General features: G+C 40.5%; 39 protein-coding genes and 1 long non-coding RNA gene across 90 annotated transcripts; 17 read left to right on the top strand and 23 right to left on the bottom strand.

The window, feature by feature from the left end:
• Positions 1-7,067: 7,067 nt before the first annotated feature.
• On the bottom strand, positions 7,068-9,250 carry jtb (jetboil). 2 transcript variants are annotated; one of them, XM_064687854.1, is made up of 2 exons: positions 8,505-9,250; positions 7,068-7,545 (listed from the first exon to the last, which is right to left on the bottom strand). In XM_064687854.1, the coding sequence occupies exons 1-2, from the start codon at positions 9,177-9,179 to the stop codon at positions 7,435-7,437; spliced, it is 786 nt and encodes a 261-aa protein (XP_064543924.1). In that variant the 5' UTR covers positions 9,180-9,250; the 3' UTR covers positions 7,068-7,434. The 2 variants fall into 2 exon arrangements, with proteins under 2 accessions (XP_064543924.1, XP_064543923.1); XM_064687853.1 differs by lacking the exon at positions 7,068-7,545 and adding an exon at positions 7,965-8,442 and having other exon boundaries at positions 8,505-9,242.
• A 4,210-nt stretch (positions 9,251-13,460) lies between these two features.
• Positions 13,461-13,867, bottom strand: LOC135431257 (uncharacterized). Its single transcript, XM_064686253.1, has one exon. It carries the CDS (start codon positions 13,797-13,799, stop codon positions 13,635-13,637), a length of 165 nt encoding a protein of 54 aa, XP_064542323.1. The 5' UTR covers positions 13,800-13,867; the 3' UTR covers positions 13,461-13,634.
• A 261-nt stretch (positions 13,868-14,128) lies between these two features.
• Positions 14,129-16,800, bottom strand: LOC135431256 (uncharacterized). Its single transcript, XM_064686252.1, has 2 exons — positions 16,648-16,800; positions 14,129-14,838 (listed from the first exon to the last, which is right to left on the bottom strand). Exon 2 carries the CDS (start codon positions 14,807-14,809, stop codon positions 14,597-14,599), a length of 213 nt encoding a protein of 70 aa, XP_064542322.1. The 5' UTR covers positions 14,810-14,838; positions 16,648-16,800; the 3' UTR covers positions 14,129-14,596.
• T3dh (Type III alcohol dehydrogenase) lies at positions 14,888-17,105 on the top strand. The gene is made up of 5 exons (XM_064686251.1): positions 14,888-15,038; positions 15,094-15,178; positions 15,241-15,615; positions 15,677-15,818; positions 15,884-17,105. Exons 1-5 carry the CDS (start codon positions 14,989-14,991, stop codon positions 16,624-16,626), a joined length of 1,395 nt encoding a protein of 464 aa, XP_064542321.1. The 5' UTR covers positions 14,888-14,988; the 3' UTR covers positions 16,627-17,105.
• A 666-nt stretch (positions 17,106-17,771) lies between these two features.
• Gp150 lies at positions 17,772-36,756 on the bottom strand. 2 transcript variants are annotated; one of them, XM_064686249.1, is made up of 8 exons: positions 36,614-36,756; positions 36,328-36,399; positions 21,608-22,203; positions 21,409-21,548; positions 21,226-21,348; positions 20,831-21,161; positions 19,065-20,769; positions 17,772-18,996 (listed from the first exon to the last, which is right to left on the bottom strand). In XM_064686249.1, exons 3-8 carry the CDS (start codon positions 22,184-22,186, stop codon positions 18,692-18,694), a joined length of 3,183 nt encoding a protein of 1,060 aa, XP_064542319.1. In that variant the 5' UTR covers positions 22,187-22,203; positions 36,328-36,399; positions 36,614-36,756; the 3' UTR covers positions 17,772-18,691. The 2 variants fall into 2 exon arrangements, with proteins under 2 accessions (XP_064542319.1, XP_064542320.1); XM_064686250.1 differs by lacking the exons at positions 36,328-36,399; positions 36,614-36,756 and having other exon boundaries at positions 21,608-22,210.
• Positions 36,757-37,497: 741 nt separating this feature from the next.
• On the top strand, positions 37,498-40,905 carry YME1L (ATP-dependent zinc metalloprotease YME1L). 9 transcript variants are annotated; one of them, XM_064686338.1, is made up of 9 exons: positions 37,498-37,754; positions 37,841-38,265; positions 38,331-38,387; positions 38,454-38,646; positions 38,709-38,801; positions 39,112-39,194; positions 39,253-39,566; positions 39,636-40,026; positions 40,083-40,905. In XM_064686338.1, the coding sequence occupies exons 1-9, from the start codon at positions 37,728-37,730 to the stop codon at positions 40,741-40,743; spliced, it is 2,244 nt and encodes a 747-aa protein (XP_064542408.1). In that variant the 5' UTR covers positions 37,498-37,727; the 3' UTR covers positions 40,744-40,905. The 9 variants fall into 9 exon arrangements, with proteins under 9 accessions (XP_064542408.1, XP_064542406.1, XP_064542402.1 ...); XM_064686336.1 differs by having other exon boundaries at positions 39,250-39,566; XM_064686332.1 differs by having other exon boundaries at positions 37,841-38,271; positions 39,250-39,566.
• A 405-nt stretch (positions 40,906-41,310) lies between these two features.
• On the top strand, positions 41,311-42,824 carry EMC8-9 (ER membrane protein complex subunit 8/9). Of its 2 annotated transcripts, XM_064686342.1 has the most exons (3): positions 41,311-41,593; positions 41,663-42,073; positions 42,622-42,824. In XM_064686342.1, the coding sequence occupies exons 1-2, from the start codon at positions 41,396-41,398 to the stop codon at positions 42,071-42,073; spliced, it is 609 nt and encodes a 202-aa protein (XP_064542412.1). In that variant the 5' UTR covers positions 41,311-41,395; the 3' UTR covers positions 42,622-42,824. The 2 variants fall into 2 exon arrangements, with proteins under 2 accessions (XP_064542412.1, XP_064542411.1); XM_064686341.1 differs by lacking the exon at positions 42,622-42,824 and having other exon boundaries at positions 41,663-42,398.
• On the bottom strand, positions 42,137-49,950 carry PIP5K59B (Phosphatidylinositol 4-phosphate 5-kinase 59B). 6 transcript variants are annotated; one of them, XM_064686324.1, is made up of 17 exons: positions 49,542-49,949; positions 48,923-48,957; positions 48,675-48,824; positions 48,422-48,619; positions 48,208-48,350; positions 47,634-48,149; positions 47,464-47,568; positions 47,261-47,393; positions 47,115-47,202; positions 46,377-46,439; positions 46,093-46,110; positions 45,865-45,948; positions 45,472-45,801; positions 44,320-44,566; positions 44,088-44,260; positions 43,901-43,986; positions 42,137-43,278 (listed from the first exon to the last, which is right to left on the bottom strand). In XM_064686324.1, exons 1-17 carry the CDS (start codon positions 49,627-49,629, stop codon positions 43,270-43,272), a joined length of 2,466 nt encoding a protein of 821 aa, XP_064542394.1. In that variant the 5' UTR covers positions 49,630-49,949; the 3' UTR covers positions 42,137-43,269. The 6 variants fall into 6 exon arrangements, with proteins under 6 accessions (XP_064542394.1, XP_064542396.1, XP_064542400.1 ...); XM_064686326.1 differs by having other exon boundaries at positions 47,464-47,556; XM_064686330.1 differs by lacking the exon at positions 43,901-43,986 and having other exon boundaries at positions 44,160-44,260; positions 49,542-49,950.
• Positions 49,951-50,310: 360 nt separating this feature from the next.
• LOC135431712 (uncharacterized) lies at positions 50,311-53,406 on the bottom strand. Its single transcript, XM_064686972.1, has 6 exons — positions 52,562-53,406; positions 52,308-52,501; positions 51,981-52,143; positions 51,082-51,190; positions 50,842-51,023; positions 50,311-50,731 (listed from the first exon to the last, which is right to left on the bottom strand). Exons 1-6 carry the CDS (start codon positions 52,623-52,625, stop codon positions 50,652-50,654), a joined length of 792 nt encoding a protein of 263 aa, XP_064543042.1. The 5' UTR covers positions 52,626-53,406; the 3' UTR covers positions 50,311-50,651.
• A 1,709-nt stretch (positions 53,407-55,115) lies between these two features.
• Positions 55,116-58,339, bottom strand: fd59A (forkhead domain 59A). The gene is made up of 2 exons (XM_064687182.1): positions 57,413-58,339; positions 55,116-56,579 (listed from the first exon to the last, which is right to left on the bottom strand). Exons 1-2 carry the CDS (start codon positions 57,760-57,762, stop codon positions 55,526-55,528), a joined length of 1,404 nt encoding a protein of 467 aa, XP_064543252.1. The 5' UTR covers positions 57,763-58,339; the 3' UTR covers positions 55,116-55,525.
• An 11,408-nt stretch (positions 58,340-69,747) lies between these two features.
• Positions 69,748-73,838, top strand: inaD (inactivation no afterpotential D). Its single transcript, XM_064687761.1, has 11 exons — positions 69,748-69,907; positions 71,309-71,469; positions 71,522-71,711; positions 71,765-71,946; positions 72,011-72,457; positions 72,517-72,669; positions 72,727-72,798; positions 72,851-72,962; positions 73,026-73,165; positions 73,222-73,518; positions 73,576-73,838. Exons 1-11 carry the CDS (start codon positions 69,865-69,867, stop codon positions 73,765-73,767), a joined length of 1,989 nt encoding a protein of 662 aa, XP_064543831.1. The 5' UTR covers positions 69,748-69,864; the 3' UTR covers positions 73,768-73,838.
• On the bottom strand, positions 73,821-74,957 carry RpL23 (ribosomal protein L23). Its single transcript, XM_064687763.1, has 4 exons — positions 74,882-74,957; positions 74,666-74,749; positions 74,472-74,599; positions 73,821-74,086 (listed from the first exon to the last, which is right to left on the bottom strand). The coding sequence occupies exons 1-4, from the start codon at positions 74,892-74,894 to the stop codon at positions 73,889-73,891; spliced, it is 423 nt and encodes a 140-aa protein (XP_064543833.1). The 5' UTR covers positions 74,895-74,957; the 3' UTR covers positions 73,821-73,888.
• A 384-nt stretch (positions 74,958-75,341) lies between these two features.
• tej (tejas) lies at positions 75,342-77,751 on the top strand. Its single transcript, XM_064687762.1, has 8 exons — positions 75,342-75,631; positions 75,690-76,292; positions 76,354-76,524; positions 76,577-76,699; positions 76,758-76,837; positions 76,901-77,051; positions 77,112-77,333; positions 77,398-77,751. Exons 1-8 carry the CDS (start codon positions 75,440-75,442, stop codon positions 77,506-77,508), a joined length of 1,653 nt encoding a protein of 550 aa, XP_064543832.1. The 5' UTR covers positions 75,342-75,439; the 3' UTR covers positions 77,509-77,751.
• Positions 77,752-78,272: 521 nt separating this feature from the next.
• Positions 78,273-102,229, bottom strand: Ih (I[[h]] channel). Of its 9 annotated transcripts, none has more exons than XM_064687754.1 (15): positions 101,981-102,229; positions 90,823-92,742; positions 87,420-87,597; positions 86,560-86,798; positions 86,317-86,480; positions 86,100-86,236; positions 85,895-86,032; positions 84,317-84,412; positions 80,974-81,123; positions 80,814-80,890; positions 80,443-80,754; positions 80,273-80,367; positions 80,123-80,211; positions 79,465-79,781; positions 78,273-79,398 (listed from the first exon to the last, which is right to left on the bottom strand). In XM_064687754.1, the coding sequence occupies exons 1-15, from the start codon at positions 102,049-102,051 to the stop codon at positions 79,263-79,265; spliced, it is 4,119 nt and encodes a 1,372-aa protein (XP_064543824.1). In that variant the 5' UTR covers positions 102,052-102,229; the 3' UTR covers positions 78,273-79,262. The 9 variants fall into 9 exon arrangements, with proteins under 9 accessions (XP_064543824.1, XP_064543822.1, XP_064543821.1 ...); XM_064687752.1 differs by having other exon boundaries at positions 84,317-84,403; positions 85,895-86,047; positions 101,981-102,228; XM_064687751.1 differs by having other exon boundaries at positions 85,895-86,047; positions 101,981-102,227.
• Positions 102,230-106,504: 4,275 nt separating this feature from the next.
• Positions 106,505-111,475, bottom strand: conv (convoluted). The gene is made up of 10 exons (XM_064686976.1): positions 111,232-111,475; positions 110,885-111,152; positions 110,663-110,823; positions 110,433-110,602; positions 109,702-110,304; positions 109,391-109,645; positions 108,724-109,335; positions 108,035-108,129; positions 107,087-107,974; positions 106,505-107,025 (listed from the first exon to the last, which is right to left on the bottom strand). The coding sequence occupies exons 2-10, from the start codon at positions 110,989-110,991 to the stop codon at positions 106,614-106,616; spliced, it is 3,303 nt and encodes a 1,100-aa protein (XP_064543046.1). The 5' UTR covers positions 110,992-111,152; positions 111,232-111,475; the 3' UTR covers positions 106,505-106,613.
• A 56-nt stretch (positions 111,476-111,531) lies between these two features.
• Positions 111,532-113,447, top strand: Sps1 (inactive selenide, water dikinase). 2 transcript variants are annotated; one of them, XM_064686974.1, is made up of 2 exons: positions 111,532-111,657; positions 112,019-113,447. In XM_064686974.1, the coding sequence occupies exon 2, from the start codon at positions 112,033-112,035 to the stop codon at positions 113,227-113,229; it is 1,197 nt and encodes a 398-aa protein (XP_064543044.1). In that variant the 5' UTR covers positions 111,532-111,657; positions 112,019-112,032; the 3' UTR covers positions 113,230-113,447. The 2 variants fall into 2 exon arrangements, with proteins under 2 accessions (XP_064543044.1, XP_064543045.1); XM_064686975.1 differs by having other exon boundaries at positions 111,647-111,661.
• Positions 113,448-113,943: 496 nt separating this feature from the next.
• On the top strand, positions 113,944-120,626 carry LOC135432082 (uncharacterized). 2 transcript variants are annotated; one of them, XM_064687555.1, is made up of 7 exons: positions 113,944-114,244; positions 116,996-117,083; positions 117,149-117,345; positions 118,196-118,407; positions 118,467-119,497; positions 119,567-119,755; positions 119,818-120,626. In XM_064687555.1, exons 2-7 carry the CDS (start codon positions 117,012-117,014, stop codon positions 119,950-119,952), a joined length of 1,836 nt encoding a protein of 611 aa, XP_064543625.1. In that variant the 5' UTR covers positions 113,944-114,244; positions 116,996-117,011; the 3' UTR covers positions 119,953-120,626. The 2 variants fall into 2 exon arrangements, with proteins under 2 accessions (XP_064543625.1, XP_064543624.1); XM_064687554.1 differs by having other exon boundaries at positions 116,993-117,083.
• A 229-nt stretch (positions 120,627-120,855) lies between these two features.
• beta4GalNAcTA (beta1,4-N-acetylgalactosaminyltransferase A) lies at positions 120,856-123,267 on the bottom strand. The gene is made up of 6 exons (XM_064687556.1): positions 123,022-123,267; positions 122,655-122,956; positions 122,173-122,596; positions 121,987-122,109; positions 121,833-121,928; positions 120,856-121,770 (listed from the first exon to the last, which is right to left on the bottom strand). The coding sequence occupies exons 1-6, from the start codon at positions 123,147-123,149 to the stop codon at positions 121,629-121,631; spliced, it is 1,215 nt and encodes a 404-aa protein (XP_064543626.1). The 5' UTR covers positions 123,150-123,267; the 3' UTR covers positions 120,856-121,628.
• Positions 123,268-123,486: 219 nt separating this feature from the next.
• LOC135432081 (dnaJ homolog subfamily C member 11) lies at positions 123,487-125,675 on the bottom strand. The gene is made up of 6 exons (XM_064687553.1): positions 125,440-125,675; positions 124,798-125,374; positions 124,424-124,721; positions 124,245-124,361; positions 123,763-124,186; positions 123,487-123,700 (listed from the first exon to the last, which is right to left on the bottom strand). Exons 1-6 carry the CDS (start codon positions 125,509-125,511, stop codon positions 123,572-123,574), a joined length of 1,617 nt encoding a protein of 538 aa, XP_064543623.1. The 5' UTR covers positions 125,512-125,675; the 3' UTR covers positions 123,487-123,571.
• Positions 125,676-125,851: 176 nt separating this feature from the next.
• Positions 125,852-129,981, top strand: Hsc70-5 (Heat shock protein 70 cognate 5). The gene is made up of 6 exons (XM_064687552.1): positions 125,852-126,237; positions 126,351-126,397; positions 127,023-127,601; positions 127,665-128,769; positions 128,833-128,973; positions 129,037-129,981. Exons 1-6 carry the CDS (start codon positions 126,145-126,147, stop codon positions 129,142-129,144), a joined length of 2,073 nt encoding a protein of 690 aa, XP_064543622.1. The 5' UTR covers positions 125,852-126,144; the 3' UTR covers positions 129,145-129,981.
• An 804-nt stretch (positions 129,982-130,785) lies between these two features.
• On the bottom strand, positions 130,786-136,967 carry LOC135431387 (ATP-dependent translocase ABCB1-like). The gene is made up of 9 exons (XM_064686514.1): positions 136,773-136,967; positions 135,457-135,679; positions 134,957-135,237; positions 132,947-134,888; positions 132,560-132,865; positions 132,270-132,409; positions 131,644-132,205; positions 131,417-131,563; positions 130,786-131,179 (listed from the first exon to the last, which is right to left on the bottom strand). Exons 1-9 carry the CDS (start codon positions 136,886-136,888, stop codon positions 130,979-130,981), a joined length of 3,918 nt encoding a protein of 1,305 aa, XP_064542584.1. The 5' UTR covers positions 136,889-136,967; the 3' UTR covers positions 130,786-130,978.
• A 2,670-nt stretch (positions 136,968-139,637) lies between these two features.
• Positions 139,638-141,829, top strand: LOC135431386 (cytochrome b5). The gene is made up of 2 exons (XM_064686512.1): positions 139,638-139,838; positions 141,127-141,829. Exons 1-2 carry the CDS (start codon positions 139,719-139,721, stop codon positions 141,412-141,414), a joined length of 408 nt encoding a protein of 135 aa, XP_064542582.1. The 5' UTR covers positions 139,638-139,718; the 3' UTR covers positions 141,415-141,829.
• A 13-nt stretch (positions 141,830-141,842) lies between these two features.
• Gpo2 (Glycerophosphate oxidase 2) lies at positions 141,843-144,113 on the top strand. The gene has a single exon (XM_064686511.1). The coding sequence runs from the start codon at positions 141,904-141,906 to the stop codon at positions 144,037-144,039; it is 2,136 nt and encodes a 711-aa protein (XP_064542581.1). The 5' UTR covers positions 141,843-141,903; the 3' UTR covers positions 144,040-144,113.
• Positions 144,114-144,962: 849 nt separating this feature from the next.
• On the bottom strand, positions 144,963-153,563 carry Pfk (ATP-dependent 6-phosphofructokinase). Of its 6 annotated transcripts, none has more exons than XM_064686507.1 (12): positions 153,409-153,563; positions 153,234-153,345; positions 152,710-153,180; positions 152,482-152,631; positions 151,547-151,648; positions 149,783-150,124; positions 149,561-149,715; positions 149,313-149,421; positions 146,821-147,009; positions 146,274-146,716; positions 145,374-146,216; positions 144,963-145,299 (listed from the first exon to the last, which is right to left on the bottom strand). In XM_064686507.1, exons 1-12 carry the CDS (start codon positions 153,450-153,452, stop codon positions 145,161-145,163), a joined length of 3,099 nt encoding a protein of 1,032 aa, XP_064542577.1. In that variant the 5' UTR covers positions 153,453-153,563; the 3' UTR covers positions 144,963-145,160. The 6 variants fall into 6 exon arrangements, with proteins under 6 accessions (XP_064542577.1, XP_064542576.1, XP_064542575.1 ...); XM_064686506.1 differs by lacking the exon at positions 149,313-149,421 and adding an exon at positions 147,675-147,783; XM_064686505.1 differs by lacking the exon at positions 149,313-149,421 and adding an exon at positions 148,679-148,787 and having other exon boundaries at positions 153,409-153,562.
• A 246-nt stretch (positions 153,564-153,809) lies between these two features.
• Positions 153,810-155,220, bottom strand: LOC135431381 (uncharacterized). The gene is made up of 5 exons (XM_064686503.1): positions 155,085-155,220; positions 154,655-155,017; positions 154,306-154,588; positions 154,088-154,233; positions 153,810-154,029 (listed from the first exon to the last, which is right to left on the bottom strand). The coding sequence occupies exons 1-3, from the start codon at positions 155,126-155,128 to the stop codon at positions 154,312-154,314; spliced, it is 684 nt and encodes a 227-aa protein (XP_064542573.1). The 5' UTR covers positions 155,129-155,220; the 3' UTR covers positions 153,810-154,029; positions 154,088-154,233; positions 154,306-154,311.
• A 167-nt stretch (positions 155,221-155,387) lies between these two features.
• On the bottom strand, positions 155,388-167,052 carry 14-3-3zeta (tyrosine 3-monooxygenase/tryptophan 5-monooxygenase activation protein zeta). Of its 4 annotated transcripts, none has more exons than XM_064686499.1 (7): positions 166,993-167,052; positions 161,063-161,307; positions 160,882-160,995; positions 160,666-160,792; positions 159,144-159,267; positions 158,868-159,031; positions 155,388-157,908 (listed from the first exon to the last, which is right to left on the bottom strand). In XM_064686499.1, exons 2-7 carry the CDS (start codon positions 161,122-161,124, stop codon positions 157,753-157,755), a joined length of 747 nt encoding a protein of 248 aa, XP_064542569.1. In that variant the 5' UTR covers positions 161,125-161,307; positions 166,993-167,052; the 3' UTR covers positions 155,388-157,752. The 4 variants fall into 4 exon arrangements, with proteins under 4 accessions (XP_064542569.1, XP_064542572.1, XP_064542568.1 ...); XM_064686502.1 differs by lacking the exons at positions 158,868-159,031; positions 166,993-167,052 and adding exons at positions 158,469-158,632; positions 165,512-165,663; XM_064686498.1 differs by lacking the exon at positions 166,993-167,052 and adding an exon at positions 165,512-165,658.
• Positions 167,053-167,092: 40 nt separating this feature from the next.
• RpLP0-like (ribosomal protein LP0-like) lies at positions 167,093-168,194 on the top strand. Its single transcript, XM_064686497.1, has 3 exons — positions 167,093-167,240; positions 167,305-167,552; positions 167,620-168,194. The coding sequence occupies exons 1-3, from the start codon at positions 167,213-167,215 to the stop codon at positions 168,106-168,108; spliced, it is 765 nt and encodes a 254-aa protein (XP_064542567.1). The 5' UTR covers positions 167,093-167,212; the 3' UTR covers positions 168,109-168,194.
• On the bottom strand, positions 168,119-169,451 carry Sgf29 (SAGA-associated factor 29). The gene is made up of 4 exons (XM_064686496.1): positions 169,264-169,451; positions 168,960-169,193; positions 168,502-168,889; positions 168,119-168,440 (listed from the first exon to the last, which is right to left on the bottom strand). Exons 1-4 carry the CDS (start codon positions 169,300-169,302, stop codon positions 168,226-168,228), a joined length of 876 nt encoding a protein of 291 aa, XP_064542566.1. The 5' UTR covers positions 169,303-169,451; the 3' UTR covers positions 168,119-168,225.
• A 145-nt stretch (positions 169,452-169,596) lies between these two features.
• On the top strand, positions 169,597-172,257 carry Mvd (mevalonate diphosphate decarboxylase). Its single transcript, XM_064686493.1, has one exon. It carries the CDS (start codon positions 169,699-169,701, stop codon positions 170,869-170,871), a length of 1,173 nt encoding a protein of 390 aa, XP_064542563.1. The 5' UTR covers positions 169,597-169,698; the 3' UTR covers positions 170,872-172,257.
• Positions 172,159-173,890, bottom strand: Jra (Jun-related antigen). 2 transcript variants are annotated; one of them, XM_064686494.1, is made up of 3 exons: positions 173,746-173,890; positions 172,969-173,516; positions 172,159-172,908 (listed from the first exon to the last, which is right to left on the bottom strand). In XM_064686494.1, the coding sequence occupies exons 2-3, from the start codon at positions 173,510-173,512 to the stop codon at positions 172,574-172,576; spliced, it is 879 nt and encodes a 292-aa protein (XP_064542564.1). In that variant the 5' UTR covers positions 173,513-173,516; positions 173,746-173,890; the 3' UTR covers positions 172,159-172,573. The 2 variants fall into 2 exon arrangements, with proteins under 2 accessions (XP_064542564.1, XP_064542565.1); XM_064686495.1 differs by having other exon boundaries at positions 172,969-173,535; positions 173,746-173,887.
• A 9-nt stretch (positions 173,891-173,899) lies between these two features.
• RpL29 (ribosomal protein L29) lies at positions 173,900-174,607 on the top strand. Its single transcript, XM_064686504.1, has 3 exons — positions 173,900-174,039; positions 174,225-174,340; positions 174,405-174,607. The coding sequence occupies exons 2-3, from the start codon at positions 174,239-174,241 to the stop codon at positions 174,531-174,533; spliced, it is 231 nt and encodes a 76-aa protein (XP_064542574.1). The 5' UTR covers positions 173,900-174,039; positions 174,225-174,238; the 3' UTR covers positions 174,534-174,607.
• A 475-nt stretch (positions 174,608-175,082) lies between these two features.
• Arms (Ankyrin repeat-rich membrane spanning) lies at positions 175,083-197,196 on the top strand. 5 transcript variants are annotated; one of them, XM_064688267.1, is made up of 12 exons: positions 175,083-175,690; positions 189,604-189,738; positions 189,800-189,997; positions 190,053-191,613; positions 191,669-192,890; positions 193,431-193,609; positions 193,677-193,909; positions 193,969-194,139; positions 194,205-194,414; positions 194,649-195,030; positions 196,386-196,682; positions 196,746-197,196. In XM_064688267.1, exons 2-12 carry the CDS (start codon positions 189,628-189,630, stop codon positions 196,934-196,936), a joined length of 4,755 nt encoding a protein of 1,584 aa, XP_064544337.1. In that variant the 5' UTR covers positions 175,083-175,690; positions 189,604-189,627; the 3' UTR covers positions 196,937-197,196. The 5 variants fall into 5 exon arrangements, with proteins under 5 accessions (XP_064544337.1, XP_064544333.1, XP_064544338.1 ...); XM_064688263.1 differs by lacking the exon at positions 175,083-175,690 and adding an exon at positions 180,836-181,304; XM_064688268.1 differs by lacking the exon at positions 175,083-175,690 and adding an exon at positions 180,840-181,304 and having other exon boundaries at positions 194,649-194,757.
• On the bottom strand, positions 187,397-187,646 carry LOC135432539 (uncharacterized). The gene is made up of 2 exons (XR_010436914.1): positions 187,529-187,646; positions 187,397-187,458 (listed from the first exon to the last, which is right to left on the bottom strand). It is a non-coding gene; the product is annotated as an uncharacterized LOC135432539 (long non-coding RNA).
• Positions 197,197-199,212: 2,016 nt separating the features above from the next.
• Positions 199,213-207,345, top strand: LOC135432321 (glycogen debranching enzyme). 4 transcript variants are annotated; one of them, XM_064687967.1, is made up of 8 exons: positions 199,213-199,462; positions 200,710-201,050; positions 201,116-201,473; positions 201,539-202,939; positions 203,003-203,858; positions 203,924-204,101; positions 205,576-205,745; positions 205,811-207,345. In XM_064687967.1, exons 1-8 carry the CDS (start codon positions 199,265-199,267, stop codon positions 207,127-207,129), a joined length of 4,821 nt encoding a protein of 1,606 aa, XP_064544037.1. In that variant the 5' UTR covers positions 199,213-199,264; the 3' UTR covers positions 207,130-207,345. The 4 variants fall into 4 exon arrangements, with proteins under 4 accessions (XP_064544037.1, XP_064544038.1, XP_064544040.1 ...); XM_064687968.1 differs by having other exon boundaries at positions 199,214-199,396; XM_064687970.1 differs by lacking the exon at positions 199,213-199,462 and adding an exon at positions 199,469-199,702.
• LOC135432322 (putative sodium-coupled neutral amino acid transporter 10) lies at positions 207,152-212,058 on the bottom strand. 3 transcript variants are annotated; one of them, XM_064687974.1, is made up of 6 exons: positions 211,805-212,058; positions 211,017-211,718; positions 210,802-210,950; positions 210,603-210,739; positions 207,667-210,537; positions 207,152-207,603 (listed from the first exon to the last, which is right to left on the bottom strand). In XM_064687974.1, the coding sequence occupies exons 2-5, from the start codon at positions 211,628-211,630 to the stop codon at positions 208,828-208,830; spliced, it is 2,610 nt and encodes an 869-aa protein (XP_064544044.1). In that variant the 5' UTR covers positions 211,631-211,718; positions 211,805-212,058; the 3' UTR covers positions 207,152-207,603; positions 207,667-208,827. The 3 variants fall into 3 exon arrangements, with proteins under 3 accessions (XP_064544044.1, XP_064544043.1, XP_064544042.1); XM_064687973.1 differs by having other exon boundaries at positions 207,667-210,540; positions 211,017-211,744; positions 211,805-212,056; XM_064687972.1 differs by having other exon boundaries at positions 207,667-210,540; positions 211,805-212,056.
• LOC135432530 (uncharacterized) lies at positions 207,361-207,765 on the bottom strand. The gene is made up of 2 exons (XM_064688255.1): positions 207,667-207,765; positions 207,361-207,603 (listed from the first exon to the last, which is right to left on the bottom strand). Exons 1-2 carry the CDS (start codon positions 207,763-207,765, stop codon positions 207,361-207,363), a joined length of 342 nt encoding a protein of 113 aa, XP_064544325.1.
• A 270-nt stretch (positions 212,059-212,328) lies between the features above and the next one.
• RpS15 (ribosomal protein S15) lies at positions 212,329-213,320 on the top strand. The gene is made up of 4 exons (XM_064686614.1): positions 212,329-212,444; positions 212,641-212,729; positions 212,809-213,031; positions 213,086-213,320. The coding sequence occupies exons 1-4, from the start codon at positions 212,436-212,438 to the stop codon at positions 213,209-213,211; spliced, it is 447 nt and encodes a 148-aa protein (XP_064542684.1). The 5' UTR covers positions 212,329-212,435; the 3' UTR covers positions 213,212-213,320.
• Positions 213,321-213,361: 41 nt separating this feature from the next.
• LOC135431459 (serine/threonine-protein kinase meng-po) lies at positions 213,362-218,379 on the bottom strand. 3 transcript variants are annotated; one of them, XM_064686611.1, is made up of 9 exons: positions 218,198-218,377; positions 217,155-217,363; positions 215,555-215,816; positions 215,401-215,500; positions 215,158-215,340; positions 214,924-215,095; positions 214,545-214,862; positions 214,140-214,488; positions 213,362-213,638 (listed from the first exon to the last, which is right to left on the bottom strand). In XM_064686611.1, exons 2-9 carry the CDS (start codon positions 217,209-217,211, stop codon positions 213,454-213,456), a joined length of 1,626 nt encoding a protein of 541 aa, XP_064542681.1. In that variant the 5' UTR covers positions 217,212-217,363; positions 218,198-218,377; the 3' UTR covers positions 213,362-213,453. The 3 variants fall into 3 exon arrangements, with proteins under 3 accessions (XP_064542681.1, XP_064542679.1, XP_064542680.1); XM_064686609.1 differs by having other exon boundaries at positions 213,362-214,488; positions 218,198-218,379; XM_064686610.1 differs by having other exon boundaries at positions 213,362-214,488; positions 217,155-217,336; positions 218,198-218,379.
• An 851-nt stretch (positions 218,380-219,230) lies between these two features.
• DAT (Sodium-dependent dopamine transporter) lies at positions 219,231-228,407 on the top strand. 2 transcript variants are annotated; one of them, XM_064686612.1, is made up of 8 exons: positions 219,231-219,486; positions 220,645-220,904; positions 225,321-225,455; positions 225,527-225,681; positions 225,750-225,919; positions 225,980-226,357; positions 226,436-226,673; positions 226,761-228,406. In XM_064686612.1, exons 2-8 carry the CDS (start codon positions 220,724-220,726, stop codon positions 227,382-227,384), a joined length of 1,881 nt encoding a protein of 626 aa, XP_064542682.1. In that variant the 5' UTR covers positions 219,231-219,486; positions 220,645-220,723; the 3' UTR covers positions 227,385-228,406. The 2 variants fall into 2 exon arrangements, with proteins under 2 accessions (XP_064542682.1, XP_064542683.1); XM_064686613.1 differs by lacking the exon at positions 219,231-219,486 and adding an exon at positions 220,558-220,576 and having other exon boundaries at positions 226,761-228,407.
• Positions 228,408-228,839: 432 nt separating this feature from the next.
• Syn2 (Syntrophin-like 2) lies at positions 228,840-242,356 on the bottom strand. Of its 4 annotated transcripts, none has more exons than XM_064686664.1 (10): positions 241,915-242,352; positions 235,974-236,055; positions 235,740-235,889; positions 235,365-235,650; positions 235,129-235,293; positions 234,868-235,052; positions 234,637-234,795; positions 233,232-233,456; positions 232,051-232,254; positions 228,842-231,935 (listed from the first exon to the last, which is right to left on the bottom strand). In XM_064686664.1, the coding sequence occupies exons 2-10, from the start codon at positions 236,031-236,033 to the stop codon at positions 231,825-231,827; spliced, it is 1,545 nt and encodes a 514-aa protein (XP_064542734.1). In that variant the 5' UTR covers positions 236,034-236,055; positions 241,915-242,352; the 3' UTR covers positions 228,842-231,824. The 4 variants fall into 4 exon arrangements, with proteins under 4 accessions (XP_064542732.1, XP_064542731.1, XP_064542734.1 ...); XM_064686663.1 differs by lacking the exon at positions 241,915-242,352 and adding an exon at positions 238,039-238,921; XM_064686662.1 differs by having other exon boundaries at positions 228,840-231,935; positions 235,740-236,055; positions 241,915-242,356.
• Positions 242,357-244,297: the final 1,941 nt, after the last annotated feature.

Below are 244,297 nucleotides of genomic sequence, written 5' to 3'. Positions count from 1 at the left end.
TTTATACCATTTTGGACTCGTAAGGATCAGTACTATCGATTGGCATCAAAAAAATAAAAATCTAAATTTTGACCAAAATCAACAAAATGGCAAGGGGTTACATCACGTTTTTTCTCAAATTCGGGGTCGGTTCGAAAATGAAAACTTTTTCGATGATTTTTATTGAATATCTCGGGTAAATACTGTCTGATTTTGAAATGTTATACCTTTTTGAATTCGTAGGGATCCCTACTATCAATCTGCATTCAAACATTTTCAAAATCGATGGGTTAAAAAAAGTGGTTGACCAAAAACCGATTTGTTTGTGAAGTCAACCTTTTTTGATGATTTTTTGGAATATATCGGCCAAATAATGTCCGATTTGGGAATTTTATACCATTTTGGACTCGTAAGGATCAGTACTATCGATTGGCATCAAAAAAATAAAAATCTAAATTTTGACCAAAATCAACAAAATGGCAAGGGGTTACATCACGTTTTTCTCAAATTCGGGGTCGGTTCGAAAATGAAAACTTTTTCGATGATTTTTATTGAATATCTCGGGTAAATACTGTCTGATTTTGAAATGTTATACCTTTTTGAATTCGTAGGGATCCCTACTATCAATCTGCATTCAAACATTTTCAAAATCGATGGGTTAAAAAAGTGGTTGACCGAAGACCAATTTGTTTGTAAAGTCAACCTTTTTGATGATTTTTTTGAATATATCGGCCAAATAATGTCCGATTTGGGAATTTTATACCATTTTGGACTCGTAAGGATCAGTACTATCGATTGGCATCAAAAAAATAAAAATCTAAATTTTGACCAAAATCAACAAAATGGCAAGGGGTTACATCACGTTTTGTCTCAAATTCGGGGTCGGTTCGAAAATGAAAACTTTTTCGATGATTTTTATTGAATATCTCGGGTAAATATTATCCGATTTTGAAATGTTATACCTTTTTGAATTCGTAGGGATCCCTACTATCAATCTGCATTCAAACATTTTCAAAATCGATGGGTTAAAAAAAGTGGTTGACCAAAAACCGATTCGTTTGTAAAGTCAACCATTTTTGATGAATTTTTTGGAATATCTCGGCCAAATAATGTCCGATTTGGGAATTTTATACCATTTTGGACTCGTAAGGATCAGTACTATCGATTGGCATCAAAAAAATAAAAATCTAAATTTTGACCAAAATCAACAAAATGGCAAGGGGTTACATCACGTTTTTTCTCAAATTCGGGGTCGGTTCGAAAATGAAAACTTTTTCGATGATTTTTATTGAATATCTCGGGTAAATACTGTCTGATTTTGAAATGTTATACCTTTTTGAATTCGTAGGATCCCTACTATCAATCTGCATTCAAACATTTTCAAAATCGATGGGTTCAAAAAAGTGGTTGACCAAAAACCGATTTGTTTGTGAAGTCAACCTTTTTTGATGATTTTTTGGAATATATCGGCCAAATAATGTCCGATTTGGGAATTTTATACCATTTTGGACTCGTAAGGATCAGTACTATCGATTGGCATCAAAAAAATAAAAATCTAAATTTTGACCAAAATCAACAAAATGGCAAGGGGTTACATCACGTTTTTCTTCAAATTCGGGGTCGGTTCGAAAATGAAAACTTTTTCGATGATTTTTATTGAATATCTCGGGTAAATACTGTCTGATTTTGAAATGTTATACCTTTTTGAATTCGTAGGGATCCCTACTATCAATCTGTATTCAAACATTTTCAAAATCGATGGGTTCAAAAAAGTGGTTGACCAAAAACCGATTTGTTTGTGAAGTCAACCTTTTTTGATGATTTTTTTGAATATATCGGCCAAATAATGTCAGATTTGGGAATTTTATACCATTTTGGACTCGTACGGATCAGTACTATCGATTGGCATCAAAAAAATAAAAATCTAAATTTTGACCAAAATCAACAAAATGGCAAGGGGTTACATCACGTTTTTCTCAAATTCGGGGTCGGTTCGAAAATGAAAACTTTTTCGATGATTTTTATTGAATATCTCGGGTAAATACTGTCTGATTTTGAAATGTTATACCTTTTTGAATTCGTAGGGATCCCTACTATCAATCTGCATTCAAACATTTTCAAAATCGATGGGTTAAAAAAAGTGGTTGACCAAACACCGATTTGTTTGTAAAGTCAACCTTTTTTGATGATTTTTTTGGAATATATCGGCCAAATAATGTCCGATTTGGGAATTTTATACCATTTTGGACTCGTAAGGATCAGTACTATCGATTGGCATCAAAAAAATAAAAATCTAAATTTTGACCAAAATCAACAAAATGGCAGGGGTTACATCACGTTTTTCTTCAAATTCGGGGTCGGTTCGAAAATGAGAACTTTTTCGATGATTTTTATTGAATATCTCGGGTAAATACTGTCTGATTTTGAAATGTTATACCTTTTTGAATTCGTAGGGATCCCTACTATCAATCTGCATTCAAACATTTTCAAAATCGATGGGTTAAAAAAAGTGGTTGACCAAAAACCGATTTGTTTGTGAAGTCAACCTTTTTTGATAATTTTTTGGAATATATCGGCCAAATAATGTCCGATTTGGGAATTTTATACCATTTTGGACTCGTAAGGATCAGTACTATCGATTGGCATCAAAAAAATAAAAATCTAAATTTTGACCAAAATCAACAAAATGGCAAGGGGTTACATCACGTTTTTTCTCAAATTCGGGGTCGGTTCGAAAATGAAAACTTTTTCGATGATTTTTATTGAATATCTCGGGTAAATACTGTCTGATTTTGAAATGTTATACCTTTTTGAATTCGTAGGGATCCCTACTATCAATCTGGCATTCAAACATTTTCAAAATCGATGGGTTGAAAAAAGGGGTTGACCAAAAACCGATTCGTTTGTAAAGTCAACCTTTTTTGATGTTTTTTTGGAATATCTCGGCCAAACAGTGTGCGATTTGGGAAGTTTATACCATTTTGGACTCGTAAGGATCAGTTCTATCGATTGGGATCAAAAAAATGAAAATCTAAATTTTGACCAAAATCAACAAAATGGCAAGGGGTTACATCACGTTTTTCTCTCAAATTCGGGGTCGGGTCGAAAATCGAAAACTTTTTCGCTGATTTTTATTGAATATCTCGGGTAAATACTGTCTGATTTTGAAATGTTATACCTTTTTGAATTCGTAGGGATCCCTACTATCAATCTGCATTCAAACATTTTAAAAATCGATGGGTTAAAAAAAGTGGTTGACCAAAAACCGATTTGTTTGTAAAGTCAACCTTTTCGATGATTTTTTTGAATATATCGGCCAAATAATGTCCGATTTGGGAATTTTATACCATTTTGGACTCGTAAGGATCAGTACTATCGATTGGCATCAAGAAAATAAAAATCTAAATTTTGACCAAAATCAACAAAATGGACAGGGGTTACATCACGTTTTTCTTCAAATTCGGGGTCGGTTCGAAAATGAAAACTTTTTCGATGATTTTTATTGAATATCTCGGGTAAATACTGTCTGATTTTGAAATGTTATACCTTTTTGAATTCGTAGGGATCCCTACTATCAATCTGCATTCAAACATTTTCAAAATCGATGGGTTAAAAGAAGTGGTTGACCAAAGACCGATTTGTTTGTAAAGTCAACCTTTTTGATGATTTTTTTGAATATATCGGCCAAATAATGTCCGATTTGGGAATTTTATACCATTTTGGACTCGTAAGGATCAGTACTATCGATTGGCATCAAAAAAATAAAAATCTAAATTTTGACCAAAATCAACAAAATGGCAAGGGGTTACATCACGTTTTTTCTCAAATTCGGGGTCGGTTCGAAAATGAAAACTTTTTCGATGATTTTTATTGAATATCTCGGGTAAATACTGTCTGATTTTGAAATGTTATACCTTTTTGAATTCGTAGGGATCCCTACTATCAATCTGCATTCAAACATTTTCAAAATCGATGGGTTCAAAAAAGTGGTTGACCAAAAACCGATTTGTTTGTAAAGTCAACCTTTTTTGATGATTTTTTTGAATATATCGGCCAAATAATGTCCGATTTGGGAATTTTATACCATTTTGGACTCGTAAGGATCAGTACTATCGATTGGCATCAAAAAAATAAAAATCTAAATTTTGACCAAAATCAACAAAATGGCAAGGGGTTACATCACGTTTTTCTCTCAAATTCGGGGTCGGTTCGAAAATGAAAACTTTTTCGATGATTTTTATTGAATATCTCGGGTAAATACTGTCTGATTTTGAAATGTTATACCTTTTTGAATTCGTAGGGATCCCTACTATCAATCTGCATTCAAACATTTTCAAAATCGATGGGTTAAAAAAAGTGGTTGACCAAAAACCGATTTGTTTGTGAAGTCAACCTTTTTTGATGATTTTTTTGAATATATCGGCCAAATAATGTCCGATTTGGGAATTTTATACCATTTTGGATTCGTAAGGATCAGTACTATCGATTGGCATCAAAAAAATAAAAATCTAAATTTTGACCAAAATCAACAAAATGGCAAGGGGTTACATCACGTTTTTCTTCAAATTCGGGGTCGGTTCGAAAATAAAAACTTTTTCGATGATTTTTATTGAATATCTCGGGTAAATACTGTCTGATTTTGAAATGTTATACCTTTTTAAATTCGTAGGGATCCCTACTATCAATCTGCATTCAAATATTTTCAAAATCGATGGGTTAAAAAAAGTGGTTGACCAAAAACCGATTTGTTTGTGAAGTCAACCTTTTTTGATAATTTTTTGGAATATATCGGCCATATAATGTCCGATTTGGGAATTGTATACCATTTTGGACTCGTAAGGATCAGTACTATCGATTGGCATCAAAAAAATAAAAATCTAAATTTTGACCAAAATCAACAAAATGGCAAGGGGTTACATCACGTTTTTTCTCAAATTCGGGGTCGGTTCGAAAATGAAAACTTTTTCGATGATTTTTATTGAATATCTCGGGTAAATACTGTCTGATTTTGAAATGTTATACCTTTTTGAATTCGTAGGGATCCCTACAAAATGGCAAGGCATCAATGGCATCACGTTTTTTCTCAAATTCGGGGTCGGTTCGAAAATGAAAACTTTTTCGATGATTTTTATTGAATATCTCGGGTAAATACTGTCTGATTTTGAAATGTTATACCTTTTTGAATTCGTAGGGATCCCTACTATCAATCTGCATTCAAACATTTTCAAAATCGATGGGTTAAAAAAAGTGGTTGACCAAAGACCGATTTGTTTGTAAAGTCAACCTTTTTGATGATTTTTTTGAATATATCGGCCAAATAATGTCCGATTTGGGAATTTTATACCATTTTGGACTCGTAAGGATCAGTACTATCGATTGGCATCAAAAAAATAAAAATCTAAATTTTGACCAAAATCAACAAAATGGCAAATGGTTACATCACGTTTTTTCTCAAATTCGGGGTCGGTTCGAAAATGAAAACTTTTTCGATGATTTTTATTGAATATCTCGGGTAAATACTGTCTGATTTTGAAATGTTATACCTTTTTGAATTCGTAGGGATCCCTACTATCAATCTGTATTCAAACATTTTCAAAATCGATGGGTTCAAAAAAGTGGTTGACCAAAAACCGATTTGTTTGTGAAGTCAACCTTTTTTGATGATTTTTTTGAATATATCGGCCAAATAATGTCAGATTTGGGAATTTTATACCATTTTGGACTCGTACGGATCAGTACTATCGAATGGCATCAAAAAAATAAAAATCTAAATTTTGACCAAAATCAACAAAATGGCAAGGGGTTACATCACGTTTTTCTCCAAATTCGGGGTCGGTTCGAAAATGAAAACTTTTTCGATGATTTTTATTGAATATCTCGGGTAAATATTGTCTGATTTTGAAATGTTATAACTTTTTGAATTCGTAGGGATCCCTACTATCAATCTGCATTCAAACATTTTCAAAATCGATGGGTTAAAAAAAGTGGTTGACCGAAGACCAATTTGTTTGTAAAGTCAACCTTTTTGATGATTTTTTTGAATATATCGGCCAAATAATTTCCGATTTGGGAATTTTATACCATTTTGGACTCGTAAGGATCAGTACTATCGATTGGCATCAAAAAAATAAAAATCTAAATTTTGACCAAAATCAACAAAATGGCAAGGGGGTTACATCACGTTTTTCTTCAAATTCGGGGTCGGTTCGAAAATGAAAACTTTTTCGATGATTTTTATTGAATATCTCGGGTAAATGCTGTCTGATTTTGAAATGTTATACCTTTTTGAATTCGTAGGGATCCCTACTATCAATCTGCATTCAAACATTTTCAAAATCGATGGGTTAAAAAAAGTGGTTGACCAAACACCGATTTGTTTGTAAAGTCAACCTTTTTTGATGATTTTTTGGAGTATATCGGCCAAATAATGTCAGATTTGGGAATTTTATACCATTGTGGACTCGTAAGGATCAGTACTATCGATTGGCATCAAAAAAATAAAAATCTAAATTTTGACCAAAATCAACAAAATGGCAAGGGGTTACATCACGTTTTTCTTCAAATTCGGGGTCGGTTCGAAAATGAAAACTTTTTCGATGATTTTTATTGAATATCTCGGGTAAATACTGTCTGATTTTGAAATGTTATACCTTTTTGAATTCGTAGGGATCCCTACTATCAATCTGCATTCAAATATTTTCAAAATCGATGGGTTAAAAAAAGTGTTTGACCAAAAACCGATTTGTTTGTGAAGTCAACCTTTTTTGATGATTTTTTTGAATATATCGGCCAAATAATGTCCGATTTGGGAATTTTATACCATTTTGGACTCGTAAGGATCAGTACTATCGATTGGCATTAAAAAAATATAAATCTAAATTTTGACAAAAATCAACAAAATGGCAAGGGGTTACATCACCAAAGACCGACTTGTTTGTGAAGTCAACCTCTTTTGATGATTTTTTGGAATATGTCGGCCAAATAATGTCCGATTTGGGAATTTTATACCATTTTGGACTCGTAATTCGAATTCAATTTAACCGTTACATTTTTGGCTATAAACTTGCCTGGACCTTAAAACATAGGAATTTGCTTGCTTATTTTTTTTAATTGTTACATATACATAGATCCTAAAATTTCTTTATATTTTATATTATTTAATATTATATATTCACATGAATTTTTTCATTTACACAGAAGTGACAAGTAACATTACAAAACATCATACCTTGAAGAATCGCAATCTCATGTCGTTGGAGAATATACACGGATTTCAGTGAGACCTACATGTGAATCCCAAAATTTGCCAGCCATTGGCCTGCAGCATGAAAGTATGCAGTAATATTTGCAATTAATAATTTTGGAAGCAGCACAGAAGCATTCAATGTTTTTTGACATGAATGTATATAAAATATGTGAGCAAATGTCATTATATGCATATATTTAATGTAAAAATCAGGGCGTCGGACCCCAAGAGATGACCTCCAATGCAATACCTTTCAGACTCAGTGCATCGATCTCATGGCTGGCCAGTGTTTTAATAATATTCAGCACATTCTGTGATTTCTGTAATGGCAAAGATGTGTAAATGAAATGTATTGGGTCGATGGGTTAAAAAAAGTGGTTGACCAAAGACCGATTTGTTTGTAAAGTCAACCTTTTTGATGATTTTTTTGAATATATCGGCCAAATAATGTCCGATTTGGGAATTTTATACCATTTTGGACTCGTAAGGATCAGTACTATCGATTGGCATTAAAAAAATAGAAATCTAAATTTTGACAAAAATCAACAAAATGGCAAGGGGTTACATCACCAAAGACCGACTTGTTTGTGAAGTCAACCTCTTTTGATGATTTTTTGGAATATGTCGGCCAAATAATGTCCGATTTGGGAATTTTATACCATTTTGGACTCGTAATTCGAATTCAATTTAACCGTTAAATTTTTGGCTATAAACTTGCCTGGACCTTAAAACATAGGAATTTGCTTGCTTATTTTTTTTAATTGTTACATATACATAGATCCTAAAATTTCTTTATATTTTATATTATTTAATATTATATATTCACATGAATTTTTTCATTTACACAGAAGTGACAAGTAACATTACAAAACATCATACCTTGAAGAATCGCAATCTCATGTCGTTGGAGAATATACACGGATTTCAGTGAGACCTACATGTGAATCCCAAAATTTGCCAGCCATTGGCCTGCAGCATGAAAGTATGCAGTAATATTTGCAATTAATAATTTTGGAAGCAGCACAGAAGCATTCAATGTTTTTTGACATGAATGTATATAAAATATGTGAGCAAATGTCATTATATGCATATATTTAATGTAAAAATCAGGGCGTCGGACCCCAAGAGATGACCTCCAATGCAATACCTTTTAGACTCAGTGCATCGATCTCATGGCTGGCCAGTGTTTTAATAATATTCAGCACATTCTGTGATTTCTGTAATGGCAAAGATGTGTAAATGAAATGTATTGGGTATCATACAGTCATGCTTTATTTACCATTGTCTTGTCCAAGAGAGATTTAAACTCATCGCTGCGTATGGCCTCGTAGAATTTGGGAAAAACGTTGCTGTTTTTACGTTTCTCATTGATCAGCGCAATGAAACGATCCCGCGGCAGATGGGTCAACAGCTCCTGGGCGAAGCTGACAAAGCTGCCGGATGTGGGCGGAAGCACAACCTCGTGACCAGTGTGGGGCAGCAGGACCACGACCACGCCCTCCTCATCAATATCATTACCAGCCGGCGCCCCGTCTGTCAACTGATAGCCATAGCTTTTGTATGCGCTGGCTATCAGCTGCTGCCTGAGCCGCTCGTCGATGCGAATTCTGGATGTGATGTTTGTATCATTCAGATGCGCAAAATTTATAACCTCAATTATCTCGGGCAGCGACTCGGCGCGTTGCTGCAGCTGCTTAAAGTCCGAACTGCGTATAAATTTGACAGCCTTACGAAATCCGGAATCAACAACCATATGCTCCGCGATCAGCTCGTCGATGGTGATGCTCGGTATCAGATTGATAAATTCGCGAAGATCTTGCAACAGCTCCGGCGAGTACGTCACCCGAGCAGCTTGCAACCTGGCTGGCCACCAATGCCTGCTGCTGATGCTTATGCTGGTGGTGGTGCCACTTGCCACAAGCAGGCAACAAATTGCGAGCCAAAATCTGGACATTATTGCTGGAAATATTCAAGCGTACTCGCACGCTTCTCGCGACTAACTGGCGACTCAGTTGAAAAGAATTTATGCTCAGCGCCCGATACTCACAGACACACACGCACACATACATATGTATATATTGAATTACAATACATACTTATGTACAGTATGCGTATAACTTATGTACATATGTATTTGCTGTATAGCTATAGATGTTTACGTTTTTTGCTATCAGTTTGCATTTGCGTCGTACCCGAGAGAGAACGCCGGCCAGACGCCGCTTTGTGTACACTTGGTAGCGTTCCAGAGATTAACTCTTAGAGAGAAAATGCGCAACGCGCGATCAAAAAGTTCCGAAATTGTGACGTCACAACTACGCTATGCATATCACAATGCATCTAACAATCTTTCACAAGGCTAATGGCCATTGAGTAATAAGAATATATACATACTTAATTACAGTATGCGTATAAGTTACGTACATATGTATGTATTTGCTGTATAGTTACAGGTGTTTATTTCTTTAGAAATTAGTATGCATTAGAGTCGTGCCTGAGAGAGAACGCCGCTTTACGAGAGATATGAGCAACACGCGCATATGACTCTCAGAACCTTTCAATCCATCATGACCATTGTAGAAAGTAATATTGAAATTTTTTTTCGCCTGAATCCCGACACTATGTTCTGCATCCGACCTCCCGGGCGCCACGACTATATGCTAAGACTATCTACTTGCCAAATAGTTCAGAATAGAAGACTATACGAGGAACACTCCTAGCAAAATACTCTATAATGCTTGTGGATGAATGAAAACATAAGCATCTGCTTCTGCTATTGCCCAAGTCAACAATCATTAAAGCTTCATATACAAACACATACATACATACAGATACATACATAAGTTCAGCCCAGCAGCTTCAGAACATTTTCTATTAGAAACAACCACAGCATTAACAACATGTATTTGCAATAAAAGCTCATAGCTTATAAATAATCATGCATACAGATCAGATATTTTCAAATATACTTCATCCGCCTGAAAGAATTAAAAGAAATAGATTAACTAATGTACCAATCATAATTATATATGTATACTCACATGCTCAGGCCAGAAACCTTGAAATATTGGAAAACGTAAATTTAATGTACCTTGTTCTACAGGATTGCTTACTGCTTTAAGGATCTTTAAAGCTTCATTAACACATTTCGGACTTATGCATGTGGGAAAATTGTATAGATGAAAATCTTGCAGATTGCGACACTCTTGAAAAATCCCCAAAAGGCTTTGCGATGAAATGTCAAAAAGAGAATTTATTTCAAGCACATCTAGATTTTTTAAATATTTTAAATATTGGTAGCTTTTGATTTGTCTGAATCCACATCTTAGTTTTCGAAGTGAATTAATTTTTATTATTTCTTGAATATCTTTTACATCTAAATGAAATCCTTCAATGACCAAGTTTTGTAGGATCGGCGATGACCTTGACGATATCTCTGCGAAAAGCTTCCTATGATTGCAGTTCTCGAATGATGTAATTTCAAGATGAGTTAACTTATTTAACTTTGCCAAGCTTTTAATGCTTTCGGCTTCGGCATCAGACGGCCGAATAAAACTAATAGCTAGTTCTTCAAGGTCTGGTTGTTCAACTAATAGTTCTATGCTATCAATGTTACCGAATTTACAATGCAAGCTTCGTAGGGTTTTAATTCCTACAACAGCCAAAGTGTCGTTATATGATATGGGCGTAAGTTCTATATTCAAATTTTGAAGTGTTTGTGGTACGCTAGAAGTCAATATCTGCATTGATTTCCTTTCAATACGACTTATAGCTGTTTCTTCGAGTTGATTAAATTTGGCCAGTTTTTCAAAAGCTTGTGCATCAACGAATTCACATTTTAATTTCCTTAATGATTAAATTTCTGCAACTAGAGCTGTTTCCTTAGGGGTAAGTAAATTTTAGCTTTTATTTTGGAAATTTCCAAAATATCTTCCAAATAGAGGTCGTAACCCTCTATAAATAAGCTGTTAAGTTGTAGGTCTTCCTGCAATAAAAGTGCACGGAAAAAATTCGTCAAAGATCCGTCTTCGCGCTTCCTTGTAGTAAATTCATTGACAGATATAGATCGCGGATCATCGATTAGCTTAGTTTCCATGAAATCATTTTCAGTTTCTCCTTCTATTCGTAATACAAGTAAATTTGGCAAGCGCTGTATATTCAGAGTCATTAAAATAACTTTTTACCTTAAATGTAAGGAACTTTAATCTCAGGCGTGGATTTGCCTTGCAATACTCGACCAACTCATCAGTATTAAATTTGACATTCAATTCGAGGAATTTAAGTTTAGGGAATTCTTGGAAGCTACTAAGAGAATACCCTGGAAATGCGATTGAAAATACTTTTAAAAGCATATTTTCTTTTTAATGTATAATAAGAGAAAACTCACCATGCATATCAATCATTAAAAAAAAAATCAATCATAGATATGTTCTTAAGTGCACCTACGAGTTGGTCAAATACTTCCTTATGTTCACTGCAATATATATCAGGATCCCTATATATCAATTCGACGCTTTCCAAGTTTCTATTCGACTTAAATGCATCTGTAAATATTTGCCACAATGCTTCTTTGCCTTTTTTCGATGTTTTGCGGAGTCGTTCATGAAGCTGTACAAAATTAACGACAACTCTGTAAGATTCACATTAATAAGTTTCATCAATTTCGCGGCTTTTGTAAAGTTCGGGCTTCCATTTCCGAAACAAAACGCGAAACCGTTCACAAGCAAGCGCAAAATTGATGAGATCTTTGTATATCAATTGATCCAATCTATTCGGTGTTTTAGAAGATTCACATTCGATTTTAATCTGTTTGAGTATTTCATAAATACAATAGTCATTCAGTAGCAAAATACTATCTGTATCGTAATTAGTCATATTATTAGATATTTGTATATCAATCTTCATTTGATTTAAATATATATATACATATATATTTATGTATTTATGTTTATAAAGTTATTGCGGATGTTTTAAATTAATTGGGTGTGAAGCGTGTTGCGTGTATACTTGTCGACGCTCTGTATTATAACTAGGTATACAATATATAGAGGATTCAAGTTGAGCACTAATCGAGTCAAGAATTCCTAATGTTATGTCCAGAGAGAGAGTAAGACAGCTAAGAGCCTCGAGAGCCGAAAAATCAACACCAAGCCGTATCTCTATATAATTTTTATATATATTTTCGGAACCGTTTTTATTTATTTGTTTCATATATTAAAAGCCGACGCGAAATTTAGAGAGAGAGAGAGAGAGTAAAAGTATGACGTGGCATTCGGATGCTGTGTTGTTTTTGTTTCGTACTATAATCGAGAGAGTTCTCAGTTGAGCGCGATTTACGTGATTTGCTTGTGCTTCACGATTTCTATATGTATATTTCCGGTCCCCTCGATACAGGGTCTGGCCGTTACTGCCACAAAAAACTAACTGCGTCTGCCGAACTAGCTTCTATTCTTTATCAGAATGTCAGAGGTCTTTTATTTCTAAGCTTAAAAATCTTTTAGTGGATAGAACTTTCTTCGATTCGGATTTAATCGCATTTTCAGAAACATGGTTAAGTTCGACAATATCTGATTTTGAAGGTCTTTCGAACAATTTCATTGTGCATAGAAATGATCGGCCGACTCGAGGTGGGGGGTTATTATTTAACGTTAAAGCCGGTCTCTAGTCTGAACTTTTCTGTTTTACTACGCCTACTGATGCTGAGATTGTCTCACAATCACAAACTTAAAATTGATGGGTTAAAAAAAATTCTGGATCAAAAAAGTGATGCGTTTGTAAAATCAACCTTTCTTGATTAATTTGAAATTGGAATTTTATACCACTTTGGATTCGTAAGGATCAGTACTATCGATTGGCGCTTAAAAATTAAATAATACATTTCGCACTGCATTTTTTTTCATTTTGGGTCATTCCTTAGTAACGTAGGATGGTTGCATTTTTATAAATCTCTATTAAACTTGCCTATGGTCGTAAAAACACACGAATTTGCTTGTGTATGTACATATGCTCTTTATTCCATGAGCTGCTGCTAACAGCTGTTGATAACAGTCAACTTAACAGCGGCAACTACCGACTTTACAGTCGACTGCTAATAAACTTTCGCTCCTATCATGCTGGCAATATCCTTTTCTCCGCTCGAAATTAAAGCGATATATCTTCATTGTTAGAAAATCGGTTCGGGAATGATTTGAAACTGTTTTAATGATTTTTTTTTAATTTTTTAGAATATATTCATAGTACACGTAAACAATTAAATGTTGGCACATTAATTGGTTCGTTTATAATATTACAAGAGTAAAACTTCAATAAATTGCAACTGTTCGAATCCAAAGCATTTCACCGTAACCAAAATATTTTCTGTTTGTGCATCACGAATCCGTTGCTGTTTGGTGCATCTTATAAGATTGGGCTGCTAGCGCCGATTCTCGTCGTTCTCATTCCTTGGTCGACGAGTTGTGTGCGGGCGTCCCTTGGGCTCTGGTCCCGGTTGTGGAACAGGCTCGGCGGCTGTCAAAGTTCCAATGCTGCCGACCAGCGCCAAAAGACCGAGTACTAAAAACAAATTGAACCACTTCATAGTGAATCAGATACTATTTGGAAGCTTTGATGGTGACAGTTGTCCGTAAACTGATGACTGAATCTAACGGAGCGCCCCTTTTATGGGCGGCGGCTCATAAATGGCGCTGGGAAAATCTATCAACATCGTTTAGTGTAGCTTATGTTTTAAGATCGAGAATTGCGATTTTATAAAATTGAGTTGTAAATCTCGCGTTAAATATGGGCGGACATACATTTAGGTAATTGACATCAACAGCATTTAACAATTGTTTCTCACATTGCAAGCGAATGAGAATTGTTTCTCGGCGTGGGATCGTTAGCCGGTGACATCTATAACTTACAACTGAATTCTTGATAATTATACACAATTAATTGTATTTAAACTTTCGTAAAATGTGTGTATTTCTACATATGAGATCGTAGATTCAAATACTGATCACGGGTGGTTATACAAAATAAACACAATAATACTGTCGAAACGAGATTACATAATGATAATAATATAATGTATAAATATAAATGACAGCATTTCTAAGTGCTTGTTAACTTGGTCTTACGCGATCAATTATTTTCAATTATTTGACAGAATTTGAATTAATAATCGTACCGCAGGACAACGAACATATTTGAAATATATGAACGAAATTTTTTTTGATCGGAGCCTATCTCCCGTTATTTAAATAACTTAATATTGATTGCTTTTAAGAGAACGACGATTGTACAAACAATATCTTAAATATCTTAAACAATAGCGCATTTGTCAAAAATGCTGCTGACTAAACGAAATGAACATACAAATATATTTATAGAGAGAGATTACATCCACGAGTCCATTTGCGGGCGGCATTGCAGTATAAGCTTCTCCTGAAATACGTGATCCAGCTCATTGATCTCCTGTTCCCGCCGCAGCTCCTCACCAATGCGCTGCCACAAGCTCTCGAATCCGCTGTCCCATGGGCGGCCATTGAGCTCATATTCCAGCGTGCTCTCATCAAAGGTGAAGGAGTATTCGTGCTCGTAGTCACACATTTCTTTTTGTTTTCGAATATAAATTGGAACTGCAACAAATTAAAAGCACCGTTACAATTATCGATATACAAATGAGTTTGATTAATTTCGAATGCTATCGTCGATCGGAGTGGGCAGCACCGCGACTGTTATCAATTGAGGAGAGCAGCTGATTAGAGATTAGAAAAAAACTGCTGAGAATGTCGCGCAAGAACGTTTTAAATTTGATAAACACAATCGTTGCCAACTCGTAAGTGATAAAAAAGATGAACTTAGCCCGCAGCTTATTCGCATATTTTTTTTAGCTGCAAATGTCCAGCACATTCGCATAATTATGGATCGGCTGCAGCGGCCACAGCTCAAACGGGCCCCAAAGAGTATGCATTTGAGGTAAGTTTTGCAAAGTCCGGGCAAAGTCCAGCAAAACTTATCATACTTATCTCTGTGCGCAGATGTCGGCGTCGACAGTGCGCTTTGGACCAGGTGTAAGCGCGGAGCTGGGTGCTGATTTGCGCAATTGGGGCGTAAAGAATGTTTGCCTGGTGACAGATAAAAATGTGGCGAAGCTACCCTCCGTTCGCGTTGCCCTGGACTCGCTGGCACGCCACGGCATCAACTACCAGGTGTACGATGAGACGCGTGTGGAGCCCACGGATGAAAGCTTTTGGCTGGCTGCCCAATTCGCGCGTCGCCATCAGTTCGATGCGTTCGTGGCCATTGGCGGTGGCTCAGCCATGGATACCGCCAAGGTGGCAAATCTGTTTTGTAGTGATCGGGAGGCGGAGCTGCTTGACTACGTCAATGCACCCATTGGACGTGCCAAAGAGGTTAGCTTTTGATATACATGCGTACGATTCTTCCTTTTGTTGATCTTTTCAATGCTCGCAGATTTCCGTTAAACTGAAGCCACTCATTGCGGTTCCCACTACATCCGGCACGGGCTCGGAGACCACGGGAGTGGCAATTTTCGACTACAAACGTCTGCACGCCAAAACTGGCATCTCAAGCAAACATCTGAAGCCAACCTTGGGTGAGACGCTCAGTCTGGAGCAGGATTTAAGACTTTCTTCAGCTGACTTTTTGCGTCTATTGCAGCTATTGTCGATCCCTTGCACACGTTGACGCAGCCGGAGCGGGTGATGGCATTCGCTGGGTTTGATGTATTCTGCCATGCCCTGGAGAGCTTTACGGCTGTCGATTACCGTGAACGTGGTCCAGCGCCAGCTGATCCCAGTCTGCGTCCGACGTATCAGGGCAGAAACCCCATATCAGATGTGTGGGCGCGTTTTGCGCTGGACTCTATACGCACCAACTTCCTAGACGCCATATATCAGCCCGACAACCTAAAGGCCCGCTCGAATATGCATCTCGCCTCGACCATGGCGGGCGTGGGCTTCGGCAATGCCGGGGTGCACCTCTGTCACGGTCTATCATATCCCATCTCGGGCCACGTGCGCGATTACAAGCCCGCCGGTTATTCCAGTGAGCATGCGCTCATACCACACGGCCTCTCGGTTGTGGTCAGTGCGCCTGCTGTCTTTGAATTTACCGCGCCCGCTTGCCCAGAGCGGCACTTGGAGGCCGCCCAGCTACTGGGAGCCGATGTGACTGGCGTCAAGGCCGCCGATGCTGGACGCCTTTTGGCAGACACTGTGCGCGGCTATATGCAGCGTGCCGGCATTGAAAATGGCCTTCGCGAGCTTGGCTTCTCCAGCAGCGACATTCCAGCACTTGTCGACGGTGCCCTGCCCCAGGAGCGCATTACAAAAATGGCGCCACGCGCACAAACGCAAGCGGAACTGGCCCAACTCTTTGAGAACTCAATGCAAGTTTATTAATTACAATTAAATGGCACATACCTCTCAAAATTTTCACTAAAAACCAACGCAAAACTAACTAACGGATCTTTTAAATGAAGTTGGCTGCATTGAACAAAGCTTTACAGATATCGATAGATAAAAATGCAGTCTGTGAACTGAACTAGTTCACTGAACAATTATACAAGTTACTGGGGAAATTTAAAAAGATGCTATACATGGCTGAAAAGTCTCCTTGTAACTTAATATTAACTAACATTTATCAATTATGTATAAACCTGAACTTAACATCAAAATGTACTTGCAAGTGAAATGTAATTGAAGCATCACATGAAAAATATCTTTTTTATTGAGTATAATTATTATAATGTTAACTCTTCTACTTGGACATAACAATATCCAGATCTTAGCCAGAGATTAAAGAGCGCAAATCTTTAAATCAAGTTTTGTTAACGCAAATCACAATATTTTCAATTTGTTGTAATAGTATTTAAAGACATGCAAAATCAGAAAGAAAATAAAATTTTTTTTTAGCAAACCTCAGCATAAAACTTTTTGTTTATTCGTTCACATTGTAGTCGCAATTTTTTTTCCATCAAACTTCATTATTATTTTGTTTACATACAAGTGGAAAGAGCGGATCGTCTTCGTAAATGTATTTGTCTTCAAAGAGAAGTTTGAGAGAACTTATAAATTGACATTTGCAGAAACAGCATATTTGGTCTGTGGATCGCTTGACGTCATATTTAAGCCGCAAGTCAATTTGATATTTACATTTAAAATTTCATTAAATTTTTAATTAGACTGTGCGACTATTTCTGTGGTTGCAAATTCGGTTGGAAAACATTTGATAAGGAATTTGAAAGAATGTGCAGAAGCTGCGACTGCGGCACGAAATGGAATGCAAGCGTTCTCTTTGGATTATGTGCAAAAGAAGTAGAACGAACTATTTTATACCCTGCATACAAATTTTAATTTTTTGAACATTTTAATTTTTACTATTTGTGTATTTGTATATTTAAAATAAAAAAGAGCATTGCCGTTCCCTTTTTTCTTTTATTTGATGTAAAATTAATCAAATCGAATTCATAAATAAGTATATTTTATTGTATATTAGTGGCGTATTTAAGTACGTATGTGTTTCTACAATTTAAAGATTAAGTTCATTTTGGTTAAAATAATTTATTGATTTCAGAATATGTTTCAGAGTCGAAAATGTACTTGATTTGATTGATAAAATAATAATAAAAGACTTAACGTAGTAATTAATATGCTTTGCGTCTTCTCTTCTTGCCCAGTTTGGATATCAAAGGTTTATTTTAAGGAGTCTAACAGGTTTCAGATCTTCTACAGATACATCTACAACCGTTCCATTATGACTGACTGTCTGTTTAAAAAATATTAACCTCTCTCTCTCTCTCTTTCTCTTTTCTATATGATATGAATTTCGGCAAAATGGCACTAAATCTTCAAACTGTTCCAAAAGTATACAAAAAAATCATCCGACAATATGTATTGCCTGATACATATCTACATACATACATATGTCAGAAGGATATGAAGAATAATACGAGGACTCCAATCAGTTAAAAGTCCGTTGCTCCCGAAACGGTTGCTAATTGTTCGCTCGCGTTCTCTGCTCCCTTTGCCCATCGGTGGCTGCAACCGAATTAAGTACAACAACAACTATTTGCTATATCCATAGATAGATAGATAGTATATATATATATATATATATATATAGGGGGGGTATTTCTCAGTATTTTCTTTCAGTTTTTGTTAATACTTTGTCACGCTCTACTGCGGCGCTCTGTTGTTCTGTCAGTGTTGACAAACGGTTAAACTTGACTTGAGTTGGAAGTTGAAAGTCGAGTCGAACCGTTTATTTGATTTATTATTATTATTATTATTATTATTACTGTTTGTTGTTCTTGTATTTTGTATTTCATGACCTTTTGCTTGGAATTTCCACGTGTTTAACTATGAATTAACTTATAAATTAAAAAAACAGCGCAACACACTCGACTACCGCGCTCCGCACACAAACGAAGTCCCCGGAGCTAACTGCTAACTGTGCGATTGGGACTTAGACCTGATTGATGGGCGCATATCGGTGCACCTTTGGTTGTTTTGGTTCGTTGCTGGTCGGCTTCACAATATCCTCGGTGAGTTTCTGGTACACGAAGGAGTTCTTCGATGCCAATATGGCCATGCGATAGCGTTCGCCGCGCTTGCGCAGAATCATGGCGACCATCTTGGCGAGACCCAGGAGAATCACCACCAGGCAGGTGACCACAATAATCGTTGGTATTAAATAGTTGGAGCTGTTGTAGTAGATGCGACCACGCTCAATGATGATCTCCTCCTCATCGCTGTCAATGCCGAGCTTGTCTGTAATAAATATTAACAGATAATTAGAAAAAAGATAGATAAAGACCAAAGCATGTTAAGCTACTTACCTAACATGAACGTTTCGTTGGTTTCCTTCGATATGTCAACCTCCTCAACCTTAAGACCGTGATCCTTGATCATGGGCTTCAGTTCGGTCTCGATGTATTTCTTGAAAGCGTTTTCGGTCTTTGTCTTATCATTCTGCTTGTTGGTCTGCTCATCCCCATCCGCATCCCCATCTTCATCGCTGTCGCTGTCATCGTCGTACTCGCTGTCCTCGTATGCGCTGTCATTGGCTTCTTTTTGCTCGCCGCCATTGTTCAAGTCCTCCTCAGCGCTGTCGGAGTCCTTATCCTTATCTTCCTTGTCTTCAGCCGAGCTAGCCGAGCCCTTCATTATATTTTGCATGTTGCTCAGCTTGGTCTTATCCAGCACGCTCTTGTCCATAACGCTAAGCAGCTGCTTTTCGTCCTCGTCCAGTTTCTTCTCGCTCTCTTCTAAGCGCTTCTCAAGATCCTCTTCCTCATCGCTTGATATATTCGTGTGCTTGCATACCTCCTGAGCCAGCTGACCCCAAACGACCTGCGGGTCAATATGAACGAAGGAGATGGCATCCTCCAGATTGGCCAGCATAGACATTTTCTTGGGCATCGTTTGTGTGAGCAGCGAGACATAGCTGATAAATTGCTGGAAGTCCTCATCGCACTTCAATGGATTGTGTGTAATATCCAAAGAGCGCAGGTTCTTAAAGCTCTTAACATCCGAGGCGGAAATCCTCTTAATCAAATTGCCGGACGCATTGAAGGTGCGCAGCGTCTCAAAGAACTTATAGCCGACACCGAACTGCTTGTCGACGAGCAACGAGGTCAGTTCACAGTCATTCACGTCCAGAGATCGGAGCTGTCGGAGTGGCATGAAGAGGCGCACAGATAGTTTGGTAATCGGGTTTCCGGCCAGATTAAGCTTGGTAATCTCGTTGTTTTCAATAAAGAGCAGATCATCCAATTGAGAAATCAGATTATTGCTCAAGTCCAGGTCGATGAGCTTGGTAAGATTGGCGAACGTTGCCTGGGGCAGATTGTTAATGTTGTTCCAGGCCAGCTTCAGTGTGGTCAAGTGCGGCATTGTCGAGAAGGTCTTGTGTCCCAGAGCGCCAACGGCACAGTTGGACAGATCCAAATAGTAGACGGTAAAGATGCCGTTGGAGCTGAGGAAACCGTCAGTTGGCAGCTGACTCAGTCGGGGATTGTCATTCAGTCGAATAACGTCCAGCTCCGAGTTCTTGAAGAACAGCATACTGGAGACCTGGTCCAGTTCGTTCATCGACAAGTCAATGTGGCGCAGGGTCTCCAGCGTAAGGAACGAGTCTGGCTGAATTTTGGTGATGCCATTGCCCTTCAGGTTCAGATTGGTCAAGCCGGGCATTTTGTCGAACATGCTATGATGCACATGAACAATGGAATTGAAGCTCAAGTCCAATTGCTGCAGGTCCTTCACGCCAAAGTGCAAATCGCCGGTGAAAGAATTATACTTCAGATGCAGTATCGACAGAGCTGTGCCATTGAAGACATTGGCTGGCAGTTCCTTCAGCGAATTGTAGGACAAGTCCAGTTCCTCGATCGTATCGACTGTCTCGAATACCTTCTCGGGTATCTTCTGCAAGTTATTCTGGGCCAGATTAATGTATACTATGTTGGAGAGCTTCGAAAAGGCGCTGGGATTCAACTCCATTAGATTGTTGCGCGAAAGATCCAGCTCCTCAATGCTGGAAGACTAAAGGGAAAATTATATTGTTAATTGTATAAAATCGATTTCAAGAGCGCCCACTTCATACCTTGACCAAGTAATGGAGCGTGGACATAACGCTCAGATCGTTTCCGGAGATTGTGAGCATGCGCAGCTTCTTGTTCTGGGCAAATGTGTCCGGGTTAATAATGGCCACACCAACATCTGTCATATTGACGGCATAAAGCTCATCCAGGCCATGGAAAGCCTCTGGGTGCATATATTCGATGGTGCAGTTGGCGATCTTGATAGAGGCAACATACTTGAGGCCCAGCTGCTGGAAAAACTTGGGGCCCAGCAAGATTGGGTATTTGGGACCCACATTGGTAACCACCAAATCCGTGATATCCGAGCCGAACTTCTGCGTGCCTGGGTCCAGTCTAATAAATGGCACAGACTTAGTGTTAATCGACCTGGTCGGCTGCTTGAAATGGGTCTACAAACCTGCTGCACGTGGCCGCCAGGTAGCTGTGGATGTTATGCGCGCAGGTGCAGTACCTGGGGCAGGGCACATTCTCGCTAAAGACGACCTGCTCCTCATCCGTCAGCTTGTCGTCAAAGTCAGAGCTAGAAAATGGCAAAAATTAATGGAAGTTAAACCTGGACTGGGCTATGCCGAAAACTTACTCATCATCATCATCATCATCGTCGTCGTCGTCGTCATCGTCATCATCATCATCCTCATCAAGCCCAATATCGTCCAGATTTGCAGAGGATGAGTCGCTATCAATTTTATTGCCATTTACATCATCCTCGCTGATCTTGGTCTGTAAGCGTATGTAATGGGTTAGGGTTTCCACAAACTGAACGAGAGATTAGAACTTACCTTGGTGGAGGTGCTTTCCTCGATGGGATGCAGCTTGGGTGTGGTCGTCTTGCTGGGCTTGGCCTTTTTGGGGCGCACGCTGGTCGTATCCTTGACATCCTCGTCGTCCTGCTCGGACTCGGAGCTGTCGTAGTTGTACATGTCATAATCGTAATTCTCATCGTACTCGTAGTTCTCGTCGGTGCTGTTCTTGCTGCTCGTGGCATTCTCCGGCTTCAGACGGTCCGGCAGCATTTTGTTGAAGCGCGGATCCTCAGCGAGGGCCACACTGTGCTTGGCTGCCTCCACGAGGTCGTTCAATGTCTCATCGCTGACCGGCTGCTGCCTTGACGCTGAGCTCTCTGGCTTCTTTGTCCTTGTTGTTGTCGTATCAACGGGCAGCTCCTTCACCTTGGGCGTGGATATTTTGATGCCCACCTTCTTAACATCGATCTCCTCGTCGGAAAATATTTCATTGCTCAGCGGCTCATCGGGCACTGTCCTGGCAGCCTTGGCTGGCAGCAACTGGGCCGAGTGGCTCACCTGCAGCACAGCCAGGGAGATGGCCAGCAGCAAGACCAGTCTTGACTGGCGACCCATTTTTTGATGTTCGCTTACTGAAACGGAACAGAAAACAAAGATTTGGCTATGATGATATCAGACAAAATATAATCTGCTTCCTTATGTCAACTTTCGAACCCTTGAGACTTCCCCTGGGTCCACATAAAATACCCACGGAACTGTTCATTTCTATACCAAGAATGCTAGCGATATCAAAGCTTATCTTATCTCAGCGTATGCAGCAGATAAAAGAAAATACGTTTATTCCAAAAAAACAACACGAATAAAGAGTACGTTATGAATTGCCCTGGCGCACACTCACTTGCAGCGTGGAAGATACCTCCAGCAGGAGAGGTTTCTCCTGACTGTCTGAATGACTGACTGTTTCTGTTGATTTCTTTACCGATTGTCTGACTAAATGATTCAAGCATGCGGAAATTCCTGACACAGATATCTTGTATGACAGAAACGGAGCTTCCACTCGAAACAGTGGAAGATAAGCGGAAGACAATTTTTGCTTACCAACCAATCGGCTTGAAACTTATTTTCAAAGATCTTTGGGAGCCACACATCCAAGCATCCCTTCTGGCTGAGAATCAAAGGTTTTATGAGCGTAGTTTCGGGTTAAAACTCGTATGTTATATTTGTTTCAGCATCCGGCTATTGGAAGTTTGCTGACGTGCAACGATTTTCGTGAAAGACAACAGGTAAACTAGGTACTTGGTAAGTAATCTGTTGATACACTCAATTAGCGTCGCTCGATGCGAGCAGTTGATGTCATTATATTCAAATAAACTCATTGGCACCATCCTGGGGCGCCAATAGAGGAGGGGCGGGGGAGGTTTTTGCTCAAAGCGATAGCTGTTTTTTTGGGAACTGTTTGCTTATCAGTTACGTGCAGTTGATAAACAACGCATGAATCTTTCAATATTTTCGATTTGTTAGTCAGAATTTGGCAAAATTTAACAAATATCTGATTTGGCAAACAATTACTTTCCTTTTGCGCGGGCAAGCCCGGTACTTTCCGCTGAAATATCGCTTGCGAATGCGAATGTATATTATTTTTATTAAACGGGGGACTTTAGCAGTACGACAACATTTGGAACAGGTATTGGGAAATCCAAAAGATTTGAATTTAGTTTAATTAAAGTAACTATGCAAACAGTTTCCAGCAATAAGTAATTGAAGCTGAATGCAGATCAAGAGTATTGTTTGTCGAGTTGTCACCCTTAAAAGCAAAACTTGTTTGTTTGTATTTCCTGTTTTTTACAATAATAGTGCACTTTATTTGAGACTTAATCAGAAGTGATAAGTTATCTACTTTCAAGTGCTGTCAAAGGTCAACAGCAAATGCATTGTCACTTCACTAAAACAAATTGGTAAAATAAATGAAAATATTCATTTAGAATATTACATATTGGGGTGATTTTCTAAATAAGGGAACAAACTTTTATTTGCGTGCATAATAATTAACGTCTATTGGGAAACTCGTGTCTGATTTCTAGTTTCTCGTGTGGCAAAAGGCGCCTGGCCAGCAGACCACAGCCATAAACATATGAATAAATATGCATAAATATTATCCCAAGTGACATTTGTACACATGTACATATGTATTTGAGTCCAGCCAAGTGGAGAGATCGTGTTTTTTGTGCGGCGGGCAATCGGAACCCAAATCCCAATGGACTCGGCTCGACTTGCATTGGTTTTTTCGACAAAACCAAATAAATGCCCGTATATAAACCGAAGTCGGGCATTGTGGTAAACAATAAGAGCTTAAGTTCAATTTGTTGTTCAGTAGGGCAGATACACACACACACGCACACTCGAACACACACACATAGGTAGAATTTTTTGCGAATGCAAATGCGCAGTTAAATTATTTGCGGCGCCAATGGCAAGAGCGAAAAAAAAATAAAATGGCATTTATCTATAATGAATGACCATATCGAGTGGCTATACTATATGGATACCCCCACACGGCATGTAAGTCGTTTAATTAGACGTACGTATACTCACACACACGCACACACAGCTCGCCGTGGAAGTAGATGTTGAGATACTTATCGGTTGTATCCATGAAATCGCTTTTGTCTGCCACAATTTACGTGGGTGTCAACTCGACTGCGACTGCTTGCAACGCCCGAACGGCTGCGACAAATGAATGTGCAGTCACAGATACAGATACATTTACAGTTGCAGATAAAGATACAGATACAGATACAGATGCAGATGCAGATACATATGCATTGGCCAGGCTGAGCTGCTCTGGCTTAGTTTTCCCCTCATTTGGCGGCACGCTCCGAGGGAAAACTCAGCGCTGTGGACCGGCATGGCTGTAAACGTGTTTAGGTTAGTTTTTAGGTCCAAGGCGGGCCTATTGCCTGTTGCCTATTGCCAGCTTTTGGTCGAGTCACGAAGCTCGCTTTGAACTCCATTCGGCTGTGCCACCAACTGCGTCTGCGTCCGCGTCCGCGTAGCTGGGCTGGGTTTCAATGGAGGAGTTGGTGATCTGAGGCGCCGTACACGTCGACACGATACCATAATTAATTCCATTTGCTATTGCAATGAAGTTGATGTTGTGTGTGTGTGTTTGTGTGTGTTCAAGTTTAGAGAATAAAACCGGTACGGGCAGTATGGCCAATACTTGTACGTGTATGCAAATCAGTTGCGAGTCGGAAATCATGAGTCAAACAATTCATCATCATATGTATTTCTGTCTATTGATTGAACCAAATTGTATCTGGCTGGATGCATCTGCGTTAACTGTCAACCTTATGCTAGAGCTTCATTCAAACTCTGCCATTATCTGTCTCGGAAAGTTCTCTACAACTGTTTTTGTTGCCGCCTGTTTACTTTCTGAGTACGTCGCATTTGTTTACTTTCGGATGGATGATATGAATAAATACTTAGTAGATCCGAGTGGATTTTTGTGTTGTGCATATCATTAACTTGCGGCTGATATACATTCCGAACTTCAAGCCGGTTAATATTTATTTAATAGGCAAACACACCACACCAGGGACGGAAGTCAATAGCTTACGTAAAACAATGCAAAGCAAACCAAACAAGGTTTCAATTTTAACTTTCTTTCTATTCAAGAATTTAAATATATATGTATAGCCTACAGATATGACAAACTCTTAAAGTGCTGTCTAAAAATACCCGACTTGTATTTCCTGAACTGAACATTTTTTCGCATTAAGTAAATGATTATTGTTTATAACCAATTTGGTATTCCACACGAGTATGGCTTATAAAATAGCTTACATGAACATTCCTATGGAAATAACACGTACTTTTCTAGCTTCAAAGTCGCTCGAATACCTTAAAAGGTTATCCCAGTTCCCATAATAACACTAGAAATCTATTTTAACCATATATCGAATGATGAGACCTAAATATGCCAGTCTTGGTTTATAAGTTCTCGCATAGTTTGCAGAGATTAAAAATAACTTTATGGATAACTCACTTTAATCTAATTTTTTGATATCTATTCACTTTTGTATGCGATTCTTAAGTCCTGCAAATTTCATAGAGATTGGACTTTAAACATCAGAGTTAATCAAGAACGTATTTCCTATAAATATAAACCAAGGTAAGAAGAAGCTTAACAATTCTTGTGTGGCCCATAAAACAGATATTAAGCCGATTGGTTTAGTTGGGCCCAAAACACAGCTTGAAATATATTAACGATATTTGTGTAAAGCTCGCCCCCGTTTTTTGTATTTTTTTTTTTTTATGTTGAGCAGCTGCGAACCCGGAAACCATGGATCACAGTTACTATTTAAAATATGGCCAAAAGTATCGTATGTCAAAAAATTGTTGACAAAACTGCGTTTTGTTGGTTAAAGCGAAAGAATCAAATGTGCATTGGCGATGGGTTCGAATTTAGTTATTTATTTATTATCGAGCGATACACAGCTTGGGGTTTGTCAACACGAGCGCGATCGGACGATCCGTTTGACCGATAGACTTTTCCCATGTGGCTACGGCTCCGGCTGGCACCCGCATACGTCTGCCCACCCGTGCCCTCCTCTCGACAGCAATAGCAACAGCAACAGGCACAGTTTCATGTTACAAACAACGCCGGAGACAATAACAAAAAATGTCATCTGGCGGCGACTGCATGTGGAGCAGCAGCAGCAGCAGCGGCAGCAGCAGCTGGTGTCTGCCCCATGAAAGTTATCAAAGTCATTTTGGGCGCAGTCGATTCGAAATTGGGTGTGCCATGTATCCAAACAATGTTACAATAAATATATAGGTATTTACGAAAAAAAATGTAAGAGCAACTCTCTAAGAGAGATCGGCGATCTGCGCATGCGTCACAAGGTCTCGCTACGAGTCGCGGCGACACCATTGACCGCTTAGTGAGGGTAGCTTAGGTAGTTTCGCCTTGACAGTGGCTTAAGATTTCAAATTTTGAACCCAAAAATTCAATCGAAATACGCACACACACACACACACCCATACTCAGACAATGTGTGTGCGTGGGTGCTCGATTGAGTTGTCTCGTTAAAAATAGCCAGGGTATTCGATGTATTCGGTTTTGAACAGGAAGTGAAATGAGAAGCCAGTCAGCGTCTGAGCATGTGTTCGTGTATTTTGTGTACCTGGCTAAACAGCAGGTAGACGCAAAGGACAATCTGTTGTTCCATTGGAAGGGAACAAAATGAAAAAAAAAACTGCAGCGGAAGTAATTCCGCAATGTTGTTAATTTGATGCGTATATGTCAGGCAAAACAATCTTTCATGTCTAAGTTTAATCTTAATTTGAAATTTGTCCATTAAATGAGACGAAATGAGTGTATTTGTTTTTTGCGTTTCAGCGTCTTGATTACAGGTTTTTGGCGCACCTTGATCACGACCTAATCCCGTTTATTGACACTTCATTAACAGCCGCAGGCAGCGTGATATGTTTCATAATTTGTTATTAAGCTGCCAGAATAAAAGCAAAAGTCGCAACAAATCTAGCTACAATCTCTATCATTTCCAGCTGCAATTACAATTTGATATTTGGGAAGCGCCAAGCTGAACGACTTTTCAATATTTATCTAACTATATGCATATGAAGGCTGCAAACGAACCGGTTCCGTTTCCATTGCTCACCACGAACCGAACCGGAACGTGAACCTAAACTGAAACACTTTTATCACATATAACTATTGAGATAGAATGAACTCCAGAGCATAAATAGCTTGTGCCCCAAACATTGGTAGCATATCTGGCAGCTGCTAATTATGCGTAGAGCTCAAATATAGCCCACAATTTCTGAATGAAAATATATAAGACTTGCCATATTTTCAGTAGAATGGGCAATAATATAAAAAATAAAATTGTTTAATTGAAAATGAAAGAAAAATAGAGTAGAAGTATATTAAGCAAAAGCTGGCTCCTGGTTCACGAACCGAACCTCAAATCAATGAGTTGTTTCGACCCTGAACCGAACCAGCGACATTTTTCGGGCTTGCAGCCCTGGATGCATGTATACAGATAATTCCAACTACTCCTCATAATTTCTGCGACGTTAAGTTTTGTGCTAAAAAATGTTTTATATGAGAGTTGCAGAAGCGTAAAACGACAACAAGCTCGTACAATGGAAAAATTGCCCAAGGCGTGCACATAAAAAATGCCGACATTTGACCACACACATGAGCACACACACACACACACACATAAACAGAGATACACGCGAGTACACACAAAAAAGCTAAAAAGAAGGGGGAAACTCTGTTGAGCAGCCGCGACAACAGCAAAGCTGGCTTAAAGAGATGGCCAGACTGGTTTTCGGCTGGAAATTGCGACTTGGTAGCCCGAAGTCAACTCTCGAGCAGCTGCTGTCGAAGCCAAAAACGTCACAGACCTTCCAGGCCAGCGTCAAAGTCCGACTCCGAGTCCGAGTTCGAGTCCGAGTCAAGACCCAGAACAGGCCCGACAGATGATATTTCGAGTTTTTTTTTTCGAATTCTTGCTAAAAACAATTTCAATTTACTTTGCCGAAAAAGGCATATTTCAGCAGCAGTTAAAGCGAAACTACAGTGCTCGACAGTAAGTCATCTACCCCGCGATGGAGACATTACTGCTGGCTGCCACTGTGCCGATATGATGCTCATGATTAGCATGTGTCATGTGCTGAATCTAAAAAGTGCCATAAAAAGCTGCTGCGATATCGGATTTCTTTGAAGTGCTAAGCAAAGCTAATGAAGAAGAAGAAGAATATTAAACTAATATAATATATTTTATTTGATTGTAATAACACGTGCTGCCAGCTTGTTAACAATCACAATAAACTCTTGGCTGTTTACAGACAGCAGAACTATATTAAACTTGATTTTTCTGTTTATCTGATAAATATAATATATATATATATAAATATATATTCGAGCTCAGACAAATGTTGCCAACCAAAGTATCTGAAATCTGAGTTTTGTTTGTGGAATGTTTATTTTTGTTCGAGAATAATCTTTAAAATTTAAGCAAATTTGAAGGTTTGCTAAAAAAAGTTTTTAATTATAAAAAACTATTTAATATTTTATATAACGAACAGTTATTAAAAAGTTATAATTGTTTCGTCTAAATGCAAAGAATTCTTCAAGAAAATTCGAATAGCTTTAAATTCCACTTATTTAACAATTCATTTAGCTTTTATTAGTTTATTTAACTACGTTCTGAGAACATAAAAAATGCAATTTATTACGCAATCTGTTACATACAATATTAATAATTATTAAGAAATACGTGAATTCTTTAATATTCAATTCGAAAAACATTCTTGGCTACAAGGAACGCGAAAGCTTTAGGTTTTTGCGTTGATAATCGAATTTGCAGTGCTTGAATAATAAATTGTGGCCCTTAATTTGGGTCAACCGAATTGTATTTATGTGCCCCGCTTCTCTTCTTTTTTTTTTGGGTTCTGAGAAAGTGGGGTCAAATGTGTGGGTTAAAAATCATGTCATGTCGTGAATTTGCGACATTTCCACAATTAATCAGGATTAAAAGGTAGCCCCTGGATTGTTGTTTGAGCTGGAAGCGTGGACTCTATAGAGAGATTGCATATTTGCTGACAAAGCGTAGATTTCAACGAGAGAACATTGTCAAGTACACAAATGTATTGTATTGTGTATGTATGTATGTACGTATGTGTGTACGTATGTGTGTATGGATGTATGTCTGTTTGTGTGACAGACACTGGCAGCTGTCAGCAGAGGGGGCTTTGCTTATCGTTGAATGATCCCGCGCTGAAAGTCCCTGGTCTGGTAGACAATACTTTATTTTATGGTAGACGACGGCACATGTGATTAATCGAGCTTAAAATTTCAATTGCCCAGCATTTGCTGCTCCAACACTTTTTCTGCTGATAAAATGTTATCTGAGTTGAGAAAGGGCCGTTGGTCAGCTCAGGTATATTTCAATTTATCAGGAAAGTTATTACACGTTATTGTTAAGTGATTTTCGTCAGGTATTTCGAAAAGCTTAATGCACAATTTATGCTCTGCTTCCTTGCCGTGGGCCTTAATTGATGCCAAGACAAGTCGCTCATTACCGATCCATATACTACTTACATATTCATATCCATATCCATATTAAGCGGGCTTTGTTTTAATTTTAACCATACGCATATATAGTAATATATGCACCGATTATTGGCAGGAAACGGCGCATAAATTAAGGTACTAAATACCCAAAAAAAAAACCGGCTGCCAGTTCCTTAACCGCGCACGGTTCATTAGCGTGTACTTGAAAAGTCTTGGCATTCAGTAGAGATGACCCCACTCCAGACTGGATCAGGCGACATTAGGAGCTAAAATAGTTTTTATTGTGCGCTGAGAAAAACCAGATTTTTCCACACCCAAGTGCGACTTTTGGGCCGAGCTTTGCCGACAATGTGACACATATTCAACTTTGCACCAGGCTAGGTTTTCCCATGCATATGAGAATGAAGCGATTATATTGTTGCCTTTGTTTGGGGCCTTTTGCAAAACAAAGCTTATTTTTTTGCTAGATAGATATGTGGACAGACAGAGTCGAGTGGTGCCTGTCAGCACGTAGTTGCTGCAAGATTGCAGGGGCTTTGGCAGAGTTGAGTTCATGAGACTGTCAACGTGCTAATACTCAGCGCGCAATGCACTCAATATTTATGAGTATTGACGTCGCAAATATTAAAATGTTATTCCAATTGACTAGCATTAACTCTTTGCCTGTCAAATTGCAGCCATTATCAACAGTCAAATGTTTGACTCGGACCTCGCCCTTACTCCGAGGCTTGCCACATTAGCATTGGCATGCTGTGAAGTTGAATGCCGAACAAGTCTAAGCTGAAATTCGTCGATCTCTGAATTAATTAAGTGCAGAAATGGAAACTGAAATGTCATTTTTGTAGCCGCAAGCGCAGGCGTGCGCCACAGCCCAGCCAGAACCAGAACGAGAGTCAGAGTCAGAGTCAGAGCCATGCTTAAAGCCAACACTGCCGTTGGCCACGTCCACATTCCTCGCACCAAGCGCACGTAGCTGTTGCCGGTATCCAAAGCGGACAAATCGACAGACGGCTAGCGGTGCACGTAAACACACAAACACGCCACGCCCCGCCGCCTTCAACACTGACTCATTTAGGGGCCCACAACGGCAAGTCTCTGCGTCTGCGTCTGCGTCTGCATCTGAGTCTGGATCTGAGTTCGGCAAATCAAAATCGTTGCATTTCATTAGCCATCCAGCAATCCAGACCAGCCCAGACCAGCCCAGCCCAGACCAGACCAGGCCAGACCAGGCCAAGCCAGATATAAGCCATATGCCAGGCCGTTTCACAGACGCCTCTGTTTTGGCCGCAAGAGCAGACCTCGCTGTTTGGCTTAATACGTAATTTATGATTGCGACTAATATGTGTAAATAAAATATATTAGCTTATGCATTTGTCATGGTCTCGACTGTGAAAGTATTTACATAAATATCTTTACCTTATGACATGTCAATTCGAAAGAGACAAAAATCTGTTTTATTTAAATATATGCAGATCGCATAAAGCAGACCAGTCGCATCTGATCAGACAATTCCAGACAACCTATATAAGATAACTTATAAAAACAGAAAAGATTTCTATCTTCTTTTTCTTCTTCTTTGCATACCGATTTTCCCTATAGAGCTATATAATAGAATAGTTCGATGTGGGTACGTTTTTGCTTTTATATAAGCTTATATATATAATAAATTGGTCTTAATTAAAGACGATAATGTGATTAATACAAGTTTTTTGGGTCATATATTTTAATATGATTTAAGTTTGTTAGCTCTTGAATCAAGATTTATATAAACTTATTCCAAGCTCAAACTGGGATTGTATAAAGTACATATTGGTCTTATATTAAGAATCATTAAAACTTGATTTAATAATCTTCCGTTCTTAAATTCAGCGTAATAAGGCTGAAAAACGTAACAAACAAAGCTTGATTCAAGTATGTTCGTACTTAAAAAGTTATACTTGAATCAAGTATTACCGGTCTTACCGTACTTTTATGATCGGGTTTACTTGATTCAAGTCTTGATTTTTTCTCTCTGTGTATTTGTTTTATAGAGCGAAGTAAGGCCCGTAATCTTGATACCTTGAAAAGCAAATACCTTGTGAGAACAGCTCTTAAATTTGAACCGATCGTTTCTATGTCAGCTATGTGATAAAGTGCGAACCTAGGCAAAGTTTCGTGATGACAGCTCCAAAACTGAGATAATATATGGACATGGCTTTATCTCTTAAATGTTGAGACTGAACAGGAAATTAAATATATAGCTAATGGGGGTATACACAATTAAAATACCCTCTACAAGTGTATACAAATAGGGTACTCTAGCCAAGAAATTTGTATGTATTTGGCCTACGCAAATGGTTGGCCAGTGAAAGTCAAGATCCGCTGCAATAGAAATTCAATTATGGCGACAAAGCTATGCACCTCCAAGTATGTTAACAAATGCCTTGGCACTCGGCATGCAATGTGCAAGCCGTGTCGATGGCGTCTCGCCTCGGAGTTAGTCACTTGCCTTGATCTGATCCGAAGTGGAGAATGGCATGAGTCCAAGCTAGAAGAGCTTGCAGAAACTGAATAATTATTCGCCATCGATCAGAGTCGCGGTCAGGCTTGATTGATTCAACTCAGGGTTAAGGTAAATGTCACAGTAAAATGCGTTCTCGAGTACTCTCCGGGCCTGAGTCTGAGCTACGAAATGTCACGCTCAATTAAACAGAAAAACATATACGCTCAAACATACCCTACCTTAGCCACATTCGTGTACATATTGTCATATTGCACATGTGTACACATTTTGTATCGGGAAAGTGCATTTCGCTTCTACTCCACGCTCTGTTTGGGACTCCGATTGGTTTTGGGCATATTGGCAAAATGACATCATTTGCCAAATACTCGAAAATCACTTCAAATAATAATTCGTTATTTAAAGAATCGCAATGTTGGCATGACAGTCATGCGCCGATTCTCTAACTAGGCAACAGCAATAAACAAATTAGCGAACTAGACGCGCATGAGTGCCGTTCGACTATGAGATACCCTATGATGGCTTTCAAAATACCCTATAAAAAGCTGTTGCTGAAGCTATACGCTAAAATAATGAAATGATGTTGCTCAAGTTATACGATATAAATAAATCTAAGCTGATTTATTTGCTGCTCGAGGATTCGAACCCTCAACTTCACGCTAAGCTACTCAACCGCCTATATATACATATATATATATTTTTTTATTATCATATAAGTTTATTTTGTATAGATCCAAGTCTTATATGCCTGCTTTTTGGGTGCTTAATTTGCATATATTCGCTTTAGCGAATTGTCGTGATCTGTTTACGAATATATTTATATATATGTTTAGATTCTACAGATAAGACATTTTAAAGCTCATTAAAAAAAAGGCAAATATGTTAATTTAATGGCCGCAAAGATGTGACTAGCTGGCTCTAACTGGTCGCTGCAGGGTGTATATATAGATATATATAGATATATATAGATATATATAGATATAGGTGTAGTTGGCATTACGCATACGCCGCATGTGCCGACACTTAAGTTTCTGTTTTTTTTTTTGAATGCGAAAACAACTAACCAAGTTTGCCCACACACAAACTGCGCCAGTTGCCATTTGCCAGTTGCCAGTTGGCAATTGTTATTGTTGTTGTAATTGCTGTTGTTACTGCCAGCTCGTTGAACAACATTTAATTTAGCCAAATGTTTGTCTGGCACTTTGACGAATTCGTTAAGCTGCTCATTAAGTCTAAGCCCGGAGTGTGCTCACAGATTTGCCCTCCTCCCGAGCGGAGTTCAACTAGCCGAGCCAGCAACAATGTTTGCTGCCAGCTTCTTTATGAGCTGCTGCCGGGGCCCAGAGTACAGCCCAGGCTTCTCGTGTGCCCAGCGACCGGAGGAGCTGCCTCTTCGAGCTGCCGATGTCGCAGCCCCGAGCCGAGAGCCGAGTGCTCTGACCTCAATTAGCCCGCCACACGAAACGCCGTCGGAGCCGCTGTCAGTTGTTGTACTCTATTCGTTTATGTTAGCACTATCTTTTTCATTTTTATCTGTCGGCCGGCTTATGGAACATATCGCGATAAGATAATGTCGCCACTAGTCGCGGCGACACACAGTCCAAATGATGGAAAGGTCTCAGTACTGACGCAGCTCGACACGAAAAAGCAAGTAAAGAGTGCTCTAGTCGGGAGTGCACGACTAGGAGATACCCTCAGTACTGAGCTAATCTGGCTAAACTAGAAGCATATATTCTATTCTGCCTCCATCTTATCGGGACTTATAGTCCGATCTTTATGTGCGTTTATACCGAAGCCCAAGGCTATAGCTCCATAAATGTGTTCCTTTCAATTTCAGGCGAGATTTGAAGTATCTAGCTCTTATAATCTTTGAGTTATGCTTAGAAATTAGGTCTCAAAATCGATATTTATCGATGTTATGGAAATGGGAAGAGATGTGAAATAAATAATCATAATCTGTTTCTGTGTATAGTTAAGGAGAATATATATTTCCAATTTCAAGTCTCCAGCTCTTGTTGTTTCCAAGATCGACGTACAGTAGGACATGGCTATAGCGACTCAGAGAACAGAAGAGGTTTCCTTCTGTCAGCCAAATAAATTTGCAGAAATCTCTTAGACACTCTTAACCGATTTTTAAATTTCATTCAACATTCGGCTAAAGTGTGGAGGAATAATTTTTGGCGACCTTTCGAGCTGGCGCCTTTAGCGAGGACTTGCTGTACCCAGCTAATTGATTTATGTTCCAAATCAATTTGCATACAAAACACTCGTTTTTTTTCATGGAATTGCAGCACACCTAGTTTTCAGTCAATGTTTGCCTACCTAACGTAATCATGTCGCACCTCCCAAGTGTCCGAACGGGGTATTTATGTGTGTGTGTGTGTGTGTGTGTGTGTGTGTACGTATAACGCACATAAATTCATATCTCTTAACGTTATATATTACCCATTACTTTACGGGCATGTACAAAAGTAATATGTGCTTGTGTTCGTTTATTATATTTCACTCAGCCACGAAATTGATAAGAAATTCTAGACGTGAATCTAAATGTATATTTGAAAAAAAAAACAAAAACACTTGTTTGAAAACTTGTTTGGAATTATTGATGTACATAGCCCCAGGTTATTTTTTTGTTTGTGATTGGTGTCGCCACAGCGCGTAGCCGGGTAATATTTTCGATAGCTAACTATTACGTTAAGACCAACTGCATTTATTCACATTCCTTTTAATGGCGTGCATTCCCGCACACATTGAAGAAAGCTCTCAGCTGTCTCCGATAAGTTCGCACCTATAAGATAGATAGCATTCCGCGGCTGATAATGTCACAGCTGCAGCTGCCGCTTCCCGGTGAATGTCAGCGAAATGCTAAAGCCTATCTCGAATTGGGTTCAGGGCGTCTCGACTCTCGACTGTCGACTCTCGGGTCTCGACTCTCGGGTCTCGAGTGTCGGGTCTTACGATTTTACTAGACTTAACTTTGCTGCTGCCTCGGCTTGCAACGAGTTGAGTTTTATATGAAGGTGACTTCTTTTCGAATGCATTACCGGTTTTTTCCCCTTTCCCAACCAACCGCCAGTACACTGAAGGAAAAGAGTAATGGAATATGCATGCACACTCACACACAGGCACACACACACAGGTGTAATCTACCTTTACATACCCTAGCAGCGGGTAAAACAGCTTTGACATGAAGCAGACAAAAGCTGTCCAGAAAAAAAAACTAATTACTATTTCATAAATAAAAAATATTATTTCATTTTAAATTAATATTAATTTAGATTTTTTCTCGCAGTATTGGCACAATGTTAAAATATTTAATTTATTGCCATTTTTCTTAAATGAGGGTACAGATTTTTTTTTTTTGAGTGTATAACGACTTCGTATACTTGCGAAAACCTTTTCATTTTCTCTTGCAATTCGGCACATTTGTTGTTTGGAAAATAATGCGTGTTTTTTTGTCTGTGGACTGTAAATGTTTGTCCATCTGTATGTCCACTAAACTGTTAAATATATTGTGAGTGTGTGCAAGTAAGTGAATATCTTTGCGGTTAAAGTTTGGCTGTCTTTTTGTCTGTCTGGGCTGATAAAGCTGCCAAATAGCCGGAGGGAGAACTGGGCCAGTGCTGGCTCAGTACTAAAACGGCAAATGTTTAGATAATGCCGACTTAAGTTGAAAATTTATATGTCATTAATACACACACACACACAAGTTTGACTACAACACACACACACTGCTGCAGCTGCTGGCTCTGTGTGTGTGTGTGTTTTGGTACGTTTTAGATATGGCACAGCACAGCGCAGCCAGAGGCAACAGCGGGCAGGTAATGAAGCCACAGGTAGGTAGACGAAAACCAACTCCACACACATACTCTCGCAGACACACACACATACACGTACAAGCAAGAGCGACTCGTACTTGGCAAGCACGTGCGGTAGAGCGAGTAAACTCGTGTAGTTGGATCTCTGATCGCTTGTTGTTGCTTTCGCACTCGTGCTCGGTTTGCCTGCTCGCAAATGACGAAATCTCATCCCTCATTTCCATTCAAATTCAATGTCTATGGCTCTGGCTCTTGCTCTGGCTTAAACTGCACTTGCACTGCCACCAAATTTTGCATTTAAGGAAATTTGCATATTTAGAGTTACACTTACCGTGCTTTTGTGGGCTGCGTTAAATACGTTGCTCTCGAATGAAGCGAAGTAATCCAAATTGTAATATGATCGCTAAAATAAACACACAAACGTTATCCAAAACGAACAAAACACACAAACTTAATCTGAAGGTTTTGTCTACCACTGCAGTTGTTACTAGGCGTGTATTTTTATTGTAAAATTTATATTTTGTCACGTTTTCAAAAATCAGTTTAGCTATGTGGTTAATTTAAACTATACATTGGCTTTTTACTAGTTAAGTGAAGCCGTTGGCTCCCTATATTACCGATATATCGTGTGCGGTACCGATTCTCTCGTAACGAATGCGTTTTAACACCTGTTGAAGTTCAAACTCGACTGATCGTTGGGCCGTTGAAGTTCAATATTCAACAGATACAAAAGTATCTGCTGTTATCGCTCTGCACTGTTATGCCACTGTAAAATGTGTCGATGACACTACAAACTATCGATATTTGAATTATGCCTAATGACTCACGCCATCTTCTGGGCATTCCTTAGGCCATTGAAATGTTTATGCCATATTTAGGCCTCAAAAGTTTAATGTATTGCATACTTATCTGCTTTAGACTTTCCATGCATGGATAGAACAGTTTTATTTGCAGCTAACAAAAGTATGCAAGAATATTTCCGTTAAATATGCTCCTTATTCTTTGAATTCGTATTAAAAAGTTTTCCCAATAGATGACTCCCTCGGGCTTGCGATCGCACTCCGAACTTAACAGTTAAGGCGATTCAGCTACACAGCTTTTCCAAATATTACTTGTATATTTTAAAATCCACTTCCTCCAACACTTAAAACAATTATTAAATTAAGTTTAAAAAATCAGTTATATTCGACTTGCCACCCATCTTAAAGGCCACCACCAGTTCCGATAGTCAGTGAAATAATTTATCGATTTCGGTATGTTCCCAATGGCACAGCTTAAATAAATACAACTTTATTGTACGCAGCGCATGTAAAACTGTTTGTGTACTAATTTAAATTAAATAATTAAACATATTTCATGTGTAGTTCACTTTCCATTTGTAATCATTTGTGCAGACAATTTGAAACTTATATTTTACAGTGTGACCGAAATCAATGTTGTCCTTTGCTTAAAATAATATATATTTTAATAACAACATTTAAGTTTAAACAACACGCAGAAAAGTACTTATTGTCAAACTGTTTACAGCAACAACAACAAAATTCGAAATTGCAGTATTTTAAATATTAGCCTGGGCGGGTTTACACAGTACGAGGGCTGCAACAAAACAAACAGGGATGCAAGTCGGACGCAACAAGATTATGACATTTTCGCTTGTCAAAAATTTTTGTCGTCCGCTCGCCCGATCTAAGCCTGTTATTGTAATTAATAAAATTTTTGTATATTCTGAGAATGTTTTCTGCCAACACACACTCTGTGGTAAGTGCAGGCCAACTACGATCCCGATACACAATTCATTCCACTCTCACATCCACTGACTTTTTGGTTTTTTTATTCAATATCAGCCCTACCTTTATCTGGGTAATTTTAGTAGAAAACCGCACTATTACACCGTAAAGCGAACCAAACTGCAGACAAATGGAAGTGTTCCGCGTTTCTTTGCCGACAAATCAAAGTCCTCCAGCTCCAGCAGCAGCAGCAACAACAGTTATTCGCCGGCGCAGGGTAAGCGCCACGACCTCGTGCTGGATTTCAAGAATCTGCTCAGCAAATCGGGCGCCAGCTTACAGAGCATTGTTGAGAAGGCAGCGCGACTGAACGGAATCTTGGACAGGGAGCTTGTAAATGATGCACTCATCAAGGTGACCAGCATGCTGCCCTCAATGCGCAACATCCATGTCACACTGGAGGAACCAGCAACACAAAGTGCTCGTGGCAAGCAACAAAATTTCAAGTTTGAAGTCTCAATGAACTCCCCGCAAAATATTGGGTTTGTGTGCGTTAAAATAACACAAAATGTTCACTTATAAAAGAATACCTTTTCGATTGCAGCAGTATATATCCAACTGTCATGAGAGGTCTGCTGAACCCACTTTTAACGACCCATCAGCTGTGAGTAGAGACAGAGATTACGAAAACTGAGAGAAATGTTTTTAATCTGACCATCATTCCTTCCAGGAGACAACTGCGGGAATTCAAGACAGATCGTTCCATAGAGGCGGAACAGAAACGCAATCCCACAATGACAACGAGACTGAAGTCTGCCATTCAAGGAACGCCACATAGACCAGATGGGGAGCTTAACATTCAGGCCGAGAAGCTTAAAAAACTACTCAGCAAATCTAGCGAGCAGGGAAACGCTCAAAATGCGGTACGTTCTGCGAGATAATTAACCAAATAGTGTCGGGTCTTAACATTAAACTGTAATTGCAGGAAAACTTAAAAATTGCCTTTGCCGAGGGCTATTTGGCTGCATCAAACGCGGAAGATTCGCAGAAATCAGGAAAAACAATGAAGTATCTGAAGGTATGTCTCATACACCCTTGTTAACGTCCCCCTTGTCTTTGTCTTTCGTCTCTTAACCCACCTAAGAAAGCTTCTCCGATCGTGAAATGATGTACGTTCTGTCCAAATAGAGTTCTTTAAATTGTTAATTTGTTGTCTGTAGCAAAGCACGGTATTCCGCTTTCGCCTAGGTATTAATATTGAATAAATCCAATAGCTAACCGTCGTGTCGATTATTCGTTTTTAATAAGTCGAAGATAGCTTTACTTCCTGGTTTTGTAGTCTGTTCGCTCCTTAGTGTTGTGAATAATGATCAGTAATTATCACGCAGATTTTCCAGACACTCATTGTTATCGTCGTTTTCATTGGAATCTTCATGAGCTTCTTCACCTCTTCGAATGGATCCGTTTTCCGGTAAGCATTCAAGCCTCTTGCCTCGTATTATCAATTCTAAAAACTTGTCTTTTAGCAGCATACAACTGGGCAGTCAGGTTGAGGTCGATCCGGAGGAGATACACGTTACATTCGATGATGTTAAGGGCTGTGATGAGGCCAAGCAGGAGCTTAAAGAGGTGGTTGAGTTTCTCAAGAATCCCGACAAATTTTCGAATTTGGGTGGTAAGCTGCCAAAGGGTGTGCTCCTCGTTGGCCCGCCAGGCACCGGAAAAACCTTGCTGGCCCGCGCTGTTGCTGGCGAGGCAAGTGTTCCATTCTTCCATGCCGCTGGTCCAGAGTTCGATGAAGTCCTGGTGGGTCAGGGAGCCAGACGTGTCAGAGATCTGTTTAGTAAGTACTGGATGCCAAATAAACAATTATTATTGTATCTCTTATTTCCACTATAACAATTATCAACAGAGGCAGCCAAGGCACGCGCTCCCTGCGTCATATTCATTGACGAAATCGATTCGGTTGGCGCCAAACGTACAAACTCTGTACTCCATCCATATGCTAATCAGACCATAAATCAATTGCTTTCCGAAATGGATGGCTTCCATCAGAATGCTGGTGTCATAGTGCTTGGTGCAACGAATCGTCGCGATGATTTGGATCAAGCATTACTTCGTCCTGGTCGTTTTGATGTTGAGGTTGTGGTGTCTACTCCCGATTTTACTGGTCGCAAGGAAATTCTGTCATTGTATTTGGAAAAAATTCTGCATGATGACGTGGACTTAGATATGTTAGCACGTGGCACATCGGGCTTTACTGGCGCGGATTTGGAGAATATGATTAACCAAGCTGCTCTGAGGTGGGTCTCTTCAATATCTTCATTCAGCAATGATTTTAGTTTAATCGTTTCCGTAGAGCTGCCATTGACGGCGCGGAGACTGTGAATATGAAACATTTGGAAACGGCACGTGACAAAGTACTTATGGGTCCGGAGCGTAAGGCGCGTCTGCCCGACGAAGAGGCGAATACAATAACAGCATACCATGAGGGAGGCCATGCGATTGTGGCCTTCTACACAAAGGAATCGCATCCTCTGCATAAGGTTACAATAATGCCGCGTGGACCCTCACTGGGACACACAGCCTACATACCGGAAAAGGAGCGCTACCATGTCACAAAGTCGCAACTGCTGGCAATGATAGACACAATGATGGGCGGTCGTGCCGCCGAGGAGATCATCTTTGGCACAGATAAAATCACATCTGGCGCAAGCAGCGATCTGAAGCAGGCCACGTCCATTGCCACGCATATGGTTAAGGATTGGGGCATGTCAGAAAAGGTCGGTCTCCGAACAATTGAGTCGGCAAAGGGTCTGGGGTCCGGTGAGACCCTGGGGCCGAACACAGTGGAAGCCGTGGATGCCGAGATCAAGCGTATTCTGAGTGACAGTTACGAGCGTGCGAAGGCCATTCTCAAGAAACACACAAAGGAACACAAGGCGCTGGCAGAGGCACTGCTGAAATACGAGACTCTGGATGCTGATGATATCAAGGCAATATTGAATGATAACCAGTAGTATTTGTTTTCTGATTGGCTTCAGTTTAGCGTGCACTGCATATAAGTACATATAATTACATATATTTTAGTTACAATATTATAAACGTAAACACTCTGAAAAGGAATACCAGAAAAAGATCGGGACGCAGACGAACAGTTAAGAAATAAAATGTTACAAATATTTTTTATGTATGTTTTTCTATAATATACACAGAGTGAACACCATGAACAAGCATATTTGCAGTTTATCATTTCTGCTGGGGTGAATTGTTGTTATTTCTTTCCAAACCATATACGTCATACAGCTGTGGGCACCCAGGAACTAACAGGAGCTGTAATGTTATTACACGATGCGCGCTATTTGATTCCAATAAAAATACTGTTACTAGCTTTAAAGGAAAACGCTTTAACTAACATATGGCTAATAAGTGGTAATAAAATCAGATTAATGCGAATGTTGCTCAAACTAATCTGTCAATACCATAAATGTCAATACAATAAATTAAATAATTTATATATTTTAGATGTGGAATACCGAAATTTCGGTATTTTTATCTTGACTATCGAGTATTTCCGTATTTGCTGTTTACGGTCATACTGAAAGTTAATTGATTGGACAAAGTTACAAGTCAACTTTTCGACTAGAAAAATTTACAAAATAATCAGTTGAAATGAGTGAATATGAGTTCTCCGAGACCGCATACACTAAAATAATATTCCATGCGGCCAAATACCCACACCAGGCTGTTAACGGCCTACTGCTGGCCGAGAAGAAGCCAAAAGGTTCTATAGTCCAAATCATAGATGCAATTCCTCTTTTCCACCAGTGCCTTAATGTCACGCCTATGGCAGAAATAGCACTAATCCAAGTAAGTTAAATAATTCAACAAACCAGAGCTTTCCAAGTGTTATACTCTCTAAAATCGACGCAATTGCAGATTGATGCCTACGCTGAGAGTGAGGGGCTAGTTATTGCCGGCTACTATGCCGCGCCAGAGAACTTTTACGATAACCAGATCGAAAAGGCACCAGCTGCCAAAATTGCTGACAAGATACAGGAAAACTTCAAGAACGCATGCTTCGCGGTCGTTGACAACAAGCTGGTGTCCCTGGAGCACAATCGGGCGGCGCTACAGGTGTACGGCTATTCGAGTGAATCCAATCGCTGGTCAAAGGCCAAATATTCGCTAGTTCACACGTCACAAACTTTAGAAGGGGTTTCCCTGCTCCTGAAGAGGGGTGCCATGCGGGATGTCATTGATTTCGACAACCATCTGGATAATCCCGAGAATGACTGGACCAATCAGTTCTTAAATCAATCCCTGAAGGACCTGCAAAAGTTATACTAAGTATGTTAAATTGTTAGCTAAAGTGCATTTCAGATCAAGTAGAGCATAGCCGAGGGCAGAGAATTTCAACCTTGCAATTTAATTTATTGTATGTAATTACAATTGGATTTCAGTAATCTTTAGAATAATGCATATAAGTTAAATAACATTCAACTAATTAATAATTAATCAATTCTTTCGTATTTGCTTCTCGAGTACAAGACCTAGCCCTATCTGATCCGGTGAGTCCGTCTGTCGTTCCCGTCAAGTTAGTTTGTCTTTGAGTGCGCGTCTTTTAAACCTAAACATGTTTACAATTACCATTAATAAATACAAATGAATAATATGCATAGAAATTTGCTTTTTTGGTTGACTGTCCTATAAATTTAAATATTTTACAACAATATTGTAATATCGCGATTGCTGATTATACATAGGTGTACATAATACGTATGTGGATATATCGGAGATCGAAAGTATAGCGAAAATGTTTCCGTTTTAATTATATTATATATTTGCTTTAATTTTAAGGTATTGTATAATTCGATATTATTCATTCATCATTCTAGCAAATATCATCGAGTCAAACGATTTATTTAATACACATTATCATAATTTATTATATGGAACGCGGGTCAAGGAACGGGAACTGGAATTGCATTTTGTCAACGTTTGCATCTTATTTGATCTTACGTCATTTGTTTTGTATTTTGTATATATATATATAATATCAATTATAATTTTTGTTGCCTTGGGTATGCAAATAGATAAATTTATTGTATTCGTATATTATATGTATATATGTATTTTGTTTGTATATATATATATATATATATATATATATATTTCTTGAACGATATCTGTTGCTGGTATCCTGTATATATACGAATGCATGCAGATATTGCCGGATGTGGGGAAGTGTTGAATCTGTTGTCGGGTTTATTCATTCATGGAGTTCTACGAGGTCGCCTTTTGATTATATCCTAGCTATACAAGTGCACTCCATACACAAATATGTACATACAAATACATACCAGTATCTATGTATATCAAAGTATGTGCACACCTCTGTACCTAAACACTCAAGCATTATCTTGACCATATGCATGTCTGCACTTTTATTCGAATTCTGTTTGCCTCACGTATACGAGAAGTAGTTGCTGTTGTTGTTGTTGTTGTTGTCCTGTGTGTTATAGCATCCATCATCACATGCTATGTTAGTTGATCTATAAGGATGCAATATACATATGTAGAATCATTAAAAATATATATCTGTGTGGGTGTGGAAAAGAAAACTGTGTGCAACTGAAAAAAAAAACAGAGGTATTCAAGTGGATTTTGGAAAATAAGAAGAAATACTAGATGTGTGAAGCTCAGCGACAGTTAGTGGGTGGATTCGAATGCCCTTGTAGAGGATATTATAATTTTGTCAAGAAATGTGTAACGCATAAATGGAGACCCCGCAACGAAATCTGTCCAACTATATAATATAGCTGAAACAGGAGCGAACAGTAAGAACATTTTCAGCTTTTACAAGCCTTAACATGCTCCTCTTATCAATATCGGACTATTATAGATCTGTAAGAATCGTTTTTTTTAAAGAAAACTTATTTGTCTTCAAGATATCTCGACTAAACGCAGCAATTGCGAACTAGAGAATGCAGTTCACATATCTTCAAAACCGTAAGCCACATGTCTACAAGGGTATTTAATCTTCGGCGTGCCGAATGTAGTCGTTCTCTCTTGTTAGTCGTGTTTTCAGAGAAGTTTCGTTAGTGTTGCTTTAAGCTTATCAGTGTATCCAGAGTCGATCTAGAAATTGCCACCAACGACACCAGCGATATTTACCATTCCCGAGGACAGAGAGTTGATGGCATCTTCCACTGTCGGCTTGTGTCGATCGAGTTTAGATGAATTTATGGGCGAGAAGTTGTCTACGATTGTAAGCGTGAATGAAAATATACACATATATATATATATATACACAACACAAAATGATTTGATTTGCAACAAAGAAGTGACAAGTGCCAATTACCGAGATCACCACTCGAACTGGAGTCCGTAAAACTGGGCGTGCCCTCTGTCCAAGTGGGTGTTGAGCCCTCACCTGATGCCGGTGGCGTCCAGGCCAAGCCGCCACGCGAGCCATAGTGACTGCTCGTTGACGTGTCCACCGCCAGAAACGTGTCCAGATGCACCTCAGAGACGCTGCAAATCAGAGGCAGACAAATCAGTTCCAGAGCCAGATGAGCCCGCTTACCAAATACCTCACGATATCCTCCTTGTAGGAGCCACGATAGGCGGGACCAATATTCATTTTCCGTTCCAAATACTGTGGCTGTTGCTGATAATAGGAAGGTTGCTGCTGCTGCTGCTGCTGCTGCTGGTGGTGATGATGATGATGATGGTGCTGCGACCGGCGCCCAGTCGAGGATGTGCTGTTCTTGTTCGAGCTGTCCTCGGAGATGTCGTCAAAGGCAGGGGGAGGTGTTGAACTGCATGATGGAGTTGTGCCTAGCAATACAATGAGAACCAAAGCAAAGGAATTAGAAGGGTTAGCAGCAAGTCAATCAGAAAAGTGGCTGGGGAAATGGGAAATGGAAAGCATGCTGCAGTCTAGGCACAACTGTTGCGTCTCAAGTCAAGCGAATCCCGCAAGGTGGCGCCAATCGATTGGGTGTCCGTGCTCTCCGGTATGGTCGAGGGCGCCGCTTTCGGTGCGCGTCTCTTGGCACGTTTCGGGCGCTGTGGTGCTGACAGCTGCGCCGGCTGCTCATCCTCGTCGGGCAACTGCTCTACCGGTAGCTCCAGCACGGGCAATGCTCTCTGCCGCCGGTATGTGCCCTCCAGCTCGCGCTTGACCTCGAGAAACGTGCTCACCGACTGCAGCAGATTGTCCTCCTGCGCCTCGCAATTGTCCTCACACAGCGCCATATCCACAAAGTGCAGATAGTGACTCTGTTTCTGGCGGCGTTGTGGCCGCCTCGGCGAACGTTCGGAGCTGCTGCTAACTGTGGTCTGGGCGGTGCGATAGCTGTCGGCGCGTATGGGCGGAAAGCTGCGCACTATGGAGCCCACCGAGGAGCGTTCGCTGCGCGCAATAAAACTGTTCTGTCGCTGAAAGATGTCCACATGGTTGATCAGACGCGACTGCGGCTGCTTCTGCTGCTGCCGGTGGCAGCTGCTCTCCGAACGTGCCGTGGAGTAGACGGACTGCATGGACTCGCGGCGACGCACTGGCGCCGGGCTGGCATTGTCGCACACATCGAACAGATCGTGCAGCTCCAGCCAGTCCTGCACATTGCTGGGCGAGCGACGCTCCCCGAAACGCGGCATCTCTACGCTGGGCAATTGGAGCGTGTTGCTCGTGCCGACTGTGGCTGGGACTGTGTTTGAATTATTATGCTGTGTGGCTATACCTGGCGTGGTGGAGTGCGCCCGACTCTCCTGTGTATCCTTGCGACGCGGCGAGCCGCGCGGTGGCACTGGCGGAGGAACACGCGCCTTCAGATTGCTGCCAGCCGCAGTCCCAGCCGTCGTTGACGGGTTGGTCGACGAGCGCTGCCTCACCGGCGGTGGCACATTGCCCTGGCCGGCTGTGCTGGAGTGACGCCCACTTTCCCGATCCCGATCCCTGTCCCGCTCACGCTCCCGCTCCGAAGCAGCTGCTGCCGATGTGGCCTCCGTTGTGGGCATCTTCGACTGCTGGAAAATTTTGCCGCTGCTGTGGGAATGCGAGGCGTGCACAGCTGAGAAGGAAAAGAAATAGATATCAGTATATATACCAGTCATATGCTTCCAAGGAATCTTACCACGTGTCGACTCGTTCTCGCTGTCTATGGAGCGCTGTATGGCCTTGGAGAGGCTTTTTCTCTTCGAAGGCGAATGCTTAAGCGCTATAAAATTAAATATAAAGAATTAGCTGACAGATCAGAAATGAGAGAAGAAACTTAAAACAGGTATATGCATTAGATAAGCCATTATGCAAAGCCAAAGATCGGGCTATATATAGATGGGTTACTTAAAATGTGAACACTAACGTGAGATTGAGAGGCATGCTTTGCGTCCGGTTTGATCAACCAACCAGGTGCAGTAAGAGAAACAGGAACAGAAATCAAAATGAAAACCAAGGTGAAACAACTTAATAAATATACAAACATATTTTACAATATTTTTTTTAAATGAATAAGATTAAAAGTAAGCTAATACAACTTAATAAATATGGAAACATAAATCACATAGTTTTTAGACTGGTTAGAAAATACATTGTGTAACAGAAAGTTTAAATTAATTGTACAAATATTTTCTTGTATTGTTTCTTTACCTATATAACTGGTTACCAAGGTACGAAATTTTCTGTGATTTCCTTTGATCTCTGGGAGATCCACTACGCGTACAAGTGTGAGTAAGCCGCCAAAGTAATATCGAAAAGAAAGCAGAGAACAGCTGAATTTTTCGTTTTTTTTCTCTTTGATATTTTCATAGAATACAAATTCAATTACTGATTACAGATTTAAGATAACAGGGCAAGTGTACTATATTGCACTTTTGTTGCATAAAAACTCAATTAAAGAAAATTAGCAGTTTACTGTGTGTGTGTGTATTAAGCAAGGCTGCAAACCGAACCGAATCGATAACCGAACCTTAAATCAGACCAAATAACCGAACCGAAGCGTAATATTTAAGGAAGAAGATAATCAGGCTTTAGGTTCACGAACCGAACCTAAAGACAAGCAGTTGGTTAGCTCCGTGAACCGAACCATATATACATTTTTGTTAGGTTTACAGCCTTGGTACAAATTACAATTAATTTGTTATGTTGTGTATTTGTGTGTGTGTACAATTGTTGTGTGGTTGTCTCTGAAGCTAATTAAGTGTGTGTATTTGTGTGTGTGTGTGTGGGTTTGTGTATGTGTGTGTGGGCAGCTACGCAATTTCAACATCATTTTGTTTAAGGATTAGTTTAGTTTTGTCTCATTTTACTGGTTACTTTGCCAAATTGCACAAAAGTGCCTTATAGTACGTGCTCTTGGCCCATTTGCGACAGCCTGCTTGCACTTACGCGATGGTATCTTGCGGAATACGGTTTTAGCCATAAAGTTTTGAAATCTTTGAGCATAGAACGAGGGCCGACAAACCGAAACGGTCTCCTATGATTATAGAAACAAGATGAGGATGATTTTCTGATTGAGATCTCGGCTCACTTACCCCATCGTGTATAATGCTTTTGAATGTGTGCTCCAGCTTCTTCTTCAGCCTGTAGGATTGCAGTATATCGATGATGCCAATGTAGAGCAGCAGGCGTTCGCCCTTCTCGCTGCGTGCCGGAATGCCGCCGGGTCTGGACCATAAAACAAATTAAATTAAATATGATTAGTCAGGATGTATAGCATGCTTTTGTCAGTACTTACGGCACATCCTCCTCATCGTCGATGGGTTCGCTTTCCGCCTGAATGCTCTCCATGGCCGTGGAGTGCGCGACCAGACGCTGCCGATTCACCGATCTGTATGCCACACTGGATTAGCATTTCATCAATTGCTCCTCTTTGGGACACCCATTTCCAACTCAATATATACTCACTTGTTTCTGCTGATGCCCGTCGCTGCGTCTCGTTCCTTGCCATCGCCCTCGGCTGCCTCCAACGGCTCATCGACATCGGAATCCTCGGCCAGCGGTGCCCTCAATGGTTTTCTATGCTCACTCAGTTTCTCCTTTAAAGCCACATCCAAGTTGTGCACGCCCAGAAGCAGCGAATAGTCCATTATCTTGAAAGATTCCAGCACCGTGCAGTCCCTTTGTATGGTCTTAATGAGCGCCGAATATGTTTCCGCCTCCAGAAAGATGCCGTTCGGATGCTGTTCCATAAAGTCGAGATCCTTGTATGTGGGCGATTTCTTGGCCCTTTCCGCCTTCGATGCCTTGCGCTTAAACGTCGAACCCTTGAGATCATATTTCAGATGCATTCGCACCGATGACGGCAGCAGATTATTCATCACCACCAGGCGGATATTTTTGGCATTGCTCGTTTGCAGGCAGTAGAGACCGAAGAATTTCGGCAATAAAGTGCGCGGATTTTGATTGAGATTCATATAATAACTGTAAAATTGAAGTTCTTTACTGATATATGACCTGGTGTACATTATAGTCCACTTACCCAGGCAGTAGTTTTTGTAAAAATTCACCCTCTTTGTGTTGCACCGTTTTGATAATGAACTCATCATCGTCCGTTAAATAGAATATTGAGCCGGAAGCACCTGGATTCGATAGTTCGCGCAGTGGCGAAGTGCACATAGACATCTGTAATAATGATGATGATGATGATGACGTTGGAAACCTAGTTAATACTTTATCGATTTGTGAATACTGACCATGAAATCATCCGGCTGTATGCCAAACAGATCACGAAAGTAACGAAATGCTATGGGCGCATAGATCTTATATCTGAATTCACTATAATGGTGGGCAGGTGTAAGGCTAGAACCCTCTGGCGGAAACGTAATGCTCTCGATTTCCCAGAAGTCCATCATAAGTAGATCACGTTTTGGCTTTGATGCCAGGCTGCCGACCTGTCAATAAGAAGAGCTTAATTGCTTGATTGATGGATTGTTTTCTGCCACTTACCGTATGCTGTATGCCTAGCTGTATGGAGCCCATGATTTGCGATGTCTGTATCTTTTTGTAGGTAATCTCGCCGCCCTCACCGACCCGCCTGTGTCCAATCTTTCGCTCCTTGTCCGCTTTGTTCGCCGAGCGCAAAGGCCGACTGCCCAGCTGAGAGTAATACACAGAATATTCGACCTCAATGCTAAATATATAAAGCCCTTCCCCCCACACATACTAAAACTTGTATGCCTAATGGATGTACTTACGTCGGGCGATGAGTTACCCACATGGTCGGTGGAGACTACAAAGTTGAACAAAGCGTATTATTAGTTAACTACTTAACGTGGCTCAGTTCATGTATAATTTACAATGTGCAGGACATGAATAGCGAATGACCCAAGTGGGAAACAATTCAAATTGAGCTTGAACTTGGGTTAGCTACAAATACACTCACACCGTATATACTATACATATACACACACACACGCACACACACACGCGCGTTGTTGCTGTTTATCCATAAATAGTTGACAGGGTTGTTGGCCGTTTGAAAGTTTCTTTTGTTGTCGTTTGTCTTATTCTTTTTTCGGTGTTCTTTAAATACAAATAACATTTGTAAACGTGCTGCTGGCATTGGCTCTCAGTCAGTCAGTCAGTCAGTCAGTCAGAAAGTCAGTCAGTCAGCCAGCCAGTCAAGGCGGAGGGTTGCGCCCACTGCCGCCCACCTACTTTGAGACACATGCGCCACGGCCACTTCCATTTGCCATTCATTGATTTTTTTTGGAAGGAATTTGTTCATGTTCCGCACAATTGTTGAGGCAAGTTTAAGCTGGCATTTTTGTCTTCTGTTTTAAACAAAAAAAGTTAATTTAGCTAATTAATTACCATTGCCTGGCTCCGCCAGTTTGGCCTGCGATGTGGAGGAGTTGTCCATGTCAATGGTGTGGATGGTGTCCCCGTCGCCGGACGCCATGCTGACGCATTAGCTGCTTCAGCTGCTGCTGCTGCTGCTGCTGCTGCTCCTGGTTGACACTCGTCCACGTTTCCACCTAAGCTGCTTAGCTACTAATACTAGGACATGTTGCTCGGTTTATTGGGGGTTTTAGTGTCTTGTAATTTTGAATATCTAAAAGCTACTTTTGTTTAATTTGGCTCTTGTGCTTCGGGATTATCCAACAACAATCAATGGGCCAAGGGAGCAGAAACCTTGGCGTCTGGCCTATGGCGTCAACCTTTTTGCAATTTAAGTTCACGACGATGTTGATTTCTCTGCTGCTGCTGCCACTGCTGTCATTTTCACTGCATACTCATAGGCACACTGGAAGGCGCATTGGAAGTGCTCGTTCGTGCATGCGCGCCAGGGCTGCACACTCAACAAACAACATACAACAGGGCTGCAGGCGATTTTTATGCAAAATGCGCTAAAATATACCAAATAGTCTAAAATTCAAATTAAAATTTATTAAACAAGCAATCAATTTAGCCAAATGTTAACGTATACTTAATATTCGAATAGAACAACATAAAAACAATCGCTAAAGATTTATTTAATGCACTTTTAATGTTTTCGTTTTTTATTAGCGTTTCTGTACTCAATTAGACCTATACATCATACATAACTATTTATATATATATTTTTTTTATTTATGTGGTAAATATATGAATACATTAATTTGTTTTAGTTTTGTTGTTGTTATTTGTTGTTTGTTTCTGCTTGTTTTGCTGTTTTGTTTAGTGTTTCTTGTTGTATGTTTCACTTTTTTTATTCATTTTTAACTGTATGTGTGTGTGTGTGAGTGTGGGAGTGTGTGTGTGTGTGAGTCATTTCATTTCTCTTACATTTACATGCATTTACAAAATAAGCGCTTTTTTAAAAATACCGCAAAAAATTACGTTTATCGTTTAAAATTCTATTTAAAAATGAAAAATTGTAAACATTCTATACGAACATAAAAACAAATCGTACGTACATAGCCTACAAAAAACACTATCAAACTAACTGCTTAAAGCTAAAGATGCGATCGACATAACTACGGCGACTGTTGTCCATTTGCGTTGTATATTTGTGGCTTTATCTGCAATGGGGCCCAGAACAAGGTTCGATTAGCAACTGTTCCCGGCCAGGGCTCGCCCGCCCGCCTGCCCGGCCGCCCGGCCGCCCGCCATCCCGCTTACCTCTACTTACCATAGAAAATAGTCTCCCTGCGTTTGGTATAGTTTGTGCCAAGCAGGAAAAACGCACATGTTATCGGTGTCGGTGATTCGAGCTGATCTCTAGGAATGCGCGTCCGCACTGTCATGCTGTACAGGCCGCTCGGGTTCTGATCCAACTGCGTCAGCACCGAGTCCAGTATGTGTGTATCAAAGCTACAATTTGTCCAGGGTCAGAACTTTCAATTGTCGAACATGGTTGAGCTTTACTTACATGACCGATAAAACCGGCTGTGGAAATACGTTCTGCACCGCGCACATTATGTCCACATCTGTCTGTTCGCCACCCATGCGTGCCTCCAGCATGAAATCCGACTCAGGAACTGTTTGCGCGGATTGGTTTAGTTTCGGTATGGGGATTGTCAATCGACGGTGACGTGTGGGTCATTGGATACAGGGCAAAAAACCGTGAGAATTAATCAAGTGTCAAACTAAACAAAAACAAAAACAAAAACAAAACTTTCGAAATAGACACCAAACAAAAAAAAAATACAAACAAAAACAAGAGGCGGCGCTTGGCTGCTGGCTGGGCGTTCTGTAACCGCAGCGACTGCCACATGACACGCATGCAAATTTGAGTCGCACGTGCCACAAACATACACCCTCACACACACACACACACATGCCCACCCACATATGGCACCTACCCAACACCTATGCAAACAACTTCACGCCATAAACAGGTGAGGAAGAGGCAATAGCTTGGCATAGCCGACGCATTCTATGCCCTACACATTACAGTTACTCGGCCGGAAGAATCCTAAGCTATGATATCAATATTTATATATCAAATTAGGCTAACATTCAGAAGTTGGGCTTTAAATATAACTCACTTTTCTCGAGATAACAAGAAGTTCCTAAAATTACATCAAATAAAAATGGAACAGCTGAGCTTGATTCTCTTCTGATTCAAAATTATGTAAAGTACTATAAAATGATCAATTTTTGTCAACAATCTAACTATACATAATAAGTAAAAGCTATATCCGAGAGTATAAGGCCGCCTCTTTGACATATTATAATGCATATTAATTAAACCTTCTTTTTTGTAGGGTATATGGGATAAAAAGCAAAACAATGGGTATATGTAAATTGTGGACCCCTTTCACATACCGATTATTTGTAAGCGGGCACTTCGCTTATCCGTGGACTCAAAGGTTTGCACGGCACAGGTGTATTCCCCCGTCATGTTCCAGTCGGGATTCTTTATCGATATAACACCGGGACTGCCCTCCATGCTGAATATTTTGGTGTCTATCTTTGCCTTCATGAAGCCCTACAAGAGTCCCAGCAACAACAGCAATAACAGCAAGAACAATAGTAGAAACAAAGAAGAAGCACAAGAAGAAAGCGAAATTTATGTTAATTAATTTTTTGCCTTCTGTGCTTGACTCTTGCCCTCCGTCAATGGGGGGATGGACGTCGCTGACTATGACTCACCATGGCGAAACCCTTTACGGAGGGTATCCACTGATAGATGGAATGATTGTTGAACAGCCACTTGAGCACAAAGCCCTTCTCCCGCGGCCCCATCTCGTACTCGCAGTCCAACACCAGAGGATCGGGCTCATTATCACGTTCGAGTGTGTAAGTGTGCGGCACACGGAGATTGGTAATGCGCACCGTATGGGTCACTGTGTGGGGTCAACAAGGATTAGGATGAGCTGTTAGGTTAACTATCCCGGTATACATACCCGTGAGTAACGTGAGGCCGGCGAGCAGCGTTGCGCACAAGATGCTCCAGCTCCAGCTAGCCATGTGCGCGTTCTAGTCGTCGACCTGGTCGTGGTCGTCGTCCTCGTTGTTGTTGTTGTTGTCGCCGTTTTTGTTGCAGCCGTAGCTGTTGCTTATCGTTATCCGGCACGCTGTGTCGCTCAATGAAACACCTCAGCCCGCGGACGCAATTCGTGGCAGGATTCGGCTCAGGCTCAGGCTAAGGCTGTCTATTGGTTCGGTCTCCGGCTCCGCTGTGCATTGCTCAACAGCCTTTCAGGCGCTTGGTCACACGACTCATCAACTTTCTCATTAGCATAAACATAACATCACACAGGAAGAGGTCAACTGCGGACCCCGGGACTCGCGACACTGGGTTTTGTTTTTGCGGCTAGCGGGCGGTCGGGCGGGCGTTCGGGGGGTTGAAAGTTTCGTATCTCCACTTTTCTGCGCTCTACGATGAGCTCAGCATTCCGATTAGCCGAATGGGAATTAAAATCGAAATGCTGCACTCCTTCAATATCACACGCGAATACTTTAGCTTATAACCACCGCAGTTTGTATTATTTAATTTTCGATTCTATTTTCGATGCACAGCAATTGAAAGTTTTGCGCATATACAACTTTATGTTGGTGAAAAATCGACTTTTTGCTGTGTGTTCGACTGTGTGTGTGTGTGTGTGTGTGTGGGGGGAATTATGCCAAATGGAGTTTGCAGCTCCGTACCGCTGGATACCAATAGTGTTGGTATCTTCTATTTAACTGTTGTCCTTTTTCCAGCCTAGCTTTTAATGTTTTAACACTGGAATAGCACGCTACTAAAAAAACTACAGAGCACTGCACACACAGACGGCGAGCTTTTGGCAAACCGCGAGCTTTCGCCTCTCTGACGCATACTCAACGTCAACGCGTCGTCCTTTTTCGTCCTGCACAAGTGCCGCAATCAGCTGAGCGCCAACGCGTTGGCGCATGCGTCACATTTTTGACAGCTGCTGACATTTCCCTTTGACAGTTGGTTAAATGTCAGCAATTCGGAGAGTTGCCTGCCAAAGAGAACTCGGGCTTGACAACGTTGAACTTGTTGCAAGTGTCAAGGCAGAGTTCACAGTTAATTGCTGGCTAACTTATTTGCTTAATTAACGCTTAACCATGCCGCATGTTACACACATTTAACTAACAATGGGTTAACAGAAGTGTGCATATTGCCTACTTATTGGGGCTGAATTTGTGAACAAACGTTTTTGTAAGGAATTGGAAGGGTAGAGTTAAGAGTAGTAATATTTGTAAATTCATTGCTAATTTCTTATTGTTATTGTGTTTTTAAAGAATTGATAAATAGCGTTTTGAATATTATGTGATAATTAAAATATTTATGTGAGAGAACAACGACGCGCTAACTTTTGAACTTGATTCTCTAAACTAAAGTATGAAAATTTTGGGAGTGAAGCAAGCTTAAAATTCTTGAAAACGGGCTTAAATCGTACTTGACTACAAATAGATATCATAATAGTTATTTCAGTCTTCCAACTTTGCAAAAGCCAACTCTCAAAGCAAGCTACTTTCACTATGAAAAATAGGAGAGAAGCCCTAGTTTAAAGCGGCATATTAACTAAAACCCTTTTTATGTGACATGAAAACAAATATTAGAAATGAAAGTTAATAGACGAATTGCCAATTTTAAGCTCTTATTAAAATATAAGAACTGACATTTTGGTGCCTTATAAAACTTCTTGTTAAAACTCATATTTTGTAAATAACCTGTTGAATATTTAATTTAAAAGCCAGCCTGACGCTGAGCATAAACTAATACTCGTTAATTTGTAATTGTGCTAGTTCAAATCCTAACACACAAATTTATATTAATCTAATCTCTGTTATTTGGTGGATTAAATAGAAGCAAGACATAAATCCAATTAAATAAAACCTTTTAGTTATTTGCTAACCAATTAAAAATCTTAAAAATATAAGACAAATAAAACATGTAGAAAAAATAATTCGAATTTAAATAAATTTAAGTGTAGGCAACTGTAGATCACCAGCTAATTTTATACCATTTTTTCGTCCGACAACTTTCTTACTTCGGAAACTGTCTGGACTTTAATGGAAGGAAGTATCAGATTATCATACCCTTTAAGCATTAGGAATTCCACTTACTCTTATGCTTAACAAAACTTACAATTCGGTTGAAAATGAAAAATACTCGTTTTCTAATTATACATTTTATTAAATTTTCAATAACATCAGCAAATTTCTTAGAATCTACTCTATAGTTAATAGTGTTTTATGTGCTGAGCGCCTTGGCATTAGATACGATATAGTTACACACACACACATACACACACACACACACAGGCAGAGTTGACACACATATATTCACATATGCTATATATACTATATAGTAAAAGTATGCTATAAATATGTAATTTCTTTATATATATATGTATATGTGTATGTATGCTTGTTCCTGTTGGATCTTACACTCGGGCATAATGCATATGTATGTACTATATTTTATACAATACAAGTGTACTCTCATTTTGTTTTTTTTTTTTGGTCGCATTAAAATTTTGTGCTGGCATAAAAGTATCTCGAATATGCATCTACACTTCAAAACTATTCCCACTCAATATTAGAAAATCGCCATAAATTAAAATTGTTTTCGAAATCGTCCAAACAGATCTCTTTCTTTAAATAGAGAAAAAACTGTATTAATTTTTGGTGATTTTCTAAAATGTAGCTAAAGTTTTTTTCAGTGTACACGCTGTCGGATGTGTGGAGGGAGGAGTACATGAGTCTAGATGCATTCCGTGTATACCGCAAACTACAGCTAATGTTTACAACGTTCAGACGAAGTGTTAAAATATGCTTAGATCGTAATCTTTAACTGAAATCACTGGAATATATTTTACACAAGCAGATGGTTCCGTTCCGTCCCGGTTGGATCACTAATCACTGGCCGCCCCATCGCTGTGCCCGTGTCCGATGAGCGTCTCGATGCGAAAGTCCTTGGCAATGGTCTGCCTGGCGCATCTCAGATTGGCGGGCTCGCTGTTCATCTGCAGCAAGGTCGTCCTGGTAAGTGTGTTCCTGTGCGTGGCCACCTTGGGACTGGACGTAATCGCGAGCGAACTGTTGGATGCCTCCGCCTGATCGAAGAGCATCGCATAGGGCGAATTGCGCTCCGGCTCGGGGTCTGGATCGCGTGTGATGGCCTCTGTGGCCACATCTAAACGATTCGGATTTGTGCACACCGAATCCACGGAGTCCGATATATGCGAGTCCTGCTCATGCTCATTGGCGCTTTCCACATCAATTTTATCGCACGAGGTATCGTCCCCATCCCCATCCACATCATCATTGTACACATTGAGATCCGTATAGTTGGCTCGCTCGGCATATTCCGCGGCTCCAAGGCCAGCCGCAGCGGCGGCGGATACATCGAACGCATAAGGATTTTTGTACTTGTTGGCTCTGCTGGCATCGCCGGCGGCGCTGCCGCTGCTGGCTGGAGGCAGTGCGTCGACGGCGTCCGTTCGGCGGTTGATGAACGACAGGCGATCGAACTTCTCGCTGTTGTTCTGATAGAATGAAGCCTCCGCATTGGCAAAGAAGTTGAATTTTTTATCCACACGCAGCGCCGTGTCGAACACATCGCTGGGCGTGTGCATCACATCAAAGTCGCGATTCCCATTGAAGTTGGGCACATTGAAGTGCACCGGCACCAGCGGCACCGGCTTCCGTATCCAGAACGGCGACAGCGTCCCAAAGACGGCGGGAAACGAGAATCGTTGCATGGCCGGCGCTCGTTTGTACCGCTTCCGTCGGCGCAGGAAGCTGCCATTGTCGAACATGTCCTCCGCCAGGGGATCCAGTGTCCAAAAATTGCCCTTGCCCGGATTGCCCGGCTCGCGCGGCACTTTGATAAAACAATCGTTCAGACTGAGATTGTGGCGAATGGAGTTCTGCCAAGCGGGAAACTTGTCCTTGTAGTATGGAAAACTGCAAAGTCAAAGGGAAATGTCATATTAGAGTAAAAGATTGTTTATATTTTAGATCTCATATATAAGATTTCAAAGAAGATCGAGACAACGATAGCAATCTGCTTGTCTATTCCACTTGATATTAAATTTTCAGTTTAAAGATATTCTTGATGAAACTCAGCTAAATAATGGAAGGATTAAATGTGGCATATCACACAAAAGATCGGAAGGAAACGAGCCTGACGAAAAATATTGTTTGAGAATTTCGGAAAGTTGGGTTCAAATTAAGTTTGTGAAAAACATTTCAAGCAAATAAACTGTTATTAGATTTGACCTACTATCAAATAGATCCAACCGGAAAATAGGTGAAAACTTTCTCGTATTAGCTGATCAATCCACACAATAAAATAAAATGAGTAAAGATGAATCACAAAAATTAAATTTATATATTAATTCATTATTTATCATTCTGATTTATTCATTCCTCGATTCTAAACTTAGTTCATCAAAAATTCAAGATCTTGGATGCGATTTCCAGTTATCTTATCTAAAAATTGCATTTGGATCGATTCTAAAGAGAATACATTTTCTTATTTCTGACATTATTTTTATATTTTGTAAAAATATTTTCTTCTTTTTCGAATAAACTCTGAACCATAGGAAATATTTTTTACTTTTTAGAAAAAAGTATTCTGTTGCACAGAAACTGTTACTTAAATTTGTTGTTTCTTTTCATTTCAAGAAAATTACGATTTGTTATTCTATTTTTATATTTCATAGAATCTGCATTTAAAAACCGAGTTTCTTAATTTTAGCTAGATTTCGCACTGTAATTTTTCTGAGTGTACTCACCGGGACATTATGAAATCACATATTCCACTGAGCGTGAGTTTCTTGTGCGGCGACTGAAGTATGGCCATGGTGATCAGAGCAATGTAGGAGTACGGCGGCTTCACCAAGGGGCCGCCGGTGCCGGCGCTGCCGTTGACGGTGCCGCCGCTGCTGTTGTTGTTATCGCCGCTGCTGCTGCCGCCGGCGGCCGTCGACTCAAAATCGCTGTCGTCGCAGATCATGGACATTTCATCCGCAGCGGCGGCGGCGGCACGCGAGGCTGCGACGCCGCCGCGCTGGCCCTTGTGCAGTGGCGGCGACTGGGAGGAGCAGTCGTGCAGGGCGTGCATGGGATCCGTGCTGGTGTGCATGCTTTGGGCGTTTAGCTTTAACTATTCTATATATCTCTTGTACACTGCACCAAAATGAGCTGTCCTTGTATTTATATTTGTATTTGTATTTGTATTTGTATTTGTATTTGTATTTGTATTTGTATTTGTATTTGTATTTGTAGCGTATTTATTTATGCTAATGAAATGCTTAACTTATGAATAGGACGTAACACTTGTTTGACTATTTCTCAGGAACTGATTAATGCGCTTTTTTCACTTAATTTATTTTGATATTTCTCAACACGAATTTCAACTGTGCAACGTGACTTCCGATTCCGATTCCGTTACCGTTACCGTTGCATTTAACGTATCCGCTTGTATTGAACTTGAGTTGGAAACTTGTCACAGTTACGACTTTGCGACTTGGTCTGACGCGTCATCCGTCGGTTTGTCTGTTTTAGGCGGAATCCTTTTGCCAAATGTTAACTGAATCGCAACGAAAACGAAAATCTTCTCGCCCGAAATGTTTTTCTACATAACTCAAACATTTATTTATCCAAAACCGCTGCCGCTCTCGCTTCCATGAGCTTTTGTCGGCGCTGCTATGTTTTCGTATCTCGAATAACTGTGATTCTACTGTCGACGTCGTCGTCGTCGCTGTCGCTGCCGTCGCAGCAGCCGTTGTCGTTGTCGTTATTCCTGCCGTCAACGGCAGCAGCATCAGCAGCGCAGTCGGCGCCAGCGTCAGCGCATCGGCAGAACTGTTCATGGCAGAGCGAGATGGAGATAGGCTTTGCGTCTGCTCTCAGCAGGGGATGACTGAGATTGTAAACCAATCTACGCACCCCCAATCAGCAGCCAGGGGCTGGGCAGGGGCCGAGGCAGTCGCTCTCGCGCACATTCACACACACATGCACAAATACACACACACACGAACACATACAGGCGACGTAATAACATAAAATGGTGGAGTGCTGCTTGCTGTAAATGTGATATTTGTGTTTTCCTCTCCAACCATTGTGTAACGCGGGCGCGGACGCAAATTGGCAGGCGACGTCGACGCCAGCGACTGCAGAAGCCAAAACTCATGGCGTGCCCCGCCGTCGCGCTACCCGCGCGCGCCCACAGGCTGACGATGGGCAACATTTTCTCAAATTTAGATACCTTTTGCTGCGTTGACGTCGTGGCTCTTAATAATGTTTCATTATGTCAGCCGCACTCACACACACACACACACACACTCACACTTACTGCCTTATTATGTGTGCGTGTGTGTGTGAGCTGTGCTAGTATGCGCTCTCGTTCAAATGTTAGCATTTTTATGTGCGAATGTTTTTCTAACCGTATGTCGGGCATTCTCGTTCTCGTTCTCGTTTCAGCTCAGCTCAGTTCAGTTCGTTTGAGTACCCCGCCGCACCCGCGTTCCGCGTCTCACGTCGCAGCCAATGCGCCATTTTCGCAACATCCTTAACACAATTGGGGGGTATTTTGTATATGTATGTATGCCAGCTGTGCGTGTGTGTGTGTGTGTGTGCATTATTTCTCTTTTTCATTTTCGCTGTTTTTGTTCTCTAGTTGTTAGACATTATTGTTGCTGCTGTTGTTGTTGTTGTTGTTGTTGTTGTTGCTGGCGTTCGCTTTCTTCCCTTTTCAAATTAAACATTCAGTAGTCAGTTTTATTTGTTGTACTTTGTTCAAATTAGTTTTCAGTTTTGCGGAAGTTGCTGGCACACAAACACACATACAGACACTCTATCGCAGCTAAACAATAATGGTGGCTAGCAGCTCCACCCCCCCCCCCTCCACCCCCCTCTCCTGACAGGACAATATTGATATCGTTTCTTTCCCCTTGCATGATTTTCATTATTCTATTTTCTTTTGCTCAACCCATCTTTCCTATTCCCATTTCCCGTCGCATCCCATTCGCTATCCGAAAAAAAAAAATCAAAATCACTTGGCTACACTTACAAATCACTGATTTTTAGTCAACGTTATGGGCGTGGTAACGCCCCCCCCCCCCCCCCCCTCCCTTTGTATACGTGTCTATGTGTAGCATTGTGTGTGCTCGTCTAAGGCAAGCTTTATTGGGTTTGGGGCAGCTCTCGCTGCCGTTGTGCAATCCAGTTTGTGGTAAATTTATTGCGGATTTCCTTTGTCTTTTTACGAGCTCAGATGGACATCCAAGCAAACTCCGAGTTTCAATTTCAAAGAAGTAATAAACGAGCGCTTCGCAAAAGCCATTGATTTGGATGCCGCTTTAATGGCAATTATTACAAATGTGATTGTCGAGTTCTATTCCGATGACTAAACAGAGCTGAAAATGGCGCTATAAAGCAAGGGAAAACGACAGATTTCAGTTATACATTCAGCTAAAACGACTTTAATAACGAATATCCCACATAAATTAGGTTTATTTTTTAAGCATTATCGAATTTGCAATTGTTTTCGTTTAACGCAGCATTAGTGAATCCCATTATTATATCGTTTGATATCTACATCGTTCATTTGTCATATGCCTGCAATGGCATTTGATCGATCCTTCGATCCTTAAAGCCTATAGTCTAAAATTTAGTTTAAGAGTATTAAATAATTGACAAAATTGATAGCTTATACTGTTACTATTTCATTATTTAGAGGCATTAATAAAGAATATGAAAATCGCATAGAAAGGCGTTTAAGGTGTTGAAGAGGGAGAGAGAGGGATAGAAAGAGTTAGACAACGAGAGAGAAAGAGAGAGAGAGAGGGAGAGAAAGAGGGAGAGAGAAGGAAAAAGAGGGATAGAGAGGGAAAAAGAGAGAGAGAATAGTTAAAAAGTTTGAGAAAGGATGCTGATAAAGAGACAAAAAAAGAGAGGAAGGATGAAAAAAAAGGTAGATATGGATTTAAACTAATACAAGTTTTTTTTTCTAGAAAAATGAAAATTTCGAGATGTACAGCTTTTGGCGTTTGCCTTATTTTTACAATAATATCTTGATATTTTATTTTTTCTAGAAGAAGACAAAACTTGTATAATAAATAAACAAATAAGAAACAATATTCTCATAATCTATTAACGTCTTTGATATTTTTTAATTTCACATATCTGATAAATAAATCTCTATTTTGCTGAATTTGTGAAGAGACAAAAGGTAACAACTCCAAACTTCATCATATATATTTATGCTCAAGCAGAAGAAGAAGTCCTTTGACAGGACGTATGCTCATCGATCTCAGAGATTCTAATGGCCAAACTCTTTCTATTGAAATAGTATAGAGACTTCTTACAATATCTGAGATCAAAGTAAGCAGAGCGACATCACCATAATTTGTATACCCGTTTGCAGCGATTACAGGGTATATAAATAACATATATATAGGTTTAACAATATAGTGCCTGGTTACAGATATCCTATGGTCTATTTCCACTTGCCTAAGCACATTAACTACTCTAAGTACACCAACAGTTGCCTTAGCTACTCACACTTGGAGTTTTTGACGGCACCCCAGCCATTGGCTTGGCTGGCTGAGTATAACGACCCATATCCATGCCGAATCCTCTGCGGCAGCCCCTGTCAATCTACGGTTAATCATCGCTTAAGCACAGCATGGAACTGGAACTGGGACGGGACGGGACGGGACTGGCAGGGCGGGGGGTTTGCACAAGTTGAGCGATGCGTTTAAGCTTTTGGAGGGGAACAATTAACTTATGCGCAAACAATAACGCCAAAGAATGCACGCTGACAGGAACCAGTCAGCCAGTCAGGCATCGCAGGGATGTCGCATCCTGCTTAGGGGGCTGCGGTATGAGCCAGCAATAATCCTTCTTTTGTCAGCAAATTTATTGCTAGCAAACAAACACGCCGCCCAAAAGGATATGCCAAGGATATAAATATATATATATGGACGTGGAGATGGGCGATGCGACTTTTGGGCGCACACAGTTTTATTGCGAAATCTGCAAAAGGCAAATAAAAGATTTGACACTCGAATTGCTTTGACGACAAGGCCCTAAACAATGACGACTCAACTGAGACAATGGCAATGTTTTCGGGCTCCACTAATTTGTGCCGGACCTCGTCCTTTTCTCAGCCATTGATATCCTGCCACCTGTCTGCGGCAGCAGGATCGCAAAGGCAAACACACACACACACACACACACACACTTCAATGGCTGTTGGCCAGGTTTAATGGCAGCTCTTCTTATGTCATTATTAAATCTTTGAAGTATCTGCAGAATATAAAAAAAAGCAGGCAACACACACTTGAATACTTGAGTGACGCTCAATTTGATGGACAAGCAGCATCAGGAATCAACCCCTCAATGGGAAAAATCACAGCAGGCACACGAACAAATTGCACAACTGCAGCCAGGACCTCAATCTCAACCGCAGCCGCTCAGCTCAGCGCACACACACACACACACAGACACACATTTACAGGCTCAACGCGCAGCTACAAATCGCTTCAACCTGCCTGAACGGCAAAAACAAGTGGCAAAGTATAACAAAGGAGTCCGAGCTGAAATATTTTACGCTCGATTTATCCGCTTTCAGAGGCGCTTGAGAGGGGGCGAGGGTGGCAGCAAGTGCCATGCTGTTTGAGTCTCATTTCATTCATTTGTTCATTTGATGACGATAATAATGACGATGATGATGGCGATGATGATGATGATGATTCTGGTGCGCTTAAGCCTCTTGTTTGGCGGCAATAAAAATCGAGCCGTGAGCTCGGGCATGCCCAAGACCAGCACGGCAGAAACCCAGCACAGCCCAAACCCACCCCGGCAGGATGTCAATTTCTCAATTCATAAATAAAACCCAAAGCCCTTTGAATGTGTCAGCACAAGTGTGGAAATTACAACCATGCCCATCCATGGGCATGGGCTGATTGGAGTGGCCTCTCTATGTGTGTGTGTGTGTATGTGCCGCACAGTGTTGCCCAACTGTTGTTTCGAAGAAACTAGCTAGAAACCAGTGTTAAAAAATAGCTAAAAATATCTAATTTAGCTTGCTGAGCAGAAATTCGTTAGCTGGTTTACAGCTTCCACTTTTGCAGAAAGTTTTATAACAATAAATATTTATAATTGAATATAACCTAAATGTCGTCTGTTGGGGTCAAAATTATTTGACTTATCTGAAAAAACGAATAATTAAATCTTGGCTTATATGGAAAAATTAACACAAACTAATTTTTTTTCATTTTTCCAAAGAATAGAGAACTTGTCGCTTACAAAAAAAAAAATTATTATATGAATTAAATATTGCCTAATAGGGAAAAGTTAATACAAGTTCATTTTGTGATAAAACTTAAAATGTGATTAATATAAAAAAATAAACATAAAATCATTTTGTAAATTTTCTCAAAAAAAAAAGAGTATCAGTCCATTATAAACACAATATTGGGACACAAAAAGGAAAAGCGCTGCCTTCCTTTGCGCAGTTCCCTTTGAGGCGGAAGCCGCATAACTTAAATATATATATAAATCTTAGAAGGGGCTAAGACCTGTTCTTTTCAAAATAGCTGGAAAATAATAACGATATAAAAAAATAAGAATAGATAATATATATATAGCTCCAATTGCAGACCTTTGCATATTTCAACTGCTTCCTGCTGACAACCCCTCCGAAAACAGCTACATCTAGCTATAAAATAGCCGAATGGGCAGCACTGTTTATGTAGCTTGGATGGGTTTGGATTGCACTGTGTTATTGTTGTTTATTTGCCGATGTGTGTGCAGAACCGTTGCCGCCGCCTAAACCGCACATGCCCCGCTCTTGCAACCCACTCCCTCCCTTCTCCTCTCTCACTCCCTCACTCCCCCTCTCTCTTCGCTCGCTGCGAACCGCCAAATAAGCCAAAGGATTTGCGCGTCTGCGGGCGCGGATACGATGCGACTTGAGTTTTGGATTGCTTTGCATGCTCGCAGGCACACTTGGATCGCATTAAGTTGATTTATTATGCAGTGAAAGAATTCAATTAAGTAGGATGATTGTCACTTGTCCGTATGCCATGAAACCGGGCATAAACTCATACGATTTGATGTGCTTTGCCTGGGATTTTCTGTGCTGGCTTTTGCCGGCGGTCGCTTAATTTGTGGGGCGTGATAATTTGGACAGTTGTTAATAGTTGTGCACTGATCTTTTCGCCATCCGGCCAAGGCACGCACACAAGCCGGGATAATCATTTATTTGTTTTGACTGATAAAAGGCTAAAGAGCTAAAGTCAAACAGCAAAACATTTATATATTAACCACGAGACAGGTAACCCTTACAGTAATTAACTGCAAAAATTAATAAGTTTTCCCCAGTTGAATAAAAGTTGCTCGACTTACCTGATTAGGGGTTGCAGTACAATTTACCTGACCTGGCTTTGATCTGAACTGGAGAGAAAGAGTCTTTATCCAGATGCTTCTTCTATCCAAAGTAATGGACCACCTCTTGCCCCTAAGCCAGTGATGGGATATGATAGGATATGCAGTCCCGAGAAAGATGGCCAACGAGAAGCTCGTGATTGGCGTAACCCTTTGTCGTTTCCAAGACGATCGGCTGATAGCGGAGGTGGGGGAGAAGAACCGTTAGAACACCTTTACTCCAATCTGGATCGTGAAGCAACACACTCTTGGAAGTTTCATTTGGGCACAGCAGTTCGAGTTCTATCGAAGATTTCGTTTTTCCAAAAAGATTTCCTTCAGCACTAAGAACTTTTCTTACGCTCTTCACTATGATAAAATGTTAGCAAAATAGGGAATATGATTAAAAATGGAAAATGGAAAAAAATTTACCTTTAACAGCTGACAAGTTGGCCTTAATAAATCATTGCTTGCATTTATTCAGCATACCAATAAGATAACTTCATAAAGGTGAATCTTTGGTTGGTTACGGATAAAGCCTTAAAAAATAATAAAAATATAATTCGGAAGAAGCTTCTCTTCTCCATATAACATTCACCTATAAAACAATCAAATATCGCCTTTATCTATATTAAGAATAAAGGTTATTTAGCAGAATATAAATATTAAGAGATTTGAGTTGAAGATTGTTTAATTGAAGATTGCTAAATAAATTAGCTGCTTACAGGTGTTGAGCCAAACCAGCTCGAACCTGGAACTTGAACATATTTTTTATCTATGAATAGACTCTTAAGTCAGACTGGCTTGTCTAAGCCAAACCTCAAACAAATTTGAACTGAAAAATGGTTTTACTTAAAAAAAATAAACTTTTGAGGATGACCAAGGCACACAGCATAACAAAACTGTGACCCCAGCCAATGTATTTATCTGACAAATGCCAATATTGGGCAGAGATCTAGCGCATTATTTCTATCTGAAAATATGCACAACTTGATATATTCTCAGTAGAACAGTAAGTGTATATTAAGAATTAGAATTGATTTATCAAAACTTTACAAATATTAGATCTGGTCCGAATCTTGGTTCGAATTGTGAAAAGCAGGCAATATTTGTTTTTTGGTTTTCAGGCCTGTTAACAGCTATTTTCAAGCTAAAAGTATTCGTTAAATAAAGAGAAGACTCTATCAAACAGCAACAGTTTGTAGTTTGGTCCAAATTCGTATTAGATTTGTAAGTTTTTTAATAAAAAGCACTCGAGCTATCCGCAACAATGAAATCTTTCCGTTTGAGCACTCAAAGTGCAACCGCGCCGGAAAGTGAAGTGTTTAAATTGAATGCAAACATATTAGCAAGGCTTTCCTGGTTTCCCTGTAGAGAGAGAGACACCTAATAACTTCTTGTCACGGGCACGTGGCGGGCGTCTGTCGTCTAACGGGTGTTGGGTAATTCACACTTCCTGCCAGGACAACGCGGGGCGTGGTCCAAGGCGGGGACGGGATGTGTGTGTGTTTTGCGTAGCTGGAATTTCATTAAATAATCGTTAGTGTAAATCAATTTGTTAGATCAAAGTGCGAACTAAGAAGCAGACGGCGGAAGAGAGGGGGGATTTTTGCCTAACATGGGCGACATGGCGACAAATGAAAAGAAAATATGCGCAGGGGGACGCAGGACATGACCGATGCCATTGATGATGATATTACCAATTTGTGTGCTGCATATAAAAGCCATACAACAAATATTTGCGATTGCATCGATGACGAAATTACAAAACATTTGCACGTGCCGCGAACCGCGAGCCTCGAAGTGTGAACACGTGCGGGACTATCCGTGTCCAAAAATCAACAACATCGAGCGCAATATAAATAGGACAAGCCCAAAAAAACATATTCAATTTAAGCCAAATATATTTGTAGCCGCCCACCACTTGGCGTCTAATATATATTAAATGCAGCTGGAATCCATCAAGAGCTTCGCTGCGATAATCGCATTAGGCATTTATCGTCATCCTTGGGCACAGTAAATAGAGTCCATCCGAGTTGCAAAGGAACTCGGGCTGATTCAATTGTCTGTCCTGTGAAAAGTACAAGCGTTTGAAATTTAATTTAACGCATTTACATGCGGCTTAAGATTTCAGCTACAGGGCATGGTAAACAAATCAAATATATTTAGGAGTAGAAACTCAAACAAAGGGCGGCGACGACGACTGATGTCGACAGATCCAAATGAAATTCGCTTTTCGGCAGCAGAAGAACGCACTTGATATAAACGCTGGCCAGGTTCGGGAACACATCTCTGCATCTGCGACCCTGCGCACATGCTGCCCGTCCGGGGCGTGGGGTGGCTGCTGATCCTCCTCCTCCTGCTGCTCCTTGTCCTTCACTGGCTGCCGTGGTGGTGGTGGCTGTCAGCGAGTTAAAAACTCAATATTTGAATAACTTACTACCGTGCGAGTGAACTTTGAGGCGCACTCGAGCCAAGGGCTTAGGGCTACGGCAGCTACGGCAGCTACAGCGGGTCCGTCCACCGTGTGCAAAAGGACAATTATTTGTTTATGCGTTGTCATTTAAATTGAGTTTTAATGTTGACAACAATCCCGTTCCGGCGCAAAATTGACCAAAAAAAAAGAAGAAAATTCAATTGTGTGCCGTTGTGATTACAAAGAAGTGGCAGATACATTTGGATATCCAGGCACAGATACTAGATACAACAGGGAGCACGGACAGCATCGATGTCATTTATATGTGGGCACCATTATTTGCTCTATCACGTTCACAGTTAAAAGTTATGAGCCCATTACGGCCGTAGTAAACACAAATATCCATAATCCGTACCACGGGGCATGCCACATCCCTGGTGCCTGCTTATACTTACTACACATGTACGCGTAATTGTTTGTCGATGTCCTCGACTGTCGTGAGAATATTCAGTTGGCTCTTATCCTGCTCCTGCTCCTGTTCCATGCCCTTTTCGCTTTGTTTTGTTTTACTGCCTTTTATTGCTCTTGAGGGGCGCCTGTTGCGTATGGGCTTTCCATTCAAATGGAATACTCTCAGGTTTTTCGCTTAAGTGCAGTTTAAGGTGTTTGTATTTTTGATCCGGACAATATTAATAAATATATACAAATATTTTTATTAATTTTTTAACTATTATTTGACGAATTTTTGTGAAGATTTGTTATTACAAATTAAATAAGCTTATTGAAACGATGCAAGTTATTAATTAAATAATCTCTATATTACTTTGAACACATTTAAGTCCTATTCCTTACAGTCTACCCTTTGACTAGCGCTGGCTACTAAGACCTCTAATTGAAACTATAGCATGGAGTTCGAACCACCTAGTTGTTCAGTTGGCTCGAATCTTGTGTATTTAGATAAAAAAATAGAACGAGAACAGAATAATTGACAATATAATTTTGTCGCAAATAATTATTTTGGACTCATGTTTTTTACGTCCTCAACTTTTATGGTATAAAATATAATATAAATACAAATTATAATAGCTGATACTTTAATAAATTGGTTACATTGAAAAACAAAACTTTAAGAAATGAGAATTTCAATAAATTAGAATGTTTTCACACTCAGAGAGCTCAGTTCCGTACTTAACCTATCATTCAATGCGCTTCTAAGAATATTTAAAATTATTTAGTGCGATTCCTGCAGAGTCCAAGAAAAAACTTGTTTACTTGGCATACAAAAAATTGTTGTGAAAGTTATTTCCTAAGAAATTGAAAGATAAATTCAAGCTAAAGCATTAATCCGGTTAATCAAGGCATTAAAGAGCAGTTGGGGCTGTGCCAATAAACAAAATTCATAACGAGTTTCTGCCAGCTGAAGTGTTTTTGCGCAAAAACTGTAATTTTTATTCATTTCCAGGACGCACTCAGAAGTGGCTGCTAAACGATTATTAGCAATTTGATATAACTGCATGTAAGTACAACACGAGAACAAGTCAACAACGAATCCACACACACACACACACATACATGCATGCATATATATATACACGTGTAGCTACTTACATAAGAACATAGCGCGTTGCTGTTGTCTGTATAGGTGTGTGTGTATGTGTGTGCGACAGCAAACAGTAGAAAATCACTTCAGTTAACTAAATCGTCGCAACAACCATGCGCCGACTGCGACGCAGCGCACACCGAAGGATGCTGCTCAAAGTGAGAGACAGCAACAGCGATAAAGAACAAAGCGCTCTCATATACACTAACACACACACACACAATGTTGACAGCGGCCATTGCGAAAGGCGTGCCAGCAAGGAGCCAATAGCCAATCAGCGTCCAGGCTACGCTACGTGACAGCAGCAGCAGCAGCAGCGACAACGCAACAGCGACGTCAGCAGCGCAGCTCTGTCAATAGACTGAGAGAGAGAGAGAGAGAGATAGAGAGTGTGGAAGCAGAAGCTGCGGCCGCCATTTGCCGTTGCGGATGCGTGCAGCGCTGAAAGTTAAGCTCATTGCCATATTTTTGCTTTTCAACTGTGTTTTTTTTTTCATTTTTTAATTTTTTTGCCTTCTGGTTTTTGCGTTCTGCTCTGGTCCCGGGTGCTGTGTTCTCTTTTGAATTTACTTTACTAACAAAACATGACTGTTGGGAGGCAAAAAGGAAATTGTTTTATCAAATGGGTTTCCTTACGCTTTTTTATTATGAAATTAATTTTCAACAACTTTTCGTCGTCGTCCCTGGCTGACCCCTTCCCCACCATTTATATTGTTAGCCAGCGTACATATGTATAAGTAATTCCCTCCCCCCGCTTTGAGCGCGCGCGTCTCTGTATACTCTCGCTGGCAATACGCTTTGCATTGCACCACACAATATTCATATCCCTTGAAGCATTTAATGGAAATGTTTGCGTAGCTTTGTAGCCCAGTGTAGCCCACCTCATCTCTCTGGGCTTTGGTCTGGTCTGTCCCGGCTGTTCGCATTAAAATGCAAATCTTGATTATGCATTTAAGTTCTGAGGACAAATTAAATTCATTTGTGTAGAGTTACGACAGGATATAACGATCCCATTAGATTTTCAATCTCCTTTACCATACGCTTCCAAGTATGTAATTATATTCTTTTCACGCATGTTCGTACTTATGCGCTTGTGTATTTTGTACAATAGAACCAGCTAAAATCGATGGGCATTTGGCATATGGACAGCACTTGATGGGCTTCCATTTACGGAGTGCTGACTTTTCCATTGACTAAATCGCACTAACAAATTAATATTGTAATAAATGCCAATCAAGATGCCGGCGACTAAACGCACTCTTGTCTTTATTTCGACTGAATGTTATGAGTGAAATGTAGGTGTATGTGTGTGAAATGTGTGTGTGTGCTTGTGTGTGAGACTGCCTTGCGTCATAGCTGCCAATTTACCGCAACAAGCAGCGAAAGTTACTCAATGCAATTGAAGCCAATGTGAAATGCGATGGTAAATCAATAACACTGTGCTACAAGAAAACTTATTCTATACCCACACGAAAATTCTATATTGCTTTTTTTGAATGCTCTTAAATGTTTAAGAAAAAATGTATTTGCCTTTAATAAAATGTCACTTTGCTCAACGTACACGGCTCTTGTTGCGCAGTGTAATCGATACGAAAATCAGACTCAAAATAGAATGGCCACTAAGTCAGTTAGCAAGAATGCCAGACAGCTAATTGTAAAATCAGTTTAGGCGCGATTTTCAATGGGCTCGCTGCAAAAAGTTCACAGCTAAAAAAAAGAACTTAAAATTGAATATTTAATGCTGAGCGCTTGAGCAAGTTGCATCTGTAAAATAAATATATATACCTGAATTAATCATGGTTCAATACCAAGGGAACTCCGGTGCCGGTGGCGGAGGTGGTTAGTACTCCGCGACATAACAATTCAATCCAATTACAAATTTACATAAGAGCTGCGGATATGACTTTAGACTTTGCTAGTTATGTGCACACTAATGGCTAATTATATAACATATAAGAAGAGATTCTTAACAGTTCATGGAATTTGTCAGATTTTCTGCTGGAACAACATTTATGGATATATTATGGATTTAATATGACCCTGACTCTTTGTGTTGAACAGTTTTTTACACAGTTTGTTGTAAGATTTTCTTGTGACTACATTTGAATTCAATTGTTCTTATACACGGCCTATTTAAAATTTAAGAACTTAATTAACTTATAGTATTAGTGTGAGAGGCTTTAGAGTAAATAATAATATATACTGTAAACAGTATATTTGAATTCACCATAATATATATATTACTAGGCGTTAACCCGTGCTCAGGTCAGAATTATATTCCTCTTTATATGTGAAGATATATGTAATATGTACTTACCCAAAAATGTACATGCACACACAATAGGAGGAGAGCGTCAGAATGTATATAACTAAAATTGCAAAAGAAATGAAAATATATAAATTATTTATAGCAGGAGAAAGAAAGATAAAATAGAGAGAGAGAGGGAGTAGAGAGAGAGGGAGAGAGAGAGAGAGAAGAGAGAGAGAAGAGAGAGGGAAGAGAGAGAGAGACAGAGGAGAAAGAGAGCGGTAGAAAAATGGGGTGAGAGTTAGATCAGAAATAAAGCTTAACACCAAATGTTAACGTAACACTCGACTTACCAGCAAAGCATGAAGAACTGCATAGCCTACTTGAATTTATGAGAATCGCGTAGTAGAGCACTGTTATAAATACGTATTATTTTAGATTTGCAGCTAAGCGGACAGCAAGCTTTGACTGCGTTTAGTACATACATACATACATACATACATATATACACACACACATACATACATACATATGTACATACATACACACATACATATGTATATTATTATTGACACACACAAACACAAATATAAAGATAATTAGTTTGACAAGACAAATGTTCACTTCACACACCACCTACAATCAAAGCATGGAGAACTGCAAAGCCTACATGAATTCATGAGAATCGCATATAAGGGCAATCTTTAGAAATACATTTTATGTTAATTTGCAGCGCAGAAGGCATTCAGCTTTGTTTGCGTTTGGCATAAGAGACATTCACACACATATGTACGCATACATATATACATAGTACATACACTCTACATATATACAAACAAAAATTAATAGCCTCATGTGAATCGCATAGTAGGGCGATTTTAGAACATACTTTTTATAATTTGCTGAGGGGAACATTTTCCAAAGATGTGAAACTTCTTTCTTAATGTTTTCGCTTATCCTCTCTTTCTGTCCAACATCCTTGTGTTTTGCAGAGCACATACACATGGTGACTTTGGATAAAACGGGCAAGAAATCATTTGGCATTTGTATTGTACGCGGCGAGGTGAAGGATTCGCCGAACACGAAAACAACTGGCATTTTCATAAAGGGTATTGTGCCCGATAGTCCTGCACATCTCTGTGGTAAACTAAAGGTCTGTAGATGGGGGCTTAAAATAAATTGGATAACAGCGATGCAATTCGCAGGTTGGTGATCGCATCCTTTCGCTGAACGGCAAGGATGTGCGGCACGCAACCGAACAGGCGGTCATTGATCTGATCAAGGATGCGGACTTTAAGATCGAGCTGGAAATCCAGACTTTCGACAAGAGCGAGGAGCCCAACAAAAACGATCCACGCAATGGCTACATGCAGACCAAAAATAAATTCAATCAAGGTAGAATCTGGTCATCTAATATTAATCCAGCTGGACTCACAAGTTTCTCCCAGAGCAAAGTTCCAGCAATACTATGGGCACGGGCACGGTCAGGCAACCGACCGTACGGAACGATCCGAGACGCAATCCGGCGTTTTCGGCCTCAAGGGTCAAGCACGTGCCGATTAACAACGACGATGATGATGAGGATACGCGCGACATGACCGGACGCATTCGCACCGAAGCGGGCTACGAAGTTTGTGCAGCTATATATATGTATATATAAACATCTTTTATAAAAATCGATTCCCTCTTCCCAGATTGACCGCGCATCGGCGGGCAACTGCAAGCTGAACAAGCAGGAAAAGGATCGCGACAAGGAGCAGGAGGATGAGTTTGGCTACACCATGGCCAAGATCAACAAGCGTTATAATATGATGAAGGATCTGCGCCGCATCGAGATCCAGCGGCAGGGCAATGTGCCGCTGGGCATTGCGCTGGCCGGCCACAAGGATAGACAGAAAATGGCCTGCTTTGTGGCTGGCGTCGATCCGAATGGGCTGCTGGCCAGCGTGGATGTGAAGCCGGGCGACGAAATCGTCGAAGTCAATGGCAATGTGCTTAAGAATCGCTGCCACTTGAACGCCTCCGCCGTCTTCAAGAATGTCGACGGGGAGAAGCTCGTGCTGATCACATCGCGCCGCAAGCCCAACGACGAGGGCATGTGCGTCAAGCCCATCAAGAAGTTCCCAGCATCCACGGATGAGGCTAGCTAAACCCAAGCGATCCGCATTCTTTCGCTTAACAACTTCTACTTTAATTGCAGACGAAGTTCATTTTTGACCAGTTCCCCAAGGCGCGCACGGTGCAAGTGCGCAAGGAGGGCTTCCTGGGCATCATGGTCATCTATGGCAAGCATGTCGAGGTGGGCAGCGGCATCTTCGTCTCCGATTTGCGCGAGGGCTCCAATGCAGAGGCGGTAAGTGCTCCGTATCTCCCTTGTCTGTCCCAATAATACACTTGCAAATCCTCTCAGGCGGGCGTCAAAGTTGGAGACATGGTGCTGGCTATTAACCAGGATGTGACGCTGGATTCGAACTACGATGAAGTTAGTCTGACTGGTAGTTATCAAATAGTAAGACTAATATACATTCCTTTAGGCGACAGGACTGCTGAAACGCGCCGAGGGCGTCGTGACCATGATACTGCTCACGCTCAAGAGCGAGGAGGCCATACGCTCCGAACGCGAGGCAGAGGAAAAGAAGAAAGAAGGTAAACATTCAATCGACCTGCCGATCGAAATATTTAATAATTATCTACTTTGTTAATCCACAGAGGCCAAAAAGGAGGAGGAAAAGCCACAGGAACCCTCTATAGCCGAAATAAAGCCAAACAAAAAGATACTCATCGAGGTGAAGGTGGAAAAGAAACCGTTGGGCGTTATAGTGACTGGCGGCAAGAACAACAACGTGAAGGTACGTGTGCACACACACACACATATTCCCTTATTAAACACTAACTCCCTTTACAGACTGGTTGTGTCATTACACACATTTATCCGGAGGGCGCCTTGGCCGCAGACAACCGCCTGAAGATCTTTGATCACATTTGCGATATCAACGGAAAGGCGGTGCACTGCGAGAGCATGACCACGCTTAAGGTGCATCAACTGTTCCACATGACCTACGAGAAGAACGTCAACTTTACGGTTTTCCGCGCCGATCCGCCCGAGCTGGACAAGTTCAATGTGGAATTTATGAAGAAAAGTGGCAAGGAATTGGGTCTTTCGCTGGCGCCCAATGAGTTCGGCTGCACCATCTCCGAAATTGTAAGTAGCTTCATCTGAAGGTGGTTCGTTTCAATTGCTTACAGCCTCACTTTGCAGATGCAAGGACAATATCCGGAAATCGATAGCAAGCTGCAGCGCGGCGACATCATAACCAAACTTAACGGCGACGCGCTGGAGGGGCTCACCTTCCAGGTGTGCTATGCACTTTTTAAGGGCGCCAACGGCAAGATATCGATGGAGGTGACACGGCCAAAGCCCACGCTGCGAACGGAGGCGCCTAAGGCATAAGGCAGAACGAAAATCATCCGTGTTAGAGGCCATGAAATAAAACTATTTTAGAGTCAGTTCTAATTTAATAACATCTGTTGTTCCGTTATTGGGTTTATTTCTTGTTGAATTGGGGAACTGCTTATGCTATAGAGCTTGCATTCGATGCGATACGGGGCCACAGATCAGCGCATTCCTTGGCAACGGGCCCGGTTATGGCCGAGCCCTTCATTTCGCCTTTGTTGTTCACAATGACCCCCGCATTATCTTCAAAGTATATAAAAACACCGTCCCTCCTTCTGAACGGCTTACGCTGCCGTATAACCACGGCGGGCATAACCTAAAAATAAACACGCGTTAACAAATAATTAACAAAACACTCAAAAACAACAGTCAAGCTAAAATGTTAGCATGCTTTGCACGCTTTTTGCACAAAACACAGAAGCAGCGTTGCCAATTGGCTACATTTGGCTATTTTCGGAAATTGTTAGCCGGAAATAGTTTAAATTTTAAGCTGATTTAGCTATTTTCCGGCTTCTCTTGCACCTTCTTCATTGCTAATTCAGCTATTTTGCTACCGGATTTAGCCTTATGCGGAGGCAGTTGGCAACACTGCGCAGGAGCGTGCAAAGCCACATTTTCACATGGATTTGTTTATTTTGCACTCAAGCGATACGAAGCATGTTTCGCACTTTTCACTTAACATTTGCGCAGCAGACACTCACCTTCTTTCTCAACTCGGGCTTGCCCTTCTTGACGGTGGCCACAAACATGTCACCGACGCCAGCAGCAGGCAGACGGTTCAGGCGACCGCGAATACCATGCACAGCAATTACATACAGGTTCTTGGCACCTGGAAAACAAACAAATTCATATATAGCATTTCACAAAATAAAAATCATTTATGTTTGTGTATTACCTGTGTTATCAGCGCAGTTCATAACAGCGCCTACGGGCAAACCTAGCGAGATGCGGAATTTGCCTCCCGCGGTACCACCACGTCCTAATTGACGAAAAACACAAATAATTAGTTAAACACATATATTTGTTTGGACACTTCATTGTCGCATAGTTATTTCGCATTGATTGGCCGTATTTTTCATTATTTATTCGGATTTAATTTGTTGTAAAATACCTCTCTTCGACATTTTGCTGCTTGTTCGGAACCAAAAGGAAGTAAAAAGAAAGAGCTAGTTCGGTTACCGAACCACAGCCAACTTTAAGTAAATCGTAATCGGTACCAGCAGCGTTGCCACTCTGGAGCTAGTTTCAGTTCAGCGCTGCCACCTATTTCAAAATAAACCAGCAGCGGTAATTCGACTGAATATTCGATACATTTTTATATATATTGAATATTGTTTTCTTATTAGCTTTTATTATAATATTATTAATATTAGAAAAAAATATATAATAAATATGGGTTTTATTACATTAGCACTTGACGCCACTTGGTAAAAATTATATTTTTATGCGAAGTTCGCAACCACAATTACTTAAATCCCTTTATAAGATATTTTTATATACTATAAGAAATTAAAATGTTTGTTGTCAAGATATTTGTCACGTGCCATATTGTTGACATTTTGCTTATGCTGTCATCAGCGTACTGAGTTTGTGCCAGCGCAGCCAAGTTCAAGCACGCGCTAATATTCTAATGTGTTGTTCGCAATTTTAAGAGAAGTAGATCTAGAAAATGGACGAACAGGGGCTTTTAAGTTACGTTAAGAAAGTTATACACTCATTAATTGTGTCGACGCCGGACCGTGTAACAGTGGAAAGGCTGAAGCGGGACTATGCCAACGAAGAGGGAACTGCCGTGCCATTCAGAAGGCTTGGCTTCAAAGACATTGAGAGCTTTTTACACACCATACCAGACACGGTTGTGGTAGGTTTTGAATATACAGTCGATAAATGCAATTGTTTAGTTAAGTCTCTTTTATTAGTTAGTAGGACACGGACCGATGGCGCAAGTATGCGCGAGGCGGCACGCCAAGACCGCACACATCCAAAATCTGGTGCAGTGCCAAAGGAGACCAAGCAACAGGTCAAGGAGCCGCAAACCTGCCAAGCCCAATTACTGCTATCCCTCGCAAAGATCCGATCTGGTGTTTGTGAATGAGCAGCCAAATTCGAACAACAAACGAATTAATAATAATAATAACAGCAACAACAACTATAGTAGTCAAAGCGGCGGCAATCGGCAACCTCGTTCTTCCGCACGTTCCAATTCCTCTTATAACTACGTCGATTCCCAAGCTCAAGATCGAGCACCTGTTGTCGCCCAAAAGAATTTGGCAAGGGAGACAAACCGAATGATTAATTCTTTTAAAAACGTAACTATTGCCAACGTTGATGAGGACTCTTCGAGTGAAGAGAACCATTTGGAAATTTATGTTGAGCAAGGCGAAATAGAAGTCAACTCAAATAAGGATAAACAAGCTGTGGCCGACAGCAATCGAAAGCAAAAGCCGAAGGATTGCCACAAGGAATATCTATCATCATCTGATGAGGGCTGCGATGAGGATGCGATTCCAGCGTATGCTGTGGCACGTTAAGATTCAGCTATCATCAAATATTTGTCAATTAAATTATATACATCAATTTTAGGATGAACGAGTATTGAACTACAAATACACGAATGATGCACCTTGCGTCAATCTAGTGAAGATCGAACCGAATGTGACAGCCAACAGTCGGCCAAGTTGGGAAGAGCCATATATTGACTACATCTCCTCGGATGATGGCAGTGAAACGGATGCCATTCCCGTTTTTGCTGTGGTAATAATTTGTTTGTACTCTTAAAGCATTTTTAAATCAACATTTATTGCAGGACGAGCGTGTCATGAGTGTCGAATATCCCAAGGGAGCAGTTCGATTTGATCACCGCTTGCCCAAACGAGCTGTTCATAAGAAATTCAAATTGGACAATCGCATCGAAGTGCAGCTTGTGACGGTAGCTAATACAATAAGTTAATATAATTCAATGATTAGTATCTAATTTCTATGCTTAGGTGGCAAGTCCGCATAACTTTAATTTTTGGCTACACGACGAGGAATACGAAGCTTACAAAAACATGTCGGTGAACATGCAGTAAGTCTTATTATAATGCATAATTGGGCATAGTTGCATTTTCATTATATTACTTACTTGCAGGCGATATTACTCCAATGTAAATGAGATAAAGTACACAATACCATTATACCTAATAATGATTGGCCATTTGGGTGCTCTGCACTTTAGGGGCACACTTTGGCAGCGCGTCGAAGTTCTAAATATTAAGACGGGTAATAGAAAGAATATTGAGGCGAGTACTTAAATTCGTTCCTAAAAATAGGCTTTAATAGTTATTTACCTCGTTTAAAAGGTGGAACTGGTTGATACAGGCGAAAGATTGTGGATCTGCCACAGTGATCTTAAGTATTTGTGCAAAGAGTTTGCCAACCTGCCGCCTCAATACTGGCCCGGCAGACTGGCCTGTGTGACACCCAGGCAGGGCCCAAGCTTTTCGGTGGAGGCCAGCAACTACTTCTTCGATATTGTGTCCTTTCGTAGACTCTATGCGAAAATTGAGAAAATCAACGATGCTGTAGGCTGAACATTTAATATTAGAATGCACCTGCCTTACTCTAATATACCTTTATATTTTACAGGACGATACAATCACCTTGATTCTTGTTGATCCAAATGCCGCAGCGCACACAAAGAACATTAACGTGGCACTCATCGAGTCGGGTTGGGTGCGCCGCTGCTACAAGCCTTAGCGAACGTATATTATATAGATTGTCATGAAGTCTTATCAATTTTAGTTTTTTAATTAGTTAAGTCACAAATGAATTGACTGTGAAACTGTTATTAATTATGATTTTGTTATACTAGTATATAGAATATATTCGTAAATGAAACAACTCGCGTAGTGTTATGTTAAGGCAAACGCTGTCCTTCTGCTTTTCATTTATTTAGTTTACGTATAATAAAATACTAAGTTACATAAATCTTCGAAACAATTTGTTGTCTTTCGCTTGATTTATGTTGGAAAATAAGATCAAACAAAGAGACATAAAGACTACTCAAAAGATCTCGCTCGCAACTAAATAGTATTTGTTGAAACGGAATTGCTGAATTAAAATAATAGTTGTTGCAATAAATACATTATTTTTGTTTAACTGAATCGTTATAACAATTTCCTATAAAAGACAACATTATCTATTAAATGTAGTTCTTCGTTTTGTATATGTTTGTTTGTTTGCTTGTTTGTTTGTATGTATGTTGTGTATATAGTCAATGCTTTATGTATGTTGTTTTTGCTGCTGCTGCTGCTGCTGCTGCTGCTGTGGGTAACCGTTGAAACGACGGCACCCTGAGGTTTTCTTTTTTATATAATTTTTATTTTATATTTTTTTGAGGCTGCTCTACTACGTTGTGTCAGAGTGTGTGTTGGTATTCTTTTCTTTTTTTGTTTTTGTTTTTTTGTTGTAGTGAGTGAGAAACTAATAGTTCAACTACTAATGCATTTCGTTAAAGTTGCTTCTTTTTATAATATTGTATTTTGTTTTTGTTCTTGTCGTGTTTACTCGTATTGCTGAGTGTTGTTTTCATTTTGCAATGCGTATTTAAATATGCTATATAATCGCAATAATACATAATTCTTGGTTTGCTCTTGAGTACATAATATAGCTACGCGCATTTATATTCCATTTGTTTTTATTTTTTGTTGTTGTATGCATAACGTAACGGTTTTCTTTATATCATAAGTTCATGCACGTGTGTGTGTGTGTGTGTGCGTGTATGTTTAACTACAGGTGTATGTGTGTGTCTGGCTGTCTGTCTGTCTGCCTGTCTGTCTGTGTGTGTGTGTGTGTGTGTGAGAGAGTTTTGTTAGTAGTAGGTCCATAGGACTAACATCTATTCACTTCGTAATCGTTACAATATCGTGGGCATAAAACTTATCATGTAGATTTACTACTTATATATGTATGTGTGTGTGTCTGTAACTCAGTGTCTGTGTGTGTGTGTGTGGCCGTGTGTCGTGTCTGTGTGAATGCTTTTAACTGGCTGCTGAATTTTATCGTATAAGTTATTCATGTACTCATTTTTTTTTTAGTTTTTCATTTTTTTTTTTCGATTCTTATATTAAAGTTCATCACAGTTAGCGGAGCTGAAATTATGAATAATTATTGAGGACATTGTTGTGTAATACGTTTACTATCTCTTTTGTTGTTGTTGTTGTTGTTGTTGCTGTTGTCATTTTCTACTAAATCGCAATTGCATATATATGTAGACTACCGTAAATTGATTCATCATTTTGCTGTACTTTTTTTAGGGTTTTTTTTTTGTTTTCTTTTTTTCACTAATTATTATATACGCAAGTGTATGTGTGTGAGTGTGTCCTATGTGTGTGTATTGTGTATTGCTATTTGTTTTTGTTTTTGCTTTTGTTTTTGTTTCTGGGACTGCGAACCGCTACTCAGATGGTTGCTCGATGCACGCCGGATGGGCTAGTTGTGTTGCCTCAGTGTCATGGAGTATTCCCCTCGAATAGAGCCCGAAACTCGCCGCTTCGGGGCCGGGGCAGGCCCTCGCGTATCGTTTGCACCGGCTCAGCAATGCTCGACTCAGACCCATGCAGTAAATTCTCCTTGAGATCCATGTCACTAGAAACGAATGGGAAATCAATGTGAAAGGAAAACTCCTTTAACTCCTTTAAATCTGACACTTACTCATCCTTGCAGTCATCGGCCTCGGCGGCCAATGCATTGACCACCGCCGTAATCGTATTCGATTCTGGATTGCTCAGCTGCTCGTCCTTTTGTTGCATTATATTCGGATTTTTGCCAATCTTGTTTAGCCGCTCGGCAGCCACGGTTTCCATGGTCTTGCGCATCAGCGGATACTGGTCCAGAACGCAATTGAAATGATCCACGCTCAACGAGAATAGATTGCAATAGGTTTCGGCTCGCACGCTGGCCACACGACGCGCATTGGTCAGCAAACAGATCTCACCGAAGTAAGAGCCGTCCGATAGTGAGGTGGCAACCTGTTCAATGGACACAAGGTAACATTTATAATGTGCTTAGGCAACACTGGCGGGCAGGGCTGCAAGTCGAACCGGTTTGACAGTTCTATTTATTTTTTTACTGTGAACCGAATCTTGAACCAAACGTATAGAACAAATACCGAACCGAACCAGATCTGATTAAAAATGGTTCGGTTCAAAACTAAAAACTGTTGAGGAAGTCTATGACGCAGCAAGGTTTCAAACCAGGTTCACGAGCTGTACCTAAAGAACAGACAGTTGGTTCGCTCGGTAAACCGAACCAGTGCCAAATTCGTGGTTCATTTTTGCAGCCCTGCTCGTGTGGTAGATTTAATACACACCTCGCCGTTGGCCATGACAATGTCCACAACGCCCTCCTGTATGAAGTACATCTTTGTACCGATCGTGCCCTCCTTTATGATAATATCACCTAAGCGAAGCAATTAGATATTGTTGGAGCTTATCTTGATAACTCTTTAAGCTGTGCTTACCTGGTTGGAAAACTTCGTATTTCAGTTTGGTAACTACGTCGGAAACAAAATTCGAATCGGCATTAGCAAAAAAAGGCACTGACGCCACGAGGGACCTGCGAAAAGTTTGCAATAATTATACAGTTATGTTTGGGTACAAATATTGGGAATATTTTTGTGGGGATGTTAACCTGCAATTGTAGTTGATGACATCCTCGCGCAGTTTCTCGCTCAACTCGCCAAGTATCAACTCTTCATCGAAGAATTTACCCTGGTACCGATGCTCGAAATATTCCGTGATGCGTTGCCGCATATCGCGCGGCAATTTGCGATAGGCCATATACTCCTCCACCTGTTTGACCTTCTCGCGATACTGCCGCCGGCTGGAGTCCAAGCTCTGTATTAGATTGGTCGCATGACCAAGGAACAATGCATAACATGTGGCGCCCGATATCATCGAGAGCATCGTCAGCCACATGTCCGTCAGTGATTGTGGTGGAAATCTGAAAGGCAATTCAAAGGAATTATCAAATTGATCAAAAAGATTAGCTGTGGTGCTCACCTGCCGTATCCTATGCATAGCATATGTGACATGGCCTTAAATAATGCCCATGAGTATTGCTCCAGCCAATATGATTCCTAGAAATGTCAACATATTAGATTCTTTTCATCCCTTTTATACAGTTATTATCATAGCATAGCGCATAATGTACAACGCATACCTGTAGCTCGTTGATGGATACCCAGGAATTAGATGGAAAACCCTGTAACATTGGCACTAAGAACTGCAGACAACCGCTCCAGTGTCCGATCAGGAGCATCATGCAAATTAAATTGAAGATCCTCATAAAAACCGAGGCCATATTGAGGAACTGCAACCAGAGTTATCAATAAGAGTGCACATCAAACGAAAGGCCAGCACCGCACTGTCTATACATGTGTGTGTGTGTGAGTGTGTGTGTGTGAGTGTGTGTGTGTGTTGTTATAAGTGTGGCATGTGTGTGTGTGTGTGTTACATTTAAAATACGACAAACCAAAGTATCTCAAGTGAAAACCATAGAAACCAAAATCAAAAATTCTTTTCAATTTGGAACTTTTGTGGCTTCATCCAAAGAGCAAACCAAAAACTACGCCAAACCACAGCCAGAAAAGCAACCAATAAAAAATAATTAAAAACAAATAATAATACAAGAATTCCTGTGTATTCTTGTGTGCAGCGCGTCTCTCAGTTGATGCCCAATTCTCAGTCACAGTGGCGCCGAGAAGTATGCAACACTTTGCGAGCCGAGTTCGGAATAAACTGACGAGGCGCGCGCGCACACACACACACACACGCATATATTAGCTGGCTCTATATGTGTATAGATGCAGACAGTAGAAAATCGCTATCAATCAATATACAATTGGGTAGTATAAGAAATAAATATAAGACAAAAAATTAAACATAGTATGTGAGAGTCTAATGTTAGGCAATATACAACAGTGTGTGGCACAACCTGAGAGAGCAATGAATCAAAACCATTTCTACGTAGTTGTTTTTTTTTAGTTTCTTAAATAGTTTTTAGTGCAAATCAGCTGCTATTATGTTACAAGTGCTCATCTTAACTTTTGCTCAGTTTCAAAAATAACTAAATACTTAGCTAAACGAGTGTGTGTGTGTGTCTGTGTGTGTGTGTGTGTGTGTCTGTATGGGTAGTACGTTTAAATATACAGATATTTAATTATGCTCACTAAGCAGTTCAAAGATTCAAATTGTTGAAACTGTTATTTCAAAGTATTCGACAACCAAAAGCGTTTTATTTTTTTTAAACATATTTTTGTTCTCAGTTGTTAGTGCTACGTTTTCTGTACAGAGTTTAGAACAAAAATCAAAGAAAGTAACAAAAATATAAGTAAGAAAACCCATAATGCCATGGACAGAATATAAGAGTACAAATTTGTAGCATTCAAGTTGTTCCGTTGTTTCTGTGAGTAGCTGTGTGTTTGTGTGTGTGTGGGTGTGTGTGTGTAAAATACTTTTACGGGATATGCCAGCTGATCGACTGAACTCTTGGCCATAATTTACACAGACTTACGAAACGAGGAATCGCCACGCGAGTCTTTGCTGAAATCTTTGTACAACAGATAAACAGACGTAGAAGAAGAAGAAGAAACAAAGATAACGCAACGTAAGCCCATAACCAAATCAATTAACAAAACCAAAAGAGAAAACCAATAACAAAAAACAAAAACCAAAACATTTAACATAACATATTCTTAAGTTGGCAACAGTAGCAGAGTTTTATTAGTTAAGGCTGTTGTTGTAGCAAATAGTAGAGTAGAGTAGAGTAGAGTAGAGTAGAGAGTACAGTTAAGTTAAGCGTAGAAGAGAGTAGTAGTAGTAGTATTTTTTGTTGTTTTTGTTGTAGTTGTAGTTGTAGAATAGGAGCAAGAAAGCGCACGGCGCAAATTGGCGCCAAACAAAAGCAAAAGCATTGATTACGATATCAAACGTGTTGTTGTTGTTGTAGTTGTTGTAGTTGTTGTAGCAGCTGAATACGATATTTAATTGATAAAAATTGCTCTAGTATGCGGCAGATGCAGTTAAGCGTTTTTGGCACTCGCCCGCAAATGTATGCTATACAATACGTTCAAGACTTTATGTGTGTGTTTGCAAGTAACTACTAAATATGTATTGTATCAATTATGTAGTACAGTGTTCGTGTTCGTTGTTGTTGTTGTTGTTGTTCAATTAGCATTAAAGTTCGCGGCAATGCACTTGTTGCTGTTTTTCTTGTTGTTCTTGTTGTTGTTGGTGTACTGTGAGCCGAGTGGGTGCAGCATTTTGACAAGCTTACGCAAAAGCAACGGTACAAACAACTCGCCGTAACGGTTCTTTTGTTTTTAGCATTTGCACATGAGAGAGGAGGGGTGAAATTGTGTTGGACAGTTGTTGTTGTTGTTGTTGCTGCGTTATATACAATTCATCAACAGACTACGGTTATGAGATATAGATATTTTTTTCTTTTACTGGCAGACCAATATCGTTTACGTGTTTATCGTAAGTATTTGCCGAGGTGTTAAAGCAAAAAGCATTGAACAAACTGTATAAAAAACCGTTTGGCGTTTTCGATTAAACATGTGTTGTTCGACATTCGCATTCGAATTCGAATTCGCGTTGATTTAATATTGCCATCGATACCTAAATATTGTGTCTAGATGCAATTCACAGGCGTTGTTCAACACTTCACATATACACTGTACTAACTAAAAATAGTTTTGAAAAGAAACGAAATAAAATACTAGTAACTAGAACTAAAACTAAACTTTGGCTAAATAGTTATTGATTGAGACATGCTCATGCATGAAGTCTACTTCTCTAATGGACAGAATACATTCGGAATAACTTATCTAAAGGTAATCCTTGCAAGTTTGCACTCAGGTTAAGTTTTGACTTAAGTTCAGAATGTTTTCAGCTACAGACAGACCAACAAATCGGACTTGTTTATATTCCCTTAAACTCTATATAAAATGATTGACATTGACTTGATATTTCCAAAGAACTTCTACATCAATCCGCACACAGTGAAGTGCATAAAAACCAACTTCGATTTAACCGAAGTTCTCATATTGTTGTGAAATTTCTTTCATATTATTTTTTGTTTTGTTTTTTTTCATTATTAAAACTGGAGGCTTTTTTTTTGTTTTTGATGCGTTAAATCAAGAAAATATGTATGTATATCAATCAATCAATCAATATATGTTTATAAAAAGGCAGTCTTAGAAAATTTACAGAATGCACGAACGAACATTAAAATCAAGCAAACATGATCAACGAACAATCGAACAATCGAACGAACGAACGAACCAACGAAATATGCACTAAAACTCAATTTTGGTTCAATCATATCTCAAAAATGTGAGGTTATGTTGCACCAATAATACATAATTATAATGTCAATCAATCAAGGCTTTTTGTTTTTGTTTATCAAAAATTGAATTTGTTGTTGTTTTTTTTTTTTGACAGTGTTGATTTTTTATTTGATAAAAATTTGAAAGATGTTTTTTGTTGTTTGGGTTTGTTACCTTGAGAATTAGGTTGCTTTTTGTCAAGCCATCTTTGTCTTTTCTGTGCATTCTCCCTCTGCGATCAGCACTTTTTTTCTGTAGATTCTGCAGAATCTAAAACCATATATATACATAGGTATTATAGGCCCTGATTTAGCTAAGTTTTTTGTTTGTTAATTTAAATATTTGTTGTTTTTATTTCTTATTTGTACTTTGTTTTTTTTTTTGTTATTTAGTTTGATTTCGAATAAGCAAATTGTTTTTTTTTTTCTATTATGCGAGCGAGAATTTCATTCATACTTATATTATACATATATATTTGTTTTGTATAAAGTTGACAGTTTTTAAATAAATACATATGTATATAAGCATTAAACAATAAATTCGAGTCCAAGTTAGACAATCTTCAAATTTCTGTTGTACTCTTATAATTTTCTTTTTCATTTATTTGTTTTTTTTTTTTAATTTTTGGGTGACGTTGCGCAAGAAAGTGTTGTGGAGAGAAAGCATTTACCAACACTTGAAAAGGATGTTTGAAATGTTTCTCAGTTGTGGCACTTCGACTCGGAAAAATAAGTCTTCAAAGATTTGTTTTTGTACATAGTGCAATGAAGAATTGGTTTCTTTTTTTTCAGTGCTCAAAAGTCAGCAAGAAATGAAAACCGAAAAGAACACAATTTTCAAAAAAATGGAAGAAATGAAAACCAAATTTAAACAAAGAATTTTGACTTACACAATTAACATGAAAATAGGCAAAAGAAAAGTGAAAAGAAAAAAAACCATTCCCCCCGCGACAGAGCGAAGGTTCAAAGCGTTGCGGGCGATTTGAGGTGGTTGAGGTGGTTTTTGTGAGGTGTACTTGTTGTATTTTTAGGGGGGGTGGGGTGGTGGAGGGGGCCAGCTAGAAGGGGCATAGGGAGTTGGACTTGGACTTGGAGCGCAGCGCAACACAAGTTGTTAAACAAACATTGGCAGATACGTATGTAAAATGTACAAATTTCTTGATGTTGGGCTTTCTTTTTGTACAGCATTGACTTTAGGCACAGATAATGTTGGGGAGAAATTGGACGCATATCAGTACAGATACAGATACAGATACATATAAGGTGGAAACAAAAATGATAGCACAAAGAGAACATTATTCAACTGAAATCAAAGACACAGCCATATAACAAATGAAAATGTATTGCGCGCCCTTAACATATTGTATATTTCTAGATTTGAATATAAACCCTTTGAACTTGCACAAAATGAGAGAAGAGTGAGCACTTTGAACTATATAGACAACTCTGAAAACTGGTTTTTACTGAACTGTACTAAGCCTAAGCCCAGACCTAAGATTTTCTTTGGCTTTTGTGTGGAATGTATTGCAGCAATGAATCGGGTCGAAGATTTGATTGCGAAAGTAAAACTGATTTGATACGAAATAAAACTGAAATCAAACTGAACGCATAATGCACGTAATCGTAATCGAAATCGAAATCGAGTTATATACTTATCAGGTATGATCAAAATATATATAAATAGATATACATATATATATGTTATGCAAAAGAAGAGTTAAGAGTAGTTGGAGAAGCGAAAGCGTATACTTACATAGACCTCCTCCCATTGGGATACGTAGCGCACGAGGCGGGAGAGTCGGAGCAGGCGAACTAGGGAAAGTAATTTAGCTAGACGAAGGATGCGCAGAGCGCGTCCGGCATGCAATATTTGAAAAGAATCAGAAAAATCCTGCAATTTCATAATCTTAATCAAAATGTTGCGTACTGTTTGCCATACAAAAATACATTTAACTTACTTGGTTGAAAATTAAAAATATATAATCTAATGGTATCGACGAAATCAGATCGAGAAAAAACCAGGTTCTTAAATAGTGTTTAGCTATAAGCTTTGGATCCAATATTACTTGTTCAGCGTTGTCTTGTTGCATAATTCCTACAAATGGATCGATCGATTAGTAAACCATTTTTAATTCCATCAGTAGATGGTGTAAAGCGAGAGAGACTGTACATTACCTGTTCTAAAATTGACTACAATATCTATTAAAAAAATAGTATCACTTAGGCAGTTGAAGGCAATCCATCGTGTGCTCAGATCATCGTTGAAGAATGATATTGCGACTGGCAGGATAATAAGATTTGCTACTAATAATAAAAGCATGCAAAGGTCCCAGTAAAACCTGTCCAAAATCAACGATAGACGATATATGTATAATAAATGGATATATGATGCATACTTATATAGATCGGGTGGCTTACCTGAATGAACTGCACGGGTGTATTACCCAATGCCCGGAAGTTTTCTGACGTATGCGTTCTTTGACCAATGCCTTGCGGCTGCCAAATAATTTCATGGCCAGACGATTGTCTGTCGGCTGGAACCATGATTGCAATTGACTTTTTAGGAAATTCGCCGAGACTTTTTCCGAGACTATCGGTATGTTGGGCATTGGCTCCTCTTTCGGAGTGCCGTACAACGACACATCATCAAAGTGTACCTGTGCAATTAAAGTCAACAAAGGAAGACCAAATAATCGATGAGTTGTTACCGATTCACAGCCCGGCGGTGCCAGCTGCCTCAATTACTAAAGTCTAAGCGAAATGAGTTATATATATCGTATCTATATGTCATGTAATGCTATATACTAGATGAATGAGTCTCTTATCAAGGCTGCAAACCATTTCGAGCTCGGATTTACTATGAAGCGAAACTTGAAACCAAACCAATTGCCTGAATCGAGACTCGAACCGAAACGATATTGGCTTGATTTCATATTCAACACATTTGGGTGCGACTCAGCTCCTAGGCATGCAAAACTTTGGATTCATCTTAAAATAGATGCCAATTTTGGTTGGGCATTCAAATTTAGCCCGAAACTTCTCTTTGGCAGTCAGTCGAGGGGCCAGTTATAAATTTAAATAGTTCCTTTGGTTCGTTAAAAAGGTTTATGACCAACCAAGGTTTGAAACCAAATCTGGCTGCACGAAGGTGTAAAACCAGGCTGACGATCCCAGCCTCACGACAGGCAACCGGTACGAACCGTTTAGCCGAACCACTGAGAATTCTGTTTAGGTTGGATTTGCAGCCCTGGTACCTGTGCTACATGTACAAATAAAACCTTTGCTCTTGCCATTTCGGTTCCTTGGTCGCATATTAGCAGCGCCTCATCATCAAAAGCGGTGACCAGGGAGTCGGTGCAGGTGTTCTCAAATGAAATGCGCAAGTCGTTCTCATTCACATTCAATACGGAGCAATATGAGCAGCGCACCGATTCTTCGCTATCGCCGTTCAGCAGGCTGTGAACAAAATGAAAGAAAAAAAAACGGTTTGCAAATTAATAAATAAATATTCTATTTATGAGAGCAGATACCCATCGAGATATCTGTAGATATATTGTTACAAGTACACGCCTAAGGTTAGCCAGTGAAAGTTTACGCTTATGTTTAATGCCGGTTTAGCATTGTTTTTTTTTTTCAGTTTAGTTTTTTATAATTCTTATAATTGTTGCACACGCACAATGCACAGTCGCAGCTGCAGTGGGGTTTGCTGTGGCAGCATCCAGTTCTCACCTTGAATTCGGTGATTGTCAAGGTCTTTCCCGACGCCGTCTCCGTCTCCGTCTCTGTCTCCGTCTCCGTCGTTGCCGTCTCCGTTGCCCGTTGCGGAAATGTTGCCCTATTGGCACACGAAATCGCGTGGTCTGTGTGCGCTCTGCTGTGATGGATGTCTATTGTTTGGTAAAGTAGACGCGTGCACTGTGCTGTTCAGTTACTTTTTTTTTTTTTTTTTTATATACATTTATTTTTATTTCAATTTTTTTTCCCTAATTTTCTGTTTGTTGATCTGTTCACCGTTCACACTCAATTGAGTGTAGTTTTTAAATGGGAAAGCTTCGTTTTAATTAAGCCTGTTGAAGCTGATTTAATTTAATCATCGCTCGCATTAGCCTAATGAATTTATTACGAACGAATATTATGGTTGTTGTTATTATTATGAAGTATTATTAGTTCCTTCGAAACGGCAGGCACTGTAAAAATAGCTACGCCACAAATCGACGCCGTGCACTAAACAACAAAGCAACAATTCTATTTCTATATATATATATATATATATATATATATACATGTATTTGTATACATTGCCTATCGGATAACTGTTATCCAGTATATATATACATTATATATATGTATGGATATATTTCTGTTATGTTATTGCTGAAGTGTGCAGTTTGGGAATCGGCTTTGATTACGTTTCTTGATTTGTGGTTTGGGTTAATTTGTTTATTGAAACGCGAAACGTGTTGAAGCAGCTGTTTTCTCTGATTTGACGACCGTAACTGAATGTTATCGTTTTTCGCGGCTGTTACATATACACACATACGTAGTTCCCGCTCTACATATACCGTAATTTATCACAATTCAGTTATTACAAGCCCGCTAACCGAGCGCAACTAAGTCGCGGCGGCAACAGAAATGCGCGGCCGCCACCAAGCGCCGCCGGCAAACACTCCGAACAAGCGGCCGTTTCTCGAATATCGAATCCGAATACCGAACACTGAACACCGAACACCGAACACGACGAGCGCGAATCCGATTCGGCATCGAAAACTTCGTTTGTTCGTTCGTTAATTTCGGCTGCTTTCGTCGTGTGCGTCCTCCAGTCGGTTTGTTTTGTTTGATTCGACGATTGTTTGTTTATTTGTATGTTATTTTGTTTATTTGTTTGTTTGTTTGTTTGCAGGCCTTACCTCGACTTTCAATTTGTGGCAATCGATTTAAGTGCGGCGCGTCCAGTGCTGCTCAGCATCGGAATTTCCGAAAAGGGTATTTGGCGCCTAATTAAATAATTGATCGACTGACACAAACGAACAATTTTCTGCTTCTTATTGTTGTTGCTGTTGTTGTTGTTTATTTTGTTACATTGCGCTGATCGTTTCAATTTCGAATTTTTTCTTTATTCTTATTTATTTTTTGCTTTGTAAGTTATTTTGCCCAGAACTTGATAACCTGTTCTGATGCTCTCGCGATTGCTGGTTGCACAATAAATAAATAGAAACAACATTTGTTGCGTTGCGTTGCCTTTTAATTGATTTTGCGACGAGCAGCGTCGCAAATTATAGCTCGACTATAATTTGTAGCTGTTCTTCAAAAATTTACGCCAATAAAAGCACAAAAAACAAACAAACAAAAAAATCGAAAACTATAAACAACCGAACGGAAATTATCTCTAGATTTTATGTAAATGAATTGGTCTAACGGGTTGCCCTAGCCCCCAGCCGGGAGGCTAACAACAACGACACGGATCATCTAGATGGAAAGAGAGTGGAGACGGCGACGGGCGACGGGTTCCGACATTGTTTTCTCAAGTGACAATCTAGTGCAATAAATTATAGATTTTTTTTCATAGACAATCGACGCGACTGGAGTCAGTCGGGGAAAAGCAAATAATTATGATAATGGCGCAAAACACAATCGCGAACGCAAACACAATCAAATAACAATCAATTCCCAATATCAATTTCACGGTCACACTTTTTCACTGGACGATCGCGTGATTGATCAGCTGCTGATTGGTCCTGTTCCTGATTCCTGATTGATCAGTTAGTTAGTTAGCTTGTTCCTGCACGGTGTCAGCCACGTTTATTCCGATTGGGAGATTTTCTTATTTGTGGAACGAAGTTCACTGCTCGCGGCTTAGAAGCTCATTACGCGGCCAGTGCCTGGCCAGTGTAGATCCCAGACTCAGACTCAGACTCAGACTCAGACAGAGACAGAGACTCGCAGCCAGACGCTGGCGATGCCGATGGCATTATGCAAATGTGGCTCGATAAGCGGCTAACAAAAACCGGTAAAAAGACATGAGACGCGCATTTAACGACGACTACAACAACAACAAGAGCGACTAGAAGATGCCCTGTATACGCCTTAAATAGCCTTCAGTTTGAAGTGTAGAGTTGGAAGGTATCCAAAAATTATTTTAGATCCGGCGTACTATACGAAAACCTACGTACATCATAAATTTGGTGTCTCTAGCTCTCATAATTCTCGAGATATGATTAAAAATCTCTAACTTGTATATCGATACTTATCGATATGTAAAACAATATCGATTGGAAGGTTAGACAGACAGACGGACATGGCTAGATGGACTCGACTGATCAGACTGGAAGATTAGACAGACAGTTGGACATGTCTAGATGGACTCGGCTGATCAGACTGGGAGATAGCTAGAAAGGGTGGACAGACAGACGGACATGGCTAAATGTACTCGTAATATATACCCTATGTAATAGCAGATGACCCCATCTATTTGTTACATACAATTTCACAAAACCATAATATCCTCTCACATATTCATTGGGTACAGGGTATAACCACAAAGACGACGACTTTGCATGCGTAATTCGCAGCAGCAATTGGAGCGTCGCTCGGCCAAGACATTGTAACCGGGCAACCGGGTTGACAGCTCAACTGGTTAATGTGGTTGATAAGAATTGGTAAATGTAATGTGAGAATACTCACCGCTCGCTGAGCTTGCTCTTGTGCCGGCGTATGTGCCGCCGATTGAAGCTGTTGGTGCACGACGTGGACGTGGGCCGTGCCGGCGGATGGTGTACACCGAAATTGTGCTGGAGCTGCAGCGATTTGAGTGTGGCCGGCGCCGTGGACGCCTGACCGGCAACGCCGCCGCCGCCAAGACTGCGCGTGTGTCCGTGCAGATGTCCGTGTCCCAGCGGTACTCCGGCGCTGGCTACTGTGATCGTGGACTCGCCGACCGGCTCATGGGCCGCCTCCGAGCCTTGCTGGGAGCCGTTGCTGGACGAGTGATGTGTGTAGTCTGTCGGCGCGCTCAGCTGGCGATTGAACTCGGCCTTGCGTCGCGTCAGATCCGTCAGGCAGTACTTGTTCAGATGGCCGTTGCTCGAGACGGAGCTCTTGGGCGATTGCGTGCTGTAGGCGCCGTGTCCGTGTCCGTGACCCTGTCCGTGGGCATGTAGCTTGTGGCAGGAGTTGCTGCTGACGCTTAGCTTGTTGCCGGCGCTCTGCAGCAGATTGTTGCAGTTCTTGCCGCTGATCTTGGCCGCCAGCGAGTGCGGCACCGGCGGACTCTTGCCCGTTGTCGGTATCGTGTTGCTGCCCCCCCGATACTCCTTGTCGTCGCTCTCGCTGCGCACCGATGCTCGATATGCGGGAAAGGTCTTCGTCTTGCCCTTCAGCGATCCGTTCAGCAGCAGCTGCTGTTGTCGTGCCGCAACCGCCGACAAGGCCGGCAGCTGCTGTTGACGTACCGCCGCTGCCGCCGCTGCCGCTGCCGCCGCCGCAGCTGCTGAGGAAGAGGATGGAGCTGAGCAGGTGGCAGCTGGATTGGGCTGTGGCTGCAGCGAGTGCTTCTTCTCGACCAGATACAAGTTCAGATACTTGTCGCCCGGATGCAGCGAATTGTCGGACACGGCGTTCGACTTGGAAATGATCTGACCCTTCTTTTTGGCCGTGCGCGTTTTTAGGGATAAGTTGCGCAACTTCTTGGACTGCTCCTTGATCTTGTTGGTGCGCAGAAACGACGGACTGTTCGCGATGCACTTGAAGATGTACGTCTGATTGACCAGCTGCTGCTTGTCGCTGCCCGTATCGTAGTCGCTGCTCAGATTGAGATTGAGATTGAGATTGGTGAAGTGCGGCTCCGACAGCTGCTGCTCGCTGTAGTGGCTCTTCAGCAGGCCACCGCGGCCGGAAGCTCCAATGCCGCCGCCAGCTGCTGACGCCTGATCCTGCTCCTGCTCGGACGCTGGTGCTGCACTCAAGCTGCGCGTATACTCGTGACAGGCATCGTACAGAGCCGAGTGGCCGCCAGTGCTGCTGACGCTCTGCGTACCGCAGCTGACCGGACTGTGGCTGTGCGAGGGCGCCGGATCGAGAATGCGCAATCCGCTGCGGCTGTCGCTGGAGTTCTGCTTCGAGATGCCGCTCGATAGACGACTGCTGCTGCGCTGCCGTTGCGCGCGCGGCTCATCAAGCCCCAGCTGGGCCAAGCCAGCGGCGCCTCTCAGCAGCGAGACGCTGTCCCCGTCCCGATCTCTGTCTCTATCTCTGTCTCGATCCCGATCTCTGTCTCTATCACGCTCCCGGTCCGCCGGCTCGCCGCGCCGACTGCGTGCGACTCCGAGTGGGACTCCAAGGCTGCCGCTGCTGCAGCTGTGCTGATCCGCCGCCGGGCTGGGACTGGGACTGTTGCGCACAGAGGTCGATGCCGAGTACTGCGAGTGTATGGGTATGGGCCCAGTCGACGACGCTGAAGCTGCCGCTGCCGCCGCGGAGTTCGTTCCCGCCTGTGCGTAACTGAGGCTGATCAGAGACTGACGCACCAAGTGCTGGTGCGAGTGCGAATGCCGCTGCTGCTGCTGCTGCTGCTGATCGTCGGGGCACAAGTTGTCTCGGCTGGCGCTACAAGAGGCACACACAGGGAGACAGGAATGAGAACCGGCTAAATGATACAGATGGAATGGCGATAGACGCCGGCAAACACACAAATTTATCTATTTGAAATTGGCAAAGAATGTGCAGCGGGATCGGGGTGCGGGGGTGCAGGGTGCGGGTTGCGGGAGATCGGAAAGTTAAACTGGACAGAGGCTACGCTAAAGTGAGCAGGAAACGGTGTGGAAAATACGCCCGGAGAGACACAAACGAATAAACAAAAGAAATTGTTAATTATAAATATTGATTGTGTGAGTCCATGAGGATGGGTAAGGGGTGTGCGGGGGGGGGGGGATGCGGTGGGGCTTGTGAGTTCATCATAAGCGACATATATATATATATATATATATACACATATGATACAATTTAAGCACAAGTATATTTTGTTATATATGTACAATGGACTCGAGCTGGCGACATGCTCATCTGCTTTTGATCGCGCGAAAAATTGAACTAAATTAATGTTTAGAAACACGCATGGCACTCAGATAAAGATACACAGCTACAGATACAACTACAACTATACATATACATGTGTTAAAGGTCTAGGCAAACGTGCACACTGTGCGAATATCAAAGATATATAGCACAAACCGAAGCTCTCACCCCTCACCCCTCAGCCCTCGCCCCTCCGCCAACAAATGCATCGGAGCGGAAGTGCTCTAAATCAAATTTTCATAAAAGCTACCGATAAGATAAGACGGCGACAGATTGCGCCGAACATTAATGTATTATATATATGGCCTAGGGTCTGGGGTCTGGTCCCAGCATGCGTGGATAAAATGCAAATGCTGTGAATAAACGTGGAAGCTATTGATAGAAAGGGAATATAGCCTTATCGGATACTTTAAAAAAAAGCCATAAGAGACAAGAAAAGCTTTTAAATAAATTAATAAGTGCAACAGTCGGGAGTGCCAGACTAGGAGATACTCTGAACCCGGGCTATATATCCAAAATGTGAAATATTCGTAATCTATAGAGTATCTATACTGAGTTAGGCGTATCCAGCTTTTATAATCTTCGAGTTAGACCCAATTTCTATATACCAAGTTATTGATATCTATTTAATCAATTTATATATTCCAAATCTAGTTCTTGTAATCTTAGATTATAATCACAATTTCTATATGCCAAGTATTAAGCTTTTATAATCTTCGAGGATTAAACATGCTCAGGAATTAAACATATTATTGAAAATAAGAAACCAACCCAACTTAGACACGAGTTTTACAACTGCAAAAGATCTACAAGCCATTTTATATGTTAAGTGGAAAGATATTCTTTTCCGGCGCTTAAACAAGAAGGATCCCAGTTGAAATCCTAGACTAATGCATCGATCTAGTCTATTGTCTAGCCAAAACTTTTAATGGGCAGCTTCATTTAAAAGCAGAAACTTTATCATATACTTATATTCCATGCTTATGATAATATTTATAATAATAATAGTAAAATTCATCCAAATCCCAGCTAGATAAATCTATATAGAATAAAGCTAGCTTAATCTGAAAGGCTCAGACTAAAATTAAAAGATTATAGTGAGAGTGGGTAGACTAAATTCTTTTGGATTCCATTTACAGCCAATCTTTTTCAAGGGCAAATTGTAGCCAGTGCACATAGTGCTCAGCACACTGTGCACACTGGACCAAGCGATGCGCTAAAAACGTGAGTTGACTGAGGAAAACTATTCAAAAAAAAAAAAAAAAAAACTAGATCTGTACAAATGAATTTATGCATTGTGCATAATTCTGTAGGCGAACAAAAGAAAGAACAACAATTCAAAAGCTTGCCCAATATTTATATATGCGTAGAACAACGCTTCACATACACAGATACACACACACACTCACACACATGGACGTCTGTATGTTTATTCATTTGTATCTACAAATTGTTGCGGGGGCATTCGAAAGGCTGCTGCGATGGGCTCTGCTTCAGTCGCAATCTCAACTCGTTTGGCACGCAAGCCAAACGGAGCATTTCCATAGCAAAAAAAAGAAGAGCGAACATTTTGATGCGCCAATACAAACATTTGTTTAACATTTCCATTGACAATGCGAGTGCAAATAAGTTAGACTGCTCGAGCCGAAAGTGCCCAACTAGGAGATACCCTAGGCTCAGCTGAGCCTCTTCTTCCCTTTCTTGACTAACTTCGGTGCTTAGAGTCCGATCTCTATGAAATTGTCAGAACCTGAATATGGTCGTTCGTTTTTATACCCTTGCAGAGGGTATTATAATTTTGTCGTGAAATGTGTAACGCATAGAAGGAGACATCTCCGACCCCATAAAGTATATATATTCTTGATCAGTATCAACAGCCGAGTTGATATAGCCATGTCCGTCTGTCCGTCTGTCCGTCTGTCCGTCTGTCCGTCTGTCCGTCTGTCTGTTTCTATGCGAACTAGTCCCTCAGTTTTAAAGCTATCTTTATGAAACTTTGCAGAATTCCCTCTTTCTGTTGCACGCAGCTCATATGTCAAAACCAGCTGGATCGGACCACTATATCATATAGCTGCCATAGGAACGATCGGTCGAAAAGTAGGTTCTTGTATGAAAAATATTTTTGTTTATAAAGTTATCTTGACTAAACTTTGTATTTATTTGTTTTACTACGCTCCCCATATATATGCAAAATCCTATTAAGATCGGGCAACTATATCATATAGCTGCCATAGGAACGATCGGTCGAAAATTAAGTTTTTGTATGGAACATTTTTATGTTTTTCAAGATATCTTGACCAAACTCGGTATTTATTAGTTTTACTAGGCTCCCCATATATATGCAAAATCCTATTAAGATCGGACCACTATATCATATAGCTGCCATAGGAAAGATCGGTCGAAAATTAAGTTTTTGTATAGAAAATTTTTATGTGTTTCAAGATATCTTAACCAAACTCGGTATTTATTAGTTTTACTACGGTCCCCATATATATGCAAAATTCTATTAAGATCGGACAACTATATCATATAGCTGCCATAGGAACGATCAGTCGAAAATTATGCTGTTGTATGGAATTTTTTTGTTTTTCAAGATATCTTGACCAAACTCGGCATTTATTAGTTTTACTATGCTCCCTCCACTTATGCAAAATCTTATTCACATCGGGCAACTATATCATATAGCTGCCATAGGAACGATCGGTCGAAAATTAAGTTGTTGTATGGAAACCTGTTTTGTTTTTCAAGATATCTTAACCATACTCGGCATTAACTATTTTCCCTGTGCTTCTTAGATACGGGCAAAGCACTATGAGCATTTTGAAAAGGTTGGGTCTGCAAGGGTATTAAATCTTCGGTGTGCCGAAGATAGCACTTCTTTCTCGTTTTATTATTGAGAAGGAATGGGGTAGGATTCCAGTTTGACGTATTTATCACTTTAAACTATCTAGTTCTTCTTCTTAAAAAACCATGTCTCAAATTAATATTAATGGATATATTATTAAAATTGAAGGAAACATTGAGAAAAGAACGATAAACTCTATCTACATATGGTATGTGAAAAGATATGATTCAAATTTTCGATCTTTAGATTTGTAATTGCCGGGAAAAACAAGTTCGCACAGTTCCATATCAAGAGTATATACACACTATATGGGATCGGGTATGCCCCCTTCTGTCTGTTACATACATTTTTACAAAACTATTATACCCTCTTTACCCAACTTGCAATGGCTACAGGGTAGCCAGAATCGAGCCGTTGAGCAAACTAAAATCAATTTCACGCAATTAAGCGCTCACGATATACTGCTGCAGTTGCCATGCACCAAATGCAATTATCTGAATTTAAATTTTGAATTTAAAATCGTATTTCTGAAATGCGCAAATATTTGCATTAGCGAAATGGCTGTGCATTTGGCTGCAGCCACACGAAAGCCCTTCACAGATACAGTTGCAGATACAGATACAGATACAGTTGCAGATGCAGATACAGTTGCTGTTGCAGATGCAGATACAGATACAGATACAGTTGTCGCATCGATAGTTAATCCGCTTTCAAGTTCAACTTGAGCTGCGGCTCGAAAACTGAAATCAAAGGGAAAGCATCGCCTCGTTGAGTTTTATTTTTTGCTCTTGTTTCTTTTTTTTATTGTCAATTTGATGTCTTTTCGCATTTGGATTTGGGCTTTGAGCACACGTATTTCGCCGCCAAGTCAAGTGCTGCGGACGACAGAAAATTCGTTATAGTTTGCCCTGCGGCAGCCACAAGCAGCCGCAACATCCGGTTTAAGAGGCAGGTTTAAGAGCAAACAAGAGCAGGCAACAACAATTGCCAACCTTCGCCTGATAATTGTATTGACTGCCGCCTGCTCCAATGTCAACTTTTGGCGCATTGGAGACACATCTCAAGTGGCCCTTCTCACGTTGAGCACGTGCCGGAATCCTCGGGCAATCCGATTTTGACATGGACTGCCCTGACTGCCGGTAACAGTGTTGGCAAATGTCGAAATAAAGTAGCTAAATCAAATATGGAATAACAGCTAATAAAAGCTGAATTAAACTGGCAAGGTGGTGGTGGTCCAGAAGATTAAGGAACTGACTGTGAATTCTAATATTGTATTAGGCTCCATAATTTAATAAATAAAATAGCTAAATCAGTTTAAGACTAGTCAGAATGCCAGGCAACTGTAAGGTTAAGTCCCTGAAAGTCAAATTCAGCTAGAAAATAGCTATGTTGGCAGCACTGTTGCCGGTGATCTTTGACCAGGGAGACACGAGAATTGTACAAATAAAGCTGTCAGGCAGTTCGAGTTGCTTTTTGGCTAGAAAAAAGCTAAATTATCAACACTTGTGGCTGTGATCTATGGCCAGAAAGGCGGGGGAGTTGTCTAAATAAAACTGTCAGAATGTCAGGCAGCTCGAGTCAATTTTCGGCTAGAAAAAAGCTAAATTGCCAACACTTGTGGCTGTGATCTATGGCTAGAAAGACGGGCGAGTTGTTCATATAAAGCTGTTTGGCTGTCCAAATTGCGTTTGGCCGTAACTTTGCGAAGTGCAGCTGGAAAAAAGCTAAGTTGGCAGCATTGTTCGCTTTGATCTATGGCCAGGGCGGGGCGGGAGCTGTCCATATAAAACTGTCAGACTGTCAGGGGCAGTGCGATTCGATTTTCGGCCGTGCTTTTGAGACCCACTTTTAAATACAATATGACTCAATTATTAATTCAAAAGCCAATTGAAGGCATTAAGAGCGTAAAGAAAAAAAAAGCGTAATTGCGCCCGGTCGCTGCGACTGCGGCTGCGACTGCGGCTGCGGCTGCATTCCATTTCGTTTATCGAAATTATATCAATTTCCCTCGGCGGCAAGTGCAATCCCCAACTCGTGTATATATAATATAGTATATCGCATATTATATACAATAAAAGCTATATACTCGCTAGTATACAAATCGAGCGCGTGCCGCTCATGAATTTTTACGTAGAATCCACAGCACACAAATTGATCTGCTCTAATTTTACAAAAATTGTGTAATATACATATATATATATATAAATTATTTCTTTTGCCTTGTACAAAGAAGAAATTGTGCAGCAGCTAATTAAAGTGTAATGTGCTCTGTGGGAATTTAAATTATTCTTCTGCTGGAAAATGCAAATGGAAAATGATAATTTATTATGGAAATCAATTCTTCATGTGATACACGTGTCAATCTCTGTAACAAGCATTATGTCTATATGATATGCTTGAGATGTAATTAAATTTGCGGGGAACGACCTATATAGAATATAATATCATCATTAGATAATCCATTATTGTACCGGATTTTGTGGTACACAAAGGATCAATCTGTACACAATGTGGAATCAGCCCATTGTGCCAACTATATAATGCCATAATTAATAAAGAGTTTTTGGCTATTGCGGCAAAGGTCACCTACTTTGATAATGGAACACGAAGCAAAATAATCGCAATAAAAAAAGATTCATCAGTTTTTTTTTTTGGCTAACAAAAGTCGCTTCAGAGCGCCGAACATTAATTATTGTGAGCGTAATTAGAATTATTGTTCAGAATAAATGAAACTACGTCATGCCAATTCAAAAATAAATGTCGTTGATCTTAAAATTAAATTATAGTCAGATAAAGGTATTGAAAGCAAATATATACATATATATATATATATACATATCTGTATATGATTACCAACGGGTAGAAAGCAAGCTTTAACATGAAATGATGGCTATCTTTGGCAAGCCGAAGATGAAATACCCTTGCAGAATATTGTAAAGCACGAGTTACGTTAAGTTTGATTAGGATATTTTAAAAAACAAAAACAAATTGTAATTAATTTTCGAACGATCATTTCTATATCATCTATATATGATATAGTGGACAGATTCGGTCGATTTCTGCAATAATAAAATGTATCTGGGCCAAGCTTCAAATTGATAAACTAGTTTTCATAGAAACAGACAGACGTGTATAACTATATCGAGTTGGATGCTGTTATTGATCACGAATATATTTTCTTTATGATACAGATAAATCTCCTTCCGTTACATATTTCATACCATAACTAAAAACACCCATTGCAAGGGTATAACAACGAGCAATACATATTTTACATATTGGTTTTTATATCTGGGTCTTACGAGCACATACTATATATGTACATTTACAGGGTTCATTTGCATGGGAACACAAGTATAATACGATATTAAAATGAGATATTAAAATAATAACAATTAGCAGGGCATAAATATGCATTAAAGAAACGATAGGAGGCTAGCAGAGTGCTTTATGCAACTATTGAGTAGATAATTGATTTAGTTAAACGAGAAATATTTTGCTTTATTTTGATTATTTTTCTTAAGTAGCTTGCATTGGGAAAGGGTATAGCAAGTTTAGTAGCAAGTGTTGTGGAACGTTCTGTAGCAAGTACATAGTTAGTACATAATTAAAGAGCAGCAGGAATAGTAGTAGTTGCATTAGTAGTAGTATTAGTTGAAAGGTAGTGGCAGAAAGAGAGAGAGAGAGAGAGGCAATTGGAAATTGGGAGTACCTTCACTGATGGTTTCAGTAGTACGCAAAAATTGGCTTCCACAGCGAAATACGAAACGGAATCGTTTTTTGGAACGAGTATTTCACGCTGATTCTTTCGATTTCGATTTCACTTTGTTTCGTTTTGTTTTCAGATTTGAGGCGAAACTTGTTTCGCTAGCGCTTCTTTTTCTTTCGATTTGTATTTTTGTTTCTTTTTATTTATTTATATTATTTTAAGTTTTGCTCTTTGTCAACTTTTGTACTTTTTAAGCAAGTTTTCTGTAAAAACAACAACAACAATGACAAACATAATTTGAAATGCACACATTGACTTGAAAGAACAACTGAAACTGAAGATCGGTAATAAAAAAAAAGAGAACCAAAAAAAAAGCAAATAAAATAAGCTACAAATCGGATTCCACTTGCCGTCATTTGTGTCATTCATTCTAGCGAATTGCTAAACTCAATTTTAAGTGCAAAACTTTTGCTTGAGCTGAAAATTGAGGTTGTTTAAAACTGAACTAGTTCCATGGAAACCAACTAACTCACACACACAAATAATATGCTTGTATGGGTGCAAGTGTGTGTGTGTGTGTGTGAAAGTACCCACTATGTGCAGCTGTTAACAGTATACAAAAATCTGTAACTAGTTCAATTGGAAACATCGAGTTTCCTACACAAAAAGGCTAACAAAACTGTTTATCTGGCTCTCTGTGTGGGCGGATGTGTGTGTGTGTGTGCGAGCAACAACAATGATGACAGCAAGCCTTTTTATCAATATATAGACACACACACTCACACAAACGGATGGGCAAACACAAATTCATATGCAATGTATGTACAGGGTAAACCGAAATTCGGTCAGTGGTTGAATCATTGAAGTAAAAGCGAAAGCTTCCGCTGCCGCTGAACATGTACATGGCTGACATGCACACACACACACACGCTCACACACACGAGACATGTAATTGAATGACGCCTGTGTGTATGCAACGCTTTTTGCACAATGCTGCGTACAAGTGCACTCAAAGTACTTTGACACTATTTTTCGAACGGCTGCTCTTTGTTGGTTGGCGCCATTGTCGCTGTTGTTGCTATTGTCGCCATTGTTGGACGCTCTTTTGGCTTTTAATCTAGTTTCGTAATTGCATTGACTGAGTGACGGATATGAATGCCCTGTCATGCCCTGCCCTACTACTACCTAAACCTACTCCTGCTGCCAGCTGCCAGCTGCCTGCCCACTGTGTCCTCGTGTGGGCGTTCAATGGACGGAAATCAGTTGCATTGTGCTCGAAAAAGCCAAAAGGAAATAAGCATAATGGGAGCAAATAAGAATATTGAACAAGTGTAACACACACACGCACACACATACATACACTCATGGTCTGAATAATAAATACTGCAGCTTGATATCATTTTATTTGCAAATATGTGAAATATTTTTGCAAATAATATCCTCATGACTTGCATTGTGCTGATAAATTTAATAATGTTTAATACTTGCATATAAAAATCGTAATACTGTTCTTATTATTTTCGCCATGAGTGTAAATTGGCATAAACAGGCTGTGTGTAGTGTACATATGTATATGCATGGACGTGCATACATATGTAATGACAGCTACAAACTGGGCCCCAAAAAGATGTTGTTGAAGCTTGCAAATCGTAACAAACACACACACACATTTATAATGCTAGCAACAGCAGCAATAACAACAACAACAGCAACAACAACAATGCCAACAGTTTAACTTAAGAACAAACAAACGAACGAACACAGCAAACAAACCAAGAGAAAACAACATAAACGAATGGGAATGCTGAAAATGAAACGGAAACGGAAAAACATTCATGTAAATAATTTAAAATGTACACGTGCACATATATGTATGTATGTGTATGTATATGTGTGCTGGTTTGGGCACAGGTGTTTCAGGACGTACCAGTTCCGATACATTATTGATGGACACACTGTTTTCTTTCTTGTTCTTTTTAATATTTGATGAAATGTTGGGATTTAGCTCGCTTAAGGCTATGCACAGCCTCGACCTCGCATTGAAACACCCACACGCACACGCATAACAAATACATGCACACACACATTGATACATGCACGTGTACATTGTGTACTGTATACGATACGTAACGCAACGCCAGTTCACGTAACGTAACATCACGTAACAATCAACAAACAATATGAAAAACAAGATTGAAGACTAAATAATTGCATACCGTTGGTCGTTGGTAAATGTTCCGAATGCTCCAGGACCGCTAACTCGCCGCTGTGTGTGTTTAACGTGCATTTTTTGTTACCACCCAGCACCACCAGCAGCTCCGCATGGGAACGGTAAAATTTGATTTTTGCCGTTAGGTACACAGTTATGCCGTTGCTCCTCCTGCTCCTCCTCCTCGTTGTCGTCGTCGGCAGCGTTGCTCCACTCACAACTTTCGCCTACTAACACACGGACACAGAGGCGCGCGCGCGCTTACACACACACACACACACAAGCACCCAGCTGCTGCTGCTGTTTGATGTTGTATGCTGCTGTTGTTGTTGTTGTTGTTGTTGTTGTTGTTGTTGTTGTTGCTGTTGCTGTTGTTGTTGTTATTGCCATATAGCACAATCCGTAACGCCTGTCGCAATTCTGGGCTTTATCATCGTGTGTGTGTTTGCTGCATACGATAATCGAGCGTGTGTTTGTGTGTGTGTGTGTTTAGTATTTGTGTGTAATCTCTAACACTCTGTCTCTCTCCCTCTCACTTTTGCACTCCCTCCTGTTTCTCTGATTCCGTTACGATGTTTGGAATTAACTAATACAAGTACAAGTACACGACATATAAGGGACACATAAACAAAATAATTGCTTTTCGTTGTCGTTGTTGCTTAACTAAAGTTCTCTCCTCTTCTCTCCCTCGCTCTGAATCTCACTCACAGCAACCGCATGCTGAGCATTTTGTAATCGTTTTTAGTGTTTAGAAGCGGCTTTTTAATGTTTTACTGTTTCACTTGCTTAACACTCTTTGTTCCTTTTTTGTTTTCTTCCTTTGCGATCTGCGTGCTTGTGTGTGTGTGTGCGTTTTGGTGGGTTATAGTTAGAGGTGTGTTAAGTAACGTAGGTTGACTGTCTAAAATATAGTTACTAAAATAGTTAACAGCACTAGTTATATTGCTTATGGGTTGGTTGGGTTTGGTTTTGGTTTCGCTTTCGAGTTGGAGTTGGAGTTTTAGTTGGGCGCTCGCTAAAGTTGAGATTGAGGTTATGTTTAACGTATTTGACTACTAAGTTAATATATTAATACCATATGTTGCTTTATTTTATTTAGGCTCTTATTGACATTGTGTATATACGTACTATATTTTTGTAGATTTAGTATTTTTTCGTGTTATCTTTTGTACTTTGGATTATAGACGTCGTTTTATTCTCTAAGGGTTTCTCTGTGCCGTTATTTAGGTTTCTTGTTTATCTTGCTGGTTTTAGGTGGAGTTTGGTGGCGATGACAGGCGGGGCGGGCGAACTGAAGGATGGTGGGCAGCAGGCGGAGAGCACACACAGTTGTATTATTATTTGATTTCAGGATCGTTTAACATATGTCTAGAATATCACAAAGAACGGCTATATAATAAGATTTCTGTTTAGCATCACTTTTTCTAGGCCACAGAAAAAATTCCTATGAATTTCTAATTGCTAATTTTCTCTTCCACTTTCCTTGTAGTTTCCTGCTCCTGCTTCCTCGTACTCGTCAAATTACTATTTGGTCTTGTGGTCTTCAAAGTTGAACGAACGCAACGAATTGTGCGAATTTGTCTTGTGGAAAGTTGTGACTCAAGTTAAGGCGTTATGGTGTTAACGTTACATTTATGCGTGGTCCGGACCTCGGACCTTAGCTGTAGCCGGAGTCGGGCGGGTCCGGGCGTGCTGTTACGTGGCTTGTGCCGGAGTTACGTCAAGGCGCGCTCGTTGCAGGAAACCCCGCACAGGTAAACATACGTAGGTATATCTCTAAATGTACCCTATAAAATTAGCACAAGCAGCACGCGAGGCAAATTGGAGGCGTGTTTGACAGCGGCGATGCCGGCGGCAGCGATGTCCTTGTCGTCCTGCTGCACGTTTTAGCAACGGCTTCTAATTGCGTGCGTTAATTTGTTGGCTCGAGTTGGAGTTGAAGTCGTTGCGGCTTTATAAAAATAAATCCATATATATTTAGTTGGATTCTATATTAATATATATATCTAATTATATATATATATTTATTGTATATATAGAGAGAGGCAACTACTTGGTAGTTCTGTTAGTCGTTAGGTGCGATTAATGCTACGCTTGATAATATATATATATATTTTAATATATATATGTATATTTAATTTGATTTTGCTACATGAAGAAGACGCTTGTCCTACAAACTACGAGGTTTCCTTTAGCTATAGCTCTAGTTATATTCAGTTATTTATCATTGACTGTTTCAACATCCAGAGATGGACAATTCGCATAACGGCAACTACATATACAACGGTTTTTATATAAGTAGCATATATGTATAGCATATATAAGTATGTATGTATGTCAGTATATAACGTCTCTATATAACTGTATGTATTGTATATATTATAGCACTTTTGTAGCGAGGGTATTTTTTTTTTAATTTTAATTTTTTGCTGTCTTTGTTGTTGTATATTTTTAAAAGTAATTTGTTCTTGCTAAATTTTGTTTAAATATCTTAAATTGATGCGCTTGGGTGTGTGTGTGTGTGTGTGTGTGGAAGTGACTTCTTATAATTTGCTCAATTTCTTTGTTGCAGGTACATAGGTTTTGGTTTTTTTTTTCTTTTATATATTTGCTTAGTTCACTTTTAGGCGTTTCCTGGGCGTTGATTAAATAATGCTGCACTTGGAGTTGAAATCTTTGTTGTAGTTCACTTTGCTCATCGCTTTTCTTTTTGTTGTTGTTGTGTTTTTTTTTTTGCAAACTTTTTCTATTTGATTATGTAATTATGACTTGGTCTCTTATTGGATATTGAACTGCGTTACATGCCATTCTTTTTTTTGCTTTTTCTTTTTCTTTCAGCTGCTGCGGCGAGGTTTGTGGGGGTTTAAATTAGGCGAAAGACTTTTTGACGTGCGTAATTCGTCATCCACAATTCGCACATAGTGGCACACACACATACAAATGCATGTACAAATATGTACGCACATATGTATAAATAAATATGTATGTACATACACAATTAATAGGCGCCACGCTCACACACAAGCACACGCTGCGAAAGTGTAAGTTTTTCGCACGTGTATGTGTGTGTGTGTGTGCGTGTGTCGGTATGTGCGTGTAAATTTATTGAATGAAACGCGAAACGTTAGTTAAATGTTTAACGAAATTCTTTACGCAACACAATTGGGCACCAACAAACACACACACACACACTCACACACACGCACCCAGCGAGAAACCGCAAGCGAATCAAATGGAGAAAAGGGAACAGAAGAAAGTGCACGTTAAATCAATGCTTCTTTTGACCTCTATTACATTTTCGTTCGTCTTCGTTTGCGCCTTCGCTTTTGACGTCTCCTGCTGCTACTACCTGGAACTTTTTCTATTTCTTTTCAATGCCCCCGTGTTACGGCACAGTTGGCAGCGTGTTTTCTTTTCCTTTAACTTATGTATATTTTATGCGATACAAATTTGAGTATTTCTTGTCGCGATTTGCTGTGTTATCACAATGCTGCTTTAACGATGAATTTATTACAATTATTTATGCCTGGGCGCTTATAATATTGCTCACAGCAGCGTTCACTTATTATATGTACTTTCTATTGAAATCTCTTTATATAACGGCTCTGATACTGTTATTCGCTGCTGTGCTGTGCGAACACGACACGAACGAACTCAGCGCGACAAGTGAATCTTCGCCTGGCACTGACGTGCGCCGTGAGCCTGTGAAATTTCGCTGAAAATCGATAAGGACACGGGCAAAGTGCCAGCGCAAATGCAAAAGCAGCGCAAAGTCACCAAACTAAAAAGCACAATACACCGAAAACGAGAGCGCAGCCAGTGAAAGTGCACATGTCCTGGCCTAGTGCTGCAACAGTGGTGGCCAACAAGAAAGTGTAGAGCTCAAACTAGAGAGAGATTCAAATTCTCAGTGCTGTAAATCACATTTGATGAGGTTTTAGGTTGTTGTGATTTGAAAATATAGAAAAAAAATAATTTTCATATTAGAACACATATGTAAGCAATTTTAAAGTTTTTTACACGAACAAAATGGCGGCCAAAATATATCAACAGTATTATAATTATAATAAAAGTATATACCAAATTTAATTTTCTACAAATTGAGCCTAAGGCAGAAATTGTCTTATTTGTTATTATTCACCTGAAGTGTACATGCTACTGCTGACCGCCAGTGTATACGCACTTATAAGCGTCATCTAAGTTAAAGCTGAGAACGCGAGAGTGCGAGTGCGCATTTGTTTGGCAAGCTTTGCTTTTGCTCAAAGTCCTTGCGCTCACACTGGCTGTCATCGGCGTCGTCGTCATACCGTGACGTTTGCTCGGGCAACAACAACAACAACAACAAATACCCGAACGGGACAAGCCGAGCGCACACGAAATTGCGGCGCTTGGCTACCTCCTTTGCTTTTGTGTTTTCGCTGTGAATGAAAGTTCGAAAGCATCAGCTGGTTGGGCTTTAACATATTCTCAATTGTGCTTAACGGCCGACACGCACACACACATACACATACACACACGAGTCGTTGGCGGCAACAACGGCCAAGTAAACAAATACATGTGCACGGGACGGCGTGCACATGTAAGGTCAGAGCAGAGCGCGTCCTTACAGTGCGCGTTAGCAGTATGCACACGCGTACATTTTATTGAACACAATATTGAACAAGGGCAACAAACAATGTTAAAACTATATACAATTGACAGGTAGTCGCAGTCAGCGACTTTGTGGCGCCGGCTGCACTTCTTACGTTAAAGTTACCAAAGAAGTAGGTCCTGGGCAATTTGAGCGAGGGCAGCGCCTGGCACTGGCCGGCAAACCAGCGGCGCGTGTTGCCCTCACTGTCGCGGGCCACAATGCAAATCTCGGCAGTGTTTAGTTTTGCCTCGCCCTGTGGCAACAGCTCGGCAATGGGTATTTGAGCCGTGCGCTGGTTGTAGGCATAGTCAGCCTGGTGCAGCAGCTCGTTGCTGCTGCTGCGTATATATACTTTAAAGTCGGCCACATCCGCTATGGCAGACACAAACCAGCGCAGCGTCAGATTACCTGCCTTATTGCTGCAAGCCAAATGGAGAAAGTTTAATATACGAAGGCTGGAAGCTTTATAATTGTACATACGTTTGGACCTCGCGGAAACGAACATCGGTCAGCTGTTCGTACTCCATGCCGGCATAAAGCGTCAACTCATCTTCTCTGCAGTTTAAATACTCATCATCCAAGTTCAGCAGATACTGATCCTTCGCTAGGCTGGGCGTCTGGCAGAGCACGCTGCTCAGATCAGCGCCAGGTGTTGTCTGCTCCAGCATATAGTGCTTGAGCGGTCTAACATTGCAGCCGCAGTAGAGCGGATTGTCCGCCAACCACACCTGGCTGCCATTGCGCATGGTGGCCACCAGCGGGGCCGGTATATCCTCCAGACTATTGTGCCTCAGGTCAACGTGTCTCAAAGAGTGCGTCTTCACCAGATTGGCAAAGGGCAGATGATACAGTTGATTGTACGACACATCCAGTCTACTCAGATTCTTGGGCAGATCGAAAATATGTTCCTCGGACATTAGATTGGCCAGCTCGTTGTGTGACAGGTCCAACGATTGCAGCGACGTAAAGTTGGATATGACACCGCGACGCAGCTCATTGATTTGATTGTGGGAGACATTCAATTTAAGCAGCTTCTTGGTGCCAAAGGTTATATCATAGGTGAGCACAGGCATTTGGTTGTAGCTCAGATCCAAGTACTTCAGATTGTAGGGTATATACTGATGTGATGGAAAGGTTTTCTTGGTCACAAAACTAATACGATTGTGACTCAAATTGAGCGTCTCCAGACTAAGCAAATCATCCAGCACACCATTCGTCTTATTGTCTAGTTTGGAGAGCGCATTGTACGACAAGTCGAGCGTCCGCAGCGAGGGCAGTCCAATGAATATGTCATTTGGCAGCTGTTGTAGTCCATTCATCGATAGATTCAGTGTGAGCAACTGCAACAGACCCTCGAACGCACGTTTACTATAATAAAATATTACATTTATATGCAGGTGTTTGGACAGAAATTAGTGGAGCACTCACCTAATGTCTGAGACTTGATTGCCGTAGAGATTGAGTTCAAACAAAACTGGCAGCTTGCCAAATGCACTGCGCTCCAATACGCTTATATTGTTGTTCTGCAAGAAAAATATTTATTAAATTAATGGATTTATATAAAAAATAAGAATTAATTAATTTGGAGCAAAATTGCCTTTATGGGCAAAACATATGTTGTTTCAATAAATTATTTGCTTGGTAGGTAATAAGTGAAGAGGTGTTTCCTAATTGGGTGTTAATAGAAGCAGAAGCTTTCGAACATATTGTTAACTGGCAATATTTTATATAATACAATTAGCCATTATTGGCCTTGAGCCAACCAGCTTAATATTTGTATAAAATGCATGCAACGAAAAGTCTTGATTAACCATTAAATTAACCAATCGACAAACCGGTTATAAATTTGCGATATACTAATATGAAAACATGAATTAAATTTTAGCCAAAATAAACAAAAATGGTATTAAAAATAATAATATGAAAACAAGATTTAAACTTTAGCCAACATAAATAAAAATGGTATTAAAAATAGTTGATCTATTAGAAAAGAGTGTATCTAAGCTAGTTATGTTTCTTCAACGTTAAGAGTTGATTTAGATTCGATTCAATTTAATTTGGTATTTAAAGAGATTTGTTTACCCTTCCCAAATAGAAATTTTAAGTCCCATACTTACTTCCAAGCGCAGATATTGCAATGTGGACATTACTGCCACCGCCTCCAATGGCGGCTTGCTGATGCCGTTGGCCTGCAGCATGAGTCGCTGCACCACGAGCAAGCCCGTGAAGCTCTGTCCATCCAGGTTATCCCCAATTTGATTATAGCTGAGATCCAAGTAGATTAGTGAATTCATAACAGGCCAAGTGCCCGCCGGTATGGAGCTAATGTTATTATGGCTCAAATATAGTTCGTTCAACGAAATTGGCAGCTGAAACAACTTCTCCAGGCTATTGTTGTTTAAATAGAGCTGCCGCAAACTTGTTAGCTTGGCCAGCGATCCGCGGACTATTGAAACCAGCTTGTTATGGCTCAGATCCATCTCTAACAATGTTGGTAATGTGCCAAATGTAGAAGATCTTATCTCCTGCATGCTATTGTGGCTCAGATTGATGGAGCGCAGCGAGAAGAGTGTTTGAAAAACGCCATTGAATATTACGGATATGTTGTTATACGACACATCGATAGTATGCAGCTCATACAGTTTGGGGAAACAATGTTTGGGTATTTCAGTGATGTTATTGTGTGAAGCGTTCAGCACGCGCAGCCCAGACATGTTCTGAAGGGGTACCTGAAATGCAAAAGCTGTTATTAATAATAATATTTGTAGTAACTTAGTAACTAACATGTGCCAGATTAGTTAGACCATTATAGCTAAGTTGAAACTCGGAGGCGAAGGTCGTCTCGTCGAAGCTGCGACGCGAAAAGTTGACGAGACGGTTATGGGACAGATCTAGAATTGTAATATTAACGCAGTTCTCAAAGGCAGCAGTCTCAATTAACTCCAAGGCATTGTGAGATACATTGATAACGGCCTGGTAAATGTCCTTAAACGAGTTCTTCTCAATTTTAGTTATATTGTTCTCCGCCAAATCCAGCAGCTGCACAGATAAAAAGCTTATTATTCAATGCTTAACAGGTTATTTCCTTTACATACCTCAACATAATTCATTTGCGTGAACATTTGATACTCAATCTTTTTTAGCTTGTTGCGCGCCAGATCAATTGTGCCGATGCGCGCCACAGAACCGAATGTGCCACGTCCCACTTCTGTGATGGCATTGTCGCTTAGGAAGAGGCGGCGCAGGAAACGCATTCCTCGAAAACTATTTGCGTCCAGTTTGCCAATGTTGTTGTGTGACAGATGAAGGACTTTCAGCACCGAGTTCCTGGCAAAGGTGCCACGGCTCAGTTCGTTTAAGGCGTTGTGCGAAACATTGCACCAGCCAAGCTTTGTCAGATCTGCAATATGTTGGGCTTCTAATTTCTTGATTTTATTAAAGCTTATATCCAGCAGTTCCAGTTCGCGCAGATTCTTAAATTGATTCCGTTTAAGGTTCTCCAGCTGATTTCCGTGCAAGTCCAATGTTTTCAACTTGCGCAGCGGCTGGAATGTCTCCACAGGCAAATCACTCAGAAGTCCATTTGTAAGCCGAATCGTTTCGAGCTTGTTGCTGATTTCTTGACCGAAAAACAGATCTTTGGGCAGTTGCTGAAACGCATGCCCATCGATTACCAACTGACGCGTCTTGCCCAATATCTGGGGAGTAAACATCCAATTAAGTCATAATCATCAATAATATGTACTCCACATTCTCTAAAGTGAATATGACAGTTCTCCCTAGTTCTAGTTCTCCCAACTAGGCAATTATCTGCTCGAATACTTACGCCAAATCCCAACTGACCAACTTGACTTAGATTCGTGCGCAGCAAATTAACCTCCTCCAAGGTATTGTTCATGCCATAAAATACATAGTCCTCAATTGTGGCAAGAGGCGTCTCCTCTATGGTCAGCACACGCGCCTTAATGTGGGCGAAAAGCGGTCCGAAGAGCCGCACTAAAATGAATATAAACAAAATATATTGTATAACCTCTGACTAGAAAATCAACAACGCACCAAAGTGTCCTTTATATATTGTCAGCTCCTCCACTGGCAACTCCAGAGACGCTAAGTTCTGCAAGGCCACCGAAAGCGTGGCCAAATTGGTGTTCTCGCAGCGCACAAAAAGTCCAGTATCGCTACCTTTTACGCACAGGCAGGGATATAAGACTTGGGGCCTGTGCATTGGTTAAATAAATATAAATAATATTTAAAAATAAATGCTGCAAAGGCACTCACTTTTTGGGACATTTGAATTCTGGTTCGCCATAAACGTATTCAGTGCTAACCAAAGCGAATAACTGCAGCAGTAAGAAAACAACTGTGCGCAGGCGTAGCTGAATCATGATCCACTTTTAAATTTGTTAATTTGTTAACTTGTTTAACTGGTGGCTCTGTCGTCACCGATTTGATTTGGCCATGGCAAAAGTAAGTTTGTTTCTTAAGTCTATTGTTTTCCCAACGTAATAAAACGGGATTCTGTAGCTACTCCGGTTCAGCGTTTGATCTATATAAAAGCAAAAATGAATTATATTTGTTGCCGTAAACTGTTAATATAATTGGGTTTTTTTACTTCATTTTCTCACTTTTACTTTTAAGCTGCGCTCGCGCAACAGGTTCCGCTTGTCTTTCTCTCTGTTTCGCTACTGGCCATTGGCTTCAGCTGCCTTTGTTGTTAATATGCGTCGAGGCCAGTTGCCAATGCACGGCCCTTTGAACATTTCGTAAATCGAACGGCCTAACATAAAGGAATAATAGGAATATGTAGATTTGCTTAAAGTATTTAACTTAATCATTTTATTATTAGGCAGGCGTATTTACTTAACGACGCGCCACTATACTTTAAACAAGTTGGCAGGGCTGTGGTTGCCACTATGACGATAAGCTTATCGATAAACCAAACATGCAACTCTATTCAGACAGCGACAGCGGTGCAAAAGCAAATCAACGCGCTAAATAAAAAATTATTGTCCGGTTATTAAGTATTTTATTGCACATTTCGAAGCGAAAACGTAGGTATTTCGTGTCGGTCATGTATTTGAATATTTTTCCGTTTTAAAAACGAGCAAAAATTAGGCTTTTGTAAATTGAAGAAAGTGGACATTGTTCACGTTTTGTTCTTTGACGACAGGGAGAAATACTGACTTCGCCCGATTCAACCGCCAGCGCGCAAATAGCCAATGACTGCTCGCACTACTCACACATACACAGACTCGGACTGAAAATCAGTATACGTACACGTCTGTTTGCGTGTGTATTAGTGCCCAGGGAGAACGCGAGTTATTTGCTGCCACCCGTTTTATTGGCGGCAAAAAGTGCGTAATTCCAGTTGGAATACACTAACTAATCAAACCATTTGGTTTATTTAATTAGATTTTTGGAATAAAATGAGTTACGCTGCGGACGTCCTAAATGCTGCCCATCTCGAGCTACACGGCGGTGGCGACGCTGAGCTGCGCCGACCGTTCGACCCAACTGCCCACGACTTGGATGCATCTTTTCGCCTGACACGTTTCGCGGACCTCAAAGGACGTGGCTGCAAAGTGCCACAAGAAGTCCTCTCAAAACTCGTTTCGGCCCTGCAGCAAGACTACTCCGCTCAAGATCAGGAGCCGCAATTTCTTAACGTGGCCATACCCCGCATTGGCATTGGACTCGATTGTGCCGTTATACCACTGCGTCACGGCGGTCTTTGCCTGGTGCAGACCACGGACTTCTTCTATCCGATTGTCGACGATCCCTACATGATGGGCAAAATTGCATGTGCGAATGTGCTCAGCGACTTGTATGCCATGGGCGTAACCGATTGTGACAATATGCTTATGCTGTTGGCCGTAAGCACTAAGATGACGGAAAAGGAGCGCGATGTGGTCATACCACTGATAATGCGAGGCTTCAAGGACTCAGCTCTGGAGGCAGGCACCACCGTGACCGGCGGACAGAGCGTTGTCAATCCATGGTGCACCATTGGCGGCGTTGCCTCGACCATATGCCAGCCCAACGAGTACATAGTGCCGGACAATGCTGTTGTTGGAGACGTTCTAGTGCTGACGAAGCCTTTGGGCACTCAAGTAGCTGTGAATGCGCATCAGTGGATCGACCAGCCTGAACGTTGGAACCGAATCAAACTGGTTGTCTCTGAAGAGGATGTGCGCAAGGCATATCATCGTGCCATGAACTCAATGTCGCGACTGAACCGAGTAGCCGCTCGTCTTATGCACAAGTACAACGCCCATGGAGCAACCGATATAACCGGCTTCGGCCTGTTGGGACATGCACAAACTCTGGCCGCTCACCAAAAGAAGGATGTGTCCTTTGTTATTCACAATCTTCCAGTCATAGCCAAAATGGCGGCTGTGGCCAAGGCCTGTGGCAATATGTTCCAGTTACTGCAGGGGCATTCTGCGGAAACATCGGGAGGCTTGCTCATCTGCTTGCCCAGGGAACAAGCCGCTGCCTATTGCAAAGACATTGAGAAGCAGGAGGGCTACCAGGCCTGGATCATTGGCATTGTGGAGAAGGGCAACAAGACGGCACGCATTATAGATAAACCGCGCGTCATCGAGGTGCCCGCCAAGGATTAGATGTTTTCCCTATGTATAAGTACAGTCATTTTTAAACTGAATGCACGCTCTCAGTTGTAACGCTTTTATGAGTGAACTAAGTTACCGTTTTTTGTAAAGAAAAAGCTTGACTAATTGCATTAACTACAATTTGATCTTTTATAAAAACCCATGGACACTGCTAAGAATAATACGAATAAATAAAAGAACACTTGACTTTTGTCTTGATTAAATACAAAGCACTCGCATTCTATTAAAAATTTAGCCGCCAAAACTAAAAGCTTTTTCGTGAACTGCGCAGCAAAAAAGCTTTGCGTGCGACCAGTTAGAGAGATGGTCGACACCATCAATGGATGCTCTCTGAGCGATTGGTGAGCTGCGAACAACGGGTTCGGTCCACGGTTCATTACGTGACATGCGAGAGAATGACGTCACAGTTTCAGACGTTTGTATATGAACCCCGCTTGCTATGTAAAATTTAACGGACTTTATACTCGAACGAACTTTGGTACTATTACATTTAATGGCTTTTAAAATTTAAATCTCGGTGCAATTAAGTAAATGTTTTTCGGCACTTCAGTTGGAAAGATACATATAATATTAAATTCGACTGTTGAAGATTTTAGAGCGAGAGAGAGAGAGAGAGAGGCGCATGCCAAAACGTAACCTATAGATCAGGCAACTGGGGGTCCGATCTGTTTCGATCGTGCTCTGCTCGTGGCAAGTGCAAAATTGAAGCCACAGTACTGCACAAACCAGCGAGGCGCGTACGCGTATAGAAAGCAAAGCTGTTCCGTTACCGTTACGTTTTGTAGTAGACACACGAATACACACTAACAAATCAAAAACACTCACACACAAACGAATTTCTAAGACTAACGCGCCCGCGCATTGTAGCAATTTTCTTTTGGCTGAACACTGAACCCGCCGCCGTTGCCAGCAATAACCACAACAACAACAACAACAACTACAACTGCAGCAACAATTACGGGACAACAGTCTGCACCAATCATTTTGGGTTTTGGAAAAGTGCACAGTGAGTGCTGGTGAATGACATAGTGAGATTGCATGAATGTTTGTACCGAATGTATGTAAGAGTGTGTGTGTGTGTGCGTGTGTGTGTATCTATGGAATCTAGCTATCTCTTGAACTGGCAGACAAGCTTAAACAACAAACTGATGACGGCGACAAACGCACATAGAAACGAGTTTTAGTTTTCCCTACGTATCCACTGATACTCATTTGTATGGGTAGACGTATCTTTTAGCTTGTGGTAGCTGTATCTATTGTGTGTATGCGCTCCACACTCGTGATTGGGGCAGCAAAGAGAAATTCAAATTGTGTTCAATAAAAATACGCATTGAATTGCATCCGCATCCTCTGGCTAACCCGTTACCTATGTACATATGTATGTATTTATATATCCCTTGCGATGATTCATTTGCGGGGCGCACTCGTTTTATATTTTGAATCAAGAGCAACAAAAACAGTATTTCGAATTGAAAGCCAAAAGAACAGTGGCAGTGAACTATTTATAGAATTATTTGTTTTCATACATAAATATGTACATACGTATGTACATACGTACAAACCAACAACAAATTGTACAGCAAAAGACGAAAGTCGGCAATGAAGGCGACGACAACGTAGCCTATTCATTTTCATTGTATGCTGGTCAGTCGTAAATTCAGCCAAAAAAAAAAAAAAACAAAAAATAGAAGAATAAGAAGAATTATAACGAAATAACGAGCATCTTTGCGTAGTATATTCAGACGTAAAATTTTAATTTAAATTAGCCAAGTTCAAACGGTGTCTACAGCTTGTTTATGCTACATATATACATACATACATATATATATATAAATGTATATATATGTATTTGTGTATTGACTAGATTGAACTGTGCTCTACTGCGTAGGTGGCAGAGGAGGCGGCAGCGGCGTCACCAGCGCCACACAAATTGGCAACCCAGCACAGGCGCTAGAATACACATGCATACATACACACACTCACACATGCATATGTTTTACGCCTTTTCGCCTACGTTTTCAATTTGATTTTCGGAAATTTGAACAACAACACCTTAGCTCTGCTCTTTTCGGCCAGTTCAAGCTTGTTCGTTTGCTATTTTGTTTATTTTATGTTTGCTTGTTCTTACATACAGTTATATATAAACACATGTATGCATGCCATGTATAAGTGTGTACGTATGTATATACATACATATGTAGATCTTGGCCGCTGGCATTTTGCGAGTCGCTGCTTCCCCCGGCCCCGCCTTTACGTCACGCCCACTCCAATGCCAGACACCAGCAGTAGCAGCAGCAGCGGCAGCAACATGTTCCCACTTTTTGTCTCTCGTTCCGATTATATGAGATCATTTTGAACTGTACAACAACAACAGCAGTATGCAAAAACAAACACACGCATCACACGCTTTAACTTGCGCTCTCAGTGACCAGTTTTGTTATTGCTTTGAAAAAAATACACTTTTTTTTTCATTTTGAAATTTACCCCATAGCGCCACTAAAAAACGTGCTGTGTGTGATCCAAGCGTCAATTAGATTTAGCCTTTATATTATGATGTTTTTTTTTATGTGTGCACATATTTTGCTTACGTTAGCTGCTTGATTAGCTAAACTCTTGACCATATGGTGGCGCGCAGAACATCACGAGTATTTCGCCCAAGCAACTAGCTACTCTTTGGATTTGATTTGATTTGATTTGAGTTTGATTTGTCGTGATTTATTTTAGTTACGTGAACGTATATGCAAGTCAGTCGAATATTTGTTTATGACGCGAATGATGTCATCTTCGCTCATCCTTGTGTTTGCCATACGAATCTTTTGCATCTGTTATTCTCTCACATGCGCCTCATACAAAGTCATTCATTGAAATCTCACTCAAGGTTATCGCTAAATCACTAAAAAATAAATAAAACTCATCAACTCAGTAGTCAGACAGCGAGCGCATATACAGGTTTGTGGGGGATTGTTGTGATCTGACGAAAAAGGAACTAAGGACACGTTAAAAGTGAAAACCAGTTTGACATTGACTTTGCTGCAGCTTATGCATATCTCTGTATGTGTGTATTGTATGTGTGTTGTCAGTTCTGAAAATCAATGCCATTATATTTTTGCGAACGTGACGTCATAAAGCTGCGTGGCCTTGGTTTTAAAGCGTCGGACCCGGTCGCCGGTTCAAATTAAGTCTCAATTTTTGACTGCCTAAAGCTGGCGCGTTTTCGACCCGTGCATTGCCGGGTAATTTCCTATATCTATAATCTGTTTATGGATAAATATCAAAAATCCTTATCCGCATTCAGTTTGGTTAATATAAATCTAAATACTGGGTATCTTAGTGTCTTGCATACTCGTCTGCAACTTCCCTTCTTCTTGCTTATTTGCCTAACTTAGTTTGGTTCGTTTTGTATCTTTGTGTTTTCTTGGTGCCATTGACAGATAATCTTCTCAAGTGTTGACCACTTTAAATGACTTAAGCTCCATTAATGCGCCAAAAATATCACCTTAGAATGCGAGCTGTTCTGGAAACGACGCACCGTTTTTGTACATATTGAAAAGATTCGTGGGTGTTGTATATGGTAAACAAATGTTTGAAATTCTTATGAACTGCGAAACAACCTGTCAGGCCGAAGCCGTTTACGTTTACAGTTACACCCACGCTAGTCGGAATTTATGTACAAACCATGACTAAAATAGTACTTACTCATGCATATGTAAATTTAAATATTTTCTGAATATTCTCGCTTGATGTCATATTCCAGCAGAAAACAATAATTGGAAATGCAGTACTCGAGCAGCTCGGAAAATTACTCATCCTCGTTGAGAGATACGCCATCGAAATGGAACGGACGTGTAAGTAAAAGCTGTTTAAAATTTGCATTTCTGATTTTAAAAAACGATCTCAATTCGATCCGCAGAACGACAAGAATTATGCGTACAAGAAATCATCGTATCAATACTCAAGCGCGGGCGATAACAATGCATCCTATCAAAGCAAGGGCGCCGATCAGAACATCGATCAGTTGGACGCACTGCTCGAGGACTTGAAGCAGGAACGTCAACTTACCACCAGAGAGCGTGACATCTTGCCGACTGGCACCAGCTACAGAACCCTGTAAGTATCTCTATATACAAAACTGTTTGTCCTGACTGACTGACTGACTGACTGATAGGATGCTTAAATTATCACTGTAGTTACCCTATGTGATGAATCGATCGGCCTCAAACTCATTTTCAAAGATCTTTGTTCAAATTCATTTGACGGGTGACGTTTCGCACTCAAATTCATTTCCAAGGATCTATATAAAAAATCATTTGAGACGTGTTACACTTCTCGCAGTATCCTAGCTTCCTCGGTAGAGATGCGATTCAAAGTTTTAAGTTTGCATATACATATGTACATATGTATATGTTTGCCTCTTTGTACGTATGTACATACATACGTATGTACATACATACATATGTACATACATACATATGCACATACATGCATATATACATATGTACACTCATACATATGTACATACATACATATAAATGTACTTACCAACAAAAAAAAACACCAAAAAAAAACAACAACAAACAAGCACTACACTACTGGCCAAGCATGAAAAACTGCAGAGGCTACTTGAATTCTTGAGAATCGAAGAGGAGAGCACTTGGTAGAAATTCTTTTTATTTAAATTTGCTGCACAGCAACAAATAAGCTTGGTCTGCGTTTAATGTTAGAAAACAAACATGCATGCATACATACGTACATAAATGCATACATACACACTCACGCACACTTATATATTTATGTGTGTGCAAAAATTAATGTATTATATGTTATATATAATTCATTTTCGCCCGTTATCTTAAAAGTGTTTAAACAAATTCAATGGAACACACTTAAAGTTCCAAATGTTATCAGCAAAGAAAAAGAAAAGAAACATTAGTTATCAAAATGTTATTCTTTTCCCCAGCGAACGCACGGATCCGTCAGGCACCGTCACGAAGACTACGCGGGTGATCAAGACCACGAAGCATTCGGGCGGACAGCAGCCCTTCAGCGATGATGTCGAGACCTTTAACCCAACCGACTATAGCACATTGCAGTCGACGGCCAAGTACTCCAGCTTTCAGGACAACTTAAAGCGTGACGAGTATCTGGCCAAGGAGAAGCCCTATACGCTGGGTAAACCATATTAAATAAATTCCATATGCCATTAGATTAAAGCTTAACTTCTTTCTCAGCTCACTCGCCAGGTGGCCACTATTCGAGTAAGACGAAAATCTACGAGAGCAATCGTACGCTCAACAACAATGTGGAGCTGGTGCCAAGCGTGAATTCCACGCAGACGGTGACCAACAGTGTGAACATTGACAAGGAGCTGCAGGACATTGCGCTGAGCGATGGCATCTTGCCCGCACCGGGCACCAAGGTGACCACCACTGTGCGCACCTACACCTATGAAATACCATCCACTGGTCCCGGCAGCGCCACCAGCACCATCAATCGGAGCAGCAGCAACAACAATACACTGAGCAGCAGCTATAAGCACCATGAGACACTTAACTCTGGCCAGAACTATACGCAGTTGTCGCCGTCACATGTGCCCCAGACAGTCGTCTATAACACGGAGAGCTACTCGACACTGAACAAGCCCAACGATCGCCCGTTGGTAAGCAACCAGTCGTACGAGATTCGGGAGCACAAGGAGACGACCACGCGCGGCTTGAGCCCGCAGCCACGTCAGCTGCCGCTGGGACCCGCAATCAGCCCCAGTGGCGGCACGCCCAACAGCGGTAACCGCACCATTATCTACAACATACACAAAACCGACAATGTGGTCAACGAGCAGCGTTATCCGCACAGTCCGGCTCATAGTCCCAACTATGGTTCGCCGCAGAGTCCCGCACAGCCGCAGCTGCCACCTGGTGGCACCAATCGCTATTATTTCAAGGAGACCGAGACTTCAAATACCGTCAATACCATACACGGCCCACCCAATGGAGGCCCTACGTATCCTGTGGAGCCATCGCATCCGGCGCCACTCAAGCAGCTGCCCAGCACAAACTATCCGCAGCCCCAGAACGGCAATGGCTATCCACCGAACACTAGTTATACGTATAAATACTCTTCCACAACGAATACAAACAATCGCCGTGGACCTGGACCAGACTATGGAACAACCTCGCCCTTTCCCGTCGACGGTGTGGAGTATCCCGTCGGTAATGGCAATCCGCCGCAGCGTGTGGACGATCTAATGCAATCGTTTGGCACTGTAAGTAGACAGTTTGTTTATTATTATACAAATTTTCGTTAAGCAGTTATTTTTTTTGTTTACCTTCAGACGGATCATGTGGACCGCGTGGACATTGAGACGCCGGTTCGCAAGCGCGAGATTGAGACGTCAGTTGCCTCGCCGCAGCAGCAGCATGTGCCCTCCGTCAACAAGGCCGGCAAGGAAGTCTATTATCCACCTGGTCACGAGACGATCATCAACAGGCGCGAGGAAATGCATGCAGGCTCCGCGGGTGGTGTAAGTGTTTCCAAATCACTGCAAAAATTAACACATACTTATATATTCTATTTGCTTTATAGGGTCGCTGGGCTAAGGGCTCGGGCATGTACGAGTATGAGTCTGGCTCGAAGTCAAAGACGAAAACCAAATCCGGCGGCGCTGTGGTGCCACTGTGCCTGCCCCTTTGCTGTGCCATGCCATGCTCTATAATGTGAAAAGGAGTGCGCATTGCAACGTCTACTACTTGTATATAGGATTCGATTCTAATATTGCCGTTACTAGGTCTAACGCTAATTCCTGCCCCCTACGTACAGCTTGTCGTTGATATTATTTTGTTTATCTAACCAATTTTCGGTTCGCTTCTCTAATTGTTGTAATTTGTTGACCAAATTGATATGTCTATTATAATATCTATTGTTTGTATATATATTTCATATCCAGGCATTGCCCCAGTTTTTTTTGGATTTGGTATTAGTTCAACCTAACCTAGTTTGCTCCAAATTATTTGCTCACGATCTAAAAGAAAAACAAAAGCATTTATATTACAACGTGACCAGTGAAAACCCGAACAGACCCCATTAAGGTCTGCATATTTTTAAGTTTTTATTTGAAAGCCAATTGTTTTAACTGTATTTTTTGCATACCAAACTAATAAATGAGCCACGGAATCTAATTCCCCCACTCGCCATAATCATATAAATATATGTGTGTTACCCCGCTCCCCTCGAATATTATCTACTAATCGGCGGCCATTCGGCTGCCCAAAAGCGTAAACTGTAACCCAGACTTAAAAGGTAACATTGTCGTTACAAAGCCATAAATATTTTCTAATAAACGTACGCATAAAAATCAAAGTAACCTTAATAAAAACGAAATCTAACCAACGAAACGATATGTTAAATCTTTAATTGGTCTTATGGGCTGTTTTTTGTTGTTGTTGGAGATTGATAATTAGTAATGAATAGCCGGATTGTGTACGTTAGTTATCTGTAAGTCCGGGCGCTGAATTTCAAATGCCAAACAAATTGAGCATTTTTCCAAAAAATAGTTTTCTTAATTGAATTTATGAAATTAATTTGTTTTGATTTCTTAAAGCTATGATAACAGGCGCATCAAGATTGTTAATATAGTAAAAGTTTTATTCTGGTATAGTAAAATGTATTTTTTAATAAGTGTTACATTTGGTATTGTATATTAAAGTATGGTAGATAATAAACACCCTTGCAGAGGCTGATATAATTCGAGAGTAGTTTTTTTTTTTAAAGCCATTTAAGCTGCGCCAGTTGTCCACTTTGATATTTGGATCGGATTACTAAATAGAGCTGCCATTGGAGTACTCAGTCAAATAAAAGTTGCCTTTGATATTTCAAAATTCATACTTAAAATTAGTAGATCAGACCATTACTCTACAGGTCATCTGCAAGGGTATGTTGAAGATTCGGCATGCCGAAGTTCATATATTTTCATTTTTCTTTTAATTATCGTTTTGATCGAATAACAATTTGTATATCACAAAAGTAATATCTACATTTCACCTTGTAGGAATTGGTGTAGAATTTTTGTCTTGTTTTTTTATAGAGAGATTTTTTAATAAAATTAGAAGGAAGAAACAAAAATCAACAAAATCTATATATTCGCTAAAATACATAGAATATATTTTTAATGGGGCTAGCTGTACTACTAAAGTACATATGTATTTCTATATTGACTGGACATGCTACATACACAATAATTGTGTGTCTATTATTCGAGATAATTAGGCTACTTTGAAAAAGTAATGTTGTCATTTGTACATACACATAAGTAAATATTGTACGAAGTTGAGATTCGCATTTGCAACTTTGTCTTTTTTAAGAAGTTCGAGAACAAACTGCTCGGTCTGTGTGTTTGGCTAACTCTTTTTCTCGGAATTCTTCAGCTCAGCTAAGTACCAAGTAAAGGTCGGGAATTCTTTGATGCTATAGATCTCATATTTAATCGAATTGATGCCATCCATTTCAATTTTACCGATACCATTTTGCAGATTTTCGTAGCTACAAATAGAAAAATAAAGTTAATATCGTAATGCTATGCATTAAAGGCAATCAAACTGCACCGTTTTGGATTTGCTTTTTCTTTCTGATGTTTCAACATTTTATAGCGAGCTATATTTATTGGGTAACGTGATATGAATAGGTTGGCGTGTTTCAATCTGCAAAGTAATTATTATACATATACATATATTCATATTCATATCAATAATATACTACCTGTTGGACATATCGTCGTCCTCGCCACCCCAGCCAAAGAAAGAATTCGAAAAGCCGTTTACAGCCTGGAACTGTTGTCGTGTCATGGCAGAAACTCCGCCAAATATTGAGCGATAAGGCAACCTGTTCAATAAACCAATCCAAAATGAATCAAAATTATCATCTATGGAGAATGCAACAACATACTTGAAGTTCAGCGTGTCAATTGCAACGGACATGTGCCGCGGTTGACGTGGACAGTTGTACAGATTGCGTTCATCCAAAGGTAAAAGGTCGACGTCGTGGAATATAAAACAGTCCCACCGATAAAGCTTTAAGGCCTCCAAGTAACCAATATTCATCATAGCCGCACGATTAAAGGGCTTGCCATTGGTTTGCTCTATAATAAATATGCGATAGGCAATGTGCTGCTTCATTAGGAACGGATGTATGTTGCGTAGGAAGACCGAAAGGTGTGCGTAACGGTCGCGGAAGGGCACAACAATGGCAACATGGTATTGGGCAATGCAATCAGTTGGCTGATATGCGCCACCAGGACGCAGCAATGGCCCCAGCTCTGCCTCAATAATATCAAGAGATTCGAGTGTTGTGTTGGGCGTGATGGGTCCACCTAAATGATTATTGAACGTTACTAGAATCTCAAACATATGTTTAGCTTAAGCACTTACCATCTCGGGGATCGGGATCAGTGCAGTTTTCGGTTAGATGTAATTGCGGATTGAGTGTGCTGTTTGCATAATCTTGCGGGTGCGGATGCGCGTGCGATAAGTCTTGTGGAATGGAAGTAAAGTTTGCAATCGCAATCACAGTCGTTAAGGTTGAGTTGCGTTCGTTGTGCAACTCGCGCTCTTTGGATAGGGCCAAAGGAGCGGTGGGCAACTTATGCCCAGCCATGTTTGTGTTCCTCCCAGTGCCACTTCCGCTGTCGTTTCTGCTGCGGATGTGTGCATACTTGTGCACACGTCGTATGCTGCAATCAGACAATTAATAAATTAATGCAGGGGTGCTAAGTAAATATGCGTTTCTCGCACTCACCTCAGCTTGCTTAGTGACGTATTGCTGGATCCGTCCGACTCCGATGTCCACAAAAAGTTGAGCACCAGCAGAAGACATATTGCGCCGGCCACGAAGCGTATGAGATTCGCTTTTGTAAATATGGACATGGTCCATCGATTGCATCATTCCTTATTCGAGTTGATTCCTATTTTTAATAGCATTTTAATATTACTGCATCGTTTTTAGCTTAAAAGTACAAATATTATTGTTCGATTCCACATGCACCACGTTGCCGAACAGCTGATTTTGATTCGCGAAAAAAACAACAGGGTGTTTCGTGCTCGTTGGTCCATTGGCGGCACATTTTAAAATTGGCAATACTATACGGGTTATTTAGAGGGGGGTCCCGCCTTTCAATTAGGTAAAATCTGTTGTAAAAATATAACTCGAATACGGTACTGAATCCGAGCATTATGGATAAACTGTAGACTCTTAGGAAATCAATTTTTGTATTTGTACGTCTACTTTTAATTATAAAAACAATTTTTAAACATGGAAACTGAAGATTTTTTACAAATTGCAATGCGTTCTATCCTGGCAGTCGTAATGGCTCATTATCCTTTATATTGATCAATTTCAATACATCATTATGTGTATACTCTATGCGTAAGATCTTGTCATCTCCCAAGCTCGGATCAAAAAAGCCAGGTAAATCGCTCTGTAATCAAAGGTCGAATTAATATATAGTACCTTTCGCATTTAGTATTTAGAGCAACGCACCTTTGACGATTCATACAGTTGTAATGTTCCATCTCTGACTAGACACTGGATGGGCACTGTTACATCATGGGATGCTTCGGGCTTGAATTGCAAGCTGTCATCGTTAAGGCACCCATATATTGCTCTCTTGATGATCAGCCCCTTTCGCTTTTGCTCCTCGCTTATGATGCGATTGTAAGTGCTCTGCATCAGGTGTATTGCTGCCATTGCCTCCGATTTCTTAGCGGCTAAGCGCTGCTCATTCTGGCGCTTCGAGCGCTCCACTTCGATGTTCTTGCGATCAGCTTCCATGGGATCCATGATGGTCTTTTTCACGAAAAACCACGCAATTATCGGCGTCACTGAGGCATAAAAAATGGCTGCAGGCACTATTTCATCGCTTAGATGTATAGGGAACACATACGACTGATTTGAACGTATTATTCTGGAATCATAAATGGTTTTTTAGCAAGTTAAATATTGTCAATACAAGCTCCACTCACTTCAATTTGAGTATGACTCCGGAAGGCACGCCAACGGAAACGGTTGCTATCACCGAGCTATATTTAGAAACTTTTTTCTCCACTCCGTACTCGCCCACAAATCCAAAAGTTCCCACTCTGCGAAATAAAAGAAATTGGTTAATACCATGACATTGTATGTTTAAAATTATGCTCCTCACTTGGTCGCTAGTTTCAGCTTGAGCTCGTTCTCCAGCATCTTACGTGTATAGGAGACTCCAAAGTAGACATGCGGCGTTCCTATCACAAAGGATGTGCTTATGGCATGCTGGTCGTTGGAGTGATCGATCTGCGTGGACATGGATGACTGAGGACCAGCATTGAGGGTCAGGCTGCCAACGGTGTGCTTGTCAAGCTGGACAGCCAAAGTGGAAAACACGGCGGGTATTACACCATTCTCCTGGAAACTCATGTTGGTGCCGCCGTTAAGCGTCAGCTTTGAAGTGAGAGTGCGTCCACCTGTTGCAGATGCATATACAGATCTTAACAACCTAATAAACCGCATATAGCGCAAATCTTAAGCCATTTCTCTTACCCTTAAAACCCAAAAGAAAGCCATTCCCCGCGCCGAGGCAAACCTCCATCCAGCCTTTATTCAGAAGCCGACGGCCCGCAACCATAAATCCGCCAGTGCCGGTGCCATTGGATGAATACAGATTGCCACTCATGACAATCATGTCCTTGCGTGTTATGGGCGCCTCGATCGACTGCGCAATGCTCATGGATCCGATCTCCACTCGCGGCATCTCAGAGTCATCATAGGGGGTAAATATTTCCGTCGCATTCACATTGATGGTGATATTTCCTCGCGGATTTGTGCGCTGTTGTAAACGACGCTCGGCGGCAGCTTGTGCCAAGCGTTCATATTCCTCCCTTATCTCTGCCGGTGTCCTTGTCCGGTGAACTATTTCCCAACCTTCCGTTTTGAGGCCCTTCTCACCGACTGAGTCGTAAATAGCACGCTGGTGCGGATCTGAGAGGACCTCATAGGCGCGTTTTGTACGATTGAACATAATTTCTGCTTTCTTTTTGCTATCCGGGTCCGTATGTTTGTCCGGATGGTAAATGCGGCTTTGCTTCCGGTACGCGGAGTTAATCTGCTCGGTGGTGGCCTACAACAATAAAGATTATTGCAAAGTTTCTCGTATTCTTGTAACAGGATACTGGATGCACTTACATTTCGCGGCAAATTGAGAAATGTGTAGTAGTTTTCATCGAGTTCGGCGTCGGATTCGTTGTCCGATGCCATAACGCCGAATTTTCGAGTTAGACAATCGACAGATTACGCTCAGAGTGTCTAATGTACCGGCTATACAAAGGCGGCAGAAACAGCATCGGTCGAACCGACGTTTTATGATTCAATTTTGGTGAAAATTTTGAAACAATTTTTTTTTGTAATACTTTACGCAATAATAACAACACGTGTGATGGAACACGAAACTCTGGGAAAACCTCACACACAGGGTGCTTCTGACAGATCTTTTGGAGAAGGCGAGCCTCTAACGTCATAAATCAAACTGTTCACAACATAAGCTATTACAGTTTGTATTGCCGAATTATTAAATACACAAATTTCAAATCAAATCTGCAAAGCTTTGTAAATAATTTAAAGAAATCACACAAATACACTTGCCACTAAAAAACGCTGGCAGCTCTGTGGGTCACATTCAATGCAACGCTGCGTGTTTTGTTTCAATTCCGTCAAAACCGATTATTCCTGAGCGCTGTTCACATCTCTGTCTTCTGTCTTTATCCAGCCCTCGTAAGGGAAACGTGCTCGTGGTTCGCTCTGACGAAATTTTCGCCTTAAAAGCGGTGCAGTTTGCAGCTCTTTTATTTGATAATTAGTAGCAGTGTGAAATTAAGAAAGTAAAATACAATAATGCTGCGCGTTCCCAAACTTTTGCCACGCCTTGCGCGCCAGGCCAGCCTTGCAGCATCATCGAATATGTCCGCAGGTTCTAGTATATTCCGCGTAAGTACAAATTGGCTTTACATAATACCACGAGCGGCATGTTCTAGCAATTCATGTTCTTACATACGCTTTACGTATAATAAATAATAAACGCATACTTGTGTTATTTTCAGAATCTGCCCGGTGCCTGCAATGGATTCTCGGGTCAAATGCGTTACAAGTAAGTGAACTTTCATTTTTCAGCTTATCTTACACATGTTGATTTGCCGCACACCAATGCGAAGACAAACTTCAAATCAAACAATATGCGGCTACTTATGTAATAGAATATTTCAGTTATTTTCGACAATTGTTACGTATGCAATTTAAATTGCCATTTCAGCTACAATATTGCATCAGTTTTTTTAATCTTCTTTTTTTCATAAATGTAGGTTTTTTAAAAAACAAGCAGAGACAAACTACATATAAACATGCACACATACTGTAACATGCAGTTCTTGGCAGTGTTGTGCACTCTTGTTCACATGCATTTGGTTCATTTCTTCAGTTGAACTTTGGTTCGCTCATTTTACAATTTTTAATAAATTACTTTTTATTGTTATACTTTTTAGGGTCAGGCTTATATAACTTCTTTTATGGAGTATAACAAGTCATTAAATTATCTTTTATGTTTGGTGCACTATTTTCTTAAAATGTTATTTTCAATTAGTTGGCATAAACTGGTTCAGAATTGAGTTGTACAACACTCACTATTGACCTTAGCGCTTATCGCTTAGTCTTATCACATTCGCGAATATCTATTTTTAACACGTGTTTTTTTATTTTCTATTTTTCGCTGCCCTCAGATCTGGCGAAGTTAAGGGTGCTGTCATCGGCATCGATTTGGGCACCACCAACTCCTGTCTGGCTGTGATGGAGGGCAAACAAGCCAAGGTGATTGAGAATGCGGAGGGCGCGCGCACAACACCCTCACATGTGGCTTTCACCAAGGATGGCGAACGTTTGGTTGGCATGCCGGCAAAGCGTCAGGCGGTCACCAACTCGGCAAACACTTTTTATGCCACAAAGCGTCTGATTGGCCGCCGCTTTGACGATCCTGAGGTGAAGAAGGATATCACAAATCTGTCGTACAAAGTTGTGAAGGCTTCCAATGGCGATGCCTGGGTATCCTCAACAGACGGAAAAGTGTACTCGCCCTCACAAATCGGTGCCTTCATTCTCATCAAGATGAAGGAGACCGCTGAGGCGTACCTCAACACACCAGTCAAGAATGCCGTGGTCACTGTGCCCGCCTACTTCAACGACTCGCAGCGTCAGGCTACCAAGGATGCTGGCCAAATCGCTGGCCTGAATGTCTTGCGTGTTATTAATGAGCCAACAGCAGCAGCGCTGGCTTACGGTATGGACAAAACCGAGGATAAAATGTAAGTTAATACGCGGCATTTTCAAAAGCAATCTAATAATTATATATATGTTATGCATTCCAGTATTGCTGTATACGATTTGGGCGGTGGTACTTTTGATATTTCCATTTTGGAAATCCAAAAGGGCGTTTTCGAGGTGAAGTCTACCAACGGCGACACTCTGCTGGGCGGAGAGGATTTCGACAATGCCATCGTCAACTTTTTGGTGTCTGAGTTCAAAAAAGACAGCGGCATTGATATACGCAAGGACAATATTGCCATGCAGCGTCTTAAGGAGGCAGCGGAAAAGGCCAAGTGCGAGCTGTCGTCATCACAACAAACAGACATCAATTTGCCCTATCTGACCATGGACTCCGCTGGACCCCAGCACATGAATCTGAAAATGACTCGCTCCAAGCTGGAAAGCCTTGTCGGTGATCTCATCAAGCGCACCATTCAGCCATGCCAGAAGGCGTTGTCCGATGCCGAGGTATCTAAGTCTGAAATCGGCGAAGTTCTGTTGGTCGGCGGCATGACGCGTATGCCCAAGGTGCAGTCCACGGTGCAGGAACTGTTCGGACGCCAGCCTTCGCGTTCGGTGAATCCCGATGAAGCTGTTGCCGTTGGTGCCGCAGTTCAGGGTGGTGTCTTGGCCGGCGATGTCACTGATGTGCTTCTGCTTGATGTCACTCCCCTCTCGTTGGGTATTGAGACGTTGGGCGGTGTTTTCACGCGCCTGATTTCGCGCAATACCACCATTCCCACCAAGAAGTCGCAGGTGTTCTCAACGGCCAGCGATGGCCAGACTCAGGTTGAGATTAAGGTGCACCAGGGCGAGCGTGAAATGGCTAACGACAACAAACTGCTGGGCTCCTTCACACTGGTCGGCATTCCGCCAGCGCCCCGTGGTGTACCTCAAATTGAGGTTGTCTTCGACATTGATGCCAACGGCATTGTGCACGTCTCTGCCAAGGACAAGGGTACCGGCAAGGAGCAACAGATTGTGATCCAGTCGAGCGGAGGCCTCAGCAAGGATGAAATCGAAAACATGATCAAGAAGGCCGAAGAATACGCCAGTGCTGATAAGAAGAAGCGCGAACTGATAGAAATTGTTAACCAGGGCGAGAGTATTGTACACGACACAGAGACCAAAATGGAAGAATTCAAGAGCCAGTTGCCCGCTGAAGAGGTTCGTAATTGAAAAACCTAACTCGGCAAAGTTTGGTTATTTATAATATTAATTTCTTTTTAGTGTGAGAAGCTGAAAAAAGAAATTGCTGATCTACGCACCCTGCTGGCCAACAAGGAGACCGCCGATCCAGAGGAGGTCAGGAAGGCTACCACTCAGCTGCAGCAGTCCTCACTGAAGCTCTTCGAGATGGCATACAAGAAGGTAGTCACTAGCAAACATAAGTTGTGTATTTGAGCTTAAATCGAACCTTGATTTATTTTGCAGATGTCCGCTGAACGCGAGAGCAGCTCCAGCGGTGGCAGCAGCAGCAGCAGCGGCAGCAGCAGTTCGGGCGAAACTTCTGGCGAGGCCAAGAAGGAGGAGAAGAACTAAATTAGGCAAACATAGTCGTAGATGTTGTTCCCTTATTTCATAATAATCACATTTGGATTTCGATTAAGTTCTATGTTAAAACAAAACAAAGCACATCATATTCCTGATTCTTCAAAATCATATATATATATATATATATATAGATATTTATGTATATATATATATAGTTCCCTGACCCACTCATTCAAAAAGGCATTTACCCAAATTATTTTGTAATATGCAAGGACCTACGACCTACGAGATGCTGACACCGACGATCAACGAAACACAACTCGAAGTCACGACAGTTGCATTAAGTTTTTTTTGTTTATAATGCACTCGAACGTCTGGATCGGAATCTATTGTAAATCTGTGGTGGAAGTTGTGTTGTGCTTACTGTAAGATTTTCCTTATTTTTACTTTACGTTTATTTTAAACTAGTTGTAGTTGTACAATAACGAGCACAGGCAGCACAAACCCAAATCTTACAAGCATCCACATGAGATAATGGCACGTTGGCAGATCGGAAGTCATAATTTAAGCAAAATTCTTTGGTTTCCAGTGGATAACCAAAAAGTTGACTGGGTAAAATGCAATCGCAGTCGCTATACATTTGTAAACTTTAAATATACGTGAACAAAAATATTATTTACAATCTGAACATACAAATGTTTTACTACTTGTACACGATCCGAATTATGGGTGTAAATGTCTTTTTGATTGCAACAAAAGAGTGCCCGACTAGCAGATGCCCTGTATGCAGCTTCGAGTGGTCGTACTATATATTTGAACTGATTTCTGTAACTAAACAAACTGTGCTTCATTTTGTCTAGCAATAAAATATTGATTTTTAAAAAACTTTGGTGTTTTGACTGTAAGCCAGGAGGGATTGGGACTTTGGCAGACAGACAGACTTGGCATTATAGAATGTTTTGCGTTATTAATCGGCACCATTAAGAGTCATATAAATGCCCTATAATTTGGCCATTTGCCGGCTTAATAGTACAATAGGTTATTCATACACTCATATCTATTCGTTATCTTATCAAATGCTGGTGTATTATTGGACATATTATCAAAGCAAATATATGTAAAGGACCGGGTTGAAAACTCAAATAAAGGTTTTGTCAATTAGCATGCTTTTGATTTAAATTCGTGTTATTTCTATTAATATTGGTTTTAATCAATCTAATTAATTATCTATATCGCTGCCTTGATCAGTATCTTTTCTTAGATAAAGCTGATTCGCATCGCATTTAGAAATTCTTTAAAATTCAAAGTTGTCTGGTGATAAAATCAAAGAGGATTTCTTCCTTGAAGCAGACAATGATCAATGTTAACATTATAATGTTATGTTATGTTATGTTAATGTTAATCCTATTAACAGTTGCATGTCATTTCAACATTTTATACTCTGTTCTCTGAGTAAATAGAGAATATTGGTTACGTGCATGGAACTCAAGTATCAAATTTATAAATTAATGCTCTCTATGGTTGCTAGAAAGTATTGAAAATCTATTAATAATTTTAAAGAGTTTTAAGTAAGAGTCACCAAATTGTATCCAACTTTTAAATTACAGTTTGACAGTTACTTCCTTAGAGCAGGAGTTCTTCTACTGGGACTGACTGTAACCGACTCGGCACGGCTCTTACCTATTAAAATTTAATTTTTACACAATTTATTGAGTTTAAAATGTGTCCAACAATGTCGGTAAATTCATAAATATGTTTTGATTTCTTATGTACTAAATTGTTCCTATCGAATTAGATGTGTTTGTTTTATTTACAGTATAATACTAGTCGCGCTTAGATCCTAGGTTGTCATTGATCGAAATTCGTTAGCCTAGAGTGCCATTTACATGGAGCCTGTTTGCAGTTTGTACAATGTGTAGTAGAGTCCACGGTTCTGGAGCAGCTCTTTGTGGGTGCCGCTCTCACAGACGACTCCATTCTCGAACACATAGATAATATCCGAGTCGACAATGGTCGACAATCTGTGGGCTATGCTAATTGTGGTGCGTCCCTCGGCGGCAGCATCCAATGCCTCTTGAACGATCTGTTAAATAGAGGAAATAAACATTTAAATATTTTGTTTGTAACAATACTATAATCGAGGTCAATATATAATAATATATCTAACATAAACAACAAACATGATAAGATTCTCCCTCACGGTTCTACTATCTTTTGAAGCTTTAACTGGTTGAGAATTGCAAGCCACAAGCAACGAAAAAAGTCACGAGAGCACACCAGAGTCGATTTTCTTTTATAGCAAAAACATTTTCCAACTCACCTTCTCACTTTCCGCATCCAATGCGGATGTGGCCTCATCCAGCAGGAGAATTTTTGGATTTCTAATAAGGGCGCGAGCAATAGCAATGCGTTGTTTCTGACCTCCGGATAGCTGTGTGCCCTTCTCGCCCATACGTGTCTCATAGCCCTGTCAAAGATAGAAGAAGAAAAGAAACTAGGTTATCATCTATTCCAATAAAGCATATTAAAAGAGAGAGGGGGACTCACCAGCGGCAGGTTGGCAATGAAGCTATGTATATTGGACTTCTTGGCCGCGGCTATGATCTCCTGATCCGTGACTATTCTGGAATTGTCACCATATGCAATATTATCACGTATGCTACGATCGAATAGTATCGGCTCCTGCGAGACAATGCCCAGCTGCATGCGCAGATTCGAAATGGCCAATTGCCGGAGATCCTGATCATCGATCATGATAGCGCCAGCGTCCACATCGTAGAAGCGTTGCAGCAGCTGAATGCACGTGGACTTGCCACAGCCGGATGGACCCACCAATGCCACCTTTTGGCCCGTTTGCACGGCCAGAATCAGGCCGCGGAGCACCTGGACTTCCAGACGCGTGGGATAGCTGAATTCCACTTTGTCGAAGAGCACATTGCCGTTCGAGTGCCAGGGCTTCAAGGAGACGCCAGGACTGTCGGCAATTAGTGGCTTACGCTCCAGGAATTTCAATATAGTCTCGGCGGCACTGATGCCCTTTTGCATGTTGGGCGCAAAGGCCAACGCGTTGGCAATGGATGCCGTGCCCATGATTAATGCCTGCGATACTCTGCAATGGAAAATGTTCTCATAGAACCTTGCGCTAAGGTTTTTTCGGCTTGCTATCAACTCACTTGAAGACATCGCCGAACGGCAGACCCCGGTTGACCACACACCAACCGCCATAGGACATGCATGCCGCATAGGAAAAGAACATCATTGATCTCGCCAGACCATAGACAATGCCGCGATAGTGCGTGTTCTTCTTCGATTTCTACATAAATATAAATGGGTAAATAAATAGATACTCAAGTGATTTAATTAAAAAACAGTCCGACTCGAGCTGAGCCGAGTCGAGTCGGCAACATGTTCGAGTTCGATCAGCTGAAGTTTCGTTTGTTCGAGCATCGACTCAAGTGCTTACCTCAACAGCTGGAGCCAGCATTTCGATGTAGGTGCGATGGAACATATCCTCGCGGCCCAAAGAAACCACAGTGCGTATATTGGAGACCACCTCGACGGCCAGTTTGGTTGTGTTCTCCATGATTTTGGCATTGCCCATGTTCTCCTGCGCCATGACAGTGCGTTGCAAATAGAGGGAGACCAGAATGAAGGGTATGAATGCCATGGCCACCAGACCCAAGCTCCACTCGTAGTACATGGCCAGGGCGATGCCCAGCACAAGGGTGGCGATCGATTGGATGATGCTGCCAATGCGCTGACCTGTCGCCTGCAAACAAATTAATATTAATATTAATATAATAAGGACAAGGATCAGATGGGAAAGTGGTCAAGCTTTGATCGAACTTACGCCCTGTACGGCGGCTGCATCGCCGGATAGCCGGGCACAGAGACTGCCCGTGCCGTTGGCACGATCATCGAACCAGGAAACCTCCTGCTTCAGCATGCCGCTGAAGAGGAGACCCCGAATGCGCTCCGTCAGACGTTCGCCCGCAACGCCGAAGAAGTAGATCTGCATGAAGGTGGACAGGCCAACGACAATGCCAGAGATCAGAAAATACAAGCTATACTCGTTGGTGTTGTCCCGAACGTATACTGGGTCGTCGGATTGCAGCACCTGTAGAATGCTGCCAAAGAGCACCGCGAAAATGGGCATGGCACAGCCCATGATGATCGAGCAGACGCAGCCGACTGCGATCTGCATCCATTCCGGTTGGTTCAATTTCATGACGCCCCTCATGGGTGAGCTCTGGTTTTTATCTCGCTTTGCCTTCTTCTTCTTTTTATCCACCTGGGCCAACTGCTCGTCCAGGTCGTCCTGAATTATCTTGATTTCCTCCTCGTCCTCATCCTTAATATCAAAGTTCTTGTAGATGTTGCTGGGACTGAGCACGCTGCCATCGTCATCGCCCATCTGTGTGGTCACCAAATTGAAGTAGTGGCTCTTCAGCATCATCAGCTCCTGGTGGGTGCCGGCCTCGACGACCTGGCCATTGTTGATCACCACGATTTTGTCGGCGCGACGCACTGTGGACAGCCGATGGGCCACAATGATGGTGGTGCGTCCCTGGCTGACCTTCTCGAGGGCGGCCTGCACCTTTGACTCGCTGGCCGTGTCGAGCGCCGAGGTCGCCTCATCCAGCAATAGAATCTCCGGGTCACGAATCAGAGCACGGGCAATGGCAATCCGTTGCTTCTGGCCGCCGGACAATTGTGCTCCACGCTCTCCCACGAGCGTGTCGTAGCCTTTGGGCAGTTTCTTGATGAAGATGGCAGCATTGGCTGCTGCGGCTGCCGCCTCGATATCCTCCTTGGTGGCATCCTCGCGACCGTAACGTATGTTCTCGTATATGGACTGGCCGAAGAGCACGGGCTCCTGGCCGACCACGCCGATGCGCTCGCGCAGCCAGTTAATGTTGATGTCCTTGATGTTTGTGCCGTTGAAGAAGAGCTCGCCGCCCTGGGGATCGTAGAAGCGCTGTAGCAGCTGTATGCAGGTGGACTTGCCGCATCCCGAGGGGCCCACCAGAGCCACCGTCTGGCCGCGATGAATCCTCAGGTTGAGCTTTTGCAGAATGGGTATCTCTTTGCGCGTGGGATACTGGAACTCGACGTCGCGGAATTCGATGGTTGTCAGCGGCTCGTTGAGGCTCTTGCCGCGCGGCTCAATCGGATTGATGATCGGGATCTGCTCAATGATATGGAAGACCTTGGCACAGGCGCCCTTGGCTATGCCGAATGCCTCAATATACGGAGATGCCATGCCTATGTTCATGGAGCCCATCATAACCGAGAAGAAAACGGTTATCATGGTGCCGGGTGTATAGTTTGCATAATATTCATCGTCAGCAGCCTTGAGGACGAGGCCGACGCCATACCAGAAGGCCAGGGCGTACGAGGCATAGATGAAGAACCACAAAAGGCCGAAACCAATGCCGGAGAACATATTCCGCTTGATGTTCAGCTCCTTGGCCGCAACGACTTTCGCCTTATAGGCGGCGACCTCTTTGTATTCACCCTCGAACGCCTTGACCGTGCGCACGCCGGACAATGCCTCCTCGGCGACGATGGCGGCGCCCGCATACATGTTCACCTCCTGTTTGGACAGCTTGGATGTGGCCACGGCCACGAAGCCCATTGCTATAAAGGTCACCGGCAAGCTGGTCAGGCACACCAGGGCCAGCTGCCAGCCCTTGTAAAAGGCCAGGACAATGGATCCAGCGAATCCGACTATGTAATGCACAAAGATGACAACTTTCTCGCCCAGACCATCCTCCATCTTCGACAGATCCCTGTGGGGTGCGAACCACGCAATTAGACTGACTCTCGAATCGAAAGGTTACCCAAAAGATAAACTTACTCATTCATTCGGCTGGCAACCTCCCCGCTCGGATTGATATCGTACCAGCTCATGTCCTGATGCAGCACGGACTTGAAAAACTTGGAACGGATGCACATTATCTGCGAGTGGGCCGCATAATTGAAAACCGTGATGGATACGTAACTGCAGACCAGCATCACAATACCAATATAGGTGTTGTTCAACGAAAACTGCTGCACTGCATCCAGCAGGAGTTCGGAGCCCGACGATTCTCTCATGTAATTGGCACCCTCCACAAGTCCGCTGTAGTAAATCATGTCCTACAAAAAGGAGAAGTAATCGAACTTTATCAGAAAAAACAAAACTTTGTAAGTGCCTTCAATATAATCGATGAAAGGTACTTAAGAGCACTCCGATTTGTTATTTGATCAACTTAAGTATGGAGGCGATACGGCTCATCAACAAGTTACGCAGCAATTACTAAGCTATAATTAATGGAGGGCACCTCGTGCGCCCATATAACCCAAGGATCTACTTACGTTCGCTAGATTTCCAAAGATCAAGCTGTTGGCTGGCGTTGTCAGGCCCGTGGCGACCGCGCAGAGCAGACCGATAGTGTAAAGGCTGCGATCCTTTGTGGTTGCATAGCGGTACATGTTGAGGAAACCCACCGGCTTGATGTCTTCCTTCGGCTTATCATCCTCAGAGCTATCCGTCGATTCGTCATGCTTGGAATTCTTTTTTTTCGTTTTATTCGGTTCGCTGCAATAATAAAATACGCAAAGCACACGCCTTTTTATGAGTACACTCAACACAAACTATTGCCAACCATAAATTGGCCAGAGAACAACCCTTCGCAAGCCATTGGATCCGAAAGTAATCGCACATTCCTTATCGCTGACCCCAGCACCAATCAAGGCTGACAGATTACGCAAAAACAAAAAAAACCAACCACGTTACGCTCAGATTACGAATACTATCAGCCGACGGCTATTCGTGCTTTTGAGTATTTCAAATCATTCATCAACTTCGTCATCGTATTTTTGCTCTTTTTCTTTTCTTTTTTTTTTAAATGGACGTTATCACAAGATGCCCAGGCAAAGTTTTGTTTTTTGTTGTTTCTATACATCATGAATACAATAAAATTTATGACAATATCCGCGATACTCACACGACATTCGGGAAAAGTGCATAATCATGGTTACAATAGTTTTTGATAGAAAAAAATTGGATAAGCCCTATGCATGCATATAAACTGATTTATATGTATATCTATTGATATAGCTGTAGATAATTGCAATTTGCAGGTGTTCATCATAGACAGGCGCTTAAAGGGGTTTTATCATTTAACATTATCAGGCTTAACCAAAAATATACATATTTAAAAAAATGTTAAATGTTAAAATCAAAAAAAAATGTTAAATTTTAAAAAAATCACAAAAAATGTTAAAATGTTGAAAAATCACAAAAAAAATGTTAAATGTTTAAAAATTACAAAAAAAATGTTAAGTGTTTAAAAATTACAAAAACAATGTTAAATGTTGAAAAATCACAACAAAATGTTAAAGGTTAAAAATCACTAAAAAATGTTAAATGTTGAAAAATCACAAAAAAAATGTTAAATGTTGAAAAATCACAAAAAAATGTTAAATGTTGAAAAATCACATAATCAAGTTTAGCTTAAATATGTATTTAAAAGAATGTTAAAAAATCACATCATTTTAGCGCCTTCCTTTTTTAATCCCGCATATATTAGTAATTTTATAGTTACTTAGTTTACTTTTCTTTTGTATATCCTTACTAAATAGTATATCCTTTTTTTTTAAATTAATTTCATACACATCATTCAACTCACAAGCTTTTGGGCTCTTTGTCAGCGGCCGCAAAGGATTCGCCCAAGACAATATTCGTTTTATAGTGTGACAAACGATTATCGTCGTCCTGGACGACATTACCGTTCGCCGCGCTCATTATATGATAATATTGATAACAGCCAAAATTGCTCTGCACTTAATTTTTTTAATTTTTGGTTTTAATTTTTCTTTTTTGGACACACGAACTGAGCAGATGCGCGGTTAGAAAGAGACTTGCGAAATTGGCCAAAACATATGGACTTATATTTGAATCGCCTGGGCTCCAAAATATATTAGTCCATATCGGTTCGTGCTGATAATGTTTATCAATTTATTGTGCTATTAATAAGCTAAGAGTAGGCGAAAAGAGAAAGACCACGGCCTAAACCAACGAAGAGTCCATTTCACAGACACAAGGCACAAGCAAACAATTAAAACAACAAAAGAAATCAAGTCACGTTTAAATAGCAAAAATAAGCTTTAATTGTTTAGTTACTTGTTGAAATCATAATTTTTGATTAATGGCTTCTTAATGAGCTGTTCGTGAAAATCCCAGGTATTTGGACACAATAGAGCTCTAAGCAATTAGCCCAATTTAACAATTCAGTTATAGATGTCATCATTAGATTTGTAATCAGCACTGGAGAGAGCCAAGAATGCGTGCTCACTTTCCCACTCTCTATTTCTCTCACTCTATCGCTCTCTCTCTTCTTTATCTCGTCTTTGTTATCACAAACGATTACATATTAAATGTCCTTATCAAATGCAAAAGCTTGACCAAAAGAGCGTGATAGCTGAATATTACGAGGTACTTAAAATATACATCGTTAACTAAAAAAAAATCATATATAAAAAAAAAAATTTGTATAATTGATAAACATACTTACACACAATCATGTACCTTACATAAAACTAAATCGTTGTACAGTGATAAGCAGTCGTATATTTGAACCTGCGGAATAACCCTATCTAAGTATTCACATATATCCTGATAAAAGTAAAAACTCTAGACATGTTTTTATTGACTAGCGTTGTGCCAGCTGTGCTAATAATTTCGATTTTCAAATACATTTTTTTAAACTATATCACAGAGATTCAATAAATAAATATATAAGCCTGCAATTTGTGGCCAAATTATAATACCCTTCGCCAGAATATAAACAATACATACATTCACATACATACTCACATACATATGTCTATAAATACATATGTACATACATACATACATACATACCTACCTACATACATACATACATACATACATACATACATACATACATACATACATACATACATACATACATACATACATACATACATACATACATACATACATACATACATACATACATACATACATACATACATACATACATACATATATACATATATACATATGTGCAAACATATAAATGTACATACATGCATACAAAAAAAACAAAAACAACAAAAAAAAAGCACTACACTATCAGCTAAGCATGCAAATCTGCGGAGCCTACTTGAATTCTTGAGAATCGAGGAGGAGAGCACTTGGTAGAAATTCGTTTAATTTAAATTTGCTGCACAGCAACAAATAAGCTTGGTCTGCGTTTGATGTTAGAAAACAAACATGCATGCATACATATGTACATAAATGCATACATACATGCATGCATACACTAACACACACTCGCCCACACACACACACGCACATACATACACACAAACACATATATATAATAATTATATGCCTTCGCACAAAATACTTGAATTATTATGTACTTCGTACTATTATAAGATTTGTATAGAATCTATACTTTATTAATTGCTAGTAAATATATAAAACAAAAACAAAAAATTCAAAAACTAAAAGTTCTAATACACACAATACGATATATAGAATAATTATAGAGCATGTGAAATTCGAGACTCAACTATATTCTTGTATTTATTAGGCTAGGTCTAATCAATGCTAAGCAACGGAATGACATTAATATTGAGTACTTAAAACGTGGAACAGTTTAAAGGTGAGGCATGGAAAAGATTTTCCCAGCCCAGGGAAGCGTGCGTAAACTATAATTGCTGTGTATTCATGATATCAGCGTTTTGAATTTGCAGGTTTCTTTGTCTCGATGCGATAAGAATACGACGGTAAATTCTTACCGTATGTAATCGGGTAGGTACTTACCATTATTCATATATGCATATGTTTGATAATGTGTTTGAAAAATAGATGATGAATAAGTCACGTTTTCCATGTTGTTGGTTGGCTGATTGGTTTCTGGATCATATTTATATACCGTATTATTTGTGGCTTGTTCATACGCCAATTTAGCCGGCGCGAGGCTTAAGTGTTCATTTAACAGATGTTCATATACCTTATCTATCACCGCGCTATTAAAAGCTAATAAACATCAACAGTCAGAGATATTCAATTAATGAATACTCATTGTATTAACCTAATTTCATGGTTAACAAGTACAATTGCTCATGTCTCAAGTATATATGTATAAACAACCAACTGTGCAACGATAATTAAATTTAATAACATCATAGAGTTGTAGGTCTTTTCAAATACAAGGGACCAATTAAAAGTCGCGCGCTAGTTTGATGATCATTAACAGCAGCTTTTTAGTGTAATTATAAGTGTTAAACGAACTTTGCAATGGAATACAATTTAAATAACCCTCCATAATAGTTTGGTTGTATTTTCGATCATTAGAGCTAAATATTTATCGATAAATGTAGTAAAATATGTGCTCCGTATGGCTCTGTTAAAGCTCTGCTAACACAGCTATTAACAGGACCTACGACTGTTAATTTTCTAGTTGCAATAACATAGAAGATAACGAACTAGTTGAAAAACAATCGGGGACTTGGTTCGTTCATTTAGTTTTAGCGAGTCGTTCGATCGAACTTATTCCAACTCTATTAGTAATAGAAACGCAATTCAACAAGTCATCAACATGTCAAGCGAAGGAGAGAAAACTTATACGCGTGCGGAAGTTGCCAAACACAATACCAACAAGGACACATGGCTGCTCATTCACAACAGTGTCTACGATGTCTCAGCATTCCTTAACGAGGTGAGCACATTGGCTAGCAAAAGGAAAACAACAACAATTCCGTGGTACACGTCGAAATCAGGGCGCGGGCGCTGGCATTTTTTTCCCCACTCACTCTGACTAGTTGTGCTTAGGAGGGGGAAAATGTGTCGTCTTATCATCGACACTTAGCTTTTATAGCTTGACTTAGCAGTGCCTAGATGTACAATTGAGGTATCTGTACAAATTTCCACCTATTGCGTGTGAATGAATATTACCTGGTACAACGCGAGCAAAGTCATTTGGGCCTGTACTTTGACCTATGATCGCTGGCTGACCTACTGATTTTTATTGTTAGTTTTGGTACGAGCGACTGTGTCTATTGGTTATACAAAACAATTTGCATTTTTTCGAAACGTGCATGTTTATATTCATAGATTTGATATTTTCATTTTCGCATTGCTTGCAAAGGTGCCAGCGGGCAGTGTAAATTTGTTTCCATTATCAATGGAAATAGGGCAAAAGTTAAACAAAATCTGGTTCTAGCAACATTTACATTTCGTTTGTCTACGCAGCTCCATTTTCTTATGTAAGTACATCTGTAAATGAATGTATAATTCATGTTAAAAGTCATTCAAATACAAATATCAATATATAGCTCATAACAGTTTCAAAAAGCTCAAGTGTTGTAAACGGCAAAAAAAAAAAACAATTTTGAAGAATGTTAATAACTTACTAAACTATAATTTATTCCTAAGCCCTTTCTAAGCACTAGAAAGTTTCTAAAATATACTATATTCGAACGAAATTCACTTAAAAAGTTTAACAGAAAATGTTTAAATAGCGAAGCAAACTAGTAAATAAACATTTTTATTTATTGTGTTAATACAGGTTTCATCTGAAATAGGTATATGATCAGAATAAGTATATCTTAACCCGCGTAAGACCCATACATGCATAGATGCTTGTCACTGTGACAATTGCATGTTTTTGCCTCAACGGTGATAAGAAAGCCGGGCCACTTTTAAATGTGTATATTAATGATTACGCTGCAGTTTTTGTACTTAAAATAACCAAAGTTTGTGTGATGAAAGTTGCACGTTCACCCGGCAATTCAAAGTTTCGGCGTTTACGAACACTGTTTAAATTAGAAACCCTTTTTGAACGCCCATGGGGCAACAACGAGACTGTTTGATATGTTTAAAACATAAGGTTTAGCTGTTCCTGCTTTGATTTCTTGATTATTTCAATGTCAATATATGAGACACTCAATTTGCATATTTACATATCAAATAGCGCATTAAATATTCTATTTGTTTTTTGCTTGCAGCATCCCGGCGGCGAAGAGGTGCTCATCGAACAGGCCGGCAAAGATGCCACTGAAAACTTTGAGGATGTGGGCCACAGCAACGATGCCCGCGAAATGATGAAAAAGTACAAAATTGGTGAGCTCGTTGCCAGCGAGCGCACGAATGTTGCACAGAAATCGGAACCCACCTGGAGCTCAGACACACAGAACGAGGAGAGCTCAGTCAAGTCATGGATATTGCCCCTGGTGCTCTGTCTGGTTGCCACGCTCTTCTACAAGTTCTTTTTTGGCGGCGCCAAGCAACAGTAAAGACAAAAATGTGTTGCCTCAACGCTGGACCGCTACTGCCTCCGATTCGGACACAGATCACACATACACACACACACGGTCACACACACACACACACACACACACACACACACAAACACACACACATACACAGTCGCATTCCCATGCCATGCCTTTAATATTGTTGTAGTGTGTTCTACGCTTGCGGGAGGCTTCTAGCCGGGCTAGTCGTTGCAGCTAGCGGGTTTTGTAGAGAGAATTTGTGCTAAGTTTTTTTTAAAAGATAACAAATGTGAATGTTTTGGCATTTTGTTTTTGTACTAATTTGCTTAAGTGGGCTTGAGTTTTCTTATAGATAATTGTTTAACTTTTCAACATGCAACAAAAAATATACACATATATTTAAATATACTATTAAATATGAACGTATTCAAAATCGCATGGCGTTTACTCATTCGTCGAAACTAATCTAATTTTCGAATATGTAATATTCTCTCAACTGTTAAAAAAATGTCAAAATTTCTGAATGTAGCTATCTTGGCTAGTACATGCTCGATGCTTGCATACTCCTCCACCCCGGTATCCCAGGATAGGAACAAGGCGCCGCAGATGAAACGTGAGCTGCCTACTCGCAGTATGAGCCTGGACTCATTGCGCCGCACGGAGTACGATATTTTGATTATTGGCGGTGGTGCAGTGGGCGCTGGCTGTGCCCTGGATGCGGCCACACGTGGACTCAAAACCGCTTTGGTTGAGGCCGACGATTTTGGCAGTGGCACATCCTCGAAATCCAGCAAGTTGTTGCATGGCGGCCTCAGGGACCTCGATCAAGCAATCGGTCATCTCGACCTGGCGGCCTTTCGACGTGTCCACACCTCTTTAAAGGAGCGCAGCAACATTACCAATTTGGCGCCGCATTTAAATCAGCCCGTGCCGATTATGTTGCCCGTGCATCATTGGTGGCAGCTGCCCATCTACTGGGTAAAGCTGCATCTATATCATCTGATGGCGCCTGGCTCCACAAAAGGTTTCCATTTCATAAATTCACGTGAGACGCTCGAAATGTTTCCCATGATGCGCCGCGAAATCTTTGGTGCCTTTGTCTTTTACGAATGGCAGCACGATGATGCCAGGATGTGCCTCGCAGTCATTTTAACAGCCTCCCGCTATGGCGCCGACATTTGCAATCATATGAAGGTGGTTAGGTTGCTGCGCGACAAGAAGAACCTGGTGGTGGGCGCCAAAGCAGTCGACCAACTGACTGGCAAACCCTACAATATTCGCGCCAAAATGGTTATCAATGCCACGGGGCCAATGAGCGACACCGTTGCACGCCTGGAGGATGCCCAAGCGCCGACACAGTGCACACCCACCTGGGCCTCTCACTTAGTGCTGCCGCCCTTCTATTGCCCCGAAGAGGTCGGCCTGTTCGATCCGTACACAAAAAATGGCTCGGCCATATTCTTTCTACCCTGGCTGGGCCACACGCTGATGGGCACCTCGGATGAGACACGCGAGGAGAGCGAAGGGCCACAGCCAACGGAAATGGAGGTGCAGTACCTGTTGGACGGCATTCGGAACTATATCAATCCCAACTTTGATGTGCGACGCTGCGACGTGTTGGCCGTTTGGGGCGGCTACAAGCCGCTGCCCATTCAATCCAAGGCGCTGCAACATTCGACCTTGAAGAATCATGTTATTTCTTTGGGACCGGGCAAAATGATCTCAATTGTGGGCGGCACCTGGACGTCCTTTCGGCTGATGGCCGAGAAGGCAATCGACACAGCTATCAAAAGTGGTGACTTGGAGCCATTGCGGAGACACGCAATTACAGCGACTCACTGTAAATTGGACGGGGCCGATGGCTGGTCACCGAACATGTTTATAAGACTGGTGCAGGATTTCGGCCTGGAGGAAGATGTGGCCAAGCACTTGTCCGACACGTACGGCTCGAATGCCTTCAAGTTGGCCGTTTGTGCCAACTCTTGTGGTGGCAAGTGGCCGATTATAGGAAAACGGCTGCACTCAGAGTTCCCCTATATTGAGGCGGAGGTGCGGCAGGGCGTAAAGGACTATGCCTGCACGTTGGTCGATATGGTGGCACGTCGCCTGCGTGTTGCCTTCCTCAATGTGCACGCGGCGGAGGAGATATTACCGCAGGTGGCCAACGAAATGGCACGCGAGTTGAAATGGAGCAAGAAAAGAAAGTTGAAGGAAATCATAAGGGCTCGACAATTTCTCAACACCCAAATGGGACACCCACCCAAAAATGAGCAATCCCAGATGAACATACCCATCAAAATGTCCGTGCATCAGGTCCAAAAATATGCGGCCCACTTTAAGACTCTGGACGAGCAAAACACCGGTTTTGTGTCCGTAAACAAATGCTGTGCGGCGATGAAAACGTTTGGAGTCAAAGAAGTGCCCGTGGATCTGATGCACAACGTCCTGCGAGACATCGACTGCCATTCGCAGGGCAAGGTGAATCTCTACGAGTTCCTGTTGCTGATGTCGGCCATTGTGCACGGCGACACGGCATATTTGCGCTATGCCAAAATGACTCTCGACCAGAAACTTTCGGCGATAAGCAATCGGCGGAGCAAAAAGCGTGCATTGCCTGTCGAGCGTTCTGGAGGCGGTTTGTGATGTCTAAATTAGTCCTTTTAAAATGCGTAATGTCATTGAGCAATAAATAGTAATAAATCTACTTATTACTCCAATGTCTTAATGTAAACAATTAACAATGTTCTGTTATACTTTATGTGCGCTGCCACATCAATGGAAAATGAACTGCCAGTGTTGCCACACTGTTCTCGCTTAGGTAAGTGTTGATAAGGGAAATTTAAAATCTTAAGTATATGAAATAAACCGACTTTGTCAATTTAAAAATTACCTGCCTCTAATCTAATATTTTAGTTGTGTGTGTTGATATATATATTTGAATTGTAAAACGTTTACATACGAAATTTACTTTGCGCTAAGTTGGATACCGACGCATTTAAGTTATTTTGTAGACTCGAAATCTTTAACACTTTTATATTTTTCTCTTAGCAACACTCGTATATGCCTTAAAAGGTCTTTGTATTTTTCTATTTATATGTATTTTTAACATTTTATATATGCATTTTTGCAACATTTACTATAGCGCACTAATAGTGTCGTTCAATACATCAATTTCTTTCCATTCTGTTGCAGCATTTGTAGCAATTGCGCCGCCAGGTAAAATATATCATGGATTTTGTAAATATGTGCTTATGCAATACACATGCAAAAGTAAAACAATAGTAAACAATTATAAATGTTAGTGCTCTATGTATGTTTAAATCGAAATACTCAAATAATAAAGTTAAACTTAAATAAATAGAAATAAAAAGTTTCCTTTACAGAATAGTTAATAAGAAAATATATAAATAATTGTGGCGGCATGTTTTATACATTCATTGATGTAAGCATGAGAAATACACTTCTTGACATGGATTTTTTTTTGTTTTTTTGTTTTTTTTTGTTTTGAGTCCTGGTGCACTAAAGACACTTTCACTCTTAGATCGGCTAATGTAAATATTAGCTACTTAACTTTGACCTGAGCTGAGACATTTTTATTCTACTAATATATCGACGTGTACTCATTCAAATGGAATAACAGCATTCGGTTAATTTGGGCATGTGCGCGTGTGAAATTTAAATAAAACATATTGATTCTACGATGTGTTGTGCACTGGGCATGATAAGTAGTACATTTTCTTTTTGTTTTGAACTGTCCGAACTGTCTAAGCGACAGCATCTGTGGCGCACTCCTCCTCGACAGTAATGTACATGCCCTCCTCCTCGTAGGCAGAGTCATGCTTAGCCAGGATTCGCAACAGTGGACGCAAACGCAGCCACCACTGTTTCTTCGGTATGCGTTGACTGAAAAAATAGAAATATATGTGTGTATGAAAATCTTCCCTACTTGTATACAATCTATAATTATTTGGACTTACTCAAAGTTGGTCTCGCCAATGAGGTCAACCAACGGGCTGAAACGATATTGACGGGCAACGATGCCTAGCAGGGTTGCCGTATCGGTCGATTTACAGTTAACCACTCCATTGGCATCGATGTTATTCTTGATCTGGGTTGCCAGCCAGTCGACACACTTGGCGGCCATCTTGGTGCCCATGTTACGATCGAAGGGTGTGGGCGAGCCGCCCTGCTGCATGTGACCCAAGATGTTCATGCGGCAAGTGAAGAGACCCTTGCCCTCCTCCGAATACAGGCGGTAGATGAAGTCGGTGGTGTAGTTTTCACTGGCCTTCTCGTTGCGCAAGATCAGACCGCGGGAGACGCCTTCGGCCATTTTCGATGCCATGTGGTAGACATCCTGCTGCAAGTCCTTGATGGAGAACTTCTCCTCGTATATATAGGCAGCATCGGCGCCACCGGCCAAGCCAGCAAGTGTGGCCAGATAACCGCAATATCCGCCCATTGTCTCAATAACAAACACGCGTCGCTTTGTGCCCTGAGCCGATTGGCGAATGCGATCGCAGATTTCGGTTATCTCATTGAGGCCAGTATCGCAGCCCAGCGAGAATTCAGTGCCAGGCACATTGTTCGAAATGGTGGCCGGAACGACCACAATGGGTATGCAAAATTCTGGATAATTGTCACGCTGATCAGAGATTTGGCCAGCGGCATGATAGCTCTCGAATCCGCCAATGATCAGCAGACCCTGGATCTTGAACTCCTTGAGACGTGCAGCGATCTCCTTGAATTTGCCCTCGGGCAGCGTACGCTTAGTGCCCAAATAGGCGCCACCTTGGCCCACCCAGCCAGACACATCAGACCTGAAGAGTTCAAGTTAAGTGAATTGTGCCAAATGAAATATAAGTCTCCATACACACCAGCCCAGCTCGCGTACATTGCCAGCAATGAGACCCTCGACGCCATCGTTGATGCCGTAGACAACATCGCCGCGATAAATGGCATTTCGCACAAAGCTGCGCACGGCCGCATTCATGCCGCAGGCTGGGGCACCGATGTGCATCACGGCCAGCCTGTAGCCCTCAATGCCCTTGCCCTGTTCATCGAAGCACTCCTTGGGCGGCTTCAACCGGGTCAACATCTTGTAGGTTTCCAGATTGCGTTCAAACGAACGTCCTCGCAGCTTAACGGCATCCGCCCAACGGTGCTCCGCCATGGCCCTGGCCACGGCCTGGGTGCGTTCAACACACTCCATCAATGGCACACGAACCGTCTGGTTGCCGTCCAGGGAAATGACAACTGGCACCGATACTTCTGTGGCCTCCATCAGGGCCAGAGTGGCCTCAGCGCCCATGCGACAGGCCTGTCAAAAGAAGAACAGTGTTAAATAAATATTCATGATCCTCATATTCTAGTGAACTAATACCCTGGAGTGAGAAACTACCTTTATTGTTTCAGGCAACTTACCAATATACGGTCGAAGGCGCTGGGATTGCCGCCACGCTGCACATGGCCCAGCACAGTGATGCGAGCATCGTGTTTGAGACGCTCATCGATCACCTTTCGCACATCCTCAGCGGTAATTGGGTGGCCTTCGCGGTCCATGGCGCCCTCCGCAACAATAACAATGTTCAGACGTTGGCCAGCCTTACGTTCCTGTTTTCAGATAAATGCAGCAATTGTTAGATGGGGCTCTCTATGCGATTCTCAAAGATAAGCTTCAATGATATTAGTAACTCGTGTGTACATAGAATGTCATCAAAAGCAATGAAGAATGTATTAAATAAAGTACCACAAAATACATAGAATATGTAGACAGATGCGTGATGTATGTATTGATGTACGCAAAATAGTAAATGTAAAAGTGAAAATGTACATAAATGGGGTTAGACAACGTATGAGTCGGTGACTGAATAGAGGCAAGAATATGTGTATAGCTATAAAATGCGAAAATAAACAACTAATAAACAAGGAACCAAAACATATAGTAAATATATATGTATATATATATTGGTATATTTACGGGTCAAACTAAATAGAAGCCAATTAAATTGCCCAGCAAAATGTGAGACTACACTTAAACCCAATGAAAGCCAATTAAATTGCCAATTGATTAGTATTTGCTAGAATCAGTGTGACAAAAGGCTGCAGCTCTTTGCACAACTGTTAAAAATGTTAGAATTTCAAATCATATATCTTAAAATAGTTTTATTGAATACTTATATATATTTTAAAAGAAATTTAGAATTTTTAGTTCGATTAAAGAGAAACGAAAACACCGTCGTACTTTGTAGACTGATAAGCCTAAACAATTTGCTGACCTGAACCAGTTTCTGGCATAGAGAATCCTGCCAGTCAACGGCAACGGGCTCTTCGGGTATTAACATAAAATCAGCTTCTGTAGCGATAGCTGCTGAAATGGCTAAGTAGCTAAAAACAAACAGAAAATCAAACACAGAAACGATGCGCAATGCGATGAATTGTTATATTTGATAATAATTATTTACAATATGCTAGGACGGGGAGGGGGAATAGGGAATAACACGGGCTGAGGGGTAACACACATCCACTTGGGGGATCAGGGAGATATATGGCTGATTATTAAAAGAATGTGAAAAGCCTTTGCTGTAAATATATCTCTGACATGAGTTCAAATAAATATTCATGAAAGCCTAGCCATACTCAAACCAATCACATTTCGAATAGATTTCAAAAGCAATAAGCAAAATATAAACTCAAATTGATGTATGATATATATATATATATATATATATATATATACTATATCAAGGCTGCAAAACGGATTTGAGCCGAGGTATACAATATCTGATTTACCATGAACCGATGAGAGTACAGCCGAACCTAAAACTGAACCAAACCAGATTTTCCCCAAGACAATATTTTTATATATTACTATTATTATTATTTTTAAATATTATTGCCAAATTTGTTAGTTTTTGATATGATTTCAATGTAGATATAACCAATTTAATATATATAAAATATTGTATTGTATTATGGAAAAATGTGAGAAATGCGAGAACCCAAGTTCCATCGAACTTTTAAGGCGAGAGATGGGTTTGAACCGTGAACCGACCCATCGAACATTCTTCTTCTTTTTTTCTTTGGGTTTGCAGCCTTGATATATATATATAATGTGTATATGTGTGTGTGTGTGAGAGATGAGTATATATACTACCATGTTCTGTTGTGTTTATATTCACAAGGAAAAGCATATATGAGAGAGAGAGCAAACACACGGAGAAGGTGTGTTTGTGTTTGGGTGTTGTCTAAAAGTAAAAAAGAAATTAGGTTCACATCTTGCCTGAGCTAATTGAAAGCAAAGCCTATCTGGCCAATCGGTTTTCGGTGGCATTTCGGGTATAAATATGAAATCGGCCTCGCTGGACAGGCCAGCAACGAGCGCTAAATAACTGCAAAAATATGTTGTATTATAGTTGGTTATACATAAATGTTATAAAACTATGTTAGAATAGGAATATAAAAGGGAGACAGAACGGGGGGGCAGAAATGGGTTAAAAAGACGGCATTCGAAAGGCAAGAAACTTTGAAAGGACACTCAGAAATGAAGCCTAAAACATATATGGTAGATAACATATCAGGAATATAAACAATATATATAATAAACATCCTGAAGAATTAAATTTCATATACTTAGTTCATATTTAGCCTGGTAGATTCAATTAGTTCAAAATTCTGAACATATTAACCTATTGAAAATTGCGTATTTTTTTTCATATCAAAATAAATGGAAAGGCAATTTAAGAATCTCAAAGCGAATCTGAGCGAATCCCTAGACTTTAGTCAGAGTTATGAGAAGAACATTCAATGCTTGAATTAGAAGAGAGAACAAAGAGCGATTCGGATCTGTCCACAGAGACATATTTGATAGATAAAGAAAAAAATGAGAGACACATTGATCGAGCTGGGTTTCTTGCCTGTTCCAGTTTGAGTATCAGTCTATCGGGCCAATCTTGCGGAGGCGGAGACTCTGGCAGAAAGACATAATCTGCCTCGGATATAACGCCAGCTACAACTGGTAAATAGCTGTAGGTATATTGAAGGCATTTAACATAATCGTTACAAATCAAATTTCCGCATTTGGCGGAACTAACAATTTCTTAAGTAGTTACAATCGGACATTAATTATATGCTACATCCGGCAATCCGACAACGAACGACTTACCCGCAATGACGACCCATGACCTCCATAATGAAGGTGCGCTGATGGGAGTAGGCGGTGCTGGAAATGGCATCGATCGCCTCGATAATGCGATGCAGTGCGGTATCCGTGCCGATGGTCATGTCCGTGCCACAGAAATCGTTATCAATCGATCCCACCTAGAACATACGAATAATGCGATCATTATAGAATCGAGTAGATGGAGCGAGAGGGCGGGCAACTTACCAAGCCGACGATGTGCAGCACATTGTACTTCTCCTTCTGCTCGGCATTAATGGTGCCATTCTTCGAGAGCTCGTCCAGCAGGCTGGGCCACTCCTGACGGAACAAGTTGGCGCCGGTCAGGGAGCCATCGCCGCCAATTACCACCAGATTGGTAATGCCCCGCTGGATCAGGTTGTTGGCGGCCTTTAGGCGGCCGGCGCGCTCACGAAAGTCCTGGCAACGGGCTGAGCCAATGATCGTGCCACCACGGTGTATAATCGACGAGACCGATGCCCACGATGCTTCCTGGATACATTCGCCACCATCCACCATGCCCTGGTAGCCTTCCCGGATGAAGTAGACCTGGTTTCAAGGAGTAACAGAAAAAAAATGGAATATGAATTGAATGTAAGATATTAATATAAGCTATTTCTGACTGAGTAATATGTGCTAAGTAAGAATTAATTAATTTTATACATATTCTTAGCCAGCATTAACCGGCTTTGTCCGGGCAGTTTTTCATATTAAAACTAAACTAAACCAAAATTCAGTTTGTTGAGCTTCCAAATTAAAATGCTCTACAAAAAGCTAAGAATGTCAAATCAAAGTTCTAGCCTAAAAAAGCATCATCCTAGTTTTAACCGCTGTGTGCTGCTTTATATATATAGAGATATGTATATATAAATATATATATAGATATGTACAATATGTTTAGCACTTATCAGGTTTAATATGCGATAAAACTTAGAAGCGTTTAAAAATAAGTGAATGAGTTAAACCATGTTGTTGTCGAGATAATGTCATACATCCAAGTTCCTAAGCCCCAATAGGGTTTATGACGTCATGACTTTTAAAACAAACAACCGCAGGTTGAGCATATGACGATTTCAACATTTTATTATGCTTTTACTACTTAACTTCAACATCTTGTTGAAGATTACAAATCTGGACTTTCTTGGGAGTGTTTTCTCTGCCAGCATAAAACAAAAGTGAATGAATGAAAATGAAAGTGACTTTGAAAATAACATAAAACAAAAATAAAAAAGCCTTGCGGCAATTTGTTCATTGCAAAAATCATCATCAAACAATTGTTAGTAATTTATATCAATTGCAATTATTTAAATATGAACAATTTTTAGTAATTTATATCAATTGCAATTATTTAAATTTCGACAAATTGTTATAAAAATTAATTAGTTCATTTTTGCAGACAAATAAAAGGCAAACTCTCCTTTTTTACTCCGTTCGCCAATCAATAAAAGCAATAAATAAATAATTTACTTTTCAAACAATAAACGCAATTTCTCAGATATTTCTGCGAGATCGTCTGTAAGTTGCCCGAAATAAACTCAATGTCAAATGCGCACAGATACAACTTGTGTGTGTGTGTGTGTGTGTGTGTGCGCGTGTGTGTATTGGTGTATGTATGGTTGTAGTTGTGAGGCGCTTCTATTTAATTTGAATATTTCGCTTTTTTCTCGGTGCGACATGGGTTATCTAACGGCACTTGACACCTGCAGAACAAGCTAATTTGTTGAATTGGTTTAATTATGTTTAAATTGCTTCGACTCGACAAGAATTGAGAGCAAGTGCAGCTAAATATATTTTGGTACATAATATTTATAGAGAGTTTGTAGACCCTAAAGTTCAATGCCTCAACTTGGTCCGCTGACCGATAAGAATAATATTGTGAATAGTATTTGTATGTGTGTGCGGATGTATTGGTGTGTGTATTTGGTTGTAGATACAGCAGTGTAAAAGCACTTGGCAGAGGTCAAAACTCACCTTGCATCCCAAATAGATGGCCATACGCACACAGGCTCTCACCGCCGCATTCATGCCCTGCGAGTCGCCGCCGCTGGTAAAGACGGCCAGGCCCTTGTCGCGCTGCGAGCCGCGTGCCAGGAAACGTTGGTTAATATCACTATTCATTTTAGCCACACTCCGTTAGTTAAACAACGGTGATAGACACACACACACAAACACACGCGAACGCGAACGTAGCGAAGTCCAAGTCTGATGCAGCGAATACTTTGTGAATGATTCACAATGCGCACAACTGGAGGAGCTGCGTGGAAGCCGAGATGTCCAAAATGTATTAAATCGAAATCTTATGCTGCCGCAGATGCCGTGACTGTGTGCCTGCGCGACGATTTTCAGTAACTGGGTGCGAGAGCGGCGGACGGTCGGTCGGTCGAGCACAGAAGTTTCGGTTTTGACGTTTCAAGGTGACCTTTAAACGCAGCAAACGCTTTTTGTTAAGCGCAACTGCCCGACGCCACTGATGCAATGAACTGGTTGTCTGGCGTATTTGTCGCGTTGCGCTGTCTCGATTTGGGCGCTGTTGCACTCGGCGCGATTTTTGACAATATGTTTCTTTAATGCAACTAATTAGAACGGTTTATGCGGCCGGGTTTTTGCTATCAATTTGTACCTATTGTGGGCGAATTACGCTATCGGACTCTTTTTTGTTTACCTCACATTCAAGTGAGTGTCACAATGACAGCTGTGCAACAGCTGTGCGCGACTGCCGGATAAAAGCTCTCTCTCTCTCGCTCGCACGCTCGCGAGCTTTTGTGCGAGCTTCGTGCACGCCTACGAGAGTGCTGTAGCCGTTAACTTTTGAACTTTAACCGCGTGCATTGAATCGAACATGTTACTTACATAGCCGTTAACTTTTGAACGTTAACCGCGTGCATTGAATCGAACATGTTACTTACATAGGGATAATGTGGCTTTACATAGTCCAAAACATCCTGGAAGGTGCGTATGCATTTTCGTAATTGTATTACTTCCTCTTTACTTTCCATATCAGTATTGCTGTCCATTGATTTGGTGTGGTTATTATCACCGCAGCTCATCTGGACCAGCTGCAAGACAGACAGAGAGAGGGAGAGAGAGAGAGCGATTATTTCTTCCAAAAATTGTCAACAATCAGCTCTACACACATTTCTCCTGATTTTAGAATGGAAGTGGGAACCCCAATATTTTAAAAACAGCAAGCAATCAGAATTTAAGAACTCGGAAACATGCATGCCCAGCGCAGAACTCTTCTTGATCATTGGATCATTTATGCAATGATCCTGCCTCTCCAGCCATTCAGTTGGATTATTCGTCCATTTCGTAAACTCCCTCTCAAAACTAGGAAATCGATTAATACTGTACAGAGATTCGGTGCTCTCTGGACCCCACGGAGCAGCAGGGCCATTGATCGCATTGAATATAGACAACACATCGACAAGGTATTTACACAGATAATTTTGATACAATTCTAGATCGTTGTCTCGTAGGGCCATCAAACAGTTATACTTTTCCACTGAATCCGTAAAAGTCTCCATGCGCAATCTAAAAGTCTTCAATTTCTCATCGGAGCTCGGTCGCATATCTTTGATCTGTTGCGTCCATAATTGATTTTTAATCTGCAAAGCGAAAAATATAGAATACATAATATTTGATCTAACAATTAATTTACCTTATTTATTTGATTCACACTCAAATTGTGGTCCAATGGAGAAGCTTTCGATAATTTGCGATTGATGGGATAATGCTGGGTCTTCGGCAATCGATCTTGTGATTGGACAAAGCTATGGGATATACATTGAGCAAATATTTCCAATACTTGGCGCTGGGCATTATCTCAGACATACCTAGCTTTTAATTTTGTAAACACTCGAAATTTGATTGGATGCATGCCAAGTTAATAAAGGTCCAAAACATCTATTGTGTCGTTTCTAAATCGCATTTCAATTTTATAAAAACTATATATAACAAAAAAATAAAAATGAAAGCCCACTCGGTTATTTTTGGATACATAGAGAAGCCTAATTTGGAATATTCAAATCGATTTGAAACAAAGCAGCAAACTGGACTTTAACCAAGTTTTGTGTATCTTAAAATCCAACATTTTAATACAGTCGAAAAATTATTGGCTTAAAATTTTAAAAAGTTTTGGGTAAGACTCATCTCCAAGGCTCCAACAATTGGACTTTGTAGGACTTTAATTTAGAGTGGAACAAGCAATTATAATCTTCAATTCAATAAAGTTAAATTAGGCATATTAGGTTCTTTTTTATTTCATCAAAACGTTGTTCCACTTTGATTATATAAAAGTATGATACATATTAAAGGATTCTTGTTGATAAGTCAGCTCTTCCTCCTCGCTCTCCCCCCAAAACTTGCATGACGAACATTCAGGAATTAAATGTGTCCTTAGCGTATTTGCAGCTATCACATTATCGAACGACATTATTTGCCATAAATGGAAAATTCTACATTAAAAATAGTTGGAGTTAAATTAAAGGAATATTTAAATGGGCTTACTATTACATGAAAATGTGCGTCAGTATATCAGTAAATCAATACTTAGGAAAACACCGCATCAAAATCTTGTAGGCCCTAAATGAGGCCATGAAATTCGCATAGAAAGGCGCATTTAGTCTTTAAATATATTGAGTAGTTGTTCGTGGACTCTCCTATTAATTTGTTGCTTTGTTAGATCGAAATCCTTTGGGAGCAATAGGGATATAGGCAAGAGCTTAACTTACATATGATTAGACCTTTTTAGTTCGCCTTCCGAAGTTCATATACAGGACATAAAAGTGATCTGGCGTTAGCATTAAAGCTTTGTTAAAATTTTGAATCGGCTTTCTTTTCACACTCTGTCCTCGAAAAGCCGGGCTGGCATACACATTTGCCGGCTTGCAGGTAGATTCAACTGGTTTTGGAAGCGTGTCTTTCTTTTGATAATTCAAGTGTTTGCGCAGATAATGCATAGTATTGAGGACATCCAGTTGTTTGGGGGTCAGATCATCGCGCTGTGTCTTAACACTTGGGTTTCAAAACAAACGGATTATATGTTATACACCTGGAATTTGTGTAGATATTGTGGCTTACTTGTTTAAAATCATTGTGGCCATGCGACAGAAGTCATCGACGATGCCGTCAACCGAACTGATAATGGACAAAACCTCGGTGGTATTATCGCACATATAGCGGTAATACAAATCGAGATTCGAATCGCGCAATTCCGCTAAGTATTCATATTTCTTAACTGGATCGGTACAGCTAGACATTCGGTTCTTAAATGCCGCCATGCTACGAGAGCCGAATAGGACCCGAGAGCGACCCGTTTGTCTATTGACATCCTTTCTCTGAAGATCGACACAAGAGTCCGCATCGCCTGCAACGTATTTATAATCTTTGTGCAGGTAACGATTTAAGCAAATGGAACGGCATTTTGGTGGAATATTAAATATCCTGTGGCGGGAGAGTCTCTAGATTTTTAGTAATATTTCACATTTGGGATTAATTGCATCGCACATACCTAGCCTGGAATTTTGTCAATACTTGAAATTTGAGGTTATGCATTCCTAATGTTTATTAAATTTAGACGCAAATCAAGAAATATTTGGCATGCTTTGCTCATACTAATGCTCAGTTTGTATTGCCAGTTTAAAATCAAACAATTTTCCGCTTGCTTTTTTTTTATTTTATTTGTTTTTTTTGTTTTTGGTTTTTTTTTTTGGTAATTAAGAAACTGTAATTTCAATAAACTTAAATTTTTCACATCAATCTTTGCCTCCATTATGCATACAATTAATGTGTGCTCACTGTTTTGTTTTTTACGTTTTTCTTTTATTATTATTATAACTCATTTTGGATCTTTTAAGTGTTGTATGTATTATGTTTTGCAGTTTCATTGGTTATTCGACATTTTTAGCGTTGCGACAAAAACCTAACCTCACATATATATATATGTATATATATATATATTTATGTATATTGTAAGCGTAAAATTCAATTGCGAAAATATACAGTTACTGTTCTTATGCACACACACACATGAATACAAATACGTATTTGCATATCATTTGAATTTCCTGGACAATAATCGTATATATGTATATATATATAAATGTGCATATATGTGTATTATCGGTTTTTTTTTGTAGCTTTTGTTGTCGCCGTCTTGAATTAAAATTGAATATACTTAGCTTTCAATATAGGTATTTTGGATTTTGATTAGTTATCATTTCCTGTTCTTTTGTTACTGCCAGTTGATGAAGTTTGAATTCAATGAAACGCCTCGATGAACAAAACTAAATGTGTATGTACACACACACATACATACATATGTATGTCTGTACATACATATGTATGTATGTGTGTGAGTATCAACGATAAAGCAATATGTGTTGATGTTAGATGAGTTTAGCAGCATCTTAAAGCCAATGCCAATAATTAGCATCGTTCGAAAAATAAATTTAGATTTTATGATGTATTTTCACTTGCTTCACACACCGGTTTTTTTTTCGTTTTTGTTTTTTTTTTGGGAGGGGGTTTACATCGAAACACATAGATGATAATAATAAAAATAAAACACTGAGACATTTAAGTATAACAATTGCACATTGATACTGTTATATTGCTGTTTGCTTTTGCATAATTGCATATAAGTAAGTGTTATATAAGTACGCTATAAATATTTATCGCATCGATACGAATTATTCTTTTCATCCAGATGGCAAAAGCCCTGGAATTGTTTTTTTTTTGTTTTTTTTGTTACTTTTTTGTTTATTCCCCGACAATTAACCGATTACTTTTACATGCAAAGATACAAGAGTATTGAAAAATCAAATGAAAAATTCCAACCGGCACAATAGAACTCATGCCCTTAAAGCTGTCCGCAAGTTGGAATTAACTCTTTTCCTGCCCATTGAGGGAACATTCTTTACATTTTTCAATCTTCAACATTATTCTTTGGCTTTACTTTGCAATTGGAAAACTAAAATGATATTAAATGATATTATTTGAACTGCATTCTAAATGCACCACTTTGTTTTAAATGAACGAAATCAAAATGTAATATAAAGGGTTCAAATAAAAGTTAAGATTTATGTTGTTTTTTTTTTTATTTGTTGTTGTATTTTAGAAAAAAAGAATTACAAATAATACAGAATTTGTTTCTTTTGGTTCGCACGGGGCTCTGCAGCAATGCAGATTGTTCTTTGACGACGAAAAATAAATGGGCATTATTTGTAATTACATAGAAATGTTGTATAAACCAATTATAGCCTTTGTTTTTAAGGAAAGCGACGCAGCGCATTAAACAAAAAATAAAAGACAATTAATTTTTATTTGTTGACTGTGTCTTGTGTTCTGTATGTTAATAGAAAACAAAATGATAATTATTTATTAAAACATAATTATAATAAATAATATTACTTTTAGGCATATGTATAGTGTACGCAATTGGCCGAAACAGCGGAATAGTAATATTAACTACACAAAACGAAATTCACATCATTGCCATACACACACACACACGCACACACTGTAATTCCTCTTGTTCTTGATAGCTGATAATTTTATTTAGATAATTATATAAGATTTGACTCGGATAGTTTGATTTTGAAATTTGCTTGTGAATATTTGCAAGAGCCTATTACTATAACAAAGACAACTTGAACGGCATGTGAAGCAAATTAAGACGTTTGGGTTTCATTAACATTTTCTTTTATAGACTTTAATCAGCTTTGTTTTTTCTTTTTTTTAAGGTTGTTCTCATTTAACAATACTGGCTCGAATACATTTTTTTATTGCAATAAATTGCAATTTGTATACAAGATAAACATACCGCCCAAGCCAGATTCCGTTTACTCTTCAATTAGTTGTATGACAATAGTCCCACTTCTACACATCTCTCAGCCTCAAACTATCATCACACAGCCGCAAGCTGCATCAGTATCCTGCTGTATTGTTTAATGTTTAATGTTGTTTTGTTTGGTTTGTGTTTGTGTTTGTGTTTCGTGTCGATGCTGATGTTGATGTTGATTTGATGTTGCTTTTATTATTACATTACTGCTCTGCTGCTTTCGACTCCCAAAGATTTGTTTTTATATTTCATTTGTTTTGTTTGTTGTTTGTTTTGTTTTGTTTGTATTACTGAATAATATTTGCATAGTCAAAAAGGAAACTTTTTAGTTGTTTGGTTAGTTGTCACCGCCCTCCTGTGGCTCGTCGCCATCTCCCTGGGTATCGGAGGTCCAAAGAGTCAGGTTATCCCTCAACAATTGCATGATGAGTGTTGAGTCTTTGTATGAGTCCTCGTTCAGTGTGTCCAGCTCGGCTATCGCGTCATCGAACGCCTGTTTAAATTACACAATTAATTAAATATACGAACTAAAACAAATACAACAATAACAATATGCAAAATGCCGGCAAGGTAAAGGCAAGTACAAGTTCTTGTTCAAGTGCAAAACGAAAGCATTTCAATTCAATTAGAGGAATATATATTTTTAGTATTGGATTTAAAATACCTTTTGTTTCAATCAGCAAAACTAAGCAGAATTATTGAAAATAATCAAAATCAAAATAAAATAATTAAACATATTTATCTAGCAGGAACTCAAAAACCAATATACAATATACTATATGACCTAACGGTTAATGCACTTTCTCTTACAACCAATTAATAACTTCACCAGCAAGATATGGACCGCATTTTAAAGTGGTTAACAGGAACATAAGCCGGGCTTTCAATATACATACGTAGCATGCGAATTATATATATATATATTGTATATATTCCTCAGACTGTGAGATTGTGTTTGTTTAAAAAGCAAAGTTCCGGATGTTAGTCACATAACAGCAACAGTTAAATAATTAATTAATGAACAAACATTAAGTGTGTAGAAAGAATTTGAACCTGTTTAGCTAAATGACAAGCCCTCGCTGGTGAATTAATAATTTCGTAATAGAAGACGGAAAAGTTGAGTGCAAGACCTAATCTGATTGGATGTGTTGGCTGCATTTTAGTTTTCGCAATATCGAATGCCTCTTGATAAGCTTTTTTCGAGTCCTCAACGACGTCTTAAAATATGTACATCATTATTATACAAAAAAAAAAAAAAAAAGAAAACAATGAAACAAAAAGAAAATAAAGAACCAAAGTTCACAATTAGTTTTCGATATGATAAACACATTCAAAATAAAATTATATACGACTAAAAGTTATAACGAATTGAAATGGTTTTTGTTGTTGCACTTTGCTTGACTCTTGCTCGCCAGCCAGACGACACTTTGCTATTGGCACTTGAATATTAACCTGTTTAGCCAATTGGCAAGCCTTATCTGGAGAATTCAAAATCTCATAATAGAAGACTGAGAAGTTAAGTGCAAGACCCAAGCGGATGGGATGTGTTGGCTGCATTTTGCCCTTGCTAATGTCAAATGCATCCTGGTAAGCGGTTTGGGAATCGACAACAACAGCTGAATTTTCGTGAACACACAAAAAGATAGAGTTTACGATTTGTTTTTTTTTTTTTTTTATAAAGATCTTATTATAAGGTCTACTTGTAATAAGCCGCCTGTTGATACTTACTGTTGCGTGCGTCTCCTGTGGCGACCTCAGCTAAATACCTGTAATAATCTCCCTTCATCTTCAAATAGAAAACCTTGCTTTCTGGATTGCTGGCTTTTGGAATAAGATATTTGTCCAGAAGTCCCTGTTAATTAAAAAGTTAGATAACAAAGTATAAATATACATTCAACCTGAGCCACAGTTCATAATAAAAAAAGTAGTAAACCTAACCAACATGAATCTGAAGGCCTGACAATCCCTAAGCATATAAATAAACATTTCTAATTGCTTGGCGCACAATAAGCTGTGCTATTAATCCAATATTACGCCAGGCAAGCACAGCTTGCCCCACGCCACACTTAACCTGATACAAGAATAAATACATATACAGTATATGGCATGTCTGTGTGTGTGTGTGTGTGTGTGTGTGTGTGTGTGTGTGTGTGTGTGTGTGTGTGTGTGTCTGTACGTATGTATGCCAATTTTACAGTCGACTGCGGCACTTCAAAGTGTTATCGATTTTCTGTCACCAAAGAGAAAGGGAAGCCCAACAGTGTTGCCAACTGCCGCCACAAAAAGTAGCTGTAGCCGCTGTTGAAAATAGCTAAAGGCAGCTAAAAAAGCCGAAATATTTTTCGCAGAACAAATTTAAACCGTTTTCTAGCACTTGTTGATGTAAAAAATAGCTAAATATGTTTAAAAGTTAGCTTATTTTGGGCTGTGACCTTTTCTAATAGCCAAATTTAGCCAGAAAATTAGTGAATTGACAACTCTAATGCTAAGGCCAGCCCCAATCCAAAGGGAAGGCCTAACATACATACATATTGGGAGTTTATATATATGTACTTCGTACTTTGATTTATTTTTAAACTCTTAGGCCATTTTACTTAATAGGTCAGCGGGTGTGTCAATTTAGTTCAGCTTTAAAATATGGCTGAGCACCTTTAGCAGAAACTGTAATTAAATTGATATTAATCAAGCCAAGTTGCTGGGCCATTGTTGCTGTTGCTATCTAATCTTGACGTTTATTTATAAAAGAAGTGCGCGTATATATATGTGTGTGTGTGTGTGTATATGGCGGATGTGCAGTGTGACATGTCTGGAAAATTTTTTTAAAAATAGATTTATTGATTGTAATACAATTTGCTGCACACACACCCACACAAATCGCACACTGGGCCCCTCTGATTGTAATTTCAAACTAGCCCTAACAAACCTGGCGCAGCAATAGCCTTTAACGCAGCTGTATATGATACGGTTATTTTTTTTTTTTATATAAAACTAGATGCTCGGTCGAAGAGCTACAACCCACGACCCACGACCCACCACCCGCCGCCCACAGGCAATGGGAAACAGGACCTGCGCAGTGCACAGCCGCCACAGTGGGGCGGCTGTCAGGGCTCATCATAATTTGCTTATTTTATGGAGTGAGGAGAATGGAGGCTAACAATGTTCACGGTCACGGGCAGGAGAGTAAAGTTGAGTAGAGTGGAGTGGAGTAGGGCAGAGTGGGGTAGAGTGGGGTAGAGCTAGCTTTACGTACCAGAACTTCATAGCAAATTTCTCTAAGCTCCTTCTCCACACGCTCTCTGTACTCGCGGGCGAGCTGTTGTTTTCTGGCGGATGCTTCGGTTTTTTGCTCAATGGAGGAAATAACACGCCACGATGACCTGTTGTTGTATATAATTGATTATTATATATATATACATGTATATATGTTGTATATGTTAAAAGTCAGTTGTCGCATTGTGACATTTACCTGCGCGCTCCAACCACATTTTTGTAGGCAACGGAGAGCAGATTTCTTTCCTCATTTGACAGCTCGACGCCCGTCTCTGTGACTGATTTCATGGCCTGGGCCATGTCATCGTAGCTATAATCGAATTGTAAAATTGAATTATTCAATTCTTTGATCTGGGCAATAGCACAAAAGCACTTACCGTTCTGACTGCTCGGCCAATTTTGCCTTCTGGACCAGCTCTTCCTTATCGACTGTCGACATTTTGTGGCTTTTTTTGTTTTTTAGTTACTTGACCAAACTAATAATATGAATAATTTGTGTAGGTGTGTCTGTGAGTGTGTGTGTGTTCACGACCTCTGTTGCAGTTGATAGACAGCAGAAAAATTAATTAAAGTAAGAGGAATCCACAGCTCAAAGCGTCGCTCACAGTGTGTGACTGGTTATCTGGAATAAAACGAATAGAAATAGAAATATAAATATAAATGCATTCAATTAATACTAAATTAAATTGAATTTCCCACGCGGCACATCCATTATTAATTGGCAACCTGTTCGAGTGAAACGCTCAAACACTCGCACTTTTCTCTTTACGATTATGTATTAAGGGAATTTAGAATTCATTTATGCCGAGGAACCACCCACATCTTAATTGGAAAGCAACGATTAATTCATTTATTTTTTTTTCGCCAAATTTCAATACGCATATCCTTTGGCAATACACACACACCCACACACACACATACGCACGCACACACACACAGACACTTATGCAAACTGACATACAGCTACACAAAAGCGGAAGCCCGAATAATTATCTGCCGCTGCTATGTTGCTCTTCCGACCAGGCCCGAAACTCGACTAAAACGAGAACTTGCCCGTGTTTGGCTGTGGCGAAATGGCCAAAAGACTGAGCTGTTGCGAAGGAGCAAAGCTTGCCGGCGGCGTTGGCAGCGGCAGGAGTCGCATGCACATAGCAGCTGCGCGTTGCAAACTTCTGATGATATTGAAATATGTTAGCGGTAAAAGGATGTGTCTTAAACAAGCTGTGCCCATCAATGTGTGTGTGTACATGGAAATAAAAACTAGCTATATATATATATATATATAAATATACATATGTATATACATGCATATACATACATATATTCACATGCTAAAGGATTTCAATTTGCATTGGGCAGTCATAAGATGAGTCAAAATTTAACAGCTTTGTTTTCGAGTTCACAATATTCATGTGCTACAATTAGCATTAATATATATATATATATATATGATGACTGAATCATCAAGAGCTTGCCATATCTGTATTGCATTTAATTTCAATCGCAAGTATTTTTAACATAACACGTTGAGTATAAGTATAAAGTAGTGGAAAGAGTTGTTGCTCAAACTCGCATTGATGATAAATAATGAAAAATATCTAAACGCAACGCTTGCCTGGTTTTAATGTCAATAAATTGCGTTTTATGGTAAACAGCGAGTGAGTCACATGTTAACATTTGGATTTTATATTTAACATGCATGTTATGTTGCGAAAGGGTAACCTGTTGCCTTCAACTAACGGCTGAATGCTTCCAGCTACATGACTTTATGTGCTGGCATTACATAAATATTGATTGATTGTTATTTATAAATAAACGGCGACTGAGGCTGATTGATACATTTTCCATTATCCTTGGGGGGACTCTACAAACATAACGACAAAATTATTATCCCCAAAGAAGCTCTGCCAGGAGGACATTTGCCCTGGCTTTTAGCATAATGTGCTTTTGACAGGTACAAACTGATGTTTGAGTGTGTGTGTGTGTGTGAGTTGTATTGAAGGGTGTGTGTTTGTTCGTGTGCTTGGGTGTGTGTTTCAGTTTGTGTTTGTGATTTAAATTGTTTGTGAATACTATTACACGTGCCATGGCTTTTGGCGATAAATCTGCTTGTTTAGCGAGGCCCAACTTCAAGATGCACATTGATACGAAAGCAATGGGCATGGGGAATGTTAAAAAGTCAAAAAGCAGCGGCCACGACAAGCAAATGGAATGAAAAAACAAAAAACAGAAAATAAACCAACATACATACACATTGAGAGAAAAGTTAAAAATAAACTATGAATAAAAATTGAAAATGAAATAAAAGAGAGAAATCTTTGGCTATATGTGTGCGTGTGTGTGTGTGTGGTATGTGAAAAAGCGCACATACTTATAGATATGTACATATATATTACTTGTATGTATTCAGATGTCAAAGATAAATGCACAATGACCCCAATGCACAAATCTCAACATGGTAACAAAACTTAAACAAACCTTGTAAAGATCTCCAATTATGGGCATCCAATAATATTAGCATTGTAACTTATTGGAAAATAACTATATTACTTACTGCACGCATGTAGATATGTACGTATATAGACTTATACATCTGTAAGTACATGTATGTAGTTCATTGGGCACCCACCCACTTGTTATCTTATTCTGTAAACGATCGCATCCGACCGTCAAAATTTAAAACATTGAACCTTAGGCTGCACACAAGTGCAGGTAAATACACATATGTATACATATGTATGTATGTACATACATACCTACATACCCACCTACTAAATGCCATGTATGTATGTATATATGTTTGTATGAATAGCAATTTTTGGCGCTGCTCGTTTTTAGGTCAATTGACGTGTTTTTCGTACAGTTATTGACAAAAATATAAATAAAAGAGATGAAAACAAAAGCTAAGCAGACCGCAACGGCGGAGTTTGGGTATGATTTTGATTTGAGCATTCCAAAAGTGTTAGGTATGTATGTATGGGTGCGTTTAAATAGCTATACACCCAGGCAGCCACTCCCGCCTTTCGGATAGTGGAGCCCACAAAATCAGCTCGCAGCAATGAAGCGGATTGTATGCGTCATGGGCTGTGTCATTTTTTGGATATGCCTCACAATGAGGAAGTAGTGTGCGACTGCAAGAGGCGATCACAAACTATTTTTAATGTAAAAGTGTATGCACATTTGTATATGTTTGTATGTAGCTAACACATACATGTGCGTACGTTTGAGCAATTGTGTTTCATAAAAAAGTTAAAGAAAACCGCTAATAATTGGCGAAATGTCAGTGCGACGTCGGCGGCATTGGCTTCGGTCACTGGTACAGATTGAAGATAACGGCAAATAAAATTCGAAACCGTTTGTTGAATTCTGCGATGACGGCAACTTTGAGTGCTGCAAAACGGCGCTGGCCTATCCGAATGCCAGTGTGTATGTGAGTGTTGCGAGTGTGTTGGAAAACACACCACACCGGGCGGCAAAGTGTAAACTCACCACACCGGCCCCATGAGGTCGTCGCGACAGAGATTCGGCTACATGCGCAGTACAGAAGAAAAAATACGACTATAGAGAAATGCAGATAAGCACAAAATTCCAATACACAACGATTTGAAAAATATACACCTCAAGGGAGCTTTCAACAGTCATATTGCATGCCTATTAAATATATTGAACATTTTTGAATCGGTTTAAGAATTTTAAAAGAAAGAAATCAAATTATATACATATTGTCAAATGAATGTACGTACAATTGTACATAAGCTAACAAGAAACAAGTGTGTCTGCAACATATTGAGGGGGTGGGTGGTGAAGAGCACGCAACAAAATGTATAAAAATAATCCCACCGGAGAGAACGATAAAGAGAACACACTTCCAAACGGGCAAAGACAGCAGCGGTTGCGAGAGCAGTGCGGCATAAAAGAACACGTAACCGCGTGTGTTGTCCACTTACATACATACATACATATATCGTACATTTAACGTACATACATGTATGTACAAATGCTCATATATCTATTTAGATACACATATGGAGGTATATATTATAACATATATGTATATATGAATTCTTAAGTATATATGTATGCATCTGTGGTGAGTTGTGACGCAGCAAATCCAATAAAAACCAAATTAGCGATGTACGTGCATAAATGCATATACATCAATATGTTAGTGTCTATGAAAGAAATCCAAAACGATTTCTTTTGAACGTTTCTTTTTAACAAAACGAATATTGCAGCACACTTTTCAAAGGTAAATGTGCATATGCGTAATACATTCGGACTGGCGTACTCACACACATACATTCGTTCGTTCGTATGCATGTATTTGAGCTATTGACGACTAAAACGCCTAGCGACCAGAACACACTTAAGCACCACAATTCGCCTTCGCATTAGCCAAGTCAGTTGTTGCCACGGCCGCCAACAATCAACCGAAAGCACTGAAAATACGAAGCTACAAACGAATCTCACTTCTACATACACACACACACACACAGACACAAATACAAAATTTACCAATACTCATGCACAGCGGGCATTTGTACATACGTATGTATTTTTGCACAAATTCACAGTTCTGAACATTTTCGTCTTTTTGCGTAGTATTTTTATCGATCGTTCAATGGAAGCATGTAGAAAAATTTTCATGCATGCGGCGTTTGCACATGTCTCGATGAATTGAAAAATATCGGATATATTAACGTTGCATAAACTACCGATATGCACATGTTTATTGCATCGCCTTAAGTTGCTTAAGGTTTTATAATTAATATATACATCTCTCAGTACATATATTTCGCCCCATATTACTAATGCAAATTGGTTACCTTACATTCGATTCACTCGAAACGACAACGACGACTACCAACGAACGGCGAACGACTAAAAGTGACGGCAAATGTTGCACACAGTAAGCGCTGTATCTGTGTGTACGCCTCTGCACACACATTCATAAGCACATACATAGGCGGCAGCGCATGCCGCTACACCAGACGAGAGAGTAAAAGAGAGAGAGAGCAAAGAGTGGAAATAGGTAAAAATGAGTAAATACCAGTAAGTGTTGCCAACCTGGCCGCAAAACAAAGTTGCCAGGTGTGATAGAAGTGGAATGGGTTCGTTAAGTTTCAAATGACCTGTTGTTGTTATGCTGAAGGCACAAATTGGAGCACACTATTACTAAGAATTAGGAAGATTGGGTTATTGCCGCAAGTAAATTAATTACTAATTGTGCATTTAGGCGTATCGCACATTTTGACGTTAAATGCCAGTAGTTACAACTTGTTGGCCCACTACAAGTTGCAGTTTGTATGTGCATGACGCATGCCACAGAAATGTTGGGGAGGAGCTTGGCCAGCGTTTGCTGCTGTCGTCAATTGTGCGCAATTGTCGTTTAATTGAGTAATTTGAATGAGACGTACGTCCGTATGTTAAATTTTTAAATTCGAATGTTACCGAGTTGTATTTGTGGCCTTGTACGTGCCGCCTATTTGCGCGTTGTAAAATTTATCAACATGTGCAATTTACAATGAAAAAGCTATTATGTATATACTTGCAATAAAATATAAAAGTAATTCAAAGGAAAATTTGTTTTGATTACTCCCTGCGGCATTTCGTCTTAATCTAAGCCCTTGAATTGCGCTTCACACACACATACAAATTGTACCTGTTAAAACCTTCTAGCTCTTATCTGGCACACTGATTAAATTTATTTTTCAACTTCACGGGCTGTGACGGCGGCTTATCAGCAATTATGTGCTCTTGATAAGCCACAGTAAATTATTGCCTTAATACTAATGTTGGTTTTCATTGAATTTGCTCTGGGCGCTAAGCATATCCGAGTCGAGGAAGGCAGCGCGCTTTCAACGCTTTTTGAATTCTAACTGATTAAAAAGTTTTTTTTTTTGTTGGCAATGCTGTTACGTTTGACTCGGCAATGCACAGAATTACGTCATCAGCGTCCTACTTGAAACAGTAAATTTGTCAAGATGCGTTTATCAATTTTTCATTCTTGATGTTACACAACTTGTATCTAACACGGCGCTGCTTTATCATGTTGCAATTTGCAGAATTATTAATTAATTCACTTAGAGTTTTGGATCAATACATGGGAAAAATGCGGTTTCAGTCTCGCCGACAACATGGCGCTCCAAGTAACACAATGCGTATATGCGACAAATATTACTCACTGCGCCTATACAAAACTATAACTTTTTAATATTGGTGGACGACACTGGTACTGGTTTAAACACTATTATTGTATAATTATATTTTTTAATATAATATATTAAATATTACTACGTAAACACACCTTTCGTCGGCTATTGCTGCAGTGTGACCAAGCTACGAAATCGTAATAACCCATAATTCTTGTTAGTGTGACCGCGTGTTATTATAAAACCAGGTTGGCAGTCCGACATTAATCGATATAATGTGCATCGATACAATATTCATCGTAGCGGTCGCACGTGTTTACTTCGGTGTTTAAACTTTTAAAAGATTCAAGTTAGAAATATATATAAGTTGCTAAAATGCCGCGCTCTAAACGTGATAAGAAAGGTACACAGTAGATTTGCCCATCTTAATTAGTGCAACGTTATTAGCATTGTTTCCCCACTTGCAGTTTCTTTAACCAAAACCGACCGCAAGGGTCTGGCGTGGAAGCAGCGCTTCATCGACGACATACGATTTTGTGTTGAAAAGTATCCCAATATATTCGTGTTCCAGGTGCAGAACATGCGTAATAATCTGCTTAAAGATCTGCGACAGGAATGGAAACGCAACTCGCGTTTCATATTTGGCAAAAATCGTATTATGCAAATCGGTTTGGGCCGCACAAAAGCTGAAGAAATGGAGACGGGCATACACAAGGTTCGCACCACGATATACAAACGTATATAGAAAAATCTAAAAGTCTTTAATTTAACATACTTTTCAGCTATCAAAACGCCTCACTGGACAGGTGGGTTTGCTGTTCACAGAAAAGACCAAAGAGGAAGTCCTGGCATGGGCCGAAAACTATTGGGCTGTAGAATATGCGCGCAGTGGATTTAAGGCCACAGAGACAGTGACTTTGCCCGCAGGACCTCTGGAGGAGTTTGCACACTCAATGGAGCCGCATCTCCGTTCCCTCGGCCTGCCCACGAAGCTGGAGAAAGGCGTTGTTACCATATACAGCGATTATACTGTGTGCGAGGAGGGCAAGGTGTTGACGCCGGAGCAGGCGCGCATTCTGAAATTGTTGGGAAAACCAATGGCAAAGTTTCGTTTGACCATGAAGTGTTCGTGGACTAAGGCTGATGGATTTCAGCTGCATGTTGAAGACGATTTAGAGGATAAAGCAACAGACAGCCCAATGGAAGAGGATGACACTGAAAATAATGATGATGATGCTGCTGCTGCTGATGATGATGATGATGATGAATAATTAGCTAATATTTCAAATAGAAATTAAGTTTATGAATATGTATATAATAATTATATATGTAGCTATTACAAGTTTTTGTAAACAAATCAATCCTGCTTACTTTGTGGCCTAGTTTCTTTAGGCCGATGAGAGATTGCCGCTGCCGCTGCCCGCACCCTTCTTAGTGGGTCGATATGCAATTACATAACGTTGTGCCACGGGCAGAGGCTCTGCATAGCCATTCAAATAGGACGAATCCTCGAACAGCACCTCATACTCTTCGGTCGCTGTTTGTGGCAGACGATGGACAATGGCTTTGTAGAAGCATGTTGTTTGTGGATAAAGAGCCATCACTAGAGATTGGAGAGAAGATGCATTAGTCGATTTAATTGCAATAAGTCGAATATCACGCACCGACTGTGTCCTTGGGAAAGAGCGCATGGCCGTCGGTCTCCGGATTGGCGCGCATTAATGGCAACGGTATTACTTTGCGCTTGCTGAGCACGTGGCGATCCTTCTGCTCCTCGTCAATGTCAATGACATCGTATTTGTTTTGTCGATGCAGAAATTGCACCACCTCGGCCAATATCCAGTTCTCCTCCTCGTCGATGCCCTTCGCCAAGGCCGCCACATTGTCACCCACTTTGGCCACATAGTTGTTCTCCGCTGGTATAGCGCCGCACAGTGCTGGCGCGCGCTCGCCCGGCTTGCCCACGAACAGAGGCAACGTCTGGGCAGAAAGCTGCACCATTTTCATGAGTGCACCACGACGAATGGCCTCCTTGTTGCCAGCGTTGCGGGCCTGTGCAGATGAGCGACGGTTACAATATTAATCTTTATGGAGATTAGGTATATATGGACAGTTGACTCACCTGAATGCGACGTTCGTTTCGTATGTTTCTGATTTCATGTATTTTGGCCAGCGCTGCTCGAATTGTGGCCTCCTCCTGCGTTGCTTCCAGAATTTTGGCCTGAAGGAGCGTCTTTAGTTTTGGATTGGGCGTCTGGCTTTGCTGTGCACGCACAAGGCTGGCAATTGAACTTTCAGCACGTCGCCGTTCACCGTCCACTTTGTGGATATGTTGTTGTATATCCTTCAGGCGATCCTGGTTGGGTATATGGTAAATACAGTAGGTTTATTATTAAAGAAAAACTTCAAATGTAGTTGTTACACACCTGAATCTGCTGCGCAGCACTCTCTGCAGTAAGTGGCATTGTGTATCGACCGTTAATCAAAATTTGTTTATATTATTTTTGTATGTAAACTAAATGCTGCACTTTTTGTTTTGTGGAATGATGATGGAATGATACATCAGCCCTTGTGCTAATATTTTTTATGTATTCGCAGATGTAAAATGAGCTAAAAAATGTTGAAGCTGCTAGAAACTGGCTATTTATAGCTATTAGCTATTTTGCGTATACGAGACACATTCACAATAGAGACCATATAACTAAAATACTAGATATACTGTCGATTTGCGTTTCCCATTGCTTGTGTTCGATAGGCTTATCGGGCGTCTATCGGAAGACTGCCGCACTTTACGGTGAAAGCTGGGGAAAGTCGTTTTTAAACGTAGTGCTTGGCATTGTTTATATTAGCGCGAACCTAAAATGTTTTCGGCAACGTGCGTGGCTCCCGTTAATATGGCCCTGGTTAAATATTGGGGCAAACGGAACGAGGAACTGATACTGCCAATCAATGATTCCGTCAGCATGACGCTGGACGCAAATGAAATGTGCGCAAAGACCACAATAACCACCTCGGAGAGCTTTAAGCAAAATCGTATGTGGCTGAACGGGGAGGCGGTGCCCTTTGAGGAGAATGCACGCCTCATGCGTTGCCTGGAGGGTGTACAGCGTCTGGCCCTAGCGAACGGTGCTCACAAATTTCCGCTTTCCTGGAAGCTGCACATCGCTTCGTACAATAATTTTCCCACTGCCGCGGGGCTAGCATCGAGTGCTGCTGGCTACGCCTGCCTCGTCTACACGCTGGCCCGTCTCTACGAGATACCCCTGAACGAGGAGCTAACCACAGTTGCGCGTCAGGGCAGCGGCTCAGCGTGTCGCAGCCTCTACGGCGGCTTTGTGCACTGGCGTCGCGGCTCGAGTGCCGACGGCAGCGATTCGATCGCTGTGCCGCTGGCGCCCGCTGGCCATTGGCCCAATATGCACATGCTGATACTGGTGGTCAACGATGCACGCAAGAAGACCGGCTCCACCAAGGGCATGCAGCTGGGCGTCAACACCTCCTCGCTGATACAGTATCGCGCCAAAGAGGTTGTGCCGCAGCGTGTCAAGGAGCTGATGGCGGCAATTGAGAGCCGCGACTTTAAGGCATTCGCTGATATCACCATCAAGGAGTCGAATCAATTGCACGCCATTTGCTTGGACACATATCCGCCGTGTGTCTACATGAACGATGTCTCGCACGCGATTGTCAATTTTGTGCACGATTACAATGAGACGGTGGGCTCCTTGCAGGCCGCCTACACCTTTGATGCTGGCCCAAATGCTTGCATTTACGTGCTGGCTGAGCATGTGCCTCGTCTTTTGGCTGCCATTCAATTGGCGTTTCCCAATGATGCGCAACAGAGCGTTGAATACCTCAAAGGGATTCCGGTGCCGCCCGTTGAGCTAAAGAACGGTCTAAGGGATGCCTCCATCGGGCATATCAATCCCAAAAATATGCTCAAGTACATAATCCACACGAAAATTGGCGAGGGTCCGTACCAGCTAAGCGACGAAAAGAGTTTGTTAATTGACGGTTTTCCACTGCCCAAATAATATTACTAAATACCTTAGACTCTTCCTAGATTCCGGGCTCAATTTTACACGCTTGAAATAAGTTGACTTAATTTATTTTTGACTATAACTAGAAAAATCTAGCTAAGTTCGGGAACTTTCATTTTTCATTCCTTTTTCTTTGTACTCATATGCATTGTTTATTTTTTTATTGTTGGCACATTTACAATTAACACTTCATTTTTTTTTCCATTCTATTCTGGTTTTGTTATTCAAATAAAGCTGCTCGTTTAACCTTTCGCGTTCGTGTGAATTTTAAAAACCTATAAGTTATTTATATATATATCGCATATATCTTTAAACACCAAATATTTTGTATTTATAATTTCTTGCTTTTTTTTTTAAATTTAAATTTCACAATTCGTATTAGTTCATTGTGGACAAATGAAACTAACACCAGTGTGCGTCCAGTTCATAGAGATGGGAGCTTGATCAGCTCCGTTATGTGCCTTAAGCATGCATTACGTAAACAGTGTTGCCAACTTTAAAAAAGAAGCTGAATCTAATTTAATAGCTGAACTAGCTTTTTGCACAGTATGTACTTCAAAATTTCACTGTTTTCGGCTGACGGCTAGATTTAGCTAGAAAATAGCCGAACTGGCAACACTGCTCGTAAATGCTTGAACAGAATCGAAATAACTTAAAAACCTATAACAAATGGCAAAGGTGACAATAATATTAGTCTCATGACATCTATGAATATCTCGAATTTGAATTAAATAATCCAAATGTCTAACAAAAACAATGTTCAAGTAGAATTGTATATTTTATAGTCGTAGTCATGTAGTAACTAATAAGACAACTTTCTCCAAAACAAATATTTTATTGTTTTGGAAAAAAAAAACACCTTGGTATTAGAATTTGTACAAGCCCTACCCTTAAACGTGTTTAGATAAACTTTGTAAGCTGCTTTCCAAAAAATGTTACAGAAAAATCTATATGCAAAGAATAAAAATGTGTTTTCAAACGTGAATTCAGATAATTGTTTCAATCTGAAAACTATTTGTCAGTCTATTAACTATTTATCTATTTCCCAATTCAAACTAATCAAAAATCAGCCAATAACAGGACAATAAATGGAGCTGGACAAACTGCAAAAGCTCCTCCACAGCTATAAAATCGTTCTAAAGTTTATGTAAATATATATATATATATTTTCTTAGAATCAACATATAGTAATACTTGATCTTAAAAATAGACATAAGGGTAACCATAAGTATGCTTGTATGTACATCTAGAACTAAATAAAAAAGCACTTTTCAAAAGCAATTTAAAGAACTGCGCTGCAAATAAGGCATTGCACTTTAGTATAATCAAGGCTTAGGCAAAAATTAACGTTTTCTGTATAAAAAGGCACTATTAGCTAAATGGGTTGCGTTAGTCAGCCCGTGGACTCACTGCAGTCCGTCAAATGGTCGATTGCGTCAATTACAACATGATTAGTTGGGAGTGTGTCTAAATCGAAAGTATTCGATGATGCATTAAGTAATAGTTCTAGCGATATCTCCTGCTCCAAGGCCACTGTAGACAACAGCACTACACCACTTTCCGCATCTACGGCTGTTTCGATGGTGTCTTCTAGTTCCTGATCTTGTTGGTCTTCCGTCTCGGCTTCAGTATCATTGTCGTCTGATATTAAACTAGACATATACTGCTCCACAGTCTCCTCGGCGATATCCCTATGTTATTTGCCCGCGAGCAGAGCGGCATTGGCAATTGCCTGTACGGTGCATCCGGCTTCCACATGCTCCATGACTTGTTGCTTCAGCTGTGCCACATGATCCTTCAAACTTTTCACAATGCCTGCCAAATCGGTATTCTCGCCCTTAAGTAATTTCACACGATCCTCCAGCTTCGATATGCGTTCCAGCTTGCGCTTGCGACATTTGGAGGCCGCCACACGATTCCGTTGACGCTTGCGCTCCAGTTTAATCTTTTCCTGATCTGCCATATCAATTGGACTAACCGTTGGAGAAGAGACCGCAATATGTGGTTCATCCTTGATGACGGGGAAGCCCTCTACAAATCAAAATCAAACATTCGCCTGTCTTCTATAATATAAAGCTAGACAGTACTCACCCACGTTGGTGTAGGTAAATGTGCCCCCACTGATGCCATTGTTCACGGCAGTCATCGTGGGCGCGGAAGCAGCTGGATTGCTGGCAACCGGGGCATTGTTGACATTGTTACCCAGAAACGCCTGCGTATTCTTGCTGGTATGTAGGTTTTGGAGTGCTTCTTCAAATCCCTTGCCGAATTCCTCCTGCTCCGTGGTGATTTGACCCACTTTAGTGGGGAATACCGTGCCCGGCTGTGGCGTCTGCAGCATGTTGCCCGATAGCAATATTTTCTCAAGGTCCGGAGTGTTTAGCGTTTTTCCAGGTACATCGGGCGAATCAATTAGTAGGGGTGCCATTGCGCGCTTGTTCTTCTTGTTGAGGTCCAGGAAAGCAGGACGCTTGCTAACGTTGGGAGTGGAACTGCTGTTGGGTGTCTGAAATTCCATTGACTCCTCGGTCCCAATTGCTTCCGGCTCCGTTTTAGGTACTACAGGTGCAGCGGTCGCACTACTACTGTTTGTGTTGCTGGCAAGAGCAGCAGCGGAAGCGGCAGAAATTTTCATTTTCCTTTGAATATGACGTCAGACTGATTACAAAAAAGCGAGTAAAAAACAAAGCAAAAGCTTGTGTGTCGCTGTTGTCGTGATAACTTGTTTTAGATGATGACTCATCGCTCCCTCTCACCCGCCCGCACAGAAATACCAAATACAATCGCAAACTCAAACATGCGCACACGCACGCACACACACACATACACTCGTACACAACCCAAATATGTTTTGTCGACCTTACTTACCTATTTCTAGCGAAATTGGATTCTACCGGTGGCTGAAACTATTTTCCACAATAAATATTACGTAAAGTTCTGTTTTAGAGAATATAATTTTAATAATATTTAAAACGACACGGCAATTGCGTTGTATTCTCTTGGTTTTACTATTCACAGTGAAGCACTTTTGATGTTGCCACATCTATTTAAAATCGGAATCAGCTGATTGTTCCAAATATCGATGGGCCCGATATAATGCAATCGTAAATATCGATAAGGTCGCTTCTTCTTCCTCTTCTTTTCCGCTGAGCTGTCAAAAACGTAGGTCGCAATTGGAATAAATAACAATATTAATTCAGCAAAAAAATGTATTTTGCTAAGCCATCGGCAACTCTGTCAATTAATATTGCAGAAAGAAAACAATCAATTGTGTACTTTAATGAATATTTTCTGTTTTCATGTTGTGCCATCCGCTGACTGCTCGCCGACTTCTGCCGCTAAAACAGTTTGATAATTCGCAATGGCCAAGTCAAAGAATCACACCAATCACAATCAGAACAAGAAGGCTCATCGCAATGGCATCAAGCGCCCAATGCGCAAACGCCACGAGTCTACCCTGGGCGTAAGTCAAAATTTACCTTATTGAAGATTCCCAAAATTATAGCATACCCCGTATTTCTCCACAGATGGACGTCAAGTTCTTGATCAACCAGCGATATGCGCGTAGGGGTAATCTTTCCCGCGTAGAGGCAGTCAAGCGCTACGAAGAACGCATTGCTGCTCAGCAGGGCAAACCCAAGCCCGTTAAGTTGTAAATTCCCAGCCGCATTCGATCTTGTTTTGAGTGCAAATCGTGTGTTAGAATAAAGGAAAAAAACATTTAACGAAATTACCCAATTTTGTTTGATTCACGGCCTCCGTTGGTATAAGGACTATTATGATTTGTATATGAGTAAACACCCGATCCTTCGACGGGTGGGGAGGGGGTTATATATTGACAGGATCTATACTCGAAGCATAAAGCGGGTCAGGTACAAGGAGAGCATTTTAATTAAGAATAACCAATCATTCCACCTACACTTAATTATTAAGTCAAATCTGCTAAACTCAACAAGATACAGCTTCTTAGGCCAAAAGATCTACGAAATTGTTTATTTTGCCATGATTACCCCTTACAATCATTTAGATATCGATAATTGCTGGGGATACGCGGTTGACGCGGTTGGCATTAATATGCACGTTTTGACGTTTATCAGTCTGGCAACATTAGACTTTGCCAAGCAAACAATTCGGCGAACACCCAATTGTATGAAAATTCGTAAATGCTTTCGCCATTGTTTGTTGGGTAGCAAACAGCAGCGAACGTAGAACTGTAGTTCGGTCGCTATATATGTAACTTAATTTAATAATAGTACACTTTATAATAGAGTGTGAATACATAGTTTCATAATTGTGTTTAATATACTATTCGCCAATTATGTAAATAGTGAAAATCTAATAGTTCTATTCAAATGCAAATAGTGAAAGAATCATTTTTCGCGCAGTGTGCTGCGGATGCTTGGTGCTCGTCTATATGTACGTGAATATGTACATATGTATATATTTTATTGTGTGTTCGTGACAGTTTATTTAATACATCTATAACCGACATAAGTAATTTTAACTGTTAAAGTGTTAATGCTATAAAAAATAGTCTAAGAGCCATTGCAGGCACGAATATAAACTGTTTTATCGACGTTTCATTGTCGCACATAGAAAATCGCATACAGTGACACACGTGCGTATCTACATACAGACAGAACCACATACATACATACCTAAGTACACACACACAGGGCAACGCTCAGCTGTGCTCAGCTGTCGTCTGTTGTCAATGCGTCTGATCCTGCCAGAGTGTTTTGTTTTTGCGCGGCATTTTTGTATAACGGTGTATCGTTCCTACGACAACAACAACAATTGATTGATTCAACCGGTGAGTGGCAACTCTCTTGTATATATATATGTATGTACACACATACATATATATTAAAAGCAGGCAATTAATTTGTTTATATCAACTTTTGTTTTCGCAGTAAATCGACAAAACTAGTAATTTATCATATGTACAATTTATTATTTACCTTGCGATTTGCCTTAATAATGCTTAGTAAGACATGAGCCCAGACAATTACCCGTAGCAAATATTCCACAGTCACGTTTGTCTATTATCCACAATTGAAAAGAATTTTGCGCCGTCATGAGTTCGCATTAAATAAAGATGTGCTAATTTATTTAATAATATTGTCATTTGTGTGATAAATCAATTTGCTTGCCTGTAGATTTGTCGTTAACACACAAAAAAAAAGTCGAAATCATATTGTGAACTTAAAGATGAAGTACAGTTTTGCATAGTCAGAAAAATAACTAATTTCCATTCAACTGAATACTTTTATAATGTACAATCTTAAAGTAGCCATAAGAATGCTGAATTTTATTATTCTGAATGTTTTACATTTCAATTGAACACATGTTTTTCAAATTGAATATTTTTGTTTTCTTTTTAATTTTGGTTTTACATACATAATTCATTTCCATAGCGAGTTCTTTCGTCTGAGATGGTCATATTCTTATTAATAAGAAAGATCTTTTGTAAACAATTTATTTATCGTATATATTCTACTTATAGTAATTGCAAAGTATTTAATAGGCGGAAATGAATATAAATTACTTCCGATTTTTGCGTGGCGCTCTATAATGTCCACAGGGGTTTCTTTGTTATCCGTCATAATTGAAATGAATATGTCTTAATGCCAGCGCACTTCAAGTAAGCGCACTTTATCTTCATTGTTTTTGTGCCATTCGTGTTTACCAACTGTTGGCACTGAGCTTATCATTGAGAGTGCGCGATAAGAAGGCTAGTTGAGCAGAGATATGTTCGGCATATATTTTATTGTACTATCAATCTGTTGGCGCTTTGCCTTGTCAATGCCAATGCATTGCAATGTTGTATGATTAATGCTCTTGTCAATATTTGGTCGATTTTGAAGATAATACATAAATTAAAGAACTCTTCTTTAAAAACAGTTCGGTTAGTATCAATTATCTTTAATCGTATTAAAGAAAATTGATAACTCGCAGTGTGCTGTATCTGAGATTCTATAACAATCCTTTTATATAATGTAAATATACATTTATAATGTAAATATACATTTATAATATAAATCTACAAACATACATACATATATATATGTTAATATTTATTATTTACCAAAAAAAAAAACAAATATAGCTGAGGGGATTTAACAGAATGCATGTATATATATGTTTACACATACACACACATAAGCAAGTACATACGTATATGCACACATACATACACATACATATACATATGCATACATATACACATACTTGCAAAGTTACACACAAAAATAATATTCATTTTGTTGCCAACACTTCACTTCCTAACAAAGCATGAAGACATGCAGGGCCTACTTGACTTTATGAGAATCGCGTAGTAGGGCACCTTTTGAAAATACGATTTATTTTAATTTGTAGGTGTTAGAGAACATTTATACATACATGCATGCATACGTTCATCCACACATGCATACCTATATACATACACACATACATACACACATACGTACATGCATACATAAGTACATACATACATACATACATTCATGCATGCCTACATACATACGTACATACATGCATTCATGAATGCTTACATACACACATTCATACATGCATACATACATAGATACATACAAACATACACACAGTCAATAATTATAACAGTTTGAAGTTTATCAGTCAGTCAGTTAATCAGGACAATAACTTTTATCTATTCCGATTTAGCATAAAAATAATTCAAAAATTTTATACATGTATTTCACCTCTCGCTCTTTGGTAGTGCTCCAACAAATTATAGGGTATATTTTGTTCAAGTACTCGCCAACACAGATCTAATAAATATCTTATCATAATAATGCGATCAAATTGATGTTAATTTTTCTGCTCACAAATGTTGAAATTAATAAATAAAATCGACTGCAAATAGCCATTGGCTGAAAAGTTTTGCAGTTGCGTCCGAAAGTCTGAAAGCGTCGCAAATACTTTTTAAGCTATAAGCTCAATGTGACACAGTTTTTAAGTAATATATCAAAAGTTAAAATGGTCAACGATTTGCCAGTTTATTCCATATCGCATTTTCTGGAATCCCATTCGCTACACGAAGCCGCTGGCACTTCTCTTTCGCAAGTAAGTCTTATTCCAAGTCTAGCATCGAATTACTCAAATGAGTCAACAGTCAAACATTTCTACTCGATACCTAAAACGTCTGCATATAATGCATTGTGCTACAGCCGCTCATGAAATGCTCTCCGATTTGTTTTTTAAAGTGAATGATTTATTTTGCAGTCTGGCGTATTTGTTAGAGCGAAAATTGATCAAAAAAAAAATGGGTGTATTCGTAATGTTGAACGAGGCACATTCGCTTTCATAGTAAATACATACATACATATGTATATTCTAGATCAAGTTGAAAATGTATAAAGAAAATGGGTGTAATCGTTAATGTGTACCAGGCACCTTCGCTGCCATAGGGTATAGATATCCTAGCTGAGAGTTTATTCATTTGATACCCTCCCTCATTTCTTAAATATCCAATAAGTATCAAGTTTACACCTAGGTTTTAGAAACGTATCATATCTCATATTGTATCTTAGAGATTGGTCAAACCACATTTTGTATATTTGTTACCCTATACTGTACACAGATCAAGAATATTTCTCGTTTTACCCGGAAATTATCCCTCCCAGAAAAATGCATGACTGCGCTTTTTGCCCCTGCCTTATTCGATAAAGCTCTGGTTGAAGATCCCTTGTCCGGTCATTTTGTACTTAGTTTATATAATAATTATATAATATATAATAACAATAGTCCTAATGAAAAGGGAGTATCACAGAAGAGAGGGGACGGCGGCTTCTATGATAGTAGACCAAGTGCAAGTACTTGTTGCTGGTTCTAGTGTTTTGTTTCTGTCTTGGCTATTCTCGGAATTGTTGACAGACCGACGGCAGACGAAGCACACTCAGAAATTGTTTGGCAAGTTGTATTAAAATAATTCTACATTTTTACAGGCATACATATGTATATACATAGTTGCATGTATATTTTGGCGAATAAGTATTTTTCGCTTACATTGTGGCATGATTTCTTATGCAACAATAAAGTTTAAGCACTTTTTTACGTTCCCGAAACCTGTCTATATAGTATATAAAATTGTTTGTGCTGCTTGACTGATTTACAAATTGTAAAAACTAGAATATTTTCAAGTAGTTAACGAACGTACGCTCTTTTGTTTGGGAAATACAGGGAGTAGTTTTAAATTTACCATCGGCTGAAGAAGAAACTCATGTGTTTTGAGAAAATCTTCCATTTTAACAGCTTTGATGGGGCTTAAATCACTGTTATTGGTTCTGGTTACAGAAAATTCCGAATTAAGTATTGTTAATTTCATAGCTTTTCTTTGCCCATATTCAAAATGTCTGCGCCTCAAAGTATACTTCAGTTATAATCTGCGCAAGCTAACACTGCCATTCATGAAGTTGCAATCGTTAGGGGTTAACAAATCTTAATCAGTTTAAACCCTTACATACCCTTCTAATTTTGTCACGCATCTTCGAGTCCATAGAGTATATGTATTTATGATCAGGATAATGAGCTGTTGATCGATATAATCAGCGTGTGTCTGTCCTATTGATGAATTTCTCAGATGAAAATCTCAAACTCAAGAAACGGGAAGAGAAATGTTTTCAGTATATTGAACTGTTCTCCATGTCATATATGTATATACATACCGGAGGGATGAGGTTTCTTCTAAGCTTTTTAAAGGATTTCTTTACTAATTGCTAGTGATTTCGGAGAGTGTATTGCGAAGAGAGTATTGTGCAATCGGTTGAACAGCAACGGTTTTTAGTTGTTCGTGAAAATGAGTCGAGAAAATACGTTTTACGTTTTCCATTCTTGACACTGTGCTATAATACTTAATATAAAACGGGGGAATGTGCAGTCTAATGCATACGTTAGCTTAAACATAGCTATGTACATATTTAATGTACTTTATGTACACATAAAAGGCTTTTGTCCATGAGTGTGTGTGTGCGTATGTGTGTGCTTTAGAATGTCAAACAGGCGACCGGCGTGCTTATCAGTCAACGAGATGAGACTCATATTAAAGAAATAAGAATACTGTAAACCAGAAAGTGTACAGATAGGGAAGAAGACAGAGAGCGAGAGAGTTTACTTTCTGATGTTGTGAGTAATTTGGCTGTTCCTTTCCTCCTCGTTCCACAAATGACAACAGTTATTACGATAACCAAATACAAATACAAATTTAGTAACCGTTGTCATTGCTCATTTTTGGCGCTAGCGATTAGTGTGTGTGTGTGTGTGTGTATATATATATATATAGTCTGCAGTTGTGTAGAAGCGCCGTTAATGTTGCGCTAAATTGTTGTATTTTATCAGAAAAAAACAAGTAACAATGATCTAGCCTAGAATTAATCTCGCCTAACAGATACCCTGTAAACAGTTGTTTTTTGGGTATATGTATGCGTTTAAATTGAATAATAATGGTAAATATGTTTACTCAAAATATTCAAAATAATATTTAAAACTTCATTATATTACAAATATACGATATGAGTTTTTCCTTTATAGAAAGAAGAGATTTGCTTGCGTATGCTTAGATGTTACCGTTAAGTTTTCGAGAATTGAATGAAAACTTATTATGAGACACAAATTCCTTCCCTAGCTATGTATACGGAAAAAAAAGATAACCTTAATTATTATAAATTGATATGATATGAGAGGCGCAAATAGGACATTTTAAGACTTTCAGAAACCTAGACTAGGTATTTGTTGTCAAGATTAGAGAAGTTCATAAGTTGATTTGGAAATGTAATCCTTACCTTTGTTTTTGTAAGTTTGTCATACCCTTGTAGAAAATACTCCAGTTACAGGGTATAACAAAAGTGAGCAGATTGCCAGGCAGCACATGTTTCGAGCTGCATTATTCGCTGTCGCTGTCGCTGTCTGTCTGGAGCCCGGGCCTTTGCCTGCGGTAGTTGGCTTTGAACAGTGCGCGTTACGTGTGTTCGACAATTCGGAGCGAGTTATAAACGGAATCAGATATAATATTTAAATCCGTTCAAAAACTTAATTAGCTTCACAAGGGTTATCAGCAGTAAATATTTGCTCGGCGCATGCAAATAATTGCCCCGAACTGAATAAACTGTGCTAAACGGAAACAATTTAAGTTCGATGTTCCGCATTGTCTTTTGTCTGTTTGTTGTCGTGTGTTAAGCGCACGCTTATAGTGTATAAACAAAAAGCTGTGCAAAATGGGTCGCACCCCCAAGCTGGAACAATTGGGGCGGGCCTACTCGGAGATGTCGCCGCTAAATCCGCCCCTTTCGGCGCATTCGAATGCCACCACGAGCACCGGCATTGAGCGCAACGATTCCGGTGGCTATGGAAGCATATTTCCATTCGGTTTCTTTCGCAGCTCCTTTGGGCGCAGCAGTAATTCCGTCCAGGTGGGTATTATATGGGTATTACCCGGCATCAACCATATGTTCTGATGTTAACTTGTGGCTTATCTGATAAGCGAAGTCCGTACTGCGTAGGCAGCCAGACTGGCAGCAGTCAAATTTAACATATGTTTATATAAACTATACGCATCCGTATGTAGTTAGTATACACATACATTACGTATGTGTGTGTGTGCGTGTGTGTGCGCAATTATATGCTGATTAGAATTCTACAAACCGTAAATCGATAGCGCCAGACCTCTGACTAATATACTATATATACCTAGCTGTGTGTGTGTGTGTGTGTATATGTGAACCTAGGTCTGTTAATTATGCATGTTGCAATATTGCATTTAGTATTTAGTTATTTCATTTGAGGCTTAAGTGAACTGTTGCCACAATTCATTTTAAATTAAAAGTCAACTTCAAAGGTGGAAAATTGATGTACTATGTCAGCCCTGACTGTACAGAATTCTTATGTCGCCCGAAAGTATGCAACATAAAAATTTCAAAATTATAGACAGCATCAAGAATCCTTCTGTCAACATTAATTGCAGCCTTATCGAAAGATAAGAAATATGAAGAAAGATAAAGAAAGATGCTTACATTGATATATGTGTTAAAGAAAATATCCTTTAAATTTAATATTCTCCCCATTTGACAGTTTCAATAACAGTAGTATTAAGATAAATGCGTTGAATAAAATGAGAGACTTTATTCACGCTCTTAAGACAACAAAGGGCAATTCTGTGGGGCTGAGCATCTTTTGAGTATCAGAGGAAATGAATCTATGTACGTAATTTGAGCACATTGAAACTTACCAAGCACGCTGTAAATAACTATTGACACACACTGTCAGCAGTTATAAAGTTTATTATGGACTGTCATAATTGAAGGCGGCATTCTAAGCAATTGCGCCCTCCACGGGCCGCTTCACTCAAAGTCATTGTCTTTGAATCAGTTTTATTTGATGCGCAGCCTGGAACACGTCGTCGTGCCTACGCCAGAAGTGTGAAAATTACAAAAAAAGGAAAAAAAGTCGAAGCAAAAATCTGTTATTTAAATAGAAACTGTTGCCAAACGGGCAAATAGGAAGTGCACATTTTTTTCCTACACCTCGTTTAATATCCGTTTATCCGCTTATCTGTGCGCTTATCGGCATATGTTAAAAAAAAACAGTTGTTTGTTCTATTAATTAAAAGTCAAAAGCAAACTGCGTATCTTTTGTGCATTTTATCCATATATGGTACTTGCATGCAGCCTCAGCCAGACAGTTCACTTGGAACGCCTATGGCAAGCGGTCGAGCAAAAGTTTTCCACAGTTTATTTTTTTAGTGTTTGCAGCTGAATTCAAAACACCTTCAAAACGGAACTAAGCGGCGAGAGTTTAACCAAAATGTTTAAGGCCCGCCTAAAAACGCATCCGGGCGAATCTGAGGTGTGTGAGATATTCAAAGCAAAGCCTAATTCACTTAAATGATCAAATCAAAGATTCTACTTTATATTGGGTAAAAGTTGAGACCCATTTTTGCGTAATCTATGAATAATATATAAGATAAACTAATGATAAGAAAATTATGAGTGCATAACCTACTTGCTGCTATTTGAGTTCAAATTATAACTAACAGGTTTTACCTTTTAGTAACTAAAGATTAGTCTTAAGATTAAGGCATACGAAGGGATATCTTAAACAGAGGCATGCAAATTTGGATTTTTGTAGGTTCCCTCTTCTCCCAAAATTAAAGTCTATGACAAATATTGGGCAGCAGCCACTCTTGAGAGTGTCTAAAAAAGCTGTTTGGGTGTCTTCCCTGATGATATATAGTTAATGTAGATATTCTTTAATAACCTGATATAAAAAGTATATTTGGGCTCTCATCTCTCTCTCTCTCTCTCTCTACTGTACTTACATACATGCAACATCTCCACAGTTACTGTCATTTTACTGTGACTGTCATTTCACATTGTGTTGAATCAACAATTTGTTTGTTCCAATATGCTCAATTAGACAGGGCAAAGTTGTTATTGTTGTTGTTGTTGTTGTTCAATTAAAAAACTGTTACAAATGCAGAATAAAATCAAAAACAATAAAACATTGTCAGATGAAAAGACACTGATAATAACTAATCAGCTGGCAGAGGCGGCAGCGGCAGCTGCAGCTCTCTCCCCCTCTCTCTCTCTCGATAGCCAGAAGAGGACCTCATTTCTGTGCCGTCTCATAAACACACAACTTACGATCGAGCGATAAACTGTTAAGTGTCAGAAGCGTATACAAAGAACCGTAAAGTGCGTAGCAATCATGCAGCCGAATGATAAATCGCCAAAGCTTAACCCAAAACCAACAACAAAGACGTCAACGTCAGCATCTGACCCACAGGCGCCCACGGCGACGATAGCAACATCCACAGCAGCGGCAGCAGCAGCGGCAGCGGCAGCAACCAGTTCCACAGACCCGAAGGCCTGCAAACAGCGTACGATCGGGGCTTTGGTGCGTGGCTTACATGATACGGGCACACATGATCTGCAGTCGCTGCATCGACCGCTGCTGGAGTGGGAGGAGCGTGCGCTCAGCATCGGCCGTTCGCTGCGCCGTCTACCCAACTCCAGGTCCATGCCGAGCACACGCAACGGCGCCGAGCTGGCGCCGCACGCCTCGCTGCCGCGCCTGGTGATCAACATCGAGGGCTCCGATGCCGTGCCAGCGGATGCGATCAGTGTCTGCGGCACAGACAGCCGCTCCGCGCTCTCACCCTCGCCAACGCCGACACGTTCGCTCACACCGGACAGCTATGGCCAGGAGGCAAATGGCGAAGCGTGCAGTGAACATCATGATCATCATGGGCATCATGATCATCATGATCATCACGAGCAGCATGAAAACAGCATTACGTCGTATACGTCGCGGCGCTTCAGTCACTTTAATCTGGCGTTACGTCGTTTCTCCCACATCCACGTACATGTACTACGCTCTCTCTCTCTCTCTCTCTATCTTCCTCTATTTACCTCTCTTTACCCTTTCAAACTAACGATCGTTGCGTTTGTGCGTTCTGTTTGGCTGCGTTTGCTTCTAACCCCAGTTCCTAGCCTGTAACCTGTCCTGGACTCTCTATAAACAGCGTGTACTATCTAAAAATAAACATGCAATGCAACTTGTTTTTTTTTGTTCTTGTTGTTGTTATTGTTCTTTGTTGCCCCGCTCTCCTCCCTCCTCTTGCTGCTGTCTTGCCTATGATCCAACAAGTTTAATGCTGCCTTTTTGTCGCCTGCCGTTCGACTACTTTTTGTTGTTTTCATTTTAAATTAACATGGTTAACTTTGGTGTCAATTTTGTTGCCAATTTTGGTTTCACTAAAATATCAACTTTTGTCGTTTACGCTAAAAAAAACTCAGAAAATATTAAACATATTTGCAACATGCTTTAACTTTACACAATTAAAAAGTTTGACAGCTAAAATAAATATTAGTTAGAGTATTATTTTGATTAATATTATTGTTATTAATATTTATAATTATTTTTAATATTAATATTTCCTGTTATTTTGAATATAATTATTATTATTATTGAATTAAAAATATTATTATGTTAATTATTATTATCAATGAATCCAAAATATTATTATTTTTAATATTATAATCTTTTATTATTATTATTGAATTCAAAATATTATTATGTTAATTATTATTATCAATGAATCCAAAATATTATTATTTTGAATATTATTATCGTTTATTATTATTATTGAATTCAATATATTATTATGTTAATTATTATTATCAATGAATCCAAAATATTATTATTTTGAATATTATTATCTTTTATTCAATATATTATTATGTTCATTATTTTTATCAATGAATTCAAAATATTATTATTTTGAATATTATTATCTTTTATTATATTATTGAATTCAATATATTATTATGTTAATTATCATTATTAATGAATTCAAAATATTATAATTTTTAACAATATTTTTGTTAGCTTTCGATTTTTTTTATCTATTAATTTAGGAATTAATTCCGCGTAATGTCTTAAGTGCGTGCTGCTAAAAATAGCCCGCTAGCCACTAAATACTTAAAAACGTCATGCGAGAGATAAACATTAGTCAGGGCTACTAACTGACACTCCGGGGTTAATAATATGGCCACTCGAGAAGCAACAAATTCAACTTCTAATTGGTAATCGGTTATGAAATGTCGTAAAGCTATCTGCGACTGTCCATCAATGAGCTATTTTGGACACTGGACACGTTTGTGGGAGAATAATGTATTACCCCAAAAAAGAACAAATTTGAACATATACTATTTCCCTTTAAATCGTCAAGTTCCTTCGATATCGAGCTGATATCGAATTTAAATTTTAAATGCGACTTGCTCATTTGCAAACTGTCCTCTTGCACTTTTACAAGATTAATCGAGAGACGCTTTTGTGCAGCTGACCCAAATTGAAGGGACTTTTTTTGACCACAAACCTCAAATATTCCCAATTTCTGTGGAAGAACTAAAGTTAAACAACACAGCCAGGCATAAATACTTAGTATATACGCTTAAAGTTAGGCATTTGCGCGATTCAGTTGAAATTTATTGTCTACGTTTATTTAATTAACTCGAAACGTTTCTAGCAATTAACAAATGGACTGCGCCAGCGCCAGACGAGGCACAAGCAAAAAGAAGAAGAAAAAAAATATTGTAAATCAATTAACAATTAACAATTAACAAATGCAACTAAGGTTGGTTAACTTAAGTGCTGCAGCTGGCCTTCCCAAAGAGAAACTCTCGTTAGCCAGACAGTGTAATTTATAAAGGCTACAGTTTCGCTTAAGAGTAGAATTCCAGCTAAACAGCATTGGTCATTGGTCACTGGTCATTGGTCACTTTGCCTCTTAGTCTTAGCCCAGAGTCTCTGTCTCAGTCTCAGTCTCAGTCTCAGGCCCAGTCAGACAGTCAGTCTGTTAGTTTGTGGCGGCGCGTTGTGCGTGGTGCGTGTGTTTGTGGCAAGAGCGTGTTGCAGCGGGGCAAGCTTTGCGGCCTCTAAATATAGCCAAATTGGCAAACACGTTTGAGTGCCTGCTGTTAACAAAATTACAGCATTTCACAAAGTGCGCGCATCTAGTACACGCAAAAAAAAAAAACCAAAAATATAACAAAAAAAATTCCCTTAATTTAAGGCAATTGCCGTAGTTGTTCACACTTAGAAAAAACGATCTTAAAGTACACAATATTTAGAAAATAGTTACTATTTCTCAGACCAATTTCTACTCGTTAGAAAATAGTATCAATATTTTTAGAAAAAAGTTTTGATATTTATCTGTTTTTAGAAAGAAGAATTGTGAGCTTTAAGAATTGTTCTACATTTTAGAAAGTTATTTTAAATTAAAATCATTTTTTTTTTATTTAAAGTGACTTTTTCAAATTGTTCTTTTTCACTTTACAACACTTTTTTTTATTTAAAAAAGTTACGAATTTTTTTTAAAAATGTTTTCTCAAAATTAGGCAAATTGCTTTAGCTGCCTTTAAAGAGTAAAATCTCCTAATTTCAGGTCAATATCGTGCTGTATTTGTTTTTTTCCAAGTGCACAGCCACAGATCTGCGTATTTATTTACGTATTCCAAAGTATCCCCAAGTATCTCTACTTACATGTGTAGCTATTTGCCGCGTGCCTCAGTCCGCGGCTTGTAATCATTTCAAGTTTTAAGTTTTTGCGTGCCCGCTTAAATTCGCAACGCTGTGACGGAGGGGGGGTTGCTTTGGTGCTGGGCTCGTTGATAAGCAAGAAAACGCGTCATGCGATACCCGATACCAGCCGAGTCTAACCCAGCAGTCCGACTAACGAACCATTCGACCATCCGACCATCCGACCATCCACAACCGTCCGAGCGGCACATCCAATAGCTTGCACATGGGCTGCTGAGCTCCGTTCGCGGCGCGCATTCAAAGGCAATTCGTCGAGGCGCGCAGCAGCATTCTTTGAGATACAAATTAAAAAAAAACACAGAGGAATAAATATTAAACAATAACATAACAATCAAGCGCATAAAATGCAATTTATTAATGCTAATTAAAAGGCACGCGCACTGCGACAGTTTTTTTTTTGTTGTTGCTCTCTTTAATTACGTGTATCTAGTCTTTATTGTGCTCCATTCCATTGTAAATCATGAGCTGATAAAAAAAAAAACGAACACTGCGGCTTGTCTTAAATAAATAAAACATTAAATTTACAAATATTTACCAACTCAGCTGTTGCAGTGCAACTAAAAAAAAAACGCGCTGACAAAATGAAATTATCCAAAAGTTTCGACGAGTTAATTCTAAGCGCATCGCGTTTGAGCTTAAATAATCTGCGTTCCCCGTCAAAGAAAAAAACCAAAAATGTTAGTAAAAATAATAATAATAATAATTAAAAATGAATACAAATATTTAAGTGTGCAATATTCAAGTGATTTCTACATGTTTTACGAGTCTGGACTTTTATATGGCATATTCAACTGTTCATAAATTTTTATCTTTTTTGTGGTTGTTGGAAACTGAACAAATGTTTAATTAAACTCTTAAGTTCAAGCTCAAGAAAACAAAATTCCTCAAGACAAAAATACTGTTAAATTGACTAAAAAATAAATTATTAAAATTGAAACGTTTGAGAAGAAAGCAAAATATTCTCAAAATAAAAAACAGCTATTTATTGAACAAAAATTAAAAGATTTTGAATAATTCATTTACTTCTTTCTATTAAAATTCAAACGGTTGTGGATGTGGGGATCGATTCCCTGAGAAAACAAAAAGTCTTAAAACAGAAAGAAATTTAAAAAATGTGCTCTAGATTCAAGGCCCGGGACCAAGATTTTTAATAGTAAAAATTTTTCAAAATTCAAATTAACTGAAACTGTTTTCTCTATATATCAGCTTTTTGATATATAACTAATTTTCCACTCGGTAAAAAAGTGTTCAATGTTGCTCGCCTGCCACGCTTAAGTGCGTATTAGCACTTAACTCTAGTCTATATGCATAAATACAGAAGTACTTACACCTTTACGTATTAAACAACCTTACACTCGCACCTGTGCTTAGATAAAACCTTAACGCTAGACTGTGTTTACAAACATTTATTTATAACTAATTTTCACGCCTCAGAAAAAAAGTGTAAAAAATATCAGTTTGATCCATTTAAGATTCGTCTCGGGCACTTCCCATAACTTGGTCTTGAACTCTAGAGTTCTTCTTCCTGTTGGTTCTCCAGTTTCTTGAGAACTGTCACAGCTGACAGCTTAATATGCTTGATTTAGACAATATTTAGATAGGTATGTGGCACCAAAGCTACTGCAAAACGTGAGTGGATGCTTCTTTTGGCATGACAAATGCTCGTTATCTATTTTCTTGGCGTTATCATAAAATATGCATATACACACGGAGACATATACCTACGTAGTATGTGGCTTTGCCATACGAAAGACAAAAAATATACAAAGAGCGCTCTCTGAGGATCTGTTTCACGATTTATTAGGGCGCCACTATCAATGGTTTTTTATTTTTTCTTAAACGGGCATTAAATTGTTGACAGCTCGCTGTCTCAGCGAGACATAAAGACATGACGTTCAGTTGACAGGCCAAGTTATCCCAACTTTATCAATTCGATTTGCTGATCTTAAACACGAGTCGCTTACTTCTTATCAATATGACATTATTTCTCTGGCAATGTCAATACGATTGATTTTTTTAATCTTGGCGTTGTATGATCGCAGCATTTCCAGACCTAATTAACTTTATGCGGGAACATCTGTATTATTATAAAAATATTTATATACATATAAAATAATAATTCATAGATTCGATTATTAAATCATATTTGTTTACGTGAATTTCACATAAAAGGAGTTTTCTGTCAACTAACAGCTACTTAACATAATGTTAACGTGAATTTTACATGAAATGAAATTTTCTCTTAACTAACAGTTATTTAACATTAGATATATTTTTTATATTCCAATAACATGCAGTGTTGGTTAACTTTGCAATATGATTTGACTTCATTTGGAGCTATAATATGCCTATTTCTTTGAGTGTAGTGCATTTGATTCGTGTTCTGTTTATCAAACAAGAAAGTTGTTAGCATGTGACTTGTGTACACACATATTGTATGCTGATTTATATTTAATTAAAATATGTTTACCCAATTAAACGTCTCCTTCAGTCCAATTAAGTCGAACAAAACTAATATCTATGAGAAAACTGCATGATGTTTATTAATTATAGCAAACATTCAAAAATTGTTATTAGCTCAATTCTTTTATCCAATCTGTCCCAATTTAGAATATAAATCGATACGGAGATTCCATGGGTTCACTGGGACACCGCGCATTGCTGCAGTACATCGATAATAATGACATATCCGGACTTCGCGCAATACTCGATAGCCGTCATCTAGCCATCGATGATCGTGATGAGGTATGTGGACTTACCTAAACCATACTCTACATACCTCTAATGAATCCGTATTCCTTTAAAGAATGCTACCACGGTGCTTATGGTTGTGGCTGGACGCGGCCTGACTCCATTTGTGCGTGAGTTTTTGGCCCGTGGCGCTGATGTCCATGCGGAGGATCTGGACAACTGGACGGCTTTGCTGTGTGCCGCGCGCAACGGTCACTTGGATGTGGTGCAGCTGTTGCTGGATCATGGCGCTGAAATAGAGCATCGGGATATGGTAAGCGAATGCAGTGCTTTATAGATTCTCTGATGCTCATCCGTGAGGCTTGCAGGGCGGCTGGACTTCTCTGATGTGGGCCTCGTATCGGGGACACACGGAACTGGTGCGCTTGCTGTTGGACAAGGGAGCGGATGGCAATGCGCACGGCAATTACCATTTGGGCGCCCTGCTCTGGGCCGCAGGGCGCGGCTTCAAGGATATTGTGGAGCTGCTGGTGCAACGCGGCGCCAAGGTTAATGTGGGCGACAAGTACGGCACCACGGCGCTGGTTTGGGCCTGCCGTCGCGGCAACGTTGAGATTGTGGACACGCTGCTCAAGGCGGGCGCCAATGTGGACACCGCCGGCATGTACTCATGGACGCCACTCCTGGTTGCGGCCGCCGGCGGGCACACGGATTGCGTTAGTTCCATACTGGAGAAGAAGCCAAATGTGAATGCTCTGGACAAGGACGGCATGACAGCGCTGTGCATAGCCAGTCGAGAGGGCTTTCAGGATATTGCCGCCGCACTTATAGCTGCCGGCGCGTACATCAATATACAGGATCGCGGCGGTGATACGCCGCTGATCCATGCCATAAAGGGTGGACATCGCACCGTGGTCGAAGCTCTGCTCAAGAAACACGCCGACGTGGATATACAGGGCAAGGATCGCAAAACGGCCATTTATACAGCGGTGGAGAAGGGTCACACGCAGATCGTCAAATTGCTATTGTTCACTAATCCCGATCTGGAATCGTCCACCAAGGATGGCGATACGCCGCTGCTGCGCGCCGTACGCAACCGAAATCTGGAGATTGTACACATGCTGCTCGACCGCAAGGCCAAGGTGACGGCCAGCGATAAGCGCGGCGACACCTGCCTGCACATAGCGATGCGTGCCCGTTCCAAGGCAATTGTCGAGGCGCTGCTGCGCAATCCGAAGCACAGCCAGCTGCTGTACCGCGCCAACAAGGCGGGCGAAACACCCTACAACATTGACTCGCTGCACCAGAAGACCATACTGGGTCAGGTGTTTGGCGCACGGCGTCTCAACACCAACGAGGACTCTGAGGGCATGCTGGGCTATGAGCTGTACTCCTCGGCGCTCGCTGATGTGCTCAGCGAGCCGACTCTGACCACGCCCATAACCGTTGGTCTCTACGCCAAGTGGGGCAGCGGGAAAAGTTTCCTGCTGAACAAGTTGCGCGAGGAAATGAACAATTTCGCCAAACAGTGGGCCGAACCGCCGGCCAAGACCGGCGGCCTGCTCTTCATCGTCTGCCTGCACATATCGCTGCTCATCGGCACCATTGTGGGTCTGAGCACCTGGTCAGCGCTGTGGGGCGTGTTGGCGCCCGTTCTCTTCTTGGTGCTGGCATATATTCTGCTGGCGGCAGCCAAATACTGCAACTATCAAATGGACATGTTTTGGGCGTACTCTGTGCTGCATGGCCTGGACAAGCGCATCTCGCGACTGCGTCTTATACTGCAGGTGACATTCTGTCATCCGCCCGGACCACAAGCCGACTCTCAGCCCAAGCCTGTGCGCTTTCACTTTGCGGAGGCAAGCAGTGCCTCGCCCACGGGCGATGGCGCCGTCGCACACATGCTGGCCGCCCTGCTGGACGCCATAGGTAAGCGATAGCTCCTAAATCGATCCAACTCAATCTGTACATATATACTTTTCAGAGTCCCACTACGGCTGGCTGGCCACTCGGCTGTATCGTGCCTTTCGTCCCAAGTGCCTGAAGCTGGATGTGGGCTGGCGCTGGCGTCGCATGTGCTGTTTGCCCATTGTGCTGCTCTTTGAGCTCGCCCTGGTCACCCTGGTGGCGGGCATTGCGCTGATAGTTGCCTACTTCACGCACGCCAATGCCGAAGAGCGAGAACAGATTCTGGTTGCCGTCTATGTGATAGCTGCGCTGCTGGTGACGCTCATCTGCACCCATCTCCATGTGCTGGCCAAGGTCTGCGGCTCGCTCTTCATTTCGCACAAGCGCCAGCTAAAACGGGCCGTACGCTCCAATGAGAATGCGCCGCTGACTATGCTCGGTGCCGAGGTGGCCGTGTTGACGGACATGGTCAAGTGCCTGGACGCATTCACCAATCAGCAAAGCCGTCTGGTGGGCGTCATCGATGCCCTGGACTCCTGTGATACGGAACGCATACTGACGCTCTTGAATGCCGTCCAGACGCTGCTCTCTGCGCCCAATCGACCCTTTGTGCTGCTCATTTCGGTGGATCCGCATGTAATTGCCAAGGCCGCCGAGGCCAACAGTCGGCGGCTGTTCACCGAGGGCGGCATTGGTGGTCACGACTTTCTGCGCAACTTGGTGCACCTGCCGGTTTATTTGCAAAACTCCGGACTACGCAAGGTGCAGCGTGCCCAAATGACGGCGCTGCTGTTCAAGCGCAGCGGCACAGACTATCAGATCGACGATGGACCCACGCTGGGCCATTCGGTCTCAGCGCGCCGACTGTCCAATGCCTCGGAGATTATGTCCAGCCAGGAGAAACTGCGTGCCCCACACAGTGCACAACGCGCTGGTGCTGGCGGTGGTGGTGGCAAAAAACTGCGTCTATCCGAATCGGTTGCCAGCTCGATTGGCTCGAATCTACACAGACTGGGCCAGAATCCTCAGGGTGTGCTCGACCTGTCGCGCATTGTGCTCACCGACGACTACTTCAGCGATGTGAATCCGCGCAGCATGCGTCGCCTCATGAACGTCATCTATATAACTGTCCGCCTACTGAAAGCATTCCAAATCGACTTCAGCTGGTACCGTCTCAGCTCCTGGATAAACCTGACCGAGCAGTGGCCACTGCGGGCCAGCATGATTGTATTGCATCACGATCAGTATATGGACACCAATGCCGACGAGAACATCTCGCTGCAGAGCGTCTATGAGAAGTGAGCAAAACCACTTAGCCCCAAGTACACTGAATGTGCGATATGGTGAACTTAATTTAGCTCAAGCAAAAAGAACCTGCCGAGATAACCCTTAAACATCTAATCTATATACACATTACATGTAGAGCAATATCTCAGTTAAACGTGGACTTAGTTTAGGGATTAGAACCTGCATGCTTCACTATACATATGATATAACGAAGCCTCCCTAGCTTAGCTCTGACATAATCGGAATTAGGACCCCAGAAAGATGTCTCTTTCGACAAGTAGCTATATACTATGTTGGAAGACCCACGTGTCTCTATTAGTCGCCTCATACGACAAGCGGTGACATGCTGTGGAAGTATTCTGTTGCCCGCTTACCACACGGGTGAAACTTATTTAGATTTCTATACTCTTCTTTTATATGAGGGCTATATGATATAACTAAGCCCACAAAGTTGGACAGCTTCGTGTCTGCACACAATGAGATTAGTTCGCATAGAAAGGAGAGACTATTTATGTTCATTTTCATATTGATATTAAATTAAATTCTTTCAGAGTGCGCCCAAAACTTGCCTGTCTGCGTGAGGCGGCACCTCTGCTCGAGCTGGATCGGGATGAGCGTAAGCTGGACGCCTTTTTGCAGCTGCATAAATCCGATTTGCTGGTCGCGGACTTGCGCATCTTTTTGCCATTCACAATCAATCTGGATCCGTATTTGAGAAAGGTGCTGAAAGGTAATTGAACAATTATCTGATTCTTGCTAAGCAGCTTCTAAAAGTCTACTTTTACCTGCCCACACAGAGGATCAACAAGTCATCGAAGACGAGGGTTCGCTTGTGCTGCAAACACGTCCCAGCATATCGCACAGCATGCGACCGCATCCGGCGCCCACAACCTATGTGCCTTCGCCGCAGGTTTATCCGCCCTACCAAATGCTGCAGAACGACTTTATGGCGAATGAGCTGCGCACGCGTAATCTGAGCGCCATTGAGCCAACGACGCCGCTGTTGCCATCGCCCAGCGATTCCTTTGGCGTAAGTTGAGCCCCAAATCCTTGGAGGCATTTACTCTAATTATCCTTAATTTGCCACAGGATGACATACTGCAAACGAAGCTCACGGATCTCACAGTTGAGGGCGTCATAAGTCTGCTGGAACGCATTGAGGATCTAAAGCCGACGCTGCAGAAACTGGCTCCTGTGCTGCGTGACAATGCAATCAATGGCCGCGTGCTGAAACACTGTGAACTGACGGATCTCAAAGCGGTAAAGAGCTGGAAGAGATTGGCTTGGAAATTTCAGAATGTACTCAAATCTTTCATGTCATGCAGGTGCTTGGTCTGAGCTTTGGCCATTGGGAGCTGTTTCGTTTGCTCATCACAACGCTGCGCGATGTCGAGCGGCTGCCGCGCAAAATACGCCCACAACCCGCCATTGCAGAGGTGCCGGCAAATGTGGCCGCGATCAGGGACGTGACAGATGCGTTGCCACCGCCGCCGCCGCTGTCACGCCGGAACTCTGTTAGTCATATGGAGAAGCAGGTTAGTTATCGAGGGGGGAGTAGAGTACCAAGCAGAACACGAGCTCATCTCTGTGCCAAATTGTGTTTATCTTTTTGTCTGTAACATGCTTACCAATAAAGCCGAAAATCCATGATTATGAGTATCTACAGGTAACAAAGCAAAAAGCAAATATTTCCATGCCCATGCTTTAAATAGCCAAAGCTTCGCCTTAAAGATTCTGTATAATATTAATAAACATTTCTCTCTATGCAGGTTACACTTGAGGAGCAAATGATTTGCGGCGCGTTGCAAACATTGAATGAGGAGGCCTTCGAGGATGTGGCCAGCAGTGAAAGACCCAGCCCGTCTGGTTTGCCCACAGGTGAGATGTTAGCTGCAGCTGCACAGCTGCAATTAGCACCCATTCGCGAGAGTTCCGAGTTTGGTTCGCCATCGGATGATCAGAATATTAACAATCTGCTGCAGTACAATGCCAATAACAACAACAGCCAGAGCAGCAACAACAACAACAACAACAACAATAATGCACAGCAACAAAAGTATTTGAATAATGAATACAATCGCAGCGCCAGTTCGCATTCCCTGCAAAGTCTAAACGCCGCCGGCGCTGCTGGTGGCCTGCCGTTGCAGCCGGGTAATGGCTATAATAGCGACAGTCAAGCCGATTTAATTAATGTGGGTGCAGGTTACGGTAATAATGGTGGTGGTGGTAGTGGGGCTAGGTTCTACAATCAACCGAGCTTGGCTGCGCGTCCAAGTTCCATTGCCGATGAGCTGCTGATCGAGCCCATGACGCCCTATACAAAGGTGCCCATGGTGGTGGTGGTGCCCAACACAGATAAAATCTATGATGATACCAAATTATGAATCGCCCTCGCAAAAAAGACGAAGATTTCGACTATCTTTATAAATGTATACTATATATACTAACAAACATATCTGTATTCAAAATGAGCTTCCTAACCAACGAACCTGTGAAAACAATTCGAACGCAAAATAATAGATATAATATGCATGTCCTTACATATATGTATGTAAGGTCTAATAATAATAATAGTATAAAATATGTAAGGTACAGATGTGGCATAGTTTTAAGCTTAAGTTAACAAAAAAACACCTACTAAACAATATTAGTTGGCTAACAATCTATAAATGTGCCATTAGAGCAAATACTACCACAATGTGACTGGGATTTGTTAAACATTTAAAAACGCTTTCGAAGTTTCGTTTCAAATGCTTCAATAGAGAAATGTTGCTTTTATACACTTTAACGCATTTATAAATGTTTTTTTTTTGTTTGTGTTATTTCTTAATTTGATCTATTTTATGGATCGGCAATTGTTCATAAATAACCTAAGCTAAACTCTAAAATATAGCTGTGCTTAGGTTCTTAAATGTTTAAACGTATTCGACATTATTTTGGTTTAGCATTTACCATATGTATTACATAAAACGACTGCACGATTATTTAAATTTAGTTTTAAGTTGCCATATAAACCATAATTAGAAGAACAACTAACCATCTGGCAAATACAAAATGCTGCTTCCAAAAAACATAATTATTAACTTAAGCAAATAATAAATAAATTATCATACGAACAACTGTTTACAATTGTATTTTATTGTAGTTTATTGTATTCATATGTGTGTATATGTTTGGAAAGAAAATGGTTTAATTTTAATTTGATTAACGCATGAAATAATTGTTTGCTATTTTACTTAGTTTAGCTTGTAAATAATTATTAACAAAAGGTGTCGGGTACATATGTACATATAATATATGTAAGCCCTTTATTTATAGTGGAAAAGGATTTCTGCATTGCCATCAACTCGTATATAAAGAAAAAGAACAAATCTGTTAACGAAATCCACACGAGCATCTGGTTGCTAATTTTTGTCTATATTCTGTGTACTTCCCCCCCTTTAGCCCTAGTGTATCCCTAATCAATGTCTAACATTATTTTTATCAAACGTCAATATAATTTATAGACCTTGACCTGTCAAGCGCCGGTGCCATGTTCACCCCAACGCTGCTCAGTTCGGGCTCCCCGATGCAGCAACGCCGCGACTCGATACTGAAGCAACAGGGCAGCGTCAAGTCCGAGAAGCGGGTATCCATCAAGCCAACACCCAGCGGCAGCAATCTGGCCAGTATGAACAACAACAACAATAATAATAATAATGCAAAGCTAACGCCAAATGTGGAGTACGTTACGGAGCGCCAAATGGAACTGGCGTCTGGCCCAGGCAGCAGCAAAGGTCGCCTAACCACCAAGCCGCCAGCAGGTAATATAAATCTGCTTAGTCCGCTTTCCCAAATTAACAAGGAATATTCTGCTTTTATTTTAGGTCCCAGGCCCGCCTCACTGATCATTACCAAAACTGACGCGAACTCGCAGTTTCAGCTGCTGCGCTCCACATCCATTGAATATGAGGATATCGAGGCGCAGCAGCATGCCTCAATACGAGCTATTCGAACCACATTGCTCGAGCAGCAGGAGGATGAGTCGGCGCCGTTGGTGTTTACGGTGCGAAAATGATAGGACTGCAGCGACTGCGACCAGCAGCAGCAAGAACAAAAGATTCAATATGTGCTTTTTACTTAGTGCCAGTTAAATTAAGTTACTAAATAGAATGTAGTTGCAGGTATGCGCCTCACTGTTGTAATAATATAATGTTGCTAGAGAATTGTTCAAATATGTATACTTACAATTATGAATTTAATATGCGTACTATAGAAAAGTATGCATATGGCAATTAAGACAAATAAATTTAATAAACAAAACACTTTACAAACAAATTATAACGTTGTATTATTGAAAAATTAAACATTTACTGGCCATTCGTATACTAGACAAAGGGTCGTTGGGAAATAGGTGTGATTTTGCGGTGTTTTTATAGTCGGTTTTAAGGGTTCAATTTTTAGTTCTCTTTAAGCATTTAAAGTGCATTATTATCTAAATTCACCCATTTAATGCAACACATTTGATAAGCTCTACTTCAAAAAGAGTTTTCGAACGATTTACATTTAGCGCGCCTTGCGTAAGGTCGTTACCGTTATGCGTAATTACGTAGCGCAAAATGCTTACGAGAGCCAACTGATTCAACTAGTTCAGTTCCGATAACTAGCAACTAATCGATATCGAAAGGCACGCTTTAGTCTTCTTGGCCAGTTCTAAATTGTTTCTAAAAATGCTACCGTCCACTTTGCGTCTCTGCACTGCAGTAAAACTAATTAAACAATACATTTATAGATTACACAGTTGTGCACAATATGTTTAAGAGATTGTTAATTGCAAAGAAACACAGTGTTGGCAAATATATAACCATTAGGTGAGTAACCGTACATAATTAAATGCGAATACTGAATGAAAAATTGCGTGTAAAACGAATATATTAATATGTGTGATCGCGACTAAAAATGTATTCGCAATTTGCCAACATAGGTTAATTATAAACTAACGTACATACAAACAGTAAACACACACAGTCAAGATGAATGTGTACATCAAGTAACCACCACAATACTACAGAAAACAAAACAGACGAACAGCTGATTTTTGTTTACCAGCAACTGAGGGTGCGACGTTCTCAAGCCGAAACAGCTGACGCGCGCACGAAAACTTGAAAGGTCACCTTGAGCTCAATAAAAAAAGAGAATTGAGGAATTTATTTGCTGGTAAAGTGTAATTCAGCGGCAGATCACAGTTATTGGTGCAACAAATTCAAGAAAATAGTTGGTGACTTATTTATAAAATTTATAATTAAAATTATCACAAAATAAATTCAACTAAATCAAGTGTGCACACATTTTTAGTTAGAAACTAGCACAGAGTCTGCAAACAAATAACCATTATCTAAGTGTTTACGATCAAAAATATGAATCATGTGCACAGCATTGCTGTCAAACATGTGTTCAGTAGTTAAGTAAAGTTGGATTTGAATAAGTTATTGCTTTAGCAGACCGTTATCATTCAGCAATATGTAACGTTTTCGAAAGGGTGCTCCTAAAACTACATACAAACATATGTCTATGTATAAGTGCGTATATATGTAGGTCAATGGACGCAAGAAATTTTAATCTATTTTTAACACATTTACACCAATTGTTGTCAAATAAAAACAAATGCCAACATTTTGGCAAAATAAAGAATTTATAAGGAAGTAAAACAGAACATTCCTAACCGGTAAAAAATAAAAGCTCTACCACAGGAAAACTAATTCATGTGGGTTTGAGTGTAGAAAATGTGTATATTTAAAAATTATTGAGAATGTATATGATTGTAACCGCTACGAGAATTAAATACAGTGGTCGCTTAAAGGAAAACGGGATACCGATGAAATTCATAAGCTTTTCGAAAAATTTCGATTGGAAATGTGGTTTTAAACAGAAGAAAAAAATAATAAATTTTATATATATAATTATTCATTCTAATTCTGGAAAATTCTAACTAACGAGCAACCACTGTATTTAATGGCTTTACTGATTCGAAGTATAATAAAAAGAAATAACTTTGAATCGATAACGAACATTAACAGTTATCATGTAAGCTTTGCGTGCAAAGAAATGCACCAAAGTCATGGGCGAAAAGCTCTATAAGTCTTATAATCATTGCAAAGCTTCTGCGCCGCTTTATATAGGTATAAAACACGCACTCACATTCGTATGTATGTACCTGAATGCAATTAGTATGCGCACTTGTTCATTTTTGCTTTTATTATGTATTATTTAAAATGGTTCATTAACGAACGCAATTGGTTTAGCTTTCAGTAGCTTTAATACCGCAGCCGGCACTAAACTCGCAAGAAAAAACAACCGAGAAACGCTTCCAAATTTCATTTCAAGCTTTTCGTGATAACGCTACGCAATGCTAGTCGAGGGTCTCAGGTGGCTCTACAAGAGCACACGGCGCAATTTCTATGCACTGATCCACATCCTAATGGGCTATCAGTTCTTTCGCTGGCTCCTCGAATACTATGCGCAACTAACAACGGGACCGGTAAATGGCGGGATGCAGCAGCAGCAGCAGCAGCAAAGGCGGCAGCCAGTGCAAAGTTTTGATAAGGTGCCGGCACAAGCGAATACTGAACTGAGAGAAAGAGAAGGAGAAGGAGAAGAAGAAGAAGCAGAAGCAGCTACAGCTACAGCAACAGTTACAGCTACAGCTGTGCCGGCTGAGTCGGCGCCAGTCTCGATTAGTGCCAATAAGCTTAGTGCCACAGCAGTTATGGGGAATGCAGGCAGCAGTAGCATCAGCCGCTCCGGAGTCGGACGCAGCAAATCTTTACAAAAACACCACAGTGAGGTATTTACACAATCGCTGATTGTAATTATGTAGTAAATATGCACATACGTGTGCCTATACATATACATACATATATGTATGTATATAAGTGCATATGTGTGTGCACATTTATGTGAGTGTATTGGGGAAAAGCATAGCACAGACTTAATAAAAAACAGCTACAATCGAGCGCCAAGCGACAGTTTCAGTCTGTGCCGTGTGCTCCTCGTGTTCTAGTTACTAAAAGTCGTCCCTATATATATAAATATATATATTTCTTTTTTGGAAATTGCTTCTATAATTCTATAAATTACTTGCACTGTGGTGTTGTAACTGTTTGCTTTTGTGTATGTGTCTTGTAATCGCTATTGTTGTAATCGCTAAAACTATCTTAACTAAAAATAGACTGGCGCCTGACTCAGGAACTATAAATCAGATCAAGAAATTATAATCAAAAACTAAAAGCTATAAAATAGTCCTGGCAGCTATAATTTTATGTGTAGAAAAATATCCTGAAAATATTCTTAAATCTAAGAATACTCTGGAACTAGCAAATGGTATTAAATATTAAATGTACAAAGAGGAGATTAAAAAAAACGAAGTTGTAATTAAAATTCTTCACATTAAGAACTATAAATATAAAGCTTAAAGTAAAAACTATAATTAACTATTTGACATTTAAAGGGGAAGGTTTCATTAAATATGAATCTAAGCAAAAACATTCTTCAACAATTAAGTTGTAATTAATGGCAATAGTTTTCTATAGTTCCATGTGAAACATATTTCATATTGTATTTGCTTAATTTTTTTTTTATTTTATTTTTATTGGGGTGACATTGAGAACGAATTGAATCGAATCGAGTCGAATCAAATTGATTGTCTCAATGCAAAGTTTTATATAATGGCATATCTCTGTGATCATCTATGTACACACACACACACACACACGCTCACACACACAAACACATCCATATACACATGTATATATATTAAAGCGTAGCACATCTCTTACCTCTACTCCCCTCCAGGTTTTAACAATGAGCAAGGACATCGAATCGCACAGCATACCCATTGCGGAGGGCACAAATGCTGAGCATGTGCTATATCGTTTGAAGCGCGGCTCCAAGTTGCGCGTGCATCCGGATGTCTCGTTGCTGGGCCGCAAAATCCTGCTGCACACCAATTATCCCGACGAGGGCAAGAAGTTTGTGCGCACCGAATATCGCGTGCTCGGCTGGCAGCTGAGGGATGGCCAGCAAATAACTAGCGATAAGCATCCGGATGTCCATGTGGTGGACACGGACATCTACAGCGAGCTGCAGTTGAACTTGTCGGGCACGTTTCGATTCTACTTCCGATTTGCCGATCGGTGAGTGAACATATATATCAATATATATGTAATATATTAATTGGTAATTTTCCCTTTGATTCTAGGGAAGCCAAGCCGGACGCACAGCCGGATGGCGCGTTGTATGTGCAGGTGGAGCCCACGCTGCATGTGGGTCCAGCGGGTGCCCAAAAGATAATACCCCTCAATTCTATACGCTGTCAAACGGTGATGGCCAAGCTTCTGGGTCCGCTGAACACGTGGGAGGCGAAGCTGCGCGTGGCCAAGGAGTCCGGCTACAATGTCATACACTTTACGCCCATACAGGAGCTGGGCGGGTCACGGTCCGGCTACTCGCTGCGTGATCAGTTAAGTGTCAACCCCAACTTTGCGGCCAAGAAGGGTGAGCGGGTCACGTTTGAGGATGTGGAGAAGGTTATTAAGAAGTGCCGCCAGGAATGGGGCGTAAGTACTTGAGCTATTCCGTGCTGCCTTTATAATACTCCCGTATATATGTATATGCTCCTTAGGTAGCTTCCATTTGCGACATTGTGCTTAATCACACGGCCAATGAATCCGATTGGCTGCTGAAGCATCCGGACGCGACTTACTCGTGCGCCACATGCCCCTATTTGCGTCCGGCTTTCCTGTTTGATGCTGCACTGGCGCAGTGCAGCGAAGACATAGCCGCGGGCAAGCTGGAGCATGTGGGCGTGCCCGAGATCATCGATCAGGAGTGCCATTTGGAAGCTTTAAAGTACCAATTGCATAATGCCTACCTATCCAAGGTCAATATACACGAACTGTATCAGTGCGACGTGATGAAGTACGTGAACGAGTTCATGTCGCAGGTGCGCACACGTGAGCCGCCCAAGAATGTGGCGAAGGAGTCGCGCTTCCAGGAGATTCAACTGATACAGGACCCGGCATATCGTCGCTTGGGTAGCACAATTGATTTTGAGCTGGCATTGGACATCTTTAATGCTTTCCATGGCGACTGTTTCGATGAGGAGTCACGTTTCCGCAAATGCGCCGAGACACTGCGCCATCATCTCGAAGCGCTCAATGAGCAGATCCGGGCCGAGCTCCAAGGCCATCTCAACTATGCCATCGAGAACTGCTTGGCGGGCGTGCGGTACGAGCGCGTCCAGCAGGACGGGCCGCGTGTGCAAGAAATCTCCATCAAGCATCCGGTCTTCATGACCTACTTTACGCATACACGAATCGAGGGCAAATCGCTGCAGGAGATCGAGGAGGATATGTACGGGCAAGCGGGCGAGTTCTTTATGGCCCACAATGGCTGGGTGATGGGCTCCAGTGATCCGCTCTTGGACTTTGCCGAGGCGCAAAATCGCGGAAATGTTTATCTAAAGCGTGAGCTAATCTCCTGGGGCGACAGCGTTAAGCTGCGTTTCGGCAAACGCCCGGAGGACAGTCCCTACCTGTGGCAGCACATGACCGAGTATGTAGAGAAAACGGCGCGTATTTTCGACGGCGTACGTCTGGACAACTGCCATTCGACGCCGCTGCACGTGGCCGAGTATCTGCTGGATGCGGCACGCAAAATCAATCCCGAGCTGTATGTGGTCGCCGAGCTATTTACCAACTCCGACGGCACCGACAATGTCTTCGTCAACCGGCTGGGCATTACGTCTCTGATACGGGAAGCTCTTTCCGCTTGGGATTCCCATGAGCAGGGTCGCCTGGTATACCGTTACGGTGGCGGACCTGTCGGCGGCTTCTTTGCGAATCCCAATCGTGATGCGGCGCCCTGCGTGGCGCATGCGCTCTTCATGGACCTGACACACGACAATCCCTCACCCATTGAGAAGCGTTCAGTCTACGATTTGCTGCCCTCATCGGCGCTGGTGGCGATGGCCTGTTGTGCCACGGGCAGCAATCGCGGCTACGATGAGCTAGTTCCGCATCATGTAAGTCCAAATGCACCTAGTTAAGTGATTCATCATGTCTAATGGTAACCGCTTGCTTCACAGATTCATGTGGTCGACGAGGAACGCCCGTATCAGGAGTGGGGCAAGGGCGTTGACTTTAAAACGGGCATTATAGCCGCCAAGCGCGCCTTGAATATACTGCACGGCCAGCTGGCGGAGGAGGGTTTCAGTCAGGTGTACGTAGATCAAATGGATCCCAATGTGGTCGCCGTGACGCGTCACTCGCCCAGCACACACCAGACGGTCATCCTGGTTGCCCACACCGCGTTTAGCTATCCGCATCCCAATGCTGGCGCCACCAATGTGCGCCCGCTGCGCTTCGAGGGCGTCTTAGACGAGATCATACTCGAGGCCAACTTGACCATGAAAAGCGACAAGCCCTTCGATCGTCCGGCCCCTTTCAAGAAGGACGACCATGTGCTGAACGGCTTCACACAGTTCGAGCTGTCGCTGCAGGAACACATACCGCTCACCAAGTCGCAAGTATTCGAGACAAGCCTCTACACGGACGGCAACAACACGCAGCTCAACTTTGCCAATCTGCGTCCCGGCACTGTGGTCGCCATCCGTGTCTCCATGCATCCCAGCGCCCGCAAGAGTTTCGATCGCCTGCAGCAGGTCACGAATGCTCTGCGCCTGGAGTCGGGTGCCCAGTGTGAAGAGCTCAAGTCGATTGTCTCCAAATTGGATTTACCAGCATTGAGTCGGGCGCTGTTCAGCTGTGATCAGGAGGAACGCGACATGGGCCTGGGTGGCTCCGCCTATGATATACCCAACTTTGGGCCCATTGTGTACTGTGGCCTGCAGGGCTTCGTCTCGCTGCTGACGGAGATTTCACCACGCGACGACCTGGGCCATCCACTGTGCAACAACTTGCGGGATGGCAATTGGATGATGGGTCAGCTAAATTGTGTTCACTTTTTGGTCAAACAAAATACCATTTAATCTCTTGCTACTCTTTAGATTACATTGCCGATCGCCTCAATAACTTTGCGGATCTGAAACCCCTGTCGAGCTGGCTTAGGGCAACCTTTGATCCGTTGAAGAACGTGCCACGCTACCTCATACCCTGTTACTTTGATACCATTGTGAGCGGTGTCTACAATGTACTGGTCAATCAGGTCAATCAATTGATGCCCGAGTGAGTGTCCAAAAGAAACACATTTATTTTATATTATTCTCGAGCAATCCTTACGACAATCCATAGTGTAAGGGCCATGTCAGCAAATAGTCTGATAGTTTATAATCTCTTTTGGATAATACTTTTACCACGCCCATAAATCGAACAAGTAAGAGAGCTGCAGTTGGGAGTGCCCGACTAGGGGATACCCTGAACCTTCTGTTACCAACACCAAATGCAGCTCGTGATAATGGGGAAAGGGAAGGATATTCGATCTGTATATACCATTCTATAGGCTGCATGTCAAATTTGCTGACTCTAGCCTTTGAAACCAAAGAGATTTGCCCAAAAAACAGAATTTTGAATCGATTTTTATCGATTGCTTGGAAACGGGCAAGTTATCGATTATCGGAAACAAAAGCTCGTACTGAGCGGGCACTAGAAGTACATACGTTCAAAATTTCTCTAGTCTCTAGCTCTTATAGGTTCTGAGATCGACGTGTTCATAGATACGGCCGGATGCACGGACGGACGGATGGACAGACGGACGGATGGATTGACAGACGGACGGACGGATGGATGAACGGACAGACGGACGGATGGACAGACGGACGGGTGGACAGACGGACGGGTGGACAGACGGACGGATGGACAGACAGACGGACATGGCTAGATCGACTCGGATATTTATGCTAATCAGGAATATAAATACTTTATGGGGTCGGAGATGCTTCCTTCTGCCTGTTACATACATTTGCACAAAAACATTATACCCGTTTAACCCATTTTCAATGGGTACAGGGTATAAAAATATGACTGCTCAACTTAGAATTATTTTTCGTCTTTCGACTTAAATATTGCTCGTCACATTTTGGAGAAAAGATATCAACAGTTAACTACTTTCAAAGCTGCAATTCGCTAATTTTATATAAATATCTTATCGTATCTTATCTTATCTTGAAAAAAAATAACCAATTGCTACAAGAACCAAAATCAACCAAAATTGTTTGGTTTCAATTTTTTTTAACCTTTAAGTCTGAGGCGCCCAGCCCCAAAGCACAAATATCATAAGAAATTGGATCTATCTAAACATATTTGTTAGATGAAAATTTTGGGTAGAGATTAAATTTAGCCCGCAACTTCTAGATGGAAATATCTAGGCATGCAATATTTTCAGTAGAACGGGCAATTTAAAATTGAAATGTTTCATGAAAATGTTGAAAATGGTTTCAAGAATGTATAAAACCGGGTTGACAAGTCGAACCCAAGGGCAGCTGTTGGTTTAAACGATAAACTCTCCTCTTTTCCGGACAACAACATAAATCACGTAGCTTGGCCAGGAATTATCACTTGAAAATTGACTATAGATTCGTATAGCTTATGTATTATATGGTTATTGAATTACCTAAGTAATATAGTTTATGGCTGAGATTAGATTCTTATATCAGCTGTACCACATGCCCGTTATGTACTGATTATTCTTTTTACCTTTCAGTTTTATACGCGATGGTCATAACTTTACACAATCCCTGGCGCTCTCGACGCTCCAGTTCCTGGCCGTTTGCAATTCGGCGAATCTGCCGGGCTTTAGCCTTGCGCTCAGCCCACCAAAGCCGCCGAAGCAGTGCGTCACCTTGTCCGCTGGCCTGCCCCACTTTTCCACAGGTAACGAAGTCAATTGTTTTTCGTGCAACTATTCAGTTTAATTAATAACTACTCTTCCTTTGCAGGCTATATGCGCTGCTGGGGCCGGGACACGTTCATCGCACTGCGCGGCACAATGTTGCTCACGGGACGTTTTACGGAGGCGCGCTTTATCATAATTGGCTTTGCGTCGGCCATGCGACATGGCCTGATACCGAATCTGTTGGATAATGGCGTTAAGCCGCGTTTCAATTGCCGCGATGCGGTCTGGTGGTGGATGCACAGCATTGCCCAGTACGTGAACGAGGCGCCGAAGGGTGCCGCTATACTCAACGATAAGGTGTCACGGATTTTCCCCTATGATGATTCCGAACCTCATCCGCCTGGCGCCTTCGATCAGCTGCTGCACGACGTCATGCAGGAGGCACTGCAGGTGCACTTCCAGGGTCTGCAGTATAGGGAACGCAATGCCGGCCAGGAAATAGATGCACACATGGTCGATCAGGGTTTCAACAATCACATTGGAGTGCATCCGGAGACGGGCTTCGTGTTTGGCGGCAACAGCGCCAACTGCGGCACCTGGATGGACAAAATGGGCTCCTCCGAGAAGGCGGGCAATCGCGGACGACCCAGCACGCCGCGCGATGGCTCCGCCGTGGAACTGGTTGGCCTGCAGTACGCCGTGCTGCGTTTCATGCAGGGACTTAGCGAGCGAAAGATTATTCCGCACAGCGGCGTGGAACGCAAGGGTCCGTCCGGCGAGCTGACAAAGTGGAGCTACAAGGAGTGGGCAGATCGCATACAGAACAATTTTGATGCGAATTTCTTTGTCAAGGACACGGACAGAACATCGGTGGCCAACAAGAAGGGCATCTACAAGGATAGCTTTGGAGCCACGCAGGACTGGACAGACTTCCAGCTGCGCTGCAACTTTCCCATAACGCTGACAGTGGCCCCGGAACTGTGCAATCCGAAGAACGCCTGGCGTGCCCTGGAGCAGGCCAGAAAGTATCTGCTTGGCCCGTTGGGCATGAAGACATTGGACCCGGATGACTGGAACTACAGAGCCAATTACGACAACTCCAACGATTCGGCTGACTGCACCGTGGCACATGGCGCCAACTATCATCAGGGACCCGAATGGGTGTGGCCCATAGGCTTCTATCTGCGCGCCCGTCTCATATTCGCCAAGAAGTGCGGCTACCTGGACGAGACCATTGCCGAGACGTGGGCCATATTGCGGGCACATCTGCGCGAGATGCAAACATCCCATTGGCGCGGCCTGCCCGAGCTGACCAACGACAATGGCAGCTACTGCAACGACTCCTGTCGCACGCAGGCCTGGAGTGTGGGCACAGTGCTGGAGGTGCTGAACGATCTGCATGCGCTCGGCGCGGATGTCTAGGCAAAATTACAAAGTCAACGAATCTCTCTCCGCCTGCAGAGATACCATATAATTCTAAATGATACAAAATTTATCCAATACACACTTAATTGGTTAGCTGCCACTGATGTGCATAACCATCAAATTAGTTGTTCAATTTGTTACCCAACTTGTGGATCATCCGATACTCTCTCTGTCTCTCTCTTTATACATATTAAAGTTATTTTATCTATGCCAGCGCTTGCCTTTTATCTAAGAGAAGTAGCTGTTCCGCACCAATCGCATACTGGACGTCTGTGGCGGACAAATGGGCCCACTATTCCTGTAGGCCATATCAAGTTGGGAGACCACGCAGCGTGTTTCTAGCTTTCTGCTGCTGAGATCTAGGCCTCCGGGCGGGTCGGGCACTTCTATGTCTATTTTATTTTTCGCTTCGCTCTTCATATTATCCTTCGTTTCTGGATTTTCATAATCTTTAGCTGTTATCACGTCCATCTATAAGATATTGATACAATATTTATAAGCCAATGTAACAATTCCTAAAGAGTTTTTACTTACGATCTTGCATTTGTTCAAGACTTGTGCGGCGGCGGCGCATGTTAGCTCGTAGGCGCTATTCAAAACTATCTTCTGCACAACATCCAAAACTATTGACATCTTTATATAATTGTATAAACTGCGTAATTTGGATTAAGAATTTGGGCTATTGCTTAACATTTGACAATCCGACAACTAAATATCAAATAATTTTGACATGTGCACAATCTACAGCACAGGCATTTAATATTTGAAAATATATATAATTTTTTTGATCGGCTCAAGTCAAATGTTAAGCATGAACTGAAGGTGTATTTTAAAAATTCGGAGGCTTAGATTTCAAAAAAGATATGCAAAGGCCAATCCTATAGAGTTTTTGCCCATTTAACCAACTTCTCTTGTGACTCATCAATCAATCTGTCATTAAAAAAAGTTTCACTTGCCAAATTCAGACAGATACAAAACCTTTTAAATTAATTTGAGCCGGCGATCTCTTGTTAGTCAGACGTTCAGATATTGTTAATATTTTTCATACAAACTATGTCCACTTCAAAAAACCCGTCTTATTTTTGGGCTGTGCGTTAATCTTCAATCAATCAAGAAAAAAAAACCAACCGTTATATATATACGTATCTATATATAGATTGCTTAGCATATTTACGTATCTTTTCCTAGATACTAAACTAATACATCATTATCAATAATAATAAGTTAATATATGTATATATGTACATAAAGCTTTTTGGCCCTGTGAACATTACACTGGAGCTGTACATTTGAATACATATGTAACAGTTACATAATATGAATACATATGTAACAGTTACATAATGTGAATACATAGGTAACGGTTACATAATCTGAATACATGGTAACATACATCTTTGTAACAGTTACATTATGTGAAAACATATGTAACAGTTACACAATCTGAATACATAAGGAACAGTTACGAAATGTGGAAACATATGTAACATACATCTTTGTAACTGTTACTTACACAATGTGAAAACATATGTAACAGTTACGTAATAGGAAAACATATGTAAAAGTTACACAATCTGAATACATATGTAACATTTACATAATCTGAACACGTAGGTAACAGTTACGTAATGTAAATACAATTGTAACAGTTACATCATTTTTTTTGGTAGTGTTTGCAGTTCAATTGAGCGCGTATTATCTTGCATCCAGTTCTGTGTTGGGTGTTGTAGTCATCGTCATCGTCGTCGTCGTCTCGAGATCATCATCCTTAACGGATTTCAGTTCACGACCCATGTTCTCGATTTGCAGGCTGAGGCCGACCAGTGCACTATTTTTGAGCTCGTTTAACTTGGGCTCGGGAAGACAGTTCTCGTTGGCATCGCGTTTAACGCGCACCGCGGGCTGCGCAGTCCCAACCTGTGGCTCATTCACTTGCAACAACTCTCGCCTGATGGCTTCGACGTTGTCCGCGTTGGTTGTTTTATTGACCGGCAGTTCGGCGGCTAAGGTGTTGTTAGCTCTTGTCCGAGTGGAATTCGAGAGCAGCACCAAAGGCAGCGGCAGTCGTTGGGCCAGTAACGGCGCATCGCGAGTTGCATTCTTGAGCAGCTCACCCGTTTTGTAGGAGAGCGGCTCAAATACGCCAGCATGAGCTTCCTGTTCGTCTCGTGCATGAGCATTCTCAGTGAGCATTTCCATTAGTGAGGCGGGCTTGCGTTCCTTTCTTGTGTTGTTGGCGTCTTGAGGCTGGGGTTGTGGTTGTGGTTGGAGCTGGGGCTGGGCTTGTGGTTGGAGATGAGGCTGGGGTTGGAATTGTGACTCCTCCTTCTCTTTCTTACGATTGTTTTCTTTGACCTTATTCAGTGCCTTATCTAGCTCGTTTACAGCTAAAGGTTTTGGATTATCACCATTTTGATGGGCCAATTGATCGTTCAGTTTATCCACACTGCTCTCCAAAAGTTTCATTGTATCTGGACTTTGCGGCTTTTGCTTTGCCAACTCCTCGTTTAGCTTGTCCACGGTGCGTTCCAAAGCCTTCATTTTTTCTTGAAGTTCCTTTTCTGTTTTACGCAATTCGTCTGCATTTGCTTTATCTTTTTGCTCCTCAGCTGTAATTTCCTCTTCCTTTTTGATGGCAGCTCCGTCTATGGTTCGCTGCGCAGCCAGGTCCAAGGATTGAGAAGTTTCTGGTTTAGGGACTGGCATATTTGCTGGAGGTGATTTTTCCAAGCTCGTCAAGTTTTTCTTTACAACATTTCCTTCGACTGGTTTGTGCTCTTCTTTTGATATGCTTTCAGACTTAACCGGCGGCGCTTCCTTTTTCGAATCCACGTTATGTGATTCATCGACAGGCAACGGAGGCATCGGTTGATTGTCCGAAGAAGCACCCGCAATATTTGATTTCTCGACAATATTTATGCTATGTGCGACAGGTTCACGTTTGGCATCTTCAAGTTTTTCTAGAACTTCTTTAACTTCTGCGTCGCTGCTTTTCACTAAAAGCTTAATTATTTCGGAGTTCTTCAAATCGTGACCCACAGCGGGCGGTGAGATTTCGTTGGGCAACAATGGTGTGACCATTTGTACACCGTCAAACTGTGGACCAGAGCCCTGGGCGTCTATGGCATTCAAATTGGCATATGTGCCGAGTATCATCAGGCAAAAGCCGCTTACGAATACAAACTGTGCCAAGGTGCGTTCCGTTGATTCCTTTCTAATGATCTTGCGAAAACTCGATGCCGGAAACATAATGCATATGGCCACGCCTATTGTGGAACCCACCAGGCCAATGATTAGCTCAACAGATGGAATCACAAGCGCCACACACAGCGAGAAGATAACGATAAAGAGTGTAATTAACCGGAACCGCTGCTCTGGTATATAATTGCTGCTCTCCGTGTGCCCCTGCTGGAATTGTAAATATAAATTATATTAAGCTCTCATCATTCTCAACAAATTATAATCCTAACCTTTCTGTACAAGAGGGAGTAGATGCTGGCTCGGCACGGGAATATGACCAGGGGAAAGCTGAATGCAATCGATAGCACAAATCCAATTTTGATTATATCGCTGCCAAATGAGGGCGATAGGTTAACCAAGATATTACCTGAAATAGAAATCTGGTTTATTAACATTTATGAAATTATAGGGATATATTTTTGGCTTTACCCGAAAAGCTGTGCGTGCAGAAAGCCACATAGCCAAAGAAACCAACAGCTATGTAGACCAGTGTACATATCCATGTTGCATTGCGCACAATTCCATTCAGCTTGTCCAGACTTTGGTTGTTGATGCTGTCGAAGACTTCAAAAAGTTGCCTGCAATCAAAAGAGTATTCGTTATAAATATAGTTCGCTTTAATTTAAAGAGTAAAGAGTACTTACATTTGGCAGGATAACGCCATGCTGAAGATGGGCAGGCACTGCAGCATTCCCGCTGGCTCCCAGTAAGTAACCTTTTCGGTCCAATCGTTGGCGACAATGTGCGCCTCGGATTCGAGCACAATTTTAAGCATAAGACAAACATAGAAGCCAATGGAGGCGGTGCACACAGCTGACAAGCTGTCCACATTGCGCAGCATGCCCAGCGGCACAATGCAACAGACGGTGACAGCAAACATGACCACGGTGCGCAGATGATTGTACTCCGCCATATCCAACGAGAACAGCTTGGCAACAATCTGTGGGCCCAAGTCGCCGACGACCACAAAGTACGTGATGCACGTTCCAATCAGGTAGCCAATGATGCACAGTTCCGCTAGCAGTTTGCCAGATGTGCCAAAAGCGTGCAGTCCGAGCATTTCAAAGCTTTTGCGACGTGTCAACAGCGAAGTTTTTATCAGATAGTGGCAACAGATGCGCGTTATCCAATTGCTGAGTACAAGCAATACAATGGACAAGATGATGCCGCACTTCTGGAAACAGAAGGGCATGGCCAAGATGCCGACGCCAATTATGCTGTTCGCCAGCGTCATAACATGACCCGAATGCGAGAACATGATGCAATTCGCTTTCACAGATGAGCTCACCGGGAAGTTGCAAATTTGGTGCGACAGCTTTTTATTGTTCTTCTGTGACAGTGGGTAGCTGTTTGCGTCGTAAGCAAAAAGAAACTAAGAGATAATTTCACACAGTAGGGTCACAATCAATCACACACACACACACACACTTACCTGTGGCACTTGTTATCACAAATGACAGGCGCCACTTGTGCAAGCAGAAACAATTTGTTGAAACCTAGGCAGTCGACGTCTGTTTCAGTGATGGGCTTACATTGAGCAAGTGAATACTATTGCAAAAGGCATTAAATACTATTTGAAAAAGTAATTATGTTGGGCTGTTGTGCACATTTTAAAACACAATTTTGGTAACGTCAGCATTGTTTGGGTTTCTGTTCAACCAGCGCTGCACAGCTGATTCTGCTGCGGATGAGTGCGTGACAATATATTTGTGGCGCGACTCACGATGCGGCAGACAAGTTTTGTAGCTATTTCATTTCAACTCTTTTCTTGTTTTCACTACAAACATAGTTAAAACGTGAAAAATCGTGCACTAAATTGTTTAGATTTCATTATAGCAACGTGTTCTGCTAGTTCGATTTGAATTTTTGTGATTGAATTTGGTTCTTTCGAACCATTTTTTTGCGCTCATTTAGTTCCGATTAATTGCACGCATCTCCAGTTTGTAGCAGTGTGACCATATATGCAATCAGAAAACATACCGTCTGGCAGCGCCATTTTCTCGAGTCTGGTGGCAACGCCGCGGTGTGTGTTTCTTTCCGTTCCGTAGACTGCAAACGTCAAGATGGCCGATGTAATTTTTGTGTAAAAATCTAGAAAAATATTAAGCATCCGTGTGCAGTACGGCAAGAGTTCAGAAGATTTACGAAGTCCAATGTGCTGCGCATGTTTGCAAATATTATTTTAGAGTTTTACGTGCTAAATTCTATACGAAATTGGCGATAAATTGTGCTAATAAATACCCATTGTTTTTCTATGACACAAAACAGCAAGTTGATGAAACTCTTAAGAAGAAGCGTACCTTCAAGAAGTTCACCTACCGTGGTGTGGACTTGGATCAGCTGTTGGATATGCCCAAGTGAGTAGCTAAACACGGGTGCTGAGCGGCGTCCCAAAACTAACCTCACTGTTTACTTCTATATCGTCACCGCGCGCAGCAACCAGTTGGTGGAGCTGATGCACAGCCGTGCCCGCAGGCGTTTCTCTCGCGGTCTGAAGCGCAAGCCAATGGCCCTGATCAAGAAGCTGCGCAAGGCCAAGAAGGAGGCTCCACCAAATGAGAAGCCAGAGATTGTGAAGACCCATCTGAGAAACATGATCATTGTGCCCGAGATGACCGGCTCCATCATTGGCGTTTACAATGGCAAAGACTTCGGCCAGGTGAGCAAACTTTTTCCCACTGAAATGCTTGTACTAATTCCGCCTCGTTAACAGGTCGAAGTTAAGCCTGAAATGATTGGCCACTACTTGGGTGAATTCGCGCTGACCTACAAGCCCGTCAAGCACGGTAGGCCCGGTATTGGTGCCACCCACAGCTCACGTTTTATTCCCCTCAAGTAAGCGCCAGCACTGTGTCTGGAGCAGAGTCGTCGCCTGCTTGTGTGTGGGCCGGGACTTGTTTTTGGATTTTTACGCGTAATAAAGGAAACGTAATTTTTTAAGAACGTAATGCTGCCTTTCAATCTTCTCTGAAGAGTTAACACAGGACACTTAACAAATTTACGTTTTATGTTTATTGGAACTTGCAAATTGTGTATATATTTTATTGGATTTATGTGTGTGTGATGCAACCGTGGCACAAGCTATCTTCGCTTTCGCGCACTATTGCTGTTGGTGACCCCAACACGGTCGTAGGCCGTGTCCTTCATGTTCAAGTTGGATTCACGTGCGCCATTGTAAACCATCTGGCGCTGAGTGTTATGGCCCTGTGGATGACTTGTGTGCATCATGTCGTTCACATCGGCCGATCCGTAAGCGCTGTCTTTGACTTGAGAATCATGGTGGGAGCGATTAAAATAATTCGATTGCATTGCTGCGGGAGGCGTCGCAGGCACTACAGGATTAGCCAGCACTGGGAGTTGGGCAAGCGATTGGAAGGCATTAGTCAAGCCCGTGAAAGTCACCGTTTTGATTTGATTAGTTTTGTTAGGAATATTGTTATTGTTACCGCTCGTAAAGTAGGCGCTGCCATTGGGCACATAGCTTGTCTGCATGGGCTGCAGGCTCTGGTTATTGGTGTTAAAAGCGTTGTAGGAGTTGGCATTGTCAATGGCCGGCATGCTGGTGTACATGGCTGCCTGTAACGAGTCGGACTTGGAGCGCTGGAGAATACTCTTGGTAGTCATCCGGGTGCCAACGCCAATGGAGTTCTTGGAGGCAGGTGTGGAGGATTGTGCCTCGGGCGGCACGTCGAGCGTGGTTAGTAGGCTGCTGCTCTGTGACTGGTTTAAAAAGCCGTCGACTTGGAGAAGTGTTGGCTGACCCTTACCTAGCCGGTTCAGCTCCATTTCCATTGAGTTATAAATGGTCAAATTGCTGGCCAGCATATCCTGCCTGGAGCCCAGTGTCAGCAGGCTGTCTGCATTGGTGAGCGTTGATGTGGAGGCAAGATTAACGGACTTGGACGAGTGCATGGCCATGCCCATTTCGCTGGGTCCCTGCTGCAGTGCACCCGTGCGGGGATCAAAGTGCTTCTGGGTGGCATCTTTCAATGTGCTCTTAATTTCCTTGGGCTTGGCCGGCTGCTGTGGCTGGCGTATGGAGGAGATGTGTCCGGGCATTGGCTCGCGTGAGACGGACGAGGACGGCGACGCGGAGTTGGTCTCCTCGTTCTCTTCCTGCAAAAAAGCAAAGCGATGCAGAAGAGCATAAGTAGAAACTTGTTGGAACCTACTTCATCCTCCTCTGTTATTATGGACGACTCTATCCAGTCTTTTATGCGATTCTTTTTCTGCAGACGATCGACATTCGTTTCGATTCCACAGTCCGCCAATGTGTACAGCAGGCGATTCTTCTCGTCGGGACTGCTGTGAAAGGAATACATTGAGGGGCACAGTTCGTCTGTCTCATATTCGGCCATCTCCTTCTCCGCCGTCTTGGCCAGCCAGCGATCGTCCATGAACTTGCTTAAGTCTCCCAGACTCTTTGGCCTGCTCCCGCTTCGTGGCTCCAGGAATCGCTTAAACATACGCTGCGCCCGCGAAGTCAGCAGCTGTGTAAAAATGAAAAGTAAATATATGTATATAGAAAATTGGGAGATGATTCAACTCTACCTTAAACAGTTTGGGCGTGCGTCGCAGCGGCATCATCATCATGCTGCCCTGCCACACCAGATAGCGGACGTACCGTGGATCCTCCGAGGAGGCCTTTTGCCAGGGCAGACAGCCGGTCAGGCACACGAATATAACAATGCCAAACTGCCACACATCGTGACTGGGATCGGCTCTGGAAGAGGAATACATGCATTAGCAGATCGTATATATATATAATAATGTACAGTTATTTACTTGTAGGTGCCTTCGGGCTTCACTTCTAATACTTCCGGCGGACTGTAGGGCAACCATTCGTTGCGACGCTCCACTGTGGTACCAGACTGAAAGGACTCACCGAAATCACAAAGTTTGACACGTTGAAAATCCGAACGATATATGAGCACATTATCAAGCTTAATGTCCCGATGCACTATGTCTCTGTAAAGAAAGAGAGAGTTTTATCTGCAGGATCTAGAGAATGTTTATAATCTGACTCACTTTGAATGCATGTAATCTATAGCGGAGGCCAACTGTTTAGCAATACGCTTGCTGTACACCTCACCTACGCCAGTTTCTGTCACATTCGATGTAAGATCACCTGAAAGGAAAAGAAGCAGATGTAAATTGGACGAGGTTAATGTCGATTACTTACCCAGCGGTGCATATTCCTGGGTGAAGACATAAAAGCCAGCCGTCTCGAAGGCCACATCGTATGTGGTGACAATATGCCGATGTACGCCCAAATGGAGTCCATAGTGAAATTCGCGATAGAAATCGCGCAGCGTGACATACGGCTTGGGCACCGCCTTGAGTACCATTTCAGTTTGAGATCCGCGATGTTCAACCAACAATATCTTTCCAAACCAGCCTTCGCCAACAATTTGGATGATGTCAAACTCATCCACAAGTTGTATCTGATGAGGGAAATAATTTCAAATGTAAAAATTGACTCTTGCTTAGAACAGATCTGTGGCACCTGCCCCAAATGATGCACCCCCACGAAATGAATTAGTAATTGCCCAATATATGCTTACATATACATATATATATATATATATATATATATAAACAATACGTGTATGTGTAAGCGCACGACCAGACGAATTTAATGTTACTCTATTTTTGACATAATGCCCAGTCGCCGTTTGCTGCCCAATAAAATGAGTTTTTTCTTGGTAGCGTTAACTATTAGCTGAGCGAAGAGATTTTTGGCCTTGTGCCAATTGAAAGCAGTTCAAAATCGACAGGCTGACCGAAGCTGCAATACCCTACATAACTAATGAAATTAGTAAAGATATAGAACTAAGCAGTTAAAATCAACTTTAGCTTTAGTTTATACTAAAATAAGTATAAAGGGCCTTGAACAATTTAAGGAATTTAAATAAATTTATTTAATGTATATTAAATATATTTGGAAAAAATCAACATGATCCAAAACACGTGTGAATAAAGAAATATGATTTTTTAATTGGGACGCTTATTCGACCGCAAAGGAGGGTATTCAAAATATTCCTCGAAAAGATGTATATTGAAAGAAGCGAAGGAAATGTTTCTCTTTGGCAGATGGACTGAGTCAATACAGACTGTCTGATTATTCGCTTTATCAATCTTTCTGCCTGCTTATTCTACTTTTTTTTGTTAATATTTTTCCCGACCAAGTTTATTGCAGACAAATAACACATAAGGAAGTTGAAGCGTGCAATTACATACATACATACATACATACATACATAGATACATATGTGTCTATGTGTGTGTATGCAACGACTTTGTATAGTAACAATTCTAATAAAAACATATATTAAGTTTTTATGTTAAAACTCTTGTAAATAATTATAATAAAAAAAAGTTTTATTTAAAATGTAAATGTTAAGAAAATAATAATTAATTGATGAATTTTTTAAATTTGTTTATATAAAAATATAAATGTAAGAAAATAATAATCAATTGGGATAATTTAAAAAACACAAATTGAAACGAAATAAATTATGCTCAACCTATTTAAATTTCATTTTTACTTTTTAGCAGACTTGAAAATTACTTTTACCTTTCAATCGAATATAATTAATATGAAATGTTTCAAAAGAGTTTTTGAAGTCGAAATGACTTCAGCTGAATATTGAGAATCTTGTTTGGGGTACGTTTGGTAAACTTTCTTGTTTATTATGCTATTTTGAAATGTTTTGATTCGATTTAATTGGATTAACAGCAGATTAATGGCATTGCAGATAGATGGATATTATGCACATTACCTTTTCCAATTCGAATTCTCGAATTTTGTGTATATGCCCTCGCGGTTTCTTCGACATTTTGACGTCAGCTTGCGGTCGAGTTCAGTTTAGTTTTTTCATGTATCTTCAATTAACTAATGAGAATGTTTCTTTACTGGAGTGTCCGATTCAAGTATCTTAATTCACACGAGTCACATCTGTGCCTGATTTAATCAAAACTTATCTACACACTGGGCAAATGTAGAGAATCGTTTTTCGAATAAAAGATTATTTGATTTGCCCGTGTAAGAGTTGTAAATATTTATAGCGGCTGCACAAAGGCAATCGGTATATATATAGCATACATATATATATATATAAGTATATATATAGATAGATGTGTATATATCTTTGTCGGCCTATTTTACATGTGTTTGTATCTTTATGCGCGCATCTGCAGCTGCTTATTGCTGCTTAAGATAAATATCTTCTCGCTGCGTTTTCATTGTTTTGCACTTCCTGGAAAATGGGCGCCAAATATGCCAATTAAATGATTGCAATTAATTAGTTTATTAACTCTTTTTCAAGATGCAGCACAACACACACACACACGCACACTTATGCACTTGCAGTTGGCGAAAATAAAGTTCGCATTAGCTGCCAATCGGCTTAAGTTCAATGTTATTTCGCATTTAAATGTCTATACACACACACACACACAAGTATATTTAGTTTAGCAGTTGTTGTTGCTGTTGTTGTTGTCAAACAAAATATTTAATTGAACCGTCTGGCACACACACACATGTATAGTACATGCAAATATCTCGTAAAGCTTGCAAATATAAATGTATTTTGTTTAGTTCAGACAGGTTTTTGCCTAGGATTTTGTTGTTGTTGTTGTTGGTTGTCGTGAAATTCGTCTCGTTTCTTTTCTATTCTTTTGCCTACACATTTGCATATTATCAACAGCGAAATTAAAAATAATGCCCGTTGGCTCTTATATAAAAACAAATCAACCGTATGTTGAACATATTTTACAAAGCTATACAACTAGAGAATATTGAAAACATTTTCCATTAACTGACTGTTATTTATAGCTGTTAGAAAACTGCAGTCCATACGAATATTTAAATGTTCTCGCCGTCTATTCTCTGTGATCTTTTTTATTAAGTAAGTGCGTTGCACTTGTTCACAATGCGTTTTGTTTGTGAGTTCTGCAAATTCCGTGGCCGCATTCGATGAAAATCCGTTGCCAACTGCTCTCGACTCTCGCGACTTTTGTCGCTGGCCAGGAAAATGTATTGAAAATGTTTAAAAAAAGACATTTTGTTTACGCTGTTTTCATTTGAATTTTAGGCGTGTGTGAGCATTTTCGAAATAATTTTAAAGTTTTTTTTCGAAACATATTCAAGCTTTCTGAGAACAAAAGATCTGGAGAGCGCGGCGCATAAATAGTTCTCTTGGCGAATGTACAAGTTGTTATTGCAAAACTTTGATCAAATCGTACGTGCTACACGTTGAGGAAAATATTTGTGTTTGTTTTCGATTGTTTGGTCAATATTTGGATTAGCAAAATATTTGTTTCAATTTCTTGAACAGATAGTACAAATAATAGGCTACCTGTTTACCAAATATATATTGATTTTCTGAGCAATTTTGAATTTAACACATTATTCACATATTGTTTCAATGCATTTGTCTTTTACTTAACAGAAATGCATAACTACTTCTTAACAGAGCTCTGTTAAAAAGCTCAGCAACAGGCGGACACACAAGCTCAACATAGCGCATGAAAAGCTTGCTGTCACATACAAATGCACATGTAAGCATCATGTACACACACACACGCGCACGCACACACATATATATCTACATGCGTACATACGCACAAAGGCAACTCTAATTGGTCACTTCCGTTCTGAAGACGTTTCCTTGGCGCATGCGACGTTCAACTTCAGTAGTTGCTGCGTTTGACACACAGACAGCACCAGTTGTGTCTGTGTGTGTGCGTGTGTTTGTGTGAGTGCCTTTTGGGAGGGTGCAGGTGCAGCCAACCACTTGTCGCAGGCTATAAAAGTCACTGGCATAGCGAAATCGCTTGCATACGTTTGAATGTTACCGTTAGCGCAACAACAGAATTGTTTGCTGTTGCCCAATCTACAGTTGTTCGAAGTGTATTTAGGCTAGATGATGTACTACGGCCAGTAAAAATATGTGTGATTGATGCCAGCGGCAATTTAAGTGTGAAAAGTATTGGGCTGTTATCGTTTAAAAGGGCTTTCAATAATCATTTTTGCATAATTTGTTCGGGAATTCGAGAAATCTTAAATATGGATTGGCAAAAGTGTGTGTTTTAAGCATTGGAATATAGAAGGTATGTAAAGTGCAAATTATGTAAAAATATTAAATGCAATTGTTTTACGTTTAAGAAGATTAATTATGATTTATTTAGGCAATTTTCCTGTCTTTATTAGACGGTAAACTTTTAATGAAACATCTATAAATTTATGCTAATAAATAATTGCAAAGAATATGTTCGTTTAGTCAGAAACAAATTTACCGTGCCACAGTTTAAAATGTATTTTATTGTAAAAAGTATATACAATTTAAGTTTAGAAATGTTTCTTCCATATAATAAGTATAAGGTAACTTTTAGCTCAGAGTGTGTATGTATATATTATTCCCAGTGTACACACTTTTTTAAATTTTTTTTTAAATTTAATATGTCCTTAATTAAATATTTAATATTGAAGGATCCCCAGATAAATATAAAATTCAGTTCGATTTACAATAGACATACAAGATAAACATCTGTAAATGTTTTTGATAGAGATCAAACAGATTAAAAAAACGAATTATTGCTTCTTAAAATCGTTTTTGGGAATAAAAACAAAAAGAGTAAAAGTCTCGTCTTGTATGCAAATAGAAACAGCCGAAAGAGCTAATTTATAGTCAGTTCCGAGATCTTTTCAGAGCTTCTCTCGTTCTAATTAATTAATTGAATCGTGAGTCTTGCCGGGCTTTAATTGAGTGCAGGCAGCTCTCGGGTTAAATTGGGCTAATGCGCGAACATTTAATTGAAGCAATTCATTTGTATATAGACAGTCATATATACATATGTGTGTAAAAAATCAGATTTGCGGTGTGACAAGCTTGGAAAACAATGGAAGGAAACTCAGGCTTTGCGGTTGATATTTGTGCTGTAATTGTCAAGTGTTTGTGTGTGCGGCCGCCACACGTCGTATGCGTAATACACGAACAGGCACTTGAAGCTCTGGGCTAGAGAGCATGTCGTGGCCAAACAGAATTCAAGTGTTATGGACATTTCAGCAGCACACACACACACACACAGACACCTACACAGCTCAATTGAGCATCAAGTGTCGGCTTAAACACTCAAGCAGCGCATCGAAATTGTCGTATGCCACAAACATGCAAAAATTTGAACAGCATGTGGGCAAAAAGTATGCATGGAAAACCCTTTTAATGCAGCACTGCAATTAATATATAATTTATCCTATTTGTTCGATAGACTCGACTCGGCGTGCGACGGCGTTGGCAACTAAAACGACGACGTTTTGGCCAGGCAGACGGGCATCGTCGCAACGGCGATGTCATCGACCGGACAAATAGCAAAGACGTCCACGCCACACGACAACGATAACGATAGCATTGACGATCAGCGCGAAACATGGAGCGGCAAGGTGGATTTTTTATTATCGGTTATTGGATTCGCCGTCGATTTAGCAAACGTCTGGAGATTTCCCTATTTGTGCTACAAAAATGGCGGTGGTAAGTAGCTAAATCGCATATTATCTCCAGCCCCAGCCCCAAACCCAAACCCAAACTTGTGGCTGCCAATTAGGCGCACACTTGCGATGAACAATGCCCACAAAAATCATTTATAAGGCTTTACACATCATTGAGCGTCAGGAACTGCGGAGCCGAGTTGCTGCCATGCTGCCGCATAACAAGTGACTTGGCCTTGTTAACACTTTGACAAGTGCTGGGAAAATGCGTGCGAAGTGCTGCCATTAACTGGGCAGCAACTGCCGTGGTGTGGCGGGGTGTCGGGGGTGGCTGTTTAGGGCTCCTAAGTGCGTACTTCCTATACGAAATTACCCAGAGAGAGTCCAGGCACACTCATACACACACACACACACATAAGCTGATACATATGCTTAGGACTTGTGATCCTCGTTGGCAACGCCATCATTCAAAACAATTTCAAAGTTAAGTGCTTTTGTATGACAACTAAATCTGGCAGTCATAATCGCATTTGGCCTCCTTTTGACTCCTTGCGGCAATCTGACAGCGAGTGACTAAGCATCGCTGCGAAGGGGTCGCCAGGATATGCTTTTCTAGGCTTTTATTGTTACACAGCTACACACATACATGCACACATATGTATATATGTTATATATGTATGTATTGGGCAGGCACATCAAAATCAAGACATATTTCTATAATACGCATTGTTGGAGAATTCATGTGCGGCACACGTTTTGACGGCGGCACTTAGGCGTTGATATGAATTTTCATTCGTAAATCAGGATGTGTGTGTGCGAGTGTGTGTGCTGGTGTGTGTGTGTGTGTGCGAGTGCCTTTGCTGGTTGGCTTTTCCTTTATAGTTTTATGACTATTTCATATAGTATTTTTTGTCGTTGCTCTGATTGTTGCTGCTGCTGCTGCTGCTGCTGCTGGCCGTTGCCAGAAGCTTTTTTCTCAGCTCTTAAAAAATAAATTGTTATTTCATGCGCTTCATTGCACTCAATCAGTGACAGCTTAGTTTTCATTTTATATCATTTTCCCCGCTGCTGCTGCGGGCGTTGCCAGGCTTAAGTTGCCGCCGCGGCAGTTGGCCCACAGGTTGCGATTATTAGCTTTTAATGCCCCCCAGCTTAGTGGGCATTTAATTTTTCCTCTCCTTTTGTCTTTTACAAATACCTTGACTTGAGCAGGTTATGCTCACAATTTTATAAGCCTGACATGCATTTAATATACACAGATGCCTACATTCATTCGTGTACTTGTTAAATCTAGGCTTACCTTTTTCTATTTTATGGAATTTATGCTTTATTGTTTAAGGTTTGAAATGAATTAGTATACCTTGTTTCAAATAAATTGGAAAATACTTTGTGCACCCATCGCGAGCTAATTTTACTAAAAAATGTAATAAATAATAATTTCTTTTCAAATATGTATTTTATAACATTATATGCTTCCCTATAGATTTTCGTAACATAACGTGTTCAGACTGATTTTGAAAATTTAATCTTTTATGTTTAATTTAAATAAATATTTCTTCACTTACCATTTTTTGGGTTTCTTCTATTTTTGCATGCACAGCAAGAATGGATATTCTTGAAGAAGACAAGCTTATCCAATAAAACCATGTGATCCTCTTGCACTCAACATTTGAATAGCCCTGCGAACTATTCTACTAGTTTTTAAATTTTCAAAAATTTTAATATAGATGGTTTTTTGTGCCCGGTGGAATCGGCTAGATAGAAACATTGAATCATTCAAGCTGTCGTTTTATGATAAATAAAGATGGTAGGAACAGACAATTATTGGAAGATTTTCAATTTTTGGTACATGGAAGCGGGTATGTTGTTTTCTTTCATTTTCTATCATTTTCTTAGGATAATTATTTTGCGTAAGACCGAATTCGTTTCCCAACTTAAAATTGAGCGGAAAGCCAAAGCCTTTAGCAGTCATAGACTATTATTAGCTAAGAAATCATATTCGGTAGATTAACTTACATTAGTTAGACATTCGTCTCGTAGTTCGCCTGGAGATTGGGATTGAGATTGGGGTCAATAAGTATGGATCCAAATATACCCAATACTGAGTATCTTTCAATAACTTTTATCATAGTTCTCACTGCGAACAAGTTAAGCAGCTAAGAATCATGTTTATGCAAATATTCTATTCTTATTCTAAATCTCACTGTGTTGTATTGCCTAATTTTCATATTTTGTGGCTGTCAACTTAAAGCTGTTAAATTGACTAGATAACTAGTTTAAATAATCAATTTGCAGGCTTCTTTGTGCTAAAAATAGTCTTGGTGAAAACCGGAAGTGTTGGGCGAGGCGACGGAAATTACAGCTTCAGCAACAGAGCTGCATTTGATTTTAAGATCCTTATCTAGCGAGGTATTATTTTACGTTTTACGTTTTGTTTTACATTTTCAACATAACATAATTGACAGGCACAGTGTTCAAGCGCCTCTTTTTTTTGTGTTAGCTAACTCGTATGTGTGTGTGTAAGGGTGTGTGTGTGTGTGTGTGTGTGAGTGTATTCATAATGGCCGTTGTCAATGTAGTCGTCGTAGTTGTCGTCGACTTTGTCGCCCACTTTGCCTGCTAATAGACATAATCAAATCATAAAACGCCCCGCTGTCACTCAACAAAGTATCGATGGCACTTTAGCAATTGCCCGGGCAGGCGGAGCTGGAAGCGAACCGACCACGTCGACTGCATGAGACAGCCCAGCCCAAGCAGAGCCGGAGCGGAGCGGAGCGAAGCAGGGCGGAGCGAAGCGGTCCATACTTGTCCCTGTGTTTCTCGGTGTGTCCCCATGTCCTTGTGTATGTACGCTTGTCCCAATGCCAGCCGGGATGCTGTTAATGTTTTTAAAATGTCCTTAGAGTGGCACTTGTGAAACAATTTGATTTTGTGTGTATCTGTGCGCTTGTGTGTGTGTGTGTGTGTGCCTCTGTGTCTCTGTTCGAGCCATAGAGCGACAAAAACAGACACTGACACGGGTCAATCACACCCACACCCACAGCCACACACACTCACATAGACACACCCATCACACATTGTTATTCATAATATGTATAGTGCCTCGGGTGTTGTTAAATATTATAAAACTTGATTGCGCTTTAATCACAACGGCGCTGCCCAATCGAAGTTTGCTGCAGCCAAATCTCATTTCCCATATTATGCAGTGCTTATTAAATGAACTTTCCCAAGGGGTCAGAGATTGACACAGATTTTTTCCTATTAATATTATTATGTTATAATTATAATTGTTATTATTATTATTATTGATAATTTCAAAGTTTGCTTTTGCTGTTGTTGCGGTATATCTTTCGCCTTAAAACTTATTTAAAAATGTATAAGCCAGTAAGAGGTGATCTAATCGGGAGTGCCCGACTAGGCATCCTTATCCGTTTTGGTGGTGGCAGCTACAAAATGAAAGATACTGAATCAGTATATACTATTCTAGCGTCTAAACTAAACAAGTACTGCGCGGGCACTGGGAGGACCTATCTTCAAAAGCTCTTATAGGTTGTGAGATCGACACACATACGACAAAAACGTGCTAATAGACGGACGGACGGACAGAAGGAAAGACGGACGGACGGCAAAACGGATAGACAGACGGAAAGACGGACGGACAGACAGATGGACGAACGGAAAGACGAGAAGACCTAAGGAAGGATGAACGGACGGACGGAGAGACGGACGGATAGACGGATGGAGGGACAGACGGAGAGACGGACGGAGAGACGGACGGAGAGACGGACGGATAGTCGGAAGGAGGGACAGACGGAGAGACGGACGGAGAGGCGGACGGACAGAGGGACGGACGGAGAGACGGCCGGAGAGAAGGACGGAGAGAAGGACGGACGTTCAGATGGATGGACAGACTAACGTACAGACGGACGGGCGGACAGATATTGATGTTGTCCAAGATAATAGAGAGAAGGACGGATAGACGTAGAGCTAGACGGGCGGAGGGAAGGGGAGACGGACGGATAGACGGACGGACAGACTGACGGACAGACGGATGGACGGACGGAAAGCTATTGATGTTGTCCAAGATAATATATACTTTATGGATCCTAAGATTTGACTAATTACTATAGACTGCAGACGTTTTACTGCCTGCTAAAAATATAAATATCAAGCATATTGTTGAATTCATATTATACGAATTTTAATCTTCGAATTTTAATTTCTAAATACATACTCAGTATCGGGTTAAATCGGAACCAAAAGTGGTTGAAATTCAAGTGCCTGATTAGGAAATTTGGATCGATGTTGGATAATATGATTAAATAGCTTCCAGGTGGGCAAAACGCCGGGGAACTGAAGAGTTCGTCTTAAAAGTTCTGGTAGCATTGCCTAGAAAAGTTTTAAAAAATGATGTTAGATTAAATATAATATATATATATATATGTGCATATATTTGCAGGCGCCTTTCTTGTGCCCTACTGCATTATGTTGGTTGTGGGGGGCATACCTCTATTCTACATGGAGCTGGCCCTGGGACAGCACAATCGTAAGGGCGCCATCACCTGCTGGGGGCGTCTGGTGCCGCTTTTTAAGGGTGAGTACAAAAGGGGGTATACATAAATATTTGATGCACTTAAGGAGGATATATACTTACATATATTTTAGGCATCGGTTACGCTGTTGTGCTAATAGCTTTCTATGTGGACTTCTATTACAATGTGATCATTGCGTGGTCGCTGCGTTTCTTCTTCGCATCCTTCACCAGCGTGCTGCCCTGGACGTCGTGTAATAATCCCTGGAATACGCCCAACTGCAAGCCGGTAAAGTCAACTCAGTTAACATTAATCCCACATTTATTTTATTTATATTCACTTTTTGTTCTTCGCAGTTCGAGGGTCAGAATTCACGTCCTCTGGTTGGCAATCTGAGCGATTTCTATGCGTTCAACAATCAGAGTCTCTTCTTTGCCAACGAGTCGTATGCGAATGTTACATTTGCCAGCTTGGCACCCGTTCTGCCCGTCGAGAGATTCCAATCGGCCGCTTCCGAGTACTTTAAGTGAGTGGCACACACACACACACGTACACGATTTGGACTCAATTTCTATCCCATTTACAGCCGCTATATACTTGAGCTGAATCACAGCGAAGGCATCCACGATCTGGGCAAAATACGTTGGGACATGGCACTGTGTCTGCTTATTGTTTATCTGATCTGCTACTTCTCGTTGTGGAAGGGTATTAGTACTTCCGGTAAAGTGGTCTGGTTTACGGCGCTCTTTCCGTATGCGGTGCTGCTTATTTTGCTAATACGCGGCATCACCTTGCCGGGCTCGGCCATGGGCATACAGTATTATTTGAGTCCCAAATTTGATGCCATATTCAAGGCTGAGGTGTGGGTCGATGCGGCCACGCAGGTGTTCTTCTCCCTGGGTCCGGGCTTTGGTGTGCTGCTCGCCTACGCATCCTACAACAAATATCACAACAATGTCTACAAGTATGTCCTGATTTGTTGTAGCAGTAGCTTCTATATATTCCATGGGTTTTTCATGAACTATGTTATGTATGTTTACAGGGATGCTCTGCTTACCAGTTTCATAAACTCGGCCACGAGTTTTGTGGCCGGCTTTGTGATCTTCTCCGTGCTGGGCTACATGGCGCACACATCGGGCGTGCGAATCGAGGATGTGGCCACCGAGGGTCCGGGTCTGGTGTTTGTTGTTTATCCTGCGGCCATTGCTACTATGCCGGGCAGCATTTTCTGGGCGCTCATCTTCTTCATGATGCTGCTAACGCTCGGGCTGGACAGCTCGGTGAGTATTCAATTTGTCCAGCAGGTCAGCATGGAAAGAGGAAAACACTAATTTGCTGCGCTCGTTCTGCTCTGCTTCTTTTGACAGTTTGGTGGATCGGAGGCTATTATCACGGCTTTAAGTGACGAGTTTCCCAAGATTAAGAGAAACCGCGAACTCTTTGTGGCCGGGCTGTTCTCGCTGTACTTTGTCGTTGGCTTGGCCAGCTGCACCCAGGGCGGTTTCTATTTCTTTCATTTGTTGGATCGCTATGCCGCCGGCTACTCCATACTCGTCGCGGTGTTCTTTGAGGCGATTGCCGTTTCCTGGATCTATGGCACAAAGCGTTTTAGCGATGATATTAACGATATGATTGGCTTTCCGCCGGGCATGTATTGGCAGGTGTGCTGGCGCTTCGTGGCCCCAATTTTCCTGCTCTTCATCACGGTTTACGGCCTGCTGGGCTACGAGCCGCTCACCTATGGCGATTACGTGTACCCCAGCTGGGCAAACGCCTTGGGCTGGTGCATAGCCGGCTCCTCGGTGATTATGATACCGGCGGTGGCCATTTATAAGCTCATTGTTACACCCGGCAGCTGCAGGCAGCGTTTGCGTACTCTAACAACTCCTTGGCGGGATCAGCAGCTGGCGGTCAATGGAGTTACCACCGAGGTGACTGTCACACTGGTGCGTCTGGCTGACGGCGAGGCAGACGATGCTGCCGATGTCTGAGTTCGGCCGTTTGCACGTTTTCAGGTGTATTACGTATAGATTTGATAGAGATTTGCCAACAACTTTTACATTAATATCAACCTTGACATCAAGCTTAACATCAACTTGAATGTGTGTAGAATTTATTTATGTTCAACTTTTAGCTTGGCTCTTGGGCAACACGCACCTAGGAATCTAATGCAAATTTCGCATACAACGTACTTACTTAGGTTTCGACACCAAAGAAAAATGAAAAATGTTGTAGCTCAAAACCATAAGCCTACAGTTAAGATTAGCCCGTAGTTTCATGTTGCGCTGCATTTACACAAATACACCCTACTCATATATATAACATACATATAAATATATTGTACACCATATTATGCATACATAAAGGTATGCTTGTATATTTACCAAAACGCTGTGTAGATAATACAGAACAATTTAAGTAAACAAAAACGAAATTGTAATTGTTTAATTGATATTGATATTGATATTGCACTTAGCCAAGTTTGTGTGCATATGCAACAGGGAATTAAAGGTACGATTCACTCTCAAGATCCCCAAAATGGATGTCAGAGTTTGTATATGTACGAACCTAAATAGCTTTATTATATAGTGCGTATAGCTCGAATGTTTGTTTAGCTGAAGCTTTTAGCCACAATGTGTTATGTATATAGGTTTAAGCCATCAGTAGCTTATCTAATTACCAATTTGTAGTTGTGTCAACAAATATATCCCTGCCAAATACTTTTTATATGCTTAACTCAGGCAAAGTCTTTTTCATACAGCCATAAAAAGATTTTGCCATCATTTATACAATTTACATGTATTCACATTGTTTTCTGTTATAAATTTGTATCTAATTTTAAGTGTTATCTGAAAAAAAAAAATGTTAAAAACCAAAAGCAAAGTTGGCAGCCATCAACTTTGCTTTGAATTTATGATTAAGTTGAACAACTTTTTGCGTTAAGAGTTGATTTTCAATGCACTTTCACGCAGCCATGTGAAAGTGCAATGTGATGAACAAATATCAAAGGTATTCAATTTATGCTCAGTTCATTTATGTTCTATTAAATAAATGTATTTTAAGTTGGAATAACAAAAAAAAACACATGTGTTTTTATTTTGGGAGGTAATAATAGGGGGAGACAGTTTCTAAGCAGCAAAAAGCGCAGTCATGAAATTGGCCCAAAGAAGGAAATTCCCGGTGAACAGTAAGTATAAGGGCTTAAACGTTTGGCTAACTGTTGTTAAACATTTGTATAACCTTTACTGAATAAGCTATACCCACCTGTGATTTACTTTTCCAGTGCTCCCAATTAAAATAATTACTTTGCTTTCATTTAATCAAAGATTTTCAAACAGTTTCCTTCAGTTGCATATTTAAGAGCATTATTTTATTATTATTATTATTTCTTAATTCATTTTCGTCAAACTCCCATTTCAACGAATACATTTATTAAGTTCATATATTTGGAATATATAAAAATTGCAAATCAATTATACGTACTAATAATTGGTGACTTTTGTGTAACTAAAAGATTTATAGATGAAAGTCAAATGTTTACATTTAAAGCTGAACGCATGCGGATGAATGTAAATGTATCTGAATTTGTAAGCAGCGTTCTTTTGTCTTGTTTTGTGCGTTCTATATATATATATATATATTTAAAAATAACAATATTTATCTGCACGGCCAAGCAAACGTACACAGATATTCCCTATAAAGGTTTTAGCTCAATAAAATATGCAGTAATACTTATGTGTGATACGTATGTCGGGATCTGAGCGCCTTATTTGGTATGCACAGATTATTTTTTGGTATTCGTTGCGGTTGTTCAAATACCCTTGCAGAGAATGACATATTTCTGCTAATTCAGTAAATATATATACTTTAATAAGTCCTTCTGACAGTTTCGGATCGGATAACTATACTCTATAGTTACCATGAAAATTCAAAGACTAGGTTAGAAGAAAATGCATTGCATTAAATAATATCTTCCTTCAGCAAGGGTATTTAATCTTCGGCAAACCGAAGTTAACTATTTTCTTGCTTGTTTACGTATGCTGTTTAAAAAATAGTTTGCGACAGGACAATTATTTCTGTTGTGCTTTTTATATTATTGATTATTTGTGGTGCATTTTACGTATTTTGGTCTGTTTAGGTGCCTTAAAGGGGGGAAATTTTGGAGTTTGGAGTTCTCAACGAAGAAACATTTCAAAAGCTTGTTCAGCCTCTAAGCCTTGGTTCAGGCATCGAAACTGCGAATTGAATGAATGAATTGCTAAACACCCGAAAAATGCCTGAACGTGCTCAATTTGTTATATATATTAGTACTTTTACATATGTATATATATATAATATATATTGTTTTGTAACTTGGTATACAGTAGTTTAATTACTTCAATTATCTTGTAAATATGTATGAAGTCTGTTCTAATATTCGACCATTCAGTTAGCGCTTATACATTTTTTGCTATGTGGTGCCCCTTTTTCATATTTTTCTTCTGCAGGGATTTTCTGGTTGTAAATTTGCAGTCTACGTAAATAACTTTTCTTTTTTTGTATTTTTGCATGGCTGAATGTGTGTATAATATATGAATATATATGGGATATTTATATGTATGCAACTATTGCCTACCATTGCACAAGTATGGAAGTTTAACTAATAATCGGACGAATCATAATTATCAAAAATGTAAGCAAGTGTTTGACTATATAATACCCAAGGGTTTTATTTATATTTGATTCATTTCCAATGCTGGTTTCAATAGCTCGAATTTCAAATGAATTTAGAAAAATCGACTCGTTTGTTGAGCCATAAAAATATGAGTTTCATGCAATCGGAACGGAACACATTCTTAAGCCCTTTTTAATCTATAAATACAGGGTATATTGGGTATACCCGTAACGAGCGCTCTCGACTCAAAGGACACAGATAGGATGCACTGGTATGATGCTCTTCAGCAAGCCGAAGTATTCTGATGAATTATGGTTCAGTGTATATATATATGGAGTTGTTTCTGTGGAAACTTGCAATATCCTGTCACATTTAGCTTTGTCTTGTGTGCACCTGTATCTATGTATGTGTGCACATCTACAAGTGAGTACGTGGGCTTGATAATTGATAATTGATATTATTGATATGATTGCGTTGATGAGTTGCGTTTACAGTTTCTGGCATGCGAATATATATGTTATATATATGAGCGCATATATATTTAATATTATTAAGCTGTTTCGACTGTCTAAGTTTGAGTAAAACTGATTTGTGTACAATAAATCAACCATTTGTTCCACTGGAAATGCTTAATGAATATGAGCAACAAATATTGTTATGTTTCTCCAGTTGTATGTTTGTTGCATTGATTTGTTTACTTGATGGATGTGTTTTCGCTCAATTGAAAGACACATTTGAATTGACGCACGACATGTTTATGAGCCATAATTACTCGCATATATCTATATATATATATATATGTGTGTATATATAGTATATATTTACAAAGGAATTACTTAAATTGAGGCTTGATTTAAAATCTAGTTTAAATATGAATGCGAATTTCGGTGGCTGTGTGTGTGAGTGTGTGTGTGTATTTCAAGAAGAATATTGACTTTTCATTATGCATCTAGATTAAAATCAAATTTGAACTTTTGTCCATGCGCCCAGATGAGATGCATGCTTATAAAATAAAAGGTTAAATGATATAATATATAAAAAGCGCAACATTATTATTAATCAATAACTAGTTGTAACAATAGCATTTTCATTAAAATTGAAAATTATATTTTCACTATAATGCACATCGTTTCCATTCATTTAAAATGTTTTAGTTGACAAAATAATGAGCTTGACTCAATTCGATTTCGATCTCTCGTTTTCAGATGACAAAGTCGCTTTCGTTTCGTGATTAGAGTACTTGCATAGAGCCTAAGATAGATAAATCAAATACGTATCTAAGTGTAATTTCTAATTGTTCAGTTTATATATATATATATGTATATAAACATATTGACAACTTTAACTGATTATAGGAAAGAAGCCTAGAGCACGCTTAAATTTACATGTGTTGCACCAAGAGATTTCACATTAATTTTATCATTCACTTTCCTCCTACTATTTGTTTTATAATTATTATGATTTATATGCATGTATGCGTGTGTGTGTGTGAGTGTGTGTGTGTGTATGCAAATGTTTACATTAAATATTATAGTATATTCGGTATATCAAATCTAACTGAATATTTAGGCTAGTCAATTTTAACTAATTCCATAAAACATACAAAACATTTGCATCTATTTCCTGCTTACTTACACACTGCATAATTATAGCCTGTATATTCGTTTATTAGCTTATGTACTTATATAATTGATGTGTATTTTTGAAATACAACTTGTAGTTGCGCTTAGCTTATAAATGTTTTGATTCTGCATATATCAATATGATGTAGCCAAGCTTAGGTCTGCTGTATGGAACTCAAGAATGCCGGATCCACGGAAGCAACCTTGGCGGTGAGGAACGCATGCATGCAAAATAGCAAGCTCTGCAGTACCTGGCACTCTAGTTCCTGTAGATATACGAGTGATAGAATAAATGGTATGAATTATATATAGCTAACAGCTAGCTTGATAAGGATTAACCAATTGATGTGTCTAAATATAGTCGTAGTGTATGTAACTTGCCTTTGTTTCGATGGCCCGCGTCTCGTTGTCCTGAAAATGTAGCTTCAACTTTGATTTGCCATCGTCGCTGGAGCCGCGCAACTGAGAGAATTTATACTGCCAGACCATGGTGGAATCGGCGCCCTCTGTCAAAGAGAAGCCCGCCTGCCAGTCAAGTGTCAGTCCGCCACTTTTGCCGTGATGTGAAACGGCAAAGGTCTTGCGCTATAAACACATATACATTTAATATATAGATGTTGATATAGATATGGCCGTAGATGTAGTTATTAGCTGGATACATTTGTGGGCGGGCTGCACGCTTTATTGATTGAAATCAACTGCTAATATATTAAGTATACGCTCCATCGGACGCACTTTCAATACCAATATTCTAGCTGTCTGTAATAGCCACAAAAACAACAGAGCACAAAAGTTCAATAATCCCTTTGTGTCCTGTCCTGTGTGCTCGACCAAACAATTGCGAATTCGTATCGATTCTGGCGTTTGCCAAAATGTCCTTTTTCTGTGTGCGTCGCTTTCGTCGGTCATTGGCTTTGCTTTGACTTTTTAACGGCTAACAAGTGTTGTGTATACACACACAGAGGGGTGTGTGTGTGTGTGAGAAAAACTTGCAACATTAAACAAAATGTCGCCAACTTTTTGGCAATTATTTTTTTCAGATAGAAGTAAACAAAAACTTTGACTAAAGTTTGAAATTCAACACGAGCTACTAAATAATTTATGAATATGGGAAAAATGAAATTTAAAAGCAATAATGATAATTGCGTTTTAAATTTATGAACTTATTTCAAATGTTTGTCCTTTTTGATTGTTAACATACCAAAAAATTTACATTAGGTAGAATCTTTTATTTTTATGTAACTGCAACATTTGAATGCTCGAATGGGCAGTTCTTTTGTACTCATATCGATTGCCCTTGAGGTCAGTAACCATGGCCTTTAGCTCAAGGCCAATTAAGGCGAGCGGAGGGGGGGTGGGGGGTCTTGTTTATAAATTAACAAGCAATCGGCAATCACGATACTCGGCGTTTGCATAGTGCCTAGCCGGGCGGCTAATTACAAACACACATGCGAAATTATCAACAGGGGAACAAAGTCTGTGCATTTCAAATGGAGGTCAGGGGGACAGGCCTGACTCGGCCATCCCATTGGATATCTAGTGTTGGTATGTGTGGTACTTACCCCCAATTTTATAACACTGGTCACTATGGCCGCATTCCAACTGTTCTCGATGCGCAGCAGCTCCTGGCGGGTCTCCACACTCAAATAACGTGGCTCGTGTCCAGAACTTTGCAGCAGGAAGCAATGCTGTCGACTGTCCACGGTCTCGGATTCCTTAACAATGCGAAACATGGTCTGGTAAACCTTATAGACGACCAAAGCTTTGCTTATGCCTGCCACATTCAGCTGCAATAAAATGATTTCGTTTTATCAAATTGCAAATGCCAAAAAAATCTAATGCCACAAATTTACAGCCCCAAGAAACGAGCTTAACACAAGTAATCTAATTTTAAAGAGCATTAAGTGCACACATATCTGCTGGCAATCAGGAGAACTATACACTGTCGCGTGGGGGGGGAGGGTAGGGAGGGAGACGGGAGCGGGAATGTCTATGCAGAAACGTTGCACATGCCGTGGGCCAACATTTTATGAAAGTTGCATTTGCAGTGCAAAGGCTGCTCATTAGAGCAAAAGTACAATTTTTATGCACGTGTGTATCTCTTTGAGTGCGAATGTGTGTGAGTGTGTGCGCCAGGGTTGGGCTCATGTGAGTGTGCGTGGGCGGTGGGTGGTTCTATCTTGACACATAAAATTAGCGCAGCGTAGAGTGCAGTTGCTTTGAACAACTTTAGGCAAATGTGCACACGCTGCGCGCCAGAACAAAGCCGACTGAAAATGCAGCCATATCCAATTACATTTGAGCCCATAATAAGGCTGACAATTTCAAGTGAATACAAATAAGCTTTAAATTGAATAGTAGAACTTTTAAATAATTGTAAGACAGAAAATATTACAAATACTGAGAAGCTGAAATTCTAGAGAAATTAACTTAGGAGATACAAATTTATTTTGATTTAATTAAAATCTGTCAATAGATGAACAGATTGTTCAATATACACGCATGTATGTTACATATATAAGTCGTTCTTAAAAGAATTCCCTGTCATTCATTTCATGTATACTTTTAATGAAATAAATAAATTTGTAATTTAAAATTACCCTGTCTACTGTAAATATTGCAAGCCTCACATATTTGCATATACGTTTAATTTCTAACCACAATTCGCATCTAACAAATATGGTTAGATGATTGCATTGGTTGGCGCCGCAGTTATTTTTATGCATTGAGCCTAGTTTTTGCATGAAAAGCTTTTAATTTAAAAACAAATTATTTTGTAAACAAATCTGGCTTGGTTCGCGTTTCGCTTCAGGATACTTTTAGGTAACTGGCTTGGCTTAAAGATTAATATTATAATAATAATAATTATTTTTTGCTCATGGAAATTCAAAAATGTTCAATTCTATACAATAATAAAAGTTTTAAGCTAAGATAAAAGTAATTAATTGAATAATTATTCAGACTTACCGGAGGCGTTTCGAACAGCATCACTTCTGTTCCTTTGAGCACTAGAAATCTGGGCTTATAGCTCTGCCACGATATGTTGTTATTGATAACACCCTCGTTCACCCAGCCCATGTACTCGATTCGCTCGCCAACGGCAAAGTTTCGATTATAGAGTTTCATCTGTCCAGCAAATACACAAATTTAGTTGGCAATATGGAATGGAGTTACTTAAGAAAGTTAAAGGAGTGTTACCTGCAGATGGGTCAGACCCACCACGTTGTCGGTTATCAGCTTTAGCCACTGACTGAGTATCGCCAGCTCATCACAGTGTATGACCCCGGTGGTGACGCCGTTCAGGCCGCGCACCTCGAAGGCATTGGGACGCAGCTTGTCCGTGCCGTAGATGTAGCGCGTCACATAGGCCATCATTAGCGGTACTAGAGAGAGGCGAGAAATGGAGGCTGAGTAACAAGGCACTCGAGTGGGTTGGCTGGGTTAGCTATGCGGTCCTACCTGCCACCACGTCGGTCCAGCGCTTCTCGGGCTCCGAGCAAATTGACATGGGTCGGCTGCAGCTGCGGCTTATGGTGCCGCTGTTCACCGAGGACTTGTAGCCCTCGTCTGCTTTTAGCTCGGCGCATGTGGCATCGTTGTCGGAATCGGGTGTATCTTTTGTTACTATAAAACATTGATTGAATGTGGTTAATGGAATTCGTTATGTCCGGCATTTGTGTGTGTGTGCTGCTCACATTGCTTCTGCAGGAACGGTGTGGCGGCGCGGTAGTGCTTCACTGTGAGGACCACAATGTCGCCGGCATTGCGCAGTATGTTGACCGCATCATCGTGCGGGCATGCAGTTATATATTCGCCGTTCACCTTTATGATGGCATCGCCGACAAACAGCTGGCCGGTTATGTCGGCCGCCTGATCCTTGTAGATGCGCGATATTAATATGGGCAACTTATGTTCGGCGCCGCCCTTTATGCTCAGTCCTAGGCCGCCCTGTTTCTGCCTCGTTATTTGCACCATGCGCTCCTGAAATGTTCAAGGATTGTTCGCAGCCATGTTCCCAGAGATTACAGCTGAGTGTGCTAAATGAATATAGCCAAAGTTTATTAACATACCTTGGATTCCATTGGGGGTCCATTGTGCTGTGAGCTTGTTGGCGTAACAATTTCCAACTTTTGCAAGGTCAACAATTCCATTGTTAGACTTAGTCTGAGTGGTTCGGGTCTACTTTTGCCATCGCTGACATGAACCATGCCCGAACGCACCTGTTGCATGCATTTTTTGTGTTTTAGTTTTTTATGATTAATGAGCATCTGCATAAGTATTCTAAAGTTTTCTTTTTGGCATACCTTCAAATTTTGATCGAGTTTTTCCTCAATCGGTGTCGCCATTGTGTCCGAGAGCTTCATATTTTTTGTTTACCTAAGATTGCTTGAAAGTGCACAAACAAGCATTGTTTATTGCTTAAATTATTGAAACTTTATATAATATAAAAGCATTATTTATTTAATTAGGAATATTAATGGCTGCTAACTTTTCACGTGTTTCCTCACACAAACTTTTTCTGATTGTCGTAAGTAAGTTGTAAATAAATATACAGTAGAAACTCTCTTCTCAAGAGAAGTCTAGACTCAATACAAGAAGAGCCGAATAGAGGGAGAATATACTAATAATTGAATCATAATTAAATGTATTCGCAAGAGAGCTGTTCGTCTAACAGGAGTGTCCATTAGCAGAGTTTTCACTGTAGTATGAATTGATTACAACTGCGCAAGTTGTTTAACAAACAGAAGCAGACATATTCTCACATACTGAATAAATAAGGTATATTTTTTAAGGATATCTACTCAATCCCAGATTCTAGATTAAGCTCTGACATAATAATAGCGAAACATACGAAAATTTGAGCCTAACATTTAGCATTAGTGCGGTTGGCATTTGAAATAAAGTTCAATAAATTTCTTTCGTAATATTCCAAAGTGATTGACTTTTGAAAACTTATCAGCAACATTTAACATTAAATCAGTGTATTGTAAAAAATAAATGTTCATTAAACTTGCCCAAAGGGTATCTCCCAGTTGAGTACCTTTAGCTATTAAGCCATGTTAAGCTCTTGAAATGGGAAAAAAAATACTTGAGCGCTAATGAAGTCAAATCCTTCTCCACTTATTGAATATTGAAACTAATCCTAGCAGCCGATATGGCTTAACAATGATTGCAATTTTAATTAGTTGTGATTGTTTGCCATTACAATTTATGTTTTGACCCAGTTAATACCACCCACAAGCACACCAACTATAGTTGCGAGTGTGTGTGTGTGTGTGTGCGGAGTGCTTAATGACGAGACAGCCTAGATGTTGCATGTTTTATCTACAGTCAGACTCAGAGTTACATTAGACAGACGAAAAGAGGGGATGTTGATCGGGTGTGGTTTATATAGAATACATTTTGCCTATTTAATAAAATCGGAAATTGCTTATCAAATATTGTATTTATTTTACAAATAAACAAACAGTAAACAATTGACAGAGGAATAATAATAAATGCACACGTCCAATTTTGGCGTGGTCAGCAAAGAGAATAGTTGGGAATGAGTTGGGAATAACCTACCCCACGCTGTCTAATAGAAGTATATATTTAGAACAATATCGGCATATATATGAGTACATATGTTTTCAATTAAAACGAAAATAAATATGCAACCGGAAAACATTATATTACAAATGACTGAAAATACAGACGCGATTTAAGTGCTCGGCCGGGACTTCGAGTGTGTCTGCAGCTGGTGAAGGAATGAATAATACAAAAGCAACAGAAGCAAACACAAGTGCCGACATAAATACATAAATACATATGCACATATGTTGGCGGGCGTGTATGCAGAGGTGTTGATAAGTATGACTGGCGTATGTGCACACCACTTTCACTACCCTGGCACACACCCCCACAGCCTACACCCCCCTCCCCCTTCCCGCCCGCACATTCGTATTGAGCATGAAAACAGATCCCCTCAATCTATTTGAGTGCCTGTGTTTAAAAGCATTTCTGGGGAAAACAGGTGTTATTCCATACGCTCAGCACACGTCGCTATTAAATGCGGAAACGCAAACGAAAAGTAAGAAATCTGATTTTTCAATTCCAGCGAATTGTATCTGTAAATAATAAGTATAAATAACAATGGTTACCCGGAAACCGACATAATTACAATTGCAATATGCCTGGCAACCGGGTTTAAAGACAACCAACCGAACATTTAATGATATATTTAGTTTCAGCTTAACTCAGGACCTGCTCAAGCCAAAGGGTGTAGGTTGGAGATGCTAACCGAAACACATAAATATTTCATTTGAGCCCATTCAGCTGGCCTGTAAAACTTGCAAAGTACCATCGAGATGATACAATTTATGCACTTACCACAGACACACACGCACACACGTGTGTGCGTGCCACTCCGAGCTGTTGACCTGGGCTACGGCAACGGCAACGGCAACGTCCACCTTTGATTATGGCTATATTACGTGTACTTTGTCGTGTGGCGTGTGCGTGTCTCGAAACTCGTTACGTTAGCCACAGCAGGCAGAACTCAATGGCTCCCGTTTGGGGGTGGTGCTGGTGCTGGTGGTGCTGGTGGTGGTGCTCGCTCTCTGTGGCTCAAACCAAACAAGCCAACATGTTTGGTGAAAGCTGCGCTGCTCTCGCTTGGAGCGCCGTTGACAATCAGCTGTGCTGGTTAAAAGAGCAGCCAGAGTCAGCCAGCCAAGGGAAACTTTTGGGGGCTGAAGTATTGCACGCACACACTCGCACACACAAATCTTACATATTTATGTTCCACTGTAATTGTTGTACTATGCACTTAAGTGCGACAAAAAATGCACTAGCTGCGCAATTCGCGTACAACGCACAACAGTCAGGAAAATTGTACAAGTTTATTGTTATTGCATGTCGCAAAATATTCGCATGATTGCAAATGCATTTATGTCAGATTTCTCTTTGCTAGTCAAATACTTTGGAATCACGTTCGAAATTGGGTCACATTTCGGTTAGATTGTTACATTTTGTGCATTGATTTGATTGTTATTCGTTTTGCGATTGATTAACTAACGTTTTGAGCAGTCAAAACTCGTATAAGTATGCTAACATTTTTGAATTTTCACTGTTTTCTTTGCTGCTTTTTCCCTCCTCTTGCTTCACTTCACTGTGCTTTGAGTTTCAGTTGTTTTTTTCCTGCCTTCCGCTTCCGCTCGTGGCACAACGTTTTGTCAGGCTGTTCGCGAACGCACTGAAATTCAATTGTAAGTGAAGTCAAATGCGTGCCAAGAGAGCAATTCGGGCGCAACCTCTCTCTGTCCCACACACACACACACACACACACACACACAAACGCACACAAGTACATGTGGGAGGGCATGCACATGATAGCTTTGCAGCCTAGCAGAGCACATGCGGCGTTGCCACCCCGTTTGCACATTCTATTTTGAATTTAAATTGTTTAAACGTTTTGAATGCCCCGAAACTAGTCGATATTCACAACTATTACTCCGCTTTCTTTATTAATTATAAATTATTAAATTTACGAATATTTTGGACTGCAATACATTTGTATAAAGCTGCTAATGTCTATCGTAGCTGCTCGATAAAAGTCCCCAACAATCGTTTGTTCCAAATGCAGCAGAGCTTAAAGCTCCAGGAACCGTTCGTTTAAGCTTTTGTGTGCTATTAAGTTTTGCTCCTTTGCTGGCATTTGAGAAAGCTTAAGCAAAAGCTTGTTAGAATTGTTTATAGCAAAAAAGTATAAAAAATAAGTATTTTATTAAAAAGCTATTGATAACATTTCTATGTAATTGAATATAATTGAATTATAATGCAATCGCTTTCAATGTATTTTTACATTTTTAATTAAACGAATATATAAATAATAAATATTTTCATGTAAATAAACTTGCTCTTATATGCCGTTAAAGCATTCAGTAATAAGTACCTATAAAGCTTTTTTGTCAAAACTAAGTTCCCAGCTTGCTGTGTGTTGCGTTAGTTCCGAAATGAGCACACAGGTGGCGCTTTAAAAATTATTGAGTTGTAGAATTATTGAGTATAATGGTTTCTTAGCCATTAATCTAGGCTGCTTAGCGGTGTGTTTAGCTATTCGTATGGGAAAGTTTAATTTGTTTGATGACCGGTCTGGTAATTAAAGCACTATGTCTTAATGTTATATGGCATGTGCAAAGTTAAATGAATTTTCGTTAAATGTTAATTAGAGGGCGAGCCTACTTACCTGTGCCTGCTCATTAAAACTTTGGCATTTCGACACTGGATCCCCAGTCTCTCCGCTCATCCCACCTTTGTTATTGTTTTCTTTTTGGTTCGGAGCCAAGCGAGCATTTACTTTCGCACAACGGCCACTTTGGGCTCAGTGATAAGCCGCCAAGAATAAATAGCATTCGCAAACAATGGCGGCAAAGTTAATTAATGAGTTGCACAAGTTTCGCAGATTTGCCATTACAGGCACATTTCCATATGGATACAAGCCGAAAATTGCACAAGTAAGTGAAAAGGCACACACGAAGTGCCGCCGTTTGGAATGTGTGTGTTGGGGCAAACCAACAAAAACTTTTTAATAAACACTTTATTGATGGCAATTGACAATTATGCAAATCGGCCCAAAGGCAATAACAAATAATATGCGAAAGGTGACACAAACTTGAAATGATCAATTTTTTGCCCTCTTGAAGTTAAGAGTTTTTGCCACATCCATGTGTATCTACGAGTAGCTAACGCACCCATGGCCGTGCCCCAAGCTGGGGCAGGCGACGTGCTGATGAAGTGACAACAAAAACAAGCAGACAAACTTGCAAACACACAAAAATTGCCAGCGGCGGGCTGCTGCAATGTGCCGAGATGACGAAGAAGTTCACAACGCGGCGGCAACAACAAAAACATCGAAGGTGACACCCAACTTAATAAACTCTGCCAAGCCGGGGCAGCCGGGGTAGCCGGGGTGGCCCGGAATAGCCGAGGCAGCCCGGCAGCCCGGCAGGTGCATGGATCATTTCTAGCTTGTGCTCTTTGTGTTTGCGCCTTTGTCTTGACACTCCGGCAGAGAAAGCAATCGGGTTGGGTTGGTTTTAGGTTTTAGGTTTTAGGTTTAAGGCGTCGACATTATTGACAAAAGTTTTGCGAGGGGAGATGCTGGTTGGACGGAAAGAGAGCGAGGGTGTTGGAGGCAGGCGCAGCACATTTTTGTTAGCTGATTGAAATTAGTTGAAGCATAAAAAAGTTTGTTTGCTAACAATTTTATACAAAAATATTTCGTTGCAAAGTAAAATTATGACTGCTTTGCATATTTTTCGGTTACCAATGTAAAACTTTAGCCTTTCAACTTATTGGCAAATGTTGGAATTTATGGGCCTGTGCCGGCAACCGTCCTGAGCCAATGTTGGTTTTATTTTGCCAGCAATGAGCTGCGGTTTAACAAGCTAACGTTTCTCCATTTTGTTCTTTGTCTTTGTCCCTCTCTCTCCTCGATCCCTCTCTCTCTCTCGCACGCACTTGACTGGTGCTGAGCGCCTTTTCCAGGCGGTTTGAGGTCTTCTAATGGCATTAGCAGCCTGTCTGTTGACTTTGTTGAGTCTGTTATTGACTTTGCAAATGCGACGCCCTTAAAGCCAAAATGTTGCATACCGTCTACCCTGCGCCCCTCGACACCCATTTGCCTAGTCTGTGCGTCAATCTTTTTAGAGGTAACTCTCAGGCATCTAAATAAAATTACGTATACGCCACACATAAACAAGCTGAAACTAAGGCGTCGTGGCGCAAATTGTAAGTGAATAATTATGTTATATTCTGTGGCCCTAATGAACTTAAGAGCGCTCCCCGGCAGCTTAGACACATCGTGTCCTGCTCCTCTATATATCCGTGGCGCGGCATTTCTCACTCGTCTACCCAGCGAGAACTGCTGGCATGAAAAAAAGGCAACCCAACAAGATTATGTTGCCACTATGCTTACGGATATTCTATTCCCTACAAGGCAGTCTAAAGGAAGACAAGTGGCATTATCAAAGATCATAGATATATACATATATATATATATATATGTATATATATATATATCAAACGTAGGTCTTATAATCTTTGATAATGTCACGCGTCTTCTTCAAGGTTTTATATTTATATATATATATTTGTATACTTATTTTTGGATTTTTATCCATTTCAAATAGTCTATTATATTGTAAGAGTATTTAAAATTGGAATTCTTTTAAAAGAAAAATCTTTACAGAAGCGTGTACTTACGAGTGGATGATTTTCGCCTTACGCCCACGTGATAAAGTAAGGTACTTATAAATCGCTGGGTCTTCATGCTAGTAAATGCTTTCGTGGCCTTTATCCAGTTCGAGTCCCAGGGCTGTCTGAAGTTCATGCTTTTCTCTCAGCAAAAACTACCTTTTCATATTTCCTTTAAAGATGACCGCATGTGCTGCTTTCCTGTAGGGTGTCCACCACAGACAAAGCATGGCATGCCCCGCGGCTTTTTAGTCATTTTCAACGATTTTCGAAGCACGTCCAGATATAGAAAATATGCTTGAAGTAACATTGTAAACATTTAATTACGAGCGATTCAGCGTGAAGTGAAGCTTCAATAGCTTATGAAAATCAATTAGCCAAGAGACAGCGAATAATTTGTGATTTTCAATCGAATGTGATTGGCATTGGTTTGGCATTAAGCACTAAATAAACGCACTCAAAATGATATAAACGTTTGCAGGTTTCGAGGCCAAAGCAAGTGGCACCGCAAACCGAATGAATGCACATATTTTGATTGTGTAACCGCAATGCAGTCCCGGGCACGTCCTGTTCTATCCAAATATTTGACCAAAGCGGGCTCTATGCAAATGCAGCAACAACATTCATTGGGCATTTGTGAAGTGCCAGAGTCTGTGCCTAAAAATGTGTAATGAGCGGGCGGAGCTTGGCTTTTGGAGGGGGACCTGTTTTTTGACCAGACGACATAAATCACGTACTATATAAAAGCCACATTAATTTGAAAATATTTTTGTTAATTCTGGGTGGCGTCTTTGCAAACTGAATGTATTGCACGTCGCATGAGCTCAGTTCAGATTGCGAAAACACCTGCACACACACAGAATTAAGTCTAGCATAAAGTGAAACATGCTGGCAATGTTTGAGATGTGCTAAAATGCAAAACAAGCCAACAAATCAAACAAGCGACAGCCAAGTAAGCCAAACAAGCAGAACAAACAAATCCGAGCCGTAGCCAGAGCCCAAGCCAAAGGCGAAGGCTGAAGACTGCGTCTGAAGCGGCAGCCAGAGCCGAGCGAGTGTGGCTCCGCCTGCAGCACACATGCAAAGCTGGTGACGGAGTTTTCTGTTTCTTTTTTGTTTTTTTGTGAAACTACGGCACGGAAAATGCATTCAATTTGGCGTGGAGCACGATTCGGGCGAATGCATAGCAATCAAAATGCGGTTAGTTGCGTGTGGCATTGCCGACAACAACAACATGCATGAGCAACAGAAACAACAACCGCGGTAACAACACTGACAACGACAATAACAATAACAAAAACAACAACAACAGAAGCAGCAGCAGCAGCAAAAAATGACAATTGTCAACAATTTTAATTTTCATATACACGCCACAGGGACACGAAAAAAAAAACAAACAAACATAAAAACAACAACAAAAACAAGGATAACATGCGCGTTACAACAATGGTCGAAAGGCCTCAACACACATACATATATGTGTGTACATGCGCATACATATGCAACATACAAATGGATTTCAGTGAGAGTCCTTGGTAATGGATGTTTATGAGCTCATGTTGGTCCAAATCGAACAATACGGCCGCTACTGTAACAGCGTTGGCCATCTGTCTGTCCCTCTGTCCCTCTGTCTGGCTGTCCGTCTGTCCGGACTGTCGTTTGCCATGTCCGGTCCAGCTGACCGCAATGCAACAGCAGTGTGGGGCGTAAATAATTCTGCAACTGATTTCCACTGCAACAGGGCTAGCCAGCCCACGCTGAATCCGCGCTGTCAATCCGCATTTTTTAGTGTTTACTGTGGCCAACTGTGGCAAGGCCTAATCAACGATTTGAAATGGAATTTCATTTTTATGATAGCATGCGGTCTGCTATCTACGCGACTTCAAATATTTATTAATTTTTGAGCACTTCAAAAACTAGATTTAATTGATTTGTTTGCTTTATTCAATAAATATGTAAAAACCAAAATGATTTTAGTTTAACAAGTTTCAATTAAATTTCAATTTAATATATTTAATATTCTTCGGAATAGAATTGTATTTGCGATATATATTAATTATTTTAACTTTTCTAATATTGAAAATTTTAAGTATGATGATTAAAAATCAATTGCTATTCAACAGATTGCAACATTTGCAAATCCAGTTTCAGGCAATTTATGTAATTACTTTTTCATTGATTTTATTTTTAAACCAATATTCTATTATTTTTTCAATATCAAATGTATTTAAAAAAACAACTAACACATAAAATAACAATAATCGGGGTTCGCAATTTTAATTTTCAAGTTTTATAGATATTACAATTTCCCAAAAAAATTAGTCCAGAAATATTCGCTCAATATTGGAAAAAAAGTTGGTATTAATTTTAAATCTTTTAAATGATTATAATA

This window comes from Drosophila montana, unplaced genomic scaffold (assembly GCF_035044405.1).
Source record: "Drosophila montana isolate Dmon_TW-CO22-7 unplaced genomic scaffold, ASM3504440v1 contig_3200_1, whole genome shotgun sequence".
In the NCBI taxonomy this organism is placed as follows: Eukaryota; Metazoa; Arthropoda; class Insecta; order Diptera; family Drosophilidae; genus Drosophila; species Drosophila montana.
This window is presented reverse-complemented; position numbering and strand designations above follow the sequence as displayed.

What these genes read in the sequence shown, in the direction of transcription:
- jtb (XM_064687854.1), bottom strand. Translation starts at nt 9,179, where the DNA reads ATGTCCAGATTTTGGCTCGCAATTTGTTGCCTGCTTGTGGCAAGTGGC. An exon ending in CTCTCTTGGACAAGACAATG is followed by an intron (nt 7,546 to 8,504) that starts GTAAATAAAGCA and finishes TTGCCATTACAG; the next exon opens with AAATCACAGAATGTGCTGAA.
- LOC135431257 (XM_064686253.1), bottom strand. Translation starts at nt 13,799, where the DNA reads ATGAAGTGGTTCAATTTGTTTTTAGTACTCGGTCTTTTGGCGCTGGTC.
- LOC135431256 (XM_064686252.1), bottom strand. Translation starts at nt 14,809, where the DNA reads ATGTGTGACTACGAGCACGAATACTCCTTCACCTTTGATGAGAGCACG.
- T3dh (XM_064686251.1), top strand. Translation starts at nt 14,989, where the DNA reads ATGTCGCGCAAGAACGTTTTAAATTTGATAAACACAATCGTTGCCAAC. An exon ending in CCATTGGACGTGCCAAAGAG is followed by an intron (nt 15,616 to 15,676) that starts GTTAGCTTTTGA and finishes CAATGCTCGCAG; the next exon opens with ATTTCCGTTAAACTGAAGCC. An exon ending in ACATCTGAAGCCAACCTTGG is followed by an intron (nt 15,819 to 15,883) that starts GTGAGACGCTCA and finishes CGTCTATTGCAG; the next exon opens with CTATTGTCGATCCCTTGCAC.
- Gp150 (XM_064686249.1), bottom strand. Translation starts at nt 22,186, where the DNA reads ATGGGTCGCCAGTCAAGACTGGTCTTGCTGCTGGCCATCTCCCTGGCT. An exon ending in GATGATGATGATGATGATGA is followed by an intron (nt 21,349 to 21,408) that starts GTAAGTTTTCGG and finishes GCCATTTTCTAG; the next exon opens with CTCTGACTTTGACGACAAGC. An exon ending in CTGGCGGCCACGTGCAGCAG is followed by an intron (nt 21,162 to 21,225) that starts GTTTGTAGACCC and finishes GCCATTTATTAG; the next exon opens with ACTGGACCCAGGCACGCAGA.
- YME1L (XM_064686331.1), top strand. Translation starts at nt 37,728, where the DNA reads ATGTTTTCTGCCAACACACACTCTGTG. An exon ending in CCGCAAAATATTGGGTTTGT is followed by an intron (nt 38,272 to 38,327) that starts GTGCGTTAAAAT and finishes TTTCGATTGCAG; the next exon opens with CAGTATATATCCAACTGTCA. An exon ending in AAACAATGAAGTATCTGAAG is followed by an intron (nt 38,802 to 39,111) that starts GTATGTCTCATA and finishes ATTATCACGCAG; the next exon opens with ATTTTCCAGACACTCATTGT.
- EMC8-9 (XM_064686342.1), top strand. Translation starts at nt 41,396, where the DNA reads ATGAGTGAATATGAGTTCTCCGAGACCGCATACACTAAAATAATATTC. An exon ending in CAGAAATAGCACTAATCCAA is followed by an intron (nt 41,594 to 41,662) that starts GTAAGTTAAATA and finishes ACGCAATTGCAG; the next exon opens with ATTGATGCCTACGCTGAGAG.
- PIP5K59B (XM_064686324.1), bottom strand. Translation starts at nt 49,629, where the DNA reads ATGGCGTCCGGCGACGGGGACACCATCCACACCATTGACATGGACAAC. An exon ending in TGGGTAACTCATCGCCCGAC is followed by an intron (nt 48,825 to 48,922) that starts GTAAGTACATCC and finishes TATTACTCTCAG; the next exon opens with CTGGGCAGTCGGCCTTTGCG. An exon ending in GGCGCACTCCACCACGCCAG is followed by an intron (nt 44,567 to 45,471) that starts GTATAGCCACAC and finishes TTGTATTGCTAG; the next exon opens with GCACAACTCCATCATGCAGT.
- LOC135431712 (XM_064686972.1), bottom strand. Translation starts at nt 52,625, where the DNA reads ATGGCTAGCTGGAGCTGGAGCATCTTGTGCGCAACGCTGCTCGCCGGC. An exon ending in CGGCCTCACGTTACTCACGG is followed by an intron (nt 52,502 to 52,561) that starts GTATGTATACCG and finishes GACCCCACACAG; the next exon opens with TGACCCATACGGTGCGCATT. An exon ending in TGCCCGCTTACAAATAATCG is followed by an intron (nt 51,191 to 51,980) that starts GTATGTGAAAGG and finishes CCGCGCAAACAG; the next exon opens with TTCCTGAGTCGGATTTCATG.
- fd59A (XM_064687182.1), bottom strand. Translation starts at nt 57,762, where the DNA reads ATGCACACCAGCACGGATCCCATGCACGCCCTGCACGACTGCTCCTCC. An exon ending in TGTGATTTCATAATGTCCCG is followed by an intron (nt 56,580 to 57,412) that starts GTGAGTACACTC and finishes TTGACTTTGCAG; the next exon opens with TTTTCCATACTACAAGGACA.
- inaD (XM_064687761.1), top strand. Translation starts at nt 69,865, where the DNA reads ATGGTTCAATACCAAGGGAACTCCGGTGCCGGTGGCGGAGGTG. An exon ending in ATCTCTGTGGTAAACTAAAG is followed by an intron (nt 71,470 to 71,521) that starts GTCTGTAGATGG and finishes TGCAATTCGCAG; the next exon opens with GTTGGTGATCGCATCCTTTC. An exon ending in GCAAGAACAACAACGTGAAG is followed by an intron (nt 73,166 to 73,221) that starts GTACGTGTGCAC and finishes CTCCCTTTACAG; the next exon opens with ACTGGTTGTGTCATTACACA.
- RpL23 (XM_064687763.1), bottom strand. An exon ending in GAACTGCGCTGATAACACAG is followed by an intron (nt 74,600 to 74,665) that starts GTAATACACAAA and finishes TTTGTTTTCCAG; the next exon opens with GTGCCAAGAACCTGTATGTA. An exon ending in AGCCCGAGTTGAGAAAGAAG is followed by an intron (nt 74,087 to 74,471) that starts GTGAGTGTCTGC and finishes GTTTATTTTTAG; the next exon opens with GTTATGCCCGCCGTGGTTAT.
- tej (XM_064687762.1), top strand. Translation starts at nt 75,440, where the DNA reads ATGGACGAACAGGGGCTTTTAAGTTACGTTAAGAAAGTTATACACTCA. An exon ending in CCATACCAGACACGGTTGTG is followed by an intron (nt 75,632 to 75,689) that starts GTAGGTTTTGAA and finishes CTCTTTTATTAG; the next exon opens with TTAGTAGGACACGGACCGAT. An exon ending in TCGAAGTGCAGCTTGTGACG is followed by an intron (nt 76,700 to 76,757) that starts GTAGCTAATACA and finishes TTCTATGCTTAG; the next exon opens with GTGGCAAGTCCGCATAACTT.
- Ih (XM_064687751.1), bottom strand. Translation starts at nt 102,051, where the DNA reads ATGCACGTTAAACACACACAGCGGCGAGTTAGCGGTCCTGGAGCATTC. An exon ending in TATTTTTAATTTTCAACCAA is followed by an intron (nt 86,048 to 86,099) that starts GTAAGTTAAATG and finishes ATTTTGATTAAG; the next exon opens with ATTATGAAATTGCAGGATTT. An exon ending in CCCAATGGGAGGAGGTCTAT is followed by an intron (nt 84,413 to 85,894) that starts GTAAGTATACGC and finishes ATATGGTTTTAG; the next exon opens with ATTCTGCAGAATCTACAGAA.
- conv (XM_064686976.1), bottom strand. Translation starts at nt 110,991, where the DNA reads ATGATTCAGCTACGCCTGCGCACAGTTGTTTTCTTACTGCTGCAGTTA. An exon ending in CGCAAATGAATTATGTTGAG is followed by an intron (nt 109,646 to 109,701) that starts GTATGTAAAGGA and finishes TTATCTGTGCAG; the next exon opens with CTGCTGGATTTGGCGGAGAA. An exon ending in GTCTAACTAATCTGGCACAT is followed by an intron (nt 109,336 to 109,390) that starts GTTAGTTACTAA and finishes TTTGCATTTCAG; the next exon opens with GTACCCCTTCAGAACATGTC.
- Sps1 (XM_064686974.1), top strand. Translation starts at nt 112,033, where the DNA reads ATGAGTTACGCTGCGGACGTCCTAAATGCTGCCCATCTCGAGCTACAC.
- LOC135432082 (XM_064687555.1), top strand. Translation starts at nt 117,012, where the DNA reads ATGCAGTACTCGAGCAGCTCGGAAAATTACTCATCCTCGTTGAGAGAT. An exon ending in GGCACCAGCTACAGAACCCT is followed by an intron (nt 117,346 to 118,195) that starts GTAAGTATCTCT and finishes TCTTTTCCCCAG; the next exon opens with CGAACGCACGGATCCGTCAG. An exon ending in ATGCAGGCTCCGCGGGTGGT is followed by an intron (nt 119,756 to 119,817) that starts GTAAGTGTTTCC and finishes TTTGCTTTATAG; the next exon opens with GGTCGCTGGGCTAAGGGCTC.
- beta4GalNAcTA (XM_064687556.1), bottom strand. Translation starts at nt 123,149, where the DNA reads ATGTCCATATTTACAAAAGCGAATCTCATACGCTTCGTGGCCGGCGCA. An exon ending in ACGTCACTAAGCAAGCTGAG is followed by an intron (nt 122,957 to 123,021) that starts GTGAGTGCGAGA and finishes GTCTGATTGCAG; the next exon opens with CATACGACGTGTGCACAAGT. An exon ending in ATTGACACGCTGAACTTCAA is followed by an intron (nt 122,110 to 122,172) that starts GTATGTTGTTGC and finishes TTTATTGAACAG; the next exon opens with GTTGCCTTATCGCTCAATAT.
- LOC135432081 (XM_064687553.1), bottom strand. Translation starts at nt 125,511, where the DNA reads ATGGCATCGGACAACGAATCCGACGCCGAACTCGATGAAAACTACTAC. An exon ending in CTTTCTTTTGGGTTTTAAGG is followed by an intron (nt 124,722 to 124,797) that starts GTAAGAGAAATG and finishes CATCTGCAACAG; the next exon opens with GTGGACGCACTCTCACTTCA. An exon ending in GGAGTCATACTCAAATTGAA is followed by an intron (nt 124,187 to 124,244) that starts GTGAGTGGAGCT and finishes TTATGATTCCAG; the next exon opens with AATAATACGTTCAAATCAGT.
- Hsc70-5 (XM_064687552.1), top strand. Translation starts at nt 126,145, where the DNA reads ATGCTGCGCGTTCCCAAACTTTTGCCACGCCTTGCGCGCCAGGCCAGC. An exon ending in GACAAAACCGAGGATAAAAT is followed by an intron (nt 127,602 to 127,664) that starts GTAAGTTAATAC and finishes TATGCATTCCAG; the next exon opens with TATTGCTGTATACGATTTGG. An exon ending in TCGAGATGGCATACAAGAAG is followed by an intron (nt 128,974 to 129,036) that starts GTAGTCACTAGC and finishes TTTATTTTGCAG; the next exon opens with ATGTCCGCTGAACGCGAGAG.
- LOC135431387 (XM_064686514.1), bottom strand. Translation starts at nt 136,888, where the DNA reads ATGAGCGCGGCGAACGGTAATGTCGTCCAGGACGACGATAATCGTTTG. An exon ending in TCTTTGGAAATCTAGCGAAC is followed by an intron (nt 135,238 to 135,456) that starts GTAAGTAGATCC and finishes TCCTTTTTGTAG; the next exon opens with GACATGATTTACTACAGCGG. An exon ending in CCGTTCGGCGATGTCTTCAA is followed by an intron (nt 132,206 to 132,269) that starts GTGAGTTGATAG and finishes TTTCCATTGCAG; the next exon opens with AGTATCGCAGGCATTAATCA.
- LOC135431386 (XM_064686512.1), top strand. Translation starts at nt 139,719, where the DNA reads ATGTCAAGCGAAGGAGAGAAAACTTATACGCGTGCGGAAGTTGCCAAA. An exon ending in TCTCAGCATTCCTTAACGAG is followed by an intron (nt 139,839 to 141,126) that starts GTGAGCACATTG and finishes TTTTGCTTGCAG; the next exon opens with CATCCCGGCGGCGAAGAGGT.
- Gpo2 (XM_064686511.1), top strand. Translation starts at nt 141,904, where the DNA reads ATGTCAAAATTTCTGAATGTAGCTATCTTGGCTAGTACATGCTCGATG.
- Pfk (XM_064686507.1), bottom strand. Translation starts at nt 153,452, where the DNA reads ATGCATCCAATCAAATTTCGAGTGTTTACAAAATTAAAAGCTAG. An exon ending in GTGTGAATCAAATAAATAAG is followed by an intron (nt 153,181 to 153,233) that starts GTAAATTAATTG and finishes TTCGCTTTGCAG; the next exon opens with ATTAAAAATCAATTATGGAC. An exon ending in AATGTACGCGAGCTGGGCTG is followed by an intron (nt 146,217 to 146,273) that starts GTGTGTATGGAG and finishes TGAACTCTTCAG; the next exon opens with GTCTGATGTGTCTGGCTGGG.
- LOC135431381 (XM_064686503.1), bottom strand. Translation starts at nt 155,128, where the DNA reads ATGCATAACCTCAAATTTCAAGTATTGACAAAATTCCAGGCTAG. An exon ending in TTGACAAAATTCCAGGCTAG is followed by an intron (nt 155,018 to 155,084) that starts GTATGTGCGATG and finishes CTCCCGCCACAG; the next exon opens with GATATTTAATATTCCACCAA. An exon ending in GCCACAATGATTTTAAACAA is followed by an intron (nt 154,589 to 154,654) that starts GTAAGCCACAAT and finishes TTGAAACCCAAG; the next exon opens with TGTTAAGACACAGCGCGATG.
- 14-3-3zeta (XM_064686499.1), bottom strand. Translation starts at nt 161,124, where the DNA reads ATGTCGACAGTCGATAAGGAAGAGCTGGTCCAGAAGGCAAAATTGGCC. An exon ending in AAATTTGCTATGAAGTTCTG is followed by an intron (nt 159,268 to 160,665) that starts GTACGTAAAGCT and finishes TTTAATTAACAG; the next exon opens with GGACTTCTGGACAAATATCT. An exon ending in CTTGCCAATTGGCTAAACAG is followed by an intron (nt 157,909 to 158,867) that starts GTTAATATTCAA and finishes TAATTTAAACAG; the next exon opens with GCGTTCGATGACGCGATAGC.
- RpLP0-like (XM_064686497.1), top strand. Translation starts at nt 167,213, where the DNA reads ATGCCGCGCTCTAAACGTGATAAGAAAG. An exon ending in CTCTAAACGTGATAAGAAAG is followed by an intron (nt 167,241 to 167,304) that starts GTACACAGTAGA and finishes CCCCACTTGCAG; the next exon opens with TTTCTTTAACCAAAACCGAC. An exon ending in TGGAGACGGGCATACACAAG is followed by an intron (nt 167,553 to 167,619) that starts GTTCGCACCACG and finishes CATACTTTTCAG; the next exon opens with CTATCAAAACGCCTCACTGG.
- Sgf29 (XM_064686496.1), bottom strand. Translation starts at nt 169,302, where the DNA reads ATGCCACTTACTGCAGAGAGTGCTGCGCAGCAGATTCAG. An exon ending in GTGCTGCGCAGCAGATTCAG is followed by an intron (nt 169,194 to 169,263) that starts GTGTGTAACAAC and finishes ATACCCAACCAG; the next exon opens with GATCGCCTGAAGGATATACA. An exon ending in CTTTCCCAAGGACACAGTCG is followed by an intron (nt 168,441 to 168,501) that starts GTGCGTGATATT and finishes TCCAATCTCTAG; the next exon opens with TGATGGCTCTTTATCCACAA.
- Mvd (XM_064686493.1), top strand. Translation starts at nt 169,699, where the DNA reads ATGTTTTCGGCAACGTGCGTGGCTCCCGTTAATATGGCCCTGGTTAAA.
- Jra (XM_064686494.1), bottom strand. Translation starts at nt 173,512, where the DNA reads ATGAAAATTTCTGCCGCTTCCGCTGCTGCTCTTGCCAGCAACACAAAC. An exon ending in ATTTACCTACACCAACGTGG is followed by an intron (nt 172,909 to 172,968) that starts GTGAGTACTGTC and finishes TTTGATTTGTAG; the next exon opens with AGGGCTTCCCCGTCATCAAG.
- RpL29 (XM_064686504.1), top strand. Translation starts at nt 174,239, where the DNA reads ATGGCCAAGTCAAAGAATCACACCAATCACAATCAGAACAAGAAGGCT. An exon ending in GCCACGAGTCTACCCTGGGC is followed by an intron (nt 174,341 to 174,404) that starts GTAAGTCAAAAT and finishes ATTTCTCCACAG; the next exon opens with ATGGACGTCAAGTTCTTGAT.
- Arms (XM_064688263.1), top strand. Translation starts at nt 181,110, where the DNA reads ATGGGTCGCACCCCCAAGCTGGAACAATTGGGGCGGGCCTACTCGGAG. An exon ending in TTTGAGAAAGGTGCTGAAAG is followed by an intron (nt 193,610 to 193,676) that starts GTAATTGAACAA and finishes CTGCCCACACAG; the next exon opens with AGGATCAACAAGTCATCGAA. An exon ending in AACCACCAAGCCGCCAGCAG is followed by an intron (nt 196,683 to 196,745) that starts GTAATATAAATC and finishes CTTTTATTTTAG; the next exon opens with GTCCCAGGCCCGCCTCACTG.
- LOC135432321 (XM_064687967.1), top strand. Translation starts at nt 199,265, where the DNA reads ATGCTAGTCGAGGGTCTCAGGTGGCTCTACAAGAGCACACGGCGCAAT. An exon ending in TACTTCCGATTTGCCGATCG is followed by an intron (nt 201,051 to 201,115) that starts GTGAGTGAACAT and finishes CTTTGATTCTAG; the next exon opens with GGAAGCCAAGCCGGACGCAC. An exon ending in GGATGGCAATTGGATGATGG is followed by an intron (nt 203,859 to 203,923) that starts GTCAGCTAAATT and finishes GCTACTCTTTAG; the next exon opens with ATTACATTGCCGATCGCCTC.
- LOC135432530 (XM_064688255.1), bottom strand. Translation starts at nt 207,765, where the DNA reads ATGTCAATAGTTTTGGATGTTGTGCAGAAGATAGTTTTGAATAGCGCC. An exon ending in TCTTGAACAAATGCAAGATC is followed by an intron (nt 207,604 to 207,666) that starts GTAAGTAAAAAC and finishes AATATCTTATAG; the next exon opens with ATGGACGTGATAACAGCTAA.
- LOC135432322 (XM_064687973.1), bottom strand. Translation starts at nt 211,630, where the DNA reads ATGTTCTCGCATTCGGGTCATGTTATGACGCTGGCGAACAGCATAATT. An exon ending in ATGGCGTTATCCTGCCAAAT is followed by an intron (nt 210,951 to 211,016) that starts GTAAGTACTCTT and finishes TTTTGATTGCAG; the next exon opens with GCAACTTTTTGAAGTCTTCG. An exon ending in ACTCCCTCTTGTACAGAAAG is followed by an intron (nt 210,541 to 210,602) that starts GTTAGGATTATA and finishes TTACAATTCCAG; the next exon opens with CAGGGGCACACGGAGAGCAG.
- RpS15 (XM_064686614.1), top strand. An exon ending in CAGCTGTTGGATATGCCCAA is followed by an intron (nt 212,730 to 212,808) that starts GTGAGTAGCTAA and finishes CACCGCGCGCAG; the next exon opens with CAACCAGTTGGTGGAGCTGA. An exon ending in ATGGCAAAGACTTCGGCCAG is followed by an intron (nt 213,032 to 213,085) that starts GTGAGCAAACTT and finishes CCTCGTTAACAG; the next exon opens with GTCGAAGTTAAGCCTGAAAT.
- LOC135431459 (XM_064686609.1), bottom strand. Translation starts at nt 217,211, where the DNA reads ATGTCGAAGAAACCGCGAGGGCATATACACAAAATTCGAGAATTCGAA. An exon ending in AAGCCCGAAGGCACCTACAA is followed by an intron (nt 215,096 to 215,157) that starts GTAAATAACTGT and finishes TTCCTCTTCCAG; the next exon opens with AGCCGATCCCAGTCACGATG. An exon ending in TAATAACAGAGGAGGATGAA is followed by an intron (nt 214,489 to 214,544) that starts GTAGGTTCCAAC and finishes GCTTTTTTGCAG; the next exon opens with GAAGAGAACGAGGAGACCAA.
- DAT (XM_064686613.1), top strand. Translation starts at nt 220,724, where the DNA reads ATGTCATCGACCGGACAAATAGCAAAGACGTCCACGCCACACGACAAC. An exon ending in GTGCTACAAAAATGGCGGTG is followed by an intron (nt 220,905 to 225,320) that starts GTAAGTAGCTAA and finishes ATATATTTGCAG; the next exon opens with GCGCCTTTCTTGTGCCCTAC. An exon ending in CGCTCGGGCTGGACAGCTCG is followed by an intron (nt 226,674 to 226,760) that starts GTGAGTATTCAA and finishes TTCTTTTGACAG; the next exon opens with TTTGGTGGATCGGAGGCTAT.
- Syn2 (XM_064686662.1), bottom strand. Translation starts at nt 236,033, where the DNA reads ATGAAGCTCTCGGACACAATGGCGACACCGATTGAGGAAAAACTCGAT. An exon ending in ACCGTTCCTGCAGAAGCAAT is followed by an intron (nt 235,294 to 235,364) that starts GTGAGCAGCACA and finishes AATGTTTTATAG; the next exon opens with TAACAAAAGATACACCCGAT. An exon ending in TGCTGTTCGAAACGCCTCCG is followed by an intron (nt 233,457 to 234,636) that starts GTAAGTCTGAAT and finishes ATTTTATTGCAG; the next exon opens with CTGAATGTGGCAGGCATAAG.